The following is a 254,830-nucleotide window of genomic DNA, read 5'->3' on the forward strand; positions in this document are numbered from 1 at the left end:
ATCTTGTATCTAATATAAGCGGTTAATTGATTCAAAATGTAATATTTGTTCTAATTATTTCTTTGTTGAATAAATGATCATTCTACATTCAAGTAAAATATTTAAAAAAAAAAAAAAATCAAATTTCTAAAAAATCATAACATCTTAAGTTCAAAAACCAACCACGTCCTTTCACAACTGCCGACGCATTTCGCAACCACCACCTCCTTCTGCCACCATTGTCACCACTATTCCACCATTGCTACCTTCATCCACCACCATCTTCTTCTACCACTTTTATCGTTGATTGTCATTTGTTTCTCACTTTATTCTTCCCTATAAAACTAGGTTCAAGAGTAATGTAAGAAATAAGTTCATGCGTGAACTTGAATAATTTACGTAATGATGACTTTTTATTTATTTATCCTCTTGTTTTGAAATCCAAAACAAAACTCAAATTTGAGCAAAAATTTAGTATTACCTCCGTCTTATAATAATTGTCAATTTAAAAATTTTTGACTCACTATCGTCTTTTATTTTTGAATTAAAATATTTCTTTAATATACTTATATATTATCTATATCTCATACTAGATACTAGAGGTCTATTTCGATAACTTTAAGTCACAAAAATTGTGAGTTAAAATTTTTAAAAATGACAAAATATGAGAGGAGGAAATAGTATAAAAGAGAGTGGAGCTTGAATTTTATGAACGGAAACTCAAAGCAAAAGCTCAAACACTTAAAACACAACAACCACGTATGTATGAAATAATGAAATTCCCAAATGGGTCATCCGGTGGTACAACGTTGTTGGCATCTATGTTTGCCTCGTGGCGACTTCCACTAAGCACAAAGGACAGAATTGAACCCTCGACACCTTAAACGGTGTCACTCTGTTCCACATTCTCCATTTCTCGGATTTCTATCCCTTACCTCCTAATATATTATACTCCGTATATTATATATATATATATATATATATATATATATATATATATATCTACCTATCTTTTTCTTGGTTAAATTTTGATAAAATAAAAATAGTTATAAGAAGATTGTAGAAGCTAGACATTCTCAACGACATCCATAGGACGTATGGTCATTTTTTTGTGTTTTTGTAGATGTGGCTTGTTGGGATTCAAATGTCAAAAACCTGGTAATCTCTTCAGCTGTTCTTGAATACTACTGGTACTAGTTTTAATTTTGTTTTTATACATTTGTTTCTCTCAACTCTTCATTTGCCACTCACTGTGTTTTGTTATTCGTGATGCAATATCTTTCTAGATTTGATCTCATTCATCAATATCTGAATCTATTCTATTCCCTTCCATTTTTATGAGTACAACGTGATGCTCTCTGCCTTGTCCTCTTGTCCACCCATAGTCTGATTCGCTCGTCTGCAGAAACTTCTCTGAGAAATTTCTTAAACCCCTTTATTTGCTTTATTTTGATACACACACATTTTTAGTACTTTGTTGCAAAAATTAGTAGTCTTCTCTTTGGGTTAAATGCTTGTGCTACTGTTGTGTTCTTGGTTTGATAGCTTTGTTGTAGACTAGTAGCGAGAAATGGTGTCAAAATCATACTCAAACCTCTTGGAGCTTGCCTCTGGGGATGCTCCGTCGCCGTCTTTTGGCCGTATGAACCGTCGAATTCCGCGAATTATGACGGTGGCGGGTATAATGTCAGATCTAGATGATGACCCATCAGAGAGTGTGTGCTCTGATCAGTCCTCGTCGTCGGTCCAGCGTGACCGGATAATTATTGTAGCTAACCAGCTGCCCATAAGAGTGCAGCGAAAATCGGATAATAGCAAGGGTTGGGTTTTCAGTTGGGATGAGAATTCACTTCTCCTTCAATTGAAAGATGGGTTGGGGGATGATGAATTTGATTTCATATATGTGGGTTGTCTCAAGGAAGAGATTCACCCAAATGAACAAGATGAGGTCTCCCAGATACTCCTTGAGACATTCAAGTGTGTGCCCACTTTTCTACCACCAGATCTGTCTAGCAAGTACTATCACGGGTTCTGCAAACAACAATTGTGGCCTTTGTTCCATTACATGTTGCCCCTGTCACCGGACCTCGGTGGTAGGTTTAATCGGTCGCTGTGGCAGGCTTATGTCTCGGTGAATAAGATTTTTGCAGATAGGATTATGGAAGTGATTAACCCAGAAGATGATTTTGTATGGGTTCATGACTATCATCTCATGGTGTTACCCACCTTCTTGAGGAAGAGGTTCAATAGAGTAAAACTTGGTTTTTTCCTCCATAGCCCTTTTCCTTCATCGGAGATTTATAAGACTTTACCAATCAGGGAAGACCTTTTGCGGGCTCTTCTGAATTCTGATTTAATTGGATTCCATACTTTCGACTATGCCAGGCATTTCCTCTCGTGTTGCAGTCGAATGCTTGGTCTGTCTTATGAATCAAAACGGGGTTATATTGGCCTTGAATATTATGGTCGGACCGTAAGTATTAAAATTCTTCCTGTTGGTATCCATATGGGTCAGCTTCAATCTGTCTTGAGTCTTACAGAGACGGAAGCAAAGGTTGCCGAGCTCATTAGCCAGTTCTGTGATCAGGGTAGGATACTGTTGCTTGGGGTGGATGATATGGACATATTTAAGGGCATTAGCTTGAAGCTATTGGCAATGGAACAGCTGCTTGTGCAGCACCCAGAGTGGCAGGGGAAGGTTGTTTTAGTGCAAATAGCCAATCCAGCTAGGAGCCGAGGCAAAGATGTAAAAGAAGTGCAGTCTGAGACATATTCAACTGTGAAGCGGATAAATGAAACTTTTGGTAAACCAGGGTATGAACCTGTTGTCTTGATCGACCAGCCCCTCAAGTTTTATGAGAGAATTGCTTATTATGTTGTTGCTGAATGTTGTTTGGTCACGGCAGTTAGGGATGGGATGAATCTCATTCCATATGAATACATAATCAGTCGCCAAGGAAATGAAAGACTAGATAAAATTTTGGGATTGGAAGCATCCACTCCAAAGAAGAGCATGTTGGTTGTATCTGAATTTATTGGGTGCTCCCCTTCTTTAAGTGGAGCAATTCGAGTAAACCCGTGGAATATTGAAGCAGTGGCTGATGCAATGGAGTGTGCATTAGAGATGGCTGAGCCAGAAAAACAGTTACGGCATGAAAAACATTATAGATATGTTAGTAGCCATGATGTTGGGTATTGGGCTCGTAGTTTCTTGCAAGATTTGGAGAGAACGTGTAAGGATCATGTGCGGCGCAGGTTCTGGGGTATTGGATTTGGTTTAAGTTTCAGGGTTGTTGCACTAGATCCAAGTTTCAGGAAGCTCTCAATGGAGCACATTGTTTCAGCTTACAAAAGGACTACCACTAGGGCAATTCTTCTGGATTATGATGGTACTCTAATGCCTCAGGGTTCAATTGATAAGAGTCCAAGCTCTAAAACCATTGACATCCTAAACAGTTTGTGTAGAGATAAGAACACTATGGTTTTCATTGTCAGTGCAAGGAGCCGAAACACGTTAGCAGAATGGTTTTCTTCTTGTGAAAAGTTGGGGATAGCAGCTGAGCATGGCTATTTCCTTAGGTATTTAGATAAAAATTCTCATTGTTGGTTTATACAAAATGATTATGGGTCTAATTGAAAATTAATAATTGTGTATTTCCAGGCTGAAGCGAGATGTGGAATGGGAAATATGCGTACCCATCGTAGACTGTAGCTGGAAGCAGATTGCAGAACCAGTTATGAAGCTTTACACAGAGACAACTGATGGTTCCACGATTGAAGACAAGGAAACTTCACTCGTCTGGTGTTACGAGGATGCAGATCCTGATTTTGGATCTTGTCAAGCCAAGGAACTTCTTGATCATCTCGAAAGTGTACTTGCCAATGAACCAGTAATGGTCAAGAGTGGGCAGAATATTGTGGAGGTTAAGCCACAGGTATCCATCAAATACTTGTTGATTAATTACCAATTTATCATTCTGAGTTTCACATGACAAGTTAAGAGCCTGTTCAAAGTTCTATATTAAGGGTCAGCTAAACATGAACACAAATGTATTTTGGGGGGTTGTACCTCTAGTTGTTTGGGATTAAGGGTTTCCCAATTTGTTCAATTTGGTATGGAAGAAGTACCTTCTTTTACATATCTTGCATATATTTTTCTTGTGCTGCCATGATGTCCATCACGTTTTACGCTTAAATGACTTGCACCACTAGAAGAAAAGAACTGTTATAGATTGTAGGAGATAGTGTCCCCCCCCACCCTCCCACTGAAACAAGCAAGCATTAGGGCCTTGTATCTGAAACATGATAGTTGAAAGTGCCCAAGCTTGTCTGTGAATTACAATAAGTGTTTATTTGGCCAGCCAGGTTGCTTAACTCTTCCACTGAAGTCTATATTCCAACTCAAATCCTTTGTTGGAAAACATCAAATCTGCTTATGCATTGCAGCATTGGTCAATTGGGCTTTGATTGCTGGTAGTTTAATAGATTAGAGCTGTAGTAAATTTTTTTTTTTATCCCTAATGTTTGGTGCGATTCTGGTTGAACATCAACATGAGCTTATTTATTGATCAGTTAGGCTTGATTTAGGCTAGATGGGCACAATAGAGTTGAGTAATAGATTTTGGTGAGAATTTGAACTAGGTAACATTGCCATCAATTTTCACTTGAGAAAGTTGTTTTCTAAGCAAGCTATTGAATGTATCATTCCCCCTTCTTCTTTATTATTATTATTTTTTTCCTTTCCTTTTTTTTGGAGGGTTGTAACTCGAGGTGTCTGGGTTCAAAGGTTTCCCAATTTGTTCAATTTGTTATGGAAGAAATACATTCTTTTGCTCATCATGCATGCTTTTCTCTTGTGCTGCCATGATGTCCAATGTGTTCTGCACTTAAATGACTAGCAATACTAGAAGAATTTTTATTTTTTATTTTTTTTTATAGACATGTAGGAGATAGTATTCCCCCCAGTTGTTGGAAAACATCAAGTCAGCTTATGCAATGGTCAATTGGGAGTGATTGCTGGTAGTTGGATAGACTAGAGCTGCAGTAAATTATTGTTATTGTTATTATTATTTTTCCTATGGTTGGTCCGAGTCTGGTTGATTTAACTCATCCACTAATGCCTATATTCTAAGGTGAAAACATCAATCTGGGCTTATTCATTGATTAGCCGGGCTTTATTTAGGCTAGGTGGGCACAGTAGAGTTGCAGTAATAGATTTTTAGTGAGAATTTGAACTAGGTAACACTGCCATCAATTTTCACTTGAGAAAGTTGTTTACTAAGCAAGCTATTAAATGTATCATTCCCCTCCTTTTTTCCATAAGAATGTAAACAAATTTCAACCTTCTTAAAATAGTACAGTTTGATTTACAGCCAGAGTCCTTAACGTTTTTTATGTGTATGTATGCAGGGTGTAAGCAAGGGACTTGTGGCCAAACGCTTACTTTCCACCATGCAAGAGAGGGGAATGTCACCAGACTTCGTCCTCTGCATAGGAGATGACCGATCTGATGAAGACATGTTTGAGGAAATTATCAGTTCCATTGCTGGCCCATCTATAGCGCCTGGTGCAGAAGTTTTTGCTTGTACTGTTGGTCGAAAGCCAAGTAAGGCCAAGTACTATCTGGATGATACAGTGGAAATTGTTAGGTTGATGCAGGGCTTGGCCTCCGTTGCACAGCAAACATTCCCCATGTAGGCTTTGCAAATATTTAGAAAGGTGCAATCTGCAACCACATGGCCGAATATTACCATCAAATAGTAGGTTTTTTCCTTCTCTTGCTATGTAAGTTGGTGTAGTGCTGCTAAGAGAAGTTGCGAAATGGATAATTTTTCTAGTGTTTGATTGCCATCTAATGAAGCTGTTAATATGTTTTCGTGTCATGACATCTTGTTCTCTCTGTTGCATATGTGTGTTAATAGGTTCCCTTGGCAGGAAAATTTGTTTTATTTTTTTAAAAAAACCTTATATCTTGTATTCTGGACTGGGATCACCCTTCATGGTGGTACAAATGGAATTTCAGTTCATTTGGGAAAGTGCTTCAACTGAGGTTGTTACTGCTCATTTTCTTAGCTTTTTTAGGTACCAGGTTTGAACCTGTCATGGCATTTTTTTTTGCAGGTATCTGTACTTGCTTCCAAGTGCTGGAATTGCTGTTCATGAAAGTTATGTTTCAGATAAATCTTTGGCCCATTCTTTCCTGACTCTTGTCTTTTTAAATGGTCATTAGCTAGTATAAGTTTTAGTTTATAGTGTCACCTTCCTGGGAAGGATCTATTAGGGGTGACAAAGTTCGACGCGACCCGCCAACACGATACGAGTTAAATGGGTAATGGGTTTACCATAAACGGGTTCGTGTTATAAACGGGTTGGCACGAATAACCCGTTTAGTTAAACGTGTCGTGTTTAGGTTTTGGCCCGTTCTATGTATTGGTGAATAATGTATAATGAATATTATATTCGGTGATAGGAAAAGAGTTGTGTCTTGCTCAACTTTTAGGTTTTTTTTCTCACTTGGGTAAATTTGGAAAGCAGAGGTATGCTTGTTTTGTAAGAACGGTTTTCTGTTTATGAGAACTGAAAATGAGAGAACTGTACAAAAATCTTTTTGGTTGACAGTTTCTAAGAATGTTGTCTGAAAGTTCAGTTAAAAAATTGTCCATTTTCAAAAAATATTTGAGAATAGTTTTATGATTTTCTGTTTTTAAGTGACAAAGCAGTTACATTAGAAGTAAAATACATGATGCGTGTATCAATTTTTTTCCCTCCTTCCACATCATCACGTTGATGTTACTCTGCAGAGAGCGATGATATAATTATTTTATTAGGTGATACCAAAGTCGCTGCCGTTACCTAGAGGACAGGTATATCATCATCAGCAACACCGCCGCAATCTTCATCACCACTAAAATGCATGCTACTATTCCATGGCCCGCCGCAACAGCCACCTCCCACCGCCACTTCCTAGCTTCTGTCTCTGTCCATATGCGACCATTTCATGTGGTCACCACCAGTAGCACCACCATCACGCTTCTTCTTCTTTTTTTTTTTTTTTTTAGCTTTGTTACATAGTTCTCTTTTCTGTTTTTTGTGGAACAACAGTTTTGGAAGGAACATTTTGGTCATGCATAAATGAAAATAAATATTTTATGACATGATAGATCATACACTCAATCCTTTGGTTAAATATAAATCATGAATTTACTATGGTCCCACTAAATACCTATCCATGGTCCTGAATTGGTAAGGGGTGTTCATTTGTTAGCAAGATTTTCCGCCACGTGTTGAGGTAATGTTCGTCAATCTGATAAACCGATATAATTGGATTAATTAAATTTTTAGTCTCATGATTCAATCGGATTGGAGTGTTTAAAAACCGATCTTCAAATTTATATATAAAATATATATATACACTTGTAGGTGCAAAATTCTGCTCAACCAATAATAATTGAGAAAAATAATACAACACACCCAAGAACAGTAAAAATAAATAAGAACAGTGTATAGAGAAGCGTAGAATTGCTTGGATTCCTTTATTGGAGGTCTGTGCCTCTATTTATACACACAAATTGGTAGAATTAAGGTAGGACTCGCATTGCTTGTCCTCCAATTCTTCCCATACATGACTTTATTTACAAATAGAGTTCTTTCTATTGTATAATATTTCCTACATAGAACTTGCCTTGTATAGAACTTCCCATAAAAGAATTCTCCTTTTATGATAAATCCTTCTACCGATAGGATTTGTCCAATCTTGGAAAACTGGGCTGAATACACCTTGAACTAGTTGGGCTTGAATAACGGGCCGGATGTTTGAGGTTACCATGTTGGGCTGATAATCTCTTGATTCAGGCTTCAACGGGACTGAAGGTCAAATAACAATAGTATTGGGCTTGTGAATAGTGATCTTGGACTAGCCTCAAACTCAATTTGGGTTTGAGCGAGGTGGGCTTCATAAACTCATCATGGATAAGTTTATATTTATGATGACGTGGATTATTCTCATTGGAGGGAGATTTTTCCCTCCACACTTTGCCCCCAATTCCTCTTTAATTGGGTTACGGCTCCTAATTAAAGGGGAATTGAAGTTGTGCAGTTGCCACTTTCGCACGAGGCGTTTCCATTTGTGTCTTTTGTTATTCTGACTCAAGGACTTCTTCAAGACTTGCTTTTGCTCTCAGTGTGCTCGTTCCGTCCATTGTGTTCTTCACATTCTCGTATCTCCAGGTTAGTTCTTCTTTCCCTTCTTCCAATCTTGCATTATGAGTACTTCGACTACTCCTGAACGTATAGAAATCGCAGATTTTGAGTCCACGCCCTCGTCTTCCCCTAATCTCATTAGGGTTCCTCCTCCTAGGGTTTCGAACTTCCTTAAGTCTGCAGATGACTCGGTTAATCAGTCGGATGTTTCCCCAATCCAGGCTGAGACATCCACCTCTAGGTCGGACAGTATTTTTACTAAGGAAGAAAGAAACGCAATTTTATCTGTTCGTCGTATCAAGTTTTCCATTGAATCCGTAATGGAAAATTTTGAGATTCCCGAGGGGGTAGAAATTGTAGAATACCCCAAGGGCGCTAATTTTTGTGCCGGTGAGGGCGTCGGAGAAGACGAGTTGCTCCTCTCTGTTGGGCATCTTAACGCTCTTAGATTCCCCCTTTATCCTTTTTATCATTTAGTCTTTAACAAATTGGGGATTGCACTACAAGTAAACCCTAACTTCCTTCGAGTAATCTCGGCACTCCTCATTCGCCTATGGCTGGAGAGTCTTGACCTAACTCTGGCTGACTTGCTGATCACTTACACTATTTCTAAGCATGGAACCGAACCTGGTCGTTTCTATTTCACCTCTCCCTTGCACCAGAGGATATGTACAGACCTCCCTACTTCTGAAAAGAAGTGGAAAGAGAGGATGATAATTGTTAAAAGAAGATGGGCCGTACCTCAATCAAGCAAACTCCCAATCCCACACAAGTTCGGGAAGTTAGGTATAGAACGTCCCCCCTCTCTTCATAAAGATTGTTCTGGCTGTTTCCCATGTCGAGTCTTATTCTTTCGGTATATTTATGAGTTTCTTGGTGTTTTTTCAATGACATTCCCCTCCTCTGCTACCAAGAAGAGGTTTTCCTTCCTTGAAGAGCAGGTTTGGAAAGAGCCTCCTTCTGTTGAGGACTTGCTTACCTTCGCAAACCTTAAAGCAATTGCTTCCAGATCCGTAGTTGCAGATCTCATGGACCTCTCACTTCCATCTTTCGATAGCTTCCCTATGACTGAGGAAGAAAAACAAAGGACTGAAGCCTTGAAGAAAAAGGCTGCAGAAAGTGCCCCATTGACTATATTGCGCTCAAATGAACAGGAGAAAGAGATTGATGAAATTCCTCTGTACAAGAAGGCGAGGTTGACTTCTTCTTCAACTACGAAATCCAAGAACGCTTCCAACTCAAAAAGTAAAAGAAAGAAGGCTGAAGAGACTAATCCTGAAGAGGAGGTCAGAGCTTACGTCCTTGCTGAAGCTGGAGCACCTTGGACTCCTTCTTTTTCGAGGGCTGACAAATCAGTCCTCCATACCGGTGATTCTATGATCACTGATCCATCTGCGGCGCTGGCTGTTGCTCGGGGAATGTGGCTCCCCAAAGATAAAGAGATTATTGGTAGGATGGGATTGGAGCAGCTACTCCCTTTTGCCCCCGTTCGAGCCACTTCTTCCATTTTCGTAATCATTTCGCCAATTTTCTTATATCCTTATCGTTTCTATCTGATGATGCAGGGCCTGTATCACACTATGGCTCTTTGTGCCACTGCTGAGGCTTAGTCTCTCTCCATTCAGAAGCTGGAGAAAGACCTTAGCAATTCTAAGAAGAAGGCATCTCATGCTATTGCAAATACACAAATTGCATATGAAGCTAGGGATGTTTATAAGAAGCATCTAGCTGCTTCTGACGCGAAAGTGGAGTCGCTGGAGGCTGAGGTTTAGCGTTTTAACGATGCCCTTAGCACCTGCATCATTGTAGGGAGGTAGATGCAGGGGCGTTACTCCAGTTTAGTGTGCTTGTCTAGCGCCAAGGCCTACAGGTCCGGCTTCAATCAAGGTTCAGGCGAGAAAACAACAGATCCGGAGGCTTTTGACACTCATATAGGGGTGTCTTTCCCCTATAATGAGGGCCCAAAGGCTCAGGAAACTGAAGTGCTCTTTGCCGAGATGGTGAAGGCTCATCCTGAAGTCCCTCCAGCTCCAAGTGCATTAACTCCTACAGCTGCTCCTGGCCCTTCAATTCCTCCAACTTCAAGTCCAGCTGTGGTGGACGCTTTTGAATCTACTCCGTTTGATCCGAAGAAGAAGTATGATCAAGTAATCTCGTTTTTTGTAATGAAACAATATTTGGAATGATAGTTATGAATGATATAACCATGTTTCTTAAGCTGTGATGCCTTAATTTTGCTTCGACTGAGTATGCTTGAATGCCTTTAATATTGCACACACTTTATTGAATGTGAACATTTTAAGGAAAGTACCCTGCCTGAGGGTTCCACATTTGTTATAGTCCGAAGCAAAACTAAATTAGATGTGAAGAAGGGATCTCCTTTGACAGTCTACCTGATATCGGAGGATTGTTTTTCCCTTTGGTGATTTAACCGTCAAGGGAACCCTTCTTGAAATGGATTTGTGTGAAGTAAATATGTATATACGTGTTTCTTCTTGTATTTTTTCGATGTGGGACAACCTTGTGGCTCATACTACTGAGCTTAGAGCCAGTAAGTATGACCTCTACATGACATTTGTCCCAGGCAATTTAAAGCATGAGATAATTGATTCCTCGACCCTGAGCCTGAGGGGAAATTTTGCTGAACCGGACACTTAAGGTCCGTAGCGAATGAACTACTCCCCGGCGCTGAGCCTGAGGGGAAATTTTGCTGAACCGGACACTTAGGGTTCGAAGCGAATGAACTACTCCCCGGCACTGAGCCTGAGGGGAGATGTGCTGAGCCGGACACTTAGGGTCCGAAACAAATAAATTACTCCCCGGCGCTGAGCCCGAGGGGAGGTGTGCTGAGCCGGAAACACCTCGTGCGAAAATGGCAACTGTATAACTTCAATTCCCCTTTAATTAGGAGCCGTAACCCAATTAAAGAGGAATTGGGGGCAAAGTGTGGAGGGAAAAATCTCCCTCCAATGAGAATAATCCACGTCATCATAAATATAAACTTATCCATGATGAGTTTATGAAGCCCACCTCACTCAAACCCAAATTGAGTTTGAGGCTAGTCCAAGATCACTATTCACAAGCCCAATACTATTGTTATTTGACCTTCAGTCCTGTTGAAGCCCGAATCAAGAGATTATCAGCCCAACATGGTAACCTTAAACATCCGGCCCATTATTCAAGCACATCTGGTTTAAGGTGTATTCAGCCCAATTTTCCAAGATTGGACAAATCCTATCGGTAGAAGGATTTATCATAAAAGGAGAATTTTTTTATGGGAAGTTTTATACAAGACAAGTTCTATGTAGGAAATATTATACAATAGAAAGAACTCTATTTGTAAAGAAAGTCATGTTATACTTGTACCCTACGATTTTACAATTTTTATGCATTTTTATGCAAAGAAAAACAAAGGCATGTTTCAATAATTGCTTGTGTTTAGAATCTCTTCTTTCATAAGTAACTTATGTGCGGCAACATTTACCGTTACTATTGTCCTACATCGATTAGAAATAGAAAGAATATGCAATTAATATATGCATGATTTCATACATCAAAACGCCACGAAGAGAGTCTCTGTGGAGGAAAGTCTCCCAAGCAAATGAATGGGAGACATCCCAGTCACAGTGACTCTTTTTTCGTGGCCTCTTATCATTTTTGAGTCCTCGGCCTCGCCTACTCCAAGATACTCTTCAAGTGCATGGAATTCTTCCTAGTCCATGCTTCGGACCCTAAGTGTCCAGCTCAATACACATCCTCTCAGGCTCAACGCCGAGGAATAAAACGCTTTGGACCCTAAGTGTACGGTTCTGCAAACTCCTCCTCAGGCTCAGCGCCAAGGAGTCATTCGCTTCGGATCCTAAGTGTCCGACTCAGCACACCTCCCTTCGGGCTCAGCGCCGGGGAGTAAGTCATTCGTTACGGACCCTAAGTGTCCGGCTCAGCAAACTTCTCCTCAGGCTCAGTGCCGGGGAGTAATTCATTTGCTACGGACCCAAAGTGTCCGGCTCAGCACACCTCCCCTCGGGCTCAGCGCCGGGGAATAATTTATTCGCTTCGGACCCTAAGTGTCCGGCTCAGCACACCTCCCCTCGGGCTCAACGCCGGGGAGTAATTCATTCGCTACGGACCTTAAGTGTCCGGCTCAGCAAATTTCTCCTCAGGCTCAGCACCGAGGAGTCATTCGCTTCGGATCCTAAGTGTCCGGCTCAGCACATCTCCCCTCAGGCTCAGCGCCGAGGAGTAAGTCATTCTTTACAAACCCTAAGTGTCCGGCTCAGCAAACTTCTCCTCAGGCTCAGCGCCGGGGAGTAATTCATTCGCTATGGACCCAAAGAATGACTTAGGGTCCGTAAAGAATGACTTAATCCTTGGCGCTGAGCCTGAGGGGAGATGTGCTGAGCCGGACACTTAGGATCCGAAGCGAATGACTCCTCGGTGCTGAGCCTGAGGAGGAGTTTGCTGAGCCGGACACTTAAGGTCCGTAGTGAATGAATTACTCCAGGGCACTGAGCCCGAGGGGAGGTGTGTTGAGCCGGACACTTAGGGTCCGAAGCGAATAAATTACTCCCCAACGCTGAACCCGATGGGAGGTGTGCTGAGCCGGACACTTTCGGTTCGTAGCGAATGAATTACTCCCCGGCACTGAGCCTGAGGAGAAGTTTGCTAAGCCGAACACTTAAGGGTCCGTTTGGATGGCGATAACATTATATGTTATGGTTTGGTATGATATAAAAACAACCGTTTTGGTATTGGTATGTTTTTAGTAGAAATTAGATCCATATTTGGTAACGATTGTTTTGTTTTTGATAATTGTATATCAGAAACATAATAACGCGTTTGGTATTGTCATGCGTTTTAAGGAATCCGAAAACAAAACACGTTTGGGAATAGTGTTTTGTTATTAAAAATTCTGAATCAATAACAGAATACCTGTTTGATAAAGACTGTTTTGTTTTGTTTTGAAAAATTATATATATGAATACAATTATAAGTTTGTATGTAAAATAGTTCATTTTTCTTTATGATTTGAGATAATTTGTGGAAAAAAAAAAAAAAAAAAAATTCTGCATTAGAGTTGGGAAATTTTTTTTTTTGTTAAATTTACATGTATAATGGCAACCAAACTACTTTGTAATAATGAATAAATCTGCATAAACATGATTAATGGCAACCAAATTACAAATCTAACTTTGTAATAATCTTTCAATGAGAGTAGATCTTTGCACTCCATTTATCTTTTTCTTTTGGCTTGCATTCCATTTAACTTTGTTTTGTTTCATATATATATATATTCATGATGAATGTGTGAGAGAGAGAGATCCTTGTAGTTGAAACAAACAAGAAACAAAGCCAAAACGTTAATCGTCTTGAATTGGTCAGAGTTGAAATTTGGTGAACATTGAAGCTTGTGAATAGTTTTACTTCACTTAGATTAGTTTGAAATTTTGTAGTGGAGGTCCTTCAAATTGGTAATATTTTTTTTTGTTTAGTCATAAGACCATTTCCCCTTTTGTTGAGTATTTATTTTGATAACGGACTTGTGAATATTTCATACAATATCCAACCATAAGCAGAATTGATAAATATGAATAAAGATTAAAAGCAAGCAATCAAGGAAGATCCCTCTTACAAGACTGAACAACATTCACATATATAATAATTGTATAGTTTTGCTTTATACATCACAATCTTAAGAACTTGAGTGTTGCACCATTCACATATATACTTCCATATATAAGGAGCTAGACATTCCTTTATAATAGTATGTGTGTACACACACACTTCATTACACTTACATAAAATGTACACATAACTGGAGATCACTAATATTCATTCCATAAAATGTACACCCACTTTTTGATACTTGCATAGGCCTCCATTTGATTAACTTAGAGATCACTAGCTTTCTGGAGTTGCAGCAAATGGAGAATGCTTCCTATCAATCCCACTGGTGCCACTGCCTACAACTTACTGCCATGTCCTTCAATGTAGTAGCAAAAAATGAGTTTGAATGTAAAACAAGACATTACCTATAGTAGCAAAATATAAAGCAGAGTTAAATTCAATTATTATTATTTTTTTTTAAAAAAAAATCCGGCATGACTTCCCCTTAAAAATGGACATTTCCAAAATTTCAAAACACAATAAACCCAAGGGACACCGCCCACAAAATTAATTCAATAAGGGACACCGCCCACAAAATTCATTTAACAAGGGACACCGCCCACAAAATTATTTCAACAAGGGACACCGCCCACAAAATTCATTTAACAAGGGACACCGCCCACAAAATTATTTCAACAAGGGACACCGCCCACAAAATTCAATTAACAAGGGACACCGTCCACAAATTTAATTCAAGCAAGATATATCTAACCTTCTTTCAGGCTAAGCTGCAAATTTGGAGTGTAAATGACCTCATGCAAAACAAAATACATGAAGAACATTAGAGAAAAACAAAATAACACACGGTAGGAATGAAATGATTAGAAATAGTAAACAAGATATATCTAACCTTTTTTCAGGCTAAGCTGCAAATTTGGAGTGTAAATGACCTCATGCAAAACAAAACACATGAACAACATTAGATAAAAACAAAATAACACACGGTAGGAATGAAATAATTAGAAGTAGTAAACAAGATATATCTAACCTTTTTTCAGGCTTAGTTGTAAATTTAAAGTGTAAATGACCTCATGCAAAACCAACACATGAATAACATTAGAGAAAAACAAAATAACACACGGTAAGAATGAAATAATTAGAAGTAGTAAATAAGATATATCAAACCTTTTTTCAGGCTTAGTTGTAAATTTAAAGTGTAAATGACCTCATGCAAAACAAAAGACATGAACAACATTAGAGAAAAACAAAATAACACACGGTAGGAATGAAATAATTAGAAGTAGTAAATAAGATATATCTAACCTTTTTTCAAGCTTAGTTGTAAATTTAAAGTGTAAATGACCTCATGCAAAACAAAAAACATGAACAACATTAGAGAAAAACAAAATAACACACGGTAGGAATGAAATAATTAGAAGTAGTAAACAAGATATATCTAACCAGCAACAGAAGCAGTTATTGTAACAAAAATTAAGCAAAATGGAAAAGACATACCAAATCATACAATTATCCAGCAACAATGTAAAAGCAATAAATGTAGAACATAAATAGTTTTTCAGCATTAATTTAAAAGCAGTAGATAGAGGAATTAAATACAGTCTTCCAATAATAATGTAAAAGCAGTAGATAAGAAAAATTCATTACAGTCATCCAACAGTAATGTAAAAACAGTTATAAAACAGTCATCCAAAAGCATATAAAAGTAAGATACCGAAGAAATCATAGAGGCTGATTCATCACCCACCCAACCTTCCTTTTATCAGGAATGCGAAGAAATATGTCCCTCCACACCTTGTCCTCACCAAACATCCTTATGATCTTAGCATAATGGGTATCATCAATCCCCACTAATGTGTTGACGATCTTAACGCACTCTTCAAGTTGGGGATCTATTTCTTTTTCTTTTTTACTGGGAGATGTCACTTCAGGCATTTTGGTAAATCGAGATGGTTAACAACTAGAAGATGATTCTGCTATGGCTTTTGCAATTTTATCAGCTTTCGCGTTCCCAATATTAGTCAAACATTCCATCACTAAAGACATTGTTTCGGAAAAAGTTTCTTTCTTCTGTTTCTTCGCTACAGGTTTGGGAGTAGGACTGAGGTCAATAGGTCCTTCTACATTAGGTCGTTCTAAATCAGTCATGCCCACATTGCCCTCAGTGTTATGAATTTGAGCTTCATGTGTTGCCACTTAAGGCATTGTTATCACTTGGTGAGGTCTGGGTGGCTTTGTAGAAGGATGAACATGCTTGCCAGTAGCATGTGTATTCCCAAAAATCCTTACCATCTGCTCATAATTCTTACACCTCTGTTTTTTTTATTTTTTTTCCATACTTGAGAACCTACACGTTATCAGCTTACAATTATTGTTCATCAAACCCTTTTAATACTAAATCACTAATTACTTACTGTAGGTGCAAAATTTCGCTCAACCAATAATGATTGAGAAAAATAAAACAACTCACTCAAAAATAAATAAGAACAATGTATAGAGAAGTGTGGAATTGCTTGATCCTTTATTGAAGGTCTTAGCCTCTATTTATATACAAAAGATTGCAAAATTATGGTAGGACTTGCGTTACTTGCCCTCCAATTCTTTCTATATAACCATTCTTTTCTAATAGAGTTCTTTCCATTGTCAAATTTTCTGTACATAGAACTTACCTTGTACAGAACTTCCTATCAGAATTTTCCTTCTAAAGTAATTCCTTCAAATGGTAAGACTTGTGCATTATTGGGCTGTATATATTTCGATCCGGCTGGGCTTGAGTAACAGGCCGGATGTTAAATACTCATAAGCTGGGCTGATGACTTCTTGATTCGGCCTTGATGGAAGTTGGATGACAAATAACGATGGTCTTGGGCTGTAAGTACCCTCAATTTGGGCTTGAGCATGATGGGCCTTAAATGTCCTTGGAATGTAGATATGTGTGGTGGTGACGTGTGCGCTTTTTATTGGAGGGAGTTTTTTTCCCTCCACACTTTGCCCCAAATTCCATTTTTAATTGAGTGACGGCTCCTATTAAAGAGGGAATTGAAACCGGTTTTTACTTTGCTTCAGAAACGGTTCGTAGTCTTTCATTATTACTCCATCACACAAGATTTTGCAAGAGTTACATTTGCCCTTGCTGCACTTCTGCGTCCTTCATTCCATCGCTTCCATCGCTTTGTCAGGTTAGTTTCGCATCTTTCTCTTCAATCTTTCATTATGAGTACTTCATCTACTCCCGAACGTGTAGACCTTGGGGATTCTGAATCCACACCTTCATCTTCCCCCGTTCGCATTAGGGCTCCTCCTCCTAGGGTTTCTACAGATCGTCCTTCGTTGAATCCATCAGGTACTTCCCCTCTTCCAACCGAAACATCCACCTTAGGCTCTGATTATGTTCTTACCCATGAAGAGAAGAAAGCAATCATCTCTATTCGCCGCATCAAGTTCTCTATTGCTTTGGTAATGGAAGACACTACAAGAAATATGGGTTTTAGTAACAGTCCTTTAGGGACAGTCCTAAAAACTGTCCCAAAAACCCTATATTTTAGGGACAGTCCTAAAAACTGTCCCTAAAACCCTATGTTTTAGGGACAGTTTTTTAGGACTGTCCCTAAAACCTTATTTTTTGGCACAGTCTCAAGGACTGTCCCTAAAACCTAACTTGCCCGTCCCTAAAACCTTATTTTTTGGCACAATCTCATAAACTGTCCCTAAAACCTTAACTAGCCCGTCCCTAAAACTTTATTTTTTGGCACACTCTAAAGACTGTCCCTAAAACCTAAACTAGCCCGTCCCCAATTCCACAAAAAATAGCGCGGTAACATTTGGCACTTCATTTTTTGTTTGGCGCTACAAAAATATAATATATAAAATAATTTTATTTTATAAAATACTGAAAAGGGGTATAAACTACGTCGTTTAATCATATATCTCATTACATTTGTATACCTAGTCTTCAGTTCTCAACGCTCAAGCCCTCACGCCTCTTCCACCGTCTTCTATCCTCTTCCACCGTCTTCCATCCTCTTCCACCCTTTTCCATCGTTGCAGAAGACGGAGGCTCTTCCACCCTCTTCCACCGTTGCAGACGACAGAGGTTCTTAATCAAACATTCTTTGGGCTTCAATCTTCACCGAATCACAAGATTCAATCTTCACCAAATCTGGAGTCGGCTTGTGGTCTGAGGCTGAATCGTTGTGGGAAATACAGGTTTGCAGAAGCGATTCATTGTTGTTTCGAAGAGAATCTCGGGCTTGGTGGAGACTATCAAAATCAGGAGGTACTATTGTGATGGAACTTTATAAACCCTTATATATTCTGTTATGTGTTCCTTATATATTCTGTTATGTATTCCTTATATATTTCTTGAGATATAGTTGAAATAGATTTTCTGTTTGTTCTTATGTTTTATTGTTACATACTTTTTGAATGGTGTGATCTGGTTGATTTGGCTGCAAATTTTCATGATAATTTAGGTCTTTATTTAGATTTAGTTGTTTAGGAAGCTGCAATTTCATTTTTCCAACAGTTTAAATAAGTTTATTGTTAATTTCTTCAAAGTTACTGTCAAGGTATTTAATCAGATCTAGACTATCTCCAATGATGTTCCATCCACCTTGTCTCCTAAATCTTACTAAGAAAGATGCTCCGAGTTCAATGGGGGAACCTTTTTTATTCCCTTTAATACTTAGTCATGATGCTCCTATGTTGACCTAGACACCATACCTTATTAACCCCCCATCTAATACCAATTTTCATACTTTAACTCCTAAGGTTGACCTCAATCTCTTCACCTATCTTTCATTGTTAGTTAAAATGAAAATGTTTTGTTTACCTAAACCATGAACAGAATAAAAGCTTAAATACATTAAGGTTGAGTTCACGAGTCAGACACTTGAATATTTTTGAGGATCGATAAAGTCTCCATCTTCATTTTAGGTTCAACCTGTAGGTGAATCTAGCTAGCTAGCACCATTTAATTTTTTATTTTTATTTTATAAAAATAAAAATAAAAATAACTCACAATAGTGTCAAACTATTTTATGGTAATGTAACCATATAGTAGTTTGAAATGTTTATTTCTGTCTTCGGCCAATATAGTGCCCAAATGTATTAATCTTAATAGCCATTGATTTTAATTTGTTCTCCTGAAATCTTCCAAACCTTTAGACTGGTAAGGAGTAGCTAAAACTGATAAATGTCTGCCAAACCCTCAAATTGGTAGGAATTAGCTGATGCTTATAAATATGTTGGTCCCAACTCTACATGCCATTAATGAACTTTTCACATCAAACTTCTTTAAAATTAATATATATATATATATATATATATATATACATATATATATATATATATATATATATGTCTCAATGGTACTTCCAAACTCCATTAAAAAAAAAAAAAATTATATGGCTGAAATCAAATATATTGATATCAGATTGGATTACAAAGTATATTTCAAGTTTGCAAAACTACCAATGCATACTAATCAAATATATTGATATCAAATTGGTATGTCAATTCTTTTTGGAGTATCTAATCAAATAATATATATAATGTATATATACCAAATTACCAATGCATTTATTTATTTTTTGGGGAAGTTTTTTATTAATTTAGATGTATGTGGCCTGCAAATCCATAGAAAATGGATTATACTCTTCGCACTTTGGATTAAAATTATGGACCTAGCCATTGGATTCTTCCCAACAACTTTCCTCATTACTTTTCTTAATAATTTCCATTATGATTTCAAGCTATTTGGCATCGGAGAAGATGACATACTAATCATATCTACTACAAACTGAGAGCTGGATTGTCCTAATTAAATTTACAAACTACTAGGCAAAAACTTAAGTATGCAAAACTTTCTATTGCACTGTTTTTGGGCTAAACCAGTTAATAATTATTTACCTTTTCATGACAATGATTGTAAGTTAGGTTACAGCAGCCCATAATTCTATCCCTTGGTGGTTATTCTTTCTATTTCTAAAACAAAGACACAATTATACACACACACCCTTTAATTTCACCTTTAATAATTAATTGCTAATTTCCCTTTGCTTTATACTACTCCACTATAACAATTAATTTTTTTAAAAAAACATTTATTTATAGCTTTGAAGAAAATGTCTTTTGTTGGCTTTTCTCGTTGATGATTGAAATGATACTGTTTTGATGCACTGTACGTGCTAAATACTCTCTAAATAAGAGGTTCGTATATATAACAAAATAAATCATGTGTATATATATAAACAAGTGTTCATAAGACACAATCCTCAGTCAAAAAAAGGTCAACAGAGACATTGAAGATGCCAAATACATTGACTTAAATTAATACAAAGGTAATCAAAGTGTAATTTTCATGTCTTTAGCTATTGTTGGTTGGTCCATCGAAACTACTTATTAGCAACTGGCTGGAATAGCAACTGAGTGGAATGCAAGCTGTAGGTGCTTGGAAGTATATGGTGGAGAATTTAGACCTAACCTTTACTTAGTACTTCAATTAATTGACCTAATTATTGAAAGTTTTGATAATGATGAGTATTCTCTTTGAAATTTATGGTAATACATCATTTCTAACCATGTAGATGCTTATATCATTGTCTTGATTTTGAGGTTTGAGCACCTTTGGAATTATGTGTATGTATTATTCAAAATTTGAAACATATAAAAAAAAAATAAAAAAAAAAAACCAAATTTCCATTTCAGATGTCAAAACTGAAACACCTAATCCTGCTTCTTGAATGACAATGTTAAACAAGTGTGTCTCACCATCTAAGGTCACACCCAACTGCCTTAGTTTCTCACCCAAGCATTCTATTCTCTATCTGTTTTTGTTAATTTTTTTTTTTTACTCTTTTATGATTATGCTTGTTAGTGGGACCATCTAGCTGATTTTTACTTTTAACTCTTGTTTTCCTGGTTTAGATTGCATTATGTTTTGATTAACAACAGACCAATAAGTAGACTTCTTCAAATTCATCTGTTTATACCAAGCCATGCACAATCTATCCTTTGAAAGTAAAAATTCCCAAGCTAAAACACATTTAGCAGCTTTGTCAATGTCAATCAACTTTCGTATGCCCAAACCACCTTCAGATTTTGGAGTAGATAGCTTTTTCTAACACAAACCATGGAGCTTATAAGATTGAGAACTATAACCCCAGACAAAATTTTGCATTCTTCTCTCTATAATGTTAATAACAGCAGCTGGAAGAGAATAAACAGAGGTCCAATACAATACCATAGGAGTAATAACAGCTCTAATCAATTCAACTCTCCCAGCTATAGATAAATTCATACTAGCCCATCTTATGGTAGCTGCTTCAACCTTTTCAATCAAAGGTTTACAATCCAATCTTTTTAGGCCTTTATTAGAAATCGAAACACCTAAATAAGTGAAAGGAAGATTTCCTTGTTTGCATCCAAGAATTCGAAGTATCATGGACTTTTTTCTCATCGATCTAGTAAAAAAAATCTTAGACTTATCTCCATTAATAGCCAAACCAGAAACTGAATCAAAGTGTCTCATCATTCTCCTTAAAGTCAAAACTGAGGCCATGTTGCCCTCCCTACTACAAGAAGGTCATCTGCAAAAAACTAGTGAGTAACCCCAACCTGTGCCCTTCGAGTTGCTTCAGAAACCACCAGATGTCCTGCATCACATTCATTTTGGAACATACCTGAAAGGTAATCTGTCACCAAGGTAAATAAGAGGGGAGATAGGGGGCAGCCTTGCCTAATTCCTCTAGATGATTTGAAAAAACCATAAAGACTACCATTAATTAACAATGAAAACCAAGCTGTGGTAATACATCCCTGAATCCAACCTATCCATTTGCTGCCAAACCTAAATAATTGAAGAATGTGAAACAAAAAGTTCCATTGAATAGAGTCATAAGCCTTTCAGTGGTCCACCTTCCAGACTAAAATAGGCTTAGTAGACTTGGCTCCAAAACCTCTCAATAATTCATTTGCAATGATAATATTATCTTGAATTTTCCTTCCACTTATAAAAGCATTATGTTCTTTCCCTACCAACTGATCCAAAACAGTCCCCAATCTTAAGGCAAGAATTTTAGTAATCACCTTGTACAAAGTATTGCAAAGTGAGATTGGTCTGAACTCCCCTACCTTGACAACATCTTTACCTTTTGGAATCAAAGTAATAAAAGTATTATTAAGCCCCTTATCCAAAGAAGAATGAACAAAAAAATGCAACACTGCATTAGTAACATCCTCCCCAACAATATCCTAATAAACCTTAAAGAATTTCATAGGAAAGCCATCAGGGCCAAGAGTTTTATCAGCTCCCATTGAAAATATAGTGGTCTTGATTTCCTCCCCTGTAATAGGTCTCTCAAGATACCCTGCTTCCTCAGGAGTAAGAACATTCCTAACATACTCTGCCGCTGGAATACTATACTGGCCTTTAGATGAGAACATTTCAGTATAGTAATTTAAAAGCTTATTTCGAATACCAATATCATTATGAATCAAATTACCAACATCATCCTGAAGTTTAGTAATGTTATTTTTCACTCTCCGAGCCTTAATCTTCTGATAAAAAAACTTTGAACATTGATCTTGGTCTTTAATCCAACTTACTCTAGCCTTCTAAAAAAGCAAAAGCTCCTCATTGGACTGAGCAATTTCATATTCTCTTCAAGCGTCATCCTTTTTCTGAATAAGATTATCATTAGAAGGAAACTGAAATAAATCTCTCTGACAATCCTCAAGATCCTTCTTAGCAGTAATTAACCTCTCAAAAACTGAACCAAACTTGGTTATATTCCAAATCTTAATAGCTTGTTTCACCCCCTTTCAGCTTTTTAATAACCCTAGCAATTGGATCTCTAACCATTACCATTTGCCAAGCCTCAGCCACCACTTATTTAACCATAGGTTGAGCATTCCACAAATGAAAAAATCTAAAGGGTTTTGAACCTGAAGCAACCTGCAAAGGAACTTGTACACATATCCCCCAATGGTCTGAAGCTAAAGGAGGAGTAAGTTCAATTTGAGAAAAAGGAAAAAGGTCACTCCATTCTTCATTCATCAACCCTCTGTCCAGCTGAAGATAAATTCTACGTGAAAACTATCTCTTATTACACCATGTATAAGTGCCATTAAGAACAGGAATATCAACAGGAGTTAAGAGATCAATAACGTCATTGAAATCCTTCAACACCTTAATTGATAAAGATTTGCCACCAATTTTCTCATGATTATATCTAACAATATTCCAATCACCAATAAGTAACCATGCCCCTGTAATCTTAGAAGCCATATCCATAAGACATCTCCACAATTCCTTTCTTTCTGCAGCAGTAATTTCACCATAGACACAACTGACCCAAAAAAACAAATCAGTATTTAAAAAAAAATTTCATTATTAAAGTTCTAGGAAGATTGTTGATTTTCTAAAGTTCTTAATATTCCAAGGGAATATATAAAATGCATAATGCATAATGGTCATTCTAGAAAAAAGAACCCCGCCAAGTTGGTTTTATAAAGCTAGGAACAAGGAAATTAGGGATTTCAACAGGTTTTCCATGCTCTCTCTCTCTTCCTTCTTTTTTTTTTTAATTTGTTTTTTTATTCTTCTATTTTTTTCTGCTTCAATTGTTGATTATCAAGCAGAATTGTGCATGCCAGCCTTGATTTAGCTGTTGCCCCTTTGCTTCAACTGTTACTCTATGTCTATTATATTATTCCCAATAAGTTATAGAAGTTTGATTTTTAGAATTGTTGTTTGAAAATTTTAAAGTAGTGTGATATTATAATATTGGCGGGTATTATATATATATCTTCTCTATGAAAATGTTTGAAATATTATTTAAAAGATGTGCATAATCTGTCTTTTATTGTTTTTCTATTTATTATTTTTTTTAAAAGGTAAAATATATTTTAACTAATTTAATTGGAGAAAGTTTAATTCTTACACGTATGTATATGCATATACCTAGTTTAAATTTTTATACTGACCAGTACATTTTCTGTCTCTAGTTTAGTTGGATGAACATGCTGATCTGCAAATGCAGGAATGTTCATATTGTGCACTTATTGCTGAAAAGTTTGTGCTGACTTCACCAGAGATATTGGCTGGGAAAGGAATCAGCCGACTTCTGGTATGTAGTGCTTCTGAACTTGCAACTGTCAATTTCTTTTCTTATTTTTTCTTTTTCTTTTTTTTTTTCTTTTTTTTTAAATTTTATTTTATTCCGTTTAATCTTTTTATGTTTCATATATTCAATACCTACTTCGCCAAAAAAAAATTGCTGAGATGTTCCAATGCAGGACGTTGAAGGGAACTATCAATATGTGCCCTTTCCCCCTCCGAAATATCCAACACAAACTGAAAAATAAAACTTCTGTTATGAATTCTTCTTAGGAGATTTGTAGATTTATCAACATTTTAGGATATGGGCTATCAACTTCCTGACCATGCCATTAAACGTAAAACTACATTTGGTCAAGATAGAATTGAAATGAAGTTAAAAGACAAAGAAATAAGTGAAATGAAGAGGTCACACTTATACTAAATAATAAATTTAATAAAAAAAAATTTTAATTACCCCATCTATATCATTCTTCTGTGCTCTAGTATTTTATTAGAAAAAAATATGAGTCCATTGATCGGCACATATTTATATTCAAGTGATTTATGTAACATGCATCACAAACTATAAAAATTTAAAATTGTATATAGAAAGACATATATGCATCAACATTTTTATTGAGGAGGTATTTGCTCACACCAATTCTATTAGTTGATGCTTGGTAGAGCACCATAGTCATTAATAAGATTAGGTTGAAGCAGACTTGATGTAGTATAGTTATCTTTCTAGGTTAGGTCTGTGCTCGTTTGTTTTGCATATTTATTAGTGTAACTTCTAAAATTAAGCAAGCAAGGATGGAAGATGAAGATAGTATTCGGTCCTTCAAGGACTCAGAATGACTCTGTAATGCTAGGTGGTATGACTTTAAGCAGAATAAAATTTTCGCATGCTGTATTGTCATTGCTTGTCATACTAGTTCTCCCCACATTTTTACAACTGTGAGTTCAGGTAGGAAGAAAATCTTTTTTGAACTATGTTGGCCAGAAACAATCAAGCATCCTTAGTTTTCATGAACATCCAAATGCCACATTAATTAGTTGCAGCATGTTGCTTCTATCCTTGCCCTATCTTTTGTTTGATGACTTCTTTCCTTGTGATGATCAGGTTTGCAGAAGTGATTCTTTGGTGTTTCGAAGAGAATCTCGGGCTTGGAGGAGGCCAGCTATCAGAATCAGGAGGTAATCTAAACCCTTATATATTCTGTGATGTGTTCCTTATATATTTTGTTATGTGTTCCTTATATATTTCTTGAGATATAGTTGAAATAAGCTTTCTGTTTGTTCTTACATTGAGATTGGGAAAGTAAAAACAGAGAAAGTGATTGAGCTGAAAAGTTTTATTGCTCATGCCCCCACAGTTTGAAAATGAGAAATTGAAAGAAAGGAAAAACAAATGATTTGATCTTCAAGTTTGTTTTCGTGGCTGGCAGAATTGGATTTTTATTTTGAAAATTTCGTTATATGGTTGATTGTTTAATTACAATTCGCAGAAAGATAATTTATTTTTTCGTTGCAATGATTAATAACATTATGTAGATTACCCGTCACAAAGGGTTTTATTTTGGAATTCAAAAGCCAATTTTATCTTTGGCTTAAATTAGTCTTTCACATTTGGACCAAATTTGAAAACTGAATTTTTAAAAACTTGGGCCAGCTTTGATCAACCCAAGAGCTTTTAAGTTTCAGATTTCTTGGTCATGTTTCACCAAATTTTAACTGAGCTATTAATTTTTTTTTCTTTCTTTCTGATTTTATGGTTGGATTAATGGAGTTTAAATAGGATTTATCACTACAAATTTTCAACAAACTCTGTTTCAACAACCATATTTTCTGATTTTGACGATGTGCCTAGTTCAAGAGATTGAGCAGGGAGATAGGAAGAAAAACATAGCTTAAACAGGGAGAGATAAAACTAAATTGGACCGGGCTAGCGTTTGCAGAAGAATAAGAAGTTGTTGTCCTTTATATTATTATTATTATTATTATTATTTTTTGCTTCTGCTCTTCTCCTATTTACTCCAGATTTTGGTTAAAATAACAACACTAGTCATTAAAATTGCTTCTCTTAGTTTTTGGCTGTTGGTGTTCTCCTATTTACTGGACAATTTTTTTCCATTGTTTGAATTGTAATCTTGCAATGTTGTAGAAGCTTTTAAGTCAGTTTGTAGTGCAGTGGTAGAAGTCTTTTTCGCCCCTTGTTTAACAAGTTTTGAATTAAACAAATTAGACTGACTACAGTAAACCAAAACCGTATTTGTCTACAGTATACCATAAACAAATTAGAAATTAATTATCTTAAGACTTACCCAAAGCCATGGTGAGAAGGCTATAAACAATTTGCTAACTACTGCCCCAAATTTGAATATTTGGAGCTGATGAATCCCTTCTCAAGCCTCCAAAAAAGATACAATATAAATAAGACTAAATATTTAATGGGGAATAAGTAGAATCAAAATTTACAAGTTTGGCATGCCGACAAGGAAAGGAAGGAAACATTTCTGTGATGGAGTTACTCGACCTTCTTTTCATCCCAAGCCTTCAAATGACCATTAATTTCTCAGAAATATTAGGAGAGGTTGCCAGAGAAGATGTCATTGAAACTGAAGAAGTAAAAACAAAACAAAAAATGACATGATTACTCTTTTCCACTGTTATACAACCTAGAATAGAATCAATCATATATTCATATTGAATAAAGACTTAAATCTCCATTCCATCACTCATTTTATATCCATCTAATGTTATCCAATACCATCATTACATGAACTCAAATTAATAATGAAACAGTTAACCAAATAAAAATAAAAATACAGCGAAAAAATACTTTAACAAATTTCAATTACCAAAAAAACCAATGGAATTGCAGGGAAATTCTATTATGTGCGCTCCTATTCTGGAAACCCTTATCATCTACACAACTTCCAAGATCTACACCTCCATTTCTTTAACACCCTCATCTCTAATTAGAGTTAAGGGTTCCCCAATTTCATGAATATCCAGAAAGACATCTATGTCTATACAACCTGCATACACCTGAAACATCTAAAGTGCATCTAAATCTTCCTCTATCATCCTCTTTTCATTGGGTCAGAAGATAGATCTAGGAAATTATACCTACCAGTGTCTATAATACTAATGCCATGTGACCATGGCAGTGAACCAACAGAGTTTGAAGAAACTCCATTTCTTAATTACTATGTCTTTCAATTTTCTTTAACTGTATTTCACTCTTTTTTTTTTTTTTTTTTGGTTCTTTTTTAAAGAAATGATAAGACGGTTCTTACACTCATTCATTGTTCCTTCCATGATGGGCTCCACACACTTATATACATACACACACACACACACACATATATATATATATATATATATATATATATATATATATCCTTTATTAACTCTTGATGGATATATGTTCTTTTTTTTTTCTATTTTTTTTATTTATTTTTTATTTTTTTTGTGTACATTTAAGCAGTTACATGGATAAGTCTTGGATTCATCATCACACTAGGGGAAGTGTAAAGTATTTTGATGGCATACATGACTTCATTGATGTGGCTAGGCGTCATGCAGAAGTAGACGGTAGGTCCCGATGTCCATGTCGTCGTTGCAAAAATAGGACTTATCATCAAATTGAAGAAGTTAAGCAGCATCTCTTGAGAAATGGGATGGACAAGGGGTATACTAATTGGATATATCACGGGGAGGCTCGTCAAAGCAACAATAATGTTAATATTGATGCTAATGTCAGTAGGGAAAATGTCCACGATGAAGATGGAAATGTAGATAATGTGTTTGAATTGTTGGATAACATACAAATGGGAAACTTCACTAATGCACCACAACAAGAAGATTCGCCTGAAGTTGATGTTGGAGGAGGAAGCTTTGATAGATTGTTAAATGATGCACAATGTGAATTGTGGCCAGGTTGTGAAAAATACTCTAAGTTGTCAGCGATATTAAAGTTGTTCCATGTGAAGGTTACAAGCCGAATGAGCAATAAATCATTTGACATGATGCTTGATGCATTTAAGGATATGCTTCCCGATAATAATGTGTTACCAAAGTCTCATTACGAGACTAAAAGCTTGTTACGAGACTTGGGTCTCGGATATGATTGTATACATGCATGTAAACATGATTGTGTTCTATTTTGGAGGGAAAACGCAAGTAAAGAAAATTGTCCACAATGTGGTGAATCGAGGTATAAACCTCACGAAGGTAAGGGTAAGAAAATCCCTCAAAAGGTTCTCCGGCACTTCCCATTGAAATCAAGACTTCAACGGTTGTTTATGTCAAAGGATACAGCCTTAGATATGCGGTGGCATAAGGAGAAACGTGTGAAGGAGACAAATGAGTTAAGACATCCAGCTGATTCAAAAGCTTGGGAAGATTTTGATAGTAAGCATAGTTGGTTTGCTGCTGATCCTCGTAATGTTCGTGTTGGATTAGCAACTGATGGATTCAATCCATTTGGAAATATGAGCAATGCGTATAGTATGTGGCCTGTGATGATTGTGCCTTATAATTTGCCACCTTGGATATGTATGAAGGAGCCATATATATTTATGTCGTTGCTTATTCCTGGTCCAACATCGCCTGGTAATGATATTGATGTGTACATGCAACCTTTGGTTGAAGAGTTAAAAGAATTGTGGCGGGATGGTGTGATGACATATGACGCGTACAGTAAATGTAACTTTAAAATGCATGCGGCAATGATTTGGACCATTAGTGATTTTCCCGCCTATGCGATGGTATCTGGATGGATGACAAAGGGTTATCTAGCATGTCTGATTTGTAACAAAGAAACATGTTCTTGTTTTTTGAAACACGGACGTAAGATATGCTACTTGGGAAGTCGTATGTTTTTATCGTTAGATCACATTTTCAGAAACCATCACAAGCAATTTAATGGCAAAAGTGAAGACAAAGGGCCACCAAAGCAGTTGACGGGTGATGATATTCTAGAACAACTTAACCTCATACCCGAGGTTAGTTTCAGAAAGGGGCCAAATAAAAAGAAGCGAACTCGTGAGGAATTTGAACTTAACTGGACGAAGAAGAGTATTTTCTTTGAACTACCTTACTGGAAGACCATTTTGTTGCGGCACAACCTGGATGTTATGCATATAGAGAAAAATATATGCGATAGTGTGTTGGGGACATTATTGGACATTGAAGGGAAAACTAAGGACACATTCAAAAGTCGGTTGGATTTAGAAGCAATGGGGATTAGAAAAGAACTCCACCTGAGACGTAATGGTGAAAAATTTGAGATGCCACAAGCGCGCTACACATTGTCAAAGAATAATAAAAGACAACTATGTGAATGGCTAAAATCAGTTAAGTTTCCAGATGGCTATGCATCGAACATAAGTCGGTGTGTGAATGTTAATAATTGTAAGATATCTGGATTGAAAAGTCATGATTCACACGTTCTCTTACAACGTCTCCTCCCTATTGCTATACGAGGATTCTTAAATTCAGATATTTGTAACACAATAGCTGAGCTTGGTTTATTCTTCAAGGAATTGTGTTGTCGAACTGTCAAAGTGGATGTCTTAGAGGCAATGGAAAGGGACATTGCTGTTATACTAAGTAAGTTAGAGATGATATTTCCTCCGTCATTTTTTGACATTATGGTGCACTTGGCTCTGCATTTGCCGCGTGAAGCCATCATCGCAGGCCCTGCACAATATCGATGGATGTACCCGATTGAAAGGTGCTGTATATTTTTAGTAAACCAACATTTTTTTTAACAAGTTTTATTAGTTTGTTATTAAATATTATTGGTTTGATTAACGGTTATGTAGATTTTTGCATACTCTCAAATTGTACGTCCGCAACAAAGCACGTCCGGAAGGGTCCATTGCGGAAGCTTACGTGGACGATGAGTGCCTCACATTTTGTTCAAAATTTCTTGGAGGGATTGAGACAAGGTTCAATAGAGAAGAAAGAAATAGTGAGGGGAACTACAACAATAATTGGTCCACATTTTATGATCTAAAGCAAGTGGTTCGACCGATAGGAGCACAAAGTTTGGACATATTGCCCCGTGCGGACATAGAGATGGCCCGATTGTACGTTTTACAGAATTGTGAAGATGTTTTGTCATATGAAGAGTAAGTAACTCATTGCATGTCATATCTTGTCAGTTTCTATGAATATATAGTGTATTTCTTAATACATGTATACAATTGTATCATTAACATAATGTAATTGTTTAGAAAACACAAGGTAGAACTTGAGAGAGAAAATCCGCGCAATGTTTCTCAAAGACATGCTAAAGAATATTCGAGGTGGTTCGAAACAAAAGTAAGTCCATTATGCACCTATTGTACTTAATTAAATAAAATTCGTTAATTTAATTAAAATGAACTGTCATTCATTTATTTAACACTACACTTCTTTTAATAGATAAAGGAAATGCGTCATCATTAAAAGGAAACAACTTGTGATGATCTGTATTCATTAGCGTGTGGACCTCAATGTCTAGTAAGTCGATATTCCGCGTGTATTGTAAATGGGATTAGGTTCCATACTAAGGAAAGGGAGCAAAATCGACGAACACAGAATAGTGGCGTGTTAGTGAAAGGAGAAGACCAAGATTACTATGGTGCCCTAACAGATATAATTGAGTTAAGATATCCTCTGGGTAGAAAAATTTTTCTTTTCAAATGTGATTGGTTCGATGTTAGGATTGGTACCGGTGTACATAAAGATACCTATTTCACAAGTGTAAATGTAGCCAGTAGAGCGTACAAAAATCAGCTGTTTGTGTTAGCAAATCAAGCATTGCAATGCTTCTATGTCAAAGACAATAAATTACAAGGGACGTGGGAGGTAGTTCAAGATATAACAAGTAGAAGCTCGTTTGATGTACCTAAAAAAGAGGGTGAAACAGGAGTATATGATGAAATGCTCAACACTACAGCATACCAAGAGAGCGAACCAAGCATCGTGGATGGAGTTGTTGAAGCGGACTTGGACATGGATCCATTCCCTTTGAACAGGGACGATTTGGAGGGTGAAACTCTTGATGCTGAAATGATTCAAAAATGTAGGGGTGAAGCAGCCATTAATGATGACTTTTGGGATGTTGAGAATGATGAAGCTCTTGACATTCAATATAGTTCAGATGAGGAACCAGAATTAATGTCTGAAGATGATACTGATATGGATGACATGTGAAGCTTTTTATTCTTGAGCATGTACCTCATTTTATTGTTTTATGATTAATACTTTAAGTGACCAGCTGAATTATATTACCGAGCTTTATCTTTTGAGTTACTTTTTGTTTAAATTTCTCTTTAAGTATTGTTTCTGTGCTTCATTAATTTGCAGCTTTGATTTGGTTGACTAAATTAATTGTTATATTTGAGCATTTACTTTTTTTTTTTGGGTTTATGATTATATTTAATGTGATCTATTCAGTTATATTGCCTCTAATTATTGAATTTTTTATTCAATGGAATTATGTAAATATGAAATGATGACTCAGAATATATTTTGCATATGCTTGTTTATTTTGATTTAATTTCACTTGATTCTTCATATCAGCTTGTAAACTAAATTATGGACACCTCCGAGGAACCGATGCGTAGAGTTTTAAGGTCCCGCAGGGCTGAAACTGAGCAACCATCTACAAGTTCACCTCCTACACAACCAAGTGGATTAGGTGAAGATAGGAATTCAACAAATGAAAGAATGGAAGGTGATGGTAGTAATGAGCAGACAGGGCCACAACCAAGTGGAGGTAATTATGCTTCATCATTGATTAACCATAAGTTCTTTTGTAAAATGCCTACGCTTTAATTAAGATGATAAATTTTTTTTTCAGGTCCGATACGAAAAGGGCGTGGAAGAGCAAAAAATGAAGCCTTGCACAAAATTAATGAAAACAATTGGCCAGTTCCAGTTGAGTTTGGAGAGGGTTATATTAAACCTGTTGGTTTAAATAACAAATTATGGACGGCTGAGGTTGGCATTAATACACGAGATACCGAAGCCCTTCTAAAGTATAAAACGTAAAGGGATGTTCCAGATTTTGAGAAAGAGGTCTGCTATGACCATTTGAAGGTAATGATAACCATCATTTAATGCTTGTTTTGGTTAAAAAAAATCAGAGATTACTGGTCCAATTGGTTACAAATTATAGCTTACTTTAATTTTACATTATAAAGGAGGTCTTTGGAGTGGATGCATACGCAAATGACATTGATTTTAAGCGAGTAAATATGGGAATTTCCAGCGCGTTGAGGAAATATAGATATAAATTGAAGTGTCATTTTGAAGAGCATCTTCCGATTGAGAATGCACGCCGCCATCCTTACAATGGTATTGGTAATGCTGTTTGGGAAAAATTGTGTGATACGTGGATGTCACCTAAATTTCAGGTTCAATTTCTTAACTACTTGTTTTTACTATTTAATATAATAACTTCATTCACTAGTTATTTAGGTTTCCTAACTTGTAATATTGTTTGAATTACTACTTAGGAAATAAGTGCAAAAAACAAAGAAAATCGTTCCAAGAATGAGGTTCCACATTATTCTGGATCAATGTCCTTCGTCAGACGTTACGATGATTATGTGCGTAATATACGAAACAATAATTATAAATTTTTTATTTTATATTCTACGTTCTAAACCATATATTTGTCTAATAGTCACTATTACTTTGTACTATAGGTCAAACTCAAAGAAAGGCAGAGCCAAGAAGATGGGGACGGTGAAAGGGAAGAGGATCCTGCTATTCGTTTGTACAAGGACACACATTTTAAGGAACAAGGTGGATGGGCACATGAGAAAGCTAAGAGGAATTTTGTAAGTTAACTATAAGCTACCATGTTAGATTATGAAATTTGGATCTCATAATATTGTCCACATTGATTGATTGTGTTGGATTTGTAATTTATCTGTTTTGCATAGTTCAAATATGTGTCTTATATCTAGGGTATAAATCTGGAGATTTAATAACAACTCATGCCAAATAAATGTTCTATCCCCTTACATTCCATAACTCCAAGATACTTCAAGTCTAGAAACCCCTCACCATCTCTGTCTTGACTCACATTCTTTAAAATTTCCACTTCTACTAAATACATACATGAGATCTTTGGATGTATCATGAAAATTAATGAATCAGTCCATTAATTGGGGTTTCTTGAATTAAAACTTGTTTAGAGTAAAGATTAATTTTAATTAGGGTTTCGTCAATCTTGGTTGTGACTGAAAATTATACCTATAGCAGGAGAGAGAAGAGAGAGAATGGAATAGCTTGTAAATGGAAGCCTCACTTTGCTCTAACAAGTAGTGACCCATATATATATATATATATGAATATATCTGTCTGTCTGTCTGTTTGTGTATGGGGGTGTGGAGAAAGTGAAGTGATTTTCCATGAAGCAACCCTTTTATGCATAAGGTTTATGTGTGGTTGTTACATATATATATATATATACACACTTTTATGTTTTATGATTATCTAAATATATATGTAGAGAAAGTGAGAAGTGATTTTCCATGAAGCAAGCACTTTAATGTCATAAGCTTTATGTGAGGTTGCACATATATATAATATATAATTATCCGTACTCTTTTATTATGTTTGGGTGGCTGTAACTTTGAAAATCCACCAAAAACATAAAATCCCATTTGTAGGAATGTTAAAGAAAAGATGAATGTGACCTCTTTTTTTTGGTAAGTATTGTTGTTCCCTTTTTTATTCTCTTCCTTTTAGTTAGTTTAATTATGTGATATGAAGGCTTCAAGCTACTTTATCGATCAGCTCCTGTAGGAAGGTTATCTTATATATAAAGCATATTCCTCTATTTAGATGGGGTCAGCTGCAGATCCTGTTGTCATCCCACTATATCCTGAGCTGTATTTGTTCTCTCTCTCTCTCACACACACACACAACTTCAGTAAAAGCTGTCCTAGATACTCTTGGAGCGTCATGTTATATTTTATTAGTTAATTTCTTGAATTAAATAGATGACAAATCAAAATCTGATTTATTGTTATAATTTAATAGCTTAGTTTTGGGATAGTAGAGAATCACTATTTACCTATTACATAAATATGTCTACCTATGACATTATTAGATCATCAAATATTTTTCAGACATTATTTTAGATCTTCAAATCTAAATTAACTGCATTTTATGAGATATCAAATCTCCTTTGTAGGACCCCTAAATTCATAAAGATTGGCATTGCCTGGTGTTCCTGGCTGGTTTCTCTTCTTTTTGAGAGCTGAATTTAGATGACAGAGAGGGAGGAACTGAATTTAGATCACATATTTCTCCTCGAGTTTTCACCCTAGGCTCAACCATGTGATAGTAGAGAATGCCATATTTATTCAATGATTCAGCCATATAGAGGCCAAGAGCCTCTGGATTTGAGTCTCCGGATTCCATAAAATCTGCAAAGGGAGAGAGCCTTATTCCCAGTCTATTCGCTCCTATCTCATTAGCAATAACTTCAACTATTTCTAGACATGTCACTCCTACAAATGGGATTTCATTCTCATTCCAAGCACTACAGAAAAGACAATCTACAACTTGTTCAAGCCTTGTATCAGGTTAACTACCTTCTTCTTTCTTTTCCTTTTCTTCGGACTACAAAATTGAGATTATAAAAACTCTAAATTGATTAATTTGCTCTGTAGATTCATCTGTGAGTTTATATATACATCACTGGTCTTGCATATTCTGAGAAGTGGCACACAAAATATATTCTTGATTAATTTGCTCTGCAGTTTCAACTACTCTGTGAGTCTGTAACCTCAACTATTATGACATTTTAACCTATATATCTATGTGAAATTATATATATACACACACATACACTTTTTGGAATTGCATCTATCAGAAAATTATATACATACGCACACATACACATTTTAGAGAGAGATGAGAGACTCACAGGGTTAATTCCTTGCTCCTCTTTGATCTGCGTCTCTGCACTCGGAATCGGAAGTTGTGGACTCTATTATATGTTATTCACATTACACATCAACTTAAAATTTGGGCAGCTCAATAATGGATTCCATTCATGTCAAGTTGTCATTTCAGACGCCCAGAGTGGCTTTTTTGCAGTAGATATAATCATTTCATTTATATGAATCAATGTTTCTACTAAAGGTCAAACTGAATTCATGTTGGGGCAAAACTGCTCGATCAAACCTTGGGACCTTGATAGAAAGAGTGGAAAACTTAAGTTCAATTCAATCCATAAGTCATTGGGTCTGTCTTTCCTAAACCAACCTTATCATAATTAGGTTGATGGGTTTAGCTTCTAAAATCAAGTTGACATGAAGATCTTGAAGTCGACTCAATTATTTTGGTGACTCTTGGAGCTTATAGGTCGTATGTCTCCAACCATATTGTGTTTGCATGATTGACTTTATTATCATTAATAGTGATAGGAGATTCTAAGTTTATTATTCAATTAACGTATATATATATATGACGAGCTAAAAGCTTTTTTTAGCTTTTATATATATATTCATATGACGAGCTAAAAGCTTTTTTTAGCTTATTAGAAAAATATATATAGGTTGATGTTCATCTTTTTCAGATTTATAAGGTCAATACATGGACTCCCAAATGCACTCATTCAAATACCTTCTTTTTTTTTTTTTTTTTTTGGTTATGCTAATATAAAACATTACGCTTATTCTTTTATTTTACCAATCAACTCCAGAGCACAAAAAGACTGGAAAAACAAAATTGGAACTTCACTGTGGCCCCAGAGCCCACCATTAGGATTTTGGAGAGATAGTTGGTTTCTACTAAATGTCAAAATGCATCATTCCTTTTTCATATCAAATTTGGCTATGTGGGTGATGGAATCGCACAACTTGCAACGGGGACAACATGGGCAGCCATTTACCATGTTTGAGAAAGTGCCTTAGAGTTGCAAGTTACAGAAAGTGCCTTGCGTTTTGGCTCCATTCTAATCTATTAAAATACCAGAACCTTAATGATTTGATCAGCCATTTTGCAGTGATGGATACTTTTTGTGTGTTAAACTCGTATCAGACCACATTATAATGATAATGGAGAGTTTTTGTGAAAAAATTAGCTCTGTCAAACCCATGGTTTGTTTGCTAATATTTTTCTGGTGCACCAACTACCCACAAAGTTTCTAACAATAATTTCGACAGTAGTGAGCCTTAAATTTATTTAAATGTACAAATTTTTTTTCTATTTGTTGAGAAACAGCATGTCATACAAGAAATGGCATACAAGAAATGCCATTGTTTACTGTATGTGCGCATGTTATAAACCGAATCACTTTAATCTCTCTATTTTTATGTGCTGGTGCATGTGTGATTACATTTTCTGTTATTACTTGATTTATTCCTATGCCATATTTTTTTAATTTGATAGCGAACTTAAATATTTTGCAGGATGCAATGAAAGAAAAGGCTGCACAAAATTCTCAAAATTCTGATGGTACGAGTCCATCCATAAATGATGTTGAGATAGTACAAAACCAACTAGGCATAAGGAAGGGATATTGCCGTGGATTCGGACATGGTTTCGTGGCTCCAAAGCGTCAGCGTGCCTCTTCATCATATGATGAGGCTTCTAGGAAAAGGGCCGAAATTGCTGAAGAAAGAAGTGTACAAATGGCGGAAAAAATAGAAAAACTTGAGAAGATGCTTGAGCAGTACCAACAACAGCCGCCACCATGGTTCCTCCAATATCAGCATCAGCAGCAGCAGCCGCCACCATGGTTCCTCCAATTCCAACAGCAGCAGCAGTCGCCACCATGGTTCCACCAACAACAGTCTCCATCAGATTCCCAACAGCAGCAAACCGCACCAAATTGGCATCAACAACCACCGCCACCTCCAGCAGACTCGTATTTTCAGCAGCCGCCACCAACAACAAGATGGCAATATCAGCTGCCACCACCAACATGGTCTCACCAGCAAGCACCACCACAACCACCAACAGAATGAATAATGGATCTTGAAGAGGATGGAACAATTTTTTGTGCTACCACATGGTTTTAGTTTTTGTTTAGAAAACTAGAGATTTTATATTTTATGGATCTTGAATATATATATTGTGGATTGATTTTATTCTATGGATAGTAATATTTTTTTGAATGTTATTGTGGATCTATTTTGTATATGTTTTGTATGTATGTATCCGGAATGGTTAAATTCACAAATTAAGCATACAATATATATATATATATAGACGGTTTAATATAATAATTATAATTAAAAATAATGTATTAGGGACGGTCCTGACCGTCCCTAATACAATAATATATTAAAATATATAATTAAAAATAATGTATTAGGGACGGTCCTGACCGTCCCTAATACATTAATATATTAAAATATATAATTCAAATAATGTATTAGGGACGGTCCTGACTGTCCCTAATACAATAATATATTAAAATATACAATTAAATTAATGTATTAGGGACGGTCTGACCGTCCCTAATACATTAATATATTAAAATATATAATTAAAATAATGTATTAGGGACGGTCCTGACCGTCCCTAATACAATAATATATTAAAATATATAATTAAATTAATCTATTAGGGACGGTCTGACCGTCCCTAATACAATATATGAAAATATATGATTAAAAATAATGTATTAGGGACGGTCCTGACCGTCCCTAATACAATATATATTAAAATATATAATTAAAATAATATATTAGGGACGGTGTGGCCGTCCCTAATACAATATATATTAAAATATATAATTAAAAATAATGTATTAAGGACGGTCTGATCGTCCCTAATACAATAATATATTAAAATATATAATTAAAATAATCTATTAGGGACGGTCTGTCCGTCCCTAATAAAATAATTATAATTGAAAAATTATGTATTAGGGACGGTCTGTCTGTCCCTAATACTCTAGTTTTTGGGGACAGTGATTTAAACTGTCCCTAATTCGTACCTTATTAGTGACAGTCTTGGCCGTCCCTAAAAAGTTTTAGGGACGGTGTTATTTGGGACAGGTTGGACTGTCCCTAAAGGTCAAAAGTATTAGGGACGGTCAACTTTGACCGTCCCTAAAGCTCTTTTGGCACGCAACTTTTAGTGACGGTCCAAACTGACTTTTAGGGACGGATTTGGTACTTTTAGGGACAGTTTCGACTATCCCTAAAACCCGAATTTCTTGTAGTGAGAATTTGATATTCCTGAGGGAGTAGAAATTGCAGAATATCCCGAGGGTGCCGATTTCACCTCCGGCGAGGGAATTGAGGAGGATGAGTTGCTTCTTTCGGTAGGGCACCTTAACGCCCTCCGATTCCCTCTTCATCCCTTCTATCATTTAGTTTTCAATAAGCTAGGTCTTGCCCCCCTTCAGGTAAATCCTAATTTCTTTCGCATCCTTTCGGCACTGTTGGTGCGCCGGAAATTAGAGGCTCTGGATTTGACCCTTGCCGACCTTTTGCTTACTTACGATATATCTAAGCATGGGACCGAGCCTGGTCGCTTCTTTTTTACTTCTCCCCTTCATCAGAGGATATGCACAAACCTTCTTTCATCCGAAAAGAAATGGAAAGAAAGGATGGTTGTAGTTAAAGTAAAATGGTTCGTGTCCCAATCAATTGCGCTCCCCATCCCGCGCAAATTCGGGAAATGAGGTATAGAATATTTAACCTCCCTTCATACCAAGTGTTCTGGCTGTTTTCCTTGCCAAGTCTTAATATTTCGCCGTATTTATGAATTTCTTGGTATTTTTTCAGCTACATTCCCAGCCTCCGCAGCAAGGAACAGACTTTCTTTTCTTGAGGAACGAGTCTGGAGTGACCCCTCGCCTATCGAGGACCTGCTAACTTCTTCAAACCTCAAGGACATTGCCTCCAGTGCCGTTGCTGCAGACCTCATGGATCTGTCTCTACCATCCTTTGACAGTTTCCCCATGACTGAGGAGGAGATACGGAGGGCTGAGGCTTTAAAAAAGAAAGCCGAAGATGCCCAACCCTTGGTCGTCATTGGATCAACTGAGGATGAGGTGGAGGTTGAGGAACCACCATTGAAGAAATCTCGCCTCAAACCCTCATCCTCTGGCAAGGGCAAAGTCCTTTCTAAAAGCAGAGGGAAAAAGGCTGGAGAGGCCGAACCTGAAGATGAAGTCAGGGCCTTTGTTCTAGCTGAGACTGGGGCTCCTTGGACTCCTTCCTTCACCAGGGCTGACAGGTCAGTCCTGCACTCAGGGGATTCTGTGATTACAGACCCTTCAGCTGCACTGGCGGTAGCTCGAGGAATGTGGCTCCCAAAGGACGAGGAAGCCATCAGCCAAATGGGATTGGAGTAACTACTCCTCTCTGCCCCAGTCCGGGCCATAGAGGTTCGCATTGCTCCTTCAGAATTAAGTTACTCTTGCTTGCTTATGTTTCTATTTATGCTTATATTTGCTTCCCTGTTAAACAGAGTCTATACCATACCATGGCCCTCTGCGCCACTGCTGAAGCTCAATCCCTCTCCATCAAGAAGTTGGAAAAGGATCTTGACAATGCAGAGAAGAGAGCCACTACTGCCTCTACCAATCTGAAGATAGCTTCTGAAGCCAAGGATGCGTACAAGAGGCAGTTGTCAGCCTCTGAGGCTAAGGTGGATTCTCTTCAGGCCGAGGTTCAACGCCTGACCAAGGCTCTTACTACTTGCTTCAAGGCGGGGAAGCAAATGCAGGGGCGCTACTCCTGTCTGACGCACCTGGCTAGTGCTAAAGCGTTCCGGTCTGGCTATAATCAGGGCTCAGGCCCTAAGACGATGGATCCGGACGCCTTTGACAAGCAGGTGGGGGTGCACTTCCTATACGATGAAGGGCCAGAGGCTTGGAAGCTGAAATTCGCTTTGCCGAGATGGTGAAGGCACACCTGAAGGGTATTCCTGCTCCTGCGGCTTCAACTCCTCCTACTTCAAGTCCTAATGTAGTGGATGCTTTTGAATCTACTCCCTTCGATCCGAAGAGGAAGTAGAACCATGTATTTCGTTTTTATGAACAGCCTGTTTTGGGATAATGAATATAACATTTCGTTTTAGGCTTGCCTGACTTGTTTTTGCTGTATGCTCTTGATACTGTTCATATTTCTTTGACTGGTAATGTGTTTAAACACTAAACATTGTCTTTATGCTTCGGATTTATGCTATCCGTGAAAACGCAAGGACTGTGGGAAGAAGGAGATCCTTTTAACAGTTTAGTTGATATCGCAGGATGATTCATATGGACAATGATTTAACTGTTAAATGAACCCTCCTTGCCTTTCACTTGCCTGCAGTAGACGTGTACATACTCTTTCCTTCTCGTGTGTTCCTGATGTGGGGTGGAGTATGATGAACTTATGATATATCCGTATCCACAGGGTATTAAACACTTGGAGTCCGGAGGAAAGAGTTCTGATCCGGGTACCAGAGGTCTAAAGTGAATTACTCCTCGGCACTGAGTGTGGAGGACTAGTGCTGAATAGGACACTTAGGGTCCGAAGCTGTCTCGGATACTTAGGATCCGAGGCGAATTACTCCTCGGCACTGAGTGTGGAGGAATATTGCTGAATAGGACACTTAGGGTCCGAAGCTGTCTCGGATACTTAGGATCCGAGGCGAATTATACATTCCCTGGCGTGGAGCCGGAAGGGGGTTTTGCCGAGCCGAACACTTAGGGTCTGAAGCGAATGACCTACTCTCTGGCACTGAGTCTGAGGGGAGGTTTAAATGAATCACTCCCCGGCGCTGAGCCAGAGGGGAGGTTTTGCCGAGCCGGACACTTAGGGTCCGAGGCGAGAGAACTACTCCCCGGCGCTGAGCCTGAGGGGAGGTTGTGCCGAACCCGACACTTAGGGTCCGAGGCGAGAGAACTACTCCCCGGCGCTGAGCCTGAGGGGAGGTTGTGCCGAACCGGACACTTAAGGTCCGAGGCGAATGAACTACTCCCCGGCGCTGAGCCTGAGGGGAGGTTTGTTTTATATTTCTCCTCAAATCACTTATTATGAGGCCGAGGACTCAAAAATGATAGGAGGCCAAGAAAGCGAGTAACAGTGGCTATGAAGTTCTCCATTTGTTGACTTTAGAGACCTGCCTCCACTGATACTCCCTTCTTGGCAGCCAAATGTTATGGACCACGCATATATGAACCGCATTTCTTTTTTATTTCTATCCGATGTGGGACATAGACTAAATTTTGTCAAAAAAGTCGGTGTAAGGAATGCCTCTGGTATTGAGCTTGACAGCCTTAAATACCAGTGGGCCCTCCTTACACCGTAATTAACTATTTGAATATTCCCATATATAATAGAATGTAGCACATACTGTTTTGTCGATGTGGGATAGAAAGTTTTAAGCATATGCCATAATTCATGTGTTTTGTGTCTTGTGTGCTTGTTGTTTTTTTTGTTTTGTTTTTTTTTTTTTTTTGTAAAAATCATTGTAAATGCTTTTTAGCAGCTTGCTTCTAACGCATAGTGCGACTTGGCATGCGCATAAAAGTTGCATAAAAGTTGCGCATAGAGTCGTATGGCCCCCCATTTTTATAAAAAGAAACAAAAATAGAGGAGAGTTGTATTGAATATAGAAGCAAAATAAAGAAAAGTTTGGCTGACTGTGGACATATTTAGCCTTATTTGTGAAGAACTTGTAGCAAAATTGACAAACTTAACAAATGGAAATACCTTTTTAGGTGTATTGCGTTCCAAGGACGCGCAATGGGACGTCCGCCAGCTTCGGCCAAACGATATGCTCCTTTCCCCACTACTTCGGTAACTCTGTAGGGTCCGGTCCAATTAGGTTCCAGTTTCTTTACATGAGCTGTCTCCTGCTTCAAAACCCAATCGCCTACCACAAAACTCCTGAATCTGACGCGTTTGTTATAACTGTTACACACCTGCTGTTGGTATGCCACGAGCCGAATTGTTGCTGCATCTCTCCTTTCGTCCACCAAATCAAGGCTATGTTCGAGTTGTTGCTCATTGTTCCCCTCCAGTACCAAGGATGTCCGAAGGGTTGGGATTATGGACTCTGTAGGAATGACAGCTTCGGATCCATATGCCATAGCAAATGGGCTTTCTCCCGTGGGTCGTCTTGGAGTGGTTCGATAGGCCCAAAGCACTTGAGGGAGATTCTCGTACCACTTTGTCTTCAATTTCTCCAATTTTTTCTTTAAGCACCCGAATATCGTGCGATTAGTTATTTCAGCTTGCCCATTGCCTTGTGGATGACTAACTGCAGCCAACTTTTGCAGGATTCCATGTTCGCTAAAGAATTTCCTTGTACTTCTGTTATCGAGGTTCTTACCATTGTCCATTACGATGACTTTTGGTACCCCAAACCGGCAAATAATGTTGCTCCAAATGAAATGCTTTACTTCTTCGTGGGTGACGCTAGAGAAGGCTTCAGCTTCCACCCACTTGGTGAAGTAATCCGTAGCCAGAAGCACATGTTCCTTTTTTTCCATGGTTTTGGGCAATGGTCCTACTATATCAATCCCCCATTGGGCGAACGGCCATGGATTAGCCATGGCGTGCAAACCTTCGGCAGGTTGATGCTTTATTGGACCATGGCGCTGACACTTGTCACATCGTCTTGAGTATTCCTCGGCATTCCGAGCCAAGTATGGCCAGAAATAACCTTGGGTTAGAATTTTGTGTGCAAGGGATCTTCCTCCGGAGTGGTTTCCACAATCTCCTTCATGAACTTGTTTTAGAATTGTGAGAGCCTCAGTAGGGGTTAAACACTTGAGATAGGGACCGGAGAATGACCTTCGGTACAACTGGTTATTGATGATTGCGTACTTAGCCGCGGTAAGCCTAAGCTTCCTTGCCTCAGCTTTCTGATTCGGGAGAACCCCTTCCTTGAGGTAGGCCTCGATTGGATCAATCCAGCAGGGCTCGCGTGGTACTTCCGGGATCACCATCACCTCTTGCTGGGGAGTAATGCTGGGTCCTTCGAGAACATCGATTGGAACAAGCCGAATCAATTCTTCATCTGAAGATGATGCGGCTGCGGCCAATCGATCTGCTTCTGCATTTTCATCTCGTGGTACCTGATGGAACTCGATTTGATCGAACTCTCGGATAGCACTCTCTACAGCATCTTTGTACGACTTCATACGTTCCTCCTTGGGAGAATATTGCCCTGTCACTTGATTGATCACAATCTGTGAGTCACTAAAAACTTTTAAACATCGTACCTGTAGCTGTTTAGCTAGCCCAAGTCCGGCGAGCATCGCCTCATACTCGGCCTCGTTATTAGTAGATGGGAAATCTAGCAAAATTGACTGCTGCAGCTTGGTACCCTCGGGTGTTGTGATGTCAATACCGGCCCCTGCCCTTTTCCGGTTGGAAGAGCCATCAAATCGTAACTCCCAGTATGGCTCTTGAAGTGTCGGTTCCTCAGGTTGATCTTCGTATTCTAGTAGGAAATCCGCTACCGACTGCCCCTTGTGAGATACCTTCGTTGCATAGGTGATGTCAAAAGAGCTAAGTTCAATAGCCCATTTTGTAATTCGACCAGACAGGTCTGGTTTAGCTAGGATAGCCCGTATAGGGTGATTTGTAAGTACCACTATGCTGTGAGACTCGAAGTAATGTCGAAGTTTCCTCTTGGCATAAATTAACGCCAGGATTACCTTTTCTGTCTTGCTGTACCGTGTCTCGGCATCCGTCATCGTTTTGCTTGTGTAAAAGATTGGGTGCTGAACCTTGTCTCCTTCTTTGATCAACACTGCACTTGTTGCTACAGCTGATACTGCCAGGTACAGGATGAGAGTGTCTCCGGGCGTTGGAGCAGAAAGGATTGGGGGTTTTGTCATGTAGCTTTTCAATTGATTGAGAGCTTCCTGCTGCTGAGGTCCCCACATATCTTTGTTTTTGGATCGAATAGCATTAAAGAAAAGTTTATACTTATCAGATAATCGGGATATGAACTGGCTGAGAGCCGCAATTCGGCCGGTTAGAACTTGCACTTCCCTGTGGGTTTTCGGCTCCTGGTTCTGTATGAGTGCCTTTGCCTGAGCTGGGCTTACTTCTATTCCTCTTTTATTTACGACGTGCCCAAGGAACTGTCCTGACGAAACGGCGAAGGAGCACTTGGTGGGGTTCAGCTTCATATTGTATCTCTTGAGAGTATCAAAGACCTCTTGGAGGTGCTTCGGGTGGTCCTCTTTCCGTATACTTTTGACCACCATATCATCGATATAGGCTTCAACTTTATTTCCCAGCAGATTATTGAAAATTTTATTGACAAGTCGCTGGTAGGTGGCTCCGGCATTCTTTAGACCGAAGGGCATCACTCTGTAGCAGTAAGTGCCCGTTTATGTGATGAAAGCGGTTTTCTCCTCATCTTCAGGATTCATGGGAATCTGATTATAGCCGGAGTATGCGTCGAGGAATGTGAGCCTTTCATAACCCGTCGTAGCATCCACCATTTGATCAATCTTGGGCAGAGGAAAGCTATCTTTTGGGCAAGCTTTGTTAAGGTTGGTATAATCTACGCATACCCTCCATTTCCCATTCTTCTTTTGAACGACTACTACATTTGAGAGCCATTGTGGGTATTGCACCTCTCGAATGAATCCTGCTTGTAATAGTTTATTTACTTCCTCGGCTATTATGCGATTCCATTCAGGTGCGAACCGTCGGTGCCTCTGCTTGACTGGCCTGAACTCTGGGTTAACCCTCAGACTATGGCATGAGACTGTAGGATTGATCCCCACCATATCCGAGTGATCCCAGGCAAAGACATCTGAATTGCACCGAATAACCCTGATTAATGCTTCCCTCTCTTCGGCTGTGCAAGATGAGCCAAGGTAGGTGATCTTCTGAGGGTCTCCGGGGACTACCTCTATAGCTTCGAGGGACTCCTCGGTAGGTGCTTCAGCTTCTTCCTCTGCCTTGAGATACTTGGGCAGAGGATACTGTAACTGCTATTTGATTGCGTCTTTAGGATTCGCCTCTGACTGAGGTGATTTCGACGCTTTCTTTGCTTCGTGTAGCGTTAGCATGTAACATTCTTTGGCAGCAACCTGGTCTCCCTAGAGGTCGATGACCTCCCTGCCATCCGGGGATAAACACCTTATTACTTGATGAAGTGTAGAAGGGACTCCGTTCATACGATGGATCCAACCTCTCCCCATAATGAGGTTATAAGATGGATGAATCTCTGTCACGACGAAGTTTTCCTTCAAAGTTCTCTTTGCTGCAGTAACGGATAGATCGATCACCCCAAGTGGATTCACCTTAGTACCATCAAATCCCATTAGGGGGCCGGAAGTTGGCCTGATGGATGATGGTGAAACCCCCAACTGATCAAAAGCTGTTTTTGTAATGATGTTGGCGCTACTTCCCGGATCTATCAGCACTCTCCTGATCATGTAATTTGCTACCAGGAGGCTGATGACCAAGGGGTCCTCATGTGGGCGCTGGACTCTAGAAAGATCATTGTTACCGAATCCAATGTTGATGCTGCCTGGTGCAACCGTGTTTACTGAAGACAATCTTCGTAACTTATGAGCCTCTCTCAACCTGGATCTGTACAACTCTTCAGACTTTTCATCATCCTCTGACCTTCCGTGTATAGCATGGATAACCTTTACCTGACCGCCCTCTACCCGTCGAGGGTTAACCTCCCGAGGTTTTACGTGCTCCTTCGTGGCGAGATACTCCACCAATTCTCCTCTCGCTATCATGCTTTCTACCTGTCGCTGTAGGGACTTGCAGTCATTGGTGGTATGCCCATAATCTCTATGGTAGGCACAATGTTTGCTTTTGTCCCTCTGCTCCAAGGGTTGTTTTATGGGCTGAGGAGTCGCGAACCTCATCTTATTCTCTTAGAATAGGCGCGCCAAGGTAGTACGAAGAGGGGTAAGCCTGTCCTCTGTCCTTCGCCTTTTCTCAGACGCTTGGGTGACTTGTGTGGCGGTATGAGGAACCTTCTGCATCCTTGTGCTCGCAGCTTTCTCTCGAGACTTGTTTTCCACTGTGACGAGGGTAGCGTGCTGTGCACGGTGAGCTACGTTTTCCTCCAACCGAATGTAGATTTGTGCCCTAGCGTTCAAAGTCTGCATATCCGGGGGGGAATATTTGACCAAGGATGTGTGAAACTTGGTTCCCTGGATCATTGCCAACTTAAATGTTTCGATTGCCGTGGCAGGATGGCAATCTGCTATCTCCGAGGCCTCCATGTTAAACCTGGATAAAAAATCTTGCAGAGTTTCTCCCTTCCTTTGCCTTATGGTGAAAAGGCTGGCGATACTTTTCTTCTGCTTCTTATTTCCGCAATACTGGGCTAAGAACATAGTGCACAAGGTCTCATAGTCAGGGATAGAATTGTGTGGCCTATTCCTGAACCATTCTAACGCTGCTCCGGTTAAACTGGTAGGAAAAACCTTACACATCCACGGATCGTTATGATCGTCCAGTGCCATCTTTTGCGCATAATGATCGAGATGCCGAGAGGGGTCTCCTGCCCTATCGAACTGGGTGAAGGACGGCATAATGAACTTCTTCGGCCTCTCCACAAGGTACACCTCGTCAGTAAAGGGGGTCTTGACCAAGGAGTTCTTGTGCTCTCTAGCCATCTCGGCTGGTGTCTGGACTCTCAAGAGCTTTTTTTCATCGAAGGCATCTTGTACACGTGCGCCATCTGGAACGCCATTGGACCATACCGTAAGCCTATGGCTGGACTCGGCCTGTTCGTCCTGTGTGCGATGCGGGAGATTATCCGAAGCAACCGCCTCGGACCTCGTCCCTTGCTTTTGCTGCACCTCACTAGGTCGAGCCCCGTTGGGTGGTGTCTCGTTGGCTGGAGGGTCGTGGACCGGAGGTAAATTCCGGGTGGGGGGTGGTGCCGCAGCATCGCCTGGTGGTGGTTGTGGCGTTAGCCTGGCCATGGCCGTGTGCAGCGTATGAGTCTGCTGCTGAAGCGCAGCTATCTGGGCGACACTCGTATCGTTTGCTTGCCGGAGTGTCTCAAATTGGTGCAAGAACTCTTCTCGCATCTTTTGCATCAATTCTATCTGTTGATTCATTGCTGACTCTCCGTTTGATATTCCAGACACAACTAAAGGATTTAATTTGAAGAACAAGTAGGAGTATATTTGTATACGCTTCCCACAGACGGCGCCAAAGTGTAGGTGCAAAATTTCGCTCAACCAATAATGATTGAGAAAAATAAAACAACTCACTCAAAAATAAATAAGAACAATGTATAGAGAAGTGTGGAATTGCTTGATCCTTTATTGAAGGTCTTAGCCTCTATTTATATACAAAAGATTGCAAAATTATGGTAGGACTTGCGTTGCTTGCCCTCCAATTCTTTCTATATAACCATTCTTTTCTAATAGAGTTCTTTCCATTGTCGAATTTTCCATACATAGAACTTGCCTTGTACAGAACTTCCTATCAGAATTTTCCTTCTAAAGTAATTCCTTCAAATGGTAGGACTTGTGCATTCTTGGGCTGTATATATTTCGATCCGGCTGGGCTTGAGTAACAGGCCGGATGTTAAATACTCATAAGCTGGGCTGATGACTTCTTGATTCGGCCTTGATGGAAGTTGGAGGACAAATAACGATGGTCTTGGGCTGTAAGTACCCTCAATTTGGGCTTGAGCATGATGGGCCTTAAATGTCCTTGGAATGTAGATATGTGTGGTGGTGACATGTGCGCTTTTTATTGGAGGGAGTTTTTTTCCCTCCACACTTACTATATGTATGGTAAATAGACACGTATTGAAATACTAACCTTGTACAATCGAACCCATCTTTCAGCTTCCAACTCAATCATTCCAGTTTCACTGTTGTACCCTACACCAGTCTCAGATAATATTTGTTTGCAATCTTTGTACAATGCTCTTATATTATTGAATTTTTGTCTACATTGGTCCTTCGTGTACTTCTTTCCAGTTTTCAATAACATTGCGTCCACAATATGTGTCCACCCATTTGGATTAAAAGTCGTGCCTGTACGATTTCCTTTTCCAACCTCTTCCTCTATCAAGAGCATGAATTTCTCTTGATGGCTATCACACTAAACAGCGGCATCGGCCTGTTCAACAACTACAACATCCTCACCATTGTCACCATCAAGAGAATGAATGTCTCTTGATGGGTATTGCTCAACATTGTCATTGTTCATGTCCATCTGATTATTATTAAGTAATTGAACAGTTTAGTACATTGAATTTTGTTTTGACTCATAATTCAACACGTCAATGATAAGTAAAAAAGGTACTGTCTATAAAACACTTCAATAAGGGGCAAAAAAGAAGAAAAAATGAAGTAAAAATTAGTCTCCTTCCATTTTTTTCAGTTCAAATTCTCACCATTTTCTTCATTTTCTTCAGTTCAAATTCTATTTGTCAAAATCAATTAAATCAACCACATGATTTTCTTAAAAATCAGTTTCCTTCCTCAATTTCAAAGGCAATTTCTATATAAGCTAGGTGATTCAAATTGGATAAGTTTCCATTTCTCTAGTTGATGTTCTCCTAAAGGTTGAGAAGAGCAGTGATCTTGAAGGCCTATATCTGTCAAAGTATATGATTTCAAATCTTAAAACTCTCTCAACGTATCAGATTCAAGGTAATGCAACTTATTCAAGGTAATGCAACTTATAATCTCACATTTTATTGTGCCTGGTAATTGCATAAAATATGAGGATACAAAAATCTCATATCTAATTATAATATAATAAGGCCGGATAGGGATTGTATGACATAAAGTTAGGTATTTTATTTTTAATCTCATACTTATTTCTAATTTATTAATTTAATTGAATCAGACAATTTATATTTCTAAACATCTCATATGATCTCAGTTACTAATGAAGGCTAAATTTCCAAATAATTGGTTTGAATGATACTTTATAAATTTTCATAAGTTGCTGAAATAGGCTTTACTTTTTAGCTATAAAATTAAAATTGAGTTATGAAATTATGCACTCCCATTTCTATATACACAGAATTATTCATCACTTTGCAGAGAATAAAACTATATCTAAATCTGGATTATGCTATTGTATTTGCTACTGAAAGAATATGGAATTGTGGAACTATAGTTATGGAACTAAATCTGGAATTTTGTTAGTGTATATATATATATATATATATATATATAGAGAGAGAGAGAGAAAGAGCACCTGAAAGAATCGCCCTTGACGAAATCGATACACAGAATGTATGACCTACCGACGCTTCGTTCCGCTTTGCTAACGCTCTGCTAAAAGTCTTGAACCTTAGCGCGTTCGCTTTCTCAGTAACAAACAACAGAAATTTCCAGAGAAGAAGCGTCGATCTGTGGTTGCGAAGAACTCTAGGGTTTCAGATTCAGGTCACACTCCATTTAACAGAGAGACGATTGAGCCGAAAACCAAGTACGGGAGGATTGATTGATCTGTAGCCTAGCAACGAAGGTGTAACGAAAACGAAGAACAATCGGCTTCAGAAATCGCCTCCAAAGGAGTTGCGCGATGAGAGAGAAAATGATGATGAAGAACAATCTAGGGTTTCAGATTCGGGGTCACACAAATACATAACAGAGAGACGATTGAGCTGAAAACCAAGTATGAGAGGATTGATTGATCTGTAGCCTAGGAATGAAGGTGTAACAAAAACGAAGAACAATCGCCCATGAAATCGCCTCCAAAGGAGCTGCGCGATGAGAGAGAAAATGACAATGAAAAATGGCTCGGTTCTGATATGCGATTTTTTATACTTGATATCACCGTTATAGTTAAATGAGGATTGATATGGTTTTGGTTTGGGTTGGTATGGCCGCTACAGTAAACCATATCACCCAATATCACCAATTATTTGATATGGGTTTTGGCCCAAATTTCATAATGTTTTTACACTATTCAATACCACATCAACCCACTCCAAACATGATATTGGCCCAAAAATGAAACCAAAACATGAAAACAATAACAGATATGGGCCTCCAAACAGGCCCTTAGGGTCCATAACGAATGACTTACTCCCCGGCGCTGAGCCCAAAGGGAGGTGTGCTGAGCCGGACACTTAGGATCCGAAGCGAATGACTCCTTGGCGCTGAGCCTGAGGAGGAGTTTGCTGAACTGGACACTTAGGGTCCGAAGCGTTTTATTCCTCGGCGCTAAGCCTGAGAGGATGTGTATTAAGCTGGACACTTAGGGTCCGAAGCGTGGACTAAGAAGAATTCCATGCACTTGAAGAGTATCTTGCAGTTGGCGAGGCTGAGGACTCAAAAATGATAAGAGGCCACGAAAAAGAGTCACTGTGAATGGGATGTCTCCCATTCATTTGCTTAGGAGACTTTCCTCCACAGAGACTCTCTTCGTGGCGTTTTGATGTATGAAATCATGCATATATTACTTGCATATTCTTTCTATTTCTAATCGATGTAGGACATTAGTAACGGTAAATGTTGCTGCACATAAGTTACTTATGAAAGAAGAGATTCTAAACACAAGCAATTATTGAAACATGCCTTTGTTTTTCTTTGCATAAAAATTGTAAAATCGTAGGGTACAAGTATAGCCACCCTTTTTATGAAAAGAAAGAAATATATGAAGCAAAATTGTACCCCACATCGAATAGGATAAAAGTATTGCCTCCATTAAGGAAAGAAAATATCTATCTCGTTTTCTTTTCTTAATATCTCTTTAGGTAGGGCAGCTCATCTTGCCCTCATTACGTATATAGACATATATAATTGCTTAAAAAATGAAGTTTTCAATTCATAACTTTCAGATTTTGGAGCGGCAATGGTACAATCAAGAAATTCAGCAAGCTACAATTTGATGAGTACTCTACTGCTTTAAAGATCATGATTAAAATCAAATATAATAATCCAGGTAAGCCAAGATTTTGATATATATCCTGGTGGATCAACAGGATAGTGGGTTTACATAAAACTAATCATGGCTTGCTGGTTTTGATTCAATAATAGAAATCAGGAAGAATTAATTGAAGAGGCGATCATACCTTGATCGAAGATTAAACCATTGGAATACCTTTTTAAGTCCTTTGAATATTTGCTGCATGCAAAATTGTATGGAACTATTCCTTTGGTAATCCCCAATTTGCGACTTCGCGATTTTGGTGTTAAACTTTGTTTGCACTTCTTTAACACCATCTGAATTTATATGGACCTGGCATGGTCTGTTAAACATATATTAACTATTTTCTTTTTCTTTCAGAAAATAGTGCAACACAAAAATGATTTACAGCCGAAAGTTAGAATCAATGGGTAATAATTAAAAAATTAAATTGTATTTTCAGCTGCAATGATTTTACTTATCTTTTTGAAGAGAGTATGTTGCCCCAGTCGGTGTTGTGATTGTCCTATGATAAACCTCCACTTGGCTTTCCTTGGGCTTTAGCTTGTTGGGCAAATATTACTTCGGCTGCAACAAGAGTTGCCTATGTGTGTTTCTGCTTTGTCCACTGGTTGTTGTAGAAACTAGCAGCTTTCGCGATCTGCGTGCTCAGACTAGTTTCCAATGCCACTATTTTTGGTGATTGGCTTAACTGTGCTATTTGTCATTTCACTTGAGATTTAACTCTTTTTGTCAATGCGTATAGACAAACCCAAATATTAGTGAACAACATACGGACATGGACCAAACAAGACTGAAAAATCAATAGAAAACTATTTATAACCGTCCATGTGTAAGATGTAGCTTACTGCTTGAAGGAAAGAATTTCAAGAATTTCCTACATATCATAATAGAATATATAAATAGAAATTCTAACTACCAATAAGTATTTATTCTTTTATAGCATATATGTCAACTCTAAACATACTTAGAGTTCAATTGAACTTATTCAAATCGTGTAACGACCCACTCCACCACATGGTATGATATTGTCCGCTTTGGGCCTGAGCCCGCACGGTTTTACTCTTGAGCTTCACCCCAAAAGGCCTCATACCAATTGGAGGTGACACACTTACATATAAGTACTTCACCTTTCCTCTACCCAGGCGATGTGAGACTGTGCACCCGTAGCTCGCCAGTGTGGTAGCCTGACAGTGTCTCTCGCACCCGCCCACGGCACACCCGCCCACAGGGTCATCACAATCCACCCTCCTTGGAGGCCCGACGTCCCCGTCGGCACACTTCCGGCTGGGTCAGGCTCTGATACCATTTGTAACGACCCACTCCACCACATGGTATGATATTGTCCGCTTTGGGCCTGAGCCCGCACGGTTTTACTCTTGAGCTTCACCCCAAAAGGCCTCATACCAATTGGAGGTGACACACTTACATATAAGTACTTCACCTTTCCTCTACCCAGGCGATGTGGGACTGTGCACCCGTAGCTCGCCAGTGTGGTAGCCTGACAGTGTCTCTCTCACCCGCCCACGGCACACTTCCGGCTAATTGTGATGACCCTGTGGGCGGGTGTGCCGTGGGCGGGTGCGAGAGACACTGTCAGGCTACCACACTGGCGAGCTACGGGTGCACAGTCCCACATCGCCTGGGTAGAGGAAAGGTGAAGTACTTATATGTAAGTATGTCACCTCCAATTGGTATGAGGCCTTTTAGGGTGAAGCCCAAGAGCAAAACCGTGCGGGCTCAGGCCCAAAGCGGACAATATCATACCATGTGGTGGAGTGGGTCGTTACAAATGGTATCAGAGCCTGACCCAGCCGGAAGTGTGCCGACGGGGACGTCGGGCCTCCAAGGGGGGTGGATTGTGATGACCCTGTGGGCGGGTGTGCCGTGGGCGGGTGCGAGAGACACTGTCAGGCTACCACACTGGCGAGCTACGGGTGCACAGTCCCACATCGCCTGGGTAGAGGAAAGGTGAAGTACTTATATGTAAGTATGTCACCTCCAATTGGTATGAGGCCTTTTGGGGTGAAGCCCAAGAGCAAAACCGTGTGGGCTCAGGCCCAAAGCGGACAATATCATACCATGTGGTGGAGTGGGTCGTTACAAATCGTGAAACCAGATGCTAATAAATTCACAATTTCTGGTTGGTTCACCAGGATAATTCAGTTCTGCTAATTTTATTTCCTTACAAAATCTATCTAAGAACTACAAGAACGTAAGATTGATAGATGATAGATAGATAGGAATTAGGAGAACTTTGTATTTTCTCAGGGCATCATTATCAGTACTTCACATGTTCTTCCATCTTTATGCATGCTGAGTTTTCATAACTAACAGGTGAACAAATGCATGATTTGCCCAGTATTTTGCATTTTGACTATTCAGTTCAATTGCCTGAGTATACATATGAAGAGCTTGTGAACATTTGTCAGTTGATTAAGCTAAACAACATGGTTAGCATAGCAGAATATGCATATTTATTTGAACAAGAAAGTTAGGTATACCTAACTAACCCACTTAAATCTTAAATAGTAATAAAATAAGGGAGCAGGCATTAAGGATAACATCCCTCTAGAGTTCAAGTAGGAGACAGTGACATACTGCCCAAAATTCATGTAAAAGACTAACAACATTTTCTCTTCTAATGGTTAGATCAATCGTCAAACAACAGTTTGCTGAAATTTTTTGTTTGAGCTATGTGGTTCAGCTTCTAATCTGAACTTCTAATTTTATCAGCTTTTGTGGTATGGAGTATGAATATTTCAGCATCATTGAGCATTTGAGCTACTGTTAGAAAAAGTAAGAAAAGAGCTTATTTTTTTTTTTTGGTTCCCAGTAGGAGGGTTGTAATTTGGGAATTTCTCAAAAGATGGCCCCTAATTGTAATTTTCAGTCTTTCACCCTTTTCTTCATATCACTATTTGTCTAGAAAGACTAGAATCACAATGGACTCTAGTCCTTCTCTTAATCTTCATTTGTGAATGAACAAGAGAGAATTTGATATAGACTAATTGTGTAGTAAAGTTTCATGGTAGTGTTGAACTGAGAATGCATTATCAAAAGCGTCAATGTCAACCATATCCATATAACTCAGGGAGGGCGACAAATAGAAAGGGTGCTGTGAGAAAAGTCATGGTGGCCTATGACTTATTACTTTCTAGCAGATGTGGCCTAGATAGAGAATAACCAATGTGCTGATGAACTTGAAGAAGACACTGAAGGTTAATTAAATTTTCATGTGTAGAAAATTGCCAAAAGCATGTAAAAGGATTACATGCAACATATACCAACTGATTGAAGAAAAGATAGCATTTCATATATTTCTCAATTGAAATTGGGAGTTCCAACTAATCAGTGAGCACTTATACGTTTACTACATATATGCTTACTTCTAAAAATTATTTGAGGCATGCTACATGTTTAGAACTTTAAATAACAGAACCTATATCACCTTAGTGGAAAGTCAAGAGTAATACGTACATGAGTGTATGATTGGATTAGGTAATCAATCAGAATATGTATATATATATATACAATCACATGTATACACATACCGGATAAAGTAATTTGATATGCAATCATCAAAATCAAGATTGATAAGTCAGAAAGTGAAATTATATGAATTAACTTCACACATGCATACTTGAGTCATGCATGATTGCATGGGATTCGAAAATGCAAATTATATATTTGCTTTCAATCTGTCCACTCATATAATATGTAGCGGCTGAATATATATTTGCTTTTTTGCCTAATTTATTGTACTGGCAAAGAAAGAACCTGTAGACCTCCGTCTAATATTTTTGTCTTATGTAATGAAAGAAATAGCACGAAGTGGGCCAGCAATATATATGTGTGTGTGTGTGTGTGTGTGTGTGTGTGTGTGTGTGTGTGTGTGTGTGTAAAATGATTATGATTTGGGTGAATGCAAGCAACCATGGTAATGTTGTTAGATGCAAGAGACGAAGAAGTCAAGATCCGCAAAACAACACAGGTAACAAGGTGTGTGAGGAGGCCCCGGATGACATGGGCCAGATCCGACTCGCAAACATAGCATTCAGTCCGTACAGCTGGGCCAGCCCATGAAAGGACACTGCCATATGGGCCGAACGAGAGTAAGCCCATCAAAGGTGACCAAGGCTTACGAAGGAATAGGCCCAGATCCAGCAGTCAGTAAATATCTTGTAAATATCTTGTAAATATCTATAAATAGGAGATGGAATGAAATGGAGAGGGATCTTTTTGGGTTGAGGTGTAAGAATTCTAGAGAGAGAAAGTGGAGAAGGAATTTCTTGCATCTTCAATTGGCGCCGTCTGTGGGAAGGGCATGGAAGTTTGGTTGATCAATGAGGAATATCGAATGGATTCAAACCAATTCGGTTGATCGAGACTCGATCTTTGGGATTTGAATCCAGAGCTGAGCGATTGTGACCTGCTCTGGAGGAATTACAATTCTTGAAGCTTTGGAGTGACTTCAGATCTACGAGTTGTTCGATTGTGGCAGGATCTGACGGATTTAGAGTTCAGACAATTCAAATCTCGTAAACAGTGAGCATAATTCGGAAAATTAGAAGCCAGATCTAAAAATTCCTACTCACGAAGCTCAGATCTACTCGCGAACTTGAGATTAATGCCTTTACTCCGTTCGGGAATAATGATAGGTGAAAGCTCCAATCCGATGGAGGCTGTCCAGCAAACAAAGCTTGAAGAGTTGATGAACTTGATTGAAGCTCTCAAAAAAGAAAATGCAGAATTGAAAGCTGGACTGCAGCATCGGCAGATACCTGCGGTTTCGCATCCACTTCCGGTCGGAGAAGGAGGTGTTCAATCTAATATCGCGCATCAAGGCGATCAGGACGAGAACAATCAGTCAGCCCACCACCGTGATGAAAGGATGATGGACAATTTGCCGCCAAATGTTCGTCGAGTTGAAGATCACGAAGGATCGACTCACGTTGATCCGCAGCGGGAAAGGTTCGACCGAGAGGAAGTGATGGAGGTTGATCGCCGTCGAGTAGCGTCGCCTTGGCAAAGAGAGTTCATAGAGGAACGGTCGTTCGATCCGTCTTACCGGCCCTCCATGGTTACTGTCAGTCATCACGGTTCGGAGGGCAGAACCGTAACTCACAGAGCTACCGCTGGACTCCAGAGAGAGAATGAAGCTCTCCGATCCGCAGCTCGGACGGTGGATTCACCATTCACCGACGAGATCTTGAATGCGCCGCATCCAAGGAAGTTTGCTATGCCAGTCTTTATTCTGTTTGACGGAACGACCGATCCGATCGATCATGTGTATCATATCTAGTTGAAAATGGCCCTGAATACGGAAAACGACTCTTTAATGTGCAAATGTTTCCCTACAAGCCTGGCCGGACCGGCGCTCAGCTGGTTCAAAAACTTGCCTAGGAGCTCCATTGGTAGTTTCAGGGATCTGTGCGATCGGTTCATAAGCCAGTACTATGGGAACAAACGCCCGCCGAAGGACATCTCGAGCCTATTCACGATGCGGCAGCACAAGGATGAACGTCTCCAGGCCTTTCTTACCAGGTTTAATCTCACTAAGAGTATGGTGATCGAATGCCACCCTTCTACGGCAGTTCAAGCCTTCAAGTTAGCCATGACACGCGGAACTCCATTTCACACCAGTCTGGTAGTGAACACGCCGACTACTATGGATGAACTCAATGAGAGAGCCGATGGCTTTGTGCGCCTAGAAGAAGAGGAGGCAGCTAATGCTCGGACAACGTCGCTTGTGTCGACCGAGGAAAAGTCCAAGGCCAAGATCAGGCAGAAGCAGGCTTAGCCGCAACGTCAGACCACTTGGAAGGCCGAAAAAAGGCCCAGGGAGGAAGAGTTGATTACTCCGCTGAAGGTCACTCTGGCAAGGCTGTATCAGGAGAACAAAGACAAGTTTCATCCACCACTGCCAATTAGGCAACCCCTCGAACAGAGGGATCAAACTAAACATTGTGCTTTTCATTCTGATTTCGGTCATCAGACTAACGAATGCAGGAACCTGAGGAGGCAAGTGGAGATGTTGATAGCTAGAGGGGAGTTTGCGAGTTATGTTCAAGGTTCGGCGATGGAGCAGAATCGACCGGTGGAACAAATAAAAAGGAGTCATAAACAAAGCTCCCACAATTCGCAACCAGTTCGTATAATCAATGCTATCCATGGTCGACCCGAGCCTAGTGAAGAGTCAGATGAGCTGCTCCGGGTGCGCCTGCGGCAGGCGCAGATGAAGAAAAGGGTCGGCAATGTGACTACTCTACACCAGCAGAGCCCGTCAATGCAGATAAAGTTCGACTGGACAGACCTGCAGCGTGTTCAACTGCCTCATGACGACCCGTTGGTAGTCAGTTTGACAGTGGCAGATTGCTTGGTGCGCAGAGTTCTGATCGATCCTGGGAGCAGTGCGAATGTCATGCCGAGGGACACATTTGACAGGCTCGACATTAAACCAGAGAGGCTCAAGCCCACCGGAAATCCCTTATTAGGGTTCGATGGGAAGAGGGTGGAACCCGTCGAGATGGTGGAAGTGGAAGTTCAAGCTGCAGAACGAGCTCTTATGGAAACTTTTGTGGTTGTGGAAATTCACCCCTCGTATAATCTCCTGATGGGAAGAGGATGGATTCACAGAGTCCGAGGTGTACCCTCAACTCTGCATCAGGTCATGAGGTGCCTCGGGCCCGATGGAGATAAAGTAATAGACATTCGGGGGGATCAGGTCGCAGCCAAAGAGTGTTATTCCGTCACACTGAAGCATGCTGGGAAAGGAAAGGCGCCCGTCCGTTCGACAAGCCCCAGATAGCAATTACAGGAACCTCCGCTCGAGCAGAATAGGGTGGAGGAGTCAGTCGACTTGACCGAGGAGCCCCTTCTGGATGTGCAGATCGATCAGTCCAGGCCAGAACGAACTACCAGAGTAGGTATAAGACTGACCAGAGAAGAGCAGCAAGAGCTAGTGGATTTCTTGTCCCACAATGTCGACGTATTTGCATGGAGTCACCTAGACATGCCTGGAATTAGTCCTTCCGTATCCTGTCATTCCCTGAATGTCAATCCTAATTTCAAACCAGTGAAACAGAAGCAGCGAAGATTTGCTCCAGAACGTAATCAGATCATAGCGGAAGAAGTCGATAGGCTGCTTGATGCGGGATTTATCAGAGAAGTGCACTACCCTGAGTGGTTGTCCAACGTCGTTGTGGTGCAAAAGAAAAATGGGAAATGGCGAGTATGCATTGATTTCACCAATTTGAACAAAGCCTGTCCGAAGGACAGCTTCCCGTTGCCTAAGATTGATCAAATGGTGGATGCCACCACTGGGTATGAGCGTTTAACCTTTCTGGACGCATATTCAGGTTATAATCAGATTCCTATGGACCCCGCAGATGAAGAAAAAACTTCTTTTGTCACCGAGCGAGGAACATACTGCTACAAAGTTATGCCTTTCGGGCTAAAGAATGCGGGAGCAACTTATCAACGACTTGTTAGCAAAGTTTTTAAGAATCAAATGGGTAAGATTGTCGAAGCCTATATTGATGATATGGTGGTAAAGAGTAGGAAAAAGGATGATCATCTGAAGCATCTGCAAGAGGTATTTGATGTACTAAAGCGATATGGGATGAGGCTCAATCCGACCAAGTGCTCGTTCGGTGTGAGTTCCGGGCAGTTTCTGGGACACGTGGTCAACCGCAGGGGCATCGAAGTTAGCCCCGCTCAAGCAGAGGCTTTGATTAAGAATGCCGAGCCAAAGACGATCAGAGAGGTGCAAGCCCTAACAGGACGAATAGCTGCATTAAGTCGATTTATTTCAAAATTGTCAGATCACTGCAAACCATTCTTTGACACGATTCGGAGCCATGGAAGGCAGGTCTGGGGGGACGAGCAACGACAGGCATTGACTCATTTGAAGCAATATATGCAGAATCCACCAGTCCTGTCAGCCCCAGAACCGGAAGAAAAGTTATTTCTATATCTTGGAGTATCTGGTGTCGCGACGAGTGCCGTTCTGATTCGTTGCAAGGAAGGGGTGCAATACCCGGTATTTTATGTAAGCAAAACACTGATGGAGGCAGAAAAAAGATACTCAAAGGCCGAACGGGTGGTACTTGCACTTGTAAATGCAAAAAGAAAGTTGAGGCATTATTTCGAATCCCACCCCATAGCTGTTCTAACAACTTTCCCAATCAGAACGCTTATGCACAAGCCAGAGCTCTCGGGCAGAATGACAAAGTGGGCCATAGAGTTGAGTTCATTTGACATAACGTATGAGCCGAGAACAGCTGTTAAAGGGCAAGCGGTAGCCGATTTCCTACTAGAATGTGACGCCGAAGATACGGAAAAGGACCTTAGAAGCGGCTCTTGGAAACTTTTTGTGGATGGCTCCTCTAACCAGATGGGGGCTGGGATTGGGATCAAACTGCAAACCCCAGAGGGTACTTCCTTGAGCCAAGCACTCAGACTTGAGTTCCGAGCCACCAATAATGAAGCGGAATACGAGGCGTTGCTAAATGGATTAAAGTTGGCCAGAGAGCTACAGATCAAAAGTTTGACAGTGTATAGTGACTCGCAGCTGATTGTTCGGCAGGTAAATGGTGAGTACGCGACCAAGGATGACACGATGGGGGCATATCGTTCTGCTGTTCTGCATAGAGCCAAGGACTTTGCAAAGATTGAATACATACAGTTGCCGAGGGAACAGAATGCATATGCAGACCGTTTAGCATGCAGTGCTTCGAGTTGCGGTGAAACATTGGCGAGGGTGATTCCAGTAGGAATAGTGACCCAGCCATCTACTTTCGAAGAACCGTTGGACTCTGACCCTTGGCAAGTCAACGTCATACCGTATGAACCGAGTTGGATTGACCCAATCATTACCTATATTCGAGATGGCGTTTTGCCTATGCAAAGGGATGAAGCTAGGAGACTCAAAAAGAATGCTGCCAAGTACGCCATCGTGCGGAACCAGCTGTACAGAAGGTCCTATTCTGGCCCGTACTTGAAATGTGTCACCCCCGCAGAGTCGCAGCAGGTATTACGAGCTATTCATGAGGGTGTGTGTGGCAATCATTCTGGCGGGCGATCGTTAGCTCATAAAGCAATGACACAAGGGTATTTCTGGCCAAACATGTCAAGAGATGCGGAGGAGTTCTCTCGAAGGTGCGATAAATGCCAACGATATGGACCATTGATCCACCAACCACCTGAGGAATTGCACGTAATGGCCTCGCCGTGGCCTTTCGCGCAATGGGGGATGGATGTGGTCGGTCCTCTGCCAACTGCAAGAGCTCAGAACAAGTATGTGTTACTGGCCACGGATTACTTCACTAAATGGGTGGAGGCAGAACCGTATCCTAGCGTGACTCAGACTCAGGTGAGACGATTTATTTGGAACAACATTATCTGCCGTTTCGGTGTTCCCAGATCAATAGTCATGGACAATGGCACAAACCTCGACAGCAGGCAAGTAAGAAAGCTGCTGGAGGAGTATGGAATCAACCAGAAGTTGGCTGCAGTAAGTCATCCTCAGGCCAACGGACAAGCAGAAATCACAAACAGAACCATTTTCGCCTGCATTAAGAAGAAGCTGGAAGATCATAAGGGGAAGTGGTTGGATGAACTCCCGAACGTTCTATGGGCTTACAGAACCACCCCAAGGCGGCCGACTGGGGAGAGCCCGTTCGCAATGGCGTATGGTACCGAGGCAGTTATACCGGTTGAGCATTTAGTCCCCACTATCAGAAGCTTAGCATGGAGTCGAGATCAGAACGACAAGATGTTAAGATTGAACCTCGACATGATAGACGAAAGGAGGGACGCAGCGGCTATAAGGCTAGCGTCGTATCAGCAAGTGCTGGCGAATAGTCACAACAAGAGAGTAAAACACAGGGATTTTGCCCCTGGCGATCTGGTTCTGAAAAGAAAGGTGGGGATGGTCAAAAAAATGATGCCACCCTGGGAAGGCCCATACAGAATTGCAGAAGTCATTGGCAAGGGGGCATATACGTTGGAAACCATGGCGGGAAGGTTGGTCAGCAAGCCCTGGAACGCCACGTCTCTGAAGAGGTACTACCAATAAAAGCTAAGTTCCGGCTTTAATTGGATGTTGTTTGTTGTCAATCAAATACGTATGAATGAGCAAGTTACTGAAATTTACAAAAAAGAATTTTCTTTTCCAACGGTCTACTATAAAAATTTAAAGCCGAGTGGCAAGTGGCATTCTAGCCGAGCGCCAGGCACTTAAGCGAGATAAGTGGCAGCTGGCACTATAAGCCGAACGCCAGACACTTGCTAAAAACTTAAAGCCAAGTGGCAAGTGGCATTCTAGCCGAGCGCCAGGCACTTAAGCAAGATAAGTGGCAGCTGGCACTATAAGCCGAACGCCAGACACTTGCTAAAAACTTAAAGCCAAGTGGCAAGTGGCATTCTAGCCGAGCGCCAGGCACTTAAGCAAGATAAGTGGCAGCTGGCACTATAAGCCGAACGCCAGACACTTGCTAAAAACTTAAAGCCAAGTGGCAAGTGGCATTCTAGCCGAGCGCCAGGCACTTAAGCAAGATAAGTGGCAGCTGGTACTATAAGCCGAACGCCAGACACTTGCTAAAAACTTAAAGCCAAGTGGCAAGTGGCATTCTAGCCGAGCGCCAGGCACTTAAGCAAGATAAGTGGCAGCTGGCACTATAAGCCGAACGCCAGACACTTGCAAAAAACTTAAAGCCAAGTGGCAAGTGGCATTCTAGCCGAGCGCCAGGCACTTAAGCAAGATAAGTGGCAGCTGGCACTATAAGCCGAACGCCAGACACTTGCTAAAAACTTAAAGCCAAGTGGCACGTGCCATAAACAAACACATGGCAAAGCTAATATAAAAGAAAAAGAGAGAAAAGATATGTATGTACTGAAGATGAGTTGAATAGAACACAACACATAGGGAAAAAGAGTTCTGTCGTTTTATTAATATTGAACATTGAGTTTACAAAAGAGAGATGTCCATCATTACAAGAAGATATAAAATGGAAGAATTCGAAAGAGCCCTAGCTAGACGCCTCAGTACCAACAGCATCCTGGCCGTGCCGACTCGCCTCCTCGGCCCCATCAGCCGCCTCACCTTCATGAGGTGGGGAATCAAGGTGAATGACTGAATCGTTCGGCTGGGGTTCAGCGTCAGCAGTGGCTATGGAAGGAACCACGGTTGACGATTGAGGAGCGGTCAGTGGCAGAGCGGTAGGAGGAGCTGTGATGATCCTTGAGGATGCGATGTCCTGGCACTCATCAAATATACGCTCCGCTTCGGTGGGTTCTGGGTCGACATAGACCCCCAGAGGTTCGATCCCCAGATCCTTGTCTACCTCATCCGGAGTGGAGCTGGTCTGTCCCTCATCCGGAACCCGGTCGGCGAAACCTTCCCGGAATCCTTGAGCATACCTAAGAGCACCGACCCTTGAGAACCGAGCGTGAAGGGCCAGCATCCCACCACTCACTCTGCTGATCGCGTCGATCAGAGCGGTACGCTCGTCCAGAGCTCTTTTTTCAAAAGCCATCCGAGCAGACTGTTCATCAGCTAGAAGGCGCTGGAGTTCTGCCTTCGCTTCTCTAATTGATTCCCGCTCGGTCTGCCAGACGCTCTTCTCAAGCTGGAGGGCGTCCTTCTCATCCTGAAGGGAATCATTCTCCTTCTTCAGGACATCTCTCTCTTGCTCGGTTTTGTCAAGCCGAACCAGCACCTCGGTATTCTTCATAGCAAGGAGGTCGTTTTCTTTATTAGCCACCTCCAGGCTGTCAGAATACTTTCGGGCCCTGGCGTTCCCCATCTCCACCTGCTTCTGCATGGCCATCATCCCGAACAATGTCTGCATAGGTGCACAATAAAAACGGTTAAACCAATAGTCAGAACGGGCGAAGGCAAGACCAAGTAATATGAGAGAATTCATGAGTTAGAAAATAAAAGTCACCTCCATAGCAGATTGGGGAAAGCGGCTGAACACATCCTTCTGGGAAAGGCCCTTTGCCGCCTCAAGATCCTTTGGAGTCCACATGCTCCTGTAATAGGCCATAGCGGTCTGGCCATCCTTCAGCATGGTCTCGTTCGGTTTCACGAACGTCCCATCCGTTCGGGTGTACCGAGGGGCCCATGGCGGTAAGCTGGGGATAGAAGGGGGGCCTGAAGCAGAAGCAGAGCCACCAGCTGCAGGAAGCCCAGAGGGAGAAGGAGCTCTGATCGCTCGGTGCAAGAGAGCACCCGGCCCAGAGACCCGGGTCCTTCTAATGAGAGGCTCCTCCTCAGGATCGATTTCACTGTCAGGATGAGGCCTTTTGCCTCGTTCTTTGTCCCGACCGCCCCCCGCAGCAGCAGGAGCTATGGTAGCTGGGGAGGACGCGTTCTGGTTGGCAGCAGGAGCGCTGGCAACAGGGTTAGTAGCCACTGCGCTCGGGACAGTGTCAGATATGGTGGCTGAAGAAGAAGCTGACGCTGGAGAGGAGGTCGCCCCAGCAGCAGGAGTGGCTGGGGGAGTATTTTTCCTCCTGCCAAAAGAGGGAATCTGAAGTCTGCTCATGTTGTAGCCGAGTGATGAGAGCGCTAAGAGGTTGTCTGAAGTGAGGAGATCTGAGCAGGAAGGAATATCGTTCAGAACGTATCTCTTCAAGTAGTTACTCCTATCCCTGCAAACACTATAGCTCAAGTCATCACAAGGTATTCCCAAGGAGCGGCATAAGAAAGTGCAAAAACGAGGAACACATGTTTCACAGGGGCAGTCATGTTTATGGGATTTGAATTTTTTATAGGAGGAGACAGAGCAGACACCAAAGGCGCTCGGGATTGGGTAATCCTCTGCAGCTGGCGAAGACCAAGCCCCACTAATGCCCACTATGCTATCCCTCCAACCATTTTCAGATTTTATTGTGTCAGTACATATGGACATCTTCTCGAACGGGTAGAGGTGGTAGAAGGGCTCGTTAGTACGGATCTTACTCACCTTATAGCACAGAAGGAGGTCTATGAGGTCGAGGTCCAGATTTCTGTCACGCATCAACAAGAGCATAACAGATATGATTCTAAAGAAGTTAGGGTTGACCTGCAGAGGGGATATCCCCAATCTATTGAAGACATAACTAAAGAAAGGGTGCAGAGGGAACCTAACAACATTCAATTGAAGGTTCGTGAATAAGACTTCGCCGGGCAGAAGGCCGGCGCCGGTCGTAATGTTAACGTCTTGGGGGCAAACCCTAACTTCGATGTTGTCAGGAAGTCTAAGTCTCATACGAAGAACATCCAGATCTACAACCATGGTGGAAGTGCTAGAAGAATCTACAAGAGGGTAAATGGAAGCCTGCCGAAAGTAAAAAGAACGAAACTAACCTCGGAGGACTGCAAGATCGCTGGAAGAATGACTCTTGAAGGATTTCACCAGAGAAAGCCTAGCACTGTACTGGAAAAGAGAGAGACTTGGCTGATGATGGAGACGGTAAAGGGAAGTGAAGTGGAATTCTAGAGCATTATAAAGGCGAGGGGGCCCGAGGGCCGAAGCGTCGGGAAGGCGAGAAATCCCTCGAGCCCCGGAACATTGATTCTGGATCTGACCGTCCGCTCCCCCACGTGGTTATCTCGAGCCGTCAACATCATGATGAGACGCCATCAATAATTACCCCTTATTAAATAAGGGGCAATTATGGGGGCAGTTGAGGAGGCCCCGGATGACATGGGCCAGATCCGACTCGCAAACATAGCATTCAGTCCGTACAGCTGGGCCAGCCCATAGAAGGACACTGCCATATGGGCCGAACGAGAGTAAGCCCATCAAAGGTGACCAAGGCTTACGAAGGAATAGGCCCAGATCCAGCAGTCAGTAAATATCTTGTAAATATCTTGTAAATATCTTGTAAATATCTATAAATAGGAGATGGAATGAAATGGAGAGGGATCTTTTTGGGTTGAGGTGTAAGAATTCTAGAGAGAGAAAGTGGAGAAGGAATTTCTTGCATCTTCAGTGTGCATGAGCAATATTTGTAAGAGGAAAAAATATTGAAATAAGGAAAGAGATGGAGTGAGATCACCGTATGAAGCTTGAGTTCTCATAGAGAAATCATCCATTTTTCATGGCAGCAAGTGCAAGATTGCAACCCAAACCAGTAGATCAATAGAGGGCAAGTGCAAAATCTCCTCTTCCAACGACGAAGTATCACCGTCCGTTGAGTTGCTGTGCCTTTAACTACCACCCACTCCCTTTTCTGCCGCTGGGTTCTCGTCAAATCTGTCGGACTCACCGCCGTCTGCAGCGAAGCTAAAATCAAAGCCGTCGAAGAAGCCGGCGTCGATGGGCAAGCTCCTGAAGTGGCTGCTGACCGGTTCCACCGGCTCCGGCTTGGAGTTGTCTCGACCATTGGACGAGCTGGAATGGTGGAGGTTAGCCGTGTCGGAGGAGAGCAGAGAGGAGATATCGAGGTTGAAGTCAGCGATGTAGACGTCGTCGTCGAGAAGGATGTCATCCGTGAAACCGAAGCAGGTGTCGGAGTGGGCCCTCCGATTTGGGGTTTCCGGCATCTAGTAAATGGCCGAACTGGGGCCCGTCTTTGTTCAACAGTCGTCAAAAAAATGATTCCAAATGTTCTAAACCCTCAATCACGATCGTTGACTCCGATACTGGATCATTTATCACGATCATCCGCTGGATTTCACTTGATTCTGTGGGTATCGCGCTCTGATGGCCTCTTCCAGGAAAGGCAACGATTCGGAAAACATCTCTGGTTCGAGCAAAGACATCGTTGATTTGATGATGAGGGGGCAGTGACGGGCTCTCCGGTAAACTCTGGGTCCATATTTTTTGTGTGATTTAATTGTGGTCTGGCCAATATTTACCAGAGAGATAATGTGATGAATGACATTAATCTTTCACTAAAGTGAGTTTTCCATTCATCAGTCTTGCTACGGAATATTGTCCGAAAGCGTATTAAGGGACGTTGTTACATGGAGACCTTCGGCCATGAAAGTCTTGTTCGGCCGTGAAAGTCTGGTTGGAGAGGACTTGGGTTCAAATCCTGGACTTGAAGATTTTTTTTTAGTCACGTTGTTGGACTTGGAGATTTTAATTTGAAGTGTGTAACTCATTTGAAGTGTGTAACTCTGGTGGGGATATAATTTCTATACGTTCCCACAGACGGCGCCAAAGTGTAGGTGCAAAATTCTGCTCAACCAATAATAATTGAGAAAAATAATACAACACACTCAAGAACAGTAAAAATAAATAAGAACAGTGTATAGAGAAGCATAGAATTGCTTGGATCCCTTTATTGGAGGTCTGGGCCTCTATTTATACACACAAATTGGTAGAATTAAGGTAGGACTCGCGTTGCTTGTCCTCTAATTTTTCCCATACATGACTTTCTTTACAAATAGAGTTTTTTCTATTGTATAATATTTCCTACATAGAACTTGCCTTGTATAGAACTTCCCATAAAAGAATTCTCCTTTTATAATAAATCCTTCTACTGATAGGATTTGTCCAATCTTGGAAAATTGGGCTGAATACACCTTGAACCAGTTGGGCTTGAATAACGGGCCGGATGTTTGAGGTTACCATGTTGGGCTGATAATCTCTTGATTCGGGCTTCAACAGGACCGAGGTCAAATAACAATAGTATTGGGCTTGTGAATAGTGATCTTGGACTAACCTCAAACTCAATTTGGGTTTGAGCGAGGTGGGCTTCATAAACTCATCATGGATAAGTTTATATTTATGATGACGTGGATTATTCTCATTGGAGGGAGATTTTTCCCTCCACAACACTATTCTATTTTCTTTATTCTTTTATTATTTTAAGTTTTATTAACTTTTAACCCTAAACACCTGCTAAATTTTAACTCTAAAAGACCTACTAACTTGTAAGTCTTATTAACGTATTGACCTATTTGAAAAAAAAAAGTCAATCCGTAAAACCAATCTGATCTGATTCGTAAAATGACTTGATCTAATTCAATCCAATTCGTAAAGCAACGGGTCAATTCAATTTTTACGAATTCATAAGGAGCGAATCAAATTAAGTTTAATGCCTAATTTAATCCGATCCATCGTTGGCCCTAGAATGATGATTCTAACAAACGAAGACATCAACATGTATGTTAAATGCGTTTATATCAATGTCCCTTTCACCTTGCCAGCACGCTAAGAATTGGAGCTCAAGTCGTTGTTTATGACGAAACAATGATTGATCAAAGTTTTGCTAGTTTTCACACACTGGTCCTAGTTAGGTAGTGTAAATGCAATGTGAACACACGATACTAGTGTAAACAGGTCAAGTGATTTGTCAAAGCTGAGTCAACAAGACCCTGATTTGAATGCACGGACAAAGTGCTTTCCATTGTGCTTCACTTCCTTTTATCTCGGCACTTGTGTGCTGATTCCTTCATTTCTATCGTGTTTCTCCTTTTCAATTGGATTTGTGTGTGCGTTTTTGTGTGTGCGCGTGTGTGTGTGGGTAGAAAAAAAAGGAAAAAGGCAAGAAAGATAATTGGAAGGAACAACGTTTTTAAAGATGGATTGTGGAATGATATGCTCTTTTAATTTAATATTGATACGATATGTTATACTTTCAAAATCCATCAACTTTTTGTTTTTTTTTTTCGGTAATTCGCATGAACTTTTTTTTGGTTACTTTTCAAAAGATGAACATACTCTCACATCATCTTTAAAAAAAGAAAAGAAAAAAAACAGAAAAGAAAGAAAGAAATAAAATAAATAAAAACATGCTCCAACAGTAAGGTCACATCCAAAACCATTTGGGACGGTACAAAATATAGTTTGGTGCAATGGTTAAGATTTGGATTAACAAGTGGAGGTCATGTATTATTATTATTATTATTATTATATTGTACCAGCAAAGTGCAACGGCTCCCACCCTAATCAGATATAATATTGTCCGCTTTTGATTTTCTTGAATAAGAGATTTCTCAGGAGTCACCCATCTTGGTATTACTTCAAATTAAATACATTTAATTATGGAGTTCTAGTGCGTTCACGGCCATCACGACTTTAAAACGCGTTGTGTTATATATAACACTTATTCCATCCACACCCAGGCGACGTGGGATTGTGCACATATAACTCGTCCAGTGTGATAGTCTATTGGTACCACCTGCACACGCTTACACACACCCGCCCACAAGGTTACCACACAAAGTTTAAATAGGTTTTGTTAATTTTTACCCGCATTTAAGGCCAGGATTGTACTGTGACCCGATTGACCCAGTACTTTTATGAGCGCTAGAGTTTGTATTGCGTTTATATTGAAAAATTTTCAAAACAGTGAGCCAGAGATGAAAAGAGTGTTAGGGTTTGGGAGATTTGTACTTTTTCCTTCAACCATTGTGAATTTTTTTTTGTTCTTTCCATCTATTGACATAAGTTGCCAGATACTTATCAAAATATAAAAACAAGTAACAAGATATAAGTTGAATTACGTTAAATCTATGTGTTTAACGCGGTGTGTGGTTTATATTTATTTTTTTTTTCATTGCATGTTTCTTGTTTAATTTAATTTTGTACTTTGTCGTGATTCGTTCATGTAGGTGTTAGTTTTGAACTGATTTCGTTACATAATGTTAATACAGGACTGATTTCATTATATAGTCACCGCATTCACAATCACGATCGATACCGTGACTATAAACTTTGGTCCAAACATTCCTTCTGTTCTAACATTATGCGTATGCTGAGAGAAAACACAATAAATTATAAACATGAGACTGGCCATAGAATTACAGTGGATCATAATCCTCTGCCATGGTCACACATATGGAATGATTTCTTCTCCAAATTAATGAACATCTCCCATGCGCACAACTCAGCAATATTGGTCAAACAGTGAAGAATAATCTATGGTGTCGGCAACTCTTTTAGAAATTCAAGTCTTTGTTTCCCATACAAACACTTGAATAACGAGAAATTATTTTCGGACCATAATTTATTTGACGGTTTAGTCTAATCAAAACTCATGTTCAGAATTTTTGTAGTACATGTTATTAAATCTTTATAAGTGTTTTTTTCAACAGAAAATAAGTTTTTGATTGAACTTAATCACTGTACACAACGCCATAAATATATGTATTCACACAAACGTAGCTCTAAATAAAGTTTGTCATTTTAATTTGGTAGTTAGTGCCAAAAATATATGTACACAACGCCATAAATATATGTATTCACATAAACGTAGCTCTAAATAAAGTTTGTCATTTATAATTTGGTAGTTAGTGCCAAAAAAAAAAAAGAAAAAAAAAAAAAAAAAACCCCTAGTTACATCAGAAAAATTAAAATAGCTCATGAGGCCAACTGAAAGAATAAAATGATTACGTTGGTCTTATTTCTTAATTAGCTTAAATAAAATTTAAGAATTCACACGAGACCATATATATTTATTAAGGTAGCATTGTCATTTTGTGAGTGAGTGACTCTCTCTCTCTCTCTATATATATATATATATTGCATACTTAGATTTGGAAGAGATATTGTGTGGGTATATATATATATATATATTGCATACTTGGATTTGGAAGAGATATTGTGTGGGTTTGAAGGCTTGACTGGTCCATGAACAGTTTCTTAACCTTTGCAACCTTTGCATTCAAAGTCAAAAACTTATTATTGCTTCCTTTGTTATACTATGGAGCTGAACCTCTTTAATGAGGACAGAAGTTAACATATAATAAGTGAGAATTTTAATTTATTAAACCTTATCTTTTAACTCATTCTTAAAAAAAAAAAAAATAGTAAAATAAAATAAAATAGTGCTATTGCGAGAGCCTTTTTTCAGAAAGTCTAAAAAACTCATGTTAATCACAAAATTTCTATTTTTAGGATTTGGAAGGAACAATTAATTAGAAAAGAATCCTTCACAATTAAAGAAACAAATCAAATTTAAATCCTTCACAATTAAAAAAACAAATAAAGCTTTGTCGTGATTCATTCATGTAGGTGTTAGTTTTGAACTAATTTCACTACATAATGTTAATACGGATTTGATTTCATTATATAGCCACCACATTCACGATCACGACTATACTAGGACTATAAACTTTGTCCAAACATTGCTTCTTTCCTAACATTATACGCATGCTGAGAGGAAACACAATAAGTTATAAACATGAGACTGGCGATAGATCGAATTACAATGGATCATAATACTCTGCCATAGTCATACATATGGAATGATTTCTTCTCCAAATTAATGAACATCTCCCATGCCCACAACTCAGCAATATGAGTCAAACAGTGTAGAATAATCTTTGGTGTCGGCAACTCTTTTAGAATATCAAGTCTTTCTTTCCCAAACAAGTCACGAGCAAAGAGAAATTATTAAATAATTTCTGAGCATAATTTATTTGATGATTCGTCTAATCAAAATTCATGTTCAGATTTTTTGTAATATATGTTATTAAATTTTTATAAGTCTAAGTGTTTTTCTAAACAAAAAATTGAGATTTTGATTGAATTGGATCACAAGACGGATATCTATTAACTGTACACAACGCGATAAATATATGTATTCACGTATACATAGCTTTAAATAAAATTTTCCCAATACAAAAGGTTGTCATTTATAATTCGATCGTTAGTGCAACAAAAAAAAAAAAAAAAATCTAGTCACATCAGAAAAATTAAAATAGCTAATGAGGCCAACTGAAAGAATTAAATGATTACGTTGGTCTTATTTCTTAATTAGCTTAAATAAAATTTAAGAATTCACACGAGACCATAATTATTAAGGTAGCATTGTCATTTTGTGAGTGAGTGACTTAAAATATATATATATATATATATATTTATATATTCCAAATCAATGTATGCAAATATATATATATATATATATATATATATATATATATATATATATATATTTTGCATATATATCTGAGGAGGGTAAAAAAGTTGATATATATATCTGAGGAGGGTAAAAAAGTTGATATTTGGATCATTGGTAAAAAAGTTGATATAAATATAAATATAAATATATATATATATATATATATATATATATATTTTGCATACATTGATTTGGAATATATATATATTGCATACATTGATTTGGAAGAGATATTGTGTGGGTGTGAAGGCTTGCTTTGTCCATGAAATTAATAATTTATTAAGAAAATGTAGCTAGGATGAACATTTTTCTTAACCTTTGCATTCAAAGTCAATAACTTATTATTGCTTCCTTAGTTATATATAGTATGGAGCTGTACCTCTTTAATGAGGACAGAAGTTAACATAATAAGTGAGAATTTGAATTTATTAAACCTTATCTTTGACTTATTCTTAAAAAATAAAAAAAAATAAAAAAAATAATAATAATAATAATTAGAAGAAGTAGTGGATGGATAGAAGGATGAATTTGGTAGAATTGTTTGACCAGTAATCTTGATAGATTATTTATGCAAGATATAAGGAAGTGAAGAATCTTACTTCCATATATTTTGCATTCATGATCAATTAAATGTATTTGATTAATTTTCATATTTTTTATTTTTATAATTATATTTTGATTGGTATTTTCTAATTACGATTAAATTTTGAGAGAAATATCGAGTATATATATATATATATATATATATTAAAAAAGAGGGACAAATTGCAAAAAAAATCCCCTCGACTTTCACCCGTTCGCAAAAAATCTCCCTTATGAATATTTTTAGCAAAAAATCTCCCTCAACTATCCTGATGGGGAAACTTTAACTGACGTCCGTTTAATAAACATACACTATTACCAAATTACTCACGCTTTCTTAATTTTTTTTGGTGACGGCTTAAAACGAATTTTATTTCCATTTGTTAACGCTTGGACTCAATATTTACAGAAGTTATAGAATCGACTCCCTGATTTATACCAAGCGAATCATTCAAAATTGGCATTAAATATGTTCGTTTACATCAAGTGAATCATCCACCGACTCTAAGTATCATTCGTCTTTCTCATGCAATTCACTTACTCGCATTATGCAAGCTCGTATAAAATACCCTTCCATACATAAATATATAATATGGTTTTATACTAATTTAAGATGATATTAGGGAAAAATTATCATATAGATATGATAGGATAAAAAATAAAATAAAATAAAATAAACTTGACTTATAATATGGTTTCATACTAATAGGATAGCAGTAAATAAAATAAATTTGATTTATTTTTCACACAGTATATAGTATTATAGCATATATGACTCAATTATAATATTTAAACATTCTTTACATTCAACAGGACCACCTGCATAAAAATATATGATTCAATTATAAGATTGAAACACTATTGTATGAATAAAATAGTAGGAAGAATTTGCTGACGTGGTGAGAGAATAAATAAAAATAAAAAAAAGTCCTTTACTGTTAAGGGGCAATTTCGTCCAAAAAAATGATTCAGCAAATTATTTAAATGGACATCAGTTAAAGTCACCCCCTCAAGATAGTTGAGGGTGATTTTTTGCTAAAAATATTCATAAGGGGTGTTTTTTGCAAACAAGTAAAAGTCGAGGAGGATTTTTTGCCACTCGCCCTAAAAAAGATTATTAGAGGAAAACATATTAAAGATTGAGAGAGAGAACTTAGGCTAATTATTTGCTTTCCTTTTCATTTAATTGACAATTCCTATAATTCAGTTTGTTAAAATAGGAAACACAAATACATAAAAAAAAAAAAAAAAAAAAAACACCGCATAATATGTATTAAATTAGAGGATATTAAGCAGGTACTTCGATAGTCTAGTAGTTAGTGCTCAAGGAAATATACTAACACATTTGACGTTTTTTTTTTTTTAATTAATAGATAGTGAATTAATTTTGTTGAAAAGTTACGTGAAAAAGATTCTATAAATTACAAAGTACAAATGTATTTATTTAATAATTAATATAATACAGAAAACATAATTAATTTATTAAAAAATATATATAACTAATATATTCCTTTAATTGTTAATTGTCTATAAATAAATAATATAATAAACAAAACATAATTAATTAATTAAAAAAAATATATAACTAATATATTCCTTTAATTGTTAATTGTCTCATAGTTGATCCACCTCTCACGGGCATTAGGCGCGAAAGTTTGGTGAATAAGATGGTGAAGTTTTTAGTTAAAAGAGAAAGACTCCAACTCAACCAAATTCAAGGAGTTTTTATGTCTATTTATTTTCAACAATGCTTTGATCCAGTTTATCACTTGTATCATTTTTTAAATTTAAAAATAACAAAAAGTAAATTAAAAAGTAAAAAAAAGTCACGTGCTAAAGCCACCATAGCTAATTTTACCGAGAAAAAAAAAACAAAAGGAAAGAAAGAGAGAGACAAGAAATTATAGGTGGCATAATTAAAAGTCAATGTTAATCTGGTATACACTGCTGATCCAAATGTCGAAGATAACCTTTTTTGTTCCAATCCTGATCTAAATCACACAATCTTTCTAATGGGTGTCGCTCTCACGTTTTTGGGACACTCAAATTTTATTATTTATGATTTAATTATGTTGCCGTGGCATTTCGGCTCTCATTGCCGTGGCATTTCGGCTCTCATATTTGTTGTCGCTTCCGCTCGGTTTTATGTGACTTAGGTCCTGACACATACCAAAAGGGGCAAATCAGTCCTTCCATCTCTACTTAGGCTACGAGTACGTAGTATAATGTGAAGCCGCGGAAAGTTTAGCGAATCATAGAAGAGAGAGAGATTCAAAGTTTGAGCTTTTGTGAGAAACAAGAAAACAAGAATGAGAATTAACGAAACTTCCCATACGCCCCCCACCTATTTCCTATCTTGTAATCTTCAAACCTTACCACACATAGTCACACACAAATAATTATACAAATGAGAAACCAGTCTCTATTTCACAACCACCTGCATATATATATATATATATATATATATATATAGATAGATAGAGAGAGATATGGCTTGGAAGATACAGAAAGAGATGAATGATGGGATTGTAGAGAGGGCTCTTAGCAGCCTTGGCAGAGGATTTGATCTAACATCCGATTTCCGATTGAAATACTGCAAAGGAAAAGAGAGACTAGTCATACTTAATGAAGCAGAAACAAGAGAGCTCAGAGTCCCTGGTTTTGGATCCTCCAAAAACATCTCCATCGACATCAAATGTGACAAAGGTGATCGAACTCGATACCAATCCGATATTCTAGACTTCAATAAGGTATTATAATACATCTTCTTCCTTAATTATTCGCTTTTATTTATTCATAGCCTTGTTCGTCTTTCATAAATTCAAGAATTTCAGTTCGTGGTCAAATAATGTGAATTCATTAGAACTCTTATTTGACCATAGTTTCATTAATGTCACACTATCATTGAATTCTCAAATATAGATCTATAGAGATAAGCGGTCCAGGATATCCGTGGGGATTTGGTTAATTAGGTTTGGTTGTTAGGCAGACATTGTTGACTTTGGTTACTACGTACTGATCGACTTATAATTTTTCTGTTCAGATGTCTGAATTTTTCAACCAAAAGTGTTCGATTCCCGGGAAAATTCCGTCCGGGATGTTCAACTCCATGTTTGGATTTGAGAGTGGTTCGTGGGCAATCGATGCTGGCAACACCAAGTGTTTAGCACTGGATGGTTTTTTCATGATTCTCTTCTCCCTCCATATCGATCGCTATCCTCTTCTTCTCTCCGATGAGGTCCGAAATGCAGTTCCTTCCACTTGGGATCCATCTGCACTTGCAAGGTATGTTTGGTTCCAACTTCATGGTCCATTTGGTTTCCATAGCCATTTCCCTTCAATCTAGCTCTTTTTTTTTTTATTCTTTTTTTTTTTTTTATTCAAGTCAAATCACTTTAGGCTAGGTTCCGTGGCATGAAATCAGAATTTTGGAATTGAAATTTTTAAAATTGGAAAAAATTAACTTACAAAATTAAATTAAATTTTTTTTCTAATTTCATAAATTTCAATGTCAAGACTGATTGAGAATGACCGATTGATTACTATTAGTGTATTTCTCTAGAAAAAAAAATTTTGAACTCTATTCAACCGTATTCCTTTTCATTCCAACTAATTCTCATTAATTACATATTAAAATACTAAAGTATCATTATCATTATCATATTTGATGTTGAATTCTTTAAGAGAAATCAAAATTTTATTAAAAAATATACAAGCTAGGTATAGGTGTAATGTAAATTGCATGAATGTAAATTGCATGATTTATTGGTTTGGGTGGGACGTTTATGGAGGTAATATACGAAGCTCATATTTGATGTTGAATTCTTTAAGAGAAATCAAAATTTTATTAAAAAATATACAAGCTAGGTATAGGTGTCATGTAAATTGCATGATTTATTGGTTTGGGTGGGACGTTACTTTATATGGTTATCCATTAACAACACCTACTATGAGCACATCTGTGGGATCCACCTTCTGGAAGATTTGATTCATTCATAATTCTAAGTAGTTACTAAAAGATTTAACCCAATAATTCACTTAAAACTTTCTAATTAATATTGATGAATATGACTTACAGTTATTAAATCAACGTTACACTACTAAGGATGGCAGCCCAATGTTATTTTCAATTTTTCACTTCTACAAAATAAAAGGTTTAAATCACCATTGCATGCGGTGTCGACCATTTACTCTTAGTGGTAGCTCACCTCGGATCATAATCCTCTCCTTTGGGTTAGAGATTTTTCAGGGGGTCACCAATTCTGATACTATTCCAGATTAAACACACTTAATTCTAGAGTTCTGGTAGATTTACAGTCATCACGGCTTTAAAACGCTTTGTGTTATAAAAGAAGGGTGTTGAATTTACATCATTCCACGCCCAGGTGATGTGGGATTGTAGCTTTGGCCTACTAGTGCCACTTGTACACGTTCACACACACCAACCTATAAAGTCGCCACAAATCACCTCCCATTTGGGGGCCAATGTCCTCATTGGCTACACTGTTGGATGGGTTAGGCTTTGATACAATTTGTAATTATAATGACCCTCACCCTATCCAGATACAATATTGTTCACTTTTATCTCTCCAGAACCAGAAACTTTTCAGGGGTTACCAATCCTGATACTATTTCAAGTTAAGTAAACTTAATTCCGGAATTCTATTAAATTCACCGACATAACGGCTTTAAAGTGCAATGTAATAAAAAGGTGTTAAATTTATATATAACACTTTCCCCTTTCACACCTGAATGATATTATGCATCTATTCTTCGTCGAGTGTGATAACATACAGGTATCACCTCTACACGCTAACACACACCTGCTAACAAAATCACCACATTCCGGTTGGTGATTTTAGTCCAGATCACCTCTTCTAGATTTCAACAACTCTGTATATCATGGATATTGTTGACCTGTAGGAACAATAATCAGATAACGAAACTACCACTCAGGACCAACTGACCAAGTACACATAGAATTCGTACAAGGTATGTGTTGTCTTATTATGGATCCCTTAATTCCAATTCAATTCCAAAACAATATCAAATAAATAAATAAGGAAAATATATAAAATGGAGTATCCTGATTCAGCCAAAAATATTCAACTCATATCAGAAAGAGCCTCCTTACTTCTTTGACCAATCAAATTAGTGTTCTGATTAGAATAAATAAGTCTGTGTCGATTTGTCAACATATCTTAAAGTCAACAGCATCAATGGCGGACACCATTAGCTGTTGCGGGGTTGGATTAACACTTAATTGTTTAGAATTATAAACTTATAATGAATGTGGCCAATCCTCTGCCACATTGTGTGTGTATATATATATATATATACAAGCATGTTTGGAATTCCAAGGCCCTATTCAAGTGTTTATGGAAATTCACTGAGTGGACCAATCTTCTCACATTGAAAAATCTTCTAATATGTGTGTGTTTGTGTCTAACGGTCTATTCAAGTGTTCATAAAATCCATATATCGACTGACCAATTCAATCTTGCAACGTTATCATAATGATGGTTGCCCCATTTATTTCATTGATTTAGTCAATTAAACCTAAGTTGATTAGTAATATATATCTTTGACTTTTTTGAAATTTTAGATGAATGATTTCACTGTGATGTGACCTTTTGATAATTGGAAGTTCCCACACCCATAACAAATTAAACGAGATAAGGAACACTAATTACTTTGAGATTTGAAATAATTGTATTATTATTTTCTGACAATATATTAAATCAAGGTGTAACACGATTAATTACACCTCGATTTAGATTTAATGTTGCGCATTTGTATATTGTATTACAAGACTAAACTTTGTAGAGAAAAAATATTTTCATGTCGTAAAAATTAAAAGAACAAATTATGAACCTGAATCCTCTCCCTAAGCATGAAAAATGGATGGATTAATCATCAAACTTTAATTTGCGATGTATGATTGACAGATTCATCGAGAAATATGGGACCCACATCATCGTGGGGCTGGGAATTGGCGGGCAGGATGTGGTGCTAGTAAGGCAGGATAAATCTTCCAACTTGGAGCCCACACAGCTCAAAAATCACTTGGATGAACTTGGAGATCAGTTGTTTACTGGGACATGTGCCTTCTCACCTAATCACTACAAGATCAGAGAACAAAAACACAAGGTCTCATTATATATCTTCCTCTATATACAAGGATATATATATATATATATATATATATATATATATATATACACACAAATATGTTATTTGGATTCTCTTTTTTGTTACTTAAATGATGTTGACATATCATTTGCATTATTAATTCCAGGCACCACAGGCTTTCAATGTCTTTGATCCTCAACCTACGCTCTTCAACAGCTTCTCCTCAATCTCAGCAAAAGATGTAGGTTTGATCATCAATTACTTCCTTAAATTTCTAAGTTAATACCTCTCAATCGAAAAAAAAAAAAAAAAAAGGTGATAAATATCATAGGTAATATATGCTTCACGGTCTCAGAATAGTCTGGATTTTTGTAGTGATTGTTCATTGTGTCACATGCGTTTTCCATGTCCAAACAATCGCAGAATCTCGGGATTTTTGAGTACAATAATGACATATAAAAGTAATCATCATTATGTCAATAAGATATATATATATATATATATATATATATATATCAATCTCATACACAGCCCCACATCTCAAAGCAAGTTAGGCCCCACGCATCAAACATGGTCGTTGGGTGAAAAATGTACATGCATGCACTCCTAACAAACACCAATGTAACCTAGTGAGAGACGACTTCGATTGGTTTGACCCACCAACCACCATTCCATATATATATATATATATATATATATATATATATATATAGTTCAATATATATAGAGATTGTGGAGCAAAATGTTGATTTCTGTCCCTACTAAATTGGTCAAATAGCCGTAAATCAGACCCCTAGCCTGCATGTGTTTGAGTGGAATAACCAATATGACCACCCCAATACATAATTTGACTGATTTTTGGTCTCAATTGAATAGTAACTAATAAGAAGAAGCTATAAACACCAAAACGTAATCAAATTAATTTGTTAAAATCTGAGGAAAATGATCTAAAATATGTACAATAAATAATATATGTATCACACCCCTATATTAAGCAGTATCCTACATGTATAATTTATAAAAACACACATACACACACAACAAACTAACTTTCAAACAAGAAATGCTTGATATACTATAATTAATGCCGAAAATTAAACAGCATGAGTTTTGTAGGGAATTAGTGTTATATGCTCCAAAAGGGGAGGAGACACAACAACTAGCAGCCACTGTGAATGGCTTCAGACGGTTTCGTCGATGCCGGATGCAGTTCACTTCAACTTCATTCCTATTACCTCTCTTCTCAGAGGAGTTCCTGGGAAAGGTTTCTTATCACATGCAATCAACCTTTATCTTCGCTGTAAGCACTATTTAGCTTCTATTCATGAACCCTAAACATGCAAGAGCATAGCTAATTAATTACTAATCTTTTATTTATTTTTTTCATTACATTTTTGTATGGATGTGCAGATAAGCCTCCTCTAGCGGATTTACAGTACTTTCTGGACTTCCAAGCACACAAGATTTGGGCTCCTGTTCACAATGACCTCCCACTAGGTCCAACCACAAATAGGGCTCTCCAAACCCCTGCCCTCCATTTCAACTTAATGGGCCCAAAGCTCTACGTCAACACTACCCCGGTATATACAAGCCACCCTGTATGTTAGCTGCAAAAATTTAAGAGTTTACTTGGTTTGTTACTCGAAATATAATTTTTAGATAACTGCACAATAAAATACTTACCAGAGAACATTGTTTTTTTAAATGATTTTTCATAAAACAATTCATTAAAATTGTCGACCGAACAGCTTTTTGTACTATTTTCTAATTTTGGATTCTAAAAAAACAGAAAACTGAAGCAAGCAAGCCCTAAAATATGGGCAAGATTCCATCCATTCCTAGTATGTTCCTTGAGTTGTTATCACATTGGTTCTGTACATGCATGATTTATCTTTTGTTGTTTTATAAGATAAACTTTTAATTCATAATCATATTGTTGATAATCAGGTAACGGCTGCCAAAAAACCAGTCACAGGGATGCGGTTGTTTCTGGAGGGCATGAAATGTAACAGGTAATGCTTGCTTACTCGCTTCGCCTTGTTAAGAACTCGAGACAGACTTAACATTCAGCTAGTATTTTATAAAATGACTGTTCTAAAGCTCCAACTCGCACCAATGACACTGAAATTTATTTCAGACGTTAACCAAATCATCGGCATCATAATTTGTGTTACATCATTTTCAATTCTAAATGCCAAATTTGCATGTCTACCATAATATCTAGTTTCGACTGGAACATTTTGACCCGAGAAAATCCATAACCGATCCAAAATGGCTTACATATCATTACTCACTTCTTGTTCTCATTTCCTCGGTCTTAGGACAAGAGAAGTGCAAATTCTAATTGGGCACTAAAATTGTAGATAGATAAATTTTCCATTTATCCACTTCGGATATGGCTCAGTAGTTGGCTTGTTAGACTTTGATACTTTGTAAACCCAAGATCTAGGTTTTGAGTCTCCGCTGAGTGCTCTTGGTGGCTAGCCTCCACTGCACCTGCAGTGACTTGCCCGGCCCAGGTGGAGAGGCGCCCTTCCGGATTCTTGAGGATTAGTCAAATTGTTGAGGGGCTTTCGGGTTCTTGCCTTCCCGGATACCTGGGTTAATCAAATTATATATATATATATATATATATATATATATATATATATATATATATATATTCCATTTCATGTTATTTTCTTGCAATTCAATATACTTAATCTTGATTAAAGTTGGACAATTCTATCAACAGGTTAGCCATACACCTCCAACATCTATCAAGTACTCCAATGTTGCTCCAGAACAAGATAGATGATGCCATGGCTAATTGGCGTGGATCGGAAGAGGTTTCCGATGAACGGTATTTTGCAGCCATTCAATGGAAAAAGTTCTCCCATGTATGCACAGCCCCGGTTAAATATGACCCCAGATGGACTACTAGAAAAGACGTGGCCTACATTGTCACCGGAGCTCAACTTCACGTGAAAAAGCACGATTCCAAGAACGTTTTGCATCTCCGGCTCTTGTACTCCAAGGTTTCTGATTTTTATGTCGTAAGGTCAAGCTGGTTGCAGTGCTCGGAACATTCTCAGAAGTCAGGCTTCTTCTCAGCTATCAGTATGTCGATATCTGGCAACGCGGTGAGGGAGAAAAATCCGGCAGTGGTGGTGGATTCGAGTGTTTATCCGACCGGACCACCAGTGCCGGTGCTGACACAGAAGCTATTGAAGTTTGTGGACATGTCACAGTTGTGTAAAGGGCCATTGGACTGTCCTGGACATTGGTTAGTCACTGGAGCTAAGCTTGAATTGGAGAAGGGGAAGATATTCCTTCACGTAAAGTTCTCTTTGCTGAACATGTACTATTAATGAGAAATTAAGGGAGAAATCAGTATGTCGAAAACACTTTTTGTGGGACTTAACAATGTATAGTTTATGCACTTTGTTGTTGTTTTTTTATTTTTTATTAGGTAAGTACTCAAACACACACTCGCGGAGCACCGAAATTTTGAACTCCTCCGAAGGTAAGAAAGTTATAGCATTGGACTAATAACCCATTGGTCACTGAAACTTCTTCCCTCCTCTGTGAAGGTAGGAAAGTTAAACCATTGGACTAATAGCCCATTGGTCACTTTTGTGTTATATTTGTATATGAAAGGAAAAACTATTTTAATCTATGAATATATTCTTTCAATCACATTAGTTGAATTATTATACAATGAAGAACTCAGGATATGCTAATTCTATGTTGATTAGCTCTAGAATAATCTTTAATTTTCAAACTCTCTCAAAAATTATTGTGGTTAGTTTGTATTGAGAGAGAATATTTTCTTGTGTATGTTTGGTGCATGTTGTTTCTGTATTCTTTATTATACATAAGTATTTAAATTTAAGGGACTTTTATATATAAGTGGTGGTAGCAAAACTTTATTACTAAATCATTGATGTAGTTTTCATATTTACGAACCAAAAGTGAAGTCCTTCATGCTGAACCCTTTTATAAGTTAAAATTATATTTTGACTTCTAAAAGTTTATTTTATGCATAATTTAACCAAAGAACTTTTAAAAATTCTAGAATATTTTCAAATAGCACTTAGAAACTATTACACTTCACTAGAAAAAGAATAGAAGTTAGACGACAAAGATTTTAGCTAGGTTTATGAGTAGAATAAAATTTAATAACTTAGATAACGACTAGGAGAAAATCTATATTATATTAAAACACAAATAGACCAGAATTCTAGTCCAAATAATCTAGACAACAAAATAATATTAGTCGCAATTAAAGATATAAATAGTGATATTAAAAATATTATAAAAAATCAAAAAATAACTATAGAATATTTAAAATCTTTAAAAACAGATATCCAAAGACTATTACAATAGTTTTATGAGCACTAGTAATCCTGATTATCTAGCAGCTTTAGCCGAACTTTATAAAATTGATAAAAATCCCGTATGATTTACAATTTTTAAGACAGGCGTACAATCAACTAATATAAATATTAGACAAAATAACTTTTTAATTCAATTATTATTCCAGTTATCTGAAAAAGTTAACAAACTTGAAGAAAAATTATAAGTAATACAAGAAAATATTCCTGGAGAATCTTCTAAAGAATTATCTGAATTACCAGATAAAATAAAAGATTTAAAGTTATCAACTAATTTCTTCTCGACTAAAACCACCAAGCATGTAAATCTTTTACAACTACATAGAGAATGGCCATTGTCCTTAGAAAAACCAAAGAAATAATGAGGGTAGAAGATCTATATGATAATGAGCACGATGCTCAAAATTATATCGAAAAAGGAATGAATAAAGTATCTAATAAAGTTAATATTTATTCTAATAATTTATTAAATTTCTAGACCAAGATATACAATTATCTTAGCCAGCGAAGGATAAGTGTAGTAAATAACCAGGTAATTTTAGATCTCATAACACCAGAAGCTTGTCAAGAGCTGGAAAAAAGTAAATTATAACTTATGTATTTAGGCGTAATAATGATCGGAATAGTAGGATTAAATAGATCAGAAGTGGGAACCAGAGCACTCGCATATATTTATGATGATCTTTGGAATAACCATCAACAAGCATAAATAGCTAGCGTTGAAATAGATCTAGCAGCCAACGCAACCATTGTAGGATGTATTCCTAATTTCACGATGACTACTAGATAATTTAATAAACATATACAAGTAACCATATCCACAAAGGGATATATTATGACTAGACAGTATGAAAACTTATTAATTAATACTTTATTCATGAGAAAAACAGTTAATCAATATAATTTAAAGTTCAAAGCTTAATTCAGTAAAATAGTTAAGCCTTTTAGTAACAAATATGTCCAGATGATAAAGGTTATAAAAGTAAGCAGTATAACCCATAAAGGAACAAAATAGGAATTGCCAAATCTTATTAAAACAACCAAAAAGATTCCATAAAATAATACGATATATGCAAAACATAGTGGAGAAACTAGTTTAAGGTTTAGTAACTATAAAAGACAAGATAATTTAACAGATGATATCGAAGAAGAATTCTTAACAACTTAACAACTTTAGTAGAAATAGAATCTCCCGAAGAAATAAATGTCCTTTATGATAAATAAGAAGATGAAATTCTAAATAAAATAATGTACGATTTTGACAATTTAGAAATAGAAGACTTACAAGATAAGTATCCAGAAGCTAAATACAAACTTATAGAAAGTATTTATCTAGGATAAGGAAATAACGATGATATTAAAAGAAATATTCTGAACATAGGACTTGAATCATTTTATACAACATATAAGTTAAACGCATTAAAAGAAGAATTAAATATAGTAGAACATAGAGAAGGTAAAGAACCAGAAGGATCAGCTTCCCAGTCAATTGACCAAGAGATGCCTAACGCCACAGGTAGTACTAATACCATAAACGATGACTATACCACTGAACAATGGTTAAATCCCACACCAGAAACGTATGTGTTAAATGTTATAAATTGTGAATGAAAATTGTTTAATTAGTCATTAATCGATGCCTTTGACTAAACAGGTGCGATTACTGGTTGGTTATGTGATAAAAATATACAACTCAAAACCAACAGACATAACTATTCATGTGAACCATTGCAACCTATTGGAGTGGATGTGTCTGATGAGCGTTGAATATATGCATATTCGAGCCCCTAAATACGTATATATTAAGGCCTAAAGTGATACTTCCATAATTAGACTAATTTATGTTTAATGTGTGTTTGTAGGTACTTTCCCAGATAAATGGTTAAAACCGGGACTTTATGATGATATCGAAGCTTACAGAGTCGTTGCTGGTCATCCAGAGCAAGCCAAGAGCTTAAATAGTGAAGTTTGAAGAAATTTAAGCCTTAGAGCTCGAGCCCAAGTGTTGAGGCTCGAGCATCACAGCAAAGAAGAGAAGAAAAGTCAACAAGGCCCAAATGCTCGAGCCTTGTACCTTGATGCTCAAGCCTTACCAAAGGGTGCTCGAGCCTTAACCAAGGGTGCTCGAGCATGAGGCGTCGAAAATAAAAGAGTTGATTTAATTGAAAGGCTATGTTCCCAGGTCTCGTGCCTCACCTCCAGGATCAAACACCATCCACTAATGATCGAGCACCATCCACTGATGCTCGAGCCTTGAGCCCCAAATGCTCGAGCTTGGTACTTAGTGCTCGAGCCTATGAAGCTTGGATTGAGCAATGTTAAAAGAGTTCAACTCCAAAAATATTTTAAGCGTTGAAGAAAAAGACGCTTCAGAAAATAATTGAATAAAATTGGCTAAGTGTTAAAGTGAAGATCGAACACCATTTATTGAAGCTCGAGCATCAATCCAGAGAAGCTTTAGCATTGTTCCTTAAGGCTCGAGCCTCTGTTCCTGAAGCTCGAGCCTTCCATGACATGTCAGATTAATATTGCGGGATTGCTCTCTTTATCAGCCGTATCTCATCCCAGTTGGGCCAGAAGACCTAAAAGCCCACCATATATTTATTTTCTTCTATAAAAGAAGGCGTAAGCCTTGATAGAAGAGGTCCAAAATTTCAATCTCTTTTGACGGTGTTACTCAGAAGGCTGAAGGTGTGGTGGCTTTTAGGGTTCCTACAACCTAAGAAGTGAAGATCCTGAGAAAAGAAGTGTCATCCGTGACAATGTAGATGAACTCAACACAGATGATATCTAGCCTCGTCATAAGTAGCTAATTTCTCTCTCAAGGCACTGATGTAACCCAACCTAATATTATGGTTTGATTGTTTTAACTTTGGGTTTATTTTAATGTATGATTATTTTTCTTGATTATATGACTATGAGCATTTGAGACAACTCAAGTGGTTTTCACGCTTTAATAGATTATAAACTGTTATTCCATTGTCTTAGATGTAATAGTTTATTCTCTATTCTCAACCAATCTTGTTGTGCGGTATCTGGCAGAGTCCTACCGGACACAAGAATAGATGTCATATAATTGTACTTTCATATTTTTTATAAAAGAATGTTTTAATAATCTATGCTTAGGAAAGGTAGTTCATTCACAAAGTAGTTAAAGTAGGTAAAATAGGTAGGTTGATAGTTCACGCTAACCGCAGATAGGTTATAGTTAGCTAATCTTGTAAAACATCTCTCTTTAAAACCCAAATTAAACGAATGTTATTGAGTTTAATTCTTTTAAAAAATATCATTATTAAATTCCCAAAGTTAGTATAATTAATCATACTATGATGGTTGTAGTGAAGTCAAAACCCTAATACTCTCTCTCTTTGATTATTTAAATTAATTTAATTCGCTCTAGTTAAATATTTTGTTATAATTTTAGTTTGTTCAATCGTGATAATCAACAAATTTTCCAACTAAGTTACCTGTAAACCATAAAACGAAATTAAAGACTAATGCAAATCTCATCTCCTTGTGGGTTCGACATCCTCTTTACATAGAGTTATCCTACACAATATCGTTCTATTGCAAGTGGGTATTTTATTATTGCGAGATACACGAACAGTGTCTATTGGTGAACAGACACCATGTGAACCATTGCAACCAATCGGAGTGGATATGTTCAGTGTGAAGAGACACATATAAATGGTTGTGTCCAATGATGAAGAGACACATATAATTGTTTGTATCTAATGATGAGAAACACACCCAATCCAAAAAGGCACCTTACTTAAAAACTACTTTTAGTTTTTCTAAAGGTTGCACCAATTCGAAAAGGCACCTTATTTAAAAGCTACTTTTTAGTTTTTTCCAAAGGGTTACACCCACCCGAAAAGGTACCTTGTTGTCTATAAATACCCCCCTTTGGATCATTTGCAAATCGTTCATTTTTTTATTTTCTTCTATCTCACTCTCTAGACTTGAACCTAACCCAAGTAGGTTCAAACCATAGGTTAAGTGGTCCGAACCACTTGGACTCTAATCCAATTTCATCGAACCATATTAAGATATATTGGTCCGAACCATTTGGTTCGGATTGCACCCAATTCATTATTTATATAGTATAGATGCATTTTTGAGTTAGAGATAATATTACACAGAGGAGGTTCGCCGTATCCACGAGTTTGTAGTACTGTTATTGGTGGATATAGACCGTCGTATCCTGGGAGATAGACGTTACTGAATCCGTTAGTACTATAACGGGGCGAATCTGTCTTAAGGACATAATATCTAACACTAGCCTCGGTCTAAGTTCTTTATTTATTATTATTATTTTATTACTTTATTTTGCATATTTAATTAAATATATAGTTGCATATTTAATTAATAATTTCTTAACATATTGTTAATTATCTCATGACATATTAGTATAAGGTTTGTTATATCTTAAATGTCACATGAAATATATATTTACCAACAATCTTAAGACAGATTCGTTCCTTACGTAGATTTTATTATATGCTTCTATTTAAGATAAAAATAAGAGAGATTATACTAATAATTGAGATATAATAAAATAATGTTATATACATTATTATATGACAAAATGCTAAATATTGATGTGTTCAATATTATGTGAAAATTGAAACATGTTATATAAGTAGATTATTGAATTATTTATATAATTCAATATTGGTTGAATTATTTTAATCTTGTAATATAATATTATGTAATATATTATATTATATTAAATTTGTGCCAACTAGAGATAGAAAAATGTATTTCATTCTTTTTATCAATGGTTGCACAAGATGATGTTATCTATATTTTCTACGAAGCAAAGATAAAGCCTTAGAAATGTTTAAACATTACAAAAATAAGGTTGAGAATCAACTTGACAAAAAGATCAAGGTGTTAAGAAATGATAGAGTTCGTGAATACGAAACATCATTTACTGATATTTGTTCAGAACATGATATCATTCACGAAGAAATGATGAATACTATATTGACTAGTTCTGGTTTAACTTAGAATTTGTGAGGGGAAGTTTTACTCCGCAAATTATGTTATCAATAAAATACCTCAAAAGAAACTAATGTAACACCATATGAATTATGGAGAGGTCGAAAACCTTCCTATAAATTCTTAGAAGTGTGAGGGTGTCTAACTAAGGTTGCAGTTCCTACTGCTAAGAAAGTTAAAGTGAGACCTATAATGTGGCGATCTTGTGGGTGGGTGTGCCGTGGGCGAGTGCAAGAGGCACTGACATGCTGCCACACTGAGTAAGCTATAGGTGCACAGTCTCACACCACCTACGTAAGGGAAATGTGAAGTGCTTTTATGTGGTGGAGTTATCTCTAATTAGTATGAGGCCTTTTGTGATAAAACCCAAAAACAAAATCATGTAGGCTCGGACCCAAAGCAGACAATATCATACCATGAGGTGGAGTGGATCATTACATAAAACCTTTGATAGGTTATGCTCATAAAATCAGTGCATATCATTTTCTTGTGCATAAATCATACAATGAAAATAAGTATGAGCTTACACGTAGCCAGAGGGCTAAAACGTCTACATCTTTTGGTCCTGATTTTATAGCATGTTTAGTAGAGAATAAGCCACAAAGCTTTAAGGAAGCAAAGTCTTCTCCTGAATATTATTATTTCTTAGATTAATTATATGATATAATTAATCATGTGGTATAATATTATTTATGTAAGTTCAATATTATTTATATAAGTGCTTACTTTTATTTGAAATTATAATATCGAATTATGTAGTTGAATTAATTAATGTGTATAGTAATTCAATTTTACAATATAATTTATTTAATGTGTGATATTATTAATTTTATGATTTCATGACTGGTTTGTGTATTTAATACAACAGACAAAAATTGACTAATCTAGCTATGTCAATTCTCCCGATAGTTAAGGGAAAAATATCTATACTAGTGTCTAAGACACGTATAGCTGTGAATGGGCTAAATAAGAAAAGATTTTTTGATAACTCTAAAGAGTTTAATGGAAAATATTATGGATACACTGAGCTAGTATACTGAGACACGCTAAATCAAGTTAGTTAGCTCTAATGTACAATTTAGCTAAAAACTAAAATGTTACTAAGTTGCAAACTAGTTAGCTTAGCTATAAATTAAAATGATTAATGAGGTGCACAGAACCTAAGAGGAAGAGGAAAATCTGTTAGTTGGTTCAAGCTCTCAACTTGATTGTAAAAAACATGAGGGTGATGAATAGCCATTTTAGCTATAAGTTATTTGAGGTATACATCATATCTACTCATGTATGAGGGAATAATACTACTTGTAAAGTAGTAGTTTTGTTTTTAAACAATATTCTTCAAAACAAACTACTCTACTACTAAGGTAGACTACTTAGATAAGTGTGTACTAAAGCTATGAACTACTAGAATTGATAACTAAACAAACTTAACTTCAAGCTAGCGGTAATAGCTAAAAAGTGAGTGTTCACCATAACCTAGTAGTGAGATATGAGAAGAGTGTACTTAATCTAAGCTAGTAATGATAGCTAAGAACTCACTTTTAACTAGTAATGATAGTTGAGAAGAGAGTGTTCACTATGTTGTGATGTATCCAAAGCTCAAAAAATAAGTGAGTTATTTGCTTAAATGAATGAGTTATGTAATGTGTGACACATGAAAGAAATACTTATAAACGTGGGGATTCTTAATCCTAAAAGATTTTGGATAAAACCAAAAATCATTTATAGTATTATAACAATAGTGCATATTATTTCCTACGAGGAAAATATTATGGAACAACTAGAAGAGTTATTTTTCTAGTTGAAGTGCTGAGTTATTTGGTCCAGTTGAAAAGTCAAGTGTGTAAACTTATAAGTCCTTGAATAGATTAAAGTTACTACCGAGACAATAACATAAATATGATACATAAGTCATTGTATGCCTTAAAAAATTAATGATATACTAATTATATATTTGATATGAAAGATTTAACATCTGATAATATAGTACATTCTCAATAAAGTGAGATTGGGATAATACTAGTTATGACAACAAAAACCTAGCTAACTTTTGTAGATGTAAGTCTCAAATATAAATACTAGTCAAAGTATATCATTGGTTGAGATTGCAAGGCATCTTAATAACTGTGTTTAATTACACATTTTCAATCCAGGATAGGATCGCTGAAATGTAATAAATTGGGTAGTTGAGATACACCCTAAGTCCAATATTGCATGGATCGAAGTATCTGACTAAATTGGAGGTGTAACAGTGATGCAATCTGGATGTGGGATTTTAAAGATTTTAAATCCAAGAGTGGATACGTTTTTAATATCAAAGGTGTAGTTGTATATTCTTAATATAACTCAAAGTTAAATTTTTTGAATAAATCAAATAGGAAAATCAATAGACTTCACTTAGAGGATATTTCAAAGTAAGTCTACACCTGTGCCGCTAAAGAAAATGATATTGTTAATAATAAGCAATTTTAGGTCACAAAGTATACAGTTGCTCTCACCTGGAGAAATCTCTGCAGAGTGTAATATTTCTAAACACAACCTTGTGGCCACATATAAAATTGAGGGTTGTACTAGATAGCAATTGTATAGATCATCGAGGGGAATGGGATTAAAAGCCGAAAGCTAATGAGTCATCTTAATGGAAACCCAACCTAGTTGACTGGAGATCCCAAGATCGAGGTTCAAAGGGATAACAGAAATTTTGAATGGCTCACCAAAAGCACTGGGAAGATATAAATCTTCTGCCTATTTCTATGATGAGACGGTGCTACCTACAGCGAGGATTAGGATAAGCTACGCTTTTAATGACTTTTATACCTTGAAAATTCAAGTAGGGTATGGTAGGATACTCTTAATAAGAAGTCACCTATATGAGTGTAAAGTGGGGCCACTTCTATGAAAACTATAAAGGCTAAGTTTTCTGGAGCACTCATTAAATACCAGGACTTGTTCAGGGCCAAAATGAACACAACAATGAGAACTAACTTTGTGAGGAAAGGTACTGTGTGTTTGTTAATGTCTTGGTTTACACAAACGACTGAACAGTTTAAGACATCGCGTTCACTGGTTAGCCAGTAAATCCGACAACCATACACTAGGGAACGGTCAAAGCCAAAAGCTACTGATCCTGATGCAGTAACTTTCTAACTATACTCTCTCTAGTGCCTGCATGATCATCTTTTACATTTAAGCAGCCAATTTCCATTCATGTGGGGAATTGTTAGAAATTGTGAATGAAAATTGTTTGATTAGTCATCAATAGATGCATTTGACTGAACAAGTGCGATTGCTAATTGGTTATGGGATGAAAAGATGCAACTCAAAACCAACAGACATAACTATTCATGTGAACCATTATAACCTATTGGAGTGGATGTGTCTATTGGTGAACAGGCACCATGTGAACCATTGCAACCAATTGGAGTGGATGTGTCCAATGTGAAGAGACACATATAAATGGTTATGTCCAATGATGAAGAGACACATGTAAATGGTTGTGTCCAATAATGAAGAGATATACCCAATCCGAAAAGGCACCTTACTTAAAAATTACTTTTTAGTTTTTTTTCTAAAGGGTTGCACTTAATCCGAAAAGGCACCTTATTTAAAAACTACTTTTTAATTTTTTCCACAAGGTTACACCCACCCGAAAAGACACCTTGTTGCCTATAAATACCCCCATTTGGATCATTTGCAAATCGTTCATTTTTTCATTTTCTTCTGTCTCCCTCTTTAGACTTGAACCCACCCCAAGTGGGTTCAAACCATAGGTTAAGTGGTCCGAACCACTTAGACTCTAATCCAATTTCATCGAGCCATATTAAGATTGGTCCGAACCATTTGATTCGAATTGCACCCAATTCATTATTTATATAGTATAGATGCATTTTTGAGTTAGAAATAGTATTACACGGAGGAGGTTCGTCATATCCACAAGTTTGTAATGTTGCTACTGGTGGATGTAAACCGTTGTATCCTAGGAGATAGACGCCACTGAGTCCGTTAGCACCATAGTGAGGCGAATCTGTCTTAAGGACATAGTATCCAATACTAGCATCGGTCCAGGTTATTTATTTATTATTATTATTTTATTACTTTATTTTGCATATTTAATTAAATATAGAGTTGCATATTTAATTAATGATTTCTTAACATATTGTTAATTATCTTATGACATATTAGTATAAGGTTTGTTATATCTTAAATGTCACATGAAGCATATATGTACCAACAGAAAATATAAATATACCAGATATGTATACATGGACACAAAATCGTAGACGTTACGATAATATACCAACGCAACAAGTAGGAACAATTTTAGACATATCACGACACGATCTCCAAGATTGGGCAAAAGTAATCGAAAATTGGGAACGTGATTGTATTTGGCAATCCATTCTAACCAATTTTGATAATAAAATTCAAGCCCTAACTTATTATGAAACTTTATTAAGGGGAACAATCCATGATTGGTGGCAATTGTACAAAGTAACTTATCCTAATGATTATGCCCTATTACGTGATAATTTTACAATTCAAGGTTTTACCAGCCTAATAAAAAAGGTATTAGTTGGCGAAGAAAGATTATTAGACGAAACCCTAATAAAGCAAAATGAAGCTTTACGTAATTTAGAATTATTACAGATTTGTGATTTTAGATATATAAGGGATTATACTAATAAGTTTTTCGAGTCTTTCGCAACCACAGCAAAATAGGAAATAAAACTCTAATCGATAGGTATCTTCAGAAATTACCCAGAAGTGTAAGAACTAAGATATGGAAAAAATAGTTAGAAAATCCAAGAAGAGATAGGTTAACCATAGGAGATAGAGTTAATCATGTTTATAACATGTTAAAAACAGAATGTAGACAATGCAAATAATCTAAACAAATTAAAAAAACAATTTTATTGTACGTATAGGCAAATAGACTTTCCTCCGCAGTATAGTTGTACACCTCAGAAAAATTATAATTATAAGCTTAATAAACCTAAAAAATATAATTTACGCAAAAGAAAAACCTACAAGAATTATCGAAATAAAGAAAACCTTATTTCAAAAATAACTCCAAACAATTCAGAAAACGCCCTTGGTATAAAAGGCAAAAAATAAATAAAAATAATAATAAAAAGGATAGCAAAGATAACAAAGATAATAAAATAAATACATTACACACAAAAGAAAGAAATTACAAATGTTTTATTTGTGGAGATCCAGAACATATAAGACTAAATTGCCCTTATAGAGACAAACAGAATCTTATCAAAAGGATACAAGAAAAGATCTATATAGTTGAAGATATTGAAGAATAGATACAAGAATTATATGACTAGAAAGTATTTATGATTCTGAAGATGACAATGAAAGTATATATAGTATCGAAAGCATAGATAGCGACTTAGATAATGATGAAGACTTTGAGTAATGACTTCATTCAATGGAAGATTTCGTTTACACTATAAGCAATCCATTATGTCAATACACTTTTGTTAATTTTCATTTTTCATCTTACAATTGTAAACAATGTAATACATCTATTAAAGAAGGTCATTACTATAAAACTTTATTACGTCAAGACTGTTACTCAAAATATGAAGATAAGCGAGAAAATACTCCAATTGAATCTATAAATTCAATATATAAACCATCTAGTCTAATCCAATTTCCAGTAACGTTAGAATTTAAAAATTAAAAAAAAAAAAAAAAAAAAAAAAAAAAAAAAAAAAAAACTAGTACAAACCTCAACTATGTTAGATACTGGAGCATCTAAAATTATAATTCAAAAACATTTAGTACCAGAGGAATCATTAATAAAATTAAACTATAATGTTAATATGAGTCAATATAATAATAAAAAATTCCCAATAACTCATTGTATTCAAAATATTTCTATATTAATTAATAACGAAAAGTTTATTTTACCATAGACTTATGTAGTTAATAATATTCCTAGTACTTATGATTTTATTTTAGAATTAAATTTTATAAATTCACTCATTAGAGGATTCATGTATACCCCTACGGGTTTACAGTTCTTTAAAAAAGGAACATTTATTCCATCCAACCCTCCTTATATTCCTCAGAAAGAAAAAGGAACATTTATTCCATCCAACCCTCCTTATATTCCTCAGAAAGAAAAATGAACTATTACTTATGTCAATATTTTACCTATGACAGAGAAAACTACCGAAAACTTATTTGATGTAACTGAGTTTTTAGAAGATATTTCTGAAGCATTAATGTTTCTTAGTCATCTAGATGAACCAAAAATTTTCCTTAATAATAAAGATATATTAAAAAACTCCAAATTAAACATAGATAATCTTTTAAGACTAGCTGAAGCCACTGAGATTTTAGGAGAAGATCCCCAGAAACACTGGTATAAAAATAAAATCGAAACAAAATTAAATATAATAAATCCTTTCATAAGTATAAAAATTCAAGATAATCCTTATACCCTAGACGATCAAGAAAAATTCCAAAACCAAATCAAAAAACTTCTATTACTAAAAGTAATACGAAAAAGTAATAGTAGACATAGGAGTCTAGCTTTATGGTTAGAAATCATGCCGAAATAAAAAGAGGAAAAACTCGTACGGTTATAAATTATAAAATATTAAACGATAATACTTATGATGACAGTTATAAAATTCCTAATAAATATGTTTTAATAAATCGAATACAAGATAAAAAATTATTTTCTAAATTTGACTGTAAATCAGGATTTTGACAAATCCGTATGGCTGACGAATCCATCGAATGGACTGCATTCACATGTCCTGAAGGACATTATGAATGGTTTGTTATACCCTTTGGATTAAAAAATGCGTCATAAGAGTTCCAACGAAAAATGGATACCATATTCAATAAATATTCAAAATTTTGTTGTGTTTACATAGATGATATTCTAATCTTCAGTCAAACTAAGGAGGAACATAGAAAACATCTTGAAATTATACTAAATGAATTTATAACTCAAGAACTCGTTATAAGTTGTAAAAAGATGATATTAGAAAAATAAGAAATCGAATTCCTAAGCTTATTCATAAAAGGCGAAAAAGTTGAATTACAATCACATATTGTTCAAAAGATTTAAAATTTTCCTGATAAATTAGAAGAAACCAAGTTATTACAGGCATTTTTAGGATTATTAAATTCGGTTACAATTTTATTCTAAAATTAGAATAATTAGTAGGACCATTGTACTCTAAATTAGGAAAAAATGGTCAAAAATATTTTAATACTCATGATGTAGAACTAGTCAAGAAAATCAAATATTTAGTCACTCAATTAGAACCCTTACAACTCCCACTTGAAAATAATTATAAAATAATTCAAATAGATACATCAGCACAAGGATGGGCATATTTACTTCTTCAGAGACCTACAAAAGAATCTTCTCGAGAAGAAGAATAAATTTGTTGCCATGCTAGTGGAACCTTTAATAAAGCACAATTCACTTTACCATCAACAGATCTAGAAATTTTAGGAGTAACAAACTCAATTGAAAATTTTCAGATATTCCTTAATAAAGAATTTCTTATAAGAACATATTGTGATAATATAGTTAAATTTACAAACAAAGCAAAGCAACAAAGGATGTTTGCAAAAAGATGGATTTCCTTTATTGACTGTATTACTGGAAGAGGTTTTAAACTCATATTTGAACATGTCAAAGGAAAATAAAATTACTCAGCAGATATTCTATCTCGTTTAGTAATTGATTGTTAATGTCTATGCAGGAATGGAGAAGAGTGGCAATAACAGCTATAGTGTGATACCCCTCGGATCCGAGACACTGGTTGATCAGGCCCAGGCCCAAACCCGTGGGATATCAAACAATTAAAGTATTTTAAATCGAACACAAAATACGAAGTGAAATATGAAATAATATAATAAGCTGAAAGAAACTAAAAGACAATCCTTGTATCATAATTAATCAAATCCGATAATCCAAAACTCCATAAGTTTACAACTTAGGAATCCATCCATTGGACCCCTTATTAAAATTCTCAAACCAAAACTGAAATAATAGAAATAAAATCTAAAGCTAACATAGAGAAGATTCCTACATAATCGGAGGAATGAATATCTACTACAATCCAAACATGTAATCCAATACGCAGATACACCCTAGGAAGACTCAAACAATATCTAGAGTAATCCATATATGTATATAGTACACACTATAGGACGCTCGCTAGTCCGGTATGTCTGTCACAGCCTGAATAGAAGGCAACATGCAAATACGCACCCTAAGGTGGGCATGAGTACCTAAACCTACCAGGGAACAACACCTATGTCCAGTTATCCATCCTAGGCGATATACGCGCCCTAACCATGGTTATGAGACTCGAGCTCATACCACGGCACCATATAATATATATATATAAAGTCCGTACTCCTCCTAATACAAAATACCATCCATCTGTGTAGTGGTCTAATATATGTATAACAAATCCATCTTAAAACCATAGTAGGTCATTCAATTCTCAATTGATATGACACAAATAAGTTATGGACTTAACATTATATAATTAATCCATACCTTAATCCAAGTTAGGTAGAACTTAGTGTTTTAACTAGTCCATACCTAGTATGTCACCGTCCTATACCGGTACATACCATCCTTCACATAGTATAATTACAAAATTCAACACTATGTACGCAACAACCATCCTCCAAAATATGTATCAATGTAGATTCATACATATAAAACAACATTAGGTAATTACTACAGAACCTATATATCATGCTCCAACAATTTAAATAGGTAGAATCAACCATAACATTTAAATTCTCCATAAAATCCATAAATTGATAAAAACAGTAATAGGTATTTATCAACCATTCCCAAGATATGCATAAGTGCAGTTTAACATGTATATAACCAATTTATGCATCCAATGTAAGACTTAGAATCCTCCTTACAGTCCATTAAATTGTCAAAGCAAAAGTATGCAATTTACTTCTCCAAACAATACTATAACTGATGCAATCTATATCCAGTTTAAACCATCAGTTAATTCCATCCATGTATACATCTAACTCCACTACTATATGCTTGTATCACAATAAAAACATGAATAGCAGTTTAAGATTTTGCAGAGAAATTAAAATTCCAAAAACAGTGAACAATAGAAAATTAATTCTCCAATCATCCTCCTACGGGTTCTTTATTTAAACTCGGATTAATTCCATCCTCATTATTTGAATGTAAGCTTGTTTCCCAACACTTTTGTAAGTCTTAAACATTAAATTACAACCTTCAGTAGCTTTAAAATAATTTTAGAAAATCAAACTTCAGCCAAACGGACCTTAAAAACTAAAATCTGGGCATTTTAAGAGAGAGCAGGCTCTAGAAATTAAAGAGCCTGCTCTTCTTTTCTTCAGAGCCGGCTCCACAACATCCAAGAGCCAGCTCCAACCTTCCACGAGCCGGCTCTAAGGGATTTTAAGAGCCTGCTCTCTTTTCCCTTAGCAGCCTCCGTCCGTTTCGTCGTCTTCTTCGATTCCTGTGAGTACCAGTTCTCTGTGGTAACTTTTAATACATGTTTTAAGGTCCATCCCAGTTCCAGATTAGTCTTAAGACAGAATTATACCACCAAGAATTTAATTTAACATCAGTTTTTAAAACAACGACAGTAGGATTCAAAACTGAAAATTTAAACAACTGAGAAGCAGACTAATTCAATAATTTTAAATACTGATTAATATGCATACAAGATGTATTTAAAACCTAATTTAATCCCTGGAGTCTTCCTAAACATGCACAGAACACAGATTAAAGGTATAGAATAAAGCAGAGACTTGCCTTTGAGACTTTGGATTAAAATCTCTAACCGTCGTCTCTATCAACTCCGGCAACGTCAATTGTTATTATTAACCTCTGCCGCTCCTCGTTAAATTCAGAACTCCTCCTTGAATTCCTCCCTTAATCTCTTAAAGTTATCTCAGTATTTTGTCACACAAAACACACTCGGTTGTTCTTTGTATTCCCTCTGTATTTTATGTACGTGAATATGGTGAATAGGTTTTACAAAAACCCTTAGCAGAGGTATACGTATGTATTTATAAGCTTAAGTTGAAACCTTAAATTAAATCATAAACCAACTACAAGTCGGCTCAACCCCAAACACGATGAATTTAAACAAAACGCTAATAATTTAAAATAGTTAATTTGCATTTAAAAACAACGCCACCTAATCACATAAATAATTAATACAATCCAATTAATAATAATAATAAAACAAACCAAAATACAATTAATAAATCAAAATACAATTTAACTAACCAATTAAAATAAACAATTACTTCAACAACACAAGCAATTAAACAGGTAAAAACAAATAAACAGGCACTAAAATAATTAATTTAATAAAAATGCAATTAAATAAAAGCAATAAAATTCCAGGACTATCCTTTTAAATTAGGGGTATTACATATAGCCTTATACCAGGCACTTCTAATCATCTTTTAATTATCCAAAATCCAGCTCAACAGTTCCGCGCTAGACATAATCTTTTTCCTGACCAAAAACTTATTTTAGATAATATTTAGTTTTATCGAAATAATCCCGATAGAACCCTCGTTAGAAATTTAAATACTTTAAGTGAATATTTTGTAATATATAATAAAGCATATCATACTCTTCAGCAAGAACATGATATGTTTATCTCTCATTTTAAAAAGTTAAATTTAGCATATCAAAATACGACAACAAACTCCACAGCTGAACTAACCTTTTCTGAGTAAAGGACTAATGAAGATGAAAATCTTCAGAAAGTTCAATTTCTGCAGGTACAAACCAAGTATGCCAATTTATTACCCATTTTCTCTCCAACTTACAGAGAAATCCTAAGACAACAAGTCGAGCTCTTCCCTGAAGACATAAAAGATCTTATCCTTAAAGAAGCTAAGTCTGATGGTTTCAAAGAATGGGTTGATATCCAAAACTATCTCAAAAACAACAATCCACCCAAAGGAACCCGATACAATTATTATTTCTTACGATTTATACAAACAGGCAACTACATACCTACCATAGTCCTGTTATAAATAGATCTTGTACATTATTCTCCTATTGACATTATCAGAGAAACCTGTTTCTCAACAAGAACCACCAGATGTTATGTAAGTAAACTCTTAGAATTAGGAATGGTCCATAGCATTACCATACCCAAAGACATGCCTTTAGAAGTTTTAGAAGTTTTTAACTTTCCTGACCGATTAAACCGAGCCATTATTTTCGAACAAAAGCAGGCCCAAAATTACATGCCATAAAGTCCAATTCTCCTTCAAATCCACAGCACTCCTCCAGCATGGGTAAAAAATGGAGTTGTAATTCTCGGACAGCATCAAATTTACATTCATTCTGATCTAATAGAAGTCCTGACTCTGACAAGACATATCGATTTTGTAAATAACTTTCATAATAATATTGACCCAGCTACCTTTAACCATTTGATGTACTATAAAGCTTATTGACAGCTTAACCCAAGCTATAACCCTGGTTTCAGACTTTTGACCATAATGTAAATATGAAATTTTTCATTAAAGCTAGAATTCCTTATGTCATCCGATCTCCTCCAGAGATTGAGATATCTCCATAGATTGAAGAAATAATAAATGAAAAAAATGTGTTGATTGGGCAGTACGAAATAGCTTACAGAGATGAAGGATCCAGCTCACCAGACATCTCACTAGATAGCGATACTGACATAAATTTTTCCAATATGTTAGAAATCTAAAGTGCATCCAAAGAAAAAACAGATTCTCTATCAGTGTACAGACTCTCCAACAGTATCAAGATAAAAAGCAGGTCTAAAAGCAGATTCGTAACAGTATCCAAAAGCAGCCAAGATCCACCGAAAGCAGATTCCAAAGTTAAAGATAAGGGTGCCCCACAATAATTCAATGAACCTTATCTCTAAAGCATCTTACATCTCAGCCATCTATGCCGCGTCTACAATCTCAAGCATTGATCCATCCCTCAAATTTCTCTATAAAAGGAGGCCTTTAGCTCAAGATAAATCAATCGAGTTTTAGAGCAATCAAGTTAAGAGCCATCAAGCATTCTAGCCTTCAGCTATAGTTTCCTACTGTGATTTCTTTCAGTGTGTTTCCTCTTGTAAAATATTGTGTGATAGTGTATCCATGTATATATTTTCCATGAAATAAATTATCCAGTTTGCTCTTATTCAAAAATTTCTTATCTTCATTTAATATTTTCAGTACTTTCGGATAAAAGATTTCGGTCGACAAAAGATTAAATATATAGATTTTATTTAGCCAGACAGTATAAATCTTTGAATTTTCTTGAATCCAACCAGTACAAGCAACCTTAGTTTTAATTTAGCAATTTCTTCTGTGAATTGACTCGAACTGTTGGCTTGTTGGCCCGTTCTTGCCGATGTTCAGGCATTTTTACAGGGCGTTATCAGATTGTTATCAAGTTTGGCAGTCGTTTATGTGATTTAATTGTTAATTTTATCTTTATGTTATTTGCATATTTCTATCCAGTTCGATTGAATTTAATTTTTGTATCAGAGTTTATACTGTTTCGTTAAATTTAATTTATATATAAAATCTTTTGTCTAAAGAAGTCTATAAGTTCATATTAATTTATTGCGAAATTTTAATTTATCGGGAAAAACTTAAAAAATATTAAATAGTTTGTTCGAGGATCTTTTCGTTAGTTTATTTCATCTTCTAAGTTTTTTATGTTATAATAGTATATTGTTTTGGGTCATTATAATAATACAGTTTGGTGTGTGGTCCAAAATAGAATATAAGTTCATTTTATAGAAATAATTTGTGTGGTCCTCCCATCTTTAAGAAAAAGTTTGTGTAGTCCTCTCATTTTCTAATTGTAGCCAATATTTGACCTCATTATATTATAGTATTTAGGCCTTAAGCCCATATATTAATAAAAATTCCTAAATTTAAAAATGACATCTTTTATGATAAGACATAACTCTTTAGAATAGTTACATTATTACATACATTAGTTTTTGAATTGAAAAGTTGTCATTTTGAAAAGACAAAGTCACCTTTCACATTTTAAATGTGGAGGGTGATTTCACGTTGAATGTTCTAAAACACCATTATGTGAGCCGATTACTCAAGAGTGAAGTAATTTCAATTGTTTGTGTAAAGTATTCATAGAATAATTTTGTGAATCCGTTAACTGATAGTCGAGACATGGTTGTTAAGACTTCAAAAGGAATGGGACTATGGTTTAAGATAGTTCAATTACCTTTCAACAACCACCCAACCTAAGTCTTGACAATATATAGGCAAGGTTCAATATGGTACAAATAAGTCAAAGAAGTCCGAATTCTATTTTCTAGTATTCATTTCCGACAATATAAAAGATGATGAGTATTGCACTCTTAACAAATCTCTGTGTTAATTGTTATGGTACGGTGATAGACTGCGCAGGATCGTCGATGACTTTACGCAGGATCGCTCTTTATGGAATATTAACAAATCTGTGTGTTAATTGTTATGGTATGGTGACACTCATGAAATTGAGATACTGCATATGATCATTAATGTGCGTTTTATGGAACACTTAAGTTTTAATAAGAAAATAGTGTGTGTGATAAGTCAGGCTTGTCTTTAAGAGTTTAATGGTTCAAGACATAAGTTCACCATTGTATTTTGACAAAGTTTTGATTTATTTACAGAGGTTCAAACCCAAAGGTAACTTCATTTATGTACATTTTCAGGATAATACCATCTTTAGTTTATTTTCTTTGAATAAAAATATTTTAGAACACATTTTTTAAATTAATTTGAAAATAGAGTAGCAATGTTGGAAATATATGAAATATATTTTCAAATCTATTTATGAAATACTTTATTATATGTTAGTGTTTAAATTAAAAAATGGTGTCTTATATGAAAAGACATAACTTTTCGATAAAAAAAAAATAGTGCCTTTTATGAAAAGACATAACTTTTCAAAATAATTACATACATAATTTTTTAATTGAAAATGTGTGTCTTTGAAAAAGAAAAAGAAAAACACAACCTTTCTAGAAAGTCACATTTCATGTCAAGAGTAATTTTCTCTTTAACACTTGTTGCACTTGCTTTATGGTAAGGGGCCGGAGAAATTTCACTTCCTGGAGTCAATCAATTAGGTCATAGGTCCAAAAGCGCGATTGCTATCCAACAGAATGTTGTGGGGCTATTGAATATATGTCAATATTACAAATGACACAGAGTGATATTCAAATATAAGATATAATGAAATATCTATCAAAAATTATTTTTTTTTGTGCTCTCTGACTTGTATTTATAGTCTCAGACTTTTACCAGAGTCTCAAAGTCCCTCAAGATTACAAAACTTCGAGACTCCGCTTTAGTAGCGCATTTTGGTCTTCTAGCTCGAAGATATGTACCATTACATTAAATGCGCATCTTTTCGAAGGTGACGGTAGTTCAGATTCATTAATATGATTATCAGTGGTGCAGTCGAGACACGTAAACTCATCATTCGCCTAACTACACTTATTAGTTGGACGGACTTTACTTGTCGAGGCATGTGGTATCATTGATGATACCAGACTCGAGCCCAAACCGAGTGACGTGACGTGTGCCACTTGGCCTAGTGGGCTAAATCCCCTACAAACGTATCATTCACCAATATAATAAAAATTACTAAAAGTCATCTTCCTTAAAAGGTTATATATATATACACGGAGGGAATACATAACAAAAAAATCATAAGAGGTGCAAGTGTAATGATCATATAGACCATGAGACTCGTGCGGTCGATAGAAGAAAAAAACAATCCTTACACAACCACGATTGCACCTAGCATATTCCTCTTTGGTGAATAAAACTATAATATTAAGAAAAATACCCTAATTGAAAGTGAATCGACTTCTCTGTAGGTCTTTGATCGAAGAATTAGAGAATTTCCACTTGCCTTGCTACCTGAGTAATATCATAGAAGACTACAGAGTCACACAGATCGATCAACATTTACCATTATAAAAATGACAACTTCTATGTATTTATTTTAACTATATATACTCAAGTGTACAACGTTAACTGGTAAACAAAGACTTCAATTTAGCTTTTGTCGAGGAAGATGCCTTTCCTCAATAATAAGCCCCGTCACTGGATCTCAACGCGAAATATAAAACACGTCCCCGAATCTAATGTGGCTGGCAACATCGTTCATTTTAAAAAATAGAAGGAGTTTTCCTAATGCAAACTGAAAGGGGAAAAAATAAAATAATAAAAAAAAAAAAAAAAAAAAACAAAAGATTGCCTGTTTTCTCTTTCTTCACAAATTGGGAAACTAAAAGTCTACACAGCTAGTGTGAGAGAGAGAGCTCTGTTACAAATCACTTCAAGGAAAATAATTCAAAACTTTATGATCTTTTGAAGTGGTGGGTTTTGCGTCTTAGGTAATGGTTCATTAATCTATAATTTGTTATGTATTTCAATTTAGAATTTCGATAATGAAGAAGAGAGGGGAACAAATAACATACAGTTTACAAAATTAAAGAACATAACTAGAGATTTGCACATAAATTAGGGTTTTGATATGTAGTAGAGGTCTCTAGGGTTTTGAAATTGTAAAATCAATAGCATTACCTCCAAAACCCAGCGCATTTTTTTTTTTTTTTAATTTTATTTTTATGAGTTACCGAGTTTGTGAGGGAGGAGAATGACTCTATTTTTCTTTCTTTTTTTATTTGTATTTTTTTCCATTTTATTATACCAAAACTTTTTTTCCTTTTAATTATTTGACGTGGAACAGCCACATCAGATTCGGAAACTTTTGGCATTTTATATTTCGTGTTCCCTATCATTTTCCTTATTTAAAAATTTTACTTTTAAATATATTTTGTAATTATTAAAAATATTATTAAATGATACAGATTTTAGCTCAATATAAATTTTTTAGGGGTGATCATGAATCGGATTAAACTAGGCATCAATCCTAATTCGATTCACTCCCATCCGCCATCGATCCGTTATCCCATTGATCGGATCCGTATAATAACGGATTGGATCGGATTGAATCCGTAGATTGAATTTTATCTAAATTATCCATTATTATTATTATTATTATTATTATTATTATTGTAATTAATATTATTTATAATTTATTTGTCTTTTAAATATAACCCAATAGATAAAATTTTAATTTATTTATATATTTAAATAATTATTAACTACTATATTATTTGAATATATATATATATATATGTATATATATATATTTCACGGATCGGATCGGATTTTTAACAGCTCACTCTGTGAGTTCGGATTCGATTTTTTTGAATCCGCCATCGATCAGCACAATTCAAACCAAATAAGATCGGATCCACGAATTATTTGTCCACCACTATTTATATCCATGAATTAATATCATTTATTTATTCTTTTTTCTTGGACGGCTAGCCCTCCGGATCCCAAACAAGGACCAGGTGCTGATTGGTGTCCCATTTTGAATGCCATTGTTGCACAAGAGATTCCAGCCATTAAATGGATAATAAATTCAGGCACGCAAACACAATCAGTAAGACTTGCTTGAGAGTGAAAAATTTACAAGCGGCTGACAAAACCTCTATGGCTCACAGAATTAAAGAGTACTAATTTGTTATAACTATTGTTTCACAAGATTTGAACTTTAAAAGTAAGGTTAAACAACTTCAAATTGGAATTTTTTATAAGTTTTGGGAGAATACAATTTTAGTTTATTTACGAATCAATTACTCCATTTGTAGCTAGGTCCATGAGAACAGAGAATCTAGTCATATATATTTTTTAGCATTTTCCAGATATATAAAGCAAGAGAGAGCTCTCTCACTAGACACCAAAACTTTATTTTTCTTGATAAGTCACTAGACACCAAAACTTTATTTTTCTTGATAAGTCACTAGACACCAAAACTTGTAGAGAGAGAGAGAGAGAGATGGGCAGCAACACAGTCTCAGAGCCAAAATCATGTCCCATGAACGGCGGAGATGGCGTACACAGTTACATGAAAAACTCGAGCATGCAGGTATCTTACAAATTAGCTACATGAAAAACTCAACGTCTCTCTCTCTCTCTCTCTCTACATATGCATGTGTGTGTGTTCATTGTGTTCATAATTTTTGTATACTAGCTAGGGTGCATGCTCCTGTCTCTCTCTCTCTCTCTCTCTCTTCTCTCTCTCTACATATGCATATATATATATATATGTTCATTATGTTCATAACTTTTGTATACTAGCCAGGGAGCATGCTCCTATCTTCTCATGCTCCTATATGCATGCTAAGAGCACAAGAGGCTGAACTTCAATTTGCCATAACTTTTGTATACTAGCCAGGGAGCATGCTCCTATCTTCTCATGCTCCTATATGCATGCTAAGAGCACAAGAGGCTGAACTTCAATTTGCATGGTCAGCACATCATCAATTTACAATATAAATGTACATACACACTCACAGGAGTACTTGTATTGCAGCTACATATATATACCAACATATATATATATATATATATATAAACGTATATGAAAAACAAGAAAAAAAATAAAAACCGACAAACATAGCAAAAAATAAAAACCAACAAACATAGCGGAAAAGTCTATACGTTGTTTCACATAGGACGGAATGCAAGAATACTTCCAACTTGGGTTGAACTCTTGTGAACTGGCGCGATCTACAAATTAAACCAATATATATATTTAATGTCTATGGAATTTAAATATTTGCTGCATGTTCAAGCATCATGTGATTGTAAATTTTGTAATATATATACATATCAAGTTCGATGCAAATTGTTAGTATACTAATTCCATTTGCTTTAAACAAACTAACATTATACCATAAGTCACTTAATTATTAACAGTTCTAACAGCTATATTCACTTCCTTTTTTCATGTTTGTACTCTGCTAAATTAATTCTACAGGTGCTTTAATGTCTAAATATGTGTTTTACATGTCTCAAGAAACTGAAACAAGCAAATTTGAACTGTTCTGCAGAGAGAAGCTTCAATAATCGCTAAGGCGATGATTCATGAGTCAATCGCCGAGAAGCTTGACATTGAAAAATTCTCTCCCACTTCAAACACATTTCGGATTGCAGATTTGGGATGCTCAGTCGGACCAAATACCTACATTGCCATGCAAAATATAATAGAAGCCGTGGAAGAAAAGTACAAATCCAAAGGCCTCGAGTCTCAATTACCCGAATTCCAAGTGTTCTTCAACGATCATGTCACAAGTGATTTCAATACCCTCTTCACCTTCCTCCCTCCTGAGAGAAGATACTTTGCCACAGGTGTGCCAGGTTCTTTCTATGGCCGCTTATTCCCCAAGTCCTGCATCCACATTATGCATGCCTCGTACGCACTCCAGTGGCTTTCCAAGGTGCCAGAGGAGGTAGCAGACAAGGATTCTGCGGCATGGAACAAGGGCAGGATCTATTACTCGAGTGCACCAGTTGAAGTAGCAAATGCTTATGCAGCTCAATATGCCAAGGACATGGACAACTTCTTGAACAACAGGGCTAAAGAAATTGTGGCTGGAGGGATGTTGCTGCTTATCATGATATCTAACCCAGATGGTATTCATCGTTCTCAGATGGGATGCGGTGTGATGTATGATAAAGTGGGATCTTCCCTCGTGGATATGGCAAAGGAGGTGAGTTCGAAACATATCTATATATGATTAGATCTGTCCTCGGATAACAGAAAACTATTCCCAAAAACCTGAAGCAACTAGGCCATAAAACGTTGTAGTATAGAGGTAGTTTGTTATATATGGACACTTATTGTTGGTCTTTGTGACAGGGTTTGATAAGTGAAGCTCAAGTGGACTCCTTCAACTTGCCTGTGTACACTGCCTCTCCCAAGGAGGTGATATGCCTGGTAGAAAGAAATGGGTGTTTTGGCATTGAGAGAATGATGACAACGCATCCACAGTTGAGGAATGATGACAACGTGGATGAGCAAATATGTAGTATGAGCATGAGGGCTGCGTTGGAGGGACTCATAACAGAACACTTCGGTAGTGAGATAATCGACGAATTGTTCGACCGATTTCATAAGGAAGTTGCTGGGTTTAATCTAATGGACTCACGTCATAAGAAAGGAATCCTGCTACTACTTGCTCTGAAGCGCAAATGATGCAACTTTGGAGTCTTGAAAATGAACTGGTCAAGTTTCGTAGTGCAGCTAATGCATACTAAACAATGAACAGCACGAAACTGAATTATGGCTTCAACTATGGTGAGAACTTAACTTCTATTGTATTGTAAGTCCTCTTTGACAGTCAATCAATATGATGTCTTCTAAATGATATGTTTAAATATGTATGATGAAAGTAAGTTTTTGAATTGAATGCTTATTGGAATAAACCCTAGTCATGCTGTATGTTATGGTTCTATATTATGCAAGGGGCAGTTTCGTATGTAATTCATAAAAATTGACAGGAAAATGAAAACGAATAAGGGAATTTGCTAAGTGGGGCATTTTCAGGAACTGTTTGAAAAAGTTCCTGAAAACTGCCCGACTTCAGGGAGCTATTCCCCAAGTTTTGCAATACTTCTAGTCCGTTGGAAAACGAAACTTGAAAATTACCATTCTATAGAAATTTCATCATCTTTATTTCCCAAAAATCAGAAGCAGAAATGGTAAAATAAAGCCATTGATGATAAGAGAAATGAATAGCTTACATGATATGGTGTACAGAATTTCGTTTCACAAGCCTAGCTTGGAGCCAGTTGCAATTGGTTGAGTGGTACCGAACTCCCCACACTGCATGATGTTGATCATAACTCACAAGATACAATAGTAAGAATACTTGCCTGCTATATAAATTTATATATATATATATATATATATATATATATATATATATCTTTTATTTATTAATATTGTGATTCAAACGTCTTTAAGAATGCAGTTATGAGATTTAAAGCCCATAAATGTGATGAAAACAATAAAAACTGGCCTAAGGAGAACAAGAACCATATCATCTATTAATAGGACTCATTACGACAACCATGAAAAGTAGTTAGAATATTTTAGGATAGTGGCACATTCATATTTCACCATAACATGGTCAATTACTATATATATATATATATGTGCATGGATGCATGTATGTATAGGGAGCCGCTGTCTCGGCTCAAAAGGTTGTATGCAGTATGCACACTCCTTCCTATCACATACGTGTGACCCAAGTATGTTACAAGTGCTGTAATGTAACCCTTTAAGATGATCAAAGTCTATAAACAGCATAAGATCACCCAAAGGTTGTATCTCTCAAAGTGAACATTTGAGAGTTTAAGTCTCCATGGGAACAAAAATTTAATACGTTGAGTAATGCCAAAGCATTTCGCAAGCCTACACAGGGGTCACCATCCGGAACATGTTTCGACACATATCCTTTCACCTTTCACTCGTTCAAGAGTCAATGCAGCATAATGCTCATAAATAATACAATTATTCAGAAAATCCTCCAGTTGGTACAGAACTATTTTAACTAAAAAAAAACTGCAGAAAACATTTCAAATGGAACATGCAACTACAATTAAAAAAATACGCTAAATGAAATGCTCAAATTTGTTTTCTCCTCTGAAAACACTTTTTCTCACTAGATAAATATTTCAAAAAACGAAAACTGACTAACAGAATCAAATCTGAACTACAGCAACATCTCTGCAACCTGAATGGCATTAAAAGCAGCTCAATTCACCTCATGATCAGAATCAAATCTGAACTACAGCAACATCTCTGCAACCTGAATGGCATTAAAAGCAGCTCAATTCACCTCATGATCAGAATCAAATCTGAACTATAGCAACATCTCTGCAATCTGGACAGCGTTAAGAGCAGCACCCTTACGTATTTGATCACCACAAACAAAGATGTCCAACCTGTTACAAATGTCTCCATTTAGTTGAAGGGTTTTAAAGAGATTAATGAAAGATCATGCGTAGAAACAACCGCCTATTAGTTAATTTTTACCCATAGTTTCCGTCTTGGGACACGTCATGGCGTATCCTGCCAACTGCAACATCATCCTTGTTTGAAACTCCCAATGGGGTAGGAAAGTGATTGGATGCACGGTCATCAACAACAACTACTCCAGGAGCATTCAACAGAATTTCTCTTGCCGTGTCCTGGACAAATAGCATAAATATAAAAAAGTGTATGTCATTCTGAGAGAAAAAGGTGAGCAAGAGAATAGCTTTCTTTTGGAGGTTTTAGTTGTGAATTGTGACGATGAATGAAATATAAACATAAGTGAATTATGCTGGTGTAACTAAAATCAATAATCAAATGACCAATTTGGGATGAATATTATAACATTAACACAGACCTTTACAGTATTTTACCCCATTAAGAAAAAGTACACATAATAAATATATGGTAGAAAAAATAGCAATTTAGCTCCTATGGAAGGATGACATGTCGTTTGATGTAACTGAAGGGGTGCAATTCATTTTGGGATGCTATGTTTCACACTCAACCAGAACAGAGCTTGCCTAAGTTAGTTCTTTCAAATAAAATCCGAACAAAAGCAGAAGGCAGATAGAAACCAAAGTTTTCCCGCTTAGAACTTTAATGTTCAAAACTTTCTAAACTTTAGACACATCACAGAGTGCAATCGGATTGGCGAGCCCACTAATCTTGGCTAGCAGATGGGGTCTTCAAAGGCGGGGTCTTTATGTCTAAGAATTACCATGCAAAAAGATCGAATTGAGACAGGATCAAGGGTCATCCTAAACCAATCCGTTAAGCAAATTTTTCAATGCAATTTGCTCCAATTTGCAGATGGGTTTCTCTAACTCCAATCTGAAGTCAGATTCGTTATGAATGAATCTTGACAAAATAAAATAAATAGACAATTCAGTTCTTGAGCCAGCAAAAACACAATAGCTTTTCCAATAGTTATAACAGGTCTCAAGAAAGGAAAACCATACTGTACATTTAAAAATAAACCCACAAATACAAAGTGTTCCCAAATTCTTAGGTGTGCATGAATATTTTTAACTGCTTGGCAACTGAAAAGAAGTAGTAGAAGATTGTATAATCCTAAGTTGTTCCTTTCAACAAATAAAATAAAATAAAATAACCAAAAGCACAATTCTGATTACACAGTAATTCACTGGAAAGAGAACCATGTGGCAAATGACGAGGGAAGAACACTATAAAAGCCAAAAATCTAGACGAGGCTTGGAAACCAAAATAACTACTTCACGGTCCTCAAAATCCAAAGCCCTCTTTGAACCATTGCATGTAGGCAGGCAAATCTAGATGCATACAACAATAACAAGCAAAGCCTTTTTCTCCCAACTACTTGGGGTTAGTTACATAAATCCTGTTTTTCCATTCCAATCTAAGGTCATGGCCTGAATCAAACCACATGTTATCATATCATTCCTTACTAACTCTATGCACATTAACTTTGGTATTCCCCTTCCCCTACTCTTCCCAACTAAGTGCACTTAATGATTTTCCTTGTGCATGTCCTAACCATCTTAATTGATTTTCTCTCATTTCATCTCTCATTGGTGCTACTTCAACCATCTCACGAATGTTTTCATTTCTAAATCTATACTTTCTTGTCTTGCCATACATCTACATCAATATTTGCATTTTCATCACTCACTTGAGCATTTGTTGCTTCTTAACTCAACATTCTGTTCCATAAAGAATGGCTGGTCTACTAACTGTTTTATAGAAATTCCCTTTAAATCTTAACGAGATATGACGATATCACAATAAACTAGATGCACACTCCATAAATCTTGATTATCAATCTTCCCTACTTCCCTATTTGTATTCTACATTTGCTAAAATTACACTCAATAAAATCAGGTTTCTCTCCTTTTAATTTTAGACCACCTCTACAAACCTCCAGTTTAGCACTACCTCCTTTAGTTTCTTCAGTTAAAACAAATCATCAGCAAAAAATATACAACATGAGATCTCATCCCGAATGTGTCTTGTCAGCTTATCCATAACTAAGGCAAAGAGGTATGGGCTTGACGAAGACCCTTGATGTGAGCCTACAGGAATTGAGAATTCATTTGTTTCTCCCACAGTCATTCTAATTATACACACACATCCATCATACATGTCCTTATTGTGTAATCATCCATCATAACTATGGAAAATTCAGATGCATAGATGGAAAAATTGAAAAAAATCACAAAAAATGTTGCATGTGAATTGAAAGCACAAAAGTAATATACAAGACAAATAGTAAACCGGCCAGGAATCCACAAAGAAAAATATATTTTCAATAATGTTGTCACCAATACCATCTACCACTCAAGTTTCAAGCATTTGGAAGAGCAAACTGGTCAAAGTAATATATATCTATATATATATATATATATATATATATATATCTACTTTGAAAATAGTTTTTGTGACAAAAAAAATTTCAGCAACCAAACTCTGTTAAAACTTCTACTTAAAAGGCAATACAGTAGTAGAGAATATCATAACATTACCTCATCAAGAGGCTTCTCAAATTGAAGGTTGACGCTCTCAGCATGTGCACGCATAACAGGAACTCGTATACAGGTTGCAGTCACTTTAACATTCATGTCATTCTACAACAAAGAACATCAAGAATGGATAGATAAAGAATCTCATATAGACTGCGAGCATATGAGGAGTTGACCATATCTACCAAAGGGCTTGAACAAAAGACTATCTAGTTGATCAGATATAAAGGCAGAAAGATATCGACATTAAATACTTACCCAGATTTTCCTTGTCTCTTTCACTAATTTCATTTCCTCTTCATTATACCCATTTGAAAGAACAGGTGCATTGTGTGAGAACAGATTAAAAGCATACTGCAAAAGTGAAGGTATTAAGAGTTGAATTAGGTGACGGGATTTAATCCATATCATCTACTTTTATCTCACTAGCGAATTTAACTTTAAGAACAAAGAACAAACCTGCTGCTTAAATATATTACAAGTTGGTTGTTTTCCTTCAAGGACCTTATTTCAGACAAGGAAAAAAATAATGAGTTCTGGAGGAACAAAAAAGATAAATTCTCTATATCATATGGATATCATAGGCAAACTAAAAACAATATAATACTATGGGAGAAGTAGCAAAAACCTCACGGGTCTGCTGTTCAAGCTCTTCCATTGCAGCAGCACCAGCCCCACTAGCTGCCTGGTAAGTACTAACAACCATGCGCAATACCTGCACCATTCATGTACCAGTATTATTGTTACTGTTTGAAATGTTACCTCAAGCCAGTAGTAGAGTGTGACTTACAGAAAAATCTTCCCCACCCCCCCTGGTAATTTTAAAAATTATGATTGTTCAGGATCAGGTTTAGTAATTGTGAAGTTGTGGCTCGAATTGCCAGGTCGCAACGCGACCCGACAACCCGTTGGAGGAAAATTTTTGACCCCTTTTTTGCTCATGGGTTGTGGACCCTAATTAGTCTCTTGTAGCCCGATATATAAGGGCACTTAGGGTTTGGAGTGGTGTAAGAGAAAGACCTTAAAATTCATACGGAAACAGAGTGAGGGGCTGAAAACTTGTAATTTCTAATTTTACACATAGTGAAGACTTTCGCTGGATCCTAACCGTGGACGTAAGCTGTTGCCGAACCACGTATAAAACTTGTGTTCTTTGTGTGGTGTGTTTACTTTTCTATCGTGATTCTTGGTTCTATCTTGGGTTCATTGCGTTTGTCATAACAGTAATCATCTGGTGATAGGGTTTGTTAATTACAATATTTGTTAGGAATTGAGAAGTCTTATATAGTGCTTAGAATTTGCTTCATAGCAAATTTCTTAGTCTAGACTTTCTATTTTCCAAGAGTCCATTTTTTCTATAAAAAATTGTTTTCCATTTCTTTTTCTTTCTTTCTTCTTCTTCTTTTTTTTTTTTTTTTTTTTTGAATTTCTACTTTCAGATTAATTACAAGTGTTTAGTTCGCAAACCAACCCATTAAATTTATCACAAATATGTTTGAATAAGTTAAGTCAAGTTTATAATGAACTCGTTTTCTTGTTTCTAGAAATTTTATATATATATATATATATATATATATATATCAGAACAGAAATGTTTCTAGAAACAGTTTGGTTGCCAACATTGTTTTCTAGATTTTTCATGTAAGGCTCATTTTACCAAAATGTTATAAAATAAATTGAGAGCAGTTGAATTTATGAGAAAATTTTACTTTGTTTGTCTATTTACCCTCCTGCAATGTTCTTCTTCATATTGTTCTGATTTGCCTCCTTATTTCCATACTTACTATTAAAACGCAACCCAGCTTATATTTTCTTTATTTTGTTGAACAAACACTTAATTAAATAATGCTTAGTAATTACAACATGCTATTTTCTAGAAGCTCATTAACTTAATACAGTCAAATTTTTAGTCTATATTAATCCTAATATATCCAAGAACCATTATACTTCCCATTTTACCATTACAAAGATAGAGACATAAACTGTCCCAAGCCTAATTCCATCAAGTAAATAATTGTAAGCAGCATAGCTCAAATTTTTAAGTGTTGCTGTAAGCATCCATAGGTCCCAAATGAAGCTCACATGAGTCTATCCTCCAGATGTAAGTATGACTCACAAGCATACCACCAGGAAGTTCTCCCGGACTCACAAGAAGTTGCCCCAAACAAAAATGACATACCATGGGGCGCAAATAAGGTGTACGCCTTCATGCCTCACTCATACTACAAAGACCCCAACCTTCCATATTCACAAAATTTAATTCAACTGGTTTTTAATTGACCACAGTTCCCAGAATAATTTTGTAGTATACACTAAGGTAGAATGATCAGTTCAAGTTTTCAATAGTTAGTGGCTTATTATAAAGCTTGTTAAATTGGTTAGTCAAAGAACATAACAATCCTATGCTCTATGTTTTTATTTTATAAAAAGGACCTTGAATGGTTTACACCCAACATTTTGCAAGTGAAGTTCCTTGCCTCACACTATTCGTCAAAAAAAAAAAGTTTCTCAAATGTTTGAATAATGAATAAAGGATTCGCCCAAGAAAAGTAGACACATATATGAATTTGCCCATCCAATGGAGATAAAATGATTCCAGTTTTTCCTGCATGTGACTTTAGAATACTAATACATCTTCATAAATAGCACATCGTGATCATTTTCAGGATCTTATAATATGAGATCCCCAAATATTTGCTATCATCTATAATCGTGGTCAACATTTTCAATATAGGCAGCATTGAAGAAAAGAATACAAACTAAGAACTTATTAGAATACCAACAAGCCAATTCAACTTGGACATCTACATATTTCTTAGTCATTAACCACAAACAGACATTTTTCGCACAACATAAATAAATAAATAAATAAATAAAAGTAACAAGAACTCCATAATTAGAATATGAACTCACAAAAAATTCAGGGCAGAAAACTTTTCAATAAAGAAATTCATGCAAATAATATTCTCAAATTATGATCTAAGCATACAAGTAAAATAAGATGAAGAGCACAAGGGACTGATTGCCATCATTCTTAATAATAGTTTTTTCTTCTCCAAACAGAAAAATAAAATGAAAGCCACACTTTTTAACAACTGTTATTTTAGAAAAAAAATTCCTCAAAAAATCCAGTCTGGAATGCTCAAATTCAATAAACCCAATAAAAATAATGATTAACAAAATACTGCAATGTAAATAAACTAATAGGATCCAAAAATCGCACCTTGGCACGCCGATGAAGTGGCGTGGCGGCCATCAAGCATATGATAGTAGAACAATTGGGATTAGCAATTAAGGCTCCTTTCCCTGAACCGACCTTAATATGCGCCATAGCCTCCGGATTTACTTCAGGAATCACAAGAGGCACATTCTGATCCATCCGAAACACGGAGCTATTATCGACAACAATTGATCCACAATCGACCGCAATAGGCCCGAACTGTTTGCTTATCGACCCTCCAGCGCTGAACAAAGCAATGTCGACGCCGTTAAAGCTGTCTGCGGTCAGTTCTTCGATGACGTAGTCTTTGTCTTCGAAGGTGAGGTGTTTGCCAGCGGAGCGTTTGCTGGCGAGCATACGGATAGAGCGGTAGGGGAATGAGCGATCCGAGAGGACGGAAAGGAATTCTTGGCCGACTGCGCCGGTTACGCCGACGACAGCGACGGAGGGGGCGTCTTCGCGGAGGGACATACGGACTCTGAAGGCATTGGCGGTGGTGACGGGTCGGAAGAGGTTGGGTTTGGGCCGTGGAGAGAAGGTTGCGCCGCCGCAGAGAAATTGGTGATGGTGAGGGATGGCGGCGGCCTTCATCTTTACCAAAATCTCAGAGAGTTTGAGAGAGGGAAGGTTTTAGACAGAGTGGCGGCTACGGGTGCTTCAAGTTTGAACGTAATAGAAAGCTACTTTCTGTTTCAAGGAGAAGAATATATATATATATATATATATATATATATATATATATATATGACTCTGTGTATGTCATTTGGTTAATTGTACGACTTTGATAGTACTTTAATTTGGACTAGGATCCTGTTTCCATGCCGTAGTGAAAAAGGTATGCTTTTTTATTTATTTTTATTTTATTTTATTGTTAATACTTAAAAAAATTATTATATGGTCGCGTAATCATTAATTTGAAATCATTAGCTTCGTTCAATGATTTACTTAAACAATGTCAAATGGTGATTGGCCGGACCAATGGTCTAAAAATTATGTATTCTATAATAATTTTTCTCATATTATGTGAATTTATTTATTTAGAGAAATTATTACATGATCCAAGATTATATGACCTGACTTATCACACACAAGCAAATATCACATTTATTCAATTTATTTTTTCTTTTTGCCTTTGTATTGAATTGTGATTTCTATAATATAATTTTCTAATAAGAACTTGCATACTCTCTCTTGTATCATTTTGGTCCTCTGTATGTTTTGTGCTTAATGTAATAATTTTACATCATTAATGTAAAACTTTAAATTCAGAATATAACAATTCCAAATAGACAATACAACTAAATGTGTCAAATTTTCTATTTAATTGTATTATAATGTTACAACACGATATAATATATTGTATTTTAATTTATCAACCTCTATTTACTAACTTGTTGCAATTTACTCTCTTTGACTAATGGAGAATTAATTGTCATTAAGGAATAAAACAAAATTACATAAATACTCATAATAAGGAAATCAAATTAAAAAAAAAAAAAAAAAAAAAAAAAGATACTCAGTATATATTTTAGGAAAAAATATATCCATAACTAAATCCACGTTGTTTGTATAAGAAAACTAGTGGGCACATATAAGTAAAGTAAAATAATAATGGAACTAATTTAAATATAGAATATGCGCTATATAGAATATATATAGAATGTATATATAACGCAGAACTGTGTATGTCTAATAGGATTCGAATTTACTAATTATTTATTAAGAGAATTTTATCGACACAAAAAGTAGATTTGGCCACAATGTACAATGCTAGGTCCCGACAACCTACGGAGGGAGATTGGAATTGCTTAGTTCCCTAGATCCCCTGAACTATGAAACCTTAATTGTCTCTCACCATGAAGATTGTGATTTTTACTTTGTTTGAAATAGGGAACTGTATGGATAATAGAGAAGCTATTGCTGCTTAAAAGAATTTAATTTATTTATTATTATTTTTTTTTTTGTAGAGAAATTTCAAGAAATATCGTCTACAAAAGAAAAACTAAAATAAAAATCAAAGTCAACTTATGTATAATATTTATCTATGTTGAATCTGTCCATAATAATGGAGAAACTGATATTTTTTTATTTTTGTAAATTAATTAGAAAGGGTATATTGAGCAATTGTAAAGGTAACTTTGTCAAAAATAATTAATTAATGTGTCGTGTAATAAACTTGACTGATTTCATAGTTAGTAAAATACGGTACGAAAAAAATACGAGTACGAAAACGTACGAGTATAATTCAATATTTTTTTAAACATACGTTTAAAAAATTTGACAAAAAAATACAGAGAAGTAAAAATACGAATACGAATACATTATATACTCTAAAAATTCGGGATTAAAAATTCGGCTATACACATCTTATTATTTTATTATATATATATATTTGTAAGGACAATAAAGAATATGTAACAAATAATAAAATAAATATATTACAATTGACAGTATCACAATAATCATAAAAAAAAATTCATAAGTATATAATGTGATATTCTGCTAAAACATCTAGGGAGTGTGGTGATCTACAAACTTCGAAAATAATAATAATGATAAAGATATTAACAAAATTTAAAAGATCTCACAGCAAAACAAAAAATCTATAAATATCTACAACCATCAATAAAAATTTATGATTCTTCCAGATTATAGTATTCCACACACACATATATATATATATATATATATATATATATATATATATATATATATATCTTTCATTGTTTTGATTAAAGATCATAATTGGAGTGACAACAATAAGAGATTGCACAACAAATAACATTATTTTAATGGCTTGAAAGATAATGGCTATAGAAAAGACAATAGTTTGCAACCAAAACGAATAAACAAAAAAACGCGTTAGATACGGGGTGATGAAAAAAAAAGCGTATTTTACCGTATCTTTCAACTCTGATCGGCAAACGGAAGTATTTATTTTTTCACAATTACGCGAATTAACTAAGTAGGACTGATTTAAATGCAAAAGTGGGACATTTGTCACCCAAAGGGGTAACTTACAACCCTTTATAAATAAAAGTTGTTTGTTGCCTAAAAAGCATTGGGGGTATTTGTGCAACTTTTTTAAAATTAGAGGATTCGGAAGAAGAAGGTAGTACCAAAAATAAAAAAGTGGAAGAGAAGTTGAAGTAATTTTCATTTTTGCACCAAGAATCTTAACCTTAAGATGGAAGGACAATTGTGGTATCAAAAAGTGCAAGACTAAAACATTGTTTACTGTAGGGACTTTTTTGTAATTTCATTTAAGAGAAAGAAATGGAGCCCCTTAGCCTAGTAGCGGAGCACCAATATCAGCTCCCAGTCTCGTCAGAGGATCCTCGAGACACACTACCTCAGGAGATCCGCAGTGCAAAATCATGAAAAAAGTTGTTTGCATCTTTTCTAATACTAATATCATGCAGCAAAGTTTATATAGCATGTTGTGTCCCACAAACCACAACCTAAAAATTGTGCCTCAAATTTTCTCCACCAGTGGAACAATAGGATCTGTTTCGTCCAGTTCGGAATGTACTTTATAAAAATGTTGGGATGTTGAGCAAATATCCCAACTTTTTGACGGAACATGATGCACTGTTCACATGAGGGGATTTTCTTCCCTTTACGGCCATATTATTTCCTAACCCCTACATCTACACTACCCACACAAACAAACAGCACAAAAATCATCTTTTCGGTCCCGTATTAAGCTGAAACCAATTTGTTTAAATAGAGTACTCTTCTGTAATCAGAGAAACTGTTTCTACAGTAGAGGCAATTTTAGTGCATCTTGATAAATGATTACTACTAAAATACATGATGATAAGGTATTAGGCTAAAACTTGCCCTACAGCCTGTGAATTGGCAATAAGTATAATCTCATTGGTAGCATTCCAATAAGTTGGGTTGCATTAGCAGATGCATTCACTTTTGTATATGTAATTGAGTTAATCCTCCTCCAATGGGGTCAATACAACATCTTGGATAGCTACTAGCTTTGCTCTCCCACCATACTCTTCTGGCAAGGCTTCTTCTCCGATTGCCTTGACGAAATCCCTCCTCTCATCTTCATTGGTTACAATCACAATCTGCATTTATATCAGCAAAACAGCAATCTTTTGAGTGTTAGGATTTTGCTTCCTAATTAAAAAGTTAATCCTCTCGAACTTCAAAAGCAGACAATTTAAACAAAAACTATAAAATTGCCGAATTCATGCTCAAATACACAATGGTTTGATTTAAAATAGGCGCCTGAGTTGAACCCAAAGCAAATTTAGGGCACATTCTATTCTGCCATACATATTGTTTGCTTCTCCAAAAAGTGCTGAAATTTTGGGAGATTTCCCAAGTTTTGAATATTTTGATTGAAAGAACATATGGATAATATACTTGGCCAAATTTACTAGGAGTACTCGAGAATTCTGGTTGTACAACCATTTAAGGACAAAACATTCTTTAAGGACAAATGTCATATTGACTAATCTGGTAACAGGACCTAGAACATTTTTGAGTAGTATCTTTCAGTCCATTGCTATACAATGTATGAGTTGCATTTTGAGTAAGCATGTTCAGTCTGATCCATGAGTGTAAGCAACTTAGTTAAGCAGATTATCTTATATATTCACATGCTGGACAAAAATAATATACCTTCTCTAGAGTTGCCTTCTCAAGGAAGCGGGAAACAATCCTCCACACGCTGACAAAGAACTTTGGCATATTTAATATGAAACATTTGGCCAACCGCTCAGGGTAATAAGCCTACATGAACAAAATATAGGTCGTCAACAAAAACTGTTGGAAAATAACATCACATTCTACAAAAAAAATATGAGATCTAATCAAACAAAGCCCTAATTGGGGGAGATTACTTGGCAATTCAACATCAATTAGCAGTGCGAAGTTCTTATTCCTAAGGTAAAGAAAGGATCTTGATAAATGCCTTATATTTTACCGATTTCTAGAATGTTTTGTACGCCAACACCCAACCTTCACCATAATAATGTCCAATGGATTATATAGTTTTATATAGCTAAAAGCATTTTCATTGATTCATGATATCTCTAAGCATACACTCTTTTGGGGCATTTATTATGGGTACGAACTTTAAGTTTTATGGCAACACCATGCCCATAAGCTGGTTATGCACACATAACATGTTCATTTCCTCTTCAAATTTAAACAAAATTGCCAGTTGAGAAATTAGTAGAACTAAAGGACAAATTCTAAGAATTTAGCAAACATAGTCGACTGGATTAGCAAGAAGCTAAGAACAGTAAATCTACATGTAACAAGTATCCATCATTCCCAGCTACAAAAAAAAAAAATAAATAAATAAAATTCCAGTTTCCTTGTCATGATATATGTTACCAAAAGATGACTCCAGAATAAATTCAAGTGAGAACTGTACGCTACACTTCTTCTTGTGTACCACTTTAAGCTATAACAAATTCTCATACAGAACAATAACAGAAAGATGTACCTGTAAAAATTGAAACCCAGTAATTAAGCCACGAGCATCAATGTTCTTATAAGTAATTTGTTGTAAATCAAGAACGCCAATCAACTTCTCATTTCCTATTTCTCTTCCCTTGAAGGAGCTGAAATGACCAGAAGAAGATTGAGTGAAAAAGGAAAACCCAAAACCGAATTCTTGCTAGAAAAAAAAAAAACAAAGTAAAAGTTGATGAAAAAATTCATATTGTCAAAATACATAAGCCTCTTTAAAGAAAACCACCTTTAATAAACTGCTTATCTATCTTTGAAAAAGAGGGCTTCAAAATTCATGAATCGGAGTTCCAGTTTGGGAGAAGTACAAGTCAAAATCTCGGATTTCCCACCCAGTGCAAGTTCTTTTAGATGATCTTTTACTTGAAGAAAGGATATTAAGAAAAATTAGATGAAGGGAGAGAGAGTGGAAGCTGGGGGAGTTTTTTTAATTTTATTTTATCATCAGTGTGATACCTAGACACAGCTAGTATAAATTAATAGCCTTAGATAATTATAATCCTGCCAGTAATAATCAAAACAGCACTTGTTATCCCACCAAGGATATACTTTCTCTGACTAATAAATGAATTTTGATAACCATGTAATTGAATTATAAACATACCTTGCAATGGTTTTGTCTAGCAGATGAACAACAAATTCTGCACCAAGAAGCCAAACAAAATGAATCAGATATTCACTAACCACTTGTAGTCATGGTATTGAAATTGATGTGTGTATGTGTGCGTGTAATAGAGAGAGAGAGCTTAAATTAGTCTCAATCATTTTGTTCCCAGACAAATAGGCCCTTTGATGATTAATGCACAACATAACACAATGTAAGTTGGCCCCAGATCATAATAATAATAACAGCGACTCGCCTGTTCATGTATCATCTAGGGGATTCAACAAATCAATCCCCACAATTGATCAATTAATATCTTGTATAATCCCACAGCACTACTACCAGCCTGACTTATGAAAACATGACGTACATAAAAGGATAAATCTTCTTGTTATGCAAACAATCATGGTAACAGCTACGATAACCATAACTGCCCTCCAAAAAGGGGGAAAAAAAAAAAAAAAAAATGCACTACCATAACTCCATAAGAATATAAGATAACCGTGACAAAGAGTATAAGCTGGTAATATATATTGACTTGGTGCCACATGGTTTACCTACAGACCTATAGGACTAGTGAATGGTTGGAGGCACTTGAAAAACTGTAACAGCAAACTTATCCTCATAAGTTATTGCTAAAGCTGGTCGAATCATCATCTTAGAAATCAACCTAACAAACATCACAGATGAAAAACATTATGAAGCGGGTTTCACTTTTCGGCTCTTAAACCAAAGCAATTCTGGAAAGCAATCTCCCAAATTAATTCCAAATGGGAATATATTAAAGCAACAGGACATCTGCCATCCACATTGAGGGAGCACATCCCCTGTTTAATCACTTCGTTGTGTTGCATGTGGGAGGGAGTTTGATCAATCTACTTCCTTTCTCTCTTGTATGTCTTCCTAATGTAATGGGGAGGGAGATGACATGATAGGGTTGAAGAAGCAGAGCTCGATGTGATTGAGTTGCTGTTAGATGAATTGGCTGGACCAAGTCCCGTGTTTTCCTTAAAAAAGAAACAGTTCGAAAAGGTTCAATTGTCCGAAATGAATGTCCTTGGAACTAGATACTATATTTTAATGACAAGTCATGTATTCATGTTGGATGATAGAAGTATTAGTTACAAGTAGATAAATAATCGAAGGGTACGCACCAACATTAATCAATGGAAAACATCCCTTCTTATGCTCAATCCTGAAGTTTGGTCAATTAGTGTCAGTTAACTATAAGATTGGATTGTTTTCTCACTTAATTACCCAAAAAAAAACACCATAAGATAGGATTGTTTCATCATCAGTTTGCCCAAATCTAGCATTTTATGTTAATGGAATCATATATCCTTGATCCTTCTTAACATCAATAAGCATAATAAGAAAATTATATTAACCCAAAAGTACTGATAATGATAGTGAAAGTGACTCAAATGGTATTATTGCCTTTTAGCATGAAATTCATGAAGCACATGGAAACCAATCAACAAGAACTGGAAGTTGTCTGATAGTGGAAGGCGAAGCACTTGGAAAAGACCATTGAATGGCCCCATAACAAATGAGTCAAGTAAACTAAACCAAAAGATAAACTCCAAGTTGTCCAAATCAAATGGACTTTAATAATGAAACTTTTCTCCTACGCTACATTCGTGTGATGGCCCATTGATAGGACAATATATAAGATCAAAGTAAGCATCTATTTTATCAAAATAAATAAATAAATAAAATCAAATAGATGATAGACTAATTAAATAAATAAATAAACAAATTACTCTTGAATTGAGGTTGATCCTTGGAAGGAAAATGTTTGCTGGCTTTCACGACCATTACAGGGCATCCATCTTCTGATAAGCCCTGTAAATAAATCTTCCGAGCCGCCAGTTCGTCCGGTACTTCGGAGTCGGGGATGAACCCTAATGGGACCAAAGCATCCCTCCATTTCTGCCACTGAACAAACATCTTTGCAGCTTTATCTGAATCCATTGATCTGGCAATCAAGAACCTCTTGAGGGTTGTGTCTCCATACTTCTGCAAGCAATAAATATGGTATCAAATTGATCATTGAATGACTTTGTGCAAAAATATTGTGTGTATATAATATATATATATATATATATATACACACACAAATACATATATAGCATCAAAACTTACCCCAGCAGAACATCCAAGCTTTTCAATTGATTTCCTCATCTGGGTCAATGCAATTTCTTGGCTTTCTTCCATTGGAGGTTCTGGGAAATGACTGTTTGGTTGATTTGAGATTAAAAGAGAGAACTCTGAACTGAAAGATGGGTCCGAAGTGATTTTAGTGAGAGAGAAAACCCATTTCAATTTCACGAGGGTTGAGATTCAAATGGATTTCAGTGGAAAAAAATAGAAGGGTAGGAATAGGAGCGAAGAGAGAGAGAGTTGACAAAAGTGGTCCTTCGAAAATGTGACAGGGGTGACATGGACTATGGTAATTGTCTGGTTGAATCACTTGGTTGGGTGCGAGTAAGCTGAGAAATAAGAGGATATTTAATTGCCCAATAATGGAGAAGTTAAGTCTGTTTAATAATTTATGTAACTTTTTTAATAAGAGAAATTAGTTGCAGAAATCACTATCAAATCCTTCACATGTATGAGTTTGACTGTGTCTTTAATTTTCTTTTTCTCTCTTCCGTGTATTAAGTAGTACAACACTTCCCAGCTTTCGTGGAAAATTGAAAAACAAAAAGATGATGCAAGTCACCTTACGAATATAAAAACTTTAAATTATTAAGAGGGAGGTTCAAACTTCAACTCAACCAAAATAAAGGCGGGATTGACAATTAACTAGTATTATTACTATTTATTTACAATAGTAATCACATGAATTTAAAAGGTTTTATTGATCATGTACATCTAGTTTGTGCAGTTTCTTTTCGATTCATCTCATTAACGTTAATTGGCTGTTTCAAAGTAATTCACTTCATAATATCTTTCAAAACAATTATATTTGGAAGGTCAATTAACCTCTTTGTCAATCCACGTGTCTTGTCTAATATTTATTTTGAATGCGAACAAAAATATCCTCTTATTTAGAAAAATCTTAGACATTGTACTATACGTTCACATATAGTTTTGGTACACAACATAAAATTCAAAATAGGCCGCCTAAAACAATAACAAACGTCACCGTACATCAAAATGACGTGATTTGGTATAGATGAAGGGATCCACTTCAAGTAACTATACGACGCATCTGGTATTTGTAGGTAGCCACAAGTTCATGAAAATAGAAGTACACTCCATAAATGCCAAACAAGTAGGAAATTTCTTGGGTCTTCAATAGGAGAGGAAACGGGTCTTGAAGGTTTCCCAAGCTATTTCTTTCTCGAGGTACTCAATATTGGAGGGGTCAAAGGGACCCTTGATTCTGTCAATAGACTTGATCACTGCCCTTGCTGGAAGAACACTCTTCGATGGGTCTGGAGAGGTCTTATAGCTCAAACATGATGAGAATCCCTAACATATATACCCAATCAATGTAAACAGTGTGGAGAAAATACTAATATTTAAGGCCGAACAAAATTTTGATTCCATTTTCTGAAAACAGTTCTCGAAAACTAAAATTTTTTTATACATATATGTATTTGTAGCTTACCTTGAAGATAAGAACTTCTACTTCTTGACCATCGACCAACGCTTTTACAAGAAGTGCTTCATCTCTTGCAGTCTGGCTATACAACTCCAGCATTGCTATCTCTGCGTTGTGTCCATTTTCTTCTCCGTCCTCTTCGTCTTCTTCGTCGTATCTCACTCTCCGCCTAGCCCAACAGTGAGTGCTCGAAACCCGATCACTGCTTCGTTTCAGAGCTTTAATGGAAGAACAATTGCCCGCAGCTGAGTAGGTTGAATTGTTATAATTTGAAGAAACAGGTAAAAGGGTATGTGGGATAAGTGTAGACCATCCACCATGACACTTCAACATAGTGAGGTCTCAGTGACTCAATTCGTAAAGTAAGATAAGGTTTTGAAACTGCTTTTATATGGACCACCGGATCTAAGACTATCCAACTAACCTCGCCATTGAATGCTGAGTGGGGTTTTAGGAGTGCAACTTAAACGGACTAACCCGAAATCCAAGAACTGCCCCATTTTTCAGACTTCCGCAATCATTTCTACAATTAAGCTTAGAATTTAAAATATATTTACATTCAGGTTTTTTTTTATTATTTACAAACCGTAGATAAACCTGATTTTCGTAACTAGAGCTCAACCCAAGTTTAAAAATTCAAGTGTGATTGAGCTTAGATTGAAAATTTGGTTAGATTGACAAAAAACTGCAGTATGTAAATCACACCAGGACATCCAAAAAGAGTGTCTCAACACTGATATGGCTAACAAACATATGCTAACGGCTTTATACAAACAAATATAGAATAATAGACATGCTTGGGTCGAAATTCTAAAAACAGTTCTCAAGAATTTATAAAACGTAAAACTGTTTTCAGATAACTATAAAAGACAATTATCTGAAAATAAGCCTTCTTATAACTGAGTTTTCGAAAAACAGTTTTCTGAAAATTGAACCAAGCAATTTTTTTTATACAATTCACTGTCTTAAATTTTTTTAAAACAGAAAACTGTTTCAGAGTCACACATCATGTTATTTCTCAAAAGATATCCACCACCACAAATACGTGGCTTCTACAGGAATGCGTATGGAACATTTTTTCACAATTTGTTCAAAATAAATAAATAATAAAACAGAAGTATAATAAGCCCCATTCATAACAAACTTTACAAGCCAAGAACTGTTGGTTTCGGCTGTTCACAATGTACTGAAATTTAATTGTATGGCACTTCATTTATGTAACAATGCAGTTATTTCACTATTGACAAATTGATGAAATGGACAAATATACACTCGTAAAGGAACGACTTTTATTTACCCTTTCCATCAAACAAATAGGCCAGCAACACATTGGCCCTCTTCTCCCTTCATCCCCCACCTCCACATACTCTCGACTTCGTTAATCGTACGTGCGACGAGGTCGTGGAGGAAGAAAGGCATCCGGGTAGTACTACAATTTTTGCTACTTCTGCAGGCATCCATAAAATGTAACAGCACTAAACCTTCATTAATTACAAGCATTGCCTATTTTTCCAGATTCGTGATTCAATGTGTAATAAATAAATGAGCATCTCAACATCATTGAGCCCAAATAACTACATAATTAAGTCAGTAAGGTGTCTTCATGATTGACACCATTTCAAGCTGTCGGGGGAGTCTTCAATACAACTTATTCCCTTAGTACTTGTGAAAAGGTAATGGTACTTGCCTTGGAGTGTAGAACCTGACAATCACTTCCAGAAAGCTATGGCGACAAGGACATTCAGCTTTTAATTCTCAGAATCACAGCTACGGAGAGATTTACAGATTTTTACTCCAAACTTCGTTCGAGTGTGGCACAAGATGCTGATGGAATTCAGGTCTAAAGTAACATAATACAAAGTATTCAACTGGGATATCTTCTGAACATCTGGTTATATGAATTATGAACAATGGTCATCCTCCATGGACATCGAATAGACTTTCACTCAAAAAGCAATGCAAGCCTGTTGCAGAAAAAAAAAACTCTTAATTAGAGACTCGGTGACAGAATTATGCAAGTCCATACACACTGCATCGACGGCATATGTTCAATTGACTATTAAAGAATTCCTATCAAAATATATTCCTAACATATGAACACTGTCCACGTTTCCTGTGTACAAGGGGAGGTTGGCAAGGATCCCCATGTTCCGTTTTCAAGGGAATCAGATAAATCCTCTCCCCCTCACACAAGAAATGAAATGATATTGAAGTGGCAAAAACTGCAAGTTTGTATAATTTTTAATTATTATTATGTTTTGGCATGTAACCTAAACGACAACCTAAAACAAGTTCAAAGTAAATGAATAAATAAAGGGAAAAGCCATAATGCTAAGGTTAGTTCAAAACACAAGCTTCAATGATAAATTGAAGATATCATAAAGTAAGCATAACTCTGCTCCAGTTACCGAATGAAACAAGAGATTGACTTGCAACATTGCAAATAAAAGTCATACCATAGACTCTCATGTTGTGCATGTGAACGAACACAAAAATGCAATCAATTTAACTGGCTCACACCTCAATATTAATTTATAGACTTGTAAGACACGAGTGCATTGACCATCCTGGAGGGACAACTTCACAACAACAATACTACTCTATAGCCATGTGCGCAACTTTAAAAGTAGGGTACAGCTCATGTTGGAAATAAAGAGTCTTATTCACGTCACAGTATCTGTAAGGGTATTGCCGCAATTTTACTTCTTTAGATAAACCAAATAAGAAAGGAGAGCCATTTACCACTTCTAATTTACAACAAATATGTTGAGTTGACGACCAAGGTCTAATAAGAGTGGCACAGTCATTCACAAACTTTAGGCAATAGGGGCATTGACATCAATCGATGTCAAAATTTGACATCAGCAAGAACAAACACTGACATTAGGTTTGCCTCTGCTATCACCAGGCAAATATCTGGTGCGGTTTGAAGTAAATTTCGTAGGATTTCATCTCCCTTACTCAAAAAAATGAGCTGCTCTAATAGTTCTTTAAATCTCAACCTCATCAATTGTCCCCATCCTTGCTCTGAATGCCAACAAAGGGCAGCAGAGTCCATTGTAAATCTACCAAGACATTTTTTAGGAGCAGATTTAACATCAATCTGTGGCAAATCACATCCTCATAATTAACCCTCCAATATGATTCCCCTATTTTCTTCACCTGCCAATCTGCCACCGTATCTCGCCGGAAACAGTAATCCTAATATTTCCAATCCTTCCTTTGAGTAGTAGGGTGAGTTTGGGTTTGTCCTTGGTGTGTGGTAACTTGATTTCAAGCGTACATCGACATGTCAGATTACAGAAGTCTATGATGGAAGTTCCATTGGGCTGCAATGGGCTTGTTCACTGCCAAAGACAAGAAGTCCACTTTACCTGTAATTATCTATCATGGAATGCCCTGAAGCACAAAACGGGCTTGGATTATGGATGACACAATATTGACTACTTGATCAGTCGGCAAATCCTAATAACGCAGGACATGGAAACTGTCCAGTGATGGCATTGAACTTTTTTCTTTTTTTCCTATTTTTTTTTTTAGTATATAATAGTATACTACATGGGGAAAACACTTGTGCATTATATTTTGGGTATATATATAGGACAAACATTGCGTTTTTTTTTTTTTTTTTTTTTTTTTTTTTTTTTTTTTTTTTTTTTGGTATATAATAGTATACTACATGGGGAAAACACTTGTGCATTATATTTTGGGTATATATATAGGACAAACACTTGTGGGGAAACACTTTTTTTTTTGTATATAATAGTATACTACATGGGGAAAACACTTGTGCATTATATTTTGGGTATATATATAGGACAAACACTTGTGGGGAAACACTTTTTTTTTTGTATATAATAGTATACTACATGGGGAAAACACTTGTGCATTATATTTTGGGTATATATATAGGACAAACATTGCCTTATGATTAACAAATTCAATATTCTACGGCAAAATAGTTTAACAAATACGCAAACCTTTAAATTATTTTTTCCTTCTACCAAACCAGAGTCAGTCGTATCTCAAATCCTGATGCTTGAGACGTGTGTCATAAATGTGAGCCAAAGTGCTCAGAATTTAAATTTTATTTCTACACTGTGGGTATGTCATGTCTACGACACACGTCTAGAAGTGACCAAAAAGTGTAGATTTCCATCAAGGACACTGCTCCTCTATACGAGCGTCCTTGCTACTTAGATGGAAACAAATGTTCTTTTGTTTATTCCTATAAAAAATCAAGGAGACAAAAACCTAACTCAAAAAATTAATATTGGGAGAAGATTAACAAAACTACACAGAGATAATGTTGTCACTTCACTCTATCAAATGTAATAAAGAAACAGACCTAATCCCAAGGACTAGCGATTTTGAATGAAACTAAAGCTTTCTTTCAACTAATTCACAACAACATATGGCATCACGGTCATGACAACAAAACTAAATCTATTCTAATCTTGTAGAGGTATTTAACAATAAATTTCACATGCCTTCTTCATATGCCAAAAATGATAAGACACGGCCATACATCTACTGCCACTGCCATCAGCAAGGCCATATGACCACCATGGTATGGCACCTCCACCACCACTACCAAGTACCATCCAATTAGCAATTGTGTGAAATAGTTTATCAGTTGTCCACACAAGGCAAAGTAAAATAAAAATATGGAAACACCAAATGGCTTAAGAAGCAAAGTTAGACCTCCATCAAATTTTGTACAATTTTTGTGGAAAATAACTTCTAAGTCTTAGTTATCTCAAAGTATCCAGTTAATAAAATTCATCACTTGTAGAAAAATAAATAAAAAATACCAGTTAGTAAATTAAGGCATATCAGAAATTGTGGAAAACATTGATTTCATAATATCTAGGCAAACTGGGTTACCTATTCAGAGAAAACACTCATGAGATCATTTGGTGTAAGATGTTGTAATATTGGGATGCCCACTTTAGCATTCTCAACAAAATCCACATTGGGCTCCTGCTTGACTCTGGTTCCATTGTTCTCTCTATAGATCTTTCCATGAGTCAAGTTGTTCATTGGTAACTCAGGTTCATCCACTGCGAACCGGGTTGGAATGGAAATCCCTTTACCAACAAATCCAAGATTCCTGTATGGTCCCTGATCAAGCACTTGATCTGATTTAGAACTATAAGAACCTTGAACGTCACCCATATTAGGGAGAAAGCCCTGGAGCTGTGTGCTAGCATTGAATGATAGAGTAGGGTTATGAACTCGCCGACTAGCACCATTGTCAGCATTTACCGAGCAAGATGACACAGATGGAGAAATGGAACTTGGACCTGAATAACCATTAAGCACACCCATTGTTTTGAGATCCACATCCAACATTTGTCCAACACCAAATGTGGAATTATTTGACTGAGGTGAGAAAAGACCGTAATCAATAACAGAACTTCTGTTGAAGCCACAGTTTTGATTAATTGAAGCAGTACTATTTCCTGCCTGAAAACTGGCTGACGACTGAGAAGGGACCACAAGGCAAGAAGGCTGCACGTTAATTGAGCGGCTAGGCTCTGGTGGAGTAAATTGTTGCTGTTGCTGTCGTTGCTGATGCTGTAATATACCCATTAACATATTACCATTCTGATCACCCAACCCAGAAAGATTGCTGCTGGTTCCCACAGTACCAAGGCTATCAGATGGCCATGCTCCAAATACTGAATGAACATCCTCAGCAGATATGTTGGGTTTAGGTAAATGTTTGGAGACGTTGGATGGGCATTTCATCAAAGGCTGACCATATGCCCCGCCATGATCATCAGGAATACACTTGGGTCCCTGAAGGGATGCTTGTAGTAGAGCTGGCTGGTCTACCGCTGGCAACACTAGGTTACCTGTTGGTCGACCTAAAAGCTCAACATGCAGGGCTGCCAATGTTTGTGGAGGAATTTGGCCAGAAGCAGCCAGAGCTTGAATGTCAAATCTTCCTATTGAACCCAGTTTCGCATTCTGTTCTACAGGCCCACAAAACATATTAGGAATCCCACCTTGTTGTTGAGCTACTCCACTCAACCTCTTTAAATATAATCTGAACTTCTGCAAATTAAATTTACAGGAAAATAGACTCGACATAAGAATTATAACCAACACACTTGAACAAAAAAACAAAAAATAAAAAGAAGGAATGATAATGACAACTGTGAATGCAAGTAACTGAAAATCTACAATACACGTGCAGCAACAAACACACAACTTTTGTCCTCATTTTATTGCAAAAATACTACAAGTCAATCAACTGTGAATGTAAGGCCTAACTAAAAATTTACAATACATATGCAATAACAAATGCACGTGTTTTATCTGCATTTTATTGCAAAATAGTACAAGTCAAATACTATTGATCATAACATGGCATGGCATACAATGTATGAGTTGTCGAATGGTTGCTTAGTCAGTTACTGAGATCCCTGACTGGTGATGCAGATTATAGTAATATTCCAAGTCAAGAAGATAAGAATATTCATAAGGCAGCTGACAGCAGGGACGTTGCTAAACAAAGAACGTGCTTGGCAGATACTGGTTACTATAACTAAAAGGAAGGGCTATAAATTTCATGGAAACATACCACTCTGGTTGAGAAACCGTAGAAATGTAAAAAGACAAGTACAATTACTGTAATTGAGAGTGTTGGTTACCCTACTTTGGTTGGCCTTGTTTCTACTTTTTTTGTTTTTCACAATTTTCCCCCCTCCACAGAGGGTTGTATTTTTCAAACTTATTTAATTGCATATCTTATTTTGCCTGTGGGCTGAAAAAAAAATAAAAAAAATCTATTAAGGGAGAATGCAAAAGGGAAAAAGAATCGGAAGACATCACAAAGAACAACTCATACACAGCAGATAATCGAACCTGCAGATGGCTTGCAACATTTTCTCTAGTTAAGCCTTGAACGTTCATCAGTTCAAGAATTCTCTTTGGTACAGCCTCTGAAATGGTAACCAAACAAAATCTGATAAGCAGCTAATAGAAAGAGGCAAGCAAGTAGCAATGTATTGTTCTTGACAAGATACTAGCACTAACTTGCAATTCTTTATCCCAAAAAGAATTTAGGTAAATCGATAATATATAAATTTAATTAGAAATAAAGTAATATAAGAGATAAATTGTCGAAGTTCATACTATCAATCCCAAGTTGGTTTACAGCAGTAACAAATTGCTGGTGGAGCTCCACTGACCACACCACACGTGGCTTCTTCGATGTGGCCGGGTCATCATTTTCCAGTTCACCATCATCTTCTTCTTTAGTTTCTTTCCTCTTTTTCTGTGTTTTTATTATTCCTTCAGTAACTTCATTGACAGAAGAAGCATATTCAGCATCATCAATTCCTCGTTTAAGCTGATCATTATCATCCAAACTGCCAGAGTGCTCATGTTCTTTGCTTTCATTGCACTTTTTCCTCACAACATGCTGCCATATATTCTTCAACTCTTCTACACGTATGGGCTTAATTAAATAATCACATGCCCCATGTCTAATTCCCCTCATGACAACACTGGTTCTTCCATCAGCTGACATCACTGCAAAACAAAATATTAAGACTTAATAACCCTAAGCCTGATACTTGCCAAAAAAATAATAATAAATTCCTTGCACAAATGGCACTACTCACTAATTACAGGAAGATCCATTTCCAACCCCACATGTTCAAGGAGTTTAAAGCCATCCATATCGGGCATGTGAACATCACTTAGTACAACATCAAAACAGCCTTTTCTCTCCCGTAGTAAGTTCAGAGCAACAGTGGATTGGGAGCAAGTTGTAACTGCAGGTAATTACAGAATCAATCAAATGAACTGAAGGAAAAAGGTACAGCAACTGACTAGTTGTCTGACAAATAAATCAAACCAATAGCAGTATTTAAATCAAGGTAAGATGTTAAAAGTTCTCATAAGTGTTCAGACACAGAATTCTCCAGTATCCAGTGGTTTCAAAAGGTTTTCCATGCACTGCCAATACAAATATAAAGTACTTCTACACCCAAAATGCATTTTTTCATATATCAATGAAAACCCTTGTTCCTAATGGTGAAAACCAAATAAATAGCATAAGTGACTTTCTTATCCATGCCGAAATGAAGATACCTCCTTAATAGAATGGAATGATAAGACCATACAAAAGGGATAGGGAAAAATTCACTCAGTCAACCCAAGAAGTTGGGACAAGTTAGCTGAGTGGAGCGAGAAGCATAACAACAACTAAAAATATGTAGGGGAAAAAAAAAATCCTCCACTTCAACATTTTCAATTTTAAACCAAAAGTAAATAAATAAGTCCCCATTTAAAATCTGTACAACCAAAGAGGGGATCCACGGAAAGCTAATGCATTTGATTCATTGATTGGCAGATCAGGTTTAAGAAGGCTTCTTTGATGATAAACACAAGAATGAACCACATTGTCATCAGTGTAGGAGGCTAGGAGAGTTATCTCCCAATTCTTCTGTTGTTATATGGTAGAAACCATGAAAATTGTCTTCCATATCCTTTTCAATCAATTACAGTTCGAAGCTAATATTTATGGCTGTTGAAGGATATAAATATTAAAGTTACACCCTCTCTAAATATTTTGGAGTATATGGTTGTTAACTTGGTATCAGAGCCAAAGGTCTCGAGGTCAAACCTCACTGTCACCCTAATTAAAAAATTGAAAAGCACGTGTTGGACCAAAAAGAAGGCCACAACTGAGGGGGCGTGTTGAAGGATATAAATATTAAAGTTATACCCTTTCTAATAGTTTAAACTTTTGGAGTAGATGGTTGTTAACAATGGCAACTACTGTCCTCTTAAGTTGAATTCCAGAAGATGAAAATTTCAATAACTACAATGGGACTCCTTGAAAATAGAAGGGCAAAGTCAGGTCAGCTGATTTCTAGACCTCCTCCTCCCCCGGCAGAAGGGGAGGGCTTAGGGAAAAAAAAAAGAAGGTACTTTCTGCTTCTTCACAATGATAAAACTTATTTGGAAGAATAGAAAAGGGATTGACATAAAATAAAAATAAAAATCAACCAAGTCCCAGTGAATTAGATAAGCAAAATTAAGAACTTTCCAGCTTAGACATATTGATTCCATGGTCATGGAGATAGCAAAGGTAGAGAATCAGGTGACAGTATCTGGAAGTGGATATGAGGCAGTAATGGTAATGCGATGGTGGCCATTGAGGTGGCTGTGAAGCTAGTAGTGGCTGTACTGTGGAGTGAAAGGTTGCAGCAGAGCCAGTCATATTGCAGGAGGTGATGATGGTCATGTTCAGGGAAGCTGTAAAATCAATGTCAAATGGATTTAGGGGTGGAAGGGTAGAGGGTGGTGGTAACAGAATGGTAAGGGTGGTGGCGGTTGGTAAGTGTGAAAAGTGTGAGGGCAAACAAAATATTGCAAATCTGATGCTATGGAGTTAGTCGAGAAGCTGTGGTGGTAATGGCTATTGAGATATGGACATGGTTGGTTTGGTCAAGAAGTCTTGCAGGAATTAGTAGTTGCAATGTTGTGATGAAATGGTGACGACAACAACGCTATTTTGACATTGACAATGTTAGAATGACTTAGCCATACTGTTAGTAACAGAGGACAGTGTTGCAGTTGATAGTGGGGCCATGTTATTGGAGAAGATGAAGGTTTATCGATGGAGAAGGTGTTAGTGGCAACGAACTTGTAATCATTCAAGGGAAAAATGATGGTTGTGGTAGGAGCAACCAAAACGGTGATGGTAGCATGCATGTGACTGCATAGAGGAAGTGTAGGTGAACATGGTGTATCAGGGAAACAGTGGCTATTTGATGGACAGTGAGTTACAACGTTCCCAAGAAAACACAATGAAACTTTGTTGTCATGAGCAAAAGCAATCATAACTGACCAAACTATTGAGAATAAAGTTCAAGAGGCAAAGTCAACTAGTTTTAAGTTCTCTTAAGTGACAAAGGTATAACAAGGTAAATAAGGCAAAAACACAATTCCAAGCTGACCCAATCGTCCAATACCTTCAAGTTTATATATCGGAAAGGAAAAGCCCCATTTAGAAGTCTCTTATTGAGTAATATGTATAACAAACTAAAAAAATATATCAGAATTTTTTCCTTAACAAAAAAATTAGACCTTTTTTTTCCCAGTAAATAACTTGACCCTTCTTTCAATAGAGAACTAGACAACTGCCTCTTTGACTCAAAAAGATCATGCACGTGACCGCAACACATTATGTAGACAATCAGAGAAAACCCAAATCTGCCCGTACCACCAGCTATCAAATTGCATTAGTGTAACTACTAGATACACAACGTCACTAGCGCCTAAACTCTTAATTGACAACTACAAAGTTACAGTCTCAAGAACAAATTGATGTCATTTCTCAAACCCTGTTTTTTCAAACACATAGGTATTATTTTTAGAATTCGATAAAGAGAAAAATTCATATTATATATATCACAAAAGCGAAACTAATTCTATTTCATATTGATTAGTCCAATACAGTAAGTAATGTCCAGTGCTGTAACCGACTAATAGATGAAGCAAAACAGCAAACTAAAGGAAAAATGGAGAAAGCAAGCTCGACTCACCTTGGTATAGACATTTCCTAAGCATTTGCTCCAAAATCCTCAAGCAGGTAATGTCATCATCAACCACGAGAACTCTCAAACCCGCGGGAAAGTGCTCGGAAACAACTACATCAGCTTTGCAAGACGACGACCCGTAGCTACTCGCGGTCGCTGTGATGCTCGACTGCTGCAGTTTCTGCAAAGCAGCCATAACCAAGACCAGCAAAATTCACAACTCCTCCCAAGCAACACACTCAAACCCCTCTCTCTCTAGTTTCTCTCTCTAAAACACACTCAATTGAACCACATCAACGGCCACGGCTGATAAACCCTCTGCGAATCGTCACCAAGGAAACAAATTAACATCAATAACATTACATACAAGATCTATAACAAGAAATCCTAGCATTCACTAGCAGATTGGGTAATTACATGGAAGACGATTTTGACCACTCATTTGGACCAGATCTGTGAAAATACTATGATAAATACGAGGTTGATCGCCGAAGTAAAAAGGAGAATTTAAGATTTATGATAGATTTGGAGTTTCAATGATCGAGAAACATGGAACAAAGCAGTAGGTGCACTAAAAAGCTAGAGGAGGAGAGAGAGTAGAGAGAGAAACCGAAAAAGGAAACGAGTTTATGATAACGCGAGTCGGGGGTAAAAATGAGAAAAAAGAAAAGCTCATTATATGGCATACAACTCTTAATAATTTTTAAGAAAAGACACTCTTAATAATGGTAATTAATACGAGTAATAACAACAAATTTTTTATTTAAAATTACTATTAAGCTTTAAATTTTCAAAAAGAGTAATACTTGTTACTAATTTTGGTCTATGATAAAAATAAAAAGCTACTGCAGTAATATTTTTCAAATTAATCTATTACTAGTAACAGATATATTTTTTATTTGAATGGATATGGATATATATATATTTATTATTGTGAGGTGCGAATGTATATGGATATATATATATTTATTGTGAGGTGCAAATGTGTGTATATATATATATATATATATTGTGAGGTGCGCAAGTTTTCTCTGTATGTGTAGGTATGACGGTGTTGCCTGAGTGATAAAAGTAATATACCTAAATATGAATAATAACATATTATATTTAACATATCTCATTCCAAAGTATAAAGTATAAGCAAGGAAATATATAAGCTTATATAATACCATTTTTCTTTTTCTTCGAAATTTTTTTTTCAAAAGTTTAAGTAAACACTTGTCTCCACATAAACTCCAACAATCAACCTCTTAATTTGAAGAGGAAAGATTATACAATACTAATTTGAACCAATAACCATTGTCAGAGTAACACATTCAAACAAGAAGTAATATAATAATTCAATTATCACCAACACAATAGAGAGAGATAATGAATGAAAATTATATAAGGAAAAATAAAATTAGATCTTAAATCTCACAAATCCAATAAATTATGGCATGCCAAGACAAAACCCTAAACAAAACTAGAGTAACATCAATATTGGTTAAAATATAAAAGAAAGTTCAATTGAAAATTCACAGCTATCAAGCATATAAAAGCCTTAAAATCTACATTTGCTTTAATGAGAAATTAAAATTTGAGAATAAAGAGGGGCATATTTGTTAATTACAGGGCGCAAAATTGTTATTTAAGGGGCATATTTGTTAATTAGGAGGCATTTTGTAAAAATTTATAAAACTATATATATATATAAAGTATAATCTGTTCTTTCATGGGATGACACTCAATGTGAAGGCTAAAATGGGCATAAATAATACTACGTATCAAAATAACATTCGAGTTAGAGAAAGCTACTACGTCTAGAAAGCATTACAAGCTCACAGCCGCACAACATACTGTACAAAACTGATGTCTTCTTAAAGTATCACAACAAGGACAAACATCAGCAAGAACATTACAGAAAACACAGACAAAGTGAACATAAAAAGATGAAAGCTCAAGTGGCATAAATCCTAAAGAAAATCTAATGTTGCAATCTAGCTATAAATCAAAGATCTAAGTCCTGCCTGCTAGCTAGCTAAGCACAACTCATGAAGTTCATTGAGAACCCACTCTTCTCCGGTGTTCCCGCCCAAGACCAAAACCCTAGTCCCGCCAACGACACATGTGCTATGACCCCATGCTAATTTGGGTGGCTGTCCAGGGACATTGAGAATCCTCCATGATGGTTTCTCCTCCGAAGGATCCAGCAAGAAAAGCTGAGAAGGAGAATGCAGCCCTGCAATAGAACCACCAAAGATAATAATCCTCCCACATGGCATACTCACAGCAACATGATCAAGTCTAGGAGGAGGAACTACAGAACTCTGACTGCCTACACCGGTGAATGCACCGCATTCTAGTTGCCTCCACTGTGGCTCTTCATCCTCCAAATCAATTGTGTACGCCTCACCTGATCGCAACTGCAAGTGCCCACTCTTGACAAGCCCACCGAACATAAGTATTTTTGTTCTTCCATAAACTGAGAGTGAGTGTCCCAGCCTAGAGGGAGGGGCCCATGAAGTAGGAATCTCTCTCCACATTGGTTTGTCTGTAGTGAGATCCAACAAATACGTATCACTGAGAAACACCCCAGCATCTGTACATCCACCTGAGACAACTAACTTGGAGCCTTCTACCGTGCAAGAGCTATGCCAAGACCTAGGGAGGGGGGGAGTTCCACCAAAGACTTCTGTCCATGTTGGCTGTTTGGCATCCAAGTCAAGGACGAACACGTCATTGAGTAATCCTTCCCTACCACATCCACCAAATACTATCAACCAGGAGCCATTAAGGCATGAGAGAGTGTGACCCCAGCGCCCTGGCGGGGATGATTTAACGTTTACCCGACGCCATTCTGGATTTGCTGCATCAAGATTGAGAACAAAGGTGTCATTCATCGGTTCCATGTTAACTCCTTCACCTCCAAACAGTACGAGTCGATTTCCTGCTGCACATGCACTGTAATTGCAGCGTGAAGGCTCCACTGCACCTCCAACTGTCAGCTTCTTCCAACAAACCGCCTCAAGAGTAGTCAGTTCCCTAGACAGTCGACCCCACCCTAATTTCTTAGTCATCAGTTCCAGTGCACCTGTGACCTCTCTTCCCCATGCATTTTGACATACCATCTTCCTCACATGCTCATTCTTTGTTAATTGACAAATCCTTCTGCAGACAGACCCAATGGATGCGACATCCCTTGGTGTCAACCGTGATAAAATGTTGTGGGCCAGGACTTCATCAGAGAGCTGAAGAATCCCACATACATCTTGGTGTCGGCTGTGTGTTAAATGTCCACTCTTTGGGGAGTATTTACCAAACTGATCACATTGCTGATGGCAAGTTTCTTTAAAAACTGGATACGATACACTGTTCAAATCTATATTTGCCTCAGAAAACACTTGAATACCTATCACGTGTGTAATTGTACCATCATTTCCACGTATGGGCGCAAGTCTTAGCCTGTTCACCAAGGGAGTACCATCCTTCCTGAAGTTGAGAAGCTCACCTTGGAATTCGACACCTTCCTCTAGACATCTTCTGATTTCAGAAACAACAACAGGATCCACCAAAGGATGCCGCCTTTGAGCACGAGGATCTCTATATTGTAGAAACCGGCTGAAACAAAATATTTCCGAATGAGTCATAATTGAATCTTTTTAAAGTGATCATAACAAAGGTACAAGGACAGAGAAGCCGATGGAAGCATAAATAAAGACGTGATTATGTATGTAAAAGGATAAGCAATGACCTGTTGGTTTAGATGGTAAGGGAAAACAATGAAGCGAAACTGGAACTGATTCCCAAGTTAAATGCAAAGAATTTTGAAGTAAACCATTTGTTTGGGGTGCGGTGCGGGAGAAGAATCACATTTTTGTTTATAGAATGTCGAAAAATCAAAATTCCATAACATATTGTTTTGCAGCATAGAACTTTAGTTACGAATTTTTTTTTTTAATTGGTAAGAAACACACACACCCACTCACAAAACTAGAAAAAGCGGCAAAAATAAAGATTTACAAGGTAAACAAAATGGAACTGACAATTGTCTCTCAAACCATTAACTGATAGTATGTATTACAAGCCATACTATACTTGATGTATCCCATTGATTTCTAGCTCTGAACAAGTTATAGCCAGGGTAGGCCTGGAAAAAGAGGGTGCATAATTATGAAGCTTTATAAGGTCTACAAATACTCAACTATGGAATAAGCATTATTCTAAGGATTAAGGTTGACCAGCAGACATCATTAATATATTGATATGAGAGCAATAGGCAACTCTATATGCTTTCTGAACACAGGTAAAGTAAAAATAAAAAACTTGTATTAAAGGCTTCAATCTACAAAAAATATTGAAATTGACTCATCAAAAAAAAATATTGGAATTGCCCAACTTAGGTAGTCTTCTTTAATAAAAAGTCGGCGTACATGTCTCAGATCAAATACGCCAATCATTATGGTATCCTTGAAACTAGGAACACACCCTTCCTAAGTGATGCTTCATGACCTTTCTATGAATTGTCTAACATCTAGCATATTTACACGCAAAACTAAGTTTATTGGTGATCAACAAGACTGCAAAAAAAATTATACAATTAATGATCTTCACAAAAACCAAAGTTTTCTTAAGGGATCCAAATAATAAACCTAGCTCAACGTGCCAAACAATAAAATCCTTAAGTTCTGCAGAAAATCTCAAAGCCAATGGGATACATAATAGTAATTGCATCCCCCACAGGGCTATGATAAGATGAATAGACCCTTAACCCTTAAAATGACTATAACCTGTAATTACATCTAATATTATCTGCACTTCATATTGTAAATGAAAAAAAAAAAAAAAAGGGACTTGATTACCTTACTACCATAGTATTGCACTATGAAAAATGCAAGTACCTGCGAGGAAATTGAAACATTGTGAACAGAAAGCACTATAATTATCCCATCTCAAGATAATTTTTCCTACATAATATCGGGGGATGAAATAGGATGAATAACCTGGTGTGACCAACTATTTTTTACGGATCCAACTCCTTTACGTAAGCAACTTTTAAAATGTCTCTCTTTAAGAAAAGAAATTACCCTTGAAATTGCTTAGTGAAGACTGAAGACAGGGTTCATAAATTTAAGAACATTATATGTAGGATCACCATTGATTCACTGAATAAGGAGTGATAGTGCTATAATAATGGAAACATCAAAGTAAGCTTGATATATCATATCTTTCATCTGGGCAGTAAAGCTTCTCCAATTCACTACACTATAAGCAAAAAATAATATGGCAACAACAATACTTTTTGTCAAGGGGCAACAGTTTGCTTTCATAACACATACTAATGAAAACAATGAATAATGTTAAAAAAGAAAAGAAAAAAAGTAACAACTAATCCTTGTTATTCCCTTTTTCCAGATTCATCCCACCATCCCTCCCTCTGATCACCAAAAACTCATCCTTTTCATTTTTGTAAGAATTAAAAAACGAGCACCAAAAACTCAAACCCTTCACCACTCAATTCCAAGATTTACAATTTTCAAAACATTGGCTAGCTTATATCCTCCCATCGCTTCACCAAAGGACAGGCACATCCGCGGCAATCATCTTACCACTTAGCTACTTAGCTTGTCCTATTTGGTTCTCAGAATAATGCAAGCTAATAATCAATGGCTTCCTTAAGCAATTCATCTCTTTCTTTTTTGGTAAGTATTCTCGAAACACTCATTTCATTTTAAACACAACGTATCAAATTCCAACTTCCCACAAGTATTTCTCACCATACAATTTCAGGAAAAAAAATATATATCCAGTGCAGTAAAAATGAAACAATCTCTCTTGTTACCTTAAACACAGTGGATCTGCAATTCAAATGATTTAACAATACAAAGCAACCAAATCATTACTGAGAAAAACTCCAACTAGCGAAAATACATACATATATACATATGTGTGTATGTATATATATATACACACACACAATAATAATTCTAACCAAAAGTATAAGATTCGAAAACCCTTTTGTTTCCTAAATTATCAAAATTTTACTTTGTAAAACAAAAACCCCACCTTTCTGCTCAGTTATCGAGTCCCATACAGCATAGAATTAAGATCAAAACTTATTGTATTATTCGACGTTTTTCTTATCAACCAAACGGGGTATGAACGAAAAAAAAAAAAAAAAAAGCAAAATTGAAACGATGAATTCAAACAGAAAGCCATAAAATGAATTGAACTGTAAAGAAATTTTAATGTACCAGTTTCTACCAAGGACTTCGTCGGCGCGATAGCCAGTGAATGTTTCGAAGACGGTGTTGACATATATGACCGGAAAATCAGTTTCTAAAGCGTCGGAGACCACGAAAGCCGACGGTATCATCGGGTAGAAAAAACTGCCTGGCTTCAATGGAAGCTCGCTATCGCTCTCCTCCCCTTCTTCTTCTTCTCCTCCTCCTTCTTCATCTCCGGCGCATTTTAGCCTCTTCCCATAGCAGCTATGTATCTCTTCTTCTTCATCCCCTTTCATGCCCATGCCTACAACTCTCCCTCCTATCTCTCTCTCTCTCCTCCCTCCTATCTCTCTCTCTATATAGATAGATAGATATTTTAGTCTCTGCAAAGTTGCCCACAAAGTGCATTAGTTTAAGCTACTGGACGGAAGTGGGTGACGAAAAAGCCCCAACTAGAGACCTAAATTACAAAAATGTCTTACCGTTTGATTAAATATTTATTTTTTTATATTTTTCTGTAAGGTAGTCACCATCATTTTCCACCGTCCTAACATATAAGTATATATTATTATATTTTTGGTCCATATTTAACATCTCTTTGCAATAAATATTCGAAACAAAAACACTACAATGACTCTTGCTTTCTTAGCCACTAGTGCTGGACTTGGTTATTGTTAAAACCGTGCATATAAAAAATAATCATATAAATATTAATTCTTTTTTTTATTATTAAAAGTGACAAATATAGAGATAGGTATTTAATATAAAAGAATTTATTTATATTTATAACTAACAAAGAGTTCTTGTTGATTACTGTTAATGGCAATCGTATAAAAAAATTGATGAATTTTGGTATTTAATTTTTTTGAGGCTTTTTAATTTCTTTTTCTTTTCGAATATATACTGAAATTAGAATGTGAATTTATTTTCTTAATAAATACCTTTTATTTTTAGAATACATTTGAGGTAGAGAGAATTCATAAGAGTGATCAGTTAGGAGTGGCAATTTAGTAGTTTAACTTATATTTGAGGGCGTAAGGTAACGGAAAGGAGTCCACCAGGATGAGTTGATGACACGTGGCAGAACGATATTTCTGAAAAATATCTTGACCTAATATGCCGATCTTTGCACAGTCCATGTCAGCTGTTTGGGGAAGATATTTTCGCGCCGGGACGTGGCAAACCCTCACACACACAAACACAAACACACACAGGAGAGAGAGTATCAATGTTTTAAACATTGATTTCCATTCTTGTATCTGCTACCCCCCACTTATTAGATAAGATGTATTTTGTAATTAAACTATTCAAATCTATCACATTCACAAACGAAAAGTTCAACTGAAATAAATTCATCTGAAATAAATCCTTCACCAGCATAATTTAATGTAAAATAAATTAATAATAAACAAGGCTCATGAATCACAATTAATACTTATACTTTTAAAAAAATAAAATTTTTTATAAAAATAATGTGAGTGTATGCGTTTCTTACTGCGTCGCATTGAATTTATAATTTAATTTAGTTCTAAAATGCTAAAGATTCATTTTCATTTTTGTTTCAAAACTGTAAAACCAATAAGATAGAGATAGACATTTTTAAGATAACAAGTTTTATTATATTTTATTAAATTGGCAATAGATCCATTTCCAAATTTGCCCTTCCCTTTTGTTTTGAATGCGTGGGTCCTTAATTGAAGGACTTCAAAAAAAACATAAAATACATAAAGTGAAGTTATTTTCAATGGGTTCATCTATTTTGAAATTTTAATTAGTTTAATCTTTTAGAGGTAAATTGTGAATGTAATAAAAAGTAAGGTATTAATTTTTAAACTGTGATAACTATAATGAGACAACAAAAAATGAATATGAGACCAGAGAGTAATAGATTAAGTGGTTGTGCTTTTTGAATAAGTCCAATTGTAATAAACTAATACCAAACTATACAAATTCATATACCATTCAAAACATTAGATGTCAAGCTACACTAGTTGAAAAAAAAAAAAAAAAAAATGATTAAATTATGTATCTAAGTATGTAGTTCAAAAAAGTTATCATGGAGCCAATCACACTGTGAATCTGTATGCGACATGAAACAACATTAAATCGAGTATGCAACGTCAATAAATTGAGAATTTAACGGTATTGCAATGTTGCATCTAGTACACCGAAGATGGCATGCATCAGTTCAAACTGCCTCAGTGCCTGGACTAGAGGACTGGTTTTTATGGCCGAGGCATCACACAAGTAGCAAATATAAGTTGCAATCGTGTGGGACAACATACAGAAGAAGAATGCATAAAAACTAAGTAAATCAAGACACCTAAACAACATTCCATTAACTGAATGCAAAACCATTGATAATAATCATTAAACTGTGCACATCTTCCACAGTAGAAGTCAGAATGCTGTTGAATCAAAAAAGAGCAAAACAATTAGGAACAATGGAACAAAAAACGTTAATTATGCCGGCCCAACTCCAAGCTCCTCGAGTACGTGTGACCTTTCGTTATTGTGTATACAAAAAGAATATATCCATTAGCCTGTTAAGATAGAGATACACCTGCCTGGTTTGGATCATTCAATTATGATTGGGCATCCATCAATCACTTCCACGCAACCGAGTCAATCTCTTCTCTTGCTGACTTGTACAGCTCAAGCCTCTTGGCTATTGTCTCTCTTCTTTCCATGAGTGATGAGTCCTCGTCCAGCATTTTACCAAGTTGCTCCTTCTGCACATACAACAGGACAATATATTTTATTTTTATTCAAGAAATACAACCCGTGTCGACAGTGAGATTGAAACCGCTGTTCCACTTAACCTTATCCATTGTTTTTGCAAACAACTTTAATTGCCATAAAATTAATAAAAGCTACTACTATGTCAGCTTTCTTGCCTTCCATTCAGTTGTCAAGAAGACACGAGAAGGAAAGGAATTAAAAAGGACGAAAAACGTACAAATTCTCAAATTTATCTTCAAAGTCATCCTTCTTCATTTTCTATACAATCAAACAAAATTCCACTGCTTTAGAAGTGCTTAAAGCACTACCTAAGTGCTAGGCTGCTACTCGTGCAAGCTTACGACCCAGTTTGTTTCAAACTAATCTCTAGTTTGCATCTCAGAAACACTTAAATTCTTGCATGTTTTCCTATTAATACATAAAAGATGAACTATTGGACCACAAGCAGGCACAACCTTGCAGTTTTTATTTTATTTTATTTAACCATGGCAATGTAACTCGGACACTCACTTTCTATCCCTAAACTTATACCCTTGACCTTTCACTTCAAGTTATCCTCTATTTTACTATTCATATATATATATATATATATATATATTTTTTTTTTTTTTCCTGAATAATTTACTATTCATATTTACTTGTTAATGCATGTTCATCATATTAATTGAGCATATTCAATGAAGATGTACAGTGGGTATACAAGCAATAGGAGCATACTTATAATACTTCAACGGGATTGGAGAAGTATGAAGTCATATTCTAGAAACTCTACACCATTGAAATGTATCCATGCTAGAGCAAGTAGATTTCAAAGAGGATGTGAAGAGGATGATAAGAAAGAAGAAGCATCAGCCTAAATAATCAGGATGTCTTTAGTTAAAGCAAAACAATTTGTTGATTTTTCTGTCTTTTTATTTTTTTCCCCTTAATTTTTGCCTTTAATAGATAATAGGCAACATCAAACTGTTGATGAGTTATTAACTTATTTGTCGCCCTATAAAGGCAAGATTCATCTTATCAAAATTCCCATATGAAAGCTCATGCAAAGGAGATATAAAATAAAAACGAAAACAATTGGAACATAAATATGTGGACATCCTAAAATAAGATTAAAGAAACTTCACCTCCCTCCTTCCAATTTGAGCATAAAAGTGGTTGAGCAGCGCTCTCTTGGCCTCTCGGACTTGACAATAAACGACAGCCTTGGGGATAGAATTCTTAAGTGTATCACAAACCATACCAACATAAGCTGTGACATTTGATCCTGAGAGGAACAAGGCGACATACTTCATAAGTTGCACTCTTTTCTCTTTGTTGTAAAGGTAAGCATCTAAAATGAATCACTTTGACCCTTGAATAATGAACTGTTTTTAACATTCATTTTAGATTAAAAAGGAAGCTAATGATAAGCCATTGGACAATACTTGTTGACACAAGAAACATAAAAAGATAAACTAAAAACAGGAACTTGTGATATAGAAGAATAATTTAACACTTTAACCCATATGCTACTCCCAATTGCTAAATCATGGATCTTTGAACAGTTTATTTGTAGACAGGGAAAGCAGATAACTGCATACCTATCCTCCTGAAATGGTTTTCCGAGTATCGGTCCAAATTTGGACCAGATGGACCAGATGGATTTGAATTCTTCTCTGGCTCAAGTTGAAGCTTCCGGAAAAATTCTACTGTCAGGTAAGTAGACTCCATTTCCACCAGCCGTAAAACTGTCTTCCGGCTTTCGTCACGAAATCTTTCCAATGATTCATTTGCAGCAGCTGCTATATCAGATTGAAGTGATGGGAATCGCTTTAATTCCTGCAATTTCCATGTAGTAGTGTTAGCAGGAGAAGGATAATTTTTATTCATTCCTTGGAAGCCTGAACTCACTTCATTGGAGCATTCTGCTATGAGTGTGAGAGCATAAAGAGATCAGATACCATACAGAAAATATTATCAGAAAAAAAATTCAAATCTAATTAAAGGCACATTAGACTTAGAAAGAGAAAATAATCCAGGTATATCTTTAAATAGATTTATGTAGTGTGTGCAATTTTTTTTTTTTTTTTTTTGTACTTTCTCACACATATAAGCTTGTTTATTTCTGCTCTACTCTGTACATAAAATGGGAAGGAACCAATTATACTGAAGTTGAAATATACTGTATTCAAAAGTTCATGTGCAAGACTGGGACAGGAGAATGCAAGTGTGATGGTGTAGAGACATATGATGTATCCAAAACGCCTTTAATTATGCATATAACAAAATAGGTAACTCTTAAAATATATGCAGGGTGCCAGGGTTTGACTTTCGGATAATCTATACTACCATGCCACCACTTCACAAACTCTATCAATCAACTGCTATAGCAACACAATAATCAGCATTGCAGCCAAAATTATTGGGTCCAATGAAACAGCAATATTCAATCAACATATGAACTGAACAATCATCAACCTACATATGAAGTTTGAGTAATGACTTAATCTGGTGCATATTGTTCAAGAAATAAAACTTCATTGGCATATCACATGATTTTTCTTAAACAATTATCTACAAACAACAACATTTCAAACTACAAAGTCTTTATTTTTCCTTCATTTGATTCACAGGATGCAAGGTGATACTTTAAGTTTTAGTGTGCCTACGATCAACACTAGCAGAGCACCAACTCTATATACACTTCATTTTTATTGTTTGCACAAACACAAAATATGTTTCTGAAAAAACAACCATTTCATGTAGATTCACACTTCATGATGCTCTAGCAATGAGATTTAGCACACAAACAGTGGAAGGGTGTCCCGTGAAACGAGGTTAAGAGGTGAGCTGGTGAGAAGTTCAACCTAGACAAGGAGAGTAAAGTTTCTTCAAACTTCTTAATTCAAACTTCTTAAGCAAGGATGATATACTGTACCAAAAGGGAAAAAGAAGAAACAAAAAACAATCTCTTACTTGGAATTACACAATAGATGATAGGTCATCATACACTACATAGAAAACTCAACTCTGTTTAAAAGCATGTCCATTTTCAATAAAGCATCATGATTTTCTCACTGCTCGCATTATTTTCTTAACCGTAATCTAATAAAAATCCAGACAAGTCGAAGACCAAGAGAAGTAATTTTCCTAGGACAATTTATGAATCCATACCTAAGTGACATGGATATTTCATAACAAAAGAAGTGTAAATGTCAGTATTATTCACACTGGATGCCTGAGTATTTCAAAGATGTAGAATAAAGTTGAAACGTCATCAACAATTTTAGTTCTATCTACTCATCCTAAGATTAGGCAATGATGATCATCAACAATTTTAGTTCTATCTCCTCATCCTAAGATTAGACATTGATGCTGAATTATCCCTATACCTGTCCAAACTTTTTCTCTTTAAAAAGAAAAAGTTCAAAAAATTATGAAATGAAAAAAACCATAACTACAATTGATGCACATATAACAATATTAAGAATACATATAACCTTTGGAAATCCCTTTTGACTACTTAAATTATTTTTTATGTGAAGGTATTGGAGAATCTCATGATATTACTTAACTTAAGGAATTGGTGGAGTGATTACCATGATGAATTGACAAGAGATTGATGCATAAATTGAACTATGAATTAATTACACAATTCACTTTTTTGTCTCCCTTCATTATTCATCCTCTTGTATTTCCTCAACAATACATATGGATGTCGGATGTCTTGTTGTTAAAAATTTAAGAGAGAAAAGGATAGGCAATGTGTAACTGTTCGGGATTTGCTTGCAATTGGACGTAGGTATTAAAACCATGTTAATTTTGGTATCCATTGTCTCTCTTCACTTTTTTCATTTATTATTATCTCTTCCTAGTTTTCTTGATTGTTTCACATGATACTGGAACAGGGTGATCAGTCCATACTAAAATTTATCTTTCTGTAGTTTTGACTTTTCAGCGAAGGCATTCGCCCAACGCTCTTCCACTCATTCTCTTTTATGGGTACTATTTATTTATTTCTATACTTCAAAAGGAAAAATGAAAAAGTGAAGATAGTGGGAGAAAAGAAGAGGGAAAAGAAAAGGCAAAAAGTATAAAATAAAAAACAACTAGGTATTCAAAGACAGTATTGTATAAGGAATACAACCCAATTTATCACACCTCTGAAGGACGCCTGCTGGCTGATTAAAGAAGTTTATAATCTAGCTATTCTTGTAGGGACACACTTTTTTCATTCTTTGTGCAGGAAGACACGTGAAATTGAGAAGTCCTCGGAGAACAGAGTTTCTAAATATGTGCATCTAAAAGATCTTTCATACTGTGTCCAATGCCGAAGTTAGAGAGTTCTAGAAGGTTAGAGAGTTCTAGAAGGTTTTGTTTAGAGGGAGTTTTTCTCACTGAACTATGTTGACGTTCAATTGTTCATCCATTTCTAGCAATTTGAGGGGGAATGTGAATCCTTTGCTAGATGTAACTCCTGGAAATTAGTGGACCGATAATTGAAATAAATTGAAGAGATGTTTGATTCCATAATTCACTCTCTCAATCAATATATTATTCATCTGGTATTTTATTCACCACATAAATATGGATAAGAGAAAAAAAAAAAAAAAGGGATAAGAGAAGCTAATAGCCAAGATGTAGAACTGTGGGCTTTGTGTGACATGGACCTAGGCATTGCCTGAACCATGCTAAATCTCAGTATCCAACATTTCTCTTCATTTTACTTATTTATCTTATTTCTGCTCTATTTTCTAAAAGATTTTACCAAGGGAAAAGAACCTAAAGTATTTCCGAACCCAACATAACCAAGCATATTGTCAGCACAGGAATGAAAATTTTCTTATTATACAAATGCGATGCATTTGGCTTTATATTAAAACACAAATATCATGTGGACAACATACTCAAGCATCTAAATAAAGAACTAAAAATGATTCCATTGACATACATAACTCTTCTGCAAGCAGTCATTGCAAATCAAAGATTGTTTACCAGTGTTTCTGCAATTGATTTCCTTACAAGTTCTTTCAGAATGAAGTGTACCTGAGGAAAGGAACAAAATATAAGCTATCAACGATAAGTGTAACAAACGAGAACTTCTGTTTCGAAAGATCAGTTCTCTCTATAGAACCAAAAAGTAGAGTATAAAATATCTAAATTTGATAAGAAATGTTGTGTGCTAATCCCTCCTCTTATTATTTTTAATCACTGTGAAACAAGACGACAATCTCCCAAAAGGCACCATAATGGATATAATCTGGAGGAGGAAGATTAGAATTTTAAAATTTTCCACTAACCAATTCCATAAATCCAAACAGACGATATAAAAACAGGATGCTCAGTCAAACATATCCTATTCCCAATTGTATATTTGCCTCATCCATTGTATATGTCCATACCACCTAAGCCTGCTTTCTCTTATTTTATCACTAATAGGTATCTCTTTTAATTTCTTCCTCACACATTGATTATTAACCCTATTTCTTCTACATACTCTCATAATCCATCTCAGTATTCCCATTTCCACTAGATGAACATGTTGTTCCTGCTTCTTTTTTAACGTCGCTTTGTATAAGAGAACCAGCCTACTAACTTTCCAGTAGATTTTTCTTTTTAACTTAGTTAATATTCTTTTATCACAAGGGACAACACTGGCATGTGTTCATTTTGTCCAACCTGCTCCAATCCCACTAATTAGATCAGCATGTATATACATATGGTACACATAACCATGACAAGTCATCTCATTCTCCTATGATAAAAAGCCTCATTGCATTACACTTCTACAATTTCCAGAGCTTGATTTAAATGTAAAATATTCTAGAACAATGCTCAATATGTTAGTTGTGCCTCTAGTCTTCTCCTCTCAACACCACATGTATGCGAGACATACAGTAGGTAATTCCTTAAGTTCTCAATATTTTACTTTTTCATAGTTTTAATCTTTTTCCATATAATATATATATATATATATATATATATATATATATATTGTTTTTGATAAGTAATAATTGAATAAAAAAAGTGTTCAAGAGGGGAACGCATCCCTTATACTTTTGCATATAATATATATATATATATATTGATATATCAGTGTCAGAAGCAAGCCAGATTGACAACCAAATGTCGTAAAGAAGTCTCCTCCATGTATTTAACATAGATTATGGATATGAACATCACATGTTGACAAATGTTTAATGAGTATCGGAGATATATAACTATCTATCCAAGCATTCAATAAAGATATTATTCCTTTATAGAAGTACCCATGCTTAGGGAACCAAGAATGACCGTCATGCCTAGGTTCCCCACAAAACTTTATCCAGTAAGCAATTTTTCTCACCCCAACATAAAGAAAATTGTATATTTTAAAGTTTTAATGCAAGCCTCATTTATCTATGAAAATTTCTCAAAAATATCCATCTTCACTGAAAGGAAAAGCATACCCAGGAAGTCTTCTCTTCTATAAATCTAGTCCACAATAATTTTTTTTTTTTTTACTGAATATGGACAAAATAAGACAACTTTTACTTCAAAATAATTTCATCAACCTCTGTGCTGAAGTACATTTATGTGCAAGTGTAACCCCACCCCCACCCCCACCCCACTTTCTAGCATCACAAAAAAGGGATAAAATAAACACCTGTTGCCATCTGTATGTATAGTATACAAAAGACTGCTTATGGATATAGCATACTAGCTAAAGTAGTCAGAAATTTCTCTTGGACACTATGCAAGCAACTACAAGGACTGAGCAAAGACTCAAACAAAACTTTAAACCAACCAACATATGTTATAGATAATACGCCGGAGTGATCTCTTTAGTATTTTATTGAATGTCAAGCAGAAGTACACGCCCTAGAAGCTTTATCCCCAAGTAAACCTCTAAAAGCTGCTAAAATTTCTTTAAGCCCGAGATCTTACTCTGCAACTAAATTTTAGTTTTGGCACTGAAAGGTCCAGTACACCATACATGGATCAGTACATATTTTGTAAAAAATGAGTTCCTAGGCTTCCTTAGGTATGGAGACATGAAAAAATATACAATTCTTGTTCCTAATGCGAGTTATTTGTTGTCACTAATTTTATCAAACTAGTCTCAAATTAAATTACCTAAACATGGTTTTCCACACAAAGCTAATTCTTCCTCCTTTCTTCTTCATAGTGCAACACAGATCCCTACTCTTTCTTATCAATAGTATAATTTTATTTCATCACCACTTCTAGAGCACAACACCATAGTTACCATTATTGAACTTCAGGCAGAACTTCTAGCGCAAAATTCTAGTATGTTATTTGAATTTCCACGTACAGAAAGCCCTGCAGCAGTACCAGTTTATGATACTCTGTAGTCCATGGATAATGCTCTCTACTATGGTGGAAAATGATTTTGATTATGTTTTAAGCATTTAGTTTAGCAGCAACAACAAGAATCCACCATAAAGCAAAAAGTAGAACTAAACAAAATTATGTGAGAAGTAAAGCACAGATCCACAAAATATTAAATTCAGGAAGAACACCTCTCATGTCTATCACCAAATATCAGTAAGCAGACAGCTCTACAAAAATTTTGAGCAGTCATGCTTATCATAATATAGACACTTCTAACATCTAAAGTTAGAAACTCAAATAGGTAAAGATTTAAGCAGTATTAGACACATTCCATAATGTACACATTATTATCTAACATAAATTGTAACAGAACTCCGACTTAAGAAATTCATATGTTAATAACTTAATACTATATATCAACCAAATGCAAATATTTCAGGTAGGAAACTGATTAGCTAGAAAAATTACAGCATCAACAGAGGCTTCAGCTGGGCCCTTGAAATAGCCAAGAGATCCATCAATTAATCTCCTGTATCCTTGTTCAGGAGCAACCAAATGCGGTTGATAACCATCTGCCTCTGCAATAACTTTCCTAACATTGTGTAGAGAAAGATGACGATCAAATGGGAGCTTCTTTAAAGCAGCTGGTAGTTGATGATCAAAAACACCGTAAATCCGATCACCACCTGGTCGCCTGAAGAAACAACTTATTACCTTGTAACATACTTTTGAAAAAAATTACATTATAAGAAATTGAAAATCTAATCCAAATCAAAGAGATGCCATTATTCAATTACTTTTAAACCATATGATACAAAGGATCATTATCTCCTTCCAACAAGTTCACAGTGTACCAAAATAAATAAGTAAAAATGCTATAATGCCAATACAATTTAGCACTTGCACCACTGTCATCAATACTTTCCTGCTGGGATAATAAAGCAGAATTTGAATAAAACTAATGATCTAACCAATTAGTATGCTGTGCATGAACATAGGCTCCTCATGATGTGTTAAACATCCTATGCAGTAATTGGACTGGGCACTTGTCAACACAATGCATCACACCCATGGACAACACTATGCTGGACACTTCCAATTCGTATAAAGTATTTGTAGATGAGCAACATACATAACAAACATGTGTGCTGATCTGCAACATGTCCTTGTCATGTCTCACTCTGTGAAAAGAATATATGATTTATAGGTTATAAATTTCATTATACTGGTCATATAATATTGTAAATATTAATTTTTATATGAAAAGACACATAGCTATTGTCATTTCCTCACTGTATCCACGTCCTACGTTTTTGAGATTTGTTGTGTCAACTTATCACTTTCATGTCATGTCAGTTTCCCAGTCCATATCCATGTTTGTTAGCTAACCTAGAAGTAGAGGGAGGCTCTACCTATTGGACCAAAGGTCCAAATGCCTTGCTAGCAAAAAAGAGAGAAAGTACATGGCATTACCATGAATGTCATGTATGTTTTAACTTTACAGGTGCCTCATTTTGTCTGGTAAGATACTACTTCTGGAATCCAAGTAATTTGATTTCTGGGCCCCAGGCTTCAACAATATGCACAGGTCTCCATGTAGTTGATAATATTTTTATGAATCACAAATCAGTATGTGCACATCCTAGCAGTGAAGCAAACAAAGGTGCATATATCTATAACTTTTCTGTGAAGCCTAACATACCGAGACAAATTATACACTCCATGTTGCCTACCCCTCAGTTTACTTCTGTAAGTCTATCTGTGATAAAATTTTTATCCCACAGATAGATAATATGCTGAGTTATTTGAAGTCTATCTATCATAAAGAAGTATTACTATGACTAGTAAATTGAGCTCAAACAACATGGAGCCCATAATTGTGACGTTTTGTTAACGAAAAGCACGATTTTCTCTTCTCACTCTCTCTCACTAAAAAAGCAGATAGATATTCACAAGCAAGAAATATGCATTTATAAAATGTCTAAATTGTGCTTCACAAACATGATGAGTTTCATAGATTATTTTGATGCTGACTGCTTGCCAAAGCATCGGCAGTAAGGCCACAGTATTACCAAACTAAGGACATTGATTCTCGTTCTTGACACCTTTTTGAGAAGATTTCCTTTCTTAAGCTAACAGATATTCGAAGTAAAAGCATACAGCATGCTCAACTATTGATATTTCGTGTGTATATACATAGTACGGAAACGCAGAAAGGGTCCAAGGCTGCAAGCATAATAGAGATCCACAATGAGTTGCAAGCCAACATTAGGATAATCTATTCTATGATTTGCAGATCGGCTTCGAACTTGGTTTTTGGTATTCTACAAAATGAAGAGAAGTTTGTTCAGTTTCCTCTTCCAATCCCAATTCATTCTTATGCCTTTGATTCTAGTTCTTAGGTACACCAAATGCTTAAAATGGGGCTAATGTTTTCACATGAAGAGAACAGTAGAAACCAATGCTACTTTTCTCAACACCACCACCTTGGATTCAAGTAAGTAACATTTCTCCATTTAAAAACTTTCCGCCTTGGCTTTAGGTAATCATTCTTCTGACTTCTCCTATGCTTTCTGATACTTCTACAGAAAATAAGCTGAATCTTTCTATAACTATACATGAGTGTGCCTTTAGCTCTTCATGAGTGTAAACATACCCACAGCCAAGCATGGACCCAACATAGGACCAGTGGGGGCGGATGCCCCCACTGGATTTTTTATATTTTCATTTTACACCTCAAATTTTTTAGAATTTATGAAGATACCCCAACTAAAATTACAATTCGCCCCCACTGGATTGTTTTTTTTTTTTTCATTTTACACTTCAAATTTTAAAGAATTTATGAATATGCCCCCACTAAAATTACAATCCGCCCCCCACTGAATTTTGCTTTTTGCACACTATACTTTAAATTTTTTAAAATTTATGAAGAAAACTCCGTCGAAATTACAAATATGGACCCACTATATAAGTTTGCCCCCACAAATTAAAAGGCCACCCCCCCATCACAAAATTTTCTGGGTCCGTCACTGCCAACAACGTAGAAGTAGAGATTACTGGTTTGCATCTCAACTGGCTTAGTTTAACCACGTAGAAGAAGTGGTGAAAAAGAGAGTAGTGAAATTCGGAATTAAAAAGGTGCCAAGTTGCCAACATTCCCAGTACTCTGCAGCTCAATGACACAAGGGCTGGCTGGCTGCAACAAGAGTGCTTCTGAGCAATCAAGTCTGCCCATTAATTAGTCATTAAGGTATAGAACTGTAATGTTTAAGTTTTTATTTTTATTTTTATATATATGTGTGTTAGTGGAGGGACCCACAATTTTGTTTTAAAGTGGTCATTAAGACCACATTTGTGTTTTTGGTTTCTGCATCTCACTCTCTCTTTCCCAGCTGCCCGCTTCCACCTTCCTCTCTGTTTTCTTTTTCCTTTTTCCACTTCAAGGTTTCAATCCTTGATTGCTCCCTCATTTCTTTGTGTTTTTAAGTATCGTTTGAGGCAAAACAAAGCCCGCGACGAGCTCTACGCGCTCATACAAGCAATTTCAGTTTTTGGTCTTCCTAGGGGCTTCGAATTTAGAGACCCAATTTCTAGGGTTTTGCCTATTTTGAGGTAGGGGCATCTTAATCCACTCTAGTCTTGTTCTATTGTGAATTTTACCTCCATGTTGTATTAAATATGCTTAATTTAGAGTTAATTATATCTATGATGGTATTAATAATGTCTAGAGGGTTTTCACGATCTTGAATATGGTTGGTTCATGTGCAAATTATATTTAGTTGTTGATTTCCTATGTCTACTATGTGCTAGCATGCTGAAATTGATGTATGAGAGTATGCTTATTTAAATTGCGCCAAATTTCCCAATTCATGATGTTGAGCTCATATATATATATACATGCACATGCCTAAATGTATTTTGTTGTATCTTAATGTGTTAATAATTACTTGGGAGATGTTGAACATGTTGAATGTTTAATTTTATGATGGAAAATTTTAAATGCCATGACATTGAATGTATGGAACATATATACATGCACATACCATTGGGTTTGCATGAAATGGGAGAAATTGTTCTTGAAATAAATATGGGGAATTTCAGGAAAGTGTTTTTGATAAAATGGTTTTATGCGAAACCCGGTCGCTGCGGGGTTACTAACGGGCCGGAGGTTAATATAGCCTAGAAGGGACTAGGGAGTCGCCCTAGCGTGGTTGAGCTAGCTGGGCCCCATAATGACGCCGCGGGGTTACCAAGGGTCAGGGACACTAGCCAATCCTCCTTTCGTGTCGCGGCGGGGTTACCAAAGGGCGGGCTGTATTAACGTTTGAAAGTGATGATTTTGAGAATGAAAATGGGGAGTGTTATTGACATGCATTGCATTTCATTTCATTGCATTTTCTATACTTGGAATTGACTTGTATGTTGTATTTGATCCCCTACGTTGTATGATCCCTATCTCCCATTGGCCTATGCTTTGCTTGAATTCACAAGGACACAAGATTTGTGTCTTAAGTGTCACCTACTGAGCATATAGCTCACCCTACTATTTATACATTTTTTTCAGGTCTTGGAAAAGAATCGGTGGACGACAACCCACCTCAAGCTTGAGCGATACTAGAAGCTCACTTTTGTGTCTTTTGTATATTTCCCATTATTTTTGCAAAGCACTAAAAGTATAAAGGTATATATGTATATTTTGCAAAACTTTGTCATGTAACCTTGTTGATGAAATGGGAAGGATAATTTTAGTTAAAGTAATTATCGGTGTTATTTGATTGTGTATGATCATATACTGTTGCCGTGAATTCAGAAATTGAGCCATGATAGGTCAAAATTGAATTTAAACAGGGTATGGTAGGCCTATTTTTAGGGGAGGTTATGCCGATTTTTTTGTAAAATTCTTGGCATCAACTAGGGTCGTTACAAGAACCTCTTCAATTTACGATCAGTCTGATGTGGAGTTACACGACAGTACTTCAACCAGTATCATAGAGCATGGTTTGACCTAAACATATAGTCCAACGAGACTACTGGTTTGCATCTCAACAGGCTTAGTTTAGGAACCCACATGACATAATGTTATATCATCTTCTTGCATCTTCCATTATTAGGTTCAAGAGTCTTGCTGGACCTCCTCTTCCATTGACTCCCTAAATTTTGCTTGAACATTCACATTCCACACAAAACACTTGATATCCTCAACTTTTTGGGTTCCTCAACTCCAATGGTTGAGCTACTCTCTTCACCAAAAAAAAAAAAAAAAAAAAAATGGGATCAAGATAGGCCAATCTACAAATACATATGACTTAATGTTATTGTTGGAAATCTTATCTATAAGTTGACTCAACAATTATGGCAGATTTATTGGGTCTTCAATATAGGCTAATTTTTAGGGATTTTATTTTTATTCTGATTTGATTTGATTTGATTTTATTCTCTTTATTTTGATTTGATTTTATTCTCTTTTCCATATTTGTAATTTTCCGCTTGTATATAATGATAGTCAGGCTCTCAAATTGAGTACGTCAATTTTACCAAGTTACTTTTTGGTATCAGAGCCTCAAACCTACGCCTCCCCCATCTCTCTCTCTTTCACCGCCTCTTTTAATATCTCTCTCTATCTCGTTACAGCCCCTTCCCTATTTTTTTTTTCACAGACCTTCTCTCTTTTTCAGGTCGCTGTTGCGACAGTCCTAGGGGGAGTCAATCTCCTCTAGGTTCAACCCCTGTAGGGGTATTCCCTTAGTCTTTTTCATGCACTAAGGGTCAGAAGATGTGTTTGTAATTTTTTGGGGCTGCCGGGATATTCGGCAGCATTTTCGGATCAGACCGCCGTGTCTCCGGCTTCTTGGTTTGATCAAAATCAGGTTTATTCCTCCTTTATTTGAAATTATTGGTAATCTGTTGAATTGATCTATTTAATATTATGGCTGAATCAAGTAATAATAAAGAAACTCTCTTTTTGGCTCAACACACACCGGCTCAACGAGTTACTAGTGTGCTGTTGAATGGCCGTAATTTTGCATCCTGGGCTCGTTCCCTCCGCCTCTATGTTGGTGGAAAAGGCAAATCAGGGTGGATTTTGGGTACTGAAAATAGGCCAGATATTAAAGATCCTAAATATGCTCAGTGGGATATGGACAATTGCACCATTTTAGGATGGATGTTTAATTCTATGGAGGAACGCATTTATAATATATTCATGTTTTATGACTCTGTTAATGACTTGTGGACTGCTTTGAATCAAATGTATGCTCATTCTAGGAATGATGCTCGTATTTTTGAATTATATCAAGATATTGCTAAGGCCTCGCAGGAAGGCCTGAATTTGTCTGTAACTGATTATTTTGGGTATTTGAGATCTCGTTGGGAGGAACTAGCTCAATATGAGCCTCTCAGTGAATTTCCTTCTGAGGCAGCCTCTCTTCTTGTCAAACGTCTTGATCGTCAGCATACCTAGTAGTTTTTGATGGGATTACGCCCAGAATTTGAACCACTAAAGTCTCAGATCTTGAATGCATCACCAATGCCATCCCTGTTGGAAGCCTTTGCTACTGTTGATGGTGAAGCACGCAAGCACCGTTTAATTCAGCCCTTAATTGTTCCTGTACCAGTGTCTGAGCCTGCTGGGGATAGTATGGCTTTTGCAGCCAACTTTGGATCACGAGCTTCTGGAGGTCAAATTATTTGTCACCATTGTGGAGGGGTTCGACATGTTAAGGCTCGTTGCTTCAAACTTCATCCTGAACCGAAGCAAAAATTTTCTAGGAACCGTTTATCTAGAACTGGTTCTTCACGTACTGCAGCTGTTGCAGAAACTCCTGTTACTACTGGTGGATCTACTGTATTTCCTGGACTGATCTAGCTTCAGTCTCAGATTGGGCATATCCAAGACCAGCTTGGCTCCCTTGCTTCTAGAGTTAGTGCTCCTTCAACTTCTCCCATTGCAACTATTGCTACAGGTACTCCTACTGCATTTCATGTTAAGGCCAAGCAGCCCACTTGGGTTCTGGATTCTGGGGCCAATGATCACATGACTGGTGAGTTATCAGTTTTTTCTTCTAATGTCATACCTGTTACCCAATCTGTGTATCTTGCGGATGGCTCTACTTCTTACATTCACAGTAAGGGTGATGTTTGTTTGTCTCCTGATATTACTCTTTCATCTGTCCTTCATGTACCTAAATTTGCCTTTAACCTTTTATCTGTTAGCCGGCTTGCAAAAAACCTCCAATGTGCAGTTATATTCTTACCAGATCACTGTTTGTTGCAGGACCTTTGTTCGAAGAGGATTTTTGGCAGGGGTTATGAGCGTGATGGGCTTTACTACTTTGGGGAACCACCAGGAACGAGTCTTCAAGCTTCTGTCCTACCTACTTCCAGTGTTTATGATGTTTCTTTTCGCACTTTTAGTCTGTGGCATGCATGTTTGGGGCATGTAAACTTTCAACATCTATGTTTATTGTTTCCTTCGTTAAATAAAGCATGTAAGGACCACAAGTTTCAATGTGAAGTTTGTAAGCTTTCTAAACATACTAGAACTAGCTATATTTCTCATATGAGTCGTGCTCCTAGTATGTTTGATCTTATTCATTCTGATGTCTGGGGCCCTTCCCCAGTTACTGCTTTCTCTGGACATCGATATTATGTGACATTTATTGATGATTATTCTTGTTGTACTTGGGTTTATTTATTGAAAAAGAAATCTGATGTGTTTCTTTTATTTACCCAATTTCTTCAAATGATCAAAACCCAGTATAACACTGTGGTCCGTAATATTCGTTCTGATAATGGACGAGAATATGATTCGAATGAGTTCCGGTCTGAACTTAATAAAAAGGGGATTTTACATCAACTCACTTGCCCCTATACTCCTGAGTAAAATGGCGTGGCTGAACGCAAAAACCGTCATCTTATGTCTGTGGTCCGATGTCTTCTAAGTGGTATGCATGTGCCTAAATTCTATTGGCATATGGCTGTTCTTACAGCTGCTTTTCTGATTAATCGTACTCCCAGTCGAGTTTTGGGTGGTAAGGCAACACTTCAGATTCTCCAGCCTGATTATACATTGTTTCACCTTCTGCCTCGTGTTTTTGGCTGTACTTGTTTTGTTCATAACCGTAGTCCTTCTCGTCATAAACTTGATGATAAATCTATTAGGTGTATTTTCTTGGGGTATTCTGTTATGTCAAAGGGCTATCGTTGTTATGATCCTGCGACCAAACATATGTATCATTCTCTTGATGTGTTCATGAAACTATTCCTTTTTATCGTACTAATTATGTGGTACAGGATTCTCTCTCTTGTGATCTGGAGAAAGAGATTTCTCCTATTGCCCGTCCTGTTCCTCTCTTTGAAAATCACACTGTACTGGAATCTCCTTCTCCATCTATGCAGGGTTCCCCTCCACCTTTGCAGGTCTACTCTCGTCGCCATCGCACTCAACCTCCCCTGCCAGAATCATCTTCCGAACCAGGTCCAGGTAACTCTCCTTCTCCTATTGCTCCTACAATTCCTGAGCGTACCTCCCGTTATCCTACCCGTGATCGTCATCTTCCTAATTGAAAAGGTTTTTCTAGTAGCACTAACCACCTTATTTCCCAGTATGTCTCCTATGATGGTCTTTCAGGTGCATATAAATCCTTCCTGGGCAAGATTGGGACCGTTTCTATTCCTCAATCTGTGTCAGAAGCCCTCTAGGATCCCAATTGGGTGTCTGCCATAACATCAGAAATGGATGCTTTACACCATAATAATACATGGGAACTTGTTGCTTTACCTTCTGGGGAGAAAACGGTTGGCTGCAAGTGGGTCTTTAATGTGAAGTACTTAGCCGATGGTTCTATTGATCGGTATAAGGCTCGGTTGGTGGCAAAAGGCTTTACTCAGATTCCAGGCAAAGACTTTAGTGCTACCTTTGCTCATGTGGCTAAGTTGACGTCTGTGCAACTGCTTGTCTCCTTGTCTGCTGCCCATTCTTGGCCTCTGCATCAGTTAGATGTCAAGAATGCATTTCTTAATGGAGACTTACTTGAGACTATATATATGGATCCACCCCCTGGATTTCGGGCTAAGGGGGAGTATGCTGGGAAAGTCTGTCGGCTACGGAAGTCTCTTTATGGTCTGAAGCAATCTCCTAGAGCTTGGTTTAGTCGTTTCAGCAATGTTGTTTTATCCATGGGCTTTGTGCGCTGCCACTCAGACCATACTTGTTTTATTCGACGTCGCTCTGATGGTCGTTGCATTATGTTATTGGTATATGTGGATGATATCATTATCATAGGTGATGATGTTTCAGGGATTGCTCAGGCGAAACTTCATCTTCAAAAGTCCTTTGATGTGAAGGACTTAGGTCCTCTTCGATATTTTCTTGGAATTGAGGTTGCTAGATCCAGTTGTGGAATTTCTTTATCTCAAAAAAAATATGTTTTGGATCTTCTTCAAGATACTGGCATGCTTGGGTGTCGACCCGCTTCCACTCCTATGGACCCCAATCTTAAACTCTCTGTTGAGTCAGGGGAATTACTTCCAGATCCATCCGTGTATCAACGTTTAGCAGGTCGTCTTATTTACTTGACTAACACAAGGCCCGATTTGACATTTGCTGTCAGTGTGATTAGTCAATTCATGTGCCCCTCGCTCAGCTCATATGGATGCAGTCTACCATATTTTGAGGTACCTTAAGTCGTGCCCTGGTCTTGGTCTGTTCTATGCCTCAGGAAATTAGTCTGGACTCTCATGCTTTACTGATGCAGACTATGCTGGATGTAAGACAGATAGACGTTCTACCTCTGGCTTCTGTACTTTCTATGGTAATCATCTTATATCATGGAAGAGTAAGAAGCAGGCTGTTGTTTCTAGATCCTCTGCTAAAGCTGAATAACGAGCTATGTGTGATACCCCCTAATTTCGGAACACGGGTTGATCAAGTCCGCGCACAAAATTAGGGAATATCAAACCAATTATAGTATTTAAACAAGCACGGATTACAAAATGAAATAAAGAATAAAATAAAACGCTGAAGAAATCCAATTAATAGTAAATCCATTAATAACTTCCAAATGGTTACAACTCGGGAATCCCGTAACTCAAGGACCCCTTAACCAAAAGTTACTCTTTAGAATTTCAACCAAATAAATACTAATATCAACTGAAACAAAACTAATATCCTACTTTTAAGCAAATAGAAGGAATGGATAAGTCCTCCAGCTACGGATCCTCAATCTTGAGACTTGACATTCTAACAACCTGAAAAATAAATCGCGGGTTAAACCCTACGAGCAAGTTCTCTCTACCAAGCCTCTGAAAACCAATAAACAGATCATCTTTACCAAAACCATCCCTAATTAAGCTTTAACTTTAATATACGATGCTACCAATATATATAAATACTTATATATATAGTACAAGAATCCTATCTGTTAATAGGGCATTAAATTGTCAAAACCCCTCACCAATAATTAATTATTAGTCATACCTAGACCAAGCCCCCCCTTTTATAATTTTCTCATAAAGTAAACCCCACTCACCTTAACTCCATCCTAAACAGTAATTTAGTCATCTACACATATAGCGATTTAAATATGCACCGGCAAATCAACCATGCCATTTATAAATATATTTATTTATATATTAGCAATTCAACCATGCTTCCTTCCGTATATTTACTTTTGCAATTAATTAGCAATTCAACCATGCTTCCCATATATGAAATTTATTCATAACCAATAAGGCAATATATCAAAGCCTTTGGCAACTCATCCATGCCTACAATTCAACCATGTACTAACTTTAAACTTATAGACTTCACATGCATATAATAAGCATGTCCTTAATTTAATAACCGTGTATCTATCACGATTTTAAATCAACCATACCATCCACGAATCAAGTCATACCAAACAAGATTTATAATTTTTAATAATCTTAAATACTATATATACACATATATTTTATAATATATATATATGTGTGTATCATACATTCCATACCAATCGTTGACTATTTAAAATCATATCTACATATATATATACATATATACACCTCCTTTCATTGCAAAAATATTTAATTAAGTGTATTTATACCACTAAATGCTACTAGGTATCTTAGTAACACTCTGAGGCTCTCAGAAAATCAAGAACACCCCCTCTAATGATTAATTTTAATCCTAACCCGCTTAAGATAAATACTGGAAATTCACCGGAGTCTCAAGCAACTTTCCAGGACCTCACACGCATCCCCACGCGCCTCCACGCGCCGCCACATACCCCTAGACTACTCCCACGCGCCTCCACCCGCTTCCCCTTACCGGCAGGCGCGTCCACGCGCCTGCACGCGCCCTCACGCGCCTGAGCCACTCTCGGCGCGTGTTGGCAGCTCCTAATTGGTTGTTGTTTGGTGCTCTTGGTAAGCCGCGATGCACTGGATCCTCTCCCTTAATCAACTACATCTAACCATTGATGCCGCATGTGTATCAACTTACAATGGACCGCATCACACCAGATCAATCCAACTAAATAAAATTAATCCTATGGCCTAGATCAACGAGTGCACCCTTTTCCTACGTACGCGACCACACTGGATAAAAATCCTATTGATGCGCAAATACTAGCCGCCTCCAGTGTGTTTGTTAAACAATTTAACATATATATATATATATATATATATATATATATATAACAATTTCTAAATTAACATTAAAAATATAAATTAATTTCAGAAATTGTTCAGAAAATCTCAGAAAAATCCCAAAAGCTCTATTTATTATTTTGGGCATAAATGAACATATACAATTAAATTAAAATCCATTTAATTTAATTAATCGTGCTACACAAGGTTAACGCAAAATATAAAAATTTTAGAAAAATAAAATTTAATTAACCTAACCTCACCTACAAGATCTAAATTATCAGAACAATGCATACATATATTCACATGTTTAATTCTATAATTTTGTAAAGAATAAATATGCTCCTACAATCTGAATAATAATTTAATTTAATAAAATAAAATTATAATTTCGATAATCAAGGTGATAAGTTTATGAGTTCTAAGAGGAGAAGTAGAGAGGAACTCGCCTTTTCTTTTCCAAATCCGGTCTCCTCTTACGTTCTTTGATCCGGCCTCCTCTTCGTTAGCCCTTCTTCTTCTCTCTCTAATTCTCTTATTTTTCTAACGTGGAAAAACTCCTAACCCTAGAGTCTTATGTGTCTATTTATATACATACAAAAACTAAATCCTTTTCCCATTAGGATTATCATATAAAATAAATAATATTTATCTTTTAACTAAATCCTTTTCCCATTAGGATTATCATATAAAATAAATAATATTTATCTTTTAAATAATATATATACATACATATATTTTACTATAAACATATATATATTACCTCCCATATATAACCATTAGTTAAATAAATTATATATACCTATATATATCAATATATAATTATATTGACATATATACCCCTCCACATGATTTAATAATGAATTAATATACACATGTAATTATATAGGTATAATTATGCACAGATAATTATTAAATATCCTCACAACCACGGGCCTTTACCAATTAACCCAACAAGGCTTCCTTCAAGCCCAATACCACATCCGTTGGTCCAACTTCCTTTAATCCCAACCCAAATAACTTAAATACCTAAAAAAATGAAATTAAATAAAGTTACACCAACATAAAATCACGCAAATCAAATAAACAATTCACTAACTAGCATTCCACAAATCAAACACCGTATAAATTTAACAAATAAAATTACAAAATATATAATTTAATTAAAACAATACAATTTACCTACGCACTTAATTAAATAAAACAAATCACAACTATCAAGCACCTAATTAAATAAAACAAATCACTTAAAAATAATAATAATAATATAATATAAATTAATTTAATTAATAAATCCTTTTTACAATATCGGGGTATTACACTATGGCTCAAGGTACTTATGAGCTCCTTTGGCTTCAATCAATTTTGGGAGAGTTGGGTCTTATACAGAAAGGTTCTTCAAGGTTGTTTTGTGACAATAAATCAGCCATTATGCTTGCTTTTGATTCTGTTTTACATGAAAGGTCAAAACATATTGAGATAGACATTCACTTTATTCGAGAGAAGGTTCGATCGGGTATCATTAATCCTATTTTTGTTCCTTCTTCAGAACAGACTACAGATGTGTTCACAAAGTCTGTTGGGCCTTCTCTTCTCCAGTCTTCCATCGTCAAGCTGGGCTTAGTCAACATATTTGCTCCAGCTTGAGGGGGAGTGTTGGAAATCTTATCTATAAGTTGACTCAACGATTATGGCAGATTTATTGGGTCTTCAATATAGGCTAATTTTTAGGGATTTTATTTTTATTCTGATTTGATTTTATTCTCTTTATTTTGATTTGATTTTATTCTCTTTTCCATATTTGTAATTTTCCGCTTGTATATAATGATAGTCAGGCTCTCAAATTGAGTACGCCAATTTTACCAAGTTACTTTTGTTATGAAGGTCAATGGATTCCCTTAATTGTTCTAGAGGCTTGCAGGACCTTTCTCTCGTCCTCCGACCACTTAATTACATCTGATCAAACTCCTTCCACAAAAACCATGATATCCTTAATTTTGGATTCCTCTGAACTAGACAGTGCAACCTACCTATTAGGCTTTGCTATTATGTGACGCATGGATCGGGTAAGCATTTCTTAACATATCGTTTCAGAATCAACAATTATCCTTCGCTAACAAAGTCAAATCCTTAGCTAGAAAGCATTAGATTTACAAGAGTTCTCAGTGGGATTTAGTTCCATGAAAGCAACAGAAAGGTAATACGTTATACGCGATATGATATTGAAGGTGCCGGTGATGGGTGGTTGGGAGAGATGATGGTAGCATTAGAAGTGGTCTCAAGGCCATGTTGGTGCTGCTGGAATGGTGATGTTAGTAGCAGCAGTGGAATGATGACTTGCTAGTAATGACGATGGAGTCAGCTTTGTTAAACAAAGAAAAGCTAGCAATGGTGAGCTGTAGTTGTGGCGGTGGCAGAGGCAATGCAGTGATCACAGTGGTGGATCTGGTGGTAGACATGGCACAAGGCAATGGAATTAGACCAAAGTTAAGCTGGCTAAAGAAACATTCTAACTTCTCCCAGATGATGCCTTTAGACAACATTTCCCTTCTATGGGCTTCAAAAAGTAGAAATCATAAGAGTATACTTATCCTCCTTTATTTTTAAAATTAAAATTATTCAGTTCCATTCCTAAAAAAGTTATTGTCCCAATACAGAAAATTGGATATCAGGGCCCAAATCCAATTATATGCTCAAAATTTCTTCTCATCAAAATCCGCAAAGCTGCACTTTGTCCAGTTGTAACTCTATATGCGTGACTCACTTTATCAGAATTTACCAAATTAATCTAGTGCTCTGAGGATATTTGAGTTTGTACAAGCATCCATACACATCTTACTATGTCGAGGTGCATACATCCCAGGAAATCACTATATTTTACACTCTACATTGCTTTCTCTGGTGTTATGAGGACAACTAGAGAACAAGAAAATCAAATGTTTATACTATACGAGAAAAACAAATAATATGAAAAGACTTACCAGAATTATATATAATATTATTAGAAGCCAAGAAGGTAGTTGAAGAATAAAATATTAAACATAAGTCTATCACAAGAACCCAAGTTCTTGACTTCTTGTGATACCAATTTTCAAATATTTATTTAGAATTTATATTAGTAGATACTAAAAAAAATGTAAGTAGTACACTTGGATCTTGGCCACAAACTTGAACAATTTATCAAGTACATAATGCATTTGATAATAATCTGCCAAGTAATATCATAATTTTGTCAATGAAGATATAAACAAAGCCTAAATAGAATTTGATGTTAAATTTATAGCATTACCCTCCATCCAGATGCTCCTTAAATACACGATCAAATGCACGGCACATTTCTAAAATCGTGTACAGCTGGGCCTGTGCATAGAGGTAAAATATGTCAAATAATTAAACCAAGATTGCAAACACTCATTCATAACCAAGAATACAGGTTTTTATATAGGTATTATTCATTACCCCTCCATCTGAACCAATAGGCCTGCCAATACGGTCTAACTCAGCATTAAGCTCATCAATTGTCTTATTTATTAAAGCAATAATACTTGGTATCCGCTGCCTGATAACAGTCTCCAAATGCTGAGTTGTACCAAAAAGAAAAAAAGAAAAAACAGCTCAATATATGGTGTTTTTAAAATTTAGATAGTCAATACCGGGACAAATACGTTAGAGGTAGGGGGAACCTGGGATAGAAGTTTTGCAAGATACTCCGAGCCCATTTTATGTGCCAAGTGTCCATACTCTGGGCTAGATTCAAAATATTCCTGCTCCTTTCGACGAGCAGCAATCATGTCAACATTCTTGTTGATATCAGCTTGTGAACGGTTCACAATTCCAACCCAGGGATGTTGAAGCCTGTATGATCTTCCTTCAAGAACCTTAAAGATAAAGAGCCAGGTGTAATGAACGTTTAGATATTGCAATAAAGTAATTGTAAATGCGTTGTGTAATACAAACAATTTATGAAAAAGTATTGAATTCATACATCCAGGGCATTGGTTCCCTTGTCCATCAGATCGAGTTTTGTTACCACTCCAAATGTTCTTTCACCTAGAAATACCAAATAAAATATATAAAGGATTGATACATAAATAAATTGTTGGGCTTGTACACAAATGTTCCCATTAATAGACAAGAAAATTTCACCACCAATTTCACTATACCACTAGGATCAACTTCTCTTGCAAGCTTTATAGCATCAGAAGTGGCAATATCTTGATTTGCTGGAGAAATGGCCAATATAATGCAATTGGGCTACAAAAGCAGTGAAATCCATTAGATGACCAATGAAACAAAAAACGCAGTTGATTATGCAGTGAAAAACCTAAATCCTTATCAATTTAGTGACAAGTTCCATGATGAAAATTGATTTCAATTCCCACAAAGCAGATAACAGAATAACATATGTTTCCATACACAAAAATGAAAATGATATAAAAAATGATGTGCTGCTCTAGTCTTCTATGACATCAGCGGAGAAAACTCACACTTCTAGTTATCATGGTTGCTCTCTATGTTGACCAAAAAGGATCAGGTCTTCAAACTAATCTTCTTAAACGAACAACCATGATTCAGCCAACAACATGGTGGTCTTTTCCAAAGCAACGCCCTCCCAACCCATGGGCCAAAATAATCAGAGTGCCATTCAAGTGTCTTGATTACTATTTCATCCGGTACTATTATTCAGCTTGCTTACTTACATTCCCCAATCTCCCTCATCACCTCAGCATGATTTACCATCACTAAGACTCAAAAGCTTCAGAGAGCTTTCTGCTCTACTCAATGGATAAGATTAATGGTGCATTTATGGGTGTGTTATATATTATATCTGTATTTTCACACTACATTTTATAGTCAACTATACATGTAAAACCATTGTATATAACCGTCGGCATTGCTCTCCCCTCAATAACGCATACACTTTACATATCAGTATCTTCATATACATAGGTAGTTGTTACCAAAAGACCATTCTCACCAAACATGCCCCACAAGTTGGAGGTTTGAGTACATACTTATGACTGGATTATAGTTTTAGTCTTAAGAACAATGGCTTAATCCCATTTTCTTGGAAATATTAAAAAGTATTCTAGATCTAGTAATATGGAAAGATCTTATTACCATCAAATTTTTCCTTATAAACACAAATATTTCTCTGAAGTAAATATTCCTCGAGTCTTTCCAAAAATTTCGATTATACAAGTGCTATTTTTCCCATTATAACAACATCTACTCATTTGCTAGGAAATCAAATGGCTGATGCTCTAAGTTTCTGGAGTGTGGGATTTCTGAAGCATTCATCAACACTTCATAGCTGTTAGAATAGTTATATTTGGGGCACACTTGTAATTAGCTTACCCCACATGGGTATTTTACTCTTTTATTTTAGTCTTTTTCCTTGACTGTTGCTATAATTATGGGATTAGATTAGCTGACTGATCTCTTGCATAGTTATTGAAATTATTCTTCCCTGATTGTAGCCACTGTAATTATTCCTCCTTGACTGTTACCACTTTGACTGTAACCTACAAATTCTCATGCCTATGTAAAGGGCCTTATGTACTATCCATGATTTATGGAATTCAATACAATATGCAATTTTCCATCTCTTCTAGCAGTCTGGAGGTAAATTCTAGATTCATAGACTCAACTTAATAAATGGTCTCACCTTCTCAACATAAGAACGGACCATGTTATCAATATCTTCAACAATAGTCTCTGGCTGTCCTTCTGCAAAAAGCAAAAACTGTTGTAACTAAAAAATTCCAGTAATTCTTATCATAAGAAAGCATGAAAAATATAATTGAGATACTAACCCACGGCAACCTTTGTCAACCCAGGCAGATCTATTAGTGTTAAGTTTACAACTGCAACACAAAACCATGCACATGATAAGTCATAATTCCAAACTAAAGTGAGTTGAAAAAAATAAGTAAAATATGTTCAAGCTATTTTTGGCTGGCATGGAATTGGAGCTTTGGAATTGGAATTGGTGGAATTGGAGAAAAGCAACTCAGAAAATTGAACCAAATTTTTCTTCAATTCCACCAATTTCAATTCCAAGGCTCCACTTCCATGCCGCCAAACACAGCCTCAGATGACAAATCAGAGATCAGAGGGTAATGTATCATACATAATGTCACAGCCCATGATTCTCGAAAATGCTAATGCATTAAAGTGGCAAGGTCCTCGACAAGTGCTTGCACTAAAAGTAAAGAAACTGATGAAGTATGAAGGAAGCATTAAAAACTTCATGCCCAGGCGGTTTTATGTCTAAGCATTGTCTGTTATTCTTCTCTTGGGAGTCAAATCCTTAAAATTTATGGATTACGTTGAATGACAAGAAATCCCTGTAAGATAGCTGGTAAGAAAAATAAGCCAAGATGATTTGGCTGATAATTAAGACTAATACCTATTTCACTCTGCACCTAAGTTATAAACTCTAGTGTTGTATTTTAGGTCCCTTATGGCATGCAACTCCAATAAGGTTAAAAAGTGAGCCTTCATTGGTAGATAAAGGTTGCTAAGCATAGCCATCTTTACATCATCATTTTCACAGGATATCTACTAAAGTTACTAAAATGACATAACACTTGGTATCCATCTCTACCTACATAACATATTATGATTTATGAGCTGTTTATGAGAATGTAAAGCTTCCACTTACCCTCAAGTTATAGTGCATAGATTGGCAGAGAATAGTATTCCAAATAGAACTGGGTTTGAAATCAAAAGGTAGAATTTTTTTTCCCTTTATTGTTCAGTTATCATCCTTCATGAAACGCTCATAATTGAGAAACACACTTATTCTGTTCTCATAAAGCAAATGCATATTCTTTCTCTAATGATCCTTCTATCTATGCTTGCAGTCAACAGGAAATTTTCATCAGTGCACGTGCTCTAATGGGGACTACAAGCACTTTAACATTTTTAGGTTAACACAAAAACTAAACCCACAGGCCCTCCATATTCCTTATTTGGCAGTGGCATGTTATAGTTTAGTTTATATAATCACATTACAAAATATTCTTCTAATTGTGAACTAAATTTCAGCATCTGTCCTTTTCTACCACTACTTAAACCGAGGTATCCAATAAGTTTTATGCTTTCTCTACCTAAGCATCAATTAGTACAATAATTTTTATAAACAATATGACAATAGCATAATGACCATCATAATTCCACTTCCATGCGAACATGGATCTAGCAGGTTTGAATTTGTTACAAAAATAATGGAACACAATATATCTGTCAGCTTTTTTATTACATTATGCTGGACAGAAGAGGCTAAACTAGAAGCATGGTAGGTTCACTCTGCAAATGAGAATGCAGATTGAAGAAAAATTATGTTGGTCAAGATAGATATTTATAATAATTTTTGGGATTCTGCCTTGATTGTGATCTCAGTAATATCACATTGTAGCGTCTTCTCCAAGATTATTGTTTGTTAATTTTAAAGGCACACAACTTAAAAGAATTGACAAACTCTAGTACATAACTCCTTGAAATAATATCAGACTGCCCTGAGGGGTAAAAGACTTATTATGTAGAAGTTACTGCAGTAGAAAGAATTGTATAGCCCTATAGGAGAGCAGACCTATATCCACGGCAAAGACATGATAAATAAATGTGAAAGAACACCAACAGCCTTAATGGAATACACGGTTCAGTAACATGACAAGGGAAGGAACAGAAAAGAAAGGGAAAATAGAAAAACAAACATACACACTGCTAAATAAGCAGCAAAATTTACTTCTTTGTGCCATATTTTGTTTCCATTTGATATAATTAGAGTCTAGAACACATGTTGATGAACATTACCAAATACCATTGCCCAAGGTTTTCCCATCAATTCAGAGTGGTAGGAGGGGTGGACTGGCTATAATCCGGCCCCCAGCTTTATACGCATTTGGTAGTATGATTGGGTCTCTATGCCAATAAGAGCTATAATGGCACAGAACCTTGACTCTGAATGGATATGTTCAATAAAATAGTGAAACATAAACCCTATATCTTTCAATACAGGTGTAAATAGAAATTAAGATAATTAAAAGAATTTAATAGATATTTCTATATTTAATATGAACTGAGAGAGGGAGAGAACATCAGTATTTTCAAAAGAAACAAGATTCATGCAAACATGATCATATAAGTGGTTGCATCCGCAAGAAGAGTGGTTGCATTGTCCATGTTGTGGGTGTTACGAGGATGAAGGAAAAAACAAAAAGAACATGGATTGGAGCAGTGAGGAATAACATGGTTGTTTACTGAACAGGGAAAAGAGGAGGAAAGAATGACATGGCTCAAAAGGACGTGTGGCCCTAGAATAAACAGAGTGGCATAATAATATTTTTGCAGATGACCCATAAAGGGATAAAGCACATTCAGTTGAGTTGCAGGTACCATCGCAAGTATCAGGATAAGATATAAAAGAAGCATATACAATAAACAGATATAGTTCAAATATTCAGTATAACATTACTGTTCAGTGATACAAACCAAGACTCGGGTACTAGATAAGAGCAGAGTGAATACACACCATTTGGAGAATGTATGCTCAAGTGAATTGGAATATTAGAGATCTGCTTAGACTTCCCAGTTATACGATCTGTTTCATCTTGGATCTCCTTACGCACAGCAGCTGCATAAGCAAAAATAAATAAATAAAATTAGTGTTCATCAATAGATGCATAATTGTATTTCAAATCAGTTATAAAACTTTACTATGTATTCAAACAAAGAAGAGTAAAGATAATTATAGAGCACGCCTAGCTTCATAAACTTGGATGAAAAAAAGTCACCGCTGAATACAGTCTGATAAGCAGAATCATTTCAGGATGATATTACTTGAGTAAAAGGAAAAAATGATGCCAGTCAGTCAGAAGTTTCGTACATAAGCTGATTTATGAGTTTATCCGCTTAATTGATTTAGGTGTTCATTAAGAGTTTCCTCCATCAGAATATTAACAGAACACGGACAAGAGACTCAGTGGATTCATTACATATACTAGAATAGACAAGATAAATCAGTGATGAATAATGACAAATGTCAAGTGCTTAAATCTTGTGCCATCACCAGAATCAAACCTCCAACTCCTAAGTACTGTAAGTTTGTAATAACTGGAAAATAGATCAAACATATAGAAATACTAGACTGGTTTATTATAATTGCAATGAAAATATGGACCAAGAAAAAAAAAAAAAATGAGGTAGTGAAGTAATTAGCACGAGTGGCCTGTAACAATGAGAACTACTTTTGGGGAAGAAATAGTAGGAAGCCCTTCTTTCTATGTACTGGTTGTCAAATCAGTCACAGAAGAATGAATTCCTTTTCTAGTTTGTTTTCTGGAAATAGAGTCCCACTCTGTATTGGAGTAAGCCTATTCATAACTTCCAAGTGGTAAGGAGATGGAGGTACTCAATCTTAGTGGACATAAGCAAGGTGGTGCAAACCCATATGAACATATACATTTCTTTCTACCACAATCCTATCAAGAGCCCACAGCTCCGTTAGCCATTCAGTGCATTATTATTAATTAGCCAATCTCAATTCTCAAGGGAACAAGACAAAAAATAAAATTTGAAAACAGAATATTCTGTAGATTAACCAATTGCCTCCAAGAAATTGTTAATGTGCTATAAAACTTTGTGCCTTGAATGACTAGCAGCGGGCAGCTTCACAGCCATAGAGTGGCACCAGGTGGGGCCGAGGCAGCCGATATCTTAAGTCAACTTTGTTGTGGTCCAATGGGATGCCTTCAGTCGATGTGTCAATGGGGTTCAGCAGTGGACACCTCTACCGAGTTGGTCTAATAAGGAATTACCCAGTCATAGAGAGCAGATATCATCCTAGAATCATGCAACATGCGATATATCCCTTGATAATTCAGGTCAAGGTGTTTGTAGACCTCAAGTGGAGGTCAACTCCACTGAACTTTGGCCACCAAGCAAAATTCTTCTAAAATCCCAGTGGGTTATTATGACATGTCCACAACCACGAGATAGGCCACATCGATAGCTGGAAAGTGGGATATCACATGACCGCATACCAAGAGGTAGCCACATTAATAGCCACACACCGAGCTATACACAATGTCCTTCTCTCAACCTATGCAATGTGTGAAGTGTATCAGGATGCAGTGGTTTTTGTTTCAGGTATATCTGAAGAAGGCAACAAAGGGTGTCTAAGGAGAAGACAACTTTCAATCTCATATGTGTGTTCATGGAGAAGGCAGGGGTCCCATTAAATTATCATATGTACCTATGGAGAAGGTAGCAAGGTCTGTCTGCAATCAGGCTTGTATGGATATGCCTACGGAGAAGATAAAAGATAATAATAAGAAGATCAGAGACTATCTGTGGAAATAGGCTGTGCACGGTCAGAAAAATGCTGAATCGAGCCACATTGGGGCAGTAAACCTACCACAGATAAAAACCTGTATGAAAGGTGAAGACAACAGATGTATTGGAGATCAAAATTATGCCTGTCAATGACAATATAAGTCTGTTAAACAAAAGTCTGCCGAGAAGGCATAAGACAGCTAGATTATTGGACTGCAGAGTCAGAGAATGGTGCTGTCAAGTTTCCTGAAGTCATGATGTAGATTTGCACGTAGGGATGCCTTCACCTCGACCAGTAGTCTTAAGGTTGTGTGGTAATTAAGTCGTAACTGAATAACGAATTCAGGAAATCTAACAAAAGGAAGAAAAATCAATCAAATCTTGCTTGGTCAGCGATGGGAACCAAAATGATTCATACATATGCCATGTGTAGGAGTGATAAACCATGGATGTTGTTCCTATTGGAGATACCATGTGTAGATGTGTAGGAAAGCGTAGGTGTGGCCGTGGACCGAATATAATTGTCTCTAATGTAACTTTTATCACTAATCCCACATAGAGACTTTCTTGGAGATGTTATGAGGCAGAGGGGCAAGTCACTGGCTGCCACCTCGGTGCCACATGGTGATGGTGAGGTGATGTATGCCACCTTCTCACAAAATGAAGCATTAAGTCAGGTACCTACAGTCACGGATACATTGATAGTACAGAACTACTGATATTCAATGAGAGACCTAATTTCTAGACACGGTTAAGCAGGGAAGATAAAAGGTACAATTCGAGCTATTAAAGATAGATTAATCTGTATGTTGCAGTTATGCAGGTAAGTTTACTGCGTCAAAAAACTCAGAAAAAACTTTGATCTTTAATTTAGAATATTACATTCACGTTGAAAAGAGTCCACCATGCCCCATTCTCATTCTCAAGTCTCATGCCATACTAGTATCCAAACACCATTGTTTGTGGCAAAAAGCCATTTTCATAAACAATTAAGTATAATAAATGGAGGATCTCTTCTTAAACGTGTTACGGATTCATTTCAGTTGTCTCTCTTTGAACTGTAAATAACCCAGTTTTTAAGTCTAACAAAAAACACAGTGACCGGTAAAGCAAGAAACTTCATTTCAAATAGAAAGTAAATTGCAAATTTAGGAACACAAAAATCATCATTTCAACATTACACAAACACATGCATACACATATATGTCAAACCCAAGAAAAGAAGATGTTTCTCAAAATTCAGCTCACCAAAATCAGTAAACTTCCTTTTTGGTGCATGAAGAAATTCTGCATATTCAGTTCCCCCTTCCATCTTATGTAGTTGCAACACCAATGGTCTCCTTGTAACAATACCTTACATTTTAAGAAATCAAAGTGAAAACAAACTATGGTTAAAGAAAAAGAACATTCTATTTTTCACGATCGAGTTGTCATGACTATAAATCATGACTGCTACTGATGGGAAAAGGGGCTTTTTTGGTTTGAAATTCGCAGAAAAATGGCAGTCAATCCAATTTGATATTGAAGCAAATAGCAATAGGTAATGGCTGCATGAATTTTAATGCCTAAAAAATTTCTAACATTGTGTTTGGTTGTGATGATAACAAAGAGAAACATGAAGAAAAAGAAATTCTGTTTCTTAAAAAACTGAAAAGCTCAGCCCAATTGACCCAACAACTTCATAATGTGGAGTTTAGGGATTTAAAGAATATTAATTTACACCTCTTTTCCCTTCATTTTCTCATCGAAAAACAATAATGCATAACTAAATAATCAACATTAGACAGTACATAAATATCAAACACAGATCCAAACATAGATAAACGAGAATTACCAGATCCACGAGGCAGAAAATCTCTTCCAACGACACTTTCCAGCACCGACGATTTCCCGGAACTCTAATTCCCACCAAAACAATCGATTGAGAGGAAACCAAAGCAGAGAAATCAGAAAATGCAGAAGACATTGAAAGGAAAGAGTGACCGACCTGGCCTCCGACGACGGCCACCGAAGGAAGAGCTTCCCAGAGGGACATTCCTTGGCCTCCATGATCACCCAAGACAGTGCAGGCTCGTTGGATTCTATTGACGAGTCCGATCAAACTCTCCAATCTTGCCATTATGGATCGAATGCGGTGAAGATCTGATCTGATCTGACCTGAGTTTTGTGTAAAATACGAAGAATAAAAGGAGAGAATGGAAATAGAATAATGTTAGTGGATCCAGAACTTCTTCAGATGCAGATATTGAAATCTCAGATTTAGATGAATGTAAGAGAGAGAGACGGAAAACGGTTGAAGACGAGGTGGTTGCAAAATCAACTTTTCTAAAATTTTGGAACCTACTTTTTTTTCCCGGGAAAATAACATAAGAAGAAAAAGGTGTAACAAACAGTGTTATGAGTCCAAATTATAAGAAAACTAAACTAATTTAACTTAACTTAAAAAACAACTAAACTAATTTAACATTTCAAATAAATTAATATATATATATATCTCCAATTGAAACTAATTGCCCAACTTAGTTTGACAGTTTAACTACTGTGGTGAGAATGAAAAGTATTTTTCATAAAGTTACAATTATAATACTTCTATTATGATCTTTGATTTTCTGGTCACAATAAAAAAAAATTATCCTTTGTCTATAATTTAATGTAAATGTTTCCTAGCCGAATCTTTTTTTTTTTTTTTTTAATCTAAAATGTTAATTGTTCTGATTCTATGTATTGGATCATTTGCAATTAAAGAATCATTCTTAATACACATGGAAGAACAGACAATTAATAGCATATCATACATTTATTATCCACTTTTTTTTTTTTTTTTTCCACATAAGATATTCTTTTTTGATCTTGTACAGAAAAAAAAAAAAAAAAAGAAGAAAAGAAAAGAAAAAAGAAGAAGAAGTAACAAAGATTAAATAAAATTGATATACCATGCTCAGGGGCATAACCGTATTAAGAGGGATCCGGAAGATAAGTTCTTGAAATCTTTCTTTTGAACTATACTCATAACTTAAATGATGTGTGTATTGACTATTGTAGAGCCAATACAAATGCTCTAAGAGGAGGAAAAAAAAATAATATACCAAAACCATGAAATTTACAAAATTATGAATAATTACCAAATTTAAAAGTTAATTAGGAATTTTGCCGTTTGGGCATGCGATGTGTCGGAATTATGTTTGGTAACGAAAATTTATTTTGAAAAATTTATAAATTTACTTTAGTTCATCCGCTACAATACCAAAACACACAATATCAACAATTTGATAAATGGGTTTGGACAAAAAATAATAATAATATGTTATGAATTATTTCAAATTAATATCATCCATTTCAAACGCAATATGAGCCTAAATTTGAATACTAATATTAAAAAAATAATATCATAACGCATGCTAAACGTACCGTTAGTACTGCTTTTCCACCTTGGATTAAGAAAATGCCAACAATTGATAGAAGAATAGTTAAAAACAAGAAGAAAATTCAGTCTAATCAACCATTTGAAACTCAAATTAGTATGGATTTCCACTTATAGCTCTATTATACCCAATAATGCAAACAAAAAGAACCATAAAGCAATTTTAGATTCACATTTCACGAACAATAAAATAAAAAAAAAAAAACCCAATCGAGGTTCGGGAAGTCATGGCAGAGCCATGTTTGACACCATACTGTAATATACCAGCGGGTTGCCAAATGAACTAGTTTGCAATCCAACAACATGACTCAATATAAATCAAATAAATATAAAGATGTAATCTTGAATCTAATGTGGCGATAGTTAATTTGTTTTTTCTTATTATTATTTTTTTGGTCATAGCTAAAAAAATATTAATGTTCTCTAGTTTAATACATATTACGTTATAAAAGATTTGTATTTCCTATTTTAACAAATCGAACTAAACGAGAAAAAAGAAAGAACAAATAATTACAATATGTTTTCTCTCTATGGTTAATTTACTTTCCTTTACTAATCTTTTTAATATATATACAAGTGTGTATACATATATTCTCTCAAGCACTTTCTATGTTTTTCAACAACTCTATATCTTTTTTGTGTATTTCTTTAAAATTTAATTGTAATTAGAAAATATTATTTTAATTATGTAAAAATTAAGGTTTTAACTTTTTACTCACCAGAAAGAAATCACTCAGTTATGGTAAAAATATATAACTTCTAGTTTAAATTATTTATAAATTTAATAGAAAGAGTATCCCAAACGAAGATATATTATAGCAAGATTGAATTCAAGTTTTTAAGTTATATTAGAGTTTAGATTCCAGATTTATAAGTTTTGTTATTTTTTCTCTCCTTCATATATTAAAATTTTTCCTATATTAAAAATATTACTTTTAAAATACACAAATCACCATCTCTGATTTTCACATTTGATTTGGTAGTTAAAGATGACATATTCATTTATTATTGGTTCACATCGATAGTAAGTATGATGTAGATCCTTACTAGTGAGGACTTACGTATTGTTCATCAATTAAAATTCGTGAAGTATAATATTTTCCATTTTTAAACTTTGGTCACTAATTTCTAATTTTGCCACTTTGAAATTGCAACATATTTCCATTCTCTCTCATTGAGAAAAATCTAAGGTTGAAAATTCACATTCGGAAGCAATTAGGATTACAAAAAATAACGATACTCAAAATCTAGGGCTGAACTGAAAACCCTCTTGAGAAGCTTCCGGCAACCTCAGCAAGCTTTCGACGACCTCCAACAACTTAGGCTTCTGGCAAATTGTTCCAGAGTTATTTATATGGTAAATTTATGCTATTACACATACACACGAAAGCTTCATGAATGAAGAGGCCCATTTTATTTCACAAAATCCATCTTAAAAAATCGTAAAATATATTACATAAACATAAATTCACATATGAGATTTCAATTTTTTTTTTTTTTTGAGAATTTTCTATTATTTATATTTATTTTTTTTAATTGAAGCATGTTTCTTCAGATTAAGATGCAAAGGAATGGATTGATATAATTTGGTTTTAAATTTGGCCCACAGTCATTTAAGTTTTAACACGTGGCTGGCCACGGTTTTTAAAGTTGGGTCTAATAGCACTAATAGTGAGAAAATTGGGGGAGAAGAAAATCCAAAGTTTGTGATTAAAACGTGGTATTACGTGGCTTGTCACATCGATCTTACTTGAGTTGGTATAAAGTCGTTAGATAGGAGTCGTCAAAATTATCATTTTCTTTAAATGAAACATAATTTTGTGTCCATATATGTCAGAAGATTGAGTCCAAACCAATGCATGACTATATTATTTGGGTCTTAAAATGATTTTTTTTTTCTTTCAATGCTGTGAACATAATTTATGAATATGGATGCAATTTGAGTATATGATGGTGTACTTGAAATTCAATGATTGTCATACAATAGATAAATTATACGTATGCAGGAAAAGAAATTGCAGGTTAAGTTTTTTTTAGAGTACGTGTGTGTATAAACTTCATAACACAAGCACTATTCAAGTTAGGAGTGCGATTCAAAAGTAAAACCTCAAAAACTTAAATCTCGAATTCCTACCAATATCGCTATGCCTTTGAGAACACTATAGGTTAAGTTAGTCCGATGACTTTGATGAGATGAGTATTTATTTAATTTTTAGGCCCATTTTATTATAGATATGATCACGTATCAGCTTTTAAAATATATATAATTATGTAGGGATATACACACACAATATATGATTTTTAGGCCCAATTAATTTTAACTTTAACGTTTTGGTATATTTAAACATAGCAACCCAACCCAAATAGCTTCATTCACTTTAAAAGCCCAATAGTTCAAGCCCATCCTATATACCATCATCTGACATTTTCATCCCTTGCAACAAAAATTAGCCGTATCCAAGCGATCAAGCTTCCATCCCACGGTCGGAGAATTACCCGGCGACGCTCCGTCAATGCTGAAGCCTGAAAGTTAGCTCTCTGACTCACACACTCGGTTGATTTCAAATATCTGAACTCATCCTCTCTCATATTGTGTTGATGGTCGACCAGAAACTTTGCACGTGCCTTATAATGGAAACAAATAAAGGAAATCGGAGATCGATAGTGATGATCAAGATCACAACTCCGTGAAACGATTAGATACGAGCATGTATATAAATATGCTTAGATGTTTAATTTGTTTGTAAATTTCTGCATATATATGTGCGGTTCTATGTAATATATATATATATATATATATATATATATATATATATATATATAGCGAAGTTCGAAACGCTTAGTGGACGGTACCAAATCGAGTTCGTAGGATCTCAGGTTGAGTTCGACCACTTGCTAGACTACCAAGCTGAGCTCGAACAGGCCTCTACTTTACTCGGCTCGGCTCGGCTCGTATCGTACTTTGTAGCATATTTGATTAGCATGTGGGAGGAGAGAGTCCGTCATGTATGATGTATCCCGTGGTAGACTATGAAGTAGTCTAATAAGTCCGGAACCACCATTGTCCGCGGAAAAATAAATAAATCAACCTTAAGATTAGAAAAATCAAGTCCCTAACAAGGCACCTTCCTAGACACAGAGCTATCAATTATTTAAACCCAAGGACACGAAATGGTAGCAGCACGCTCCCAAAGTCTACAAGATTTTGGAGCAAAGAAGAGATAATGACCGTTCATGACTGGACTAATACTTCATAAAGCCAATGCTGACTGAAGAGGTCTGTCATAATTACTATTGAAAAAGCAAAAGCGATGTTGCTGCGAACCTTGGCTTCGAACTGCTACAATATGATTAATGGATACCAGGGGCTTTAGAAGTCAACCAGTCTTGCCCTATAGGATTATAAATTCTTGTTTGGAGCTACACTTACATTTCAATCTTCAACATTTCCATTTTCCACCAAGTTATTCTGCATTCAACAAGTCATGAGAACACCAACTAGAACTGTTCTTGTGATTCTATTTACTCTTCTTTTCATAGAAAGATTCGGAGTTGGGCTGCAGCAGAATGGAGACTCATATGTAAGCTGCATCGAGAGTGAAATAAATGCTCTCATCAAGTTCAGGGGTTCCCTAATAGATAATTCCAACCATTTGTCATCGTGGGATGGAGAAGACTGCTGTACGTGGACAGGAGTGAGTTGCAGTAATAGAACAGGCAAGGTTGTGAAGCTTGATCTACATAATATGCACTTGCAAGGTCAGATAAATCCTTCTATACTCAACTTGAGTCATTTGCATTATATAGACTTGAGTAATAATGATTTTTCAGGAACCCAAATTCTGAAATTCTTAGGCTCCCTTACGAATCTGAGGCACCTTAATCTCTCGAATGCTGCTTTAGGGGGAAAGATTCCCCGTCAATTTGGAAACCTCTCCAGCTTGCAATATCTCGATCTTCACATGAACTCTTTTGATGGTCCAATTCCTGATACTCTTGAAAGATTGTCCTCTCTTGAAATCCTTGATTTATCTTCAAATAGTTTTCTAGGTTCAATTCCAAGTGAAATGGGAAATGCCACACGGCTTACTTTCCTTGACCTCTCTAACAATGAGTTAGAAGGTGAAGTACCACGCACTTTGATGAATCTCTGCAACTTGCACATCTTTGATTTGTCCAATAACAAATTCAGGGGAAATATTCCAATTCTGGGGGGAAATACATCCACTTGCCTCAGAAGTAAATTAAAGGAGTTGCGTCTTGGATCAAATCAGTTTAGTGGTTTTTTGCCAAATCAGTTAGGTGAATTTGAGAATCTAGAGTATCTTCTTCTTTATTCCAACTCATTTAGTGGTCCAATCCCAGCGTCACTTGGAAGACTATCATCATTGAAATGGTTAGATTTTAGTGATAATCAGTTAAATGGAAACATTCCTACGAGTGTTGGACAACTTTCAAAGCTACTGAGGTTAGACATCTCTAGCAATTCTTTAGATGGTGTGGTATCAGAATCTCACTTTTCCAATCTCATCAACTTAAATGAATTGTCCATGTCTTCAAACTTGTTGGCTGTGGATGTGAGCACCCAATGGATTCCTCCTTTTCAACTAAAATATATCAAAATGGCATCCTGCAAACTCGGACAACAATTTCCTGCTTGGCTACGAACACAAAGTAATGTTGAGGAGTTGATCATTTCTAATGCAGGCATCTCGGATACCATCCCGGATTGGTTTGAGAATGTGTATTCTCATACTAACTATTTGGATATATCCCACAACCAGATCATTGGAGAAGTGCCGAAATTTCTAGAGTCTAATGGTACCAATAGGGAGTTAATTTTGAATTCTAACAAATTTGAGGGGCGGTTAACACTGTTCCCTTCAAATGTTGTTTTGTTAGATCTCTCCAACAATTCACTTTCAGGGTATATTCCTCAAATTGATAACAGGAATGTCAGATTGGAAATTCTTACTCTCTCAAATAACCAATTGAGTGGTGGCATTCCGACATATTTGTGCAAGATAACAACCATGCGATTTATTGATCTCTCAAAAAATAAATTATCAGGGAAACTTCCTTGGTGCATGGGAGACTTGTATCGACTAGAGGTGCTTGATCTGTCGAATAACAGTCTATATGGTGAAATGCCTAGTTCTTTGGGTTCCCTGCAGCAACTTAATTCTTTACACTTGCGCGGCAACAAGTTCCACGGAGAGCTCCCTTTGTCTCTACAGAATTTGGCATATCTGCACATTCTCGATCTAAGTGAAAATGGGTTCACTGATATCATACCTCCATGGATTGGAGAAAAGCTCAGTTACCTAAAATTTTTGAATCTTAAATCGAATAACTTTTATGGTGATATTTCTGCACTCTGCAATCTCTTCAATCTTCAACTGTTAAACTTGGCGCACAATAATATCACTGGGGATATTCCGCCTTGTTTTGGTAGCTTCACTGCCATGGTTTTTGATCACAGACTAGAGGAATATGAGGAATATGGTGTGGATATAAATTACAGAGAAAGCATATTAGACTCTATGAAAGGAAGAGAATTTGAATTTACCAAAATCCTCTCACTTCTCACATCCATAGATCTTTCAAATAATCATTTAGTTGGGAACATTCCAGAAGAGTTGATGAATCTTTCTGGGTTGGTGAGTTTAAATGTAGCTGGAAATCATCTTAAAGGAAGGATTCCGGAGAATATTGGCCGTTTGGAACAATTGCAATCTCTTGATTTGTCCAGAAATGAACTTTCCGGTTCAATTCCTCAAAGCTTGTCTGCTTTGTACTATCTAAGCCGCTTAAACCTGTCATGTAATAATTTATCAGGGAGGATACCAACAGGATATCAACTGCAAACCCTTGAAGATGCATCTATATACATGGGCAACAATGGACTTTGTGGACCACCACCCTTGAAGAGTTGCTCAGTTGATGAATTGTCTAATGCTCATGAGCCTGTTCACGAGAGTAAAGGTGGAGATGAGTCGGAAATTCTGTGGTTCTATGCAGGAATCGGACCTGGTTTCTTGGTTGGCTTCTTAGGAGTTTGCGGCATTTTGCATTTCAAAAGATCTTGGAGGTATGCATACTTCCAGCTTGTGGAGAACATGTACAACAAATTATCATTGACAATTGCATTGAAGACAGCTTGGGTGCGGAGAAAGTTCGGAAAAGATAATTTTGGAAAATAAATTTCATGCTAAAATGGTTAGTCTCTCTCTCTCTTGAATACACACATGTATATTAGCCAATCTACGCTTTTTGTATTTCATGAACATATTATTTTGTCTGTCTTAATTTGTTTTAGTGTTTCTTGCATTTTCCCCTTTGGAACTTAAACTGAAACTATAAACTCATTTTAACAATCTTAGCATAGTGGAGGGTTTCCTCAATTATCAGCTAACTTGAAGAATAGGCTCTCAATCTCCATTTCATTCCTACCTCTGTTTTGAATTATTTTTATTGTGTGTGTATGGTAATGTAACATGTCCCAGATCCTACACTCTATTAAAGCTACCCAAGAAAGTACCTTAGAATTGTGTTTAAGAAAATCAAATAGACACCTTAGAATTGGGATGCATTAAGTCGTTTGACCAATTCTAATTCCAAAACAGGATACTGATATATGGAAGCATGGTAAATTTTATTTTAAAGCAGCTTGGAATGTTTGTAGACCTAGGATTTCTATTTTGGTAGTCCTAGTACTACAACCTTCGAAGAAGGGGATTAACTTTAACCTGTGTGTGTCGTAATTATTACTGTGGGGAAGATTCTAATGATCACATCTTCTAGACATGCAGCTATGCTTCTCCATTGTGGAACTGGTTTATGCAACTGTGTAATTGGGAGGGACTGCGCGCAGCATCTACGGACCTTTCGTGCAGTTACTCAGTGGTTCATCTCCGATTCAGTGTCTTCTTCTATGGAGAGCTAGAGCAGGATTACTAGATGCTTCTACATTACTATTTTTAGTGTTTACGGTCTGAAAGGAATAACAGATTACATGGTGGTCTTCCGACTCCTGTTAATCAGTTAGCTATGGAATACTGCACTGCACAGAAGGGTTGTCTTCTATGGGACTCTCCTTAGCTGATTTGAATGTGTTGTTTTAGCTTTACTTCTTTTTATTCAGTGTGTTTCTTCTAGCCTGGGGTATAATGTTAGAATAGTTTTCTTAGTGGTTTTTGATCCCTTTTCCCTTTGTACTTTATTGTTTTATATGAATTAATAAAATCAGCAACATTCCCGGGGAAAAAAAAAAAAAATCTAATTCCAAAATGCCGATTCAGATTACATGGTGGAGCTAACAGTCAGCTATGATTTTTGAGCTGTAAAGAGGATCAGTGGAATAAAGGACGTCCTCGTCCTGGATAATAAAGTTGGACGATGCTGAACAGTTTTGGTTATTTCATGGAGTTCTTATTATGCTATATCAATTGAGTTTTTTATCCAATATGTAGTTCTGCAATTTATTAGTCTAGAATTAGTCGTAGACTGCGGATAGTCGGAGGAAAACAGTGAATCGAAAGCTAATTTTTTTTTTTTTTTTTTTTTATCAATTGAGTTTTTATCCAATATGTAGTTCTGCAATTTATTAGTCTAGAATTAGTCGTAGACTCGCGGATAGTAGGAGGAAAACAGTGAATCGAAAGCTTATTTATTTTATTTTTTTACACAAAATGACTGTTCTCAAACTCGAAATGTTGATAGCTGGACAATGATCATCAACTCAAAAACTGCAACCTATTTTCTATCATGCATCTTCTTACATTACTCCGCCATTTCCAAATCATTCTTGTATCTTCTGCTTTCCAAAGTGAATGCTGAATGGTACGGATTCAAGTTCTGCATATACATATAAAGTATATAGCAAGTCAATGCATCATAATGACGGCAGAAATTATAAAAAATGGGCATGTTCAATTTCAATTTTTCGGAACAGTTTCTTATTTTTAAAAGTAAATAAATAATAATAATACAGTAATAATTTTGGTCCTGCTTGCTCACTGGTATTTTTTATTTTTTTGATAAAACTGAAGAGTGACTATTGTTCTTGAAAACATGTTTGGTAATACATAAACCCCCGAACACCAATCGATCATCACTCCAATATCTCCTTTCAGTTGGAGTATTTTTTTTTATTTTAATTTTTTTTATCAGTTATGAGTTGGGTTTTGGCTGAGAGTTTGAATCGTCTCTGTTCTGAAGAAGCAAAGAATGACTTGCGCTGAAGATTCATCAATGACCTTGCCTGTTCCTTCTGCACTTAAATCTCACAATCTTGGCAATGGCGTTGTTTCTTGCTCCCAAGGGGTTAGTACCTCTTCATTATATATATTTATATATGTGTGTATAAATTTGTTTATGAATTTTGTTTGGCGGCTGAGAATGCACAGGGAATTCAATTCCTTAGCTTAGCCAACTTCAAAATATATGTTTTAAATTCATATATTATTTTACTTTGTGGGGCATAAGCAATTACGTACCTAATTACCTAGACGCGTCCCGGAGACTTGAGTCAACAATCAACAAGCTCTATTATTAGTTTAGTTACTAGTTCAAACTGTTCGTTGCATGCACACATCGACTTGGACTTTAAAAAGTCTTGTGGAGTCTTGCAAACATCATAATTTGATTCTTGTTAACAAATTACAACTGCACTTCAACTCAATCTTCACATTTCTACTTTGCTATTTTGCATACAAGAAACTATGAAAACACTCTCAGGAATTGTTCTTCTTGTGATATTACTAGCTCTTCCTTTCATAGGATCCGCGGTTCAGTTGCAGCACGATAAAGTTCCAAATGTAAGCTGCATCAAGAGTGAGCTAAAAGCTCTTACCAAGTTCAGGGAAGTCCTCATAGATCATTCAAACCGTCTGTCAGCGTGGGTTGGAGAAGATTGTTGTACGTGGACGGGAGTGGATTGCAGCAACAAAACAGGCAGAGTCTTGAAGCTTGATCTACGCAATCCAATTTTGTTCAATCTTGCTATGTACATCACCTATGACAATTATACAACATATCACGAGAGAGCACGCTTGCAAGGTGAGATCAATCCTTCCATACTTGATTTGAAGCATTTGAATTACTTGAACTTGAGCAATAATGATTTTTCAAGCATGAAGCAGATGCCAAGTTTCTTAGGCTCTCTTAAGAACTTGAGACATCTTGACCTCTCCAATTCGTTTTTCGAGGGACAAGTTCCCTACCATCTTGGAAACCTCTCAAGGTTGCAATATCTCAATCTTCACATGAATTCTCTACATGGTCCGATTCCTGATGCTATTGGGAGTTTGGCCTCTCTCACCTTCCTTGATCTTTCTAATAACTTCTTTGATATTTCATTAATGCCTAATTGGGTATGTCGGTTGAACAGCCTTTCTCATTTGGACCTCAATTCTATGACCTTTCTAGGTTCAATTCCTCCTTGCCTTGAGAATCTGACTTCGCTTGCCGTCCTTAACCTCTCTACAAATAGTTTTCAAGGTTCAATTCCAAGTGAGATGGGCAATATTACACAACTAATTGTTCTTGACCTCTCTTACAATGAGTTAGAAAATGAAATACCACGAACCATCCAGAATCTCTGCAATTTGCAGTGCTTCTATTTGTCTTACAACAATTTCAGTGGAGAGGTTCCATTTTTTGTGAGAAATACATCTACTTGCCTCCAAAAAAGTTTAAAGGCGTTGCATCTTGGATCAAATTACTTCAGTGGCTTTCTGCCAAATCACTTGGGAGAGTTTGAGAACCTAGACCACCTTCTTCTTCGTTCCAACTCGTTCAGTGGTCGGATCCCAATATCACTTGGAAGACTGTCATCATTGAAATGGTTGGATATTAGTGATAATCAATTGAATGGAAGCATTCCCTCGAGTATTGGACAACTTCCAAAGTTAGAGAGGTTAGATATCTCCAGTAATTTATTGTCCGGTGTGGTATCTGAACGTCATTTTGTCAATCTGACGATGTTGAGGGAATTGTCAATGTCTTGGAACTTGTTGAAAATGAAGGTAGGCAACCAATGGGTTCCTCCTTTTCAACTCCGATTTATTAGAATGGCATCCTGCGAATTGGGACCTCAATTTCCTCCATGGCTTCAAACACAAAGACTTGTTGAAGTGCTAATCATTTCTGAAGCAAGCATCTCAGATACCATCCCGGATTGGTTTGAGAATGTGTATTCTCACATCAACTACTTGAATATATCACACAACCAGATCAGAGGAAAATTACCAAAATTCCAAGAATCTTATGGTTTGAATAGGGAGTTAATTTTGAATTCCAACGAATTTGAGGGTCCGTTGACACCATTTCCTTCAAATGTTGTTGTGTTGGATCTTTCCAACAACTCACTTTCAGGACATATTCCTCTCAATGATGGAAGTAGGAATGCCATATTGGAAGTTCTTCTTCTTTCGAAAAACCGTTTGAGCGGTGGCATTCCAACGTATTTATGCGAGATAAAGACCATGCGGTTTATTGATCTCTCAAACAATAAATTATCTGGAGGACTCCCTTCGTGCGTGGGTGACTTGTATAGATTGGAGGTGCTTGATCTGTGGAATAACAGTCTATATGGTGAAATTCCCAATTCTTTGGGTTCCCTTCGACAACTCAATTCTTTACGCTTGCGCAAAAATAAATTTCATGGGAAGTTCCCTATATCTATGCAGAATTTGACATATCTGCACATCCTAGATCTAGGTAAAAATGAATTGACCAACTTTATCCCTCCGTGGATAGGAGAAAAGCTACGAAATTTGAAATTTTTGGCTTTTGATTATAATGAGTTATATGGTGATATTCCTCCACAGCTCTGCCAACTCTCTGATCTTCAAGTGTTAAACTTGGCACATAATAATATAACTGGACCTATCCCTCGCTGTTTCGGCAAATTCTTTGGTATGGTTGTGAATCACGGGCTTGAGGAACATGTGAAATATGGTGTCGATATAAACTATGAGGAAAGCTTTGAACTTGTGACTAAAGGACGTGAATTTGTATATCGCAACAAATTACTCCCATTTGTCGTATCCATGGACCTTTCAAACAATCACATAGTTGGAGAGATCCCTGAAGAGTTAATGGGTCTCACTAGGTTGTTTTCATTTAATGTATCCATGAATCATCTAAATGGAAGCATCCCAAAGAAGATTCGCAATTTGGAAGAATTGGAATCTCTGGATCTGTCCAGAAACAACCTTTCTGGTCCAATCCCTCCAAGCATGGCCGAGTTGCTGTTTTTAAGCTTGCTAAACTTGTCGTTCAATGATCTGTCAGGGAGAATACCAATTGAACGTCAATTCGGGACGTTTGAGTATACCAGCTACATAGGAAACAGTGGACTTTGCGGACCCCCAACCTTGAAGAGTTGCTTTGTTGATAAACCATTTGATGGGAGTAAAGGGGGAGAAAAAAACAGAATTTATTTAGTTCTGTGCTGGCATTTGATCTGGTTTTTTGGTTGGCTTATCGAGAATCCGTGGCATTTTGCATTTGAAGAAGTCTTGGAGGTATGCATACTTTCAATTTGTGGAGAACATCCACAACAGACTAGTGGCGGCAATTGCGGTGACAGCAGCTCGGGTGCGGAGAAAGTTCCAAAAGTTGAATTCGGAGGATAAATTTCTCTCAAATGGTCAGACCTCTATCCCTCTATCTTCAATGTACAATCATACACATTACATATTTGTACGTGTGTCTCTCTTTGCGTTTATATGCATATACTAAGTAGAGCAGTTTCATATCCACGTTTTTCTATTTGTAGGGACATAGAAACACAGTGTCATGAGCCTAAAATAAAATGTTACAACGGAATTTTGAGCATACAAGTATATATAATGTGCATATGAATTAATTATATATATATATATATATAACAACATGCATGACTATAAATTTGAGATGGTGTTAGAGTTCGAGCAAACCTATATATATATTAATTATATATATATATATATATATATATATATATATATATATATATATAACAACATGCATGAGCAAACTCTTTAACTAGTTTTTTCTCTCTGCTTTTGAAGAATATATTCCATGATGCCAAATGCAGCTCAATTATAATTGTAGATATTATTGCTTTCTTCAAATAATGACTATGTTGATTCGGAAACTTCAGGCCTGAATTACTGTTTCAAATAAGTAGCAAACTCAGTGGAAGCAGAGAAGACTCAAGAGTTAGCTATGGATTTTCTTCTGCTATACACGAGGTGCACTGCAATAAAGGTCAAGAAAGGGAATTCTGGACAAAATATATACGATGATAATTGATATGTTTTAATGGGGTGTGACAATTTCGTTCCTTCTATAAATTATTAAATATGCCTCTGCTCATATATGGTTTTGCGTAAGTAGAGTACAGACTACAGTCCAATTGAGCTATAATCTGCTTTTTTGTTGGGGTTACTAGTGAAAAAGTTAATCAGGGACGGTCAGGGCTAATTTTAGCAAGGGCTAGAGTTTTGTTTTCTAAGTAACAATTCAAGTTTAAAAATATTTTAGAAGCTTGTTATATAAACAAACCAAATCGCTCCGAGGGGCATAGTGGCGTTTGCAGGGATCTAGAAAGTAAGTCATTGAGATCTCGCTTTCTTGACTTAAATAATGCGTGTATTGTGGTGCCATATTCGTGCTTTAAGGGAATAAAATAAAATAAAACAAACCAAATCCCAAAATCACGTGACTCAGCTTGTTAGGCTCACATATTATAAGCTAGATGGTCACCAAAAGAGTTCTCGAGTATTGTGAATATGAGTCGTTTATTTGAGCAGTCTTAAGAAGGCACTAGATTTATCAAAGTTCACCAATTGCCTAGACAAAGCTTCATATCTCACCAGAATTTACTTCAATTGGGCAGCTTGGTTGATTGTTACTTCATAGGATAAAAGGCTCTGTTTGGTTAGATGGAACTAGCGAGAAAATAAAAGAAAAGAAATAAAAGAAATGAAAAGAAAAGTGAAGTAAAATTAATGAAAACAAAATTAATTTTCTTGGATACATTTGGTTTGTTTGAAAATTTATTCAAAAAAATTATAGAAAAATATCATGTTATAATTTGAACAGTATAAAAGTTACTAAAAATATTTGTACTTACCTAAACTGTCCTTATTTTATAAAAAAATTAATAATAAAATAAATAGTAGAATAATAATATATACATATAATATGATGGAGTTTTCAATTAATTCAAACCTAGCAAACTATTACTATAACTATTCATTTGATTACCATATAGGATGGAAAACAACAATTAGGAGTAGAAGTCAAGTTAATTCAATATCAGGCACTAATCAAGTTAATTCAATATCAGGCACTAATCAAGTTATTGTTGCAAACGACAAGTTATTGTTGGTTTGAAAGTATGAATGAAATTGTTGGATTAGGATAAAATAGGAATGCAAAATGAAAAGAAGTGAAAATTTTATTTTCTCATGTTTTGTGAATAAAAAGATTTGGAGAAAATAACGGGTTGCGAGAATCTTAATTGAAAATGTTATGATCGAGATTTTCATCCCTTGCAACAAAAATTAGCCTTATCCAAGCGATCAAGCTTCCATCCGACTGTCAGAGAACTACCCGGCGACTACGCTCCGTCAATGCTGAAGCCTGAAAGTTAGCTCTCTGACTCACACACTCAGCTAATTTCAAATATCTGAACTCATCCTCTCTCATTTCTCTCATATTGTGTTGATGATCGACTAGAAACTCTGCAAGTGCCTTATAACAATAGAAACAAGTAAGGGAAATCGGAGATCAATAGTGATGATCGAGATTACAACTCAGTGAAACGATTAGGTACAAGCATGCATATAAATATGCTTAGATGTTTAATTTGTTTGTAAATTTCTGTATGTATATGTGCGATTTTAAAGAGTTTCGACCGAAGTTGGAAATGCTAGTGGACGGTACCAAATCAAGTTCGTAGGATCTTAGGTCGAGTTCGACCACTTGCTATACTACTGAGCTGAGCTCGAACAGGCCTTTACTTTACTCGGCTCGGCTCGTTTTGTTTGTACTTTATTGCATATTTGATGCATATGTAGGACGAGAGAGTCCATCATGTATCCATGGTAGATTATGAAATATGCTAATAAGTCCGAAACTACAATTGTCCGCGGAAAAATAAATAAATCAACTTCAAGACTAGAAAAATCAAGTCCCTGACAAGGCACCTTCCTGAAAACAGAGCTATCAATTAATTAAAACCTAAGCACACGAAATGGTAGCAGCACGCTCCCAAAGTCTACAAGATTTTGGAGCAAAGAAGACATAATGACCCTTCATGACTTGACTAATACTCCATAAAGCCAATGCTGACGAATATGTCGGTCATATTTACTATTGAAAAAGCAAAAGAGATGTTGCTGCGAACCTTGGCTTCGAATGCTAGCTACAATCTGATTAATAGATACCAGGGGCTTTAGAAATCAACAAGTCTTGCCCTATAGGTTTATAATTTCTTGTTTGGAGTACACTTACATTTCAATCTTCAACATTTCCATTCTCCACGAAGCTATTTTGCATACAAGAAGTCATGGGAATACTCACTCTTGTGATTTTTTACAAATTGACACTATCACATTAACTGTGAAAGAAAAGAATTAATTAAATATAATTAATCAATAACTATGATATCATAAATTCATCACAAATTAATAAATAAAATTATAATTCAAATAATTAACTATTTTTATCTATAAATAAATAAAAATTTGTTATTTCCCCATCTTTTCTTGATAACTTATAAATGCATAAGTATAATTTATTAAAATTAAAATTTTAAATTAAGTAAGACTAAAATATGACATAATGCATTTATAGACATAGTTAAATCCTAAAAGTGTTCTCGACTCGTTTTATCACTAAATGGTATATAAACTCTCTCTTTTTTTCGTTAAATCAAAGGTGTATAAATTTCCAAAAACAAAACAAAATAATATCTATATATATTTATCAATACAAACAAAATTTAAAAGATCTTTAAAAAATTAAAAAATAAAAATTATCCACAAAGATCTATAAGAATCTATGTTTCACAAAGTGTGTGTATATATATATTTTATTACTTAATTAGGATGACGTCATTAAGAAGAAAAAGACGAATCTGCTCTTTCACCGAAGGGGAAAGAAGAATCTTCCAAGCGAAAAGATATTGAATTTAGTAAAAAAAAATTATATTTGAAAAAAATATAGAATTAAAATTGTATTAGGAAAGCAAAACGGTTGAGTTGGTGACGACACATATCAATTTATTCGTGTTGATAGGTTGATGACCCACAATGTATTAACGTATCAAAACGTTTAAAATTGTTTCATTTATATTGGTGGTAAAATTGACATATTTTACAGTATTATTGAAATTTAAACGGCAAACAAAAATATTTCACAAAAATAAAAATTTGAACGTAGGCATATTATTAGTGGATTTACTATCTAGATGCAGATAATACATAGGCATGTAGGCTTTCATGAAATTGACAAGCTATATGACTTTGTGGCATTAAAAGCTCATGTCATAATCCAGTAATTTCTTGGTAAGTCTGAAATAAATGTAAAGCCATAACTTCAAAAATAAATAAATAGTTGCTTCAATAATCTTATAACACAACATATCCAATTCCATTCAAAACACATAGGTCACGTTTGGCTAATAGTTTTGTTTCGTGTTTTGTTGATATATTGTAGCGAAATAAAACATGATAACGTTTTGCTGTCATTTGAATAATACCGAAGTGCTTTTAAATTTAAAGTCAAAATCGAAAGTATAAAAATGATACTTTTATTTATTTTCGCATTATTACAAAGCACTGCTAAATTTTTCTTTTCTTTTCTAAAATGACATTTTTAACTACTCATTCAATTTTGTGAAACGTGTAACATTTTTTTTATCAAACATGCTTTTATATTTTTACTTTTCAAAATTTTGTAACAAATTTATATTACCAAATAATCTTTGAAATTGCGTTAAACACACAAATATAATTTCAGTTTTGGATCATAGCAAAAACACTGGCATGACTTTAATAGTGGCAGACCCTTTAGCAGACGCATAGGCTTTCATGGCATGACTTTAATAGTTGCAGACCCTTTAACACGAAACGGTCATAGACCTCAGAGCACGCAACGAAACTAATGTGGCTCTTAATTAAGAAGGTAAAAATGGCTATGCAGATGGAGAGTAGAATCAGACTTGACTCAGTTGACAAGACAATGCCGTGTCACAGTGGGTTGAAGAATCATAAAGACAAATTGATGTGTACTGCATACGCAGCGGCGACTCTCCTTCAATAATTGCACTTGTGATTCGTTAAAAAAATAATTATAATTAATATTTTATTTTTATTTTTATTTTTATGAAACATTAAATTTTTTAATTTTATAAGATAATAATATCCTCTTTTATTTATTGATTAATATTCTTTCTTTTCTTTTGTGTATATATAAAATATATTGTAACGACCCTATCTGATGCCAAAAAAAAAAAAAAAAAATTCGGCACAACCTCCCCTAAAAATGGGCCTTCAACAACCTGTCCCAATACACAAAACACATAATATCATCCAGCATCTCATTCATCCGTTCATTATACCTCAACATAGTTCCTCTCATGGTGAAACATCCACACACCAATTAATCTAAATTATCATAATTACAGTCCTAAAATACATGATTAAGATTACATGATACAATTGCATGGAAACATATACCATTATTCCATTAGTTTCATTTACATCAAACAAAAGATAAGTTCGTTCTTAAGTTACAAAGTCATGAATACTAACTTAGTTCATTCCCACAACTATGAATATACATAAAACGGTCAAAATACAAAATAGCAAACAACCTTCTAACAACTTTCAAGTTTAAGGTGGATTGTTGTCCACCGGTTCATTTCCAAGACCTGAAAAAAAATAATATATATAGTAGGGTGAGCATAAAGCTCAGTAGGTGACACTTAAGACACAATTCTTGTGTCCTTGTGAATCCAAACAAAGCATAAGCCAATGGGAAATAGGGATCATGCAATATAGGGAATTAAAACAATATGCACGTCAATTCCAATTATAAACCATGCAATGCAATGAAATGCAATGCATGCTAATGCCACTCCCCATTTTCATTCACCAAACCATTACTTTCAAATGTTAATACAGCCCGCCCTTTGGTAACCCCGCCACTACACGAGAGGAGGATTGGCTATCGTCCCTAGACCTTTGGTAACCCCGCAGCGTCATTGAGGGGCCCGAATAGCTCAACCACGCTAGGGCGACTCCCTAGTCCCCTCTAGGCTATATTAACCTCCGGCCCGTTGGTAACCCCGCAGCGATCGTGTTTATCAAAACTATTTGACAAAACTCTTCTCCCAAAATTTCCCCCATTTTCATTTCAAGAAAAATTCTCCCATTTCATGCATCCCAATGACATGTGCATGGATGTACATATAATCTCCATATTATGACAATGGGAAATTTGGCACAATCTAAATAAACATGTTCTCATTAGTCATTTTCAGCATGTTAACCATAGTGGGCATGATAAAACAACATCTAAACATATTTTACACATGAAACAATTTCTTGAAAATTCTCTAGACATCATTCATACATTCATAGATACAATTAACTTCCAATTAAACATGTTTGACACAACAAGGAGGTGTAATTCACAATAGAACAAGAAATGAGTGGATTAAGATGCCCCTACCTCAAAATGAGCAAAATTCTTAGAAATTGGTTCTTAAATTCGAGCTCCCAAAGAGGACCAAAAGCTGGAATTTCTGGTACTAGCACGTAGAGCTCGTCGTGCTTGTCGTTTTGCCTCAAACGACACCTAAATCCGCCAAGTAACGAAGAAGAAATCTTGCCTCAAAAATTGGGTTAAAAAAGAAAAGAAAATGAAATAGAAAATTGAGTGAGAGAGATAGATATGAGAGACCAAAAATGGTCTCTAGCCACTTAAGGCTTAGTGGTGGGACCCACCAAAAATTCTTTTCTTTTCTCTTTTTCTTTTTCTTTTTAATTTACAGATATTACATATATATTGTATATAATTAAATCCTTTTATTTATTTATTTATTTTTCATTTGAATTGTCCTTAAACCGACGGATTCATTCTTTTCTTCTTCTTTTTTTCCGTACTCTTTTTATTGATAATGAATTTTGCATATATTAAATATTATTTATTTATACTTTAGACGTGAATTTTTATAAGTGTAAATTTTAATTAAAGTAAATTATAAAATTAAATTTTCTTTGACGTAAAATTGTATAATTGAGTTTTAGTTTCTAAGTGAATGATTTAGTAAAGAGAGAAACGAAGAGAGAAGTAGAGTGGTTGAATATTAGTTGAAGTACAATTGTATAATTGAGTTTTTGTTATTTTTAAATTATATAAATGAATGATTTAATTATAAAAAAAAAAATGCATTGACATAATATTAACTATATACATACATATGTTATATATATATAGATATACTATTGAAGGAGGAAAGAAAATAATAGTCAATAAATAAAAGAGGATAATATTGTCTTATAAAATTAAGATTTTAATGCTTCATAAAAGTAGAAGAATGTATTAATTATACTTATTTTTTTAACCAATCACATCTGCAACTATAATTAGCATTCCTCAAAAAGAATACTTAAAAAGCTAATAATAATAACTTCACCAAGGTTAAACATGTTGGCCAACTGCGAGAAACAAGCTCTTTTTCGAATCACTTCATTTTCAAGCACAGTGCTTTATAAGCTTCCATCATTCGGAGCCTTGAAGATGACACAACCTCAATGCCCAATGCATACGAATTCCACTACAAAGTATTGATGTGTAGAGAATAATCATAAACAACAACTACTATAAATGAATAGGAGACAATCATGAGAACTATGATATTTATATGATTACAAGAATATTGACAAACCTGAACCAATGACAATCAAACTAGCTGCAGATTACAAATATAGACTGTAAAATGAGAGGCAACACAAGGGAATGCCAACAAGCTACCTGTACAACAACACACTCCAATAAATTCTGCCAAAAAAAGGTTAGCTCAACTTCAAATATCCTCCATTTTCATTCTTGCTGATTGTAAGCAGAGGGATAAAGGACAGTCTAAGTCAGAAGTATGCCAATTCGTCCACAAGTTTTCTTCCTCGACTTTTTTACTTTCTTGACATATTCAGTGAAGAATATTTGACATCTATATTCTGCAAATTATTAGACTCCTTGCAGGCTTGCATTGTGGCACTTGCATATAGATAAACATGTGTATATGTACAAGATAGTTATGGTACATGATATATCCATATCAGTTTCCAAGTCTATCCAGGAAACTGCGTATATGAAATAATTATTCATAAATAAGCGTATCTAAATTCTCAAGTTTTCTAATCTTCTCAAACTAAAGAAGAATAAAATTAAAAGGGCACCTATGCTTCTATGACAATATATGGAACTCTAATAGTGACTTTTTTGCATTAAAAAGCTGAAACTCTAAGTTAATCATCCACTTATGAGCATAAACGAAACATATTAAAATCCGACCTGCTGGCTATTCATCATTTAAAAAATAACAGTAACAACTTAAACTGTCTGGAAAACCTATGAGCTAGGGCTAGCTCAGTGGTTGATAGCTGACAAATGTTTCCCATTTATTATGACTTATTTTTCCATTTAAGCAATTATCTACCGTCAATAACTAATATTGAACATACTAGTGTTAGAAGTTAGACATTTTTCTTATCTATATTAAGGTAAGAAAAACCAGAGTTACCATGATTTTTTCTTACAATAATACCCTTAACATAGATTTAAAAAAAAAAAATAACATCCAACACTGAGAACAACAACAATCACACTAACGTACTTTAGCCATACGTGAAAGTCTATCGATCCAGACAATCCATCCATAATTATTGGAATGCAACCAAATGAGAGAAATCATTTGCTTGATTTCTCTTTGCAAGTCCATTTGGGCCTTTTTCGTGGGTTTGGGCTCTACCCAAGTCCTTTCCTTTAATACTAGATCTATAATTACAAAAGCCAATTGGTAGTCCGGTATGAAAATGAACAAATACCCCGTATAACATCGTATTATTACAAAGGCCTACAAACAGGCATGGACCTAATTTTTATTAAAATTGTAAGATTGCCCCTATTAAATTATGTATATTACTTATACTCGTCGCTACTAAGACACTAAGCATGGGTGATCAGAAAAGGGGCTGGAGGGGAAAGCAGATGCCAGATGATAGCATGTAAAATTGCTTTATATGGTGGTTCATAGAAACCTTCAAAGCCAAATACCTATCAATTGAGTTGATTATTTTACACTTAAGAGGAAACCCTACTTAAAATTAATACTACATCTATAATTACAAAGACCGACTGGTATGAAAATGGACTGGAACACTTGACACTTTTTATGTTACTTGTTCATCTAAAGTTACAATCACATCATGGAAAATGATTTGCAATAGAAGAAAGGAAAAAGTGCATGTGAATTCTTAAAATGAAATTTGACTAACAAAAAGTGAGGTGATGATTCTTCTGCATATAATTTTTTAACCATTGACTCAAAAGAACAAACAATGCTTTTCACACGCACACGCAAAGAAAGAGTTGAGAAATCTCCGGGAATTCCTCTGGCAAACTACTGAAAAATGAAGTTACAATCAAAGGAAATCTCCAGATAATAGCATGTAATGTTTTTTACATGCTTGTTCTTGAAATTACCTTTCACAACTGATTATTTGAAACATTAAAAAGGGATACAAACTGTTAAATCACTTGAAACTAATAACTGTATCTAAAATTACAAACGCCAACTGGTATGAAATTGGACTCCAACATTTTCTATGTTACTTCATCTAAAGTTATAATCGAAGGAAAATAATTTGCAGCAGAAAAAAGCAATGGGCCAGGAAATTCTTAAAGTGAAATTTGACTGAAAAAAAAAAATAAAGTGAACAGAATAATGCTTTTCATGTGTACTTGGTACCCACACACACAAAGAGAAATTTAATAATAAATCTCAAAGGTTCCTCTATCAAATTTCTGAGAAATGAAGTTCCATGAGGTAGACCAATAATGATCAATTTCTTCGTACTAACTTTTTGAAAAATTACTATTACTAAATCTCAGTACTTTGATTTTCTGTCATCAAAACAATATTTTTTACTGCAATTTTTCAATCAGACAACACAAATTCTTCCTAAGAGAGTTCATATGGCCGGTCTAGAGATTCTATCTTTACTAAGAAGTGTCTATGTAACATCAAAAAATAAGAGTGAATCAAGGGTTTGATTGCCATCCTTGATTCACTCTTATTTTCATAGAATTGGGAGTTGGTGTTGGGTTGCAAATCAGTAGAGATGATCATCAATCAAATGTAAGCTGCACAGAGGTTGAGCTTAAAGCTCTTCTCGAGTTGAGGAGCCTTGTTCATTTGGGACTCTCTGGTGTAAGTTTCGGAGGTCCAATTCTTCCTTGCCTTTGGAACTTGACTTCTCTCACAGTCCTTGATCTCTCGTTTAATAACTTTGAAGGTTCACTCCCAAGTGAGATAGGCAATCTTACACAACTTACTGTCCTTCACACCTCTCTGACAACGAGTTAGAAGGTGAAATACCAAACACCATAAGGAATCTCTGCAGCTTGCACAGTTTCAATTTGTCTAATAACGAATTCACCGGAGAGGTACCATTTTTTCAGGGAAATACGTCTACTTGCCTCCAAAAAAGTTTAAAGGAGTTACTTCTTGGATCAAACAAGTTCAGTGGTTTTCTGCCAAATCAGTTGGGAGAGTTTAGGATGCTAGAGGTGTTTTATATATCTGACAATTTATTTAGTGGTCCAATCCCAGCATCAATTGGAAGACTGTCATCATTAAGATGGTTATCTGCATCTGATAATCAGTTGAATGGGAGCATTCCTTCGAGTCTTGGACAACTTTCAAGGCTAGAGTGGTTAGATGTCTCTGACAATTCTTTGGATGGTGTCTTATGTGAACTTCACTTTGCCAAACTCACAAGGTTAGTACACTTGGACATGTCCTCAAACTTGTTAATTATGAATGTGAGCATCCAATGGGTTCCTCCTTTTCAACTCCAATTTATTCATATGTCTTCCTGCAAATTGGGACCCCAATTTCCTCCATGGCTTCAAACCCAGAAACGTGTTGAAGATTTGGAAATTTCCAATGCAAATATCTTTGTTACCATCCTTGACTGGTTTGAGAATTTGTATTCTCGTATCCGCACCTTAAATATATCTCACAACCAGATTTGTGGAAAGCTGCCCAAGTTTCAAGAATCTAATTCTATCTATAGCCGGTATCTATATTTGAATTCCAACAAGTTTGAGGGCCCCTTAACACCATTTATGTCAGATGTTAGGAAATTAGATTTGTCCGACAACTTACTTTCAGGAAATTTTTCTCTTGATGATGAAAATATTCGTCACATTTGAAGTTCTTCGTCGCTCAAATAACAATTTGACTGGTGAAATTCCAAGTACATATGCAAGATGATGACTCTGCAAATTCTTGATCTCTCGAAAAATAAAATATCAGGAACACTCCCTTGGTGCATGGGGGACTTGAATGTACTGTTAGTGCTTGATCTGACGAATAACAATCTCGATAGTGATATTCCAAGTTCTTTGGGTTCTCTACAATATCTTTATTCTTTACATTTGCGCAACAACATGTTTCACGGGAAGATCCCTTCATCTTTGCAGAATTTGAAATCTCTGAGCATTCTCGATCTAGGTGATAATAAATTAACTGGTATTATCCCATCATGGATTGGAGAAATGTCTAATCTACGATTTCTCATTCTTCGATCGAATAAGTTCCATGGTTATATTTCTCTGCAGCTTTGCCACCTCTCTGCTCTTCAAGTGTTAGACCTGTCACATAACTATATAAGTGGAAGTATTCCTCGCTGCTTTGCCAACTTCACTGCCATGGTTGCGAATCTCAATGCGGAACTTACAGAGATTCGGTATCCACAATACACAGAGAAAATGTTAAATATCATTAAAGGAGTTGAACTTGAATACACTAACACACTCCAATTTCTCACATCTATAGATGTTTCAAACAAACAGATAGTTGGAGAGATTCCTGAAGAGTTGATGGATCTTATTGGGCTGCGGAGTTTCAACGGATCCAAAAATCATCTAAATGGAAGCATCCCAGAGAAGATTGGAAATATGAAAGCTTTGGAATCACTTGATTTGTCCACAAACAAACTTTCTGGTTCAATCCCTCCAAGCTTGTCCGCTTTGAACTTCTTAAGCTACTTGAACTTGTCATTCAACAACTTGTCAGGTCCAATACCAACAAGAAATCAACTCCAAACACTCGATGATCCATCATCCATCTATATGGGCAACAATCAACTTTGCGGACCACAAATCTTGAAGAGTTGCCATGGTGATACTTCGTCTGATATTGGTCATCATGATCCACATGTTCCTGAGAGTAAAGATGAAGAAGATAAGACGGAACGAATGGCAATCTATACTGCCATTGGACCGGGTTTCTTGGTTGGCTTCTTGGCAATTTGTGGCATTTTGCATTTCAAAAAGTCTTGGAGGTATGCATGGTTTCAGTTTGTGGAGAATACTTGCAACAACCTACTAGTGGCAGTTGCACTGAAGGAAGCTTGGGTGCGGAGAAAGTTCCAGAAAGATGAAATGGGAGGATAATTTCCTCTCTAAAATGGTTAGTCTCTCTCTATATCTCTCCAAACACATATACAGACACACACATATATGTCTATATATATTTATATATTTATCACATGAATACACCCACGCACATATCTAGTTTAAACAATGAACTATATATTTCAGCTCCTATGAATGACTACTTTAGGTATTTGATTTTGCTCCTTTGGTTCTTGTCTAAATGAAACATTTGAGATATTCTCTTATTGCAAATTGGAAATGGAAATTTATTATAGCAATATTCTTAAGCATAGTGCTTGACCTATGCATGGTTTTCTTAATTATAATTAGAGCATCGAGAATATATAACCAATTACCATTCATTCTTAGCATAATGTGATAATAACGAATAATTTAATTATTTCTTCTTTATGTCAGTTGTTTTTTTATTTATTTATTTATTTTATTTTATTTTAAATAAAGCTACCCAAGGAAGTAGTATATATGAATTAAAAGACATCAAATGTGTTTTCTTATGTCATAAGGAAGGATCATATAGATGACCTTAATTAAGTAACGAATATTATATCTACTTACATTTTCCGCCATATAATTTGTTAGAATTATATATTACACCATATCCTTGACATTAGTACACACCATCTTCTTGTAGCACACAACCATCCTTGACATTGTAGTACACCATCCTTCTATGTAGCACACCACCATTGACATAACACACCTACCATTCACCAATCTCATAATCCTCACCTATAAATAGGTTTGTAATCTTGTATCAATACATAACATTTTCATTGCATCAATTCAATATATCAATTTTACATTACAATTCATATTTTCAAGCTCTCTCTTAACATAATTGTTTGAAGTTCTCTTCATCATGGCGGCTCAAAATCATTTTTTTCTCCTTTTCCTTTTTGCCACAAGGTTTTAAATTCAGTTGAAGCAGATGAGATTCAGGTAGAAGCAGACAGAGTGAGCAGTGGGTTTTCGTAAGCTGTCGATGGAAAAAGATCACTACTATAATAAAGTTCAAAAAAATAAAGTTAAACAAAGATATATATTATATATTTTTGGTAATTTATTATAATGTTAGTGTGATAAATGTGTACCACTCCTAAAACATATTATCTTGATTCAATATCTATCTTCTGCAAATCAAAGATCTATATTCTGTGAATTATTAGACTCCTTGCAAGCTTGCTGTAACGACCCGAACCCAAGGGTTCGAATCGCTAACCGAATTCTTACCCGAACCCGAGGTCAACTAAGGACATTATTATCCTTTCCTATGTCAATACATAGTATATGTGTCATCCCAGGGTTTATAAAAATAAAAAATAAAATTAGAATAATAATAATAATAATAATAATAATAATAAAATAAGATCATCACTACAAAATATGCCAAGACAGTCCACTAACCCCTCAAAACCTGTGGAGGAACGTCATCAACCACTTCTTTCCCGTGACTTGAAAAATGTTAAAACGTTGGGATGAGCATAAAGCTCAGTAGGAAGCGTCTAAGACACACTTCTTACGACCCCATGAATCCATACAACGAATAGGATATGAGAGAACGGAATCATATCTCGGGAAAAACAAGCAAAGTAACGATAATAATCAACAAATACATACGCAAGTCATCTAACCACCAAATATACAATGTATGCCAATGCAATATCATGCCATGTCGCTCCCCATTTCCGAAACAATACCGTTTCAACTTCCAAACCGTTAGTGTAATCCGACCCAAGGCACCTCCAAGGCGTCACGAATGGAGGGTTGATTAACTATCCACGACCACAAGGCACCTCCAAAGCGTCGCATCCGGCCTAGTTAGCTCAACCATACTCCTTTCTAGACCACACTAACACCACGGACCACTAGGCGCCTCCTAGGCGTACGGTTTTCAAAAACTTTTTCTAAAAATAATTTCATTTGTTTTTAAAACAAACTTTCCCCTTTATTATCCCAATGGCCATGCATGAATTATGCAATTCCTTCAATGCTATGACAATTTAAAATTTTCGTACATATCATCCACATCATTTAGGCATGTTTAAAACATAAATTTTTACACAATATCACATTCTCATATTTCTAAATCGTGGCATTTTACATATTTCAATTCGTAAATCCAACAACTTAATTACATGAGGCATAAAATAAAATTATTTATTTTCATAACTACAACATCATTTTTCATTGCAATTTAAAATCATAGAGGATATAATACATCAACACTAAGCATGCTTCTTCACCATAAGAATTTAATCATATTCATAAGTTCATTTAACACATAACATGCCTTTATCACCTTAAATACCAACAACCACAACAAACATAATCAACATAATTAAAATTAAGCATGCTTAGAGTCAAATTAAGGGAAAAATTCACAAGAAATCTAAGAAATTGTGGATTAGAGCACCCCCTACTTCTTAATTGTAGAAAAGCCTCAAAATCCCCAAAGTGAGCCAAAAATTTGAAATCCCTAAAGTGCACCAAAACTGAAATTGCTTACACCCACTTGAAGATCTCGCCAAGCTCTTCGATTTGCCACAAACGGCACCCAAAAATTCCTAATGATGAAGGAGAAATCAAGACTTTAGTGTAAGAAAAAGAAAAAAAAAAAATAGAAACCAAAGAGGGAGAGAAAAAACGTAGCAACAGAGAGAGAGAATGTGGTCTGTAAAATGACGGGGTCATTTTAATGTAACGACCCACTCCACCACATGATATGATATTGTCTGCTTTGGGCCTGAGCCCTCACGCTTTTACTCTTGAGCTTTACCCCAAAAGGCCTCATACCAATTGGAGGTGACACACTTACATATAAGCACTTCACCTTTCCTCTACCCAGGCGATGTGGGACTGTGCACCCGTTGCTCGCCAGTGTGATAGCCTGACAGTGTCTCTCGCACCCGCCCACGACACACCCACCCACAAGGTCATCACAATCCACCCCCTTGGAGGCCCGACGTCCCCGTCGGCACACTTCCGGCTGGGTCAGGCTCTAATACCATTTGTAACGACCCACTCCACCACATGGTATGATATTGTCCGCTTTGGGCCTGAGCCCTCACGGTTTTGCTTTTAAACTTTACCCTAAAAGGCCTCATACCAATTAGAGGTGACACACTTACATATAAGCACTTCACCTTTCCTCTACCCAGGCGATGTGGGACTGTGCACCCGTAACTCACCAGTGTGATAGCCTGACAGTGTCTCTCGCACCCGCCCATGACACACCCGCCCACAAGGTCATCACAATTGCCGTGGGCGGGTGCGAGAGACACGCTCAGGCTACCACACTGGCGAGCTACGGGTACACAGTCCCACATCGCCTGGGTAGAGGAAAGGTGAAGTGCTTATATGTAAGTGTGTCACCTCCAATTGGTATGAGGCATTTTGGGGTAAAGCCTAAGAGCAAAACCGTGCGGGCTCAGGCCCAAAGTGGACAATATCATACCATGTGGTGGAGTGGGTCATTACAAATGGTATCAGAGCTTGACCCAGCCGGAAGTGTGCCGACGGGGACGTCGGGCCTTCAAAGGGGGTGGATTGTGATGATTTTGTAGGCGAGTGTGCCGTGGACGGGTGCGAGAGACACTGTCAGGCTACTACACTGGCGAGCTATGGGTACAAAGTCCCACATCGCCTGGGTAGAGGAAAGGTGAAGTGCTTATATGTAAGTGTGTCACCTCCAATTGGTATGAGGCCTTTTGGGGTGAAGCCTAAGAGCAAAACCGTGCCAGTTCAGGCCCAAAGCGGACAATATCATACCATGTGGTGGAGTGGGTATTTACATTTTAATAACTAAAAATGCATGTGGGTCCCACGGCCGAATTATAATAACATTTAACATTATTTGTTATATATATATATATATCATAAATATTACACTTGCCCACTTGTATATACATATACACCTGTATATATATATATATATAGTTCCCAAGTCCGTCCGTCCAGGATTATTATATTATGGAAAGCCTGAAAATTTAGCAAAAGTCTGAAACCATGCTTAGTGGATATATTTTATATTTGCTTAAATCAAGGCTTGAACTGAAAACCTCCACAATGAATTATTAGATGCCATTCCGATTGTTTTTCTTTACCTTCACATTCTACCTATCCTTTCAGGAAGATTTTGTAATATCAGTTCTATACATTCTACCAAATATAAACTATTTTGCATCTCTTCATAAATCTAGTTTAATGGTTCTCATGTGATCATTTAGAAAATTAATCTTTTTATTTTCTATTTACCCTATATCATTAAAAACTTTCCTCACATAATCTTTTAAAACGGAAAATATGCACCATGTCAAAGTGGGATTGTGTTGTTTGCTTCATATAATAGATTTAAAGGACAACGCCTCTATCACCCTTGTCTCAAATTCTTCATTTGAGTAGAAAAAGAATGGCAACAACAATAAAAGAGGCTAAGATTTAAAAGACATACTCAAATTACTTGTGAGAGATGACATCGATGCAGAAGCAGTCGCAGTACTACAGGCACAAGCTATGAGAATGATGGGGAGTGAAGCTTCACCAAGGTTAAACAAGTTGGCCAAGTATGAGCACAAGCTCTTTTTTCGAATCACTTCATTTTCAAGCATAGTGCTTTATACGCTTCCATCATTCGGAACCTTGAAGATGACACAACCTCAATGCCCAATGCATATGAATTCCACTACAAAGCATTGATGTGTTAAGAATAATCATAAACAACAACAACTATAAATGAATAAGACACAATCATGAGCACTATGATATTTATATGATTACAAGAATATTGACAAACCTGAACCAATGACAATCAAACTAGCTGCAGATTACAAATAGAGACTGTAAAATGAGAGGCAACACAAGGGACTGCCAACAAGCTACCTACAAAACCACACAACCACTGCCACTCCAATAAATTCTGCCAAAAAAAGGTTAGCTCAACTTCAAACATCCTCCATTTTCTTTCTTACTGATTCTAAGCAGAGGGATAAATGACATTCTAAGTCAGAAGAATGCCAATTTGTCCACAAGTTTTCTTCCTCGACTTTTTTACTTTCTTACAAACTCAGTGAAGAATATTTGGTCATAATCTTATACTCAACCACAAAAGTGTAAAAGAAGGAATAGATGGGAGGAAGAAAAAGAACCAAAGTCCAGGCCAAGGCAGATTACTCATTACTGCTGTAACTCCATCTTGTTACTGGGTGCTGCGTGTCATCCCACTTCGTGCTACATTCCTGCACAAAGAAATCACATTTTAAATTTAATGAGCTTGAACGAAAGCAGCGAAAAAAAAAAAAAAATGAAGAAGAAGAAGAAGAAGCAGTAATCGATGTAATGGAGTTATATTGATCAGTACTTGAGCTTTGAGAATGAATGGAGTCATTCTAAATGGATACATTAATTCAGAGCAATTGTACGAGTAATAACCAACTTATACGACAGCCTGACCTATGGCCATCAAAATTGGCTCAGCACCATATTACTATACCAAGACAAATGATACACATATACCTCGTTAAAAATAGAAAAATACTGTAAAAAACTCAGAAGAATAAAATGCAAATGTGGATTGTGTTGTTTAGTTTATTCGTTGGAGATTATCCCTGCAATTTACATTTTATTTCCTAACACGATGTAATTCTTCAAGAAGATTACTGTTTGGAAAATGATCCGGAAAATGCAGACTTCAGGGTCAAAGCTTGTCTTTACCATTTAATAGTTTAAACCTGAACTCCATAACTCAACTATGCAGTTTAATTTGTTTAATATATTTTTTTCTGTGACGATTGTGGTGTTAGAAACACCCCATCGTCTACCATCGGACACATGCAATCCACACTAGACAATTATCGAAAAAAAATCATGAAGACGTCCCATAAGGAATTTGAACTCCCATTAAACTATCCCCTTGGAGTTGAACTAAAACCAACTACAATGTTAGTCAACCTATGTGAAAAGCAATCGTAACAACAATAACATAGTGAAAGCATAAACCCTTTATCTTTCAATATAGGTGTAAATAGCAATTAAGATAATTGAAAGAAGACTAGGTACTTTCAACGGAAACAAGATTCATTCAAACATGATCATATAAGTGGTTGCATCCGCAAGAAGAGGAGCAGTGAGGAATAACATGGTTGGTTACTGAGCAGGGAAAAATAGGAAGAAGGAAAGAATGACATGGCTTAAAAAGAAGTATGACCCTAGAATAAACAGATTAACCTTAAGTAACTTTATTGCATTTTAATGTACTACAATAAAGTTCATAAAATAAAGCTCTGAGACATGGAGGAAGAAATATATTATTTCAATTAATCCCAACTTATTCTTATTCAACTTTTCTCTCCACATAAAATAGGTATAGTACATGAGTTTATGCAAGCTCTAAGACATATGTAACCAATTACTCCCACTAATCCCACTAACATAGTATTTAGTAGACTTAACTCTCATGTCTTCCACTAACATAAATACAAACTCCCACTAACACACCATATTAAAGGGCTTGTAACCTTCACAAAAACACTAAATTGCATATAATCAAGTTTAATTTCCAACGTATACTTTTGTTAATGTTGGTGTGAAAATTATGTGCCTTCCCTAAAATATATACTCATTGATTCAGTATCTATATTCTGCTACTCATTGGACTCCTTGCAGACTTGCACAGTTGCACTTGTGTATACATACATGAGTATATGTATGAATACGTACAAGATATCTAAGGTACATGATATATCCATATCAGTATTCGACTTGTAATTGTTAAAAACAAGCAAATTGGCTATAATGAATTTGCAATAATTGATATATCCATATCAGTATTCAACTTGTAATTGTTAAAAAGGAGCAAATTGGCTATAATGAATTTGCAATAATTGATATATTGCTTAGAAAGACTCAGATTAAAACCTCAGGATAGTAATCCGGAAAAACTTTCTTCCCAACAACATGAATTATTAGATGCATTATGTTTGTTCTTCTTTACCTTCATATTCTAATTATTCATTTCACGAATTTAACCGTTGATTGAAGATTTTGTTATATCAGTTTTATAAATGCAAGTATGCTACTAATTATAAACCATGTTGTAGCTCTTTATAAATCTAGTTTAATTGTTTCTCATATGATCACTTAGAAGAATTAATCTTATTTACTTTACTCTATTTCAATTTGTGGGAGTATGTTATCATTAAAATGTTTACAAACCCTAATAGCTTTGTCAATCATCTATGGAAGGAGAGAAATAATCGAATATTCAGAGATAAATCAGGTCCTCCTCTGAAAATATTGATCTCCATTGTTGATTCAATTCGGCTTCGGCTGTTCTCCATCAAGCGATGCCAGAGTCCCTTATGCCCAGGTCTAGTATAGGGTAGTTTGGTTCGTTGATTAATGGGTGGGCCAATGGTAACACATTTTGGGTTTGTTTGTTTTGTTTAACTTGGGCCACCCCTTTTGAAGGTTTTTTTTTTTTTCTTTAACCAATGATATTTTAGCCCATTGGGCTGGGTAGCCTATTTTATTTAGGCCTTGTGGGGTATGAAAGTATTTTTTTCTAAAGTAAAAAACAGAATAATTTTATTAAACACAATTATATATATATATATATATATATATATATATATATATATATTTTTAATGCTCCACTGGGTAAGAAAGAAAAAAATAGAAGGACGGGAGACAAGAAGGAATCCATAAGAATTGGCGTCTTTTCTTCTTTTTGTTCAATTGCATGAAATAGAATAGAATAATAAAGTTCACTATGAGTGAATGAAAAATAAAGTTTTAAATTATTTTTATTATTATGTACAATAATATCTATAATATTGTAATTCATAAATGATAGTATTGTAATTTAAAACTTGTATAATTTAAAATAGTGTTAAATATTTTACCTTTAATGAATTTGCTGTTTGAACTCTGAGCCATCTAAAATTATAGAATACATTATATGATACGATCATGGATCAATTATAATTATCGAAAAAACTCATGCTTTTGTACTTTAACTTTGAAATTTGTTAATTTCATGATTTTTAAGTTAGTTAATAATACCAAGGGCATCTAACTTGGTAGTATCATTTTTATCTCTCAAAGTGGATAGTAAGGGTTCAAATCTTAAAAGGAGCAAAGTAACAATGCGTGAGTTTCTAACCAATGATAAAAATAATAAATAATAATAATAATAATAATAATAATAAAGGAGTTGGTTAATAATGACCACCTTTTACACAAGGTTACGTAAGTGAAACACTAACCATGCGTATAATCTTATTTTTAAGAAAAAATACGCATAAGCAAACGTCCCTAGCTAGGCCGGAGTGATGAAGATAGTCTTTCACATGGACAAGAAAGTTTGACGCCGACCCATTCTTAACCTATAAATTTGGTATATCTATATCTATACTTTTGTAAGTATTTAAAGTAGAAAGTATTAAGTTTAATTAGATTTGATTTTTTACTAGACCTAACTACTAAAGCCCTAAGAATTATATATGAATTAAATATTACTAATTAATTTATATTTAATCGACTCCTAATTATTGTTGAAGAACAAAATCTATTTTAATTTAATATTCTATATAAATAGATATATTAGCTATAAAACCAGAACGAATTTTAAAATTTCTCTATTTTTGTCTTTTTCATAAATTTAGGCAGTTAGATTTTTCAGTTTTATTCTAAAGTACATTATACTTCAATGCACCACTGAAAAAGTATACAATTTTTAGTTTTATTCTAAAGTGATTATTAGTAGTTATTAGGAGGAATTTTAAATTTTCTCTATTATTTGTCTTTATCATAAATTTACGTGGGTAGGTTTTTAGGTTTATTCTAAAGTGATTTTAAAACGATAAAACAAACTACAACACAATATATTGACAACCTAATGTTGTACAGATTTTAGTATTTTTAAAAAAAATATTAGATTTATTTATCAATTAAATAAGGATCAGATGTTATTAAATGGAAACATGACACTGTTTATTTCAACAGATGTGCAGATCCTCCAAAATATTAGTTGAAATTAGTTAAAAGGTAGGAAAGTGGAGGAAAAAGGTCGCTGCGATGAAAAATAATTATTATTTAGATATAAATTAATATAAGATGAATTAAATTGTAGAGATTACATATCAAGAGCATCTGGTCTTGTTGTATTTTCTTTATAATTAATAATAAGAATATTAGATAATAAAATTTTTTATAAACCTATATTCTATTGGTTGAGCCTTTAGCGACTCCACAGCATGAAAAACTTATACTTTCCGTCTCTTTAGAATTTGTTGTCGGCAATGGAAGTTCAAAAGAATTTATCAAAATATAAAAATGAAAGTTTAAAAGAAATTTGTGTCCAGGATTGCACCTATGGACCCACCTTTCATGAAATTTATACAAACTACTAAACTAGGATGCACGTAAATGGATAAAGAATAATTTGTCACTAGATTAAAAAAATATATACATTTTTATATGTCTTTTTAACACCTATTCTAACAAAATACAAAAAGAAAAATGAGGTAAACCATATTAATAAATAAATAATCATAATAGTTAAGGCTAGGAATGACGATTTAGTGGACTTTTAACACCGTTGAGCAAATAAAATGAAGTGTTGGTTCTGATGAAAAATGGTAAAATTGTTGCAATGAATTGAAAGTCTACGATAACATTTGTGTTGGTTCAAATGAAAATAGCAGCATGCAATAATAAAATTGTTGCAATGAAGTGAAAATTTGCAACATATTAATATTTATGTTTTTAAATAATGTTTGGGACCAAATGAATATAATTTGTGCCCCTTGGTATTATAAGGATATGGATATCTCTTAGTGTGCTAAATATAATGATACACTTATTGATTCACTTACTTATTGATGATTAAAATTTTAAAATTGGATGATGAAAACCTTTGCAAAAAATTATATTTTTATTAACACAAATAATAAATAATAACATACTACACAAATAAAAATAATTAAACGTAATGAAATGAATAAGATACTTAGTAAACATTTTTGACACTAAGAGAAAAAAAATTTGACTTTATTTTCAATACAAATATTTTATAATTAAGATGTGAAAAATTCAATGAGAATGAATTTTGGTTTCGCCAAACATATTTTTAACAAAAGTAAAATTAAATTAAATAAAATATGTTTAAAGACAATTTATAAACTAATTTGATTCGCAAAGTTCACAATGGATAGAATTGCAAGAAAATAAAAGTAAAAAATTAATGAATATAAATGAACTTTTAAATTCAAAATAAATATATAAAAATATAATTTTACTAACCAAATAAATATAGACATGTACAAATCTAATATATATATATATATATATTGTGTTATTATACCTAACAATGTAATCCAAAAAAATAACTATATATTATAGAAGATCTTTATCCCCCTCCAAAAAAATAAATTTAAATAAATAAAAATTATATGTTCTAGAAGAGCTTTCTTTCGAAGGCACTTTTCTCAATACATTGGAGTGTCCACCTTTTGTTCGGTTTCTATAACCCAAAAAAAAAAAAAAGAGAGAGAATTAATTACAACCAACTCTTATTAATTTTTTTTTTTCCTTCCGAAGGATCATTAAGTTTTACTTCCGAATAAAAATTATGCCCTTGCTAAAGATAAGTAAACTTTTGTGATGATAAATTTATTATAGAATTGGTATGTAATCTATTGTTTTTATATGTCTTTTTGAAAGTTTTAGTTACTTAATAAAATAAATTTTATTAATTTAAATTTTAGACAAAAACTGTAGGCCTAACCGATTTTGGGAAAAAACAAAAAAGAAAAAAGAAAAAAGAAAAAAAGAAGAAGGGAAAACGGGTTGACCCGGACTACCCGAAACCATTATGGTTGGGTTTCATGGGTCGAGCCCAAACTTGGGTTATCACGGGCTGAGCCTAATCCATACCAAAGTCAGGTTGAGGTCGGGTTCGGGTTCCGCCCCCAACTCAGTTTAAACTTTAGTCAATGCATTTTAATGTACATGAAAAACCACTTCAGAAGGGTTCAAATTCATTTTTTTTTTTTTTTTTTTTTTTTTTTGGCCTTTTCCTTTTTGCCAGAAGGTTTAAATTCAGTTAAAGCAAAGAAGATTCGGGTGGAATCTCACAGAAAGAGCAGTAGGTTTTGCATAAGCTGTGGATGGAAAAGGATCATTATTACAAGTAAAGTTCAGAAAATAAAGTTAGACAATGATATTATATATTTTTGGTAATTTGTTATAAGGTTAATGTGATAATTGTGTGCCTTTCCTAAAATATATATTGTCTTGATTCAATATCTATATTCTACAAATTATTAAACTCCTTGCAGGCTTCCACAGTTGCACTTGCATACACACGTATATGTATGGCCACTATTAAATTATTTATTTTACTTATACTCGTCGCTACGAAGACAGTAAGCATGGCCGATCAGAAAAGGAGCTGGAGGGAAAGCAGATGCCAGATGATAGCATGTAAAATTATATATATATATATATATATATATATACAAGTTGATTATTTTACGCTTAAAGAGGAAAAAAACACCATGAAATCCACTTAAAAATAATACTAGATCTATAATTACAAAAGCCTGACTGGTATGAAAATGGACTGGAACACTTTTTAACACTTTCTATGTTACTTATTCATCTAAAGTTATTATCACATCATGGACAATGGATGTCATATGCACTCTTGCATTGTAAGGGATGTTCTATTTGCCAGGGGAAAAAAAAAAGTGCCATGATTCATGTAAAATTGCTATATATATATATATTGATAAATGTAAAATTGCTATATAAATTCACCATTGTTCTTGAAACTGATTATTTGAAACATTAAAAAGGGATATAATCTGTTAAACTGTAACCACCCTAAAATGACACCAATGAAAAAAAATAAAAATAAATAAATAAATAAAAATCGGAATGACCTTTGTTAAAAAGGGTCCTACCACAACCTGTTGAAATGTGTAAAAAAAATGTAATGGCCTCACTTGGCCATAAACTAATCTATCATGTCCCAAAGCACAACGCAAATAATATAAAACATTTCCAAAACAGCAATATGCATATAAAAAGAGTCCCTTTCTTCCAATTCCTTCAATAAAAAAATAAAAAAAAATTGAAAGCGCCGGTCCACTACCTAGTCCCATACTCCTTTACAAGGAACATAATCTAATTACATCAATTTACAGTCCATGAAATATGACTGAAATCGAAAGTCCATAATTTACAACATTATACAAATTATACTAAAGTTTTACAGAATAATCCAGATTTACATTTACAAAATATTAAAGTTCTAAAACAAAAATAGCAAAATATAAATCTTCAATCCCGTCTAAACTTGTGGTGGATGGTCGTTCGCCACCTCCTTTCCGTGTCCTGAAAAATATTAATAATAAGGGGTGAGTAGGTGGTACCTAAGACATACCTCTTGTGACCCCATGAATCCAAACAACGAATAGAAAAATAGAGAAGCGAGATCATGCACCACCGGAATAAACATCGCAACAAAATCGACAATCCAAATCATAACTAAATTATGCCGTGCAATGGGATGCGATGTCATGCATATCACTCCCCATTTTTTTCAAAACCATTTCTGCCATCATTCCCAAACTGTTAATGTAACCCGCCCATGGCAATTCCATGGCTGCACGAGATGAAGATTGGCTAACTGTCCCTGACCACAAGGCAAGCTCTAGGGCGTCATTTGGGGCCCAGTTAACTCAACCACGCTATAGCAATCTCCCTAGTTCTCTCTAGGTCACATTAACGCCACGGACCCATAGGCAATCTCCTAGGCAACTAGGTTTTCGCAAACTTTTCATCAAAACCTTTCCCAAAATATTTTCTTTTATTTTTTTCAAAAACAATTTTTCCATTTCAAATCAATTTTTTCCCCTTTTCATGCCCAATGTCATGCATGAACATCACATACTTTTCCAATATAATGACAATAAAAGATTTTATATTACACAATTCAACATACTTTTACATAGCAATTTCTAACAAATTAATAAGCACAAAATGTATGAAATTTAACACATTAGACATATTTTTCATACAAATCAATTAATACACATATTTAGAGATTTCGTATTACACAATTCAACATACTTTCACATAACAATTTCTAGCAAATTAATAAGCACCAAATGCATGGAATTTAACACTTTAGGCATGTTTTTTTCACACAACAATAACAATACACATAATTATAATTTTCATATACAACAATTGAACCATATTAAAGAAATTCAACACAATTATAGCATGCTAGACAACAACACATGGAAAATAATTCACTAAAATCCAAGAAGTTATGGATTAAACACCCATATCTCAATTTTGTAGAAAACCCTCAAATAGGTCCAAATTTTTGGAATTCTTAGAGTGGCCAAAAACTAAAATTGTTTATATTGATGTGTAGATCTCAACAAGCTCTCCGTTTTGCCGCAAACGGCACCCAAAAATTTCTAGTGTTTAGATATTAATCAAGAGTTGAAGTTTATATAGAAAAAGAAAAAGAAAAATGGGAGAAGAATGAGAGGGAGAGGAAAATGAGGTCTGTAAAGTGACCCTGGGCCATTTTGATGACTAAAGGTGTATGTGGGTTCCATCACTTTTAATTAACTTTTTCTTTTATTTTCTTTTTAATTTTTTCCACCACAAAATTATATACATACATACAACCATATAAAACCCACATAAACACATTAAATAAAATATATAAGATACAAATGGATCCAACTAAAATCTCCGTATGTAACAATTTCGGTAGCGAGTCCCACACGGGATCGTTGGGCCCGAAAAATAAAAAAATACAAAAATAACAACTTTTGCATTTCAAAGAATCCTGAACTCAATGAAATACCCCAAATAACTTTCTGACACACCCGGCACACCCCATGGTGTCTGACACGCAACACGTGAAAAGACAAAAATGCCTTTGCGAAAACATTAAATTCCAAAAAAAAAAAAAAAAGAATGGCAAAAATCGAAAATAGTACATAGACCACTTAATTAACATGTATATAAACATGCTTAGATGTTTAATTTGTTTGTAAATATGCTATAAATATGCTATTGAGCCGAGTTCGAACAGGCCTCTACTCTACTTGGCTCGTTTGTAGCATATTTGATGTGTATGTGGGATGATAGAGTCCATCATGTATCCCATGGTAGATTATGAAGTACGCTAATAAGTCCGAATTCACCGAATTCACCATTGTCCGCACAAAAATAAATAAATCAACTTTAAGACTAGAAAAATCAAGTTCCTAACAAGGCACCTTCCTGGAAACAGAGCTATCAATTATTTAAAACCCAAGGACACGAAATGGTAGCAGCACTCTCCCAAAGTGTACAAGATTTTGGAGCAAAGAAGAGATAATGACCCGTCTTGACTTGACTAATACTTCATAAAGCTAATGCTGACTGAAGATGCCATATTTACTATTGAAAAAGCTTGGGTTGTATCTAGCAGTTCATGAAACTCCATTGCTTACAACTGCAGAGACAGAGTTAGTCAAATACGGTATGGACAAAAAATAGAAACAAAACCTATTAGTATAATTCGATTCTTTTTGAAAAATACGTTTTAAAAATTCGGCTAAAAAAAAAAAAAGCAGAAGGCATGAATTAAAAATCCGGGTCCAAAAATTCGGCTATATATACACAAATTATTTATTTATTTATGTGTCATATCATTGTAAGGACATTAAAAGAAAATGTAACAAATAATAAAATAAATAAGAAAATGTTTGAAATAATAAAATGAATTTTCATTTTATACAAATTCACACTATCACATTAACTATGAAAAAATAACTTAATTAAATATAATTAATCAATAACTATGACATCATAAATTCATCACAAATCAATTTAAAAAATTATAATTCAAATAATCAACTATTTTTAATTAAAAATAAATAAAAATTTACTTATTTCCCCATCTTTTCTTGATAACCTATAAATGCATAAGTATAATTTATAATTTATTAAAATTAAAATTTTAAGTTAAATTAGACTAAAATATCACATAATGCATTTATAGATATGGTTAAATCCTAAAAGTGTTCTCGGCTCGTTTTATCACTAAATGGTGTATAAACTCTCTTTTTTTTTTTCGTCAAATCAAAGGTCTATAAACTTCCAAAAACAAAATAGGAATGACAAGTTAAATCCTAAAAGTGATATATATATATATATATATATATGATAGAGTTTTCAATTAATTCAGACCTTGCAAACTATTACTATTCATTTGATTACCATATAGGATGGAAAACAACAATTAGGAGTAGAAGTCAAGTTAATTCAATCTCTACCACTAATCAAGTTATTGTTGCAAATGACAAGTTATTGTCGACTTGAAAGTCTTTTATTTTCCCATTAATTCTACCTAACCAAACAGAGCCAAAGGAATCATCAAAATAGAATAAGTGCAATATTGGACTGCAGCCCCTTCCAAAAGAGAGACAATAGGTTAAGTTAGTCCGATGACTTTGATGAGATGAGTATTTATTTAGTTTTTAGGCCCATTTTATTATAGATATGATCATGAATCAGCTTTGTAAATATATATAATTACGTAGGGATATGTACACACACTATATATGATTTTTAGGCCCAATTTATTTTAACTTCAACGTTTTGGTCTATTTAAATATAGCAACCCAACCCAAATAGCTTCATTCACTTTAAAAGCCCAATAGTTCAAGCCCATCCTTCATATCATCTAACATTTTCATCCCTTGCAACAAAAATTAGCCATATCCAAGTGGTCAAGCTTCCATCCGACGGTCGGAGAACTACCCAAGGACTACGTTCCGTCAATGCTGAAGCCTGAAAGTTAGCTCTCTGTCTCACACTCGGCTGATTTCAAGTATCTAAACTCATCCCTCTCATTTCTCTCATATTGTGTTGATGGTCGACCAGAAACTCTGCAAGTGCCTTATAATGGAAACAAATAAAGGAAATCGGAGATCGATAGTGATGATCGAGATCACAATTCACTTAAACGATTAGGTACGAGCATGTATATAAATATGCTTAGATGTTTAATTTGTTTGTAAATTTCTGTATGTAAATGTGCGATTCTAAAGAGTTTCGAGCGAAGTTGGAAATGCTAGTGGATGGTGCCAAATTGAGTTCGTAGGATCTCAGGTCGAGTTCGACCACTTGCTATACTACCGAGCTGAGCTCAAACAGGCCTCACCTTTACTCGGCTCGGCTCGTTTTGTTTGTACTTTATAACATATTTGATGCGTATGTGGGACGAGAGAGTCCATCATGTATTCATGGTAGATTATGAAATATGCTAATAAGTCCGAAACCACAATTGTCCGCGGAAAATTAAATAAACCAACTTTAAGACTAGAAAAATCAAGTCCCTAACAAAGCACCTTCCTGGAAACAGAACTATTAATTATTTAAACCTTAGACCATCTCCAATGCTAAAAGTCATTTTCACATGCTAAATTTATATTTTGACAGGTGTGTCAAAATGCTACATTTTACCAATTCTGCTCCAATAGTGCATTTCATGCAAAATGCTATTTTTTGACACAACCACCATTATTTTTCAACTATCATTCCCACCATTCATATTTGCATCAGTAATATTAATATTAGGCACATTCAAAATTAAGTTGTAGACATTAGAAGAAAACTAAAATTAAACCTATTTAGGGAAAAAAAAAAATTAAACCTAATTAAAAGGAAACAAAAATCTAAAATATCTTGTAAAAAAAGGACCAAAAAAAAAAAAAAAACAAAAGAAAAAAAGAGAGGCCCATGACCCATATAATTAACTATATAATTTATATATATTTAACTGTATAATTTATAGACCCATGACCTAGGAAAAAATATACTATATATTTAGGGCAAATCATTTCAGCCTCCCCAATCGCCTCCATCTCTATTCTCGTTCTCACTGAACTTGCCCCCTCTCTCGGCCATATGATTTCAGATTGTTCAAAAAATCAAAACCCATATCTTTCCGTTTCCACCGCCCGTTGTTCCAATTCGGGTTCGCCCTTCACAAGCTTCAGCTGCTGTCTCTCAACTCTCAAGCTTGCCCCCCTCTCTCTGCAATTGCTAACTTGTATGTATGGGTTTTGTTTTAATTTTTTTTTTCTGTAATTCTATTTTTATGATTAAGGTCTGTAATTCTTTTTTTTTTTTTTTTTTTTTTTTTTTTGCCATCAAGGTCTGTAATTCTTGTTTTGCAAACTAAATCCTATTTGGTGAAATTTTTTATGATCTTTTTAAAATATTTTGTATATATATATATATATATCTTAAATCCTCTTTCTCTCTCTCTCTGAAATAGCTACTGCTATTTCTTGTGCTACAATTAGCATCAATTTTGGCAAAGTTAAAATTTGGCAGATAATATAACATTGCATTGGAGAGCTCCTTTAAAAACCCACTTGCTATATTTTAGAAATAGCATGCAATATAGCATTGCATTGGAGATGTTCTAAGCACACGAAATGGCACCACTACAAGAAAGAAGGCTTTTTACGACTTGTAATTGACATGCTTAAAAAGTAAGTCTTTATAAGTATTAATTTAACATTTATTTTTAAAGTAAGTCGTTAAATATTAAAACACACTTATATTTACGACTTACACTAGTTTGTCCATGTAACTATTTTTTAAAGGCTTGTATTCTTTACTATAACGACTTATTTTTTATATAGTAAAAAGTAGACCAAAAATTCTTTAAAACTCTAAAGGAAAAAAAACCTTTTGCCGCGCTAAGCCCACTAATGCATGATCTGGCCTACATTCGTTGCACGTTTCCTCTTCTTCATTCTAAAGCCTTTTTCTTTTTATTTTTCTTCTCTTCTCTCTTTCACCTTCGTGCCTCCATCTCTTCTCTCTCTGAAAAAACCCTAGCCTCTCTCTCTATCTCTATCTGTCTGTGTCTCACGCCGAGGCACCGCCACCATCAACCCACATCCTCACACCATCACCAAGCCCTTACTCTCTGTTCGAACCCCCTCTGCCGCAAGCTTCTCCGGCCCAACCTCTTGGCAGCCGCCGCTGCTCTCTCCTCTCTTCTAGGTCTCACTTTCTCTGGCTAATTCTCGGTCAAGGAGAAACCACATCTCGCCGCCGGCCACCACAGTTCCAGTTCCGGTCGTCTTCTCTAGCCAAAAATTTCAGGCCGAGTCTCTCTCTCTCGGTTTTCTCATCTTTCTATCGGGTAAGCTCTCTTCAACCTGAAATTTGATTTTTGGACTTTGATTTTGGAATGGGAATTTAGAATTTCCGGTTGTGTTTATTAGGGCTGTGAATGTATAAGTCCGTGATGTGAAAAAGGAGGATGGGCTATGGTAATGGAGAATGGACTAAAAAAAATTCTGTGAAAGGCTTGTCCCTGACTTTTGAAATTGAGGTTGACGATGAATTGAATTGGAAATTCTAAATGGAATTGAATTGAATTGCAACTTCTTGGGCCTTTAAATTTCAGATTATATATATATGGCCTTGTGTTGTATCAAAAATTCTGGACTGTACTTGAATTCATAAAAACAGTGAGATGATTTTGATATAAATATATCTCTGTGACTATGTTTTTGAAGTGAAATGAGGCTGTGAAATTTAAACTGAAATGATGTATATTTCTTGTTGCCATGTTGAAAATTCTATGAAGCTTGAGACTATGTTTTGATATATACCCATGCATTGTTTTATGTTGAATGGTCATTGGGGCTGAGGTTTTGAAACTGCTTGATATACATGTGTCCATTTATGTGTTTACAAAGCTTTTGGAAAATTGTGAATGGGCTACAATATATTGAATTTTCTGGTTAGAGCTATAATTGTAACTGAAATGGGTTATCTTGATTTTTCTGTTAAAACTCATATATAAGAGAATTGATGAAGCTTTGTATTTCAATTCTTCAGCGACTCCTCCCTAATCTAGCGACTCATCCCTAATCTATACAATCATTGAATGCTACCAGGCAGAGTATTGGTTTTTGACGAAGCTGTAACTGCCTAACAATGTCTTCGAGTCTTTGTGAGTTTTATTTGCTTTCTACTTTTTCAGTTTTGATTTTGTGAGTTAGATTATGAGATAATTGCATCTGATGGTGAGATTTAGGAGTTATTAGGGTTTACCATCAATCAATTTCACTTATTGTTCAGTGAGTTTAAGAGTGCAGAATCATTCTCAGTCTCAGATATTTGAGTTACTGTGCATATTTGAGAGGGATTGTAGTTCTCCGCATACTCCATATACTTCCTTTTTAGGGCATTTATTTTAATAATGCCTAAGATCCTATTTGATATCCTTAATTTCAAGGAACTATATATATCAAAACTGCTTGGATTCAGAAGCCCAGTTAATTATATTGTGTGAATATGAATACAAAAAATGAAATTATTGGCACTACTCCATTCCTATGACTGAGGCTTGAAACTCCACTCAACTCTACTTGCTTTCTCTCTCTCATTTCTCATTTTGGACAATCTTACAGAAGTCACATCAGTGATAAAGAACTTTATTTTCGTGCTTGATTAATGCCTTTCTATTATTACATCTTCCTGGATAGTGTTAAAAATTATTGGAAAAATGGTGCATAAAAAATGATTTTTTTGCTTACCTATGGTCTGTTGGCTGTAATATATTGACCTGATATTCACTGCTTATCAATGATGCCAGGTTCCTGTAATAGTAGTACTGAGTCAATTAGTTTTTTTTTTAGTTTGTTACTCTGTGGTAGATAATTAGTGAGATATAATCCTTCTTCCCTAGCTAACGTATTGTGCTTTGGGTTAATTGTGTGTGAGAAAATTTTGTTATGTACAATATCATAGCTTGTATTGACTTTTACTTGTTGAAACTTCAATAACGATCCCATAGTTCTTCTATTAGTGAATTATATTTTGTTATTGCAATATTGATATTGTTTTTTAACTGAATTAAATATAATCAGAACACAGATTTCCAAAAGACAATCTATCCTTCCAAATTAATATCAATGGCTTTATCTCCAAGTTCTTCGTCTAACAGGGTGGATAGTACATCATAAAGGACAACAATGAACCGTCATGGTTTTTTATCAAAGCTGGAATTGAGTGATGGCAATAGCCTGTATGCAAATTAATGAGTGAGGATGATTTTGTGAAATCTGTAAATATTGCTTTGGATTATGGACATGGCCCTCATCCTCAGTCTCGGTTATTTGGTGGTGGAGACCTATTTTCTTGGCTTAAAGCATGTAATACCCCTAAATTTAAAAGGATAGTCTCGATATTATTTTAATTATTTTAATTGCAGTTTTAATTGTTTATTTGATTTCTTGGCTAATTATTTCCTTGTTTAATTGATTTGATTGTTTATGTGTTAATTGAATTATTTGTTTAAATTAAATTGTATGAGATGGTCTGTATTTATTTAGGAATTTAATTATTTTATTTTAGTTTATTTTTGTTTTTATTTTATTTTTTTTCTTAAGGAATTGGATATGGATAGTAGTAATGGACCAACCAATTGGGTCTCATGAACTACTTGGTTAAGGAGTTTAAGGGGTATGGATAATTACCCATGAAAAGTTGTATAAGTGTATATAATAAATAAATAAATATATATATGTAACATATATTTCAGTTACCTTTTTAATATTTTAATATTTATTATTTTCTCTGTTAAGTTGACTTGGATTAGGAAAATGATTACGTTATTTTATTTAGGCTATAAATATATAACTATAGGGTTATAAAAGGGGCTAAGAAAATAATCACGTAATATATTTTAGAGAAAGAAAGAAGGAAGAAGAAGGAATAGGAAAAGGAAGAAGGAGGTTAGGGTTTTTTTTATCAAATCCCTAAAGACAAGTTTTAATTCTTCTCTTCTCTTTTGATTCATACCCTATGCATGCTAGATTAATTTTAGGTTCTTCAAATAAATTAATTGAATCTAATTACATGGATTTATTTGGAAATTTCAGTTCATGTGTTTTAATATTAGGTTTGGGATAATTTTCATATTTTGATAAATTAAACTTTCATGTGTTGTAATATATTTTGTGTTTTAATCATGTGTTGTAATATATTATGGGTTTTAGCATGAAACAGTTTGATTAGATGAAATCAGATTTATTTTTCCTTCATGCACGCAGAACGAGGAATTTCTTTTAGCATTAGCATGAATCAAATTGGCATGCACCAGTTATATATATATATATATATACACGAAATCTGTGTGGTTCCTTGTATACACGCCGAACGAGGTCAACTATATATGTTTTCATTAATCAGTTTATGAATGAAGTATATAAGAATTCAAAACTAAATTTTATTTGTAAATTTGGCACGCCGAACAAGGAAGTAACCATCAGTTTTGGTCACTTTTGCATTCTAGAATTCTACGCATTAATTGTAAGCAACAATCTGTTTGTAGCAAGATATGACTTTAACATAAACTAGTTTATAATATAATTATAATTGAAATTTGTTTTATTCATAAAGTGTACACGCAGAACGAAATTTGTATAAAGTATAAGTCAGTTTGATACAATAGTATTGGTTTTGCATTAAATAAGTTGTATGTGAATCTGATTAATGCAAGAATATTAAATTAATATTAGTATTGTTGATTGATGGATCTGAATTAAATATTTATTTAATTTAATTAGATTCATTAAGAATTAGAATGCATGATTTAAGTTTTCATGCTAAGTATGGAATGTAATTAATTTTAAAAGAATAAATTAATTAGATATTGTTGGATTATATTATTTTAATCAATTGTTTAGATTTAAATTAGTTTAATTCGAACATGGTGATGTACAATTTAGCTGAGATGCATTTTAATGTTCTATGATGTAAATTAAATGCATGCTATTTAGAATTTATATTTTTGCTCAAGTAAATACAAAGGATGTGTATATGATTTGTATCATATTTATTTGGATTATTATATGTAAACATTACTGACATTTTCCTTGGATGGGGGCATAGTAGGGACGGATTAACGTAAGAGTTAAGTCCTACCTATTTTTAATAAGGGAACGGATTAACCACAGTATTAAGTTCTACTTATTCGTGTCAGGTCAACGGAATAGTTGGATGACATATTATTAAAATAATATTTGGATAGGTTATTTTGATGGTTGGATAGAACGGATTTTACATATATAATTATACGCCATGATATGAGCTTGAGTCTCAGGATCAGTGGTTAAGGTGCGTATATTGCCAGGGATGTGTAGCTAGATATAGTGTAGTTGTGTACCTTAGTAGGTCTAGGTACTCATGCCCATTATCTGTGTGTTTTACATGTTGCCTACTATTCAGGTTGAGACAACTCTATAGTCCAGTGAGGTTCCTTTAGTGTGTATATATCTATTTATGGACTATTTAGTTATTATTGAATTAACTAGGATGTATACGTGTATCGGGTCTCTATTTGGGATGTAGTAAATTAAGACTTTTATGTGGGCCTGACCCACCATTATTTTTCAGGTGTTCGTCAGTTCCAGTCTTAGAGATTGTTCGTGCCGAGCAGAGACAGTCATTCATTCTTCCGACTCTACGTATGACTCTTCTTCATGGTTTCATTATTAGTTTTTTTTTTCAGTTCAGTTATTTCAGTTAGAATATTAGGGGTCCACAATATGGATTCTCGAGTTGTAGTTTAATTAATTACTAGTATCCGAGGATTGGAGGATTTTATTATTGGATTTTTTAATTATTATTTATTTGAGGATTTTAAAATAGGGATTTATTATTTAATTCCCTTCAGCTTATTATTTATTTATTATTCTTTTTGTATTCAAATGCTTGTTTAAATATTAATTGTTTGATATCCCTTATATTCTGTGCTCGGACTTGATCACCCGTGGCTCTAGAATCGAGGGGTATCACAGAGCAGATGTGACATCATCAGCCAGTGAGTGTTTTGAAGTTCCACCAAAAGTGGTCAAGTTGGTTTCAGGAAGAATGGTGTTTCCATTATCTTTATCACATTCAAATCACTATGCATCAATGCGTGCAGTTCTTATTGGTGATTCAGTGCACGCTGTTCATCCCTTGGCTGGTTAAGGAGTGAATTTGGGCTTTGGGGATGCTTTTGCTCTATCAAAAGTGATTGCTGAGGGTGTTGCAGTAGGATCCAACATTGAGGAGGTATGTTATTTGCATTTCTCTTAGAATAAATAAGAGACTTAATTATCAAGCACATAAAAATTGATTCTTGTTGTTTTTCCAGCCTTCCATTGAAATTTGTTATTCCATCTTGTTATTCTCTGTTGCTTCTTGCAACAGTATTACTGTAATATCTGAACATGTAAAATACGCTTGGACTTAAATGATAGGATATCAATGTTTTAAAATTGATGTTTGGACCTCAAGTGTGTGTGTGAGTGGATTAAACTCTTGACATTCATATGAACCTCAAGAAGCAAATTTAGTCTGAAACGTGTAAAAGAACTTATTAGAATTGAAACAAAAAAGAACATTTAAGACATGAACTTTCATGAATGTAAGGCCAACAAAATTTTTAAGACAGTATTAAGTCAAAATATAAATATTTAAAATTATGTAAATATGTATATATACCATCTGAAATTTCAAGTGAAACATGATAATTCTGCTTGCTGATGTTTTTCACATATATCAAATAGATCCTTGAGTAATAGATTTATTAGAACAGAAGTATAGGAATGTATAAAGGAGAAATCACCTTTATAATTTAGTAGTTGGGAAAGAAAGAGATTGAATAGTCATCAATAGCCTTTCCCCTAGTTTTTTCTTACAAACCTCATATCAACTATGGTGAAATTATGAACAAGTTTGTTGTTTGTTTAGCATTATGTTTCATTCTACATGGCTGGGCTTATTGTTGGCTTACAAATTTCTTAAATACCATCTACTATCCATCTAAATAGTTGGTAAGGAAAAAATTTTTTTTTACTTTTCATCTCTTGTCAAATATGTGCTTATTGACCAAAATGAACCTTTTCTAGCTTCGTTTCCTTCGCCTTTTCCTCCCCCCTACTTCTTTAAGGCTTTTTAATATTTTCGTTATGTGACACAATTAAATTACTAAACTTGATATTTTTTTTATATTACAGAATGTGATTGAAGGATCGATTGTTACCGTCAAAATATTGTACGAACAAGGAGGAGCTAATATATATTCAAAATTGATGGTTATATTCTTATTTTGCAAAAGATTGATTGTTTCTTTTCGAATTTAGTGGTTTAGTTTTTATTCCTTGTTGACGTCATCATATTGGATGATTCGGAACTTTTTTAGTATTCATAGTGGCTTTAATTTTTTTTTTTTTTTTTTGATGCAGTACTAGACTTATGTTTTTGGTTTAAGAAAAAGTAATGGATTTTTGTTATTCTTATTAATACATGTTATGTTGTATGTGGTTATATCACACAATGTGCGCCTTATTTTTTCAAATTGAAGACATGTATCATTTGTCATATTGAAAACAGGCGCAAAACAGATTGTTAATTCCATTAGAAAGAAAAGGGATTCTATATAAATTTTTTTTATAAAAAAAACCCCTTTCGACGACATACGATGCATGCTATTAAAATAAAAATATTAGCGAGTCGTTAAAAGGGTAAACACAAACATAACATGCTTCGTGTGTCGTTAGTGCATGCACAGATGACTTTAAAATCACGGTTTTAAAGAAGTGTTTTGTAGTTTAACGACGTCACATTTTAGTATTAACGGCTTGTAAAGTACACCATGAATAATATAGACTTTTCACGGCTTGTTCAGTAAGAACATGCGCATGCATGTCGTGAAAACCCTATAATGACTTGCATCGCATGTTGTTAAAAGCCTTTTTCCTTGTAGTGCACTCTCCCAAAGTCTCCAAGATTTTGGAGCAAAGAAGACATAATGACCCTTCATGACTTGACTAATACTTCATAAAGCCAATGCTAATGAAGCAAAAACGATGTTGCTGCGAACCTTGGCTTCGAACGTTACAATCTGATTAATAGATACTAGGGGCTTTAGAAATCAACAAGTCTTGCCCTATAAGTTTATAAATTCTTGTTTGGAGTACACATACGTTTCCATCTTCAACATTTCCATTCTCCACTAAGCTATTTTGCATACAAGAAGTCATGGGAATACTCACTCTCGTGGTTTTATACAAATTGACACTATCACATTAACTATGAAAGAAATAAATTAATTAAATATAATTAAGTATGATATCATAAATTCATCACAAATTAATAAAAAAAATTATAATTCAAATAATCAACTGTTTTTATCTATAAATAAATAAAAATTTATTTATTTCCCCATCTTTTCTTGATAACTTATAAATGCATAAATATAATTTATTAAAATTAAAATTTTAAATTAAATTAGACTAAAATATCACATAATGCATTTATAGACATAGTTAAATCCTAAAAGTGTTATCGACTCGTTTTATCACTAAATGGTGTATAAACTCTCTCTTTTTTTTGTTAAATCAAAGGTCTATAAATTTTCAAAAACAAAACAAAATAAATATCTATAAATATTTATCATTACAAACAAAATTTAAAAGATCATTAAAAAAATAAAAATAAAAATAAAAAAAATCCATAAAGATCTATAAGAATCTGTATTTCACAAAGTGTGTGTATATATATATTTCATTACTTAATTATGATGACTTCATTCAGAAGAGAGAGACGAATATGCTCTTTCACCAAAGAGGAAAGAAGAATCTTCCAAGCGGAAAGATATTGAGTTTAGTATAAAAAAAAAAAAATTATATTTGAGAAAAATATAGAATTAAAATTGTATTAAGAAACCAAAACCGTTGAGTTGGTGACGACACATATCAATTCATTCATGTTGGTAGGTTGATGCCGCAACGTATTAACGCATTTAAAATCGTTTAATTTGTGTTAGTGGTAAAATTGACATATTTTACGGTATTATTGAAATTTGAACAACAAACAAAAATATTTCACAAAAATAAAAATTTGTACTTACACATATCAGCGGATTTACTATCTAGATGCAGATAATACATAGGCATATAGGCTTTCATGAAATTGACAAGCTATGACTTTGTGGCACTAAAAGCCTCATGTCATAATCCAGTAATTTCTTGGTAAGTCTGAAATAAATGTAAAGCCATAACTTCAAAAATAAATAAATAGTTGCTTCAATAATCTTATAACACAATATATCCAATTCCATTCAAAACATATAGGTCACGTTTGGCTAATAGTTGTGCTTCGTCTTTTTGTGTTTTGCTAATATATTGTAGTGAAATAAAATATTGTAACGTTTTGTTGTCATTTGAATAGTATCGAAGTGCTTTCAAATTTGAGGCCAAAATCGAAAGTATAAAAATGATACTTTTGTTGGTTTCCGCATTGTAACAAAGCACTGCTAATTTTTTTCTTTTCTTTTCTAAAATGACATTCTTAACTAGTCATTTAATTTTTTCAAACGTGCAACACATTTTACCAAATATACTTTTATATTTTTTACTTTTCAAAATCTTATAACAAATTTACGTTACCAAATAAACTTTAAAATAGTATTAAACACACGAATATTATTTCAGTTTTGGATCAAAACAAAAATATGAAGTAAAAATAGTGACCAAACAGACGCATAGGCTTTCATGGCATGACTTTAATAGTGGCAGACCCATTAACACAGAGAGACCTCACAGCAGTACAGAACGCACCTAAACTAATGTGGCTCTTAATTAAGAAGAAAAAAATGGCTATTATTTAGCTAGAGAGAGGAATCAGACTTTGAGTCACTTGACAAGGCATCTCAGTTCACAAGTCAATGCCGTGTCACAGTGGGTTGAAGGACCATAAAGACAAATTGATGTGAAACACACGTAGAACTGCGTCAAGAATTTCTAAGCTAAAAAAAAAAATATTAAAGTTAATAATAATAATTTACTCGTCGATATATTCCACCGAATAACTTAGACATTTGTCAAATATTAAAAAAAATATGTTACCTGAAAAAAAATATTATTTAAAATAAAATATTTTATGTCAAAGCAGACGGATTATTAATATAAAATAATTTGTTCAAAATTAATGAGTAAATTATTTTTAAAAAATATTTATAAATATTTTACCACAAGCAATATTAAAAAATAAAAAAATATCTTTTGAATTGGTTACTCTGATAGGATGAATCTCACAACGTGAAAAAAATAAAAAATAAAAAAATTCGACTGTTCAGAAGTATTTACCCAAAAGAGAAAAATGAAAGTTTTAAAAAGAAATTTATGTCCTGCATTGTACATACGGCCCCATAGTTCCAAGTAACCCATAATATAAAATAAATAAATAAAAAACTTAAAATTTAAAAATTACTAAACACGTCCTACATCAATTTTTTTTCTTCATTTTTCAAAGTACCTTAAATAAAATAAATTTTGGTTAAAAAACTCTTCCAAACAGGGCCAACATAATTAAGCTATATACTAGCTAGCTAGCAATAGAGTAGAATAGTTGCACGCAATGGAATTAATGTTGCTCTTAATTAAGCAGAAGAAATGGGCATTTCATGACTTGACTCAAAAGACCTCACAAGTCAATGCCGTGTGTACAGGTGAAGAATCACAAAGACGAATTGATGCGAACCTCTCTCTATCCGCTTTTAATTAAGTTGACAATCATTGTGTGAAACTGCATTTCTATGCTTGCTTGCAAGAAGCAATGGAAACACAAGTTAGAAGTGGTGTTGTGATATTGTTCGTATTTGCTCTTTTTTTCATAGAATTGGGAGTTGGTGTTGGGTTGCAAATCAGTAGAGTTGGTCATCAATCAAATGTAAGCTGCACAGAGGGTGAGCTTAAAGCTCTTCTCAAGTTGAGGGAATCTCTCATTGATCATTCAAATCGTTTGTCGTCGTGGGTTGGAGAATACTGTTGTACGTGGACGGGAGTGGGCTGCAGCAAGAGGACACGCAGAGTCGTCAAGCTTGATCTACCCAATTATGATGGAGCCAGTTTGCAAGGTGAGATAAGTCCTTCTATTCTCAATCTGAGGCATTTGCATTACATCGACTTGAGCTTTAATCATTTTTCAGGAACCCAAATTCCAGAATTCCTAGGCTCCCTTAAGAACCTAAGATATCTTGACCTCTCTGGTTCGAATTTTGAGGGGCAAATTCCCCCCCAATTTGGAAACCTCTCCAACTTGCAACATCTCAATCTTGGCTTCAACAATTTACGAGGTCCAATTCCTGATACTCTTGGAAGCCTGTTATCTCTCACTTTTCTTGATCTCTCGTTGAATAGTTTTGACTCCCAAATTATGCCTAGTTGGTTGTGTAAAATGAGCAGCCTTGTTCATTTGGGACTCTCTGATGTAAGTTACGGAGGTCCAATTCTTCCTTGCCTTTGCAACTTGACTTCTCTCACAGTCCTTGATCTCTCTTGGAATAGTTTTCAAGGTTCAGTCCCAAGTGAGATAGGCAATCTTACACAACTTACTGTCCTTGACCTCTCTCACAACAAGTTAGAAGGTGAAATACCAAACACCATAAGGAATCTCTGCAGCTTGCACAGTTTCAATTTGTCTTCTAACGAGTTCACCGGAGAGGTACCATTTTTTCAGGGAAATAAATCTACTTGCCTCCAAAAAAGTTTAAAGGAGTTATATCTTTATTCAAACAAGTTTAGTGGTTTTCTGCCAAATCAGTTGGGAGAGTTTAAGATGCTAGAGGAGTTAGATGTCTCTAATAATTTATTTAGTGGTCCAATCCCAGCATCAATTGGAAGACTGTCATCATTAAGGTTTTATATGCATCTGGTAATCAGTTGAATGGGAGCATTCCTTCGAGTCTTGGACAACTTTCAAGGCTAGAGTCGTTAGATGTCTCTAACAATTCTTTGGATGGTATCATTTCAGAACTTCACTTTGCCAAACTCACAAGGTTAGTATGGTTGGACATGTCCTCAAACTTGTTAATTATGAATGTGAGCATCCAATGGGTTCCTCCTTTTCAACTCCAATCTATTCAATTGTCTTCCTGCATATTGGGACCCCAATTTCCTCCATGGCTTCAAACCCAGAAACATGTTGAATGGTTGCGAATTTCCAATGCATATATCTCAGATACCATCCCCGACTGGTTTGAGAATGTGTATTCTCGTATCAACTACTTAGATATATCTCACAACCAGATTTGTGGAAAGTTGCCCAAGTTTCAAGAATCTAATGCTACTACCCATAGCCGGTATCTATATTTGAATTCCAACAAGTTTGAGGGCCCCTTAACACCATTTCTGTCAGGTGTCGAGGAATTAGATTTGTCCGACAACTTACTTTCAGGAAATTTTCCTCTCGTTGATGATAATATTGATATCACTTTTGTAGTTCTTCGTCTCTCAAATAACAATTTGACTGGTGATATTCCAAAGTACATATGCAAGATGATGGCTCTGCGAGTACTTGATCTCTCGAAAAATAAAATATCAGGAACACTCCCTTGGTGCATGGGGGACTTGGATCGACTGATAGTGCTTGATATGACGAATAACAATCTCAATGGTCATATTCCAAGTTCTTTGGGTTCTTTACAATATCTCTATTCTTTACATTTGCGGAACAACATGTTTCACGGGAAGATCCCTTCAACTTTGCAGAATTTGGCATCTCTTAATATTCTCGATCTAAGTGATAATGAATTAACTGATATTATCCCTTCATGGATTGGAGAAATGTCTTCTCTACAATTTCTCACTCTTCGATCGAATAAGTTCCATGGTTATATTTCTCCACAACTCTGCCACCTCTCTACTCTTCAAGTGTTAGACCTGTCACATAACTATATAAGTGGAAGTATTCCTCGCTGCTTTGCCAACTTCACTGCCATGGTCGCGAATCTCAATGCGGAACTTACAGAGATTCGGTATCCACAATACACAGAGAAAATGTTAAATATCATTAAAGGAGTTGAACTTGAATACACTAGCACACTCCGATTTCTCACATCTATAGATGTTTCAAACAATCACATAGTTGGAGAGATTCCTGAAGAGTTGATGGATCTTATTGGGTTGCTGAGTTTCAATGCATCCAAAAATCATCTAAATGGAAGCATCCCAGAGAAGATTGGAAATATGAAAGCTTTGGAATCACTTGATTTGTCAAGAAACAAACTTTCTGGTTCAATCCCTCCAAGCTTGTCCGATATGAACTTTTTAAGCTACTTGAACTTGTCGTTTAACAACTTGTCAGGACGAATACCAACAGGAAATCAACTCCAAACACTCAATGATCCATCCATCTATATGGGCAACAATCAACTTTGTGGACCACAAATCTCCAAGAGTTGCCCTAGTGATACTTCGTCTGATGGTCATCATCATGATCAACATGTTCTTGAGTCGGAAGAACGTCTAGCATTCTATACTGCCATTGGACCGGGTTTCTTGGTTGGCTTCTTGGGAATTTGTGGCATTCTGCATTTCAAAAAGTCTTGGAGGTATGCATGGTTTCAGTTTGTGGAGAATACTTGCAACAACCTACTGGTGGCAGTTGCACTGAAGGCAACTTGGGTGCAGAGAAAGTAACACAAAGATGAAATGGGAGGATAATTTCCTCTCTAAAATGGTTAGTCTCTCTCTCTATATCTCTCCAAACACATATAGAGACACACACCCACACGCATATATGTCTATATATATATTTATATATTTATCACACGAATACACCCACGCACATATCTAGTTTAAACAATGAACTATGTATTTTCTTTGGTTTTTGTCTATATGAAACTTTTGAGATATTCTCTTATTTCAAATTGGAAATGGAAATTTATTATACCAATATTCTTAAGCGTAGTGCTTGACCTATGCATGGTTTTCTCAATTATAATCAGATCATCGAGAATATATAACCAATTACCATTCATTCTTAGCATAATTTGATAATAACAAATAATTTAATTATTTCTTCTTTATGTCAGTTTTAATGTTTTTTTTTTTTTTTTTAAATGAAGCTACCCAAGGAAGTAACATATATGAACTAAAAGACATCAAATGTGTATAGATGACCTTAATTAAGTAACTTTATTGCATTTTAATGTACATAAAAAAACCAATATTGCATCTACTAGCATTTTCTGCCATATAATTGTTTGTAGTTCTCTTCATCACAGGGGCTCAAATTCATTTTTTTTCTCCTTTTCCTTTTCGCCACAAGGTTTTAAATTCAGTTGAAGTAGATGAGATTCAGATGGAAGCAGACAAGTGAGTGGTGGGCTTTTCGTAAGATGGAAAAGGATCACTACTACAATAAAGTTCAGAAAAATAAAGTTAGACAATGATATATTTTTGGTAATTTGTTATAATGTTAGTGTGATAATTGTGTACTCTCCTAAAACATATATTGTCGTCTTGATTCAATATCTATATTCTGCCATTATTAGACTCCTTGGAGGCTTATACACATGTATATGTATGTATATGTACAAGATAGCTATGGTATATGATACATCATGTCAGTTTCCAAGTCCGTCCAGGATTATAATATTGTTGAAAGTCAGCAAGTCTCAAACCATGCATGGTGGATATATTTTATATTTGCTTAAATCAAGGCTTGAACTCAAAACCTCAACAATGAATTATAATTGGTTTTCTTTTATTATATATGCTACCAAATATAAACTATTTTGTCTCTCTTTATAAATCTAGTTTAATAATTCTCATGTGATCATTTAGAAGAATTAATCTTATTATTTTCTATTTACCCTATATCATTAGAAAATTTCCTCACGTTATCTTTAAAAACGGAAGATACGCACCATGTCAAAGTGGATTGTGTTGTTTGCTTCATATAATAGATTTAAAGGAGCGCCTCTATAACGCTCGCCTCTGAAAATTGCAAACAAAAGCCTGGCAAAGGCACTTGTGTAAGGGCATGATCTCATTTTCCTTGGAAAATATTTTTTGACCATGGCTCTGGATTTAAAGTTTTTGCTTGCAGTTATCGCTCAACAGTCGAGTAAGAAAATAAAAATTCTCAAATGGATTTCTCAGCTACTATTATAGATTTTCAACAAACCACACCCAATTAAATACTATTATTCACTACTGGTCCCACCTACACAAGGTTGCTAGAGAGCTGAACTGGACACAGATCTAATCTTTAGGTCTATTTTGCACTAAGCGTCAGCTCTCAAAGTCAAACCAGTGTGAGGACGCGCAGACACGAAAATTTATTATAAAAATAAAAATAACAACAACAAAGACTTGTCAACATATCCACAAATTAGCCTGCGCCTTTGGGAGTACCCCCTTTCAAGTCTCACCGAAGGTAAGGACCATGCACGTGGTTTACGGAAGATTGCGTGCATCTGGAGTTTGCAAACCATCCAAAAGACCAAAGTGGCTATCAGATGGGTTGATTCTTTGTTATCCAAAATATATGTGTGTATATATATATATATTTATATCCACAAATTCATGTACCTAAAGTCATCTTAGAAATTGCACAACTTAGAAAATGAAGTTCACAAACTTCTTCTAGACTTCTACATAATTATACAATGAATGCTGTACCATTAACTTATTATGATCTTAACATGTGAAGAGCATGTGATGCATAATACTCTAATAAGAATGTTGCCATATTGCATCTAGTTTGTCGTAAACATGCATTTTAGTCTTTATATAGTGTATTTAAAAATGATAGCAGCAATATGTCCTCAACATACAAGGATAATTCTCCATAAATTAATTGTTTGCATAAACTTGATGGTTGCATTTGGACTTGCATGAACAAGGTGGCATACATTTTCCTTGTATATATACACACTTACATTTTCCATAGAGAAACTTGTTTTATAAAAAGCCAAAGACATGCACAAGAGATCATCAAAGTACAGCAAGCATATGTTTTTAAAACCAAAAGTGGAAGAAATTTTCAACATATGGCGATGAAAATAAAAAGGAGCATATTTGATGCAAGTATTAAGGGTCAAGGAAACATAGATATCATGTCAGCAAATTAGAAACCAAAGAGAACCCCGATGCATAGACTAAAATTGGAAAAAAAAAAAAAAAAAAAAAAAAAAAAGAAAAAGAAAAAAAAAAGAGAGAGGGGAGGTAAAAAGGAAGGGGGGGGGGGGGGACTTAAAACAATAAACAAAATGCATCATTCAAGATGAAAAATGAAATAATAATACTAATAAAGCAAATTCGCAACAAAATTGATATCCTGAAGGGTCAATATAAGACAAATCATTGCAGTACAAGTGATACAGGTACAAGTATGCATGTAGGCACTACTGCTTCTATATAATATATACAGGATAAAAGAAGACAAACCTTCCTATGAGTAGCTGAGAACTGTTCGTGGGACCCTTGGTATTCCCAAATCGCTTGGCCCTGTTTTCATGTTCTTTCTCCACGCGCATCGCAGCTACCTCCTTCTCCATGGCAGCTACTTCCCTTCTCATCTTCTTGGCCTCAACCTCCATTGCCTTTGTCAAAGTATCTACCTTCTTCGCTAACATCTTAAAAACAAGATTCATAATCAAACATTTAATTTTTTTTTTTTTTTTTGATAAGTCAAAACATTTAATATTTATTATCAAACATTTAAGATTCACAATCAAACATTTAACCAAATAAGCCAAGAAATCAACCTCAATAGCATCATCCTTGTCTTTGAGGCTTTGATCCTTCTCATGACCAGCTTTCCTCAGCAAGATCACCTCTTTTTGTAGCAAGTCATATATTAACGCTGGAACAGTATCTTCTGCATCCACTGTTGAAAATTCATTGGGTTTTTCATCTGGACTACCTTTCCAGGTTGTATTTACCTCACTGTCCTTCATTCCCTCACATGACAGGCTGTCATTGAAATTAGAAGCCACCCCATTTAAGAGAACTTTACCCGTGTCTAATGAGCGTGTGCCGCCATCAAATGACTTTGACGTCCCTTTCGCATGCTTCAATACTGAATTAGTGCCAGAAGACGGAGAAGATCTCAACTGGAAGGATGGTGATCTCTTAGGTAAAAAGCCATTGGAGGTCAATTTGGAGATGTTATCAGCTCCACCCAGGGATTGGCGACGACCGTTGCTTACACTTCTTCCTTCTAACATACTCCGGCAGTTATTGCTCGATGATCTCAAAGTCTCTTCTAGTACTTTGAGCCGCAGTTGGTATTTTTCCTGGAAGGTGAAACAGAAAAATTATTACATTAAACCAGGCTAGAAGACATCATTATACAGCTCAGCTATAGAACCAAATAATTACTTTCAATTGTGCTTCGGATTTCGCAGTTCGCTCAGCTACAGAGAGCTTGTCCCGGAGTTGCTGCATCTCTCCCTGCAACAGCAGGTATTGGTTACATTTAATAACTTCTGAAGTAAGAGAACCCAAACCTAAACAGTTTTGCTGAAAAACAAAACAAATTCAAAAGTTTCAAATGAGAATTGATTAGAAACTAGCATATACCTGCAAGAACCTTCTTTCTTCAAGCCACTGTTTTACAGGCATCACTTTATCATTAGCATCTTTCCATTTATTAGCTACCACTACAGCTACCCTGTTTGCTGTTACTTTTGCACGAGCCAGCTCCAAACCATAGGAAATAGAGGAGGGGATCATGCTCATTAGGGGAATAACAAATTATCAAAGCAAATTCAACAAAATCCTCATATGCAGTGCCATGCAATGCAATGCCAATGAGATGGAATGTCGTTCCCCATTTCTAAAACCTTTTCCAATCACAACCATTTCCAAACCGTTAATGTAACCCGGCCTATGGCAACTTCATGGCACCACGAGAGAAGGATTGGATAACTATTCCTGACCCATGGCATTTCCATGACGTCATTTGGGTCCTAAGTAACTCAACCACGCTAGGACAATTTTCCTAGTTCCCTCTATGTCCCATTCACGCCATGGACTAGGCAATTCCTAGACGATCGGTTTTCGCAAACAACTTTCCAAATCCTTTCCTTTCAAAGCCATTTCCCCAAAAACAAGTTTTCTTTTCTTTTCAAAACCTTTGTCCCTTTTTCCTTCCCAATGCCATGCATGAATGTTACATGCATTTCAATGCTATGAAATCCAATAGATTCAATCCACCATCACATAACATGCTTGGGAAAATAATTAACACAACATATATCATGCCTTCAATTCATTAACTATAACAATTTACGCATTTAGCCAATAGGCAATGTCAATTTAACCAACTATTCCACAATTACTCATATAGGCACGTATTATAACACATTGACGACATGTAGAACATTTATATCATCAACTATACAACTATATAGAGCATTGCGCTAAAAAAAAAAGAGAGAAAATGGTTCAATGACATGACACTATGGTCCACCGTGGATGACTCAACATGAAATGATGCCACAGAGACACTTAGCATGCAGAATAGTGCAAAAAACACCTTAGCATAAACAAGTAAGCACGTAAGCAAATAAACAATTAAGCATGCTTCTTCAAATAATAGAACACATAGCAAACAATCCATAATCGACACAAACAACTTCCCATGCAACCCTATGTAGGCCTCTACCCGTCATCCTAGTGGTTTTCAAACCATTGCTCTGATACCAATTTTGTAATGACCCAAACTCGTAGGTCCGAATCATTAACCGGGTCCTTGCCCGAACCCGAGGTCAATAAAGGACAACATAATCATTTTCTAGGTCAATATTTGATACATGAGTAGGTCCAGGAGTCCAAAAACATCCCAAGAACACTGTACTACAGGATGAGCTAGTGTACAGGTCCAAAAGGAACAGTCAGCCGGCTGATGGCCTTAGGTCGACCGGCTGAAACGATTGTGAAACTTGCATGCTCTCGGGACTGCTACAGTACAAGCGTCGGTTAGTTGACGAAGGGGGTTCGGTCGGCCGAACCTGGGGTTAGGGTTAACCGGCCGAAACAAGGCCCCTGAACCCTGAACTCACTGGAAAAGCATTCTGGATGTGCTCTCTATAGGCTGAACCTATATTGGACCTGTCTTGCAACCCATTTCCGAATTCACGGCAACAATATGAGTTATAATATAATTGAATGGCGTCCGTGAAATGGTTGGAAATACACTTCATTTACCATTCATCACGAAATATTTACATAGTCTCATTACATTTCAAATTACCATCAAGTGTTCTAATTACAATACATGGCCATGACTTCCAAGATGAAAACACTTTACAAGAGTATGAGACTTTACAAAATAATGGCAATTACACAAAAGATAACAAAAGTGAATTTCTATTCCTCCTTAAGCTTATGGGGGATTGTCATTCATCACTTCCTTCCCGAGCCTTAAAAAAATGTTAAATGATAGGGTGAGCATAAAGCTCAGTAGGTGGTGCCTAAGACACACCTCTTGAAGCCCCATGAATCCAAACAATGAATAGGACAATAGAGAACGGAGTCATGCTAAATGGGGGAAAATGCAATATCAATTCCAACTTTCAAACAAGCAAATGTTGTACCATGAATGCAATGTCATGCATGTCATTCCCCATTTTCAGAAAATATCCATCACTTCACAAACTGTTAATATAATCCATCCTTTGGTGACTCTGCAGCGACACGAGAGAAGGGTTGGCTATTGTCCCTGACCCTTGGTACCTCCGCGGCTTCATTTGGGGCCCAGCTAGCTCAACCACGCTAGGGTAATTCACCTAGTTCTCTCTAGGTTACATTAACACACTGGCCCTTTGGTGACTCCGCAGCGACCGGGTTTTTTTCTCAAAATCGTTTTATCAAAATTCTCCCCAAAATCCATTTTTCACGCTTTTCAAATCACTTTACCCTTTTTCATGCCCAATGCTTGAATTTATAACACATGCCTTTTTAATACTATGGGAATGGGGAAAATTATTATTACACAATTAACATTCTTCCTCATAAAAATTTCTAACAAGTTAATAAGCATCAAAGGCATGGAAAATTAACAAATTAAGTATGCTCTTTCATACAATTCAATTAAATACACATACTCACATACTTCCTATACACAATCAAGTCAATTTAAAGAGCAATCAACACAATTTAACATGCTAGGATACTGATCAAGTAAGATTAATTCATAAAGGTGCAAGATTGTAGGAATTAGAGACCCCTACCTCAAGATTATGCAAATCCCCCAAATTAATGCCCTAGATCTCGAATTTCTGTAACGACCCTAAACTGTTACCATTTAAAAAATAAAAAAAAATTCTGCATGACCTCCCCTAAAAAATGGGCCTACCACAACCTGTTTAAAAGAATTTTAAACCTGTTTTGTGATACCCCTCGGATCCGAGACACGGGTTGATCAGGCCCAGGCCCAAACCCGAGGGAATATCAAACAATTAATATTTTATAATGAACACGGAATACAAAATAAATTAAGAAATGAAATTAAAGCTGGAAGGAACTAAAAATAGAATCCGCAAAATATTATAATTATTAAAATCCATCAAACCCAAACTCCAAAACTCCATCAATTTATCACTTGGGAATCCATCTCTAGTGGACCCCTATTAAACATCCAAACGGAAGATAGAACAAATGTAATAAACGTCCAGAAATAAAACTATAGAGAGAGCCCTACATCGTCGGAAGAGTGAATAGAGACCTCTGCTCAGCACGAACACGTCTAAGCCTGGAACTGTCGTGTTCCTGAAAAATAGAAGTGGGTCAGGCCCAGGCGCAAGACTACAATCCAAACAGAGGCCCGATACGCATGTACATCCTAAACAATTCAACAATAGCTAATAGGCCGTAAATATATATATATAGTCACACTAAAGGACTCTCACTGGACTACAGGCCGGTCTCAACCTGAATAGAGGTAACATGCTAAAACGCACACGAAGTGGGCATATGTACCTATACCTAAACAGGGTACACCTCCAACTATCGTAGCCAGCTACACATCCCGATGCATATACGCTCCCTAGCCATCGGTCCTGAGGCTCAAGCTCATACCGAGGCACCATAACAGTACATATATAAAATCCATTCAAAATCCCTGGTACTGCCGCTCAACAAGTAGTTGCCATGACAATACAAATCCACGGGACTTAACTTTTAGTTAATCCCATCCTTATTCCAAGTAGGTGGGTAATGGTTTTGTTTTAAAAACCAAACCCATCCTTAGTATGCCACCGTCCCATACCGGTGCCTACTTTCCAATCCTCCAGTAGTCAGTAATACCAATAAATCAAGTATATATCAACTAAATTCCAACATCCAACATTCAATGTTAGCAGTGATAAAACAAGCATTGATAAACAGGGTCACAACAACAACATATACATGCCCAATTTAAGTTGTTCACTTTAGTCTGATATAAAGACAGAATTAATTAAAACTTCCATTTAACACCTTACAAATGACATATAGATATGTAGGGTATGTATCACAAAATCCTAATCTCCACAGTTGATACTAACTGTGATAATGTAAGCATCAAAACAATATTCACAGTATGTATGTAGACATGCTCAAATTATAGTGTTCCACAAAACCGATCTAGTGTTAAACTCAAATCCTCCTAGTATTTAAGTTCCAACAGTTGCTATTACAGAAGGTAAGATAGCTATCATCTAGACACATCCTTCCAATAATTTATACTAGCAATGGTAAGGAAAAACGTGAACCACAGAACCACAATGCATCCACAAACATGTTTAGTCTAGGTTGAACAAGCATACAACACTACTGTAACTACCAGTTTCATAGCAAAACAAATATCATTTTAGTTTGGTTTAATCTTCATTAATCCTGAAATCATTTAAGAGTGCAAAGAGTATGAAGCCTAAGGGAAAGAGTAAGGATAGAATCTTACCTCAGAAACTTTTGTTCAAAGTTTCAACGTCGTCTTCTTAAAAAAAATCCCGGCGAGTTCCAAAACCCGGTTACTGTTCACGGGTACGAAACACTATTCCCGAACTCAAAATCTGATCTCCACCGTTCAGATTGTGGGACACTGAGTCATGAACCTATCCTCCAAATTTCAGCTCGATCGGACCACGAACATAGCAGGATCGGATGTTTGATGAAATCTGGGCAAAATGGAAAAAAAAAACCTGTGCGACCCGATTACTGTTCATGAGTACGAATCACTGTTCCTGAGGTCAAACTCTGATCTCCACCGTTCAGATTGTGCGTCACTGAGTCGTGAACCTCTCCTCCAAATTTCAGCTCGATCGGACCACGGACGAAGCGGGATCGGAGCTTTGATCAAACCTTGGCAGAATGTGAAAAACTGCGTTTTTCCTTCTCCACTTCCACAAAACGTGTGCTTTATTTAAAAAAACCCTACACAGACGTCTACCTTATACTTATAGAGTTTTCCTAAACCCTAGGTTCATTTAAGTCCAACTCACAATCCTAACCGGCCCATCCAATTAACGTAGAAATCTACGATGGTTATAATATAAAACCCAAATTTATACTGTAATTAAAACCCTAGTTAGATGTATTTACCTAATTACCCTATTTACCATTAAATACTTAACAAATAATCTAATTGAACAAAATAATAATTAGTAAACCCAATTAAACCAAATAAGACACACATAAAATAAGACACACATAGAATAATTAAACCAATTACACTTAAACCATTAATGCCAATTAAATAATTAAAACACTAACAAGTAATTCCAATCAAATAACTAAAAATAAATATCATTTAAATAAATTAAATCACCACAAAAGAAATAAATTAAATCACCACAAAAGAAAACAATTAAGCACCTAATAAAAAAAAATAATGACACATAATCAAATAAAATGCACTTAAATAATAAATTAAATACCATTAAATACCAGGAATATCCTTTTTAAAATGCACTTAAATAATAAATTAAATACCATTAAATACCAAGAATATCCTTTTTAAAATTAGGGGTATTACATGTTCCAACATAAATATCATATAATACACTCCATGGTGGTACAACCACATACTATATCATCCAAATATCACAATTACAGTCCCAAAACACAAGATTAATATCAAATGTCCATATTTTACAACGTTTAGACAGCTCATACAAAAGTTACAGCCCATAGGTATAATTATAATAACAACAGTCCACAAATCTCAATACCGAATATAACAAACTAAGATTTTACCAAAAAAATATAGGACGTAATACAAAAATAGCAAAAAAAAGTCTTCTAAACCAAATTAGGCCTGTGGTGGAAAGTCATCCGCCACTTCTTTCCCGTTTCCTGAAAAAATTTAGAATATAATGGGGTGAGTTATACGCTCAGTATGTGACAATTCAGACCTTTTTCTTGTGTCCTTGTGAATCCATACAAAGAATAGGCCAATAGGAAATGGGGATCATACAATGTCGGAAAATAATACAACATTCCAACCAAACTCAAGTACAACCCACACGATGCCATGAAATGCAAATGCATGCCAATGTCACTCCCCATTTTCTGTTCTCAAACATCACTTTCAAACTGTTAATATAACCCGCCCTTTGGTGACCCCGCAGCGACACGAGAGAAGGATTGGCTAGTGTCCCTGACCCTTGGTACCCCCGTGGCGTCATTATGAGCCCAGCTAGCTCAACCACGCTAGGGCGACTCCCTAGTTCTCTCTAGGCTATATTAATATTCCGGCCCTTTGGTACCCTCGCGGCGACCGGGTTTTTCAAAACCGTTTCATCAAATCATTTTTCCCAAAATCCCATTTTTCATTTCAAACTCATTCTTCCCGTTTCATGCCCAATGTAAGTGTATGAGTGCATCAATACCATGAATTTAATCATCATTTCACATTCAACTCTATTTAAGTAAGCAAGACATAATTTCGCAAGAATTTCTCAAGGGATTTTAACATGCTCTTGTACAACAATGCATCTAGCACAACGAACATATATAAATCATTACATAAGCAAGAATTTCCACATAAAACATTTAAAACAAGTTCTCACATAACTACATACACATGCTATAATTTCTTTAAACTACAACTAGCATAAATAAGCATGTTTAGCATCAAATTAGAAGATGTAATTCACATAGGAGCAAAAAACTTGTGGATTAAGAGCCCCTACCTCAAATTTGCACAAAACCCTTAAATGGGTCTTGAATTTCGAACTCCAAGGAGGGCACCAAATCTGGAATTGTTCTTATGGATGCGTCGAGCTCGTAGTGGGCTTCGTTTTGCCTCAAACGGCACCTTAATCCGCCAAGAAATGAGGGAGAAATCAAGAGATGAAGATTGAACCAAAAAAGAAAAGAAAAAAGGAAGCTTCAAGAACGAGAGAGAGAGCCTTAAGGGAAAATGAGAGAAATCTGAAAACAAAAGTGGTCTCATAACCATTTTAAGTGTCTGTGGATCCCACCCATTTATATAACTTTTCTCTTTTTCTTTTACCTTTAAATTACACCTCACACACGCAAATATATACACATATGCACACATAAATATAAGACACAAACATTACAATTTCTTAGAGTGCACCAAACTAGAAATTGCTCCGATCAACTTGTAGATCTTGACGAGCTCTTCGAATTGTCGTAAACGGCTTCCAAAAAATCCAAAGATTGAGAGAGAAATCAAGGTTTAAAGCTTTTGAAGTAAAAGAAAATTGAAGTTTGAGAGAGTGAGAGAGAGACCAGCGGCAGAAGAGAGAATTGTGAGACCAAACATGCTCTCTTTGGCCTTAAATTCAATAATGGTGGGTCCCACTCCTTTTTCTTTTGTTTTCATTTTACAGTTTTCATTTTACACCACACACACACACACACATATATATATATACACATTTAACAATTTCACAACCTTATATAACACATTAAATAAAATGCATGGAATGCTAATGGATCCAATTAAAATTCCCGTACGCAACAATTCTGGCAACGAGTCCCACACGGGACCGTCCGGCCTGAAAAACTGAAAAATACTAAAATAATCACTCTTGCATTTCAAAGAGTTCTAAACTCAATGAAATGCCTCAAACAACTTCCGGATACAACCGGCAAACTCTACGGTGTCCGGTACACAAAACGATAAAAGACGCAAATGCCCTTACAATGACAAAATTTTCGAGAAAATGAAAAATGACGAAAATTGGAAACATCACAATAGATTTTATACACAACAATTATATCATTTTAAAGGCAATCAACTCAAATTAAGCATGCTTGACAACAAATATTGAAGAAAAATTCACAAATGAACAAGAAATTGGGAATTAGAAACCCCCACCTCACTTAGATGCAAAACCTCCAATTTTGTGCCCTAAATTTTGAAATCCAAAGGTTGGCCAAAATGGTGAATTGCTCCCATCAAATCGACGGCCTCGACAAGCTCTCCGACTTTGCTTCACAAGATTCTACCAAATTCTAAAAGAATAAAACTAGATCAAGCCTAAAAAAAAAAAAAAAAATGCCCAGAGAGAGAGAGAGAGAGAACTGACAAGAGGGAGAGATGAATGGTGGTTATTTGATGGACTTAAGGCCATTAGTAAAGGCATAAAGAAGGGTGGGTCCCATTGGCCAACAAATATCTCATTTCACCGTAATAATATATATATAATAATAATAATAATAAACATTACATTATTTGCTCAGTAGTGTTAAAGCTCCAGTTCACTTAATCGACATTCATATTGGTATTAACATTTAAATGTGGTTAGACTTGGATATTTGTATATGAAGTGTACTGATTTAATAATGAAAATGAAAATTGAACATATATTATTTTTACCAAGTAGTTTTTAAAATTTTTGTTCTCTGAAAACTGTTTTGAAGTTTTTCTTACCAAGAGGATTAGTAAACTGAAAAAATTGAGAATTATTCTTTGTTTTTATTATCTAAAAACTGTTCTAGAAAACAATTCTAGGAATTGCAAACCAAGCAAGGAAATTCTTTATTTTTTTTACACAAAATGACTGTTCCCAAACTTGAACTGTTGATAGCTAGACAATGATCATCAATTCAAAAACTGTAACCTATTTTCTATCATGCATCTTCTTACATTACATTACTCTGCCATTTCCAAACCATTCTTGTATCTTCTGCGGCTTTCTAAAGTGAATGCTGAATGGTAAGGATTCAAGTTCTGCATATACCTATAAAATATATAGCAAGTCAATGCATCATAATGACGGCAGAAATTATAAACAATGGGCATGTTCAATTTCAATTTTTCGGAACAGTTTCTTATTTTTAAAAGTAAATAAATAATAATAATCAGTAATAATTTTGGTCCGGCTTGCTAACTGCTATTTTTTATTTATTTTAATTTTTTGATAAACTGAAGAGTGACTACTGTTCTTTAAAGTAGAAATCTGAAAAGATGTTTGGTAATAAATAAACCCCCGAACACCAATCGATCATCACTCCAATATCTCCTTTCAGTTGGAGTATTTTTTTTTTTTTTTTTTTTTTTTTTTTTCAATTATGAGTTTGGTTTTGGCTGAGAGTTTGAATCGTCTCTGTTCTGAAGAAGCAAACAATGACTTGCGCTGAAGATTCATCAATGACCTTGCCTGTTCCTTCTGCACTTAAATCTCACAATCTTGGCAATGGCGTTGTTTCTTGCTCCCAAGGGGTTAGTACCTCTTCATTATATATATTTTTATATATGTGTATAAATTTGTTTATGAATTTTGTTTGGCGGCTAAGAATGCACAGGGAATTCAATTCCTTAGCTTAGCCAACTTCAAAATATATGTTTTAAATTCATATATTATTTTACTTTGTGGGGGCATAAGCAATTGTGTACCTAATTACCTAGACGCGTCCCGGAGACTTGAGTCAACATTCAACAAGCTCTATTATTAGTCTAGTTACTAGTTCAAACTGTTCGTGGCATGCACACATCGACTTGGACTTTAAAAAGTCTTGTGGAGTCTTGCAAACATCATAATTTGATTCTTGTTAACAAATTACAACTGCACTTCAACTCAATCTTCACATTTCTACTTTGCTATTTTGCATACAAGAAACTATGAGAACACTCTCAGGAATTGTTCTTCTTGTGATATTACTTGCTCTTCCTTTCATAGGATCCACGGTTCAGTTGCAGCACGATAAAGTTCCAAATGTAAGCTGCATCAAGAGTGAGCTAAAAGCTCTTACCAAGTTCAGGGAAGTCCTCATTGATCATTCAAACCGTCTGTCAGCATGGGTTGGAGAAGATTGTTGTACGTGGACCGGAGTGGATTGCAGCAACAAGACAGGCAGAGTCGTGAAGCTTGATCTACGCAATCCAATTTTGTTCAATCTTGATATGTACATCACTTATGACAATTATACTCTAACGACCCTAGCTGATGCCAAAATTTAAAAAAAATTCGGCAGAACCTCCCCTAAAAATGGGCTTTTAACAACTTGTCCCAATACACAAAACACATAAAATCATCCAGCATCCCATTCATCCGTTCATTATACCTCAACATAGTTCCTCTCATCGTGGAACATTCACACACCAATTAATCTAAATTAACATAATTACAGTCCCAAAATACATGGTTAAGATTTAAAGTTCCTTTCTTACAACGTTACATGATACAATTGCATGGAAATATATACCATAATTCCATTAGTTTCATCTACATCAAACAAAAGATAAGTTCGTTCTTAAGTTACAAGGCCATAAATACTAACTTAGTTACATCCCCACAACTATGAATATATATAAAACGGTCAAAATACAAAATAACAAACAACCTTCAAACAACTTTCAAGTTTGAGGTGGATTGTCGTCCACTGGTTCATTTCCAAGACCTGAAAAAAATAATATAAATAGTAGGGTGAGCATAAAGCTCAGTAGGTAACACTTAAGACACAATTCTTGTGTACTTGTGAATCCAAACAAAGTATAGCCCAATGGGAAATAGGGATCATGTAATATAAGGAGTTAAAACAATATGCACGTCAATTCCAATTATAAACCATGCGGTGCAATGAAATGCAATGCATGCTAATGTCACTCCCCATTTTCATTCACAAAACCATCACTTTCAAATGTTAATGCAGCCCGCCCTTTGGTAACCCCGCCGCGACACGAGAGGAGGATTGGCTATCGTCCTAGACCTTTGCTAACCCCGCAGCGTCATCGAGGGACCCGAATAGCTCAACCACGCTAGAGCGACTCTCTAGTCCCCTTTAGGCTATATTAACCTCCGGCCCATTGGTAACCCCACAGTGACCGGGTTTATCAAAACTATTTGACAAAACTCTTCTCCCAAAATTTCTCCCATTTTCATTTCAAAACAAATTCTCCCATTTCATGCATCCCAATGACATGTGCATGGATGTACATATAATCTCAATATTATGACAATGAGAAATTTGGCACAATCTAAATAAACATGTTCTCATTAGTCATTTTCAGCATGTTAACACATAGTGGGCACGATAAAATAACATCTAAACATACTTTACACATGAAACAAGTCATAATCAAGCTCTTGAAAATTCTCTAGACATCATTCATACAATCATAGATACAATTAACTTCCAATTAAACATGTTTGACATAACAAAGAGGTGTAATTCACAATAGAATAAGAAATGAGTGGATTAAGATGCCCCTACCTCAAAATGAGCAAAATCTCTAAAAATGGGTTCTTAAATTCGAGCTCCCAAAGAGGACCAAAAGTTGGAATTTCTGGTACTAGCACGTAGAGCTCGTCGTGCTCGTCGTTTTGCCTCAAACGGCACTTAAATCCGGCAAGAAATGAAGTTAGAATCCTGATTCAAAGTTGGCTTCCAAGAAGAGAAGAAAAATGATGTGAAATGAGAGGAAGAAGGAAATTGACGGGGTGAGAGAAAGTGAGATCCAAAAAATGGTTTCTAGACCATTAAAAGGGAGTGGGTGGTGGGTCCCTTTGACTTTTTTTTCTTTTCTTTTCTTTTCTTTTCCTTTTTTTTATTTTTTTTTTTTAGACATTAGATATACAACATATCACGAGAGAGCACGCTTGCGAGGTGAGATCAATCCTTCCATACTTGATTTGAAGCATTTGAATTACTTGAACTTGAGCAATAATGATTTTTCAAGAATGAAGCAGATGCCAAGTTTCTTAGGCTCTCTTAATACCTTGAGACATCTTGACCTCTCCAATTCGTTTTTCGAGGGACAAGTTCCCTACCATCTTGGAAACCTCTCAAGGTTGCAATATCTCAATCTTCACTTGAATTCTCTACATGGTCCGATTCCTGATGCTATTGGGAGTTTGACCTCTCTCACTTTCCTTGATCTTTCTAATAACTTCTTTGATATTTCATTAATGCCTAATTGGGTATGTCAGTTGAACAACCTTTCTCATTTGGACCTCAATTCTATGACCTTCCTAGGTTCAATTCCTCGTTGCCTTGACAATCTGACTTCGCTTGCCGTCCTTAACCTCTCTACAAATAGTTTTCAACGTTCAATTCCAAATGAGATAGGCAATATTACACAACTTATTGTTCTTGACCTCTCTTACAATGAGTTAGAACATAAAATACCACAAACCATCCAGAATCTCTGTAATTTGCAGTGCTTTCCATTTCAGTGGAAAGTTTCCGTTTTTTGTGAGAAATACATCTACTTGCCTCCAAAAAAGTTTAAAGGAGTTGCATCTTGGATCAAATTACTTCAGTGGCTTTCTGCCAAATCACTTGGGAGAGTTTGAGAACCTAGAACACCTTCTTCTTCATTCCAACTCATTCAGTGGTCCGATCCCAATATCACTTGGAAGACTGTCATCATTGAAATGGTTGGATGTGTGGCGACCTTGTGGGCGGGTGTGTGTGAGCGTGTGCAGGGGGCACCAGTAGGCTACCACACTGGGCGAGCTACAGGTACACAATCCCACATCGTCTGGGTGTGGATGGGGCAAGTGCTATATGTAGATTCAACACCCTTCTATGACACAACGCGTTTTAAAGCCGTGATGGCCGTGAACCCATCAGAACTCTGTAGTTAAGCGTGCTTAACTTGGAGTAGTACCAGGATGGGTGACCCCCTGGGAAGTCTCTGGTCTGGGTGAGCCAAAAGCGGACAATATTGTGTCTGGCCAGGGTGAGGGTCGTTACAGGATGTTAGTGATAATAAATTGAATGGAAACATTCCCTCGAGCATTGGACAACTTCCAAAGTTAGAGAGGTTAGATATCTCCAATAATTTATTGTCCGGTGTGGTATCTGAACGTCATTTTGTCAATCTGACGGTGTTGTGGGAATTGTCAATGTCTTGGAACTTGTTGAAAATGAAGGTAGGCAACCAATGGGTTCCTCCTTTTCAACTCCGATTTATTAGAATGGCATCCTGCGAATTGGGACCTCAATTTCCTCCATGGCTTCAAACACAAAGACTTGTTGAAGTGCTAATCATTTCTAAAGCAAGCATCTCAGATACCATCCCGGATTGGTTTGAGAATGTGTATTCTCACATCAACTACTTGAATATATCACACAACCAGATCAGAGGAAAATTACCAAAATTCCAAGAATCTTATGGTTTGAATAGGGAATTAATTTTGAATTCCAACGAATTTGAGGGTCCGTTGACACCATTTCCTTCAGATGTTGTTGTGTTGGATCTTTCCGACAACTCACTTTCAGGACATATTCCTCTCAATGATGGAAGTAGGAATGCCATATTGGAAGTTATTATTCTTTCGAGAAACTGTTTGAGCGGTGGCATTCCAACGTATTTATGCGAGATAAAGACCATGCGGTTTATTGATCTCTCAAACAATAAGTAATCTGGAGGACTCCCTTCGTGCATGGGTGACTTGTATAGATTGGAGGTGCTTGATCTGGGGAATAACAGTCTATATGGTGAAATTCCCAATTCTTTGGGTTCCCTTCGACAACTCAATTCTTTACGCTTGCGCGAAAATAGATTTCATGGGAAGTTCCCTGTATCTATGCAGAATTTGACATATCTGCACATCCTCGATCTAGGTAAAAATGAATTGACTGACTTTATCCCTCCACGGATAGGAGAAAAGCTACGAAATTTGAAATTTTTGGCTTTTGATTATAATGAGTTATATGGTGATATTCCTCCACAGCTCTGCCAACTCTCTGATCTTCAAGTGTTAAACTTGGCACATAATAACATAACTGGACCTATCCCTTTCTGTTTCGGCAAATTCTTTGGTATGGTTGTGAATCACGGGCTTGAGGAACATGCAGAATATGGTGTCGATATAAACTATGAGGAAAGCTTTCAACTTTGGGCTAAAGGACAGGAAGTTGAATATATCAGACTACTCCCGTTATCCATAGACCTTTCAAACAATCACATAGTTGGAGAGATACCTGAAGAGGTGACGGGTCTTAGTTTGTTGCGTTTTTTTAATGTTATTTTTGGAATCTCTGGATCTGTCCAGAAACAACCTTTCTGGTCCAATCCCTCCAAGCATAGCCGATTTGACCTATTTAACCGTCTTAAACTTGTCGTTCAATGATCTGTCAGGGAGAATACCAATGTCTACTCAATTACAGTCTTTTGATGCGTCCGCCTTTAAAGGAAATAGTAGACTTTGCGGACTCCCAACCTCGAAGAGTTGCTTTGTTGATAAACCATTTGATGGTCATGAACATGTTCATGGGAGTAAAGGGGGAGAAAAAATCAGAATTTATTTAGTTCTGTGCTGGCATTTGATCTGGTTTTTTGGTTGGCTTATCGAGAATCCGTGGCATTTTGCATTTGAAGAAGTCTTTGAGGTATGCATGCTTTCAATTTGTGGAGAACATCCACAACAGACTAGTGGCGGCAATTGCGGTGAAAGCAGCTCGGGCGGAGAAAGTTCCAAAAGTTGAATTCGGAGGATCTCAAATGGTCAGACCTCTCTCCCTCTATTTTCAATGTACAATCATACACATTACATATTTGTACGTGTCTCTCTCTTTGCGTTTATATGCATATACTAAGTAGAGCAGTTTCATATCCACGTTTTTCTATTTGTAGGGACATAGAAACACAGTGTCATGAGCCTAAAATAAAATGTTACAATGGAAATTTGAGCATACAAGTATATATAATGTGCATATGAATTAATTATATATATATATAACAACATGCATGACTATAAATTTGGGATGATGTTAGAGTTCGAGCAAACCTATTTTTCTTTAAGATTCACCAATCCAATACCCAAAAATAATAATAACGAACAGGTGATCAGGTGAAATTCAGTAGAAGCAGAGTTAGCTATGGATTTTCTTCTGCTATATGAGAGGTGCACTGCAATAAAGGTCAAGAAAGGGAATTCTGGACAAAATATTTACAATGATAATTGATAGGTTTTAATGGAGTGTGACAATTTCGTTCCTTCTATAAATTATTAAATATGTCTCTGCTCATATATGGTTTTGCGTAAGTAGAGTACAGACTACAGACCGATTGACCTATCATCTACTTTTTTGTTGGGTTCACTAGTGAAAAAGTAATTCAGGGACAGTAGGGCTAAATTTGGCAAGGGCTAGAGTTTTGTTTTCTAAGTAACAAATCAAGTTTAAACAACATTTTAAAAAGCTTGTTAAATAAACAAACCAAATAGCTTCTAGGGTCATTGTGGCGATAGCAGGGATTCAGGAAGTAAGTCATTGGTCTCGTTTTCGAATCGCACTCCTGACGTAAATGGTGTATGTGTTGTGGGGCTGATATACGTACTTTATGAAAAAATAAAATAAAATAAAATAAACAAACCAAATCCCAAAATCACATGACTCAGCTTGTTAGGCTCACGTATACATTTATAAGCTAGATGGTCACTGTGGAGGGAAAAAAACTCCCTCCAATAAAAAGCGCACACGTCACCCATATCTACATTCCAAGGACATATAAGGTCCATCATGCTCAAGCCCAAATTGAGGGTATTTACAGCCCAAGACCATTGTTATTTATCCTCCAACTTCCATCAAGGCCGAATCAAGAAGTCATCAGCCCAGCTTGTCGTCAGCCCAGCGTATGAGTATTTAACATCCGGCCTGTTACCCAAGCCCAGCCGGATCAAAATATATTCAGCCCAAGAATGCACAAATCCTACCATTTGAAGGATTTACTGTAGAAGGAAAATTCGGATAGGAAGTTCTGTACAAGGCAATTTCTATGTATGGAAGATTCGACAATGGAAAGAACTCTATTAGAAAAGAATGGTTATATAGAAAGAATTGGAGGGCAAGCAACGCGAGTCCTACCATAATTTTGCAATCTTTTGTATATAAATAGAGGCTAAGACCTCCAATAAAGGATCAAGCAATTCTACGCTTCTCTACACACTGTTCTTATTTATTTTTATTGTTTTTGAGTGAGTTGTTTTATTTTTCTCAATCATTATTGGTTGGGCGAAATTTTGCACCTACACTTTGGCGCCGTCTGTGGGAACCGTATAGAAATATACTCCCACTTGTTCTTCAAATTAAATCCTTTAATCGTGTCTGGAATGTCAAACGGAGAGTCAGCAATGAATCAACAGATAGAATTGATGCAAAAGATGCGAGAAGAGTTCTTGCACCAATTTGAGACACTCCGACAAGTAAACGATACGAGTGTCGCCCAGATAGCTGCGCTTCAGCAGCAGACTCATACGCTGCACACGGCCATGGCCAGGCTAACGCCACAACCACCACCAGGCGATGCTACGGCACCACCCCCCACCCGGAATTTTCCTCCGGTTCACGAGCCTCCAGCCAACGAGACACCACCCAACGGGGCTCGACCTAGTGAGGTTCAGCAAAAGCAAGGGACGAGGTCCGAGGCGGTTGCTTCGGATAATCTCCAGCATCGCACACAGGACGAACAGGCCGAGTCCAGCCATAGGCTTACGGTATGGTCCAATGGCGTTCCAAATGGCGCACGTGTACAAGATGCCTTCGACGAAAAAAAGCTCTTGAGAGTCCAGACACCAGCCGAGATGGCTAGAGAGCACAAGAACTCCTTGGTCAAGACCCCCTTTACTGACGAGGTGTACCTTGTGGAGAGGCCGAAGAAGTTCACTATGCCATCCTTCACCCAGTTCGATGGGGCAGGAGACCCCTCTCGGCATCTCGATTATTATGCGCAAAAAATGGCACTGGACGATCATAACGATCCGTGGATGTGTAAGGTTTTTCCTACCAGTTTAACCGGAGCAGCGTTGGAATGGTTCAGGAATAGGCCACACAAGTCTATCCCTGACTATGAGACCTTGTGCACTATGTTCTTAGCCCAGTATTGCGGAAATAAGAAGCAGAAGAAAAGTATCGCCAGCCTTTTCACCATAAGGCAAAGGAAGGGAGAAACTTTGCAAGATTTTTTATCCAGGTTTAACATGGAGGCCTCGGAGATAGCAGATTGCCATCCTGCCACGGCAATCGAAACGTTTAAGTTGGCAATGATCCAGGGAACCAAGTTTCACACATCCTTGGTCAAATATTCCCCCCCGGATATGCAGACTTTGAACGCTAGGGCACAAATCTACATCCGGTTGGAGGAAAACGTAGCCCACCGTGCACAGCACGCTACCCTCGTCATGGTGGAAAACAAGTCTCGAGAGAAAGCTGCGAGCACAAGGATGCAAAAGGTTCCTCATACCGCCACACAAGTCACCCAAGCGTCTGAGAAAAGGCGAAGGACAGAGGACAGGCTTACCCCTTTCCGTACTACCTTGGCGCGCCTATTCCAAGAGAATAAGACGAGGTTCGCGACTCCTCAGCCCATGAAGCAACCCTTGGAGCAGAGGGACAAAAGCAAACATTGTGCCTACCATAGAGATTATGGGCATACCACCAATGACTGCAGGTCCCTACAGCGATAAGTAGAAAGCATGATAGCGAGAGGAGAATTGGTGGAGTATCTCGCCACGAAGGAGCACGTAAAACCTCGGGAGGTTAACCCTCGACGAGCAGAGGGCGGTCAGGTAAAGGTTATCCATGCTATACACGGAAGGTCAGAGGATGATGAAGAGTCTGAAGAGTTGTACAGATCCAGGCTGAGAGAGGCTCATAAGTTACGAAGAGTGTCTTCGGTCAACACAGTTGCGCCAGGTAGCTTCAACATTGGATTCGGTAACAATGATCTTTCTAGAGTCCAGCGCCCGCATGAGGACCCCTTGGTCATCAGCCTCCTGGTAGCGAATTACATGATCAGGAGAGTGCTGATAGATCCGGGAAGTAGCGCCAACATCATTACAAAAACAGCTTTTGATCAGTTGGGGGTTTCACCATCGTCCATCAGGCCAACTTCCAGCCCCCTAATGGGATTTGATGGTACTAAGGTGAATCCGCTCGGGGTGATCGATCTATCCGTTACTGCAGCAAAGAGGACTCTGAAGGAAAACTTCGTCGTAACAGAAATTCATCCATCTTATAACCTCATTATGGGGAGAGGTTGGATCCATCGTATGAACGGAGTCCCCTCTACACTTCACCAAGTAATGAGGTGTTTATCCCCGGATGGCAGAGAGGTCATCAACCTCTGGGGAGACCAGGTTGCTGCAAAAGAATGTTACATGCTAACGCTACATGAAGCAAAGAAAGCGTCGAAGTCACCTCAGTCAGAGGCGAATCCCAAAGACACGATCAAATAGCAGTTACAGTATCCTCTGCCCAAGTATCTCAAGGCAGAGGAGGAAGCCGAAGCTGAAGCACCTACCGAGGAGTCCCTCGAAGCTATAGAGGTAGTCCTCGGAGACCCCCAGAAGATCACCTACATTGGCTCATCTTGCACAGCCGAAGAGAGAGAAGCATTGATCAGGGTCATTCGGTGCAATTCGGATGTCTTTGCCTGGGATCACTCGGACATGGTGGGGATCGATCCTGCAGTCTCATGCCATAGTCTGAGGGTTAACCCAGAGTTCAAGCCAGTCAAGCAGAGGCACCGACGGTTCGCACCTGAACGGAATCGCATAATAGCCGAGGAAGTAAATAAACTATTACAAGCAGGATTCATTCGAGAAGTGCAATACCCGCAATGGCTCTCAAATGTAGTAGTCGTTCAAAAGAAGAATGGGAAATGGAGGGTATGCGTAGATTATACCAACCTTAACAAAGGTTGCCCAAAAGATAGCTTTCCTCTGCCCAAGATTGATCAAATGGTGGATGCTACGACGGGTTATGAAAGGCTCACATTCCTCGATGCATACTCCGGCTATAATCAGATTCCCATGAATCCTGAAGATGAGGAGAAAACCGCTTTCATCACAGAAACAGGCACTTACTGCTACAGAGTGATGCCCTTCGGTCTAAAGAATGCCGGAGCCACCTACCAACGACTTGTCAATAAAATTTTTAATAATCTGCTGGGAAATACGGTCGAAGCCTATATCGATGATATGGTGGTCAAAAGTATACGGAAAGAGGACCACCCGAAGCACCTCCAGGAGGTCTTTGATACTCTCAAGAGATACAATATGAAGCTGAACCCCACCAAGTGCTCATTCGCCGTCTCCTCAGGACAGTTCCTTGGGCACGTCGTGAATAAAAGAGGAATAGAAGTAAGCCCAGCTCAGGCAAAGGCATTAATACAGAACCAGGAGCCGAAAACCCGCAGGGAAGTGCAAGTTCTAACCGGCCGAATTGCGGCTCTCAGCCGGTTCATATCCCGATTATCTGATAAGTATAAACCTTTCTTCGATGCTATTCGATCCAAAAACAAAGATATGTGGGGACCTCAGCAGCAGGAAGCTCTCAATCAATTGAAAAGCTACATGACAAAACCCCCAATCCTTTCTGCTCCAACGCCCGGGGACACTCTCATCCGGTACCTGGCAGTATCAGCTGTAGCAACAAGCGCAGTGTTGATCAAAGAAGGTGGCAAGGTTTAACACCCAATCTTTTACACAAGCAAAACGATGACGGATGCCGAGACACGGTACAGCAAGACAGAAAAGGTAATCCTGGCGTTAATTTATGCCAAGAGGAAACTTCGACATTACTTCGAGTCTCACAGCATAGTGGTACTTACAAATCACCCTATACGGGCTATCCTAGCTAAACCAGACCTGTCTGGTCGAATTACAAAATGGGCTATTGAACTTAGCTCTTTTGACATCACCTATGCACCGAAGGTATCTCACAAGGGGCAGTCAGTAGCGGATTTCCTACTAGAGTATGAAGATCAACCTGAGGAACCGACACTTCAAGAGCCATACTGGGAGTTACGGGTTGATGGCTCTTCCAACTGGAAACGAGCAGGGGCCGGTATTGAAATTACAACACCCGAGGGTACCAAGCTGTAGCAGTCAATTTTGTTAGATTTCCCATCTACCAATAACGAGGCCGAGTACGAGGCGATGCTTGCCGGACTTCGGCTAGCTAAACAGCTGCAGGTACGATGTTTAAAAGTTTTTAGTGACTCACAGCTTGTGATCAATCAAGTGACAGGGCAATATTCTCCCAAGGAGGAACGTATGAAGTCGTACAAAAATGCTGTAGAGAGTGCTATCCAGGAGTTCGATCAAATCGAGTTCCATCAGGTACCACGAGATGAAAATGCCGAAGCGAATCGATTGGCCGCAGCCGCATCATCTTCAGATGAAGAGTTGATTCGGCTTGTTCCAATCGATGTTCTCGAAGAACACAGCATTAATCCCCGGCAAGAGGTGATGGTGATCCCGGAAGTACCACGCGAGCCCTGCTGGATTGATCCAATCGAGGCCTACCTCAAGGAAGGGGTTCTCCCGAATCAGAAAGCTGAGGCAAGGAAGCTTAGGCTTACCGCGGCTAAGTACGCAATCATCAATAACCAGTTGTACCGAAGGTCATTTTCCGGTCCCTATCTCAAGTGTTTAACTCCTACTGAGGCTCTCACAATTCTAAAACAAGTTCATGAAGGAGATTGTGGAAACCACTCCGGAGGAAGATCCCTTGCACACAAAATTCTAACCCAAGGTTATTTCTGGCCATACTTGGCTCGGAATGCCGAGGAATACACAAGACGATGTGATAAGTGTCAGCGCCATTTGCTATGGCATATGGATCCGAAGCTGTCATTCCTACCGAGTCCATAATCCCAACCCTTCGGACATCCTTGGTACTGGAGGGGAACAATGAGCAACAACTCGAACATAGCCTTGATTTGGTGGACGAAAGGAGAGATGCAGCAGCAATTCGTCTCGCGGCATACCAATAGCAGGTGTGTAACAGTTACAACAGACGCGTCAGATTCAGGAGCTTTGTGGTAGGCGATTGGGTTTTGAAGCAGGAGACAGCTCATGTAAAGAAACTGGAACCTAATTGGACCGGCCCCTACAGGGTTACTGAAGTAGTAGGGAAAGGAGCATATCGTTTGGCCGAAGCTGGCGGACGTCCCATTGCGCGTCCTTGGAACGCAATACACCTGAAAAGGTATTTCCATTAGTTAAGTTTGTCCATTTTGCTACAACTTCTTCACAAATAAAGCTGTGTATATCCACAGTCAGCCAAGCTTTTCTTTATTTTGCTTCTATATTCAGTATCACTTTCCTCTATTTTTGTTTCTTTTTATAAAAATGGGGGGCCATACTATGCATGGCATTCGTTTGATTTTTTGACACAAAACAAAAATTCGTCTGATTTTTTGACCAAAAACAAAAAAGCACAAAGCAACAAAACATGAGTTATGGCCTGTGCTTAAACCTTTCTATCCCACATCGACGAAAAAGTATGTGCCACGTTCTGTTATATATGGAAATATTCAAATAGTTAATCACGGTGTAAGGAGGGCCCACTGGTATTTAAGGCTGTCAAGCTCAATACCAGAGGCATTCCTTACACCGACCTTTTTGACAAAATTTAGTCTATGTCCCACATCGAA

The 254,830-nt window shown here is 36.0% G+C and overlaps 15 protein-coding genes, 2 long non-coding RNA genes and 1 pseudogene across 25 annotated transcripts; 10 read left to right on the forward strand and 8 right to left on the reverse strand.

The window, feature by feature from the left end:
• Positions 1–1,000: 1,000 nt before the first annotated feature.
• On the forward strand, positions 1,001–6,014 carry LOC132302462 (alpha,alpha-trehalose-phosphate synthase [UDP-forming] 6). The gene is made up of 3 exons (XM_059799336.1): positions 1,001–3,558; positions 3,641–3,914; positions 5,389–6,014. The coding sequence occupies exons 1-3, from the start codon at positions 1,550–1,552 to the stop codon at positions 5,674–5,676; spliced, it is 2,571 nt and encodes an 856-aa protein (XP_059655319.1). The 5' UTR covers positions 1,001–1,549; the 3' UTR covers positions 5,677–6,014.
• Positions 6,015–13,830: 7,816 nt separating this feature from the next.
• On the reverse strand, positions 13,831–14,680 carry LOC132305549 (uncharacterized). The gene is made up of 2 exons (XR_009481627.1): positions 14,558–14,680; positions 13,831–14,161 (listed from the first exon to the last, which is right to left on the reverse strand). It is a non-coding gene; the product is annotated as an uncharacterized LOC132305549 (long non-coding RNA).
• A 9,160-nt stretch (positions 14,681–23,840) lies between these two features.
• On the forward strand, positions 23,841–31,117 carry LOC132304604 (uncharacterized). Its single transcript, XM_059802356.1, has 5 exons — positions 23,841–23,933; positions 25,029–25,102; positions 27,399–29,648; positions 29,740–30,048; positions 30,460–31,117. Exons 1-5 carry the CDS (start codon positions 23,841–23,843, stop codon positions 31,115–31,117), a joined length of 3,384 nt encoding a protein of 1,127 aa, XP_059658339.1.
• Positions 31,118–73,423: 42,306 nt separating this feature from the next.
• LOC132302463 (MACPF domain-containing protein At1g14780) lies at positions 73,424–80,772 on the forward strand. Of its 2 annotated transcripts, none has more exons than XM_059799337.1 (8): positions 73,424–73,922; positions 74,216–74,457; positions 77,121–77,322; positions 77,471–77,545; positions 78,421–78,604; positions 78,715–78,902; positions 79,252–79,316; positions 80,039–80,772. In XM_059799337.1, the coding sequence occupies exons 1-8, from the start codon at positions 73,662–73,664 to the stop codon at positions 80,652–80,654; spliced, it is 1,833 nt and encodes a 610-aa protein (XP_059655320.1). In that variant the 5' UTR covers positions 73,424–73,661; the 3' UTR covers positions 80,655–80,772. The 2 variants fall into 2 exon arrangements, with proteins under 2 accessions (XP_059655320.1, XP_059655321.1); XM_059799338.1 differs by having other exon boundaries at positions 73,425–73,922; positions 78,715–78,884.
• A 23,934-nt stretch (positions 80,773–104,706) lies between these two features.
• On the forward strand, positions 104,707–105,983 carry LOC132304606 (loganic acid O-methyltransferase-like). Its single transcript, XM_059802358.1, has 2 exons — positions 104,707–105,349; positions 105,499–105,983. Exons 1-2 carry the CDS (start codon positions 104,717–104,719, stop codon positions 105,832–105,834), a joined length of 969 nt encoding a protein of 322 aa, XP_059658341.1. The 5' UTR covers positions 104,707–104,716; the 3' UTR covers positions 105,835–105,983.
• A 1,135-nt stretch (positions 105,984–107,118) lies between these two features.
• LOC132302464 (uncharacterized) lies at positions 107,119–114,079 on the reverse strand. Its single transcript, XM_059799339.1, has 7 exons — positions 113,398–114,079; positions 110,803–110,889; positions 110,634–110,678; positions 110,433–110,528; positions 110,178–110,279; positions 107,680–107,834; positions 107,119–107,588 (listed from the first exon to the last, which is right to left on the reverse strand). Exons 1-7 carry the CDS (start codon positions 113,983–113,985, stop codon positions 107,507–107,509), a joined length of 1,155 nt encoding a protein of 384 aa, XP_059655322.1. The 5' UTR covers positions 113,986–114,079; the 3' UTR covers positions 107,119–107,506.
• A 3,017-nt stretch (positions 114,080–117,096) lies between these two features.
• Positions 117,097–121,933, reverse strand: LOC132302466 (SEC14 cytosolic factor). Its single transcript, XM_059799344.1, has 6 exons — positions 121,646–121,933; positions 121,264–121,519; positions 119,501–119,537; positions 118,871–118,988; positions 118,039–118,149; positions 117,097–117,479 (listed from the first exon to the last, which is right to left on the reverse strand). Exons 1-6 carry the CDS (start codon positions 121,715–121,717, stop codon positions 117,339–117,341), a joined length of 735 nt encoding a protein of 244 aa, XP_059655327.1. The 5' UTR covers positions 121,718–121,933; the 3' UTR covers positions 117,097–117,338.
• Positions 121,934–122,633: 700 nt separating this feature from the next.
• On the reverse strand, positions 122,634–123,518 carry LOC132302467 (uncharacterized). The gene is made up of 2 exons (XM_059799345.1): positions 123,120–123,518; positions 122,634–122,980 (listed from the first exon to the last, which is right to left on the reverse strand). Exons 1-2 carry the CDS (start codon positions 123,444–123,446, stop codon positions 122,801–122,803), a joined length of 507 nt encoding a protein of 168 aa, XP_059655328.1. The 5' UTR covers positions 123,447–123,518; the 3' UTR covers positions 122,634–122,800.
• A 697-nt stretch (positions 123,519–124,215) lies between these two features.
• On the reverse strand, positions 124,216–134,325 carry LOC132302465 (two-component response regulator ORR21). 3 transcript variants are annotated; one of them, XM_059799342.1, is made up of 7 exons: positions 134,096–134,325; positions 133,685–133,996; positions 130,751–130,903; positions 130,260–130,658; positions 129,990–130,066; positions 128,001–129,176; positions 124,216–125,077 (listed from the first exon to the last, which is right to left on the reverse strand). In XM_059799342.1, the coding sequence occupies exons 2-6, from the start codon at positions 133,872–133,874 to the stop codon at positions 128,001–128,003; spliced, it is 1,995 nt and encodes a 664-aa protein (XP_059655325.1). In that variant the 5' UTR covers positions 133,875–133,996; positions 134,096–134,325; the 3' UTR covers positions 124,216–125,077. The 3 variants fall into 3 exon arrangements, with proteins under 3 accessions (XP_059655325.1, XP_059655326.1, XP_059655323.1); XM_059799343.1 differs by having other exon boundaries at positions 128,001–129,089; positions 133,685–134,325; XM_059799340.1 differs by having other exon boundaries at positions 133,685–134,325.
• A 1,099-nt stretch (positions 134,326–135,424) lies between these two features.
• LOC132302468 (adagio protein 3) lies at positions 135,425–140,263 on the reverse strand. 2 transcript variants are annotated; one of them, XM_059799347.1, is made up of 3 exons: positions 139,912–140,040; positions 138,520–138,558; positions 135,425–137,278 (listed from the first exon to the last, which is right to left on the reverse strand). In XM_059799347.1, the coding sequence occupies exons 2-3, from the start codon at positions 138,528–138,530 to the stop codon at positions 135,691–135,693; spliced, it is 1,599 nt and encodes a 532-aa protein (XP_059655330.1). In that variant the 5' UTR covers positions 138,531–138,558; positions 139,912–140,040; the 3' UTR covers positions 135,425–135,690. The 2 variants fall into 2 exon arrangements, with proteins under 2 accessions (XP_059655330.1, XP_059655329.1); XM_059799346.1 differs by lacking the exon at positions 138,520–138,558 and having other exon boundaries at positions 139,912–140,263.
• A 1,959-nt stretch (positions 140,264–142,222) lies between these two features.
• Positions 142,223–174,271, reverse strand: LOC132302469 (phragmoplastin DRP1C). Its single transcript, XM_059799348.1, has 16 exons — positions 173,897–174,271; positions 173,744–173,807; positions 173,158–173,262; positions 170,108–170,209; positions 167,385–167,435; positions 167,237–167,298; positions 165,732–165,822; positions 165,554–165,618; positions 165,252–165,446; positions 165,028–165,147; positions 164,858–164,928; positions 150,409–150,634; positions 147,601–147,651; positions 144,207–144,444; positions 143,751–143,890; positions 142,223–142,616 (listed from the first exon to the last, which is right to left on the reverse strand). The coding sequence occupies exons 1-16, from the start codon at positions 174,026–174,028 to the stop codon at positions 142,491–142,493; spliced, it is 1,839 nt and encodes a 612-aa protein (XP_059655331.1). The 5' UTR covers positions 174,029–174,271; the 3' UTR covers positions 142,223–142,490.
• Positions 174,272–178,638: 4,367 nt separating this feature from the next.
• On the forward strand, positions 178,639–183,113 carry LOC132302470 (receptor-like protein EIX2). Of its 2 annotated transcripts, none has more exons than XM_059799349.1 (2): positions 178,639–181,549; positions 182,135–183,113. In XM_059799349.1, exon 1 carries the CDS (start codon positions 178,816–178,818, stop codon positions 181,531–181,533), a length of 2,718 nt encoding a protein of 905 aa, XP_059655332.1. In that variant the 5' UTR covers positions 178,639–178,815; the 3' UTR covers positions 181,534–181,549; positions 182,135–183,113. The 2 variants fall into 2 exon arrangements, with proteins under 2 accessions (XP_059655332.1, XP_059655333.1); XM_059799350.1 differs by having other exon boundaries at positions 182,143–183,113.
• A 940-nt stretch (positions 183,114–184,053) lies between these two features.
• Positions 184,054–186,461, forward strand: LOC132304607 (receptor-like protein EIX2). Its single transcript, XM_059802359.1, has 2 exons — positions 184,054–186,348; positions 186,447–186,461. Exons 1-2 carry the CDS (start codon positions 184,054–184,056, stop codon positions 186,459–186,461), a joined length of 2,310 nt encoding a protein of 769 aa, XP_059658342.1.
• Positions 186,462–197,896: 11,435 nt separating this feature from the next.
• On the forward strand, positions 197,897–199,081 carry LOC132304608 (receptor-like protein EIX1). Its single transcript, XM_059802360.1, has one exon. The coding sequence runs from the start codon at positions 197,897–197,899 to the stop codon at positions 199,079–199,081; it is 1,185 nt and encodes a 394-aa protein (XP_059658343.1).
• A 5,135-nt stretch (positions 199,082–204,216) lies between these two features.
• LOC132304609 (microtubule-associated protein 70-1-like) lies at positions 204,217–233,721 on the reverse strand. Its single transcript, XM_059802361.1, has 5 exons — positions 233,563–233,721; positions 233,362–233,433; positions 232,746–233,276; positions 232,426–232,613; positions 204,217–204,318 (listed from the first exon to the last, which is right to left on the reverse strand). Exons 1-5 carry the CDS (start codon positions 233,719–233,721, stop codon positions 204,279–204,281), a joined length of 990 nt encoding a protein of 329 aa, XP_059658344.1. The 3' UTR covers positions 204,217–204,278.
• On the forward strand, positions 216,883–223,513 carry LOC132302472 (uncharacterized). Of its 3 annotated transcripts, none has more exons than XR_009480840.1 (5): positions 216,883–217,325; positions 218,030–218,144; positions 221,594–221,664; positions 221,980–222,256; positions 223,204–223,513. It is a non-coding gene; the product is annotated as an uncharacterized LOC132302472 (long non-coding RNA). The 3 variants fall into 3 exon arrangements; XR_009480842.1 differs by having other exon boundaries at positions 221,998–222,256; XR_009480841.1 differs by lacking the exons at positions 221,980–222,256; positions 223,204–223,513 and adding an exon at positions 219,141–219,348 and having other exon boundaries at positions 221,594–221,948.
• On the forward strand, positions 227,250–230,640 carry LOC132302473 (receptor-like protein EIX2). Of its 2 annotated transcripts, none has more exons than XM_059799351.1 (2): positions 227,250–229,708; positions 230,256–230,640. In XM_059799351.1, the coding sequence occupies exon 1, from the start codon at positions 228,043–228,045 to the stop codon at positions 229,666–229,668; it is 1,626 nt and encodes a 541-aa protein (XP_059655334.1). In that variant the 5' UTR covers positions 227,250–228,042; the 3' UTR covers positions 229,669–229,708; positions 230,256–230,640. The 2 variants fall into 2 exon arrangements, with proteins under 2 accessions (XP_059655334.1, XP_059655336.1); XM_059799353.1 differs by having other exon boundaries at positions 230,300–230,640.
• A 9,340-nt stretch (positions 233,722–243,061) lies between the features above and the next one.
• LOC132304610 (receptor-like protein EIX2) lies at positions 243,062–247,875 on the forward strand (annotated as a pseudogene).
• Positions 247,876–254,830: the final 6,955 nt, after the last annotated feature.

Source organism: Cornus florida, unplaced genomic scaffold (genome assembly GCF_030987335.1).
Source record: "Cornus florida cultivar Cherokee Brave unplaced genomic scaffold, ASM3098733v1 CherokeeBrave_3.0.0_Hap2_Chr04, whole genome shotgun sequence".
Taxonomy (NCBI): Eukaryota; Viridiplantae; Streptophyta; class Magnoliopsida; order Cornales; family Cornaceae; genus Cornus; species Cornus florida.

Excerpts from the sequence above, each read along its gene's own strand:
- LOC132302462 (XM_059799336.1), top strand. The coding sequence starts at position 1,550 with ATGGTGTCAAAATCATACTCAAACCTCTTGGAGCTTGCCTCTGGGGAT. Across the intron at positions 3,559-3,640 it reads GAGCATGGCTATTTCCTTAG|GCTGAAGCGAGATGTGGAAT; the intron begins GTATTTAGATAA and ends GTGTATTTCCAG. Across the intron at positions 3,915-5,388 it reads TTGTGGAGGTTAAGCCACAG|GGTGTAAGCAAGGGACTTGT; the intron begins GTATCCATCAAA and ends GTATGTATGCAG.
- LOC132302467 (XM_059799345.1), bottom strand. The coding sequence starts at position 123,446 with ATGTTGAAGTGTCATGGTGGATGGTCTACACTTATCCCACATACCCTT. Across the intron at positions 122,981-123,119 it reads TAGAAGTTCTTATCTTCAAG|GGATTCTCATCATGTTTGAG; the intron begins GTAAGCTACAAA and ends TATATATGTTAG.
- LOC132302473 (XM_059799351.1), top strand. The coding sequence starts at position 228,043 with ATGTCCTCAAACTTGTTAATTATGAATGTGAGCATCCAATGGGTTCCT.
- LOC132304609 (XM_059802361.1), bottom strand. The coding sequence starts at position 233,721 with ATGAGCATGATCCCCTCCTCTATTTCCTATGGTTTGGAGCTGGCTCGT. Across the intron at positions 233,277-233,361 it reads AATCCGAAGCACAATTGAAA|GAAAAATACCAACTGCGGCT; the intron begins GTAATTATTTGG and ends TTCACCTTCCAG. Across the intron at positions 232,614-232,745 it reads ACAAGGATGATGCTATTGAG|ATGTTAGCGAAGAAGGTAGA; the intron begins GTTGATTTCTTG and ends CTTGTTTTTAAG.
- LOC132304608 (XM_059802360.1), top strand. The coding sequence starts at position 197,897 with ATGACTCTGCAAATTCTTGATCTCTCGAAAAATAAAATATCAGGAACA.
- LOC132302466 (XM_059799344.1), bottom strand. The coding sequence starts at position 121,717 with ATGGAAGAAAGCCAAGAAATTGCATTGACCCAGATGAGGAAATCAATT. Across the intron at positions 121,520-121,645 it reads AGCTTGGATGTTCTGCTGGG|AAGTATGGAGACACAACCCT; the intron begins GTAAGTTTTGAT and ends TATTGCTTGCAG. Across the intron at positions 118,989-119,500 it reads CTAGACAAAACCATTGCAAG|CTCCTTCAAGGGAAGAGAAA; the intron begins GTATGTTTATAA and ends TGGTCATTTCAG.
- LOC132304607 (XM_059802359.1), top strand. The coding sequence starts at position 184,054 with ATGAAAACACTCTCAGGAATTGTTCTTCTTGTGATATTACTAGCTCTT.
- LOC132304606 (XM_059802358.1), top strand. The coding sequence starts at position 104,717 with ATGATTCATGAGTCAATCGCCGAGAAGCTTGACATTGAAAAATTCTCT. Across the intron at positions 105,350-105,498 it reads TCGTGGATATGGCAAAGGAG|GGTTTGATAAGTGAAGCTCA; the intron begins GTGAGTTCGAAA and ends TCTTTGTGACAG.
- LOC132302465 (XM_059799342.1), bottom strand. The coding sequence starts at position 133,874 with ATGGCTGCTTTGCAGAAACTGCAGCAGTCGAGCATCACAGCGACCGCG. Across the intron at positions 130,659-130,750 it reads AATGGATCTTCCTGTAATTA|TGATGTCAGCTGATGGAAGA; the intron begins GTGAGTAGTGCC and ends TTTGTTTTGCAG. Across the intron at positions 129,177-129,989 it reads ATGTTGCAAGCCATCTGCAG|AAGTTCAGATTATATTTAAA; the intron begins GTTCGATTATCT and ends TTTAATTTGCAG.
- LOC132302470 (XM_059799349.1), top strand. The coding sequence starts at position 178,816 with ATGAGAACACCAACTAGAACTGTTCTTGTGATTCTATTTACTCTTCTT.
- LOC132302464 (XM_059799339.1), bottom strand. The coding sequence starts at position 113,985 with ATGAAGGCCGCCGCCATCCCTCACCATCACCAATTTCTCTGCGGCGGC. Across the intron at positions 110,679-110,802 it reads TTGAACAGCAGACCCGTGAG|GTCCTTGAAGGAAAACAACC; the intron begins GTTTTTGCTACT and ends GTCTGAAATAAG. Across the intron at positions 110,280-110,432 it reads AAGAGACAAGGAAAATCTGG|AATGACATGAATGTTAAAGT; the intron begins GTAAGTATTTAA and ends TCTTTGTTGTAG.
- LOC132302469 (XM_059799348.1), bottom strand. The coding sequence starts at position 174,028 with ATGGCAAGATTGGAGAGTTTGATCGGACTCGTCAATAGAATCCAACGA. Across the intron at positions 150,635-164,857 it reads AAGGAGCATCTGGATGGAGG|GCGACCAGGTGGTGATCGGA; the intron begins GTAATGCTATAA and ends TTGTTTCTTCAG. Across the intron at positions 143,891-144,206 it reads AAACCATTTCAGGAGGATAG|GATCAAATGTCACAGCTTAT; the intron begins GTATGCAGTTAT and ends TGTTCCTCTCAG.
- LOC132302463 (XM_059799337.1), top strand. The coding sequence starts at position 73,662 with ATGGCTTGGAAGATACAGAAAGAGATGAATGATGGGATTGTAGAGAGG. Across the intron at positions 73,923-74,215 it reads ATATTCTAGACTTCAATAAG|ATGTCTGAATTTTTCAACCA; the intron begins GTATTATAATAC and ends TTTTCTGTTCAG. Across the intron at positions 79,317-80,038 it reads GAGGGCATGAAATGTAACAG|GTTAGCCATACACCTCCAAC; the intron begins GTAATGCTTGCT and ends TTCTATCAACAG.
- LOC132304604 (XM_059802356.1), top strand. The coding sequence starts at position 23,841 with ATGCAGGAATGTTCATATTGTGCACTTATTGCTGAAAAGTTTGTGCTG. Across the intron at positions 29,649-29,739 it reads TGGATGTACCCGATTGAAAG|ATTTTTGCATACTCTCAAAT; the intron begins GTGCTGTATATT and ends ACGGTTATGTAG. Across the intron at positions 30,049-30,459 it reads GATGTTTTGTCATATGAAGA|GTTCCATACTAAGGAAAGGG; the intron begins GTAAGTAACTCA and ends AAATGGGATTAG.
- LOC132302468 (XM_059799346.1), bottom strand. The coding sequence starts at position 140,186 with ATGGGCATGAAAGGGGATGAAGAAGAAGAGATACATAGCTGCTATGGG. Across the intron at positions 137,279-139,911 it reads GAAGTCCTTGGTAGAAACTG|CCGGTTTCTACAATATAGAG; the intron begins GTACATTAAAAT and ends ATTTTGTTTCAG.